General features: G+C 23.6%; 42 protein-coding genes and 2 long non-coding RNA genes across 81 annotated transcripts; 22 read left to right on the top strand and 22 right to left on the bottom strand.

Annotated features, from left to right (window-relative positions):
* Positions 1 to 233: 233 nt before the first annotated feature.
* Positions 234 to 4,200, bottom strand: LOC108002099 (major facilitator superfamily domain-containing protein 1). The gene is made up of 7 exons (XM_017063555.3): positions 3,761 to 4,200; positions 2,281 to 2,557; positions 1,785 to 2,201; positions 1,395 to 1,706; positions 1,207 to 1,319; positions 881 to 1,119; positions 234 to 788 (listed from the first exon to the last, which is right to left on the bottom strand). The coding sequence occupies exons 1-7, from the start codon at positions 3,897 to 3,899 to the stop codon at positions 744 to 746; spliced, it is 1,542 nt and encodes a 513-aa protein (XP_016919044.1). The 5' UTR covers positions 3,900 to 4,200; the 3' UTR covers positions 234 to 743.
* A 161-nt stretch (positions 4,201 to 4,361) lies between these two features.
* Positions 4,362 to 6,062, bottom strand: LOC108002103 (chromatin complexes subunit BAP18). 3 transcript variants are annotated; one of them, XM_017063563.3, is made up of 4 exons: positions 5,925 to 6,062; positions 5,498 to 5,589; positions 4,854 to 4,952; positions 4,362 to 4,759 (listed from the first exon to the last, which is right to left on the bottom strand). In XM_017063563.3, exons 1-4 carry the CDS (start codon positions 5,940 to 5,942, stop codon positions 4,498 to 4,500), a joined length of 471 nt encoding a protein of 156 aa, XP_016919052.1. In that variant the 5' UTR covers positions 5,943 to 6,062; the 3' UTR covers positions 4,362 to 4,497. The 3 variants fall into 3 exon arrangements, with proteins under 3 accessions (XP_016919052.1, XP_016919051.1, XP_061943025.1); XM_017063562.3 differs by lacking the exon at positions 5,925 to 6,062 and adding an exon at positions 5,766 to 5,901; XM_062087041.1 differs by lacking the exon at positions 4,854 to 4,952.
* LOC133667796 (uncharacterized) lies at positions 5,897 to 14,588 on the top strand. The gene is made up of 3 exons (XR_009833402.1): positions 5,897 to 6,037; positions 6,923 to 7,859; positions 10,580 to 14,588. It is a non-coding gene; the product is annotated as an uncharacterized LOC133667796 (long non-coding RNA).
* Positions 6,359 to 40,175, bottom strand: LOC108002102 (probable RNA methyltransferase CG11342). Of its 2 annotated transcripts, none has more exons than XM_062087021.1 (4): positions 40,056 to 40,175; positions 9,142 to 9,399; positions 7,636 to 7,849; positions 6,359 to 7,361 (listed from the first exon to the last, which is right to left on the bottom strand). In XM_062087021.1, exons 2-4 carry the CDS (start codon positions 9,240 to 9,242, stop codon positions 6,813 to 6,815), a joined length of 864 nt encoding a protein of 287 aa, XP_061943005.1. In that variant the 5' UTR covers positions 9,243 to 9,399; positions 40,056 to 40,175; the 3' UTR covers positions 6,359 to 6,812. The 2 variants fall into 2 exon arrangements, with proteins under 2 accessions (XP_061943005.1, XP_061943006.1); XM_062087022.1 differs by lacking the exon at positions 40,056 to 40,175 and adding an exon at positions 22,264 to 23,713.
* LOC108002101 (tribbles homolog 2) lies at positions 33,665 to 62,528 on the top strand. 3 transcript variants are annotated; one of them, XM_062087017.1, is made up of 5 exons: positions 40,276 to 40,775; positions 42,610 to 42,817; positions 43,014 to 43,726; positions 52,483 to 52,784; positions 59,119 to 62,528. In XM_062087017.1, exons 3-5 carry the CDS (start codon positions 43,436 to 43,438, stop codon positions 59,567 to 59,569), a joined length of 1,044 nt encoding a protein of 347 aa, XP_061943001.1. In that variant the 5' UTR covers positions 40,276 to 40,775; positions 42,610 to 42,817; positions 43,014 to 43,435; the 3' UTR covers positions 59,570 to 62,528. The 3 variants fall into 3 exon arrangements, with proteins under 3 accessions (XP_016919046.2, XP_016919045.2, XP_061943001.1); XM_017063557.3 differs by lacking the exons at positions 40,276 to 40,775; positions 42,610 to 42,817 and adding an exon at positions 33,665 to 33,888; XM_017063556.2 differs by lacking the exon at positions 42,610 to 42,817 and having other exon boundaries at positions 40,241 to 40,775.
* LOC108002136 (cysteine-rich hydrophobic domain-containing protein 2) lies at positions 55,165 to 75,887 on the bottom strand. 2 transcript variants are annotated; one of them, XM_062087026.1, is made up of 4 exons: positions 75,076 to 75,887; positions 74,403 to 74,613; positions 74,157 to 74,273; positions 55,165 to 55,379 (listed from the first exon to the last, which is right to left on the bottom strand). In XM_062087026.1, the coding sequence occupies exons 1-4, from the start codon at positions 75,192 to 75,194 to the stop codon at positions 55,212 to 55,214; spliced, it is 615 nt and encodes a 204-aa protein (XP_061943010.1). In that variant the 5' UTR covers positions 75,195 to 75,887; the 3' UTR covers positions 55,165 to 55,211. The 2 variants fall into 2 exon arrangements, with proteins under 2 accessions (XP_061943010.1, XP_016919118.1); XM_017063629.3 differs by lacking the exon at positions 55,165 to 55,379 and adding an exon at positions 72,988 to 73,858 and having other exon boundaries at positions 75,076 to 75,523.
* LOC108001986 (uncharacterized) lies at positions 63,456 to 68,443 on the top strand. 6 transcript variants are annotated; one of them, XM_062087009.1, is made up of 6 exons: positions 63,456 to 63,811; positions 64,285 to 64,366; positions 64,597 to 64,720; positions 64,825 to 65,592; positions 65,660 to 65,923; positions 66,204 to 68,443. In XM_062087009.1, exons 1-6 carry the CDS (start codon positions 63,790 to 63,792, stop codon positions 66,333 to 66,335), a joined length of 1,392 nt encoding a protein of 463 aa, XP_061942993.1. In that variant the 5' UTR covers positions 63,456 to 63,789; the 3' UTR covers positions 66,336 to 68,443. The 6 variants fall into 6 exon arrangements, with proteins under 6 accessions (XP_061942993.1, XP_061942994.1, XP_061942998.1 ...); XM_062087010.1 differs by having other exon boundaries at positions 64,825 to 65,574; XM_062087014.1 differs by lacking the exon at positions 63,456 to 63,811 and adding an exon at positions 63,886 to 63,941.
* On the bottom strand, positions 67,944 to 70,281 carry LOC108002031 (uncharacterized). The gene is made up of 8 exons (XM_062087015.1): positions 70,191 to 70,281; positions 69,952 to 70,103; positions 69,624 to 69,814; positions 69,227 to 69,399; positions 68,937 to 69,153; positions 68,691 to 68,873; positions 68,437 to 68,620; positions 67,944 to 68,352 (listed from the first exon to the last, which is right to left on the bottom strand). The coding sequence occupies exons 2-8, from the start codon at positions 70,047 to 70,049 to the stop codon at positions 68,079 to 68,081; spliced, it is 1,320 nt and encodes a 439-aa protein (XP_061942999.1). The 5' UTR covers positions 70,050 to 70,103; positions 70,191 to 70,281; the 3' UTR covers positions 67,944 to 68,078.
* A 155-nt stretch (positions 75,888 to 76,042) lies between the features above and the next one.
* Positions 76,043 to 79,176, bottom strand: LOC108002135 (condensin complex subunit 2). Of its 3 annotated transcripts, XM_062087002.1 has the most exons (3): positions 78,942 to 79,170; positions 78,657 to 78,747; positions 76,043 to 78,406 (listed from the first exon to the last, which is right to left on the bottom strand). In XM_062087002.1, exon 3 carries the CDS (start codon positions 78,358 to 78,360, stop codon positions 76,315 to 76,317), a length of 2,046 nt encoding a protein of 681 aa, XP_061942986.1. In that variant the 5' UTR covers positions 78,361 to 78,406; positions 78,657 to 78,747; positions 78,942 to 79,170; the 3' UTR covers positions 76,043 to 76,314. The 3 variants fall into 3 exon arrangements, with proteins under 3 accessions (XP_061942986.1, XP_061942987.1, XP_061942988.1); XM_062087003.1 differs by lacking the exon at positions 78,657 to 78,747 and having other exon boundaries at positions 79,012 to 79,176; XM_062087004.1 differs by lacking the exon at positions 78,657 to 78,747 and having other exon boundaries at positions 78,942 to 79,171.
* An 87-nt stretch (positions 79,177 to 79,263) lies between these two features.
* LOC108002134 (ubiquitin carboxyl-terminal hydrolase 46) lies at positions 79,264 to 81,898 on the top strand. Of its 3 annotated transcripts, none has more exons than XM_017063626.3 (8): positions 79,264 to 79,671; positions 80,036 to 80,116; positions 80,230 to 80,446; positions 80,560 to 80,640; positions 80,782 to 81,074; positions 81,147 to 81,284; positions 81,398 to 81,541; positions 81,616 to 81,898. In XM_017063626.3, the coding sequence occupies exons 1-8, from the start codon at positions 79,669 to 79,671 to the stop codon at positions 81,721 to 81,723; spliced, it is 1,065 nt and encodes a 354-aa protein (XP_016919115.1). In that variant the 5' UTR covers positions 79,264 to 79,668; the 3' UTR covers positions 81,724 to 81,898. The 3 variants fall into 3 exon arrangements, with proteins under 3 accessions (XP_016919115.1, XP_028524707.1, XP_028524708.1); XM_028668906.2 differs by having other exon boundaries at positions 79,287 to 79,671; positions 80,785 to 81,074; XM_028668907.2 differs by lacking the exon at positions 80,560 to 80,640 and having other exon boundaries at positions 79,287 to 79,671.
* A 184-nt stretch (positions 81,899 to 82,082) lies between these two features.
* On the bottom strand, positions 82,083 to 82,684 carry LOC108002133 (large ribosomal subunit protein eL21). Its single transcript, XM_017063625.3, has one exon. The coding sequence runs from the start codon at positions 82,682 to 82,684 to the stop codon at positions 82,205 to 82,207; it is 480 nt and encodes a 159-aa protein (XP_016919114.1). The 3' UTR covers positions 82,083 to 82,204.
* A 644-nt stretch (positions 82,685 to 83,328) lies between these two features.
* LOC108002012 (proteasome subunit alpha type-1) lies at positions 83,329 to 85,557 on the top strand. Of its 2 annotated transcripts, XM_062087024.1 has the most exons (6): positions 83,343 to 83,507; positions 83,765 to 84,015; positions 84,143 to 84,302; positions 84,377 to 84,586; positions 84,686 to 84,899; positions 85,388 to 85,557. In XM_062087024.1, exons 1-5 carry the CDS (start codon positions 83,505 to 83,507, stop codon positions 84,890 to 84,892), a joined length of 831 nt encoding a protein of 276 aa, XP_061943008.1. In that variant the 5' UTR covers positions 83,343 to 83,504; the 3' UTR covers positions 84,893 to 84,899; positions 85,388 to 85,557. The 2 variants fall into 2 exon arrangements, with proteins under 2 accessions (XP_061943007.1, XP_061943008.1); XM_062087023.1 differs by lacking the exon at positions 85,388 to 85,557 and having other exon boundaries at positions 83,329 to 83,507; positions 84,686 to 85,215.
* Positions 84,889 to 87,516, bottom strand: LOC108002003 (lipoyl synthase, mitochondrial). 2 transcript variants are annotated; one of them, XM_017063350.3, is made up of 6 exons: positions 86,862 to 87,516; positions 86,455 to 86,757; positions 86,037 to 86,193; positions 85,898 to 85,955; positions 85,646 to 85,801; positions 84,889 to 85,554 (listed from the first exon to the last, which is right to left on the bottom strand). In XM_017063350.3, exons 1-6 carry the CDS (start codon positions 86,925 to 86,927, stop codon positions 85,194 to 85,196), a joined length of 1,101 nt encoding a protein of 366 aa, XP_016918839.1. In that variant the 5' UTR covers positions 86,928 to 87,516; the 3' UTR covers positions 84,889 to 85,193. The 2 variants fall into 2 exon arrangements, with proteins under 2 accessions (XP_016918839.1, XP_016918838.1); XM_017063349.3 differs by having other exon boundaries at positions 86,455 to 86,760.
* Positions 87,517 to 87,532: 16 nt separating this feature from the next.
* On the top strand, positions 87,533 to 92,274 carry LOC108002146 (sterol regulatory element-binding protein 1). The gene is made up of 8 exons (XM_017063639.3): positions 87,533 to 87,778; positions 88,180 to 88,770; positions 88,849 to 89,080; positions 89,198 to 89,586; positions 89,704 to 90,636; positions 90,757 to 91,064; positions 91,616 to 91,771; positions 91,841 to 92,274. The coding sequence occupies exons 1-8, from the start codon at positions 87,679 to 87,681 to the stop codon at positions 92,192 to 92,194; spliced, it is 3,063 nt and encodes a 1,020-aa protein (XP_016919128.1). The 5' UTR covers positions 87,533 to 87,678; the 3' UTR covers positions 92,195 to 92,274.
* A 921-nt stretch (positions 92,275 to 93,195) lies between these two features.
* LOC133667794 (nuclear receptor 2C2-associated protein) lies at positions 93,196 to 94,232 on the bottom strand. The gene is made up of 3 exons (XM_062087043.1): positions 94,093 to 94,232; positions 93,629 to 93,719; positions 93,196 to 93,549 (listed from the first exon to the last, which is right to left on the bottom strand). The coding sequence occupies exons 1-3, from the start codon at positions 94,128 to 94,130 to the stop codon at positions 93,271 to 93,273; spliced, it is 408 nt and encodes a 135-aa protein (XP_061943027.1). The 5' UTR covers positions 94,131 to 94,232; the 3' UTR covers positions 93,196 to 93,270.
* Positions 94,172 to 97,862, top strand: LOC108002034 (DNA primase large subunit-like). 3 transcript variants are annotated; one of them, XM_062087007.1, is made up of 7 exons: positions 94,172 to 94,302; positions 94,775 to 94,930; positions 95,004 to 95,335; positions 95,467 to 95,694; positions 95,792 to 95,929; positions 96,086 to 96,464; positions 96,914 to 97,177. In XM_062087007.1, exons 2-7 carry the CDS (start codon positions 94,777 to 94,779, stop codon positions 97,102 to 97,104), a joined length of 1,422 nt encoding a protein of 473 aa, XP_061942991.1. In that variant the 5' UTR covers positions 94,172 to 94,302; positions 94,775 to 94,776; the 3' UTR covers positions 97,105 to 97,177. The 3 variants fall into 3 exon arrangements, with proteins under 3 accessions (XP_061942991.1, XP_061942990.1, XP_061942992.1); XM_062087006.1 differs by having other exon boundaries at positions 94,173 to 94,311; XM_062087008.1 differs by lacking the exon at positions 94,172 to 94,302 and adding an exon at positions 97,251 to 97,862 and having other exon boundaries at positions 94,777 to 94,930; positions 96,914 to 97,072.
* Positions 97,327 to 98,809, bottom strand: LOC108002015 (ER membrane protein complex subunit 8/9 homolog). Its single transcript, XM_017063373.3, has 5 exons — positions 98,600 to 98,809; positions 98,181 to 98,257; positions 98,035 to 98,104; positions 97,867 to 97,961; positions 97,327 to 97,777 (listed from the first exon to the last, which is right to left on the bottom strand). Exons 1-5 carry the CDS (start codon positions 98,807 to 98,809, stop codon positions 97,606 to 97,608), a joined length of 624 nt encoding a protein of 207 aa, XP_016918862.1. The 3' UTR covers positions 97,327 to 97,605.
* A 207-nt stretch (positions 98,810 to 99,016) lies between these two features.
* Positions 99,017 to 100,655, top strand: LOC108002016 (uncharacterized). Of its 2 annotated transcripts, XR_009833401.1 has the most exons (6): positions 99,017 to 99,153; positions 99,228 to 99,360; positions 99,478 to 99,601; positions 99,695 to 99,812; positions 99,964 to 100,034; positions 100,340 to 100,655. XR_009833401.1 is itself a non-coding variant. In XM_017063374.3 (5 exons), exons 1-5 carry the CDS (start codon positions 99,021 to 99,023, stop codon positions 99,981 to 99,983), a joined length of 528 nt encoding a protein of 175 aa, XP_016918863.1. In that variant the 5' UTR covers positions 99,017 to 99,020; the 3' UTR covers positions 99,984 to 100,304. The 2 variants fall into 2 exon arrangements, 1 of the variants encoding a protein (XP_016918863.1); XM_017063374.3 differs by lacking the exon at positions 100,340 to 100,655 and having other exon boundaries at positions 99,964 to 100,304.
* LOC108001982 (GRIP and coiled-coil domain-containing protein) lies at positions 99,645 to 105,853 on the bottom strand. Its single transcript, XM_062087001.1, has 14 exons — positions 105,713 to 105,853; positions 105,208 to 105,357; positions 104,855 to 105,038; positions 103,939 to 104,567; positions 103,203 to 103,685; positions 102,915 to 103,123; positions 102,648 to 102,810; positions 101,991 to 102,282; positions 101,452 to 101,684; positions 101,200 to 101,340; positions 100,919 to 101,083; positions 100,560 to 100,717; positions 100,299 to 100,434; positions 99,645 to 100,226 (listed from the first exon to the last, which is right to left on the bottom strand). Exons 3-14 carry the CDS (start codon positions 105,036 to 105,038, stop codon positions 100,143 to 100,145), a joined length of 2,877 nt encoding a protein of 958 aa, XP_061942985.1. The 5' UTR covers positions 105,208 to 105,357; positions 105,713 to 105,853; the 3' UTR covers positions 99,645 to 100,142.
* Positions 105,854 to 105,941: 88 nt separating this feature from the next.
* Positions 105,942 to 108,690, top strand: LOC108002024 (ubiquitin-like-conjugating enzyme ATG3). Its single transcript, XM_062087018.1, has 6 exons — positions 105,942 to 106,083; positions 106,856 to 107,044; positions 107,347 to 107,625; positions 107,760 to 107,909; positions 108,101 to 108,228; positions 108,348 to 108,690. Exons 1-6 carry the CDS (start codon positions 106,012 to 106,014, stop codon positions 108,508 to 108,510), a joined length of 981 nt encoding a protein of 326 aa, XP_061943002.1. The 5' UTR covers positions 105,942 to 106,011; the 3' UTR covers positions 108,511 to 108,690.
* Positions 108,691 to 108,709: 19 nt separating this feature from the next.
* LOC108002010 (anaphase-promoting complex subunit 7) lies at positions 108,710 to 112,526 on the top strand. The gene is made up of 7 exons (XM_017063362.3): positions 108,710 to 109,594; positions 109,718 to 109,846; positions 110,392 to 110,715; positions 110,786 to 111,195; positions 111,324 to 111,738; positions 111,850 to 112,124; positions 112,264 to 112,526. Exons 2-7 carry the CDS (start codon positions 109,778 to 109,780, stop codon positions 112,484 to 112,486), a joined length of 1,716 nt encoding a protein of 571 aa, XP_016918851.1. The 5' UTR covers positions 108,710 to 109,594; positions 109,718 to 109,777; the 3' UTR covers positions 112,487 to 112,526.
* A 1,686-nt stretch (positions 112,527 to 114,212) lies between these two features.
* On the bottom strand, positions 114,213 to 117,544 carry LOC108002005 (PPP2R1A-PPP2R2A-interacting phosphatase regulator 1). Its single transcript, XM_017063352.3, has 5 exons — positions 116,401 to 117,544; positions 116,221 to 116,284; positions 115,606 to 116,006; positions 115,393 to 115,533; positions 114,213 to 115,306 (listed from the first exon to the last, which is right to left on the bottom strand). The coding sequence occupies exons 1-5, from the start codon at positions 116,514 to 116,516 to the stop codon at positions 115,009 to 115,011; spliced, it is 1,020 nt and encodes a 339-aa protein (XP_016918841.1). The 5' UTR covers positions 116,517 to 117,544; the 3' UTR covers positions 114,213 to 115,008.
* A 1,009-nt stretch (positions 117,545 to 118,553) lies between these two features.
* Positions 118,554 to 119,842, bottom strand: LOC108002018 (thioredoxin reductase-like selenoprotein T homolog CG3887). Its single transcript, XM_017063376.2, has 4 exons — positions 119,512 to 119,842; positions 119,249 to 119,378; positions 118,991 to 119,174; positions 118,554 to 118,907 (listed from the first exon to the last, which is right to left on the bottom strand). The coding sequence occupies exons 1-4, from the start codon at positions 119,643 to 119,645 to the stop codon at positions 118,795 to 118,797; spliced, it is 561 nt and encodes a 186-aa protein (XP_016918865.1). The 5' UTR covers positions 119,646 to 119,842; the 3' UTR covers positions 118,554 to 118,794.
* A 996-nt stretch (positions 119,843 to 120,838) lies between these two features.
* Positions 120,839 to 123,746, bottom strand: LOC108002001 (ankyrin repeat domain-containing protein 13C). The gene is made up of 9 exons (XM_017063346.3): positions 122,983 to 123,746; positions 122,842 to 122,883; positions 122,674 to 122,778; positions 122,467 to 122,598; positions 122,170 to 122,381; positions 121,945 to 122,076; positions 121,684 to 121,845; positions 121,229 to 121,629; positions 120,839 to 121,099 (listed from the first exon to the last, which is right to left on the bottom strand). Exons 1-9 carry the CDS (start codon positions 123,104 to 123,106, stop codon positions 121,084 to 121,086), a joined length of 1,326 nt encoding a protein of 441 aa, XP_016918835.1. The 5' UTR covers positions 123,107 to 123,746; the 3' UTR covers positions 120,839 to 121,083.
* Positions 123,747 to 124,270: 524 nt separating this feature from the next.
* LOC108001981 (BTB/POZ domain-containing protein 9) lies at positions 124,271 to 127,537 on the bottom strand. The gene is made up of 10 exons (XM_062087005.1): positions 126,711 to 127,537; positions 126,478 to 126,630; positions 126,203 to 126,392; positions 125,848 to 126,103; positions 125,655 to 125,787; positions 125,433 to 125,570; positions 125,233 to 125,363; positions 124,986 to 125,114; positions 124,714 to 124,903; positions 124,271 to 124,637 (listed from the first exon to the last, which is right to left on the bottom strand). The coding sequence occupies exons 1-10, from the start codon at positions 127,038 to 127,040 to the stop codon at positions 124,434 to 124,436; spliced, it is 1,854 nt and encodes a 617-aa protein (XP_061942989.1). The 5' UTR covers positions 127,041 to 127,537; the 3' UTR covers positions 124,271 to 124,433.
* A 55-nt stretch (positions 127,538 to 127,592) lies between these two features.
* LOC108002139 (cyclin-dependent kinase 10) lies at positions 127,593 to 130,366 on the top strand. The gene is made up of 6 exons (XM_017063632.3): positions 127,593 to 128,128; positions 128,675 to 128,829; positions 128,908 to 129,508; positions 129,587 to 129,883; positions 129,981 to 130,114; positions 130,182 to 130,366. The coding sequence occupies exons 1-6, from the start codon at positions 128,119 to 128,121 to the stop codon at positions 130,215 to 130,217; spliced, it is 1,233 nt and encodes a 410-aa protein (XP_016919121.1). The 5' UTR covers positions 127,593 to 128,118; the 3' UTR covers positions 130,218 to 130,366.
* Positions 130,367 to 130,597: 231 nt separating this feature from the next.
* LOC108002140 (uncharacterized) lies at positions 130,598 to 135,980 on the bottom strand. The gene is made up of 4 exons (XM_062086130.1): positions 135,709 to 135,980; positions 134,486 to 134,634; positions 132,388 to 132,601; positions 130,598 to 130,869 (listed from the first exon to the last, which is right to left on the bottom strand). Exons 1-4 carry the CDS (start codon positions 135,869 to 135,871, stop codon positions 130,676 to 130,678), a joined length of 720 nt encoding a protein of 239 aa, XP_061942114.1. The 5' UTR covers positions 135,872 to 135,980; the 3' UTR covers positions 130,598 to 130,675.
* Positions 135,981 to 137,108: 1,128 nt separating this feature from the next.
* Positions 137,109 to 142,908, top strand: LOC108002186 (GON-4-like protein). Of its 3 annotated transcripts, XM_062086997.1 has the most exons (13): positions 137,109 to 137,721; positions 138,158 to 138,339; positions 138,442 to 138,641; positions 138,716 to 139,033; positions 139,098 to 139,290; positions 139,395 to 139,520; positions 139,625 to 140,257; positions 140,328 to 140,484; positions 140,572 to 141,127; positions 141,209 to 141,437; positions 141,581 to 142,309; positions 142,402 to 142,626; positions 142,704 to 142,908. In XM_062086997.1, the coding sequence occupies exons 1-12, from the start codon at positions 137,574 to 137,576 to the stop codon at positions 142,450 to 142,452; spliced, it is 3,522 nt and encodes a 1,173-aa protein (XP_061942981.1). In that variant the 5' UTR covers positions 137,109 to 137,573; the 3' UTR covers positions 142,453 to 142,626; positions 142,704 to 142,908. The 3 variants fall into 3 exon arrangements, with proteins under 3 accessions (XP_061942981.1, XP_061942982.1, XP_061942983.1); XM_062086998.1 differs by lacking the exon at positions 137,109 to 137,721 and having other exon boundaries at positions 138,200 to 138,339; positions 138,410 to 138,641; XM_062086999.1 differs by lacking the exon at positions 137,109 to 137,721 and having other exon boundaries at positions 138,213 to 138,352.
* Positions 142,909 to 144,163: 1,255 nt separating this feature from the next.
* LOC108002022 (phosphorylated adapter RNA export protein) lies at positions 144,164 to 146,665 on the bottom strand. Its single transcript, XM_062087016.1, has 4 exons — positions 146,338 to 146,665; positions 145,473 to 146,085; positions 145,074 to 145,349; positions 144,164 to 144,979 (listed from the first exon to the last, which is right to left on the bottom strand). The coding sequence occupies exons 1-4, from the start codon at positions 146,449 to 146,451 to the stop codon at positions 144,714 to 144,716; spliced, it is 1,269 nt and encodes a 422-aa protein (XP_061943000.1). The 5' UTR covers positions 146,452 to 146,665; the 3' UTR covers positions 144,164 to 144,713.
* Positions 146,666 to 146,789: 124 nt separating this feature from the next.
* Positions 146,790 to 148,704, top strand: LOC108002033 (probable oligoribonuclease). Its single transcript, XM_062087025.1, has 5 exons — positions 146,790 to 146,973; positions 147,132 to 147,196; positions 147,264 to 147,425; positions 147,505 to 147,725; positions 147,814 to 148,704. The coding sequence occupies exons 1-5, from the start codon at positions 146,913 to 146,915 to the stop codon at positions 147,956 to 147,958; spliced, it is 654 nt and encodes a 217-aa protein (XP_061943009.1). The 5' UTR covers positions 146,790 to 146,912; the 3' UTR covers positions 147,959 to 148,704.
* A 46-nt stretch (positions 148,705 to 148,750) lies between these two features.
* On the top strand, positions 148,751 to 150,015 carry LOC108000252 (uncharacterized). Of its 2 annotated transcripts, none has more exons than XM_062087040.1 (4): positions 148,751 to 148,828; positions 149,196 to 149,456; positions 149,554 to 149,655; positions 149,753 to 150,015. In XM_062087040.1, the coding sequence occupies exons 2-4, from the start codon at positions 149,205 to 149,207 to the stop codon at positions 149,882 to 149,884; spliced, it is 486 nt and encodes a 161-aa protein (XP_061943024.1). In that variant the 5' UTR covers positions 148,751 to 148,828; positions 149,196 to 149,204; the 3' UTR covers positions 149,885 to 150,015. The 2 variants fall into 2 exon arrangements, with proteins under 2 accessions (XP_061943024.1, XP_061943023.1); XM_062087039.1 differs by having other exon boundaries at positions 148,807 to 148,948.
* Positions 150,016 to 150,157: 142 nt separating this feature from the next.
* LOC108001980 (exosome complex component RRP42) lies at positions 150,158 to 156,469 on the bottom strand. 3 transcript variants are annotated; one of them, XM_062087019.1, is made up of 9 exons: positions 156,235 to 156,469; positions 155,798 to 155,945; positions 152,605 to 152,730; positions 151,812 to 151,991; positions 151,509 to 151,705; positions 151,108 to 151,273; positions 150,826 to 151,020; positions 150,553 to 150,708; positions 150,158 to 150,392 (listed from the first exon to the last, which is right to left on the bottom strand). In XM_062087019.1, the coding sequence occupies exons 4-9, from the start codon at positions 151,866 to 151,868 to the stop codon at positions 150,291 to 150,293; spliced, it is 873 nt and encodes a 290-aa protein (XP_061943003.1). In that variant the 5' UTR covers positions 151,869 to 151,991; positions 152,605 to 152,730; positions 155,798 to 155,945; positions 156,235 to 156,469; the 3' UTR covers positions 150,158 to 150,290. The 3 variants fall into 3 exon arrangements, with proteins under 3 accessions (XP_061943003.1, XP_061943004.1, XP_016918811.2); XM_062087020.1 differs by having other exon boundaries at positions 150,553 to 150,686; positions 150,858 to 151,020; positions 152,234 to 152,730; XM_017063322.3 differs by having other exon boundaries at positions 152,234 to 152,730.
* Positions 153,618 to 160,685, top strand: LOC114578079 (uncharacterized). 2 transcript variants are annotated; one of them, XM_062087037.1, is made up of 3 exons: positions 153,618 to 154,677; positions 159,324 to 159,520; positions 159,906 to 160,685. In XM_062087037.1, exons 1-3 carry the CDS (start codon positions 154,675 to 154,677, stop codon positions 160,159 to 160,161), a joined length of 456 nt encoding a protein of 151 aa, XP_061943021.1. In that variant the 5' UTR covers positions 153,618 to 154,674; the 3' UTR covers positions 160,162 to 160,685. The 2 variants fall into 2 exon arrangements, with proteins under 2 accessions (XP_061943021.1, XP_028524673.1); XM_028668872.2 differs by lacking the exon at positions 153,618 to 154,677 and having other exon boundaries at positions 158,631 to 159,520.
* Positions 157,020 to 158,486, bottom strand: LOC133667793 (probable NADH dehydrogenase [ubiquinone] 1 alpha subcomplex subunit 12). The gene is made up of 3 exons (XM_062087042.1): positions 158,287 to 158,486; positions 157,933 to 158,015; positions 157,020 to 157,328 (listed from the first exon to the last, which is right to left on the bottom strand). The coding sequence occupies exons 1-3, from the start codon at positions 158,379 to 158,381 to the stop codon at positions 157,087 to 157,089; spliced, it is 420 nt and encodes a 139-aa protein (XP_061943026.1). The 5' UTR covers positions 158,382 to 158,486; the 3' UTR covers positions 157,020 to 157,086.
* On the bottom strand, positions 160,410 to 161,810 carry LOC133667795 (uncharacterized). The gene is made up of 4 exons (XM_062087044.1): positions 161,468 to 161,810; positions 161,104 to 161,162; positions 160,687 to 160,854; positions 160,410 to 160,579 (listed from the first exon to the last, which is right to left on the bottom strand). The coding sequence occupies exons 1-4, from the start codon at positions 161,489 to 161,491 to the stop codon at positions 160,486 to 160,488; spliced, it is 345 nt and encodes a 114-aa protein (XP_061943028.1). The 5' UTR covers positions 161,492 to 161,810; the 3' UTR covers positions 160,410 to 160,485.
* A 938-nt stretch (positions 161,811 to 162,748) lies between these two features.
* On the top strand, positions 162,749 to 167,387 carry LOC108002025 (GTP-binding protein Rheb homolog). 9 transcript variants are annotated; one of them, XM_062087036.1, is made up of 7 exons: positions 162,749 to 163,182; positions 163,271 to 163,388; positions 164,049 to 164,167; positions 164,456 to 164,527; positions 166,653 to 166,860; positions 166,944 to 167,073; positions 167,157 to 167,387. In XM_062087036.1, exons 3-7 carry the CDS (start codon positions 164,119 to 164,121, stop codon positions 167,244 to 167,246), a joined length of 549 nt encoding a protein of 182 aa, XP_061943020.1. In that variant the 5' UTR covers positions 162,749 to 163,182; positions 163,271 to 163,388; positions 164,049 to 164,118; the 3' UTR covers positions 167,247 to 167,387. The 9 variants fall into 9 exon arrangements, with proteins under 9 accessions (XP_061943020.1, XP_061943018.1, XP_061943014.1 ...); XM_062087030.1 differs by having other exon boundaries at positions 162,918 to 163,186; positions 163,268 to 163,388; XM_062087029.1 differs by having other exon boundaries at positions 162,920 to 163,186.
* Positions 167,388 to 168,531: 1,144 nt separating this feature from the next.
* Positions 168,532 to 169,493, top strand: LOC133667797 (uncharacterized). The gene is made up of 3 exons (XM_062087048.1): positions 168,532 to 168,766; positions 169,060 to 169,229; positions 169,327 to 169,493. The coding sequence occupies exons 1-3, from the start codon at positions 168,721 to 168,723 to the stop codon at positions 169,393 to 169,395; spliced, it is 285 nt and encodes a 94-aa protein (XP_061943032.1). The 5' UTR covers positions 168,532 to 168,720; the 3' UTR covers positions 169,396 to 169,493.
* A 55-nt stretch (positions 169,494 to 169,548) lies between these two features.
* LOC108002178 (exocyst complex component 1) lies at positions 169,549 to 173,978 on the bottom strand. Of its 2 annotated transcripts, none has more exons than XM_017063703.3 (11): positions 173,140 to 173,978; positions 172,756 to 172,910; positions 172,452 to 172,679; positions 171,998 to 172,234; positions 171,654 to 171,894; positions 171,333 to 171,550; positions 171,060 to 171,250; positions 170,616 to 170,983; positions 170,398 to 170,543; positions 170,114 to 170,308; positions 169,549 to 170,028 (listed from the first exon to the last, which is right to left on the bottom strand). In XM_017063703.3, exons 1-11 carry the CDS (start codon positions 173,585 to 173,587, stop codon positions 169,876 to 169,878), a joined length of 2,580 nt encoding a protein of 859 aa, XP_016919192.1. In that variant the 5' UTR covers positions 173,588 to 173,978; the 3' UTR covers positions 169,549 to 169,875. The 2 variants fall into 2 exon arrangements, with proteins under 2 accessions (XP_016919192.1, XP_016919193.1); XM_017063704.3 differs by having other exon boundaries at positions 171,998 to 172,204; positions 173,140 to 173,967.
* Positions 173,979 to 175,952: 1,974 nt separating this feature from the next.
* LOC108002117 (uncharacterized) lies at positions 175,953 to 185,260 on the top strand. 3 transcript variants are annotated; one of them, XM_062087045.1, is made up of 12 exons: positions 175,953 to 176,093; positions 177,335 to 177,448; positions 177,889 to 178,033; positions 178,259 to 178,378; positions 178,658 to 178,857; positions 179,165 to 179,374; positions 180,732 to 180,897; positions 181,092 to 181,161; positions 181,467 to 181,626; positions 181,774 to 181,911; positions 182,046 to 182,159; positions 182,308 to 185,260. In XM_062087045.1, exons 2-12 carry the CDS (start codon positions 177,375 to 177,377, stop codon positions 182,528 to 182,530), a joined length of 1,620 nt encoding a protein of 539 aa, XP_061943029.1. In that variant the 5' UTR covers positions 175,953 to 176,093; positions 177,335 to 177,374; the 3' UTR covers positions 182,531 to 185,260. The 3 variants fall into 3 exon arrangements, with proteins under 3 accessions (XP_061943029.1, XP_061943031.1, XP_061943030.1); XM_062087047.1 differs by lacking the exon at positions 179,165 to 179,374; XM_062087046.1 differs by lacking the exon at positions 178,259 to 178,378.
* A 156-nt stretch (positions 185,261 to 185,416) lies between these two features.
* On the bottom strand, positions 185,417 to 186,679 carry LOC108002116 (multifunctional methyltransferase subunit TRM112-like protein). The gene is made up of 3 exons (XM_017063595.3): positions 186,538 to 186,679; positions 186,183 to 186,284; positions 185,417 to 185,881 (listed from the first exon to the last, which is right to left on the bottom strand). The coding sequence occupies exons 1-3, from the start codon at positions 186,613 to 186,615 to the stop codon at positions 185,687 to 185,689; spliced, it is 375 nt and encodes a 124-aa protein (XP_016919084.1). The 5' UTR covers positions 186,616 to 186,679; the 3' UTR covers positions 185,417 to 185,686.
* A 1,041-nt stretch (positions 186,680 to 187,720) lies between these two features.
* On the top strand, positions 187,721 to 196,786 carry LOC108002115 (ER degradation-enhancing alpha-mannosidase-like protein 3). The gene is made up of 17 exons (XM_017063594.3): positions 187,721 to 187,855; positions 187,971 to 188,016; positions 188,247 to 188,347; positions 188,616 to 188,655; positions 188,758 to 188,870; positions 188,978 to 189,131; positions 189,208 to 189,336; positions 189,427 to 189,598; positions 189,721 to 189,878; positions 189,940 to 190,044; positions 190,139 to 190,483; positions 190,613 to 190,777; positions 191,562 to 191,660; positions 191,758 to 192,075; positions 192,153 to 192,366; positions 192,461 to 192,573; positions 193,105 to 196,786. Exons 1-17 carry the CDS (start codon positions 187,734 to 187,736, stop codon positions 194,863 to 194,865), a joined length of 4,155 nt encoding a protein of 1,384 aa, XP_016919083.1. The 5' UTR covers positions 187,721 to 187,733; the 3' UTR covers positions 194,866 to 196,786.
* Positions 196,787 to 197,486: 700 nt separating this feature from the next.
* LOC108001979 (mitochondrial fission regulator 2-like) lies at positions 197,487 to 200,912 on the top strand. The gene is made up of 5 exons (XM_062087049.1): positions 197,487 to 197,702; positions 197,905 to 198,092; positions 198,222 to 198,358; positions 198,432 to 198,678; positions 198,892 to 200,912. Exons 1-5 carry the CDS (start codon positions 197,694 to 197,696, stop codon positions 199,049 to 199,051), a joined length of 741 nt encoding a protein of 246 aa, XP_061943033.1. The 5' UTR covers positions 197,487 to 197,693; the 3' UTR covers positions 199,052 to 200,912.
* Positions 200,913 to 201,782: 870 nt separating this feature from the next.
* LOC133667798 (pro-corazonin) lies at positions 201,783 to 203,972 on the top strand. The gene is made up of 3 exons (XM_062087050.1): positions 201,783 to 201,922; positions 203,480 to 203,698; positions 203,782 to 203,972. Exons 2-3 carry the CDS (start codon positions 203,480 to 203,482, stop codon positions 203,884 to 203,886), a joined length of 324 nt encoding a protein of 107 aa, XP_061943034.1. The 5' UTR covers positions 201,783 to 201,922; the 3' UTR covers positions 203,887 to 203,972.
* A 780-nt stretch (positions 203,973 to 204,752) lies between these two features.
* Positions 204,753 to 206,692, top strand: LOC133665645 (uncharacterized). Its single transcript, XR_009828774.1, has 2 exons — positions 204,753 to 204,953; positions 205,220 to 206,692. It is a non-coding gene; the product is annotated as an uncharacterized LOC133665645 (long non-coding RNA).
* The last annotated feature ends 4,375 nt before the right edge of the window (positions 206,693 to 211,067 follow it).

Genomic DNA, 211,067 nt, shown 5'->3' on the forward strand with positions numbered 1-211,067 from the left:
TCCAATAATTTACGGTTCTCGAGCAAAATTTAATAATTATTTATTTTTAATCGTATAAGATCATTTTGTATGTATAAAATGTATAAAATTATCTGTGCCAAAGGAATATTAAAAATTTTTTTTATATATTTTAGCATAAATTTTACGATTATAAATTTTTATTTATTATTCTATTTTTATAATAACAAAATGATCAATTATTATAAATAAAGTGTACAATATAATATATTGAATTAATATCAATAGATATAAAAAAAAAACAATACAATAAATCATGATTCTTGTTTTGATTTGGCTATACATGGTTAAATGTGCATTAAAATACATTTACATGCTACAACTTGTTATAGATTTTAAACAACGATTAATTTAAAATCTTTTTTTTTAAAACAAGAGGTAGAAAATAATTCTTCATTTTTTTGTTATATTAATGTTATAAATACATTGTTACGTTACGTGAGATCGTATTATTATTAAAATTTATAATTATAATTAATACCAAAAACAAATAATGTATGTATCTTTATCATTTTTCAACCATGTTTCGACATGTTTCGACATTAGTTCGTTAATAAAATATCTATTAATCGATTTGTTAAAAATGAATCTTAGTTGATTTCAAACGTATCAATTAAGAAATTATCACAGATTAATGCTGTGTAAGAGGAAGACACAGTGAGCAAATTCTTTTACTCAGATATTAAACAAATATAGCTATTTCATATTTATCTAAGTAAAATTCGTCATCGTAATGGCCGATGAATTGGAGCCTTTACATTAGGTGGTACCTAAAAATATAAAAAATATTATAAGCATTATATCTTTCGGTAAATAATCATTTTTAGAAGAAAAAATATTAGGCAGAGCAAAAAGATATTACCATTCCTCCGATGCGAGAAAGATATCGATTTCTAATGCTAATATCAGATTGTGGTTGTAAAAGATCATCAGTGGATAAATCCGAAGTAGATTCTGGAGCCAGTAACTTAGCTCTTTCGAAACTTTCCGGCGAACGTCGTATTTCTTCATATTTTTCCCTTTGACTTGGTGTCATATTTAGATAACCGCCACTAGTTGCTATATCTGTCATCCAGATTGCAACAGCAGTTATCAATGAAACTATTAAAAATGTCATAATATATAATTATAAATTTTTTGTAAACATTTACATAATCAAAATCATAATATTAAAAAAAAAAGACATACTCCATAGCCAACCCAAGAAAAACATTTCAAGCATAAAGTATCCTCCCCGATCAACAATTATACCGGCTAAAATTGAAACTATAGCCAAACCCAAATTTTGTACAGCCTGTGCACTGTAAGTAAAAATAATATTACAAGAATTAAAGTATCTCAAAATTATTATAAGAAATGTATTAAATTTTACTTACATTCCATAAGCAGTACCAAGCTGATATTCTGGAGTGACAAGTGCAATCAATGGCCATAAACTACTAGCGAGCATAGAATATGCTATTCCCATAAGAATCATGCATACATAAGGATTCATATATGTAAATGCAAGTAATCCATGAGCTATTATAGTTACAAGAATACTGGTAAACACCCAGGAAACGTTCTTTCCGGTTCTATCAACAAGATAGCCGAAAATGGGAGATGCAACAGCTGATATGGAATATACGAGTGAGTTAACTGTATTTGCATTTGATGGTTCAAACGAATATTTTCGTTCGAAAAATACTCTAGGATAAACAATTGCATAATTATGCGTATAATTACGTAGAATATAATTACAAAGATTTCTTTTTATTCATACTTACTTTCCTAAGGCAACAAACGGGAATATTGCCACATAATAAGCAATGCAAATGAGTGCGATCAACCAAAATATTAATTTGAAATCTTTAATATCTGTTAAACTAACGACTTCGTGCTCTTGTCCCTCTCCCCTTCTCAATAATCTCTCTACACGTTTATCCATAATACCCAATATACATGCACAGATCATAGATACTACACAAGTGAGAGCAGCAAGAAAGAGAACTATGCCGATACATTGTGGTCCTTTATAATATTGTGACACGTAATTATAAATTGGTTCCATTACTAAAAAGTTCACAGTTGAACCAACTCTAGCAAAACTTAGCTGCAATCCAAATACTAAATTGAGTTCCTTTCCTTTAAACCATAAAACAGCATAACTATTTTGAGCAACAGCTAATGATTCTGCACCAATACTGTAAAAAGGATAAAAATTATTTCTAATATCATAAAATTATATTTGCTATAAATCTCTTATAATAAAAAGAAACATACCCAAACACAAAACGCCCAACCATCATCAACCAAAAAACATTGATTATAGCTCCAGTTGCAAATATAATCTGACCAATCAGTGTAAGTCCCATATATATAATTGTTCCTAGACGTATGCCAAATATGCTATCCAATAAAAATCCGCCGATAAAACATAAAATAACATTCGGCCACGAATATATGGAATAAAGCAAAACAAATTTGCTGGTTGGCATTTGCAAGTCAGTTTTAAAATCATCCTGTAAAGCGCCAGGATTATCGAAGCAAAAGTATGCACCTGCAAATAAAAGTATTTCATATCTCAATTAATTGATTTGACCGGATGAAAGTGCAGTCGCGTGATAAACAAATCATCTTAAAGGGGTCTATGACCTGATCGTTTAAAAGAATATTCGAAATATGTGGTAATAATCTTTATGATTTAAATCCATGCATATACAGTTTGTATCATTTTGTAAAATAATCCTAATGTTTTATATATATCGAAAATAATATAATTTCGAAAAAAAAATAGTTTTATAATGATACACTTTATTCCGAATTGAATGCAAAACAATCTGAATAATACGGCTGCATAGATAATATAATATACATATATACGTGTGTATGTAAATGTATGTATTATCTCTTAGTTGGACTCCGAATCTTGAAGTCCAAATGGAATTCAAAACGGAAGAAAAGTAAAGCATGATTAAGAGATAATTCGTAAGATTTTTATAACTATATAACTATTGAAATTATCATTTGTATTATATATATTAAACTATATAAATACTTAGAAATAGATATATAAAATACAACTTTATAATATTTTTTAAGAAATATATTTCAATCGAATAGTTAATTAAATAAAAACAAAATTTTAATTTATAAATTTTTTTTACATTATAGAAATTAAATATTACGACTTATTTTATGATTATTTTGACTATTATTAAAATAATAATATTTAATTAGTAATTTATTTTAAAATGAAGTTAACATTGTTATACGTATAAATAAAAAAGTCGTGACAGTTTTTTTTTTTGTATTTTGTTCTTCAATATCAAATTGAATTTTGAATTAATTCAGTCAATATACTATATCTTTTCATTCATAAATTCTTTGAATTAATAATGAATTAAAAGAAATAAAACTATATTTTTTATAATTCTATAAATTCATTAGAATTTCGTCACATATGCAATCCTAAATATCGAAGTATACAATTCGATGTTTACATTTACAAAAATCAAACTTACATATTAGAAAATTTAATCAATAAAATTATTATATTTCGTAATCGAAATTATTTTATAAAAAATTTAACAAAAAAAAAATTAAAAATCCAATTATAAATATTAAATATTCCAAGTAACTCGGCCTTAAAATATTTAATATGAGGTTGTAATAAAACCGAAACAAGAACGATCAGATATAAACAATGGCTACTCGATCGTAAAGGATAATTGTAAAGATAACATAGCATTGACAATCATACCAAAGCCTAAGAGACACATCAATGCAAGGCCAATAAACTTATGCAGTCTCCTTTTAGGACTACAGCAAGCTTGAAGCGCAATCTCATCATCATATCTCTCAAGAGTAGTCTCTGGACTTTCTAATATGCCTCCTTCCATTGTTACGTTTAATCGTGATATTTTAATGTTTACAAGCTACAGGTGGTGTCCCAAATCGTTCACTTAAATTCACCGTATAAATCATTACACTTTGATCGAATACATACAGCCAATCCCTCTATAAAATGAGAGACAACTGCAATTTAAGTAATAAAATGAAAGATGCAGTCGGAGATCAGCCAGTGAATGCTACGGATTAACTAACTTGAACAAGTTAGATACGCTGCCAGTCGTGTCATTGCTAATCTGTCAATCATATGCGTCATGTGAAAAAAACTAACGTAAGCCGCGAAACAATCAAATACCAAAAGATCAACAAAAAAATCTCTATTTGCTAGTGCATATCACTTCATTTGGAATAGCTGCCAACTTATATCTCTATTATAATTTTCAAACTTGTGGCGCCCTCAGAACACTAGACTCAGTCGATAAAAAGGAAACACTATAAAGAAAAAAACACGATCAATTTTTAAAAATTTACTTGAGAAACATAACTTATCGAATGTACATATTACTTAATACTAAATATATTATGTGAAAGTTATCTTAAATTTAAGGATTGAAATAGAAATAGACACGTTTGAGATCACTCTCGATATTAAGAGGCAACTTCTTCCGTCGCACCCTCGAACTCAAGTTTTACTTCTTCTGGCAGTCCTTCAACATCTACTTCGGATTCTGGTGCATTTAACATGTTTAACGTTACTTCTGCTGACTTTCCCATTAATCCTTGATTTCCTTGTTGTTTCGATACTTGAACTGTTGATTGTTGCGATGATTGTTGGGAAAGCATTTGTTGTCTAATTGGAACACCAGCCTCTTCAAATGCTTTCTTCTTCAGTGTTGTCCGAATCTGAGAGCTAAAAAGTCAAAACGTTCGGTTAATTTTGAGCTGAAACTGACGTAGAGAAATTGAGGAACGACCGTGGGCTCGATGTAGCCTTATTCACTTACACCGTTCGTCCCTTGATGTGTTCACTTATTTTGTTCAAGTCTTCACTGAAGGTCTTTACCGAGTGACGGAGCATCTCAATTTCCTCGTCAGTCCATTTACTACAGATCAAGCGACACAAGAAATTATGTAAAAATACAGCCAGCTATTTCTTTTGCAATAAAGAAATTATGATGCAAAACTGTTTCTAATTATTTAATTTTTAATCATAATAATAATAATAAAAAAATAATTAAAATTTCATATATTTTTTTTATTACATGCATAATAATTTTTGAATAAATTGTAGATAACAAAAAACGTGAATAATATTTATCTTATTTTTATTATTAACAATATTTCTTAATAATAATATTCATCTTATTTTTATAAAAAGAGAAATCATAACATTTTTGTGTTCTTTGTAATAGCAAAAAATGATAATATTATAGTAAAAAATTTTTTCAAATTTAAACAATTCGCACGTAAAAATTGAACAAAGCTGTAGAGTGTGAAAGTCTCTTATTGGTTAATAGGCTACACCACGTGACATTCTCCCGCGTTTCTCTAACGCGGATAGTGTCATGTAAACTGAAGCGAAAGCAATAGATGCATTACCGCTATTTATGGAAAAAAGCTATTGCATATACATTTTTTATTCAATTACCCTGCTGGTGAGTCAGTCGTAGGATGTAATTGCATGGTTAATTCTCCCAATTTGTTAAATGCTGCTCCGGCTGCGGTGAAAATTTCACCAACCTAAAACAATTAATATTTGAAATGCTTGAATGATTTGTCGTACAATTAATATTTATATTCTCTTCTTCTCACAGATCTTCATTAAACAATTATAAAAAGAGAATTTATATCAATTTATTAAACAATTTTGTCGAAGAATAAAGAAAAAAAAATATTAAAGGAAATCATAACCTAACCTTATGCCCGCTTACAGACTCCATTGCTAGAGTACTCGAGGGTTAAAGCACGTGACTCACGTAGAAAAAGGAAGACGAGCGGTGGGGGAGAACGACCGTTAAGTGTTATATGGCGGGAAACTGCCTAAAATCGGCGACAACAGATGCCTTTTAGCTTACCTTGCTCGCAGAGTTCATGTCAGTTTGTTGTTATGCTCGTACTTCGCCATCAGCAGAACAAACATTTGTACGGTATTGCCATCTCGCGTCGTTCTCAGAATCTTTCCCTTCAAGTAATTGTAACCTCACTAATCTTTATTATTTACTCTTTTTCCATTTTCTCTCATTATTACGTCACTTGTATAGGATTAATAATGGATATTTTTATCTTTGGTTAGTTAGAAAGTTCATATCAATTTTTTATATAATATATGAAAAAAATTTATAAAAGACTAAATTAATATTTGAAACATCTATATATGAATCACGTACAGAAATATTTCAATGTTTTCCAATTATTTCTGACGTTCTAAAAGAAGAAGTTAACGTAAGAATAAGATAAATTTATACATATTTATATATTATAGATAAAGAATAAAAAATTTGACATACAATTTGATATTTCAAAACGATTATTATTATTTTTCTTACATTTGAATATTCAATTTCAGAAAATTAAAATTATTTTAAAAAAGACAAAATTATCTAAAATATAATAGTTTAATAATGTAAAATTATGTATTATTAAATAATTGTATTAAATCAACGTATCAAAATGAAACTTGAAGTTAATCAATTTTAAACTTCAACATATTATAACCTTACGGAAAATTAAATATATAAAAAAATAAACAAAAATTTCCAAAAATTTGGTAACCTTTCTTTGATATTTTTCATTAATGCAAGTCATCTATTTTTTTTCTATGCAAATTATCTATCAGAAATTATTCCATCAATTGTATTAATATTCTTAACCATTCGTATAAATATATATATATATATTATATCCTCGTCACTCGTTGGAAGGCGATTAGGGTACGGAAATGCATCAATCTCAAGAGCAATAGCTCACGTCCTCGCATAAATTAATAGTCTCCGTTTCCACTCATTGTTCTTCGTAACCATGACTCTTCGAAAATTACAAAATTCCCTCAATATACGTTCAATATGTTCAACAGGATCTCCAGTGTATTTCAACGTTTTCAACAATGGGAAATCCTCAGCCTTCGATCGTCTAAGCCTTCTGGACGCGTTTCTGTAACATTTCCAGACTTGTGGCTCGATCACTATCATGTCGGCGATGGAACAAGCCTTTCTTAGAAATTTCACCAGCCCTTCGTCCCCGTGGTTCAAGTGGATCCACATCGTAACCGAGAAACAGAACACGACGTCGAATCGTGACTTTTCGAATCGGTCAAGATGCTCGTTCAGGACTCGGTTACAATCCTCGGTCAAAAAATCGAAGCACTCGAAAATAATACGATCCGGGCGTGGATTGCGTTCCCGTGCCCGCTCTATTAAGATCGGATCGAGGTCCACGCCGAGCAAACTGATCTCCTTCGACTGATCGGCCGATAAAGCTTTCTCGAGGAAGTCGTGCAACACGAATGTTAAATCCTGAAATCGTTAAATACGATATTTACGAGATATCCTTTGGTCAAAAAGATAAATTTTTTTTTTCTAAATAAGTGGGATCGAAGAAGAATTTTTTTAAATATTTATAATTTTTTTAAATTGAAAAATATTTCTCATAAGTGGAAAAGAATTTCCGGAAGGAAGAATGATCGTCGAGAAGGGATAAGATCGGCTAAATTTAGACGGTTGTCGTTTGTAATTTTCGGATCACGGTCACGACTCATCCTATTTTGTCTGACAGCTGTTTCAGCCTTACCCCCGCGTTACAGCCGACGTCTAGGCCTACGTATTTCCGGTCCGGATGAGCAGACCGCCACACGCCATGCGGAAGTTGTCGCACGCGCTCTTCCGCAGGATGGAATTGGTAATAATTCATGAAGTTCCCGTGTCTACTAGCACCCGGATCCGTCTTATCTTCCTGCCTTTCCTTGCGCGATGATCGTGCCTCTTCCCTCGACATTTTAGAAAATCTGAAATTCGGTGAGTCACATTTTACGATTAAACCTCATAATATATTTTGAAGATAGTTTAAAAAAAAGGATAGAATATATCTTTAGAATATATAGAGATGTATCTCTTGATTAAAGATTATATGCAATTTTAAAAGTATCGACAATGCCTGTCGTACGCGCAAAATATCTCGAACTATTTCACGAATATTTCTAAATATAATAACACGAATTTTCGATAGAAGCAAGTAGAAACACGGTTAAGATATATTGAGCCTCGGTTTTTATACAATGTAACAATAGATCATCGATTTCTCATTGGAACTTCATCACCCTTGCAATTACGTTATATCAGAAAGATGCTCGGCCTACTCGCGATTTCGTAACGCCGTCCAGACGGCTGGTTCGCGAAAGTTCGCGAGCAATCGGTTAAAAATAATGCACAACTAGCCGCGAAGCGGTTTCGTTGATAAAGACCGATAACGAAAAGAGGAATAGGGGTCAGAGACGTTGCAAGAGCGGAAGGATCGGGCAGATAATTCCCCCGGTGTCCGCGACCCAAATAAATACAGCCTTCGATGGACGTGTTTCGACGCGCTTGGCCACGAGGAAGGCCTGAGAAATCGATGATGCATTGTCTTGCCACTCGTGGAGAAACTCACTTTCTTGCCGCCGTTACTTGGAAATATTTCCTACACTACGGATTCATGCCTTATACGTCGTGTGCGAACATCGTGTAATTTTATTACCGCGAAATAACAAATTTGGAATTTGTCATTTTCACGAGTCCAAAGTAGCGTTAACTGATCACATGGTGTGTTACTTATTATACTTATTATACGCTTCTTATTTACTTCTCGTGATTGCTACGTTCTCTCGCAAACATCACGCCTATTCCAAACATATTATTCCTCCGATTCCAATCCGAGTACGAAAATCACTTCGACAATATCCGAATCCGAAAGTAAAAGTCCAGAGCTTAAAGAGCTTAACGAAGGATTTGAATACGTGTATATGCGAAAAGAAGAATTCTCGAACAGTTTCCGGAAATTTCGGACGAGGCAAGGTTGACCATAAAACGTACAAAGATCAGGTAACCGGAGGATCGAATGGACGAGCAGCACGAGCCCTGCTCCTTCGTCCCATTATTTCTTTTTCTCTCCCTCTCCCCCCTTTCTCTTTCTTTCTCTGCCTCGCCATAAGGTAATCGACAAGGATCGATGAATAGGAAACGGAGAAAGGGAAAGAGAGAGAGAAGAAAAGGAATGGAATAACTTACGAAGGAGGCAGGTGTTAGGTGTGTGTATACCTACGCGCACCGGTCGAAGAAGTGCAAGAACACAAGGTCCATTCTCCACGGGCCAACTCGCAGCAATTTCCTCTTTCTTCGACGGTGGCAGATGTGCAGAGGCATGCAGGCACGAGATAACCAGGATTATACGCGAAGGATACCTTAGAGCAAGCTGGAGTATCGAGTCTCGTGCACGCCTTGTTTTTTTTTCCACGCTTTGCCCACGACAGGACCGCACTAACCGACCCGAGTGGAACGAGAAAGTATTTCACGTGGACATCTAGAATTTCGAGGGACTAATGAATGGCAAAATGCCTCCTTTCAAAACGTGATTCGGATCTCTCATCGGGAGGAGGTTGAGTGGGAAATATCGGTGTATGGGATATCCTATTGCTTAGCTTTTACCAAGGGATGATTCATGGATTTCGTGTCTCTATTCCCTCCCTTCTAGGGCGGGATTTCGAGTGATTCATGGTAGTTGAGAATGAATCCTTTAATCACCTATCAAATTTTTGATTTCGCAATATCGAGGCATTCTTGGTAAACCGAACGCACGCCGATTAAACAGATTTCTCTCGGCGAGTTTCGAAATTCTTTTGTTTTCTCAGGTGAATTTGCGTATCTACATATATACACGTAAATCGTGGAAACCGGTACAGATAAAATCAAATATGCAAAGATGATAAAGGTATTAAAAGTGTCAAAGCGAAGATATCGACGATTAAAAAAAAAAAAGAAGATTATTATAAACGAAATCGACCTAGAAAGATATGTACGCGATACAAACGAGATGTAGTATTTTCATTCGTGCTACTTTCGATTAAAAAAAATAAATAAATAACATAAAACAAATAATAAAACATTTGAAAATTCTAGCCAAACTTTTAAATTTTATGCAAAATGTTAATTTCAGTTTATTTTTCCTTTTTAGATCCTCTATCGGATATTAATTTTAATTAAAAACGATCACAATCTGAATTCATTAAGTTATTTCGCGTATATATCTCTTTTTTATTAATCAAGTTTTAACGTTTAAGAGGTGTGAACTGTTTTTCTTATCGAAATGCATCGTTACATAACGATAAATTCGTCTTAAGCTGTCAGATGTTGCAACTTGATGTAATTAAAAATTGCAACACTGCATTAAAAATAATGATATTAATCTACTCACTTTTCGGAATTGCTTATACGTGAAAAATTTACTTTTTCTTATTGATATTAATCGAGAAACAAACACGAGTAAAGAACTTCGTTTCTTGTGGGATATAAGAAGAAAACAAAAAAAAAAGAGAGAATCAATAACAATCCATGGAAATATTATTATCTCCTCGCGCACGTGGCGCAAGGGATATAAAGAGGGATAAAAATATACGTGGTTTCTAAAAATTCGCAGTCTTCGATCACCATTCAGTTCCATCGCTCTTCCCGTTTATTCTTAGCCGGCGTGTTTCCATTTACAGGGACACGTGGCTCCAGATGATCGAAGGATACCTTACAAGGGACAAGGTGCCGTAACTCATATCGCCACTCGCATTCTTTTCTCGATTCATCGCTTAACGTGCACCTCTAACGAGTTGGAAAATTATTTCGAGCATCCTATGCCCAAGTTATTTGACTTAAAAACCTCCTTTCTCGATATTAATATAATCAAATATCTTTAGGTCGAACGAATCGAACTTTATCTTCGATCGTTGCATAATATTCTTGTATTAATTAAGTAAAAAAAAATATTATAATCAAAGTTACAATCGACGCTCGTATATATACGTGTGTATATATATATATATAATCATCGCTTCGTTAGATTTCGAATAGCTATTTTCTATAATTACACGCATCCGATCGAAGTCTAGTTACTCGAATTAACGACTTCGAGTCGAACGGCACGAGATCGTATTACCTGAAATTAAGTAATTCAATTACTGAAAAAAGGGCGGAAGGTGTTTTCGCGCAATTTCAACTAGATTCTAATCAATTGGCCTTTAAATTATTCGATAGCCGCGCCGTTAAGCATCGCGCAAAAACCTGTTATCCTTACGAAAGCTGCAAAGTACGTAATTTATACCGGTAAATTACTTCTCCCCGGCTCTAAGTAACCCGTACTTCGGTACACGCGTACGTTAACACACAACGATCCAAGGGGATTTGGCAACACACCGTACCGGGCTTCGAAGCGATTTGGCAATTCGAACAGAAGTCAAACGTGCTCGTGACATGCTCCAACTCATGCTCGATATTTGCCAATACCCAATTCGCTTCGTACTTCTCACGAGCACGGCTCTAACGGAAATTAAAACTCGAGAAATTGATCTTGAAACGAAGTGATCGAAAGTGAAGTGAAAATAATTAAGGTCAAAATGAGTAAAAGGCTTGAAAAGATTGGCGGGACATCTTGAACCGGCGATGTAAACGCGTGGCTTTTACGATTGCAGAAAATTAGATAAATAAAAGGAAATAAGGAAAAAAAGCCTTAAGTTGAAAATGTTAAGCGAGGTCGTAAAATTACTCGTTAAAACGATGGTTCTCAACCATCATTTACGAATCGCGGAACATTCTTTTGAGGAAATCGAGTCTTTTCAGTTTTATGGATCGCAAACGAATCCCCAAGGAACGTGTGAAAGAAAAATGTACACCGCGACGGGGGATCGAGGAGGCCTTTTCTTTCCTCGAACAACGTGAAAGTAGGCGCGAATTCTCGTTTGCATTGCTGATTCAGCAATGATTTTTTTTTTTTTCGTCGATCCTCGGTGTGGGCCTCGACGATGGCAAAGATCGTTTCGTAGGCGATATTAGACATGCAAGGAGAAACGATCGCTCGAAGCGACTATTCTTCCGGATCGCGATTTTATCGGCAAATTGTTCGGATTGCGTGTACACTGCCATATTTGCCCGTACCTCGTTACGCAGCATCATCTCATACAATGGAACGATTTATGGCGGCGATGGGGAGATATTTTGAAATTTCATCGCTGTCGAAAGTTGGCGCGAGATTTATGCCACTTGAAACCGTAAATATAATACCACTTCCTTGCTTCGATTTCATTTTCGAGAAATAAATAATTGTGAACGGCTGTAAGCGCCATACGCTTCTTACGCATCGTGATATCGTACAAATCGTTATATCGTTAATCACGCGCATATTAGTTGGAAACATTCGTCGAAACGAAATTTTTCTCGAGAACTTCTTGGAACTTTAATCTTTGGTAAACTGGTGATTGATAAATTTCTTCGGGATGGCTCATTTCCGGAATGTAAAGTAACAAAGAAATTTTCAACCGCGAAGGACAACGAACTCGCGCGTATATATACTTACAGCTTATAGTTCCATTCGAAGCGCTGTTAGTCATCGTTTGTTACCTAGTCATCTTTAATATTGAAAACGCCTCAAGACATTCCAGCGTTGCGACACCCTTTTGGCTCGGGCCTCTTCTGTAATCGCGTCATTGCACCCAATGACAAAATTATCGTAAACAAATGTGTCGGTATAAATGGAACCTCGGTAATAAAATTAATGATAGAATTAATAACCTCTCTGTAATTTCTAGACAAAGTTTCGCATATTCCCCCAGAGATTAATACCGATACAAATCCTTATTTTATTTCCAACATGTATTACCACGCCAGTTCAAAACGACTCGACGATTATGATATTTTAAAAACATCCTAGATCAGAATTAGTCTCTACGAGCAATTAATACTTTTGATATTAAAATACTTTCGAACGGCACTGTATATCAGGCCAACACTTTTGAACGGTACTGTATATCAGAAATAGTGCGAATTAGAATTCCGCGTGGCACAATGCCCGCGCCCCGGTGAAAGAATATAAATGTTTTTCCCTGGCGCCAAGAGAGTGGGAAGGAGGGGCAGCTGTGTACCGTTCGTTTCTCCCTTTCATCCCTTTCCACTCTTCCTCGCCCCCGAAAAATATCCCGGTCGAGTCTCAGCTACTCTCCCCCGGAAGTCGAATGTAAAGCGATCCGTCCGGCTTATTGAACGCTTGCCCGCGTCCGGGAAATCCGCTTTTCCCGGATTTTCGTATCGGACAAAACGATGGCCGCGATCGACAGCGTTGAAAAGGGAGCGGCGTTTTCAAGCCGCTCGAAAATTGAAGAGGAAACGGGCGGGAGAATGCATGCGTGTGCACCACCTCGCTTCTTACCTTCGAACGGAAGGGGAAGAACGAAAGGGGCGCGTGTTCGAACCCACTTGCCGAGGATTCTCCCCAAACGCGGCTTCGTTCGTGTTTCCCTCCTTTCTTTTCAAAGCTTTGCTGAATTTGTCCCACGGATTAAGCACGATCGTTCATCCAGGTATCGATCTTTTGTGTCGTTTACACTTAAATAAAGGGTGAAATGCGCAATGAAACGAAAGTAGCACGTTTGTGTCGTGTTTTCCTAGTTATTTTTCTTTCTTTCTTTTTCAGATTCTTATAGTAATTTTTCTGATCAATAAAATAAATAATATCATCGTACAATTTACTTGGAAATCGTCTTTAAATTATATTTTTAAACGAGGAAATGTTTCTATCAAAACCGCCTGAGCATTAACGTTGTCAATAATAGAGAGACATAGGAAACGTTATTCGTTGGAAATGTGGTACGATGTGTATATATATATATATATATGGTGCTACTGCGAGAACGGAAACTCGTAAGCGACTCCGTCATATCCGGAATAAGAGACGAAGAATTTTAATTTAGCCGAGCAATGGAATCGTTGAAAGGGATCTGTTCAACCGCTTCCCTCATTTTTACGTTCATTGTCAATCGCTAATGTAATAATACAATCCCGCGGTATGTGTGCGTCTTTTCTCGACACGGCCAATTATGAATGGTTATAGGAAACATGAGAATGTTCTCGTACGATTACGACCTCACCGCTTATCATTTCCTGCACTCACTCGAACTGCATCGTAATCTGACGCAATTTCGCGCGAAATCGATAACGCTGGTATTTTCAAGTTTATTGTTCGCCACATGCGAATCGAGCTTTCATATTCTTTTGTCTCGTATACTCGGGTAAAGATGTAATATCCCAATTAAAATTACTTACGTAAAATTGAATTATAAAATGGATAATTCAATTTAAATTTAATTTAATTTAATTTAGACAGAATCAGAGAAAAGTAAAAATATTTATTTAACGTGTAGAATAAACGTGTTGTAATGTAAATGTAGGTTATCGTATACCTTGCGTACCGATATGTAACGTCGATAATCGATTATTTGGGTTTACAATCTTTCGAACCACTGTCGAGTTTTGCGTTCAATTGTTTAGTCTTCCAATGTGAATTATGAATTCTGAACTTCTTTCTCGATATTATTATTATAATTAATACGTTCATTGTCGTGCAATAATATTCACGATATACGGCATACTCAGATATTTCGTGCGTCAAAAATTGTGTCTAAATGTACGAAACATTTGTTTTAAAAATAAAATTCAATAGTAGTCGGCGAGTAAAAAGAAATAACGAATTTTTAAATTTTTTTCCATATTTCAATATTTATTAAGTTTCTTCTCGGTGGTTCTTGTAACGTCGTCAGTATTAATTTTAATGATCTCAGTTTTATAATTGATGGTATTTAAAAATTGACGATATTTAAATTTTAAATTTCTCGAATGCTAACGCTAACAGCAATAATTTTAAGAATGTATTAAAATGTCGACACTGAGATTCACAAAAAAGTCAGAATCATCGACAAAAAAACTATAGATTTCGCGCAATGCGCTTATCTATATGAACAAAGAATTAATAAACTCTTTCGAGAACCTGTTTTCACGCGTGTCCCTCTAGTGATAAATTTAGATCTGTACGTAGATGTATTATTAATGAATAATTTCTAGAATAATTTCTGGGATAACTTTATAAATTTATAATTCGTTTGATTGAATTTTTTCCAAAAAGAATATTTCCACGTCTCTTTTGACAATATTCGTAGCATTTTATTTTGCTTCTAACAATTTCCATTCCAGACACGTCCGTGTTATGAAAGATTTATTGCCCGTTTTGTGTATACGCGTTACGAATTGCGGTAATGAGGATGCACTTTAATGCCGCGGTTTCTAGAACGTTTCCGTTTCCGTGTCAGCGATTCTAATAGAGCTTAGGAGAGCGTTTCTCGTTTAAGAAACATAGTTGCATTCGTCGAGACGTCGTTAGAGATACCTACGTAACGTTATTACACTTTCTTTCGATTATCGCGTATTGTGCGAAAAGGAGACACGTTATAGTAAAAATTGAAAGTATTTTATTTATTCATTATCCTGAAATAAATTTCTTTCGATATATTTTATGATATATATTTCTTGAATTAGTAGTAATATAAAGAAAGATAATTTTACAATTGAATTAATAAATTCATTCGAATTTATTACACGTATATTTTCGTTCATACTTTTACAATAGTTTGCGTAATTTCATTCGGGAATCGTGTCCATTGTTTAAAAAATAATTGTAGGAAAATCCCAATAAAAACGTTATTTCGACGAATATGTATATTAAATCGCTGTTTTTAACGCTTTTAATAAACTCGTTAAAATACTTTAACTTACTATTAAATTACACGTTAATTTTTGAAAATTTATCGTATGATAAAAACGAACAAGTTTGTATAATTTCGTATCAATCAAAGTGCATTACGTGTGACAGGGACAAATGATGGTACGAATGAAAAAATTTTTTCAATTATGTAATTAACACACTTATAAGCAAAACGTAATTATTTATATGGTGGAAAAACGCATGGTTTTAAATACCTATGTATACTTATCCTCCAGTTTTCCATGTATCATAAATTTATCACATATTTTAAAGCTTATTTGTAAAAGAAATATTATAGAAGTGTTGCTGCACGATCATTATTATTACATAGTGTTTATGCAAATTACCTCGTATGCAATACTCGAAGAATAATTTATTAACTACTTTATTTCTCTATTTTACTTTTGATTTTTGCAATACTATTTTTAGAAATGATTAAATGATGAAAATTAAAGATTCGCATTCATAATATTTAATAATTAATAATTTAATAATTTAATTCATAATATTTAAATAAACTCGAAAAACAATGTGAAACTCATGAAAGTATAAATTTAGCGTTTGAACGAGTTTGTGTAAATTTTAAAACAGTCAAAGGTTGATTTCTAAAATTAAAAATTTACGGTTTTTCGTTGAGAAAATGAATCATTGTTATTTTATTAATGTATTGTAACGAATCAAACGATATTGCAATTTCAAATAAAACCAACCTCTTCTACAATTCGTTGTTTTGCACAGATAAAAAAAAGATTAAGAAGACAGGCAAATTGATTTTGCAAAAGTTAAACGCAAAAATCCTGTAAATGTGTAAATCGAGTAAATATAACTTCCTTACTTAGAAAAAAATAAACAAGAACACGAAACATATAATCGTATAAATCTCTTCGCTATGTGGAATCTCGAAAGAAAGAAAAATTCGATTTTCTATGTTCCCAAAAATATTTTAAAAAATCTTCGAGCTTGCCACAAAGTAGCACAACCCGAAAAACGTGTTTCTCGAGCTATAGAAAGATTTTTTAGAATTTCATTAACTAAATTTAATTAAGTTGAAATATTGCTACATCGGAACATTTCAAGGCGAAATTATCATCGAACTCCTTTCACGTTACTCTTTATCCTCGATCATGTATAATTTGAAACGGGTCAAGAGGAAAATCGTGCGAGAAATTGGATCGATCACGCGATCCAAAGGGGGAAATAATTTTTGCAAAACGACATGACAGTGATCGAGCAAAAATTTCAATGATCACGATTTATTACGCGTCACGGTTAATTATTCGTTGCACGATAGACAGAGATGAAAGAAAGATAGAAAAAAGATAAGACTTCGAGAAAAATCATGACGAAAGATGATGTCAGAGTGTCAATAACTTTGGCGCGCACGCGTTGTGTCGGCACACAATTGCAATTTGCGGATGTACGAGGCGGTAACGAAACATACGTTGCATCCGGTTCGTATCTAATTCGCCGTTAAAAATCCCACGGTCCACAGGAAGAACGAGTAAAACTGGATCGCGGATGAAGACACATTAAGTTCTTCTCTCGAGGGAAAAGAATACTTATAATTGCTGGGAAGAACGTGGCGGAGTTGCAGAATAAACTCACAATGAAATTGGTTAAAACTGGGATTTGTATAGAATAAAAAATAAAAAATCGAAGCGAAAAAAATATTTGAAAATTTCTAATTTTTGACATGATAGACATGATAGAGTTAAATGCAGAAACGATATGATAGAGTATAATGGCAAGAGAGACGTATCGACTAGTATTCGATGGTTGGACAGAAAAGATTCTCTCGAACGGCCTTCAGCCGTGAGTCGATAAATTCTCGTACGTACGATTTCAAGGGATTTAAGCGTGTAACTGGGTCATTCCGGCAAGGATACGTCGCGAATGCAATTTATCGAATGCTCCAAGCCACGAGGAAAACCTCGTGCGATGTCAAGTTCGACCGTATTGATCTCTTTGCAATCATTAGATCGAATATCATCGAAATAATCGAACTTTGATTTTTCTTTTTTTTTTTCTGATATCTAATTATTTAAAAAAAGAATTCATATTCGAAATATTTCCACCAATTCTATAATTTTTACTTTATTCCAAAGATAAGTATTCGTTATTATCTTACCAAAATTCCCATTTCGCAACGCGTTGTTCGATCGTTTAAAAATCAACAAGCTACCCGTTCACGGTATCAGATTGATCGGTGCGCGAATATTCGTTCGTTTAAGCTCGACCTTTCAAAACAACGAATGATATCATTCCTTTGCTCGTTAGCGAATTAGTAATAAGCTTCACAACGAAACAGTTTCTCGTGACTCGCGCCTACCACGATCGACCGAAATAATGCTCAACCGATAAGTCGACTTTCTACCCATTTATTTCATTTTACTTGCATCGTTCCAAACGATGACACGACTGCTGCTCTTCCCCTGACTCGTATCTTTACTTTATATAAACCGAACAATTTTATATCGAGCAAAAGAGCAGAGGAGAGGAAAAAGGAATAAAATAAAAATTGCATGGATACGTTAGAAAGAATTTAACTTTTGATGAGATTTCAGTAACGATAACGACCCTGGCCACTCGCTCGCGACGTGGCAACAGTTCGTTAATTCGCATTAGAGAAGAAAGATCGGGCCGACCTCGAAATCGATATTGCAAAGAGCGGCGATGACGCGGTCCTGCCCGACCGAATCCAAAGTGTCTGGGGCCTCTCGAGACGACGAAGGTCATCCCCTTTGGAAAAAAAAGGCTGGATGATGCTTTTATCGCGCGGAATGGTGGTTCTGCCGATCCTTGGCTGTCTCCGGTTACGAAAGAGAGCAAGTTGGTTGGTGAACGAGGGAGGCCGGGGATTGGCTCGATTTGCTCACGTGCCACGCCGCGAGGCGACCGATTGAGAAACGGCCCTGATAACGAGATCCATAAAATCCATCGTTTCTCTCGCATAATATCGTTCCTTCTCCTCTATTATGTTATTTGGAAATATTCTATTCAACCGCGACCTGATCCACTTTTACGCGCATTTTCCAAATGATTTCGCGAAAGGAATCACTCCTTCGGAGAAATGGATCGTTGATCTTTTCGTTCGATATATCGAAAGCCATTTATAACATATCGATTTAATTTAAAGAAATTTTCTACCTAGATGGGGTTTAATTTTTTTTTTTTTTGTACACTCGAGCTAGTGTATCCTGTTTAAAAATAAATAAATAAATTTATTATTATTATATTTAAATATTTTAAAATATTTAACAAGTATAAAAGAAGCGTAAAAGAAGTACAGAGAAGTGGAAATTTTATTAATCGCATATAATCTAACGAATGAAATATATAGATTAATAGATCTTTTATATCTTATATATGAATAACGATCGATTAAAATTTTTAATTTGATCGTTTGATCAATGCTTGCGATTAAATAAAGTGAATCGCCAAAGAAACATTTGATTTAATCGATCGATTGAATTAATCGGTAATTATAAATACGTATTGATTGTCAAGTTTGTAACATAAGATAAAATACATTTAAGCATAATATTTATTTTTAATTAAATATTTAACGATAAAACGATACTTTTTTTTTTTTCAACTGAATTTCAAGATAGATGCTTTCTGAAGCGTGAACGACACTTTGTGTTAAGGGAAAAAACTGAAGAGCGTAAATATCTCTCTTGATATTCTTAAGTGTTACTGTTTCGCGATATTAAGAAAAAAATTTTATCGCAATATAAATTCATTGTATTGAAAATATTATAAATATTAACGAGGATGCAACTGAAAATAAATTATCGTCTAATTCCAATAATAATAAATATCTAACATATCTTAAAAATTTCACAATCAGTTACCTCATTATCATCTCATTCGTTTTCCTTATTCCACAATTCTTTTTACCGATTTAAAAAAATTATTGTAAAAATTATAATATTTCGATTACGACGAAAGTCACGCGATAATAAAGGGAATGAAAAAAAAAAAGAAACAAACAAAGTATCGAGATAACGTTAGATAATACCATAGAATAATTCTCGTGAGCGCAATGCACGTTAGCATAAATGCCGTTTCGCAATAGTCAATGAAACATATTGTGATAAGAGTTATTCATATTTTTGTTCTATTCGTCCCGGTTGCATCAGCGTGTCGCAACAACGAGTTCATGCGAAACTCGCGTCAAACTCGCATCTCGTCTCGTCTCGTCTCGTCTCGTTCCTCAATGAACACGGCCAACATTTTTTCGTGTCTCGAAATTAATAACGTTCAAGGTAAACCTGGCCCAGGGACCAATACCAAAATTACATTTTCTACCGCGTAATAACATGTCATTTAACGTTATTTCACTCTTTACCAAACAAATTGTAAAAATCTGTCTCCTACGTTATAATTTCATTTCCAAGTAAAAAAAAAATCAACTGATGTCGCGCGAACATCCCGTTGATCCATTAGTAAAAAAAAAAAACGAAATTTACTCGCGTGCATCAATTTTAACATTTCTCAAGATCCCTAAATAGAATTTACGCGGGTTGAAGCAGCTTATATTCGAGGACAATCGGAGGATATCGAGCGGCATCTTCAATGACGCACGATTTACCAATCCTCCGATTCTCTTTCTCTTCGACGTAGGCCTCTCTCTTTCTGGCCTTCGCTTCTGCCAGGTAAAACCTGCCAGACCGGCCGAGTTCACCGCTGGGAATGAATGAGTGTACGATACGATACTACCCGAGAGATGATTGCAGCAAGCCGCTTCCGGTATACCGAAGAAACGCATACGTGGCGAACTCCTTTGCTCGGATCCGCTTTACGGTCAACACGTTTGAAAATTGGTATTGAAATTGGAGAGTATCTGAAAGCGAAGAGAAATAGAAGGAAAAGATATCGAAAGTCGTTGGAATAGTATTTCGGCATTGTCTATGATTATCGTTTGAAGTCATAGGCTGATCTAACTTCTTCGGTTAATCGTTTGTTTGCTCGAACGTTGAGCGCTAATTGTTTGCTCCGCTACCAAAATTGGGAAATGTACAGAAAGCCAGAAGAGAAGTTGATCCATAGTGGATGGATGATTCATAGTTTGTTCCAAACGAATGCCAGTTGATCTATGATTCACTACGTTTTTGTACAATTTCGAGAAATGATTGGACGCAATAACCGCTAGTGACTAGAACGACTTAGTGAACTTCTTTTTTTCCTTTTGAATCGTAATTGGTTGACCGTTGACGCTTTTTCGCACACGTGCGCGCTCGTTAAAAGATGTTACGAAGCCAATACACTCGGGGCAATTACGCGCGAGTTATCTCGCTTGGTTGCGCGTGCAGTTGCGTTAGATGTATATAGGGTACTGTTGAAAAAATGAATCTTCGTGGAGAAATTTTAGATTTTGAAGATTTTTTTAAAAATTAATAGCTGTTCAACCGCTTCGATAACTTGGACGATTCAAAAGTATCGTACCGGATTCACTATGCGATTTGTTAAATGGCCACGTTACGCGGTGATTTTTATCTAGAAAGCATCAAAATATTCTATTTAATTACTTTTCGAGTTGATTCTACAAAAATTGATTCGATAGAAGTCGAAGTAATAATAATTATCGCTTTAATTTTGAGTCTTAAAATTATCTTTATCGTTTCATGATCACCCTGTATATTCGGCTAGTGTTGCAGCCACACAGGAAGGTGTCGACGCAAAATCGAGCGCGGACCAAAACAACGACATAACATAGCAGAGAAATAGGGAGCACGTGATACTATAATAGACGTTTCAGTGGCTCGGCAACATTTTATAGGACTTTTGGCCCGGTGTATTTTCGGCCGAGTCGAAGTCGCGATTCTTTCCACGCTCGTGAAATTTCTCGTGTGCTAATCGTTGAACGCAATCGTGGCTGACCTTCAAGCTTCGCGACGATCGGGTTACCGGTTGGTCAGGAATTTTCTGATCACGCGACGCTAGAGCCGCAGAAGGTATTGGCGTTATTAAGCCAATGTTAATGCTCACCGATATTATCAATAATTATAATTTAAGAACGAGAGAATTATGATAAAATAGAAAAAAAAATTATCGACTCGTTTATCACTTGTTAATAATCGATCGTATTTGTAACTATGCATTCTTCGAGATTTCATGTGCTTTTCCTTTCTGTGAAAAGAATAAGTAAATATTATTTTTCGTTGCGTCGTGCACACCGTTTTTCGAGCATTAATGATTCTAATTGCTAAGCTAAGCTAAAGAAACATGCATACATATTCCAATTGTTAAGCGTTAATGAATTAATAATCGATAATTATAGTAGTATCGTTGAAAATTAGCCGGCTGGTAACAATTTAATAGGAAGTTTATTTGCTCCGCGTGTCCCATTTTAGCCATCATCCCATTTTGTATCTCGTTGAAAATTTATAATATCGAATTCTTCTTCGAGTTCAGTGTACCGATAATAAATATACCACCCTTCGAATATAGATTCCTATACATAGATCCTATTTATATTTACGTGTACTCGATATGGATAAAAATAAAAGCAGCGACGATGATGGGCTGGTAGCTTATTCCGCGAATAAGGATTCTCATTCGTGAATCGAACGTAACGAGATATATAATACTCACTTAATCGAATCAACAACTTAACTCCGTAGCGGATAAAATCCAGCTGGCTCTTATTTCCCCTAGCCCTAGATATCGTTGCCCAACAATTGCGCAAAGGAAAGCACGTAGGTGATCAGATTTTGCCCCTCCGTTACATCATTTGTCGTGTACGCACGTAGGTGTGAAAAGTGTTGCTTATTTCGCGCGTGTGATTATATATTTAAACGTTGCATCGACTGGTGTTCCTGAACCGAGAACAGACACGGATCGTTGTGGTGGGGGTATTGAGCTGCGAAACACACGGCAATGCGAACCTCGATCCGAGGTCGGCATTCTCTCATGACTACTGTCGTTTCGCTCGCTGAGAAAGAGAGAGAGAGAGAGAAGTGTCCTCGAAAATCAACGAATCGAACATTCATTGTCAGTACTGGCGAGCCAGACTACCGGCAATATCGGCCTGCTGACTTTGAAACGTGCCATTGGGATGGTTATGCTTGTTGACAACGGTGCCACTCGCCATCTTGGAATTATCACCGAACGTATAATGTTTGTTTTCTGAAAAAGAGGAACTTTTTAATTCGTTACTTATAATCGCGTCGGAAAATAAATTAATTATGATAAGTATATATATATTTTTTTATTAGATACCGCGATGTGATTAATTATTCGAGATTTCGAGAGTGGTCAGTTCTTATTAACAACGGTTAACCGTTATCGAATGTGGATTTTCTTTATCTCGCAAAGCAAGGTCACGATCTGAAACCGTGACGTTTTTGTGAATGAAGTTAAACTTGAGATTACCATTGGAAAAAATACACGTTTCCCTACTTTTCCCCTTTATTTTAATCGAGCTTAAACATAAATCAAAGTCCATGGAATAACGAAAATTTTCCCCGAGTCAACGACAATAGCCAATTCATTCATTGGCTGGAATAAAAACTGAAATCGAGGAATAAACGATGACTCGGCCGAGAGTCGACTATTCACCACGTGTATCCGGATACGTAATAGATATAACCTCATCGATGATTAGAGATCGATCGATCAATCAAACAGTCGTTCCTTCTCGGCCAACCACGTGATCAATTGATCGATCTTTCTCCCTCGTCCAATTTCCACATTCTCCTCGAATACGAACGACGTTCCTTTTTTTCTCGAAACGTCGAAATGATGCAACAACCGATACCCATTACCGATAAAACTATACCAAGCGTGGCCACGATAAAATGTTTATTGTCCACGACTATGAATCAGTGAAACGCATACCGTTCCAATAGTTTAACGCTTGTTTCGAGTGCAATGGTCGACGTTCGATCCAGCGAGCATACGTCACGAGACGCGTGCATACCGATCGTTACAGTGTCACTGAAACAATTGGAATTTACGTAAGAAACGTTCCAACGTGAAATCATAACCCTTACGAATGACGAAAGGATGAACGTTTTGTCAACAGATCCGCGAATCTTTTTCTTTCCGAGAATAGTTGGAAAAGGGGGATTTTCTTCCTTTCGTACTTGGAAATTATCGCTTATCTTGGCATCTTTTTTTAAGGAAAGAGATTACTATTATGACGTATATATGTATACTATATGAAAAAAAAATCGATTCGAAATAAGTCGTAATAACATTCTCGTAACAAACTTCTCGAACTTCGTATGTACGTAAGTACGTACGCTGATATGAAATTAATACCAGGTTTCACCTTCGCTAATCGCACGTGTTCGATACGTTCACGTTGTACGAACAACCGGCCGTGATCTTATTCAGCTTATCTTCGACGAGTATGTACATTACGACGAGCAAAATGGCTACGACATTCCTCTTAATACGTATCTAATTCATTTACGATTAGAGCGAGCAATTAAAAGCAGCGGGAAAAATATATATCGATATCTTTTCCCGTATCTTCGATACTCCAACACGTCCTAGCTTTTCGCCTGATCCGAGTGATGACGAAACTCGTGAAACTATCGTTCCGTAGTAAAAAATACTCATTAAAAAAAAAAAACAATCTTCTACGTGCGAGGCATTTCTCTTCCTTTTTTTTTTTATACGAAACAAACAACTTAAGAATTTTACTCAAAATATAATCGTCCTTCTGTACATCCTTCTTCGACAAATCTCCTGGCATCTCGCATGTACCCGCGATGAATAACAAAAAGACGCATCGCAATACAAACAGGGAAGGTTTCTCGTAAAACGAATTTTCGAAAGGATACGAGGATATCCTGGCCGGGATTATGGCCTCTATTTTCCGTTGAAGAGGCGGGCAGCTGTGCGGAGGAAACCGGACGAGGAAGAGGATGCTGACGAACGAACGAGAAACGGCGGGGGATTCCGACTTGTTTCGCTTCGATTTAACCGCAACCCCATTGAAACGTGTGGCAACGCGCAAGGGGAGACTATAGCGTGTATGGTATATAGGCTGGCGCACGTGGCACATTATTTTCAGTCTCGCTCACAAATTTGAACAACCCATCTGTTGGGAAGTATGTAAAATATCCGAAGAAACTCTGTTTGTATCGTCATTCTCGTTCCGAGAAATCCTTGGCACGATATTTTTACGCTCCACGCTTTTTATTTGTATTACAAAGTCTTTGTATAAAGTAGATCCTTCCTTTTATCAACACTTTGGTCAAATTGATTTTTACACGGTAAATATCATTATTAATAACGTTTACTAAAGCTTGATCGTTGATCACGCGATCAGAAGAATATATTTTTACAGTTTGATTATTTCTTTCTATTGTATCGATTAATTTCTAGATTGTAAACTGCCCTATCGAGCGGCTATCGACTTTCCTCGAAAAAAGTGCACGGGAGAAAGCAAAGATCGTGCAAAAGTTGTAGAAACGGCGAGCAGTTCCGGGATCGATAAATGGAAGCCAGAGAATATCCATCGCGGGAGGGGGATATCTCGTACTTCTATCTCCGGTACCGCCTTTCCGTCGTTCGTGAACGCCACTTACGCGTGGGAGGATCCGTGTATCCTTGCCAAAGTTCCTTCGACCCTATTCTCCTCCGTCTCGAGGCCTTTGCCTCGAGGTTATCTTTCTTCACCGATCGAAGGTTGCTCCGAGTGGCCGTATCCATGTCCAATTTAAAAATTTTCTACAAAATCATGCGAGCTTTGCATTTGTTCTTTTTTTACCTTGATTTTTAAATTGATGAAATTCCAAAGAACGTGGAAGAAAGAATCAAGAAAAAGATAAAAGAGCGAATTCCTACATAATTACACGATCTTTCTAAAATCGTATAACCTTTCAAACAAGAATTTCAAAAAATTATTTTCGAAAGAATTCTTATATGTTTTATTGGGGGGGAAAAAATCGAAGCGTCTCTCGTTCAAAGAGGCGCGCTGTTTCTACGCTGTTTCTTTCTCTTTTTTTTTCCCCTGCTCGTTTCTCCCTTCGACTATTTATCCTTTCTCGAATGTGCCCTAGGCACGAGCGAAAATGCCGGCGAACCGGTTCCACGGATTTTTCGTCGACTCCTCGTCCCGGACTTTAGACCGGTATTCCTCCACGTTGCAGGATGCGTAGGCCGTGCATTTCGCGGTGCATTTCGCGGATCACCATTCCGGATATGCACGAATTCGTACCACTTATTCGCGTCACGAATGCAAGACGCTCGTATCCGCTTGTCCGCCGCTGTCTACGCCCCGCGAATAGATGATTCGAATGGACACATTTCGGGAAAAAGGTTTGAAATATTAAACGCGTGCATGTGAAAAAGTTCACCGCGAGAAAAATATTTCGATCAAGCCTTGTATCTTATATAATCGTAATATCTCGTAATTAAATTATTACATGTTTTTCATTTTTGCATTGATAACAATCGAGTTCTTGGAAATAATGATAGAAACGGAATTAATACGTTAGAAAGAGTATAGATATATTCTATACTATGCTATCGATAAATATAGGTATAAGGATGTAATTACAAATAGGAATAATGATTGGAAAACGTGTCAGAAAATTAAGAATGGAGGAACATAGATGTATAAAGGAATATATAATGATACGTGTATGGAAATGGAAGAATGAAAAAATATAGAGGTTATATTTATTAGCATACTGGTACCAGTACTACATTAATCCAAAGATTTCTATATTTTTTCGATTCTAAGCGTTTTTGAAAAAACTTTTAAATTCTTTTTTTAATTGCTTTTATAAATTAGTCACGATCTCTTTTATCTGGACGAATATAATCGATAATTAAACATCCAAAACTTGTGGTTTCGCGTTAATAATTCGAGGTTATACGAGGTTTCGCAACGAATCCTCTCGATCGAAATCTTTCGTAAGACGAAATATACGTCGCAATTCTTATCTAAGCCGATGAAATAAGAAGCATTCGAAACAACAAATCGTTCTTGGAACCGAAAGGCCCTTATCGGTTGCGTACTTGAAGGCTGTGCGCTTGCATTCTCATCAACCTTTTCCGAGCAATGGCGGATGATCTCACTTGCAAATAATTATAACACTCGATGTCGCATGAAGAATCAATGAGACGATTGTTCGCTCGTTATTGGTCACGTTCATCCTCCCTCTTCGCGTGTCTTCTGACGTTAATTAAACTGAACGAAGAGCCTATTCGTCCATTTTTATTCATTTCTTCAAACGACCTCATAGTTTTCCACGTTGAAACGTTTAATGTATATACTTTTGATTCGATTATACGCGTTAAGAGTCGAGCAAAGTCGAGAAAGAAGCGTTATTTCATACGAATACCTTGGCAGAAACGTTTGTCCCTTCGAATATTGAAATTAATATTTATCTGTGCAGTTTTATATGCTCGAAGAGAGACGTGTTTTACGTACATCGCATACTCGTAATAACCATCAGCCCGAATTGCACGAGGAATCGCATCTTTCTGTCGAAAATATGAAATTAACATTCGGTTACCTTGGATATCCTGTACGCGTGCATCCCCGAATGCAAATTGATTATTTTCAGACTCGACAGAGAGGTGAATTTCAAGAAAAAAAGAAAAGAAAATTGATTCATCATGTGTTACCAATAGATGCAGTATTTGCAATCATTTCAAGATTTATCATTGATATACATTAATTACAGGATTGTTATTAAATGTTAAACGATTAAAAATTCAATTTATTATAATATCTAATGGTGTAAATTTAACTTTTTTTCCTCAACATTTTTTAGGATTAATATCTATACCACGATTTTATTATTCAGAGAGATAATAAAATTCAAAATTTCTCCTTCTTTTTATATTCATTTTTTCTTTTTCTTTTTCTTTTTTTCTCCCCCTCTATTTTAATTTCAATTTCAATACAGAAGGCACGAGCACGTTTCTGGACGGGCACAGGTACATTTTGCGCAATGCAGACTCTACAGCGACACTTTTTGATCGATCCCGAATGGAGCACACGGATGCTCGTTACCGTATCTCGGTATGCGCGCGCGTGTAAATGTCCGGCATGCTTTTCACATTCGAGTCAATAATAGCTTGTAGGGTTGATGAAGCTTAACTGCGGTATTCTTAGTCTGTTTAATCTTTCTTTTAGATATACACGACTCGCGCAAATTTTTAAAACCTTTTTGAAATCTAACCCGAGTTCTATGTACTTTTCGTTCGTGCTTCGATCTACTACTACTATCGATCGTAATATCGGGATTCTTTTCTGCTGCGTTTTATTATTATTATTATTATTATTATTATTCGCACGATTACTATAGTATTACTATAGCGATAAAGTTCGAAGCGGGGGAAAGCTCGCAAGTAAGACAGATTTGACATTATGTCAACACGAAAGGAAATACTTATCTTATGCAACATGTGCATATAGCATGTATTAGGCAACTAATCGTTTCTTAATTCCCTTAACAAGATAGAACGGAATTACATCACGAGTGGAAAAAAAAAAGAAAGAAAGAAAGAAAGAAATAATAATAATAATAATAATAATAGTGATTTTACATCACCTTTTACATCACGATATTTCTTCAGATGGGGGAATAAAGAAAGGGATAAGAAAAGTGAGAACGATATTAAGAAATATTTTCCTTTGCGAAAACCGTGATCTCGATAATAAAATAACGCAAAGCACTCCAATTTTAATTTCACTATCACTCGTTATGATTGAATTTATCAGAATGCTCACAGCCAGTTTAAAACGCAAGCTCTAATTTCTAACTCGAACCGATTTCACTAGCCACCGTTATTTATCGGTTCGCTCTTAATCACGTTTAAAGGCGCACGCGACTTCCGAGGAGAAAGGGCGTTCGTTTTCGAGAGATTAAATCGATCTGAATGCATGGAACATCGTTCGTTTCGAACCGTTTTCTTCGAAGATCTTCTCCGTCCAAATTCGAAACCGTCCCCCTCGCAGCCCCTCGAAACGGTTCGGGAAAAGATTCGGGAAAATGGGATCTTCGGCGCGAAGATGAAAAGGGGCGAGCAAAAGTAGATGAGATACGATTGTGGCGGGGAGGGCATTTACGAGCCGCAGCTGCACGCTTTGTGGAGAGAATCAAAGGAAGAGGGCGGGCTTGGAAATCTCGTGGACGACCTCGGCGAGGAGGTGGATTGCGACATTCGACATTCGTCGAAGCCCAACGTCCATTCACCGTAACATCCGTGCACTTTTTAAAAGCTGCAACACACTCGGCGATGTATACTTAAAGCCCGTGTCACGACCCCGTTCCGACTTCATCCCTCCATCGATCCTCGAATTATACACGGCCCGGACGCGTACAAATAAGTTTTCTCCTTGTTCGCCCCAATGTTTCGACGTTTCCGGGGTTTAAACTACGAGTGGAGGCGGAAAACAGGATCGACACATGGTGGGGAAATCATCGTGATACGTTTCTTTCTTCCTTTGGATTCGAGATGAAACGATGTTTAAAGAAGAATTAGTTTAGGATGCAACGTTTAAAGAATAAAGTTCATTGCGACGTAAAAACTGATGATAAACACGATCAACTTGATTGAGCAATTAAAAACCGCTCGATTACGTTCCTAAAATAATTTTTATTTTAGATTAGAAGCTTCCAAGATTCATTGACCTCTTATTTAAGCGAGTCGGATAAAGAAACGTTTAAAATAATTCATCGTGATGTTGTTGGAATAATTTGAGATAGTTAATTGAAAATTTGATCGAATCATAGACAAATCGCGACACCTCTGCCTTCGATTTCGACGATTTATCGAAAGCGACGACGAGCCGACAAATAACATTCGTTTACTTTTTCGTTTATTTAAAAGCGTTCACGTTACGGAGAGCATAAATTTATCGGCTTATCGACCATTTTTTTTTTCTTTTTAATACATCTACTACGTATCACCGTGAGGCAACATCCACGAGAGATTAAACGATCGCATTTTTAGAAGGAGTCGTGTAACTATCTCTATTACTGTTAACCGATAAGGAATCGCGATACTTGCCGGTTTTGCAACTTGTGTTCAATCGTTGACGAGGTCACGAGCGATGTTTCATCGAGTGAAGTTTGTTTTGAGAAAAAATCGTTAATCTCTCTCTCTCTCCGACCGTTCCACAATTACGCGGAGAAGAATATTCTACAAGGAAAACCGAGATTAAAACCGAGATTTATCGTTATTTCGAAAATCGTTGGTAAGATTTTTTTTAACATCCTCGCTTGTTGTTCGCTCGCATCGATTCGTCCGGCAAATATTGATTGCACGATTTTTTTATTCGAAATAAAATATACACTTGAAAATGAACAGAACAAGTTCAACTAATTTCGAGATTCAAGGGAACACGATCCATCGAAAAACGTTTCGTATCGAAACGTGATTTCCAATCTTGGAAAGTAGCCTCATTTACCTCGACTCTTTATCCTTACCTATCTGTTCTCGCCGTAAGAAAACACGTGGTCATTAAGGAACGAAAACATCCGAAGCGCAAAATAAACATTCCGGAGGAATGCGAGGTTTGATCGAGAAGCGGTTCCGGAACGCAGCGATAAGGAGCGCGGTATCACCGGAAACAGAATCCCCGTGGCACGAGCAGGGGCTTCGTTTACGTTCCTGTTCCTGGCGTGCTCTAAGGGGAGCAGATAACAACAGTTGGTCGATGTTCGTAGGGCCCAGCCCTGTCGCTCGCGCTTCAACTCGCCATTACCCGTCATTATTGTAATCCCTTTGAAGGAAAGGTAAACCGGGAGCGGAAGTGGATGGTATCCTCGACCGGCAATCCTTAGCCGGCTTAATCGAACGGACGTGACCATTTCCAAGTGACTCGTAAAGACGTGTCCCGAGGCCGTAAAACGATGTCGAGAGCTGGCTGGAGGTCGTGTATTTTTATCGCTACGTTTCGAGTATCGATAAACCGCTCTCGAATCTCGCCCTTTTTCGAATTCCATCACTTCCATCGTTAATTAAGACTATTGTCTATTTTCATTCGCAAATCAAACGGAACAAAGAAAATTATACGGACGGAATTTACGGATGATGTCGATTCGAGAAACGAATCTCAACGTGTGATTTCGGACATTATATACGTATGTATAAAATGAGAAAGAAATTTATGCAAGAAGAAGGATGTTTGGGAAAAAATTTCACGGGAGGAATTGTATCGAATCGAAAGCTAAAAGAAATATGTACGCGACAAGTGTGACACTTGAATGGTAAATCTGTATTTCGTGTGATACGGGTTTACACGATACCGAATCAGATTATATTACGACACAACGGTTTATGAAACACGGTTGGATACGTATTATTCTCGAAGAAAAGGTGTCCACGTGTCGATTTGAATATGCCTCTTCTACCTAGACATCCGCGATTGCGTCATCTTGTATCACGTGTTTAATAGTAACTCACATTTCGCTTCGACGATGATCGTCATACGTCAGAATATAAATTGATTATTAACGCCGATTGGGAAATTGCGATCGCGTTGACGAAACGGATATCGGGAATCGTTAGTTTGAAGAAAATCACCCGATTACCAAACGAAATAACATCGTCGATGATTAAATATTTCCAAACACGTAACGATATCTTTTAACGACCATTTTTTTTTCATACTGATATAATTTCTAATAACGTTGGAGCTCTCGGTGATCCCGATTAATGGCCGTGACGCTCTATTTTGGAAACGCCCCGATTCCCCAAAATGGGACGAACCAATTTCTTTAATCGGAGCATCTGTTTCGTCATTCGAGCGATATCGCTAAATATACATCATTCGTTTATCCAACGCATTTCGCTAATAAACGAAGGATACGTTTATGAACGAGATATAAAACGTTTTTTCTTTCTTTCCAAAAAGAGGAAAAGGAATCGTTTCTTTAAAAATTAGATTTAATCCAGATTCGGTTGGAGCAAGTTATGAAAAATGTATTCATGCGCGAACGTGACACCAGTTTGTACGAAAGTGTACGAATAACATTGCCGTAACCAGTAGATATGCGACTTTTCGTAAGTGGAAAGATTTAATATGGCATGTGCAACTTGATCGCGATCGATTGCCATCATCGTGTTCCCGATGGTAAATCATTGGCCAATCTGGATCGAATATGCCGTTCCGCTTTTTCCAAACGGTGTTGTGCGACTTTATGCAACTTTCCAGCGGCACGTGGTTCGATATCCAGCGGGTGAAGCGAGAGGATACATTATGCATCGTATCGTATCTTGTCGCGGAAAATAGCATCATTTCGCTTTGCTCATCGTTTCGAGAAACGCTCAGCCTAATTTCCACCGGTTAGAGTCGCGTCATCTTCGCGCAATTTTCCAATGAACGAATTTCTATCGCTGATTTCCTCACCGCTTCCGGTTACGCTCCCCTTTAAAAGATAAATCGCTCGCTCGGTTTTCTTTTTTTGTAAAATACGATTTTTTCTAAAAAAAAAAACGAGATAAAAGATTCGTGAAAAATTTTCCAACGAAGTAAACGAGCGAGCAAGCTTTTTAAATTATGAAGTTTATAAATTAACGCGATTATCCACGGAGCAAGATAGATGAATTAGAAAATAAGAGACCGATTATTACGACCGATACAATTTGTAATTATAAATCAACGATGTTTTCGTATATAATTCGTAACGTAACGCCGATTGCAATAACTTTTGTAATATCGGGAAAGAAAAATAAATATCATTGTTCATGTTCGTGCAATGCCCATTTATACGAAGAATGTGCCCACTCGAAGTTGCGAAAAAGTAGAATGATACGATTCAGTGGAAAAGGATATCTAAAAACCAGTTTTTGTAATCGAGTGCAATCCGAATTGATTAAACGAGACGTTGCACCATGATAGTTGTTCCCTCTTACGAAAACCGAGGCTTGGTGACTTAGGTATAGTGTGGGAGCGATGCGCTATATTATTCTGATGCAATTCGCACGAATCGATATTTAAAAAAAAGAAAAAAAAAAAAGAAGAGAAAAAAGAGAACCGTGTATCGCGTATCGTGAAACGTAAAAACCGTAAAAAGAGCGAGATTCGAGGTAAAAAATTAAGAAATATGTTATTTGTAGAATTTAGAAATTTAGCAACTATGTAAGATAGAAATTTAGAAATTTAGGTGAATCGAAAAATTACTAGAAACTGTAGAAATTGTATATCGATATAAGAACGTAGAAAGAAAAATATAGAAATAAAATTATAGATTTCGTTTAAAAATATTTTAAAACTTAAGATTTTAAGACTTGTCACGCGTGCAGTGAAACGCGACAATTTGAAAAATTCGAAATTGAAAAATTCGATCAAGTATATCGTTGTGGCGCAATCTGATGATAATTGATCATTCGAAAAAATTATTCGCTGCTTATATAATCAAATAACAAATAAATGGAATAAAAATAAAATTTAACGATCTTGTTTGTCAAATTTAAGAACTTTTGTAGGAGATAATGAAATACATACACAAAGGATCGGTGTTATGCAATTGAAATGAATCGATATTCGAGAAAACCTATAAAAATTTATACGTTTGTTATACCATTCACATAATATAATAATGAAAATGAATAATCTGAGATAAAAGTTGAAAAAAATATCACGTACAATCGAACAACATACAATAAGAGGAATAATTATGATGCAAAGTGATGCAATTGCGATATTGCAAATAACATAAATCGAAATTAATCATCGATGATAAAAATAACGGATAAAAATTCCGACAATAAAATTTAGACAAATTATTTATATATTAACTTTGTTAATAATACGTTAAATACGATCAAATATGTATGTATATATATACATATATATAAACTATTATATATTACAAAAAATTTCACAATTTATTCGTATATACTCATTTAACATATCCCTGAATAATGTACAAACACCAGTATGACGAAGAACCTTTTCGATGACTTTGTAAACTTTACAATACACATGTATTGGTGTCCATATCTACTGCTTTTCCGAATAGGGCAGTCATAATAGATCAGTGTTCTTTCGTTCGACAGCGTATCAACAACAAACGATTGTGTTGTGATCCGAATCGTGTCGTACGTATGATCGTTACGTATCTCGAGCGTAAATTTTAGTATGAATTTCTTTCTTCTAATGTGATTTTCATCGTGTTGTTAATTTCGTTTTGCGAATTTTATTATGAATTTCGTTGCGAATACATGGAGATCGCACGAGGATAAGGAAGATTAAACAGCCACTGAGCGCATGCTGTATCGCACGTAGCCGTCGAGGTGCGTAGTTCAACAAGTTCTACGATATTGTGTCGTAAAATCGCACCTTCTTGTCGTGTTGTTCGCCTCGTTACACAATTTCGTGCAGCTCTTGCAAATCGCTCCTTTGTTCGCGATAATTCCGTTCTCGGGATTTATGACGGCCACGATAAGCTCCCGTGAACGACAAAAGTCACGAGCGTATTCTTCGTCCGTTTCACGAGCTTTTTAACATAACACCTTGAAAATTTGGTCAGTAATATTTCTAAATTATATTTCACGATCGTATACGTATAACCTATACGTCGATCGATTCGTTTTCGATTCATAAATACGATACGAGTTAGTTTAAAAGCGAAGAAAAATTTACAATATGCATGTTCCAACTTTAAAATTCGTATAATCAAATATAATCTTTTTAAATTCTTATTTTACAATCCTTCGGAAGATTTTTAAGAACAATAATACGCATTTTCTTATAAATCCAAATCTGGTTCTAAGCATATTTAATTTGTTAGCATTTTAATGTAAATAATATAGGTATAAAAATATTGGTAGGTCATTAAAGATCAATATTTTTTTGGGATATTTTCGACTTAACTTGTATTTGTCAATCTTTGATAAGTTAATAAAAAAAAAATAGGCAAAATAAATTTCTCTTTATTCTTGTTTTTCGCTTATTTTTTTCTTTTACTTTTTCTTTTGAATTTAATCTGTTACATTATTGAAAGATGATAAAATTAAATAAACGTCTGTCATGGAATTTATCTATATATTTATTTTAATTATGGAACACGATGGAATACACGATGAAAGATCACTCTTACTTTGCGTCAGATTTTTTTCATCGAAATTTCACGTTCGGCAAATTTTTCGTTAATTAAACATATCGCGATAATTCTTTCTTATTTCTCTTTAAAACATTTCGTTGGTAAACATTGAATCTGAATTCAACGTTCAAAACCATTATAAATCGTACGATAATGATTTTTATCGAATAAAACGGATGTAAAGTAATTATAATTTGCGTTTGAAATTAATAAATATAATAATAATAATAATCTCGAAATACAAATCGAAAATTTTCTATCATTTCGTGTGTCGACTTTACATTCTCGAAAATTTTCATTTCTTTTTTTTTTTCTTTTTTTCAACTTTAACGAAAACAGATGCAAAATATTCGTTAGTCACGTACTATTTATGAAAGTTCAGAACAACAAAAGCTCACGAGACGGTAATCGCCGGAAGTAACAATTTTTAACAACGATTGCCTACGTCATTACTTTTTCCTCCGCATCGGTCCGTCTCGTGAGGCATCCGCAAAAATAGTTTCGGCCGTGAACATAATCGTACGTCCGGCTCGTTTACCATGAGAATGCTTGTGCTTGTAGATCGAACGGACGTTTATGCGATCCATTGCAAAGGGACATGCGAAAAGACGCGAAATTCTCGAATTTCTGAAATTATAACGAGCGATTCAAGAGAAAGAAACTCGTCATTAGACATTAACATTGAATATATTCGTTATTTTCGATAAGATTAATTAAATGATAGAAGAAAAAAATAAGTGAAATTTAATTCTCTCGCTAAACTTTTTAAAATTAAAAACGAAGATACGTTCATTCGTACATGACATCATTCTCGAAATGCAATTTCTCATATAATATCTTTAGCAAGATTCAACGCGAGTTCAATTTTACATCGAACGCGGATAAATATTTATCATTCTATTTCAATTCGTGGATTTCAAAAATCTTTTAAAAATCTTCGATTATCAATTTGCCTTATCTTATAATAAATCCACGCTAGTCAAATCTCGCACAGAAGGCACTCTTACGCAATTATTACTGAAATCTTACAAATCATTACTAATAATTATCGTGCTCAAGATATCATAAATGCAACAAACTGTGTCTAGACACAGATACATCCTATGCGATACCGAAAATCTCATCTTGCGCAAACCGTTTTAGAAAATTTGACTAATTTTTGAATCATTGAGTAAATACGTGACCATGTTTTGTTATCTTCGAAGAATAAGTCAGCAAGGCATAATTTTCAATGAATAAGTAAGCTGGATACAATAATAGAATCGCGGTGAAAATTTTTTGACAAAACGCGTGTACACGATAATAAGAAAAATATAAAATTGTTTCGGTATGACGCGCATCACGTATTCCCAGCTAACATTTTTTTTTCCATCTGTCAACAATTATCAGTTTCAAAATGACCTCGCATCTATCTCAAATATACTTTTGCGACCGGATTAATATTATTAATCTTTGAAAGAAAGATGGAGAAATTTTTCATTTCGAGAACGTTTATTCGATTCTCATCTATTCATCGATAATGCTAAATAATTGAAATCTAATTCTAAATACAGTTAGAAAAATTCGAGAATGAGAAGTATAAAATCTTCACGAAGTATATTTATCGAATATGTTTTTTTTATAAAGCTGATATATTATATCGAGAATAAAAAGATGGAAGAAAGAAGAAAAGGAACAAAGAAAAGATACATCGTCAAGAAGCGAAGGTCGGACGCCGAATATACTATATGTTATGTACGTTCGATTCGAATATAGCGTTTTCACAATCATGGTTGGTCAATGGTTTTCCACTAATATCCGTTTTATTTTAAAAATCTGACTAGATACAAAATTAAACTTTAATGTCCGTTTTATCATCACTTCCGTTCGCGATTCATCATTGGGGATAATATCATTGTTCTCGGAATAAGACTTTCAACTTTCACTGCCATTAACGAAATCATCCGCTCTGCCAATCTGGCCAACAAAACAATATGTATCGCGAAATATTTTCGGAAAAGTGACGATAACAGATAACAGATAAGAGAACTAATGATAAGAGAACAAAAACGCAAAAACGTGTTTACTACGTATGTTCGAAATAAATAGCCGGAAATCAAGAATAACATTAGAAGAGAACGATAACGATCGAAATCTCGTGTCGAGGGAAAATAAATCGTGAAAGAGATCAAAATCATCTCAAGATCAAAAGTTATGATGCTCGAAAATAATAGGAACGAAAAAGGAACAATGTTTCAATCCAAAATTTGGTGATAAATATTTTTTGATGGCCTTGAAAACATTTCAAACGGTGTAAGTGGAATTTCATAATGACAATATTCGACGAAATTAAAAAGAAAATACCGATGCCGTCATTTGAAATTCAGAAAAAGGAATTAACCATGATTAACACTTTAACTGGTAAATCCAAATTTACATTAAGAGTCGCGTGTCGCGTGACATATGTTTTAAAAAAACAAGTGAAACAGAAATCTGTCGAAAGATATGTCGAACAAATTAAACAGAAGATGATGAACTGATCAAACATAACCAAGAGAGAAAAATTTAAGAAAAATCGAAGAATCGATTTTGTTTCAAAATTTAAATTTAAATTTAAATTTTTTATTATTTCTATCACGTTTCTATTTCATACGAAGTTTTATAAAAGTTTTTTAAAAACTTTAACACATCGAAAACAGTATACGTGGTATGAGACACGTTAACAGCGAAACAATACAGATTTCTTTCTTTGTTTCTAATGATAAGTTTTAATACTTTATAACGCCATGTGACTTGGAAGTTACGTACACATTTGTAACTTTGTTTTATTTGTTTATCACTTATCGTACTATTATATTTTATTAATACAAGAATTATATTACGTACCAATCTATCTATAATTATAATTATAATTATTATAGTTTTTATTATATATTATATATTATTATAGTTCATGATAAAATTAAAAAATTGTGATGATAATTACGATTGTTTCCTTTCATTTACAAAATTCCAATTATCGAGGATTCAATGCCAATTTTTAATCGGGATATAGTTTAATTATAATATAAAACGGCCTTTTAATTCATAAACACACAAATATATAGATCAATGCTCATCTAATCTAAATCATCGTGTGGAAAAATTCACGAAGTCTGACGAAGGACGAACGAAAGATGATTATCACTCTCTTACAATGTTTTTATCGAAATGAATTGCATTCGATCGGAAGATACCTACGTAAACGAAAAGATATAAAATATCGATAAGAGAAAATGTACGTAACGACACTATTTTATAGTGCAAATATATTCCCTCAATTTTTCTTTTCTTATTCGTAAAATATTCATTTTCATGAAAGTTATTTTTTAAAATATCTTTATTCGTGAAGAGTTGATTTGTAAGAAAAATTCTTCAGATAAATATTATCGTGCCGTTCTTTTTACTTGTTTCATCTTTGAAAAAAATATATGTATACCATTTTTCCATTCAATTTCAATTGATTAAAAAAAGATATTTTCTCACGATTGAAAAAAATTTAGACGTAACATAACAGTTAAATCGTCTTTAATAAAAAAATTATCGGATAATTAACATATTCATTAAGATCCGTCCTTTCCGGAACATATCGAATCACTATTTTCGACATGTGTCAGCTTGAATCATCGAGCTACGAAATCAAGCAATTGGCACCCACATATACGTATAAGCAGAATGTGTTAAAAAAAAGTACTAGGTTGGCCAATATCCGGTCTGAAACTGAGCTCGTTTGGAAATTCGAAGGCCTACTCTTGCTCGTGATCTATACAATCCACATAATAATAAATAAATATTTCCCTGAATATTATAACACAGCATGATATTTCTTCTAAGCGAAAGGATTAGAATGTTTTAATATCTCGATTAATCGATTGATATACGTAAATGCATAAGTATTATGTAGTTTGTATATTTTGAATATTTATATATATATTATAAAAAATTTTTAATATTAATAAACATGTAATTTATATTTTTTTTTAATTTTTATTTCAATCTAATTTTTCGATAAATAAAATTGAATTTGATTTAAAAAAAAATAATATTTCGAAAAAAAAATTTTTTATTTATATAAAATAAAGAAAATATCTGTATAATTGCTATATTTAGCTATAAAAATTTTTGAAGCTATAAAAATATTTTTAAAAAATTTTTAATGTTGCTTGAGAAAAACGCGATGATCAGATAGAAAAAAATAAATGAATTAATAAATAAAATTATCTAAAGTAATTTAAATAATTATACTTATTCGAAAATAATGAGATTTTTTACTTTATAGTAAAAAAAATATAAACTTAAATAAATAACATGATTGCTCAATCAGATTACCTTCACATTTAAAATCTTTTATTCACGTCTATAAAAGAGAAAAACCGCAAAACTGAATGTATTTCAAGAAATGATCCAAGAATAACGCCATCCTTCTATTTCTTTGTGACAAAAAATGTGTAATGATGATATGATTTCTCACGGTCATAGCAGACTATATGTGGGTGAGGTTACGTGCCCTTAGTTGCCACCGATTGTTTAAGCGTGCCTCCCGCGGTTGCTAAGAAACGTTAAGGTAGGTCAAGGGCACATCATTTATTCGAAATAACGCCTTGAAAGAATCTATCAATTTTGCTTTTTAATTAAAAAAAAAATTTAATATCGAATTTATAATAATCACTTATATTCATTTGTTCAATAATTATTATACAATAAGTATATTTCTTATTTCTATAGTATAATTCAGTTATAGTTCATTTCAAAAAAATGGAAAATTCCAAACAAATTTCGATCACTATGCAATTCATAATATAGCGTATAAGTTAATATAGAAGTAATTAGTGTTACGAATAATCTGTTGTAAATGTACAAAAAATTTATATGTATAACCGCGTGTCGAGGTTTCGGATGCCCACGTACGCACTGATGTGGCCAGTAGCGCATCTTTAACTCTCAAGGCCCTTTTTTTGATACATATTCTTCAAGAACTTGTCAATATTGTGTAACTTTATCATTCTACAATCTGTAATTTTTCTAAACATTGCATCATTAATATAGATTAAATGTAAATCAGGAACGTATTGCGGGACAAGTAAAAGTTAGATATTGAAATGCTGAATCATTTAATAAATCATATGATTGATATGATGGAAAAACTATATTCTTATTCTTATTTAAAATTACAGTGAATATATTTTTTTGGAAGAGAAAATGAAAATAAATATTAAGACTTTTCATATATATAATAAAAAAAAATAATTCTTTTTGTCATGTATAGAATATGTATATGTATATATATAATTTTTTTTAATATTATTATTTAATAATTAAGAATAAAAAAAAATATCTTACCACAGGAAATTTGAAACAAAAGGATCTTTTCTTTATGTAATTTGTCTTTTAAATTTTAATCACGTTTTTAAGCACGAAAAACACACGAGGATACCATATAACGCGACGTTCTTGAGCCGGTACTGAAAATCCGTGAAACACGCATGCGCGTTTATTTCCCACTCCCCACAACGTATTTACCGATTCTGTTGGGTTAAACCAAGGCGGCGACCGTAGCTTCAGTCGTTTGCTGCACAATGGCACGATTGGTTTGTGCTTGTTCGTTCTGCTGCCGCCGTCGTTTCTGAGCGGAGGGCCGGCCCAAAACGTTGGACCGTCCGTTGCGCGGGATACAAATCTTACCGCATCTTCCCTCGTTCGTAACCGCTCAGCTCTTCAAGTTTCTTTGTTTCTTTCGAATTATCCAGTCCTCATAGTGAGTGACGAAAGAGAAACAATAACAACGACGGCTGGACGGAAGACGAATTGCGAGAACCGTGAACAGAAAAACCACTACCGAACATCATCTAGGTAGAACTAACAGGAAGAAGACCAGGTTTTATCCGAAGCGCGCGCTATTCGAAAAACCAATACGCCCAATCGAAACTGGGGCTTCTCTTTTCGAACAGACGGCGGTTTATCAACAACGTCTTTGGGAGAAACTCAAATTACATCTGACTGTTTCTTCATCCCAGCCTCCCGTTCAGGAACGTACGGCGACAACAGGAAGAACATACAAAGGTAACATGTGTTCATCTGCTGTTTTAGACTCAAATAAAATTATTTAGACAGAAAAAAGGAAAAACATCATGAAGTGAGTGCGCGGATGCATATATTTTGCGTATCAGTTTCGCGTGAGAACAGTGCAAAGTGCAGTGATTATTACCGACGCGTACTGGATCGATGTCAGTTTCTTCTTCGTTCTATCGTATATTTACTTCGATGCGCTTGCCCTGATATTAGTGTACACTCCTTGCTAGCTTTTCTATCGGATCTTTTATTTGTTGAAATTAATAATCAATATCTATTGATATTCATTTATCTTGAATATTGTGAAAATTTCACAATTTTTCGTTTAATATTTTGATATTCGAATAAATTTTCTTAATTTCACCAAAAAAAATGATGAAAAGTTACAATTTGTTGTTATTTACTTTTTTTTTCTATTATATCGGAAATCATAAACGCCGGTGTAATCCATCCACGTAAAGTCATAGACTGCGTGAGCGGACGTATTAGGCAATTTATTTCGCGGTATTGCGTCACGTTCTCGCGCGCTATTAATGCAACCGGTGCCCGCAATATCGCCGTGACAACTGTGGAACTCCGCCATTTTGACCTTACCGAAGGATATCTGCTATCTGCTTGATAGTGTATGTGCGAACATGTACATGCGTTTCGACACGCGCTACCGTGTGGACGCAATCCTTTACTAATACCGAACTTGTTATTTCGTCAGATTTTCGTTCATTCAATAAACTTGGACATGGGAGACATTTACAAGTTCCAAGCACAGGGCTCCATCATCTTTCGTTACATTGCTGATCTTTCAATTCTAAATGTTGGAATAATCGAAAATACAAAATTATTAGTTTTTTTTTTCAAAAATATATATTTTAATCAATTATATTTTTTGAGAGTATTTGAATAATAAAATTTAAAAAAATTTAACTTTTATTATAGAAAATTTTCAAAAAAAAATAATATTTATTAAATAGAATTATAAATGTAATTATAGCTAATAATTTGATTCGGTTAAGTTAGGTTAGGTTTGTATGAGAAATTTTTTATTAAACTCGATACATTTTTGGATATTGTACATGAAGTATTACATCAAAAAATATAAAAATCAATAAAAAATTGTGTTTTAAAATGAAATTTAACTGTAATAAAAAAAATCATTGAACAGAAAAAATGAATAAAAATCGCGGTTGATTATTTTCTAAAGAGAAAACCAGGGGGCGAGACGTGTACTCTCGTATTCGCATCCCTGATCTTTGGAACGGTAAGAGTTTTGCGCAAGTGCGATATCGTAATGACGCGATTTCGCGAATATCGATAGTCGGAATTCACAATGATAAAATCGAATGATCGAATAAGTTCTGAAAATCGAATTTCTAATTACCGGTATAGATTTTTTTTAAGATTGGCTACTTGATTTATTAGTATTATCTGAAAATGTTTTTAAATTAAAATTAAAATGAAATTGATAATATCATAAGAAACAAATATAAATACATAATTTTTGTAATTCGTTTTTAATTTTAAACTATATAATTTATATATCAAGTTTCAGTAATCATAAATGAAAATCGGATATAAGTTTTCTTTTTGAAATTATAATTGTGAAAACGTATTTTATAATTATTTTGTAATTTTTTCCAATAAAATTGTATATATATTTTCGACATACTGTGATATATAAAAATTGATATGATATTGAAATAATAATTATCGAAATGTATATAATATGAATGTATATAAGTGATATGCAAATTTATTATTTATTCTGCATAACAAAGTGTAAATTCAGAAAAAAAGGGGAATTCATAAAAATTCGTTATATTATTAACAGCATTAATAATGCCCTCAAGATTTTCTTGCGTCATGTTTTATAATTTTTCTGTGACTCGACTTCTTTGGCTGGATAGAACATTACAGCGCAATGACCGCCTTACAGCGATATCCCTGACCTTACAGTGGTCCCCTTCTCTATAGAAATTGCGCACAAGGCAGGGCGAATGTCGAAACGTCTTTTGAAATTGTCCGTGAATCACATAGAGGTAATGAACGAAATCCTTGTCGTTCAAGCCCTATTATGAATACGTATAATTTGACTTAGTTAACAATGTATAATTTTATATTCTTAAATTTATGCAAATATAAAGATTTATTGATGAATTGTTATCTGTTTTATATTTCATTTCGGATTTTAAATATTATATCGCGTATAAACAATTTCATTTTTATCTGTTACAGAGCTTTTTCGTTAAAAGTGACCAATTGTCACCCACGAAGATCTCCGTCCAAGGACCCAGCTGTAGCACGAAGCAACGCTGCATGGGCCCAAGCACAAGTGATATTCTTACCTAATAATTAATTTGTAGCTATACACGCGTTTATACCGATAGAGCTTAAAAGCATTAAAATCGGTCCGTTATAATCGATAATTGTCGCAGCTACCCGGTTCGGTAATCTTGTGACGTGAAGTGTGTTCAAAAGGCTTTTCTGCTTTAACGGTCCACTGACAATAATTACGAATAATTACAAAATTCGATTGAACTTCAATAAAAAAATACGTGCTTCGTTTTGTTAAAATAAACCATTTTTGAAGAAAGAAGATAATAGGGAGGCAATAGTGTCGTGAGTGTAAAACAGTGCGTGTGTGAAAACAGCACAATATGAGAGTGACAGCCGCTGTCAGACAGCATTCTATTCATCTACAAGTGGCTCGAACCAACAATGGAAAGTTCCTGGTCTGCCCGAACAATAATCAGGACATCAGTCAACAGCCGACGAATGACGAGACGAACTCGGTGCCAGCAGTTGTCTTCCCTAGTTATGAACCATTGCCTACCGATCATCATGGACCTACCATACTTGGCGATCGGTATCTACTTCTTGGACCAGCCGAGGGGAGCGCTCTATACCGATGCGTCGATGTACATTCTGGTCAACAACTCGTCGCAAAGGTGAGTATTAAATTTTTTTTATTTCATCATTATATAAACATTTGATAAATATAAAAAAAAAAGTTTTTCTAGTATTGTATACATGTTATGTGATACGTATATAATAAATAAAACGTAAGTTTTAAGTTCAGCTTTCTTATATAATTCATTATTATGATAGTATTATAAATGAGATAGAAATAATAGCAGCAAATCAATTTTCTAACCTTATTGGAACGTGTCTTTTTTACGAAAGTTTATAAATTGTTGTAATAGATATTTTTTTTTAATTTTATTGAATACATTGATAATATAATTAAATAATTCATTTAAATTTTAAATATTTTATTTAGAATATATATTAGAGAAAAAGTTAAATAATAAAAGATTTAATTTATATGAAACTTAATTACAAAACATTCAATATAATATATAATCTTAATTATTTAAAAATAATAAAACATTAAAATGTTTTTTAAATTTTTATATAACATATATATTATAAAATATTATAAAATATAATTTAATATAGATTTTATTAATCAATCAGTAAGTAGTTTTACTTTGTCATAAAAATGTTTGTATTGAATCTCATTAAAATACTATTAAGAATCATAAGTTTCATGCATTAAGAATTTTTATTTAGCATATAAATTTTATTGTTATTACATCTCATTTTTTATATAACTTACAATAATGAAAACATAATCATAATTTAAGAAATATATAATAAATTATTTATTCTATAATTTACTCAAACATTAAGTTATGTAATAAGAGCAAATATGAATGTAAAATGAAATTAATATATATTAAGTTTCAATTGTTTTAGAACATAGTAACTAAGACAAAAGATTTAACTGATCTATATCAAATCTAAATTTATCTAATTTTTATTATTTAATTTTATTATAGTTTAAGACTGTATTAAAATTGATCATAAGTTCTTTTTAAGTAACGTTAGTTTTACGATCTTAAAATATGTATAACTAAAATGTTATAATTATAATGTAACTTATAATGTTATAATTATTTATAAATTATTCAAAAAACTTTTCAAGAGTTTACAAATAATTTCTAATCAATGTGGATACGGCATAAGATGATATTTCTTTTACAATCTCGATGACGAAGAAAAATAGTTATGAATAGATTTCGAAATATGTTTTATCCTTGATAGAGCAAACGCATCCTGCCTCTAGGATATATGTCACGTAACACTCGAAGGCAGGTGTGCAGAAACACGTTCAATAAAAGTTATATAGTATATCGATGAAAGTCACCTTTCTAAACTATCGCCTAAAGGTTTATTTCTTTAGAATTCGTTGAACTGAATGGTTTATGCGTTATCGATTGATGCCACTGATTCGTTACCTCGGATGATAAAAATTCTTCCGCTATTATTCATACCTGCCATGCATTTATACATATATATATATATATATATATATTGTTTGATTCTTATTTACAACGATAGATATGCCATCATATTTAATTTTAATTATGTTAATTGTAACACAATGTTTGTATATTTATTGAAGAATATTTGTTTACAAGATTACTTTATTTTGAAAATATTAAACAAAATATTTTTCATAATTTAAATCAGAACGGAATAGATTAATTGAATTTGAGAATAAACGCAAAAATTCAATTCAATCCGTATTCATAGCAAACATTTTATCTGAAACATCCAAAAAATAATTATGATTATAAAAAAGGATTAACTCAGAAAAAACGAATTAGAAATGATGAATATTAAGAAAATAGAAATAATATGATGATCGAAAAACGATATGTTGAATGAGAGATTATATTTTTTAGAGCGTGTCTGTACTGTTACACCAGTTGGAAGAAAAAGCGGATCCTCTAGTATCCGGTGTTTCTTCTCGCAAAACAAGTAACCGTTATTTCTATTGTCATCGGTTCTATAAGAAACTCATCGGTAGAAACGTATGCATATAAATATGTGTGTATATCACTCTCTGAGAAAAGTTGTTCAGAATGTTCTTGCAACCTTCACCGCATTTCTCGCAATTAAATCCCATAGTTGTTGCATTTGTAATGAACGTTGCTGTTTTAAGAACGCAACGTTTAGATATGTTGCAACATTTTCCTTCGAACTATGGTTATTGTCATTTCAAGGATTTTGAATTCCATAGGGATGATTCGAAAGATTAAAATCTATATATTTACAAATAAAATTATTTATTAATTTTCTAATTTTAAACTTCAAAAATTTCTTTATTTGTAATCCCTTGAATCTATTATGTATATTATCAAGATGATTATTTCTTCCGTATGTAAATCTTTTCTAGAAAAAGTAAAATTATTTATGGAAAAAAACAATTGCCAATAAACAATTGCAAATAATAAAATAATAAATTATTATTTATGATTTCGTATAGTAATAATCTGTATTTAGTTAGTATTTAGTATTTAGTTATAATCCTTTTTTATAATCCTTAAGTAAGCATTTTAAAAAATTGTTAATCTTTCTATAATCATACAATAGATATTTATGAAATTCTGTAATCATATTAATATTCAGGAATTATGAAGTATCGAAACGATAAAGAGAAGATCATGTATATTTCATATATTAAAAGGAAAAGAAATCGAAATATAGAAGATTTCCGTAAAAGAATTTTTATCGTTTCTCCATCTTGTACTGTGCTTATATCATGCAAATATAAATCAAATATGCGACTGTGATTCTCACTCTCGCATTTCCAAATTTAAAGTTTTAAAAATTGTTATAAAAATTTGTGTTAAAAAAATTGTTATAAAAATAGAAAAAGTAAAAATAAAAATTAAATTAATATATTAAAGATTTTTAATGAAGATTTGTAACTAAATTTAATGAGTTTGTATCAGAATTACGTTTTAAGTTAGATTTCATTATATAAATTCTTTAATTTATTTTTAATTTAAATGAAATATATTACAAAAGTAGCATTTTTTTTAAACATTGAAATATATATTTTGCATTTATATATATTTATAAATGCAAAATTCTATTGAAAGTTATTGTTTTAACATATTGCACTGTCATATCGTGCAGTCATATCGTCATCATTATACAATTATTCTTCTAAAGTTGTTAACATTTTATAGTTTGAAATAATTTATTTGAATTTTTTGTTTGCATTTTATAGTTTGCGATTCATTTTCCGAATAACATTGTATTTGCAAGAAAAAATATATACTTCGGAAATTTTAATCGAATCACCAGTTACTTATCATATTAGAAAGTTAAGTTGCATTTATTCATATATCAGAAAACTTACTGAAATCTTAATTTATTTTCGATTTCATTTGACTTTTTTTCCATATTTTGTAGTTTAAATATATTAATTATTAAATATTACTAATAAATAACATATTATCATTTAATAGTAGCTATAATTAAAACAAATATATATTTATTATATATATAGATACAATTACCAAATTGTACTAATTACTAATTATAATATCAAGTATTAAATATCAAAATATAAATTATAAATAATTATTAAATATCGAATATAAAAAATGGTATTAATAATAGATAAAACTAAAATATTATTTATTATATTTTTTTTTATATTATATTTCATCTTCATCAAATTCATATAATTATTAATATTAATTCTTAAATGTTACTAGATAATAAATATTAATAAATGTTAGTACGTTAATATAGGACGTTCGCGCGATTATTTCATTGTTAAATTTATTATTCGTGCTTATAGCGTGCAATAATGGACTGATATCTGTGACCTCAATTCATTGTCCAGTTAATTACAAGAAAAGGTATACGTAATACATATGCTTCATTAGCAGTCATAGTTACCGAATTCACGTGACTAGAGAATCATATAATTTTCTATTTGCATCTCTTGAATTATTTTGAATTATGTATTAATTAAATCATAATCAGCTTCATTCTTTTTTAATTTTTATTTTTCTTTAACTTTAATTGCAAATAATTATGATAAAATATTACGTATATATTATATACATAATACGTATATAATATATATATTATTATGTAATCACATTTTATAAGCTTATATTGAAAAAAAAATCTAAAATTAATCATTTTAATGAAAAATATAATTAATATATATTTGTGAATTGTAATATAAACTTAATTTAATATTTAATTTTTTAACATTAGTATACAAAAATTTAACATTAATTAATGTTATATAAAAGTTTTAATAAATTTTTTATAATAATTATTAATTCATACCAATTTATATAAATATATATTAATGATAATTATCCAAAGTTTAAATAATAAAATATAAAAGATTATCGTTGAATAATTATATACGTGTGATAAGAGTACATTTGCAAATGGCGTAAATTAAAAATCCCCTCTTCGAATTATAGTTAAAATAACAGGCAGTGCAATGGTATATAGTATACATTGCACAGTGCAGCTGCACTATTCTCAATATTACTTTTATTGTACAATGAGACAACGAAACGTAACGGATTTGCTAATGTTTTGATCGAATAATTAAAGATTTCATTTGAAAATTTACTTTGCTAGATCATCGATATAATGAGATGTATCTTTTAGTATTTTTTATCAAAAAAATATTTTACTTATAAATATTTGATATATTGATAATTATTTTCAGTATTCATTGCACTATTCTTATTCAGTTCTCGAAATTTTAATTTTATTTAATTAAATTTTATATATAATTTTTTGATATATATATATATATAGGCCATAAATAATTACAATACTAATTGATATCGCGACAACATTGATTGATAACATTATAAATTAAGTAAAAATATCACTTTTTTCAATATTTTAATCTTAATATATAAAAGAAAAAGAAAAATATATATACATATTATTTCATTAAAAATTACAAATATTTTTTTTCGTCATTTTTCACGAAAAAACCGTGAAAACTTCTCTCTTTCATCCGCCAACTGCGGACTAAACCCATAAATAATTCGTAATTTACAAACCCTCATCTCCTTTACTATTATTATTAACTATCTTGTTTCCTTTTTCGAAAATAATAAATATAAAAATAATAAAAATAATCGAAGACATATTGCTGTTGAACATGAAAACTATTTTTTGATTCGATAGATAAAAAAATATCAGTTAATTTTCAGCATGCATTAAAAAATATGATGCTAGAAGGTATCCCGTAAATACAAATAGTATTTTTATTAACTTTTACAATCGTTACATTATACAATATGTTGATTACATCACCTCGCAAACAAATACAAAGCTACTTTGCCTCACCTCACCGTTAACTTGGTATCGTTCTATCCGTTATTCATAATCGCTCCTAAAGCCGAGGCCATTTAATTTAATTGACGATTACATCGGACCTTGCGTGATGCACTTACGCAATTGCCATCTTTTGACAAGTTCATTCGACACATGGATGGCTTATGAGTTCATGTAAAAAAATTTATATCACATTATTGTGTATTATATTTCAGATTCTATTAATTGATTTTGAAATTATCATCATATATAATAAATTCGAATAAATATGATATATGCAATATTTATATTACTTAAATTTAATTAATGTATAAAACTTTTATTATTTTATTACTTTTATTACTTTTATTATAAAAAAAATGTTTCAAATGTTTCAAAAACAAAAGTTGCATTGCATATAAAAAATATAAAACAATTGATATATTTGTTATTATTAATCTTTAGCAAATATATATGAATAAATAGCATATATGAATATCAATATTTTTTTCTAATAATAGAATCACATAATTTTTAACCAATTTTTAATTAATACAATTAAAATATAATCAAATAAAATAAAGTTAAAATATCTCGAAATAGAAAATATATAATTTATTATAAGGTATTTGATTTTATAACGTGATTTTTAAATTTATTATTATTATTATTATGCTATAATTAAGATAATAGAATAATAGAATAACTTGAATAATTATATTATACAATTTTTAATTAATTTTATATTTTAATATGATATAATGAATATTTATGAAAAATAGTAATACTTTTGTTACAGAAAAACTCATCTTTTTTTCGATGATCAACTGATGTTTAATTACAAAGACTAATAATATGGAAAATTTCGTATCTTAAAAAATGTGTTAAAATAGCAATTTTTAGAAGAACAAAAATATTTTTTTAAACAATTTGATTCATAGATAAGTTTCAATATAATTCATAGATAAAATTAAATCTTTCAATTACAATTTGCTGATTCATCTTTCATGATCTTGTTATAATCCGAACGAAATGAATTTTTAAAATGTTTATCACGATTAAAATTTTTATATGTTATTATGGATATCCCTAACTTATTCAAAACATATATGTATACACGATTAAGGGTAAATCAGTAAAATACAGCGCAATCGAAGATAATTGTACAAAGAATTTTGTAAAAAAATGATGGCAATGGTGAGAAAAATTCATTGGAAATTATGTGGCAATCGTTTCGTTGGAAATATATTTGGGAACAGAACGTGATCCCTTGGTTTATTTTTCGAAGGTTTGTGTAATTTAACGATTAAAAGGTGTGAAGTGTAAAGTAATTTTGCTCTTGCTCGAGAGCTCTTTCAGATCATTGGCCTGTATATAATGAAAACCATAAATTTCTCGATGCCAGTGTCTAACAGAAGACGCGTGGCGCAATCGGAAGGCAAATTTGAAAGACCTTGTGAAAAAGTCTGTTGCGTTAGACTCGTGACGAAAGAGGGTTAAAGCAATTAAAGTCTAGATATTTCTGTGGAAAGAAGAACGCAAATATTAAATCACAATCGATTCTAGTGATATGACAATTTTAAGCGTTTAACATGTAAGATATTAATTCTGAAAACATGATTTTGATCATAGATCTTCGAACATCGTAAAAGTAATGATCGATCGGTATACCGGATGATTTCGTAAAGAACGTAGTGATGCCCTTATTAAACTAATGGGACCTGAGTTTCGAAACCGTGTCAGGTTTCGACACGCGAGATAAATGGCCGAACGAACGAAGTTTCAAAAGTAGCCAAGATTTCGTGTGCGCCCTTATCGATCCATTTTGTAAAGGCATATTTGAATTGTTTAATTCTTCGTCTATTCGAAACACGTGTATATTTCATATATACAATTATGTAAAATCAATTCCTATTTAACCGTAATATTCTTGAATCTATTTGGACACAAATAAAATTTTATTTTTGAATATCTTAATAGATCAACGTATTCTATTGATTAATTTAAATTCATTCGGTATAATAAAATAAAAAAAATGTTATTGCATTATCGATAAAAGAGAAGCAAAATTTAAAGAGTAAAACTATTAAAAAAGATATTATTATTGCGCAAATTTTAATTTCAATTTTTGTTATTTTAATACGTTTAATTTCCGATTCTTGTGATGGAAAAAAAAAAGATTATCACATCTCATTAAGTTCGATTTTTTGCAGGGCGGTTATTAATCAAATATAACTTTTTAAAAAATTAATTGCCTTCTTGTCAACAGAGATAAGTTCTGATACGACTTTTTTTTTAACATATGTAACATATATTCAATGATTAACCGACAAGTTCGATCGCAATTAATCTAATTAGTCATTGGATAGAAAAACCCATCGTTTCTCCGGTATCCCGTGTAGCCGGATGCAATTCCGCGAGACCTTAAACGTTGACCATGATCGACTTACAGTACGTGAAAGATTCTCGTTTGAAAATATAATCAATTTTTGAAAAAAATCTCTTTTTATTTTTTAATTTTTATATATATATATTGTGTGTGACTAAAATAAATGATAATAAAATTATACAGAGATAAATTAAAAGTCTGAAAAAAATTCTGAATATTCTAAAAAAAAATTTTTATGACAATTTATGAATAAATATATCTGTTAAAAATATTGAAAATTATTCGTGGAATCGTTATGTTCTTTTAATTATCAATTATTTTCATAGATTATTACGATAAAAATAATTAAAAGGAAAACATATTTTAGCAATAGTTAAGTGTTATTATTATAAATGGAATTTATAGCGAGATGAATTAACTCAAAAGACGGGTCGACGAATATTATTTCATTAAATAGAAAAAGAAAAAAAAATAGCAATTTTAAAGGAAACGCAATAATATACTAGTAAAGTGGTTAATTCAAGGGATCCGGATATTTGTATTGTCTTCTCGCGGATATCCGTATTAACCAGTCAATGCTAACGTATAATTATCTAGTACAATGGAAGATATTGTGCTTGTTATTGAGAACATACCGTAATAGTACGACTCATTTCTTAAAGGGATTCGCGTGGAGAAATTCCCTTCTTTGCGATATTTTATATGTATCGATTCATTATACAAAAGTTAGTTATTGAAGAAAATTTACATATTTACAATCGGTTCATTATACGTTATACATTATACATACATATTATACATTGGACATTAGTTTGATAATAAAAAACGAATTGAAAATTGAATTTTTTTCATTTAAATTTTATTCTTTTTTATTATTATTAATATTATTATTATTATTATTATTATTCCTATTTCTTTCGTTCTAAATAAAAATTCTATTGCAATTTTTTTCTTTAACAAAAAAAATCTTCAACTATTCACCTCAATTGACCCTTCATTGATATTGAAGTTATTCATCAATTCCTAACATTTAATAATATATATGTATATCACGAGTAATCATATACTCTAATAAGAAAAATATATCTATTCACATGAATTTGAAACGATGTTGAAGGTATGAGTGACAACAATTTTCCTGAATTTCAGGCGCTGACCGTAGGCGATAAAGGTTGCGAAGCACTACTACAAGCTCACCTTCGATTAGAAGGTACTGGAGCGGCGAGCGGTGTCGCAGGTGTGGTAGAAGCACCTGGAGGTCGACGCTATCTCCTGTTAGAGGGTCACCACGGTGACCTGCACGCCTACGTAAGGGCGCGCAGGAGACTGCGGGAACCAGAGGCGAGGCGGCTTTTCCGGCAAGCGGCCAAAGCCGTGGCTACATGTCACGAGTATGGGGTCGTACTTAGAGACCTGAAACTCAGGAAATTTGTTTTCGCTGATGAAGCAAGGTAAGAAAAATGAAATCACGCAGTGATGATAATTGGAATATTGAATTGAATATTGAAATTGTTTCGATCATTTACTTTTATTATATATTTTGTTTAAGAATGAATTTAATATTTTATGATTCTACATTTAAACGATTATAAATACATCACATGAGATCACAATAGATTAAATGAGCTAATTAATAATATTGATTTAAATGATATATATAATTCATTGAAAAAATATCTCTTAAAATGACAAAGTAGCTATCAATTTGACATGACTGGTACGCCTACATATCATTTGTGGCATTCTTGGAACAAATAAAAGAATAGCACGTTGCTCAGCCATGGAAAACCAGTTCGTATTCGTTTCATTTCCATATTCGCCTGTAATTCTTTTGCATCATCGATTTATACAGGAATATATCTTAGAAAAGAAGTACTTCCACGCCTACATAAATTAATTTCCCCTTCACTTGCTGATACACGCCGGCACAATATGCAACCCTTGGATGTTTAATAAATTCTGTTCTATTTTCTTGTTTTCATTCCAATCTGATTATTTATTGCAAATTCGATAAGTTGTTGTCACTATTGCATTTCTAGCAATGATTTCAACTATACTTTTATACTTAGCGTCATTGCATTAGATTCAAATACTTGATGTAATTTCTGTAAAAATATTATTATGGTGCACAGATTAAGAAATTATCTCTACTATCATTGAAAAATAGATATAATTTTATTTTTAATTTTTTTCTTATTATATCTAAAAATAATAATAATAAAAATATGATTTTCTACTTTTTATAAAATATTAATCTTAAAATTCAATATCTTATGAAATAATTCTATCAATTAATTTCTGATTGTTTTAAAAAAAATTTGTGAATTTAATTATATAAATGTAAAATTTCATTTCAATTTCACCAACTTAATTATTGCTACATATTAAGTATTATTAAATTAAAAGCTATCAATAGCTTCATTCAATTGCAGTCTAAATAGCAATGCATAAAGCTATTAATCGAACTAGTCGATCAGTTGCTATAAAAACGCAATGTAAATCATTTTGACTTTATTCAAAATTGTATTCTGTTATATATATAATTTATATGATACGATAATGCTATCATTGTTTCGTGTTACACCGAGAGACAGCTTCGATTAATGAAGCCCGACTATAATCTTCTTCATTTCACATATTGTAATCCTGCGAAAGGGTGGCATTTCGATAATGTGCTTTACAGTATATATGGACGGAATGAATTCGTGGAACGAACGGATCGCGCCACGCCAGACCACGCCGTGGTGCCACACCACACCAAGTTATTCGCTAGGCGTGTTCTCGCGGCTAAACGTGACTGTTCGCGCGATACCACGCACCTACACGCGAGTTCCTCGTGGCAGTGAATGCAGCGGCGACTCGAGGGCTATCGCGCAATCAACAGAGCAAACGAGTAAAATTTTTTTCTGGATATTATATTACAAATTATATATATATATATAGAATTCAATTAATCTTTAATTAATTCTCAATAATTAGAATATTTGTAAAAAATTATAATTACTTTTTATTTTATTTAATTTAAAATCTAAAAGTTAATCGTTATTTAACATTATCAAAAATTAAATCATTAATTGCGAATATCTTAAAACATTCAAACTCATTTACGATCGTATATTATAAATATGTATCGTACAGTTTCGCACAATATAAATATAAAAATTATTAAGTATAAATATGAATAGAAATAATTGTAAATATTAATTAACAAATTGGAGAAAAAATAGGATTGTTGTAACATACGAATTGTTTCGAATTTCAAAAATTTTAGAAAAAAAGTCGAAAAAATTTGGATGAGATCGAATGAAGTCTCGATATTCTCGTATTGATGAAATCTCAAAATGTCTCTGTCTGATATTTAAAAAAAAAAATTGTAGATATAAATTCAAATTTTTATTTCGTGTATATTAATTTTACATAAAAAATAAAATGCCTTCATATAATTTCAATTAATGAAATGAATGAATATATGAGATCTGTATGTATCTATATCTTTATCAATTTTCTTGTTCTCTGATCATGGAAATATTTTGTATTTTGTATTTTGATTATTGAGTTTTAAGATTTTGTTATAAAATATTGTAATTCATATTATTTAAATATATTCTGTATAATATATAGTGTGTGAAATGATAAAAGCTGAGAAAAGGAGAAAGCCACTGCGTCGCGTGTTGTACGCGTCGGTTGTGTTGGTCAATCGCGCGTTGCGCTCGCATTCCTGCCGCTCGGTGAGCTGCTCCCGCGCGTAGAATAAGGAGAGAAGCGAGAAGAAAAGATCAGCAAGTTACACGTTATAAGGGAGGGAGTAAGGATAGGTGATGGAGTAGGGATAGAGAGGAAGGCACAGAGAATGTTGCAAGCCAGAAAAGCATATTGGTTCATCGGCTGGGGAGATTTTGAAATGCTGGTATAATTAGGAAACGCGTGGTTCGTTCCACCTCCCAGAAAATACATCCAGACGTATATATAAATGTCTCTCTGCACATGATTTCATTAGAGTCATATATTCTGCGCCGCGTAGATCCGTTGACCCCGCAAAATATTTTCTGAAATTAGATATGCATCGCAAATATTTTATTGATACGAATATTTGAAATATAATAAATAAAGAATAAATGTTGAAATATCAAGTTTTAATAAATAAATGATATGAATAATAAATATTTATGAAATTCTTTGTATATTATTATAAATGCTTAAATGAATGTTAATATTTTTTATGATTCTGATTAGATATCACATCTAACACATATTACAATCAAATCACATTAGAAATATATATATATATATATATATACATATATAATTTATTTATTCAAATGAATTTATTCAAATTAAAAATTTTTTTTATCTTTTTTTATATTAATGTTCGAAGACATGAGATAATTTTTTTCATTAACGATATAGCTACAGATATTAAAAATATTTGTCATTAGATATCGTATATCTTCTAAAGATATTGCATAATAAACATTTGTATTAGAAAAGTTTCCGGTAAAAGAATGGATCTATAAAGGAGTGTCGTTAAAAATGCATTTTCAGAGAGATATGCATCGGTTTCGTGTCAGTCGTTTTGTTATAAATATAATTACGATAGTTGCGGTATGCAATATCAATATGTAACTATCCTTATATTTTATTGCAATCGTGCTTATGCAAATATCCTTGTATTTCCTTTGGCCTCAAATTTATCTCATAGTATCACAATTTTTTTGCTTTATTCAATTCATAAAATATTTAAAATTTAATTAAAAATTAATTGTAATTATATTGATTTCAATTTAAATAAGTTTAATTATAAAATGTTTTCAAAGAAGAGAATAAATATCTAGATATAAATATATTATTTTTAAAATAAAATATATTTATTTCTTAAAATTTTGAAAATCTATTATTAGATGATAAATGATTATATTTTTTCTTTATATTCTTTCTTTCACAAAATTGATAATGAGCACAGGTGTTCTTTTTTAAACGCTTCATCGCTATGTTATTATATACTTCATATATAATACGGTATCAATAGCACGAACAATACATGACAATATCTTTATAAACAAAGATTGTTATTCACAAAATGATATATGGATGCTTAGCATATAATCTTGTATCTAATTCTAATATATATATAATATATATAATTCTGATATGCATTATATGAAATTCATCGACATCAAAGATTCTTGACGCTCAATCTTTCTCTCTTTCTTTCCTTCGTGTCATCATTATTGTCCTTTGAACACGTGGACCAATCGATCAAACGATAACAGCTAGCCAGAAATTCATTTCCATCTAAGTCCTTGACGCTTTTGTCGTTTCTCCTTCCGTTTCTTTAGCCGATGATCGATTGATCGAATCAGCGATTTCCCGGATGTGCCTTTTTATGGAGTTCAAGTGTCTCGACGAACTAGTCGATAATACAAAAGGGATGCATACATCGGTCAACGTCACACAGAATAATTTCTTTCGAGCGGAAGTTCCTCAAGTTTGTTCGTGTGTTTTTTATGTCATTGAACGCCGTGATGAAATTCAATTTTAATTGATATTGAATGACTTCTTCATAATATATTTACATTGTAAATCTTATCACTATTCGTATTATATTAAAGATTAATATATTGTTAATTCAAAGATTGTTAAATTCATATAATCATTTTTTCTTCATTGTTTTTTTATATAATATTGTTTAAAAAAATATCGTATATCCATTTTGTAAACATTTTTATCAAATTTTTTTCTATCTATAGAAAATCTAATTTATATTATTTCTATTTAAATATTTTATATACGTACGTGTTCAACTTTAAATAATTAATTTGTTTTAATTTTTAAAATAAATCTTCTCACGAACACAAATTCACAAATAAAATTTCTGCTGTCTTTTTTTCTCGATGTTTAATTTACAAGTTTTTTACTTCTTTTGATATAATTTGCATAAATAGCAATATATTGTGTAGTTTCTCAATTTCTTAAATAAAATTCGTAAGAGAGACTCTTCGGAGAAAATCATCATTAAAATTTATCTTTCGTATGACACGGGGTTCTTGAACCCAACAGCCTCTCGTAGGAGTCGTCGTCGTCGATATCATTTGTTTACGAGTGAAAGTTTGCAAAGAAAGTTGCCGTACCATAATAGGTCTATCCTCTCCAAAGCAGAGCGTACGATGATCGAAGCGGGCGAAACCGGATTCTTTCTAGGAAACGATACTCGAGGCCGTTGACACTCGCTCGGATTTTCAAGATCGTATAAACTCTCTCTCCGTCTTTTCCTTTCTTTACTTCTTTCTCTTCAAAACGAGATAAGATTCGAGATGAGATGAATCGACAAAAGTATGATTACGATAAAGAATAACATTCTACGAATAATGAATTAACATTTATTTCAAAAATAAATTTCATTGAATTTCATTTAAAAATTAATTTAAAAAATATAATAAATAATATAATAAATAAATTGATAATGACAAAGAGAATTATAATATATGAGAATTATATAAATCTCTAAATTAAAAATAATAAAAAATCTTAAATCTAATGCTCATTGATTTTATATGATAAAATTTAGTATATTACATAATAGATTTCTATATTACATTTTGTATTATGTTACAATAGTTACAATTGTAATTATAATCGTGAATAATAATTCAATTATAAATAAAATGCAAAATTTCTTTATAATTTGATAAGATTTTAATGATATTCCTAGAATAATTTAAAATAATTTTATTAGCATGTTTATTTATAACGACTATCTTGATGAACCGTGATTATATATATATATATTATATATGATATAAGAATCAGTTTCCAGTTTAAAATTTAACATTGCTCAAAGAATATTATGACAAATCTGTATTAAATATGTTTTAAAAAAATTACTGTTGGCAAAAAATAAATATCGTTGGAATAAGATAATTTTATTTCGATTTTTCTCTATTTCCCAATTTAGTATCACAATTATATTTAAATTTTATTAACCAAAACATCATTTATAAGTACGATAAATGGCATACAAATTATGTTTAGCTATTTTAAAATGAAAAAAGAGTTAAATATTTCAATCAATTTAATTATTTTAACTAAAAGTGAATCATATTTCAATATATTCATTTTTCTTCTCTTTTTCCAACTATTAAACACTATTAAACAGAAACATTCGGTAAGAAGTTTTATTCAAAAAGTATATTAAGTTGATAAAAGTTGATATATCAATAAAATATCGTAAAGATAGTGAGAAGAAAGCATCATAACTTGAGATATTAAGTAGAGTTTGGATATTACATGTTTTAAAATCTCTACTTTACAAGTCATCTGATCAATTGACAGTTTGTGAATCCATATTCTTATTTCTTTCAACGCTGCTTTCGATCTGCTTTTTTATGTTATGAATTATATCACAATGGCTCAATCTCGATGTCATTTGCTGAATTTAAAATATTTTCATATATAAAAATTTATACATCGTTCTTTTTTTATTTCATCATTTTGTTAATCATCAATATTGTTCTATACAAATTATATACATAATGAAATTGAATAGAAAGCAAGATATTATTTTGTAAATTATTTTTGTTTCAAATAATAAAAATATCATAAAATAAATCATTTTAAATATAAAAAAATTATTTAATATATAATAATATAAAATTCTTTAATATATATTATTAGTTTTTAAAAAATTTCCGATATACGTTCACAATTAATATTATTAATATATCAAAACATTTATTTATTTAAATTTACAATAAATTTATGTTAACATTTCGATTCTTTTCATTTCAGAACACGACTTCGTTTAGAAAGTCTGGAAGATGCAGTAATCGTTGAAGGTGACAATGACAAACTGACTGATCGACGGGGTTGCCCAGCCTATGTGGCACCGGAAGTATTACGTTCAGGACGAGCCTATTCTGGCAAAGCAGCTGACATCTGGTCACTTGGTGTATTACTCTATACAATGTTGGTTGGCCGTTATCCATTTAATGATGCTGAGCATGCATCTCTGTTCGCGAAAATCTCACGTGGCCAATTCGCAGTACCAGAAGGTCTGAGTCCACGTGCTCGATGTCTGATCCGTTCATTGCTGAGAAAAGAACCGTCCGAGAGGCCATACGCGGAGGACGTACCGAGGCATCCATGGCTCGCAAAACCATTACGAGTCTGTACTACATCTAGCAGATCCTCATGTCAGGATCAAATTGTACCAGAACTACCTAATAATTCTCAAGACTGACTCTTCCGGGAGAAAAAGATATATTCCGCTCGCGCTGGATCCAGCTTTCTTTGTTAATTAATCCTATTTGGATGAAAATTCTGTGAAGAGAAAAAATTTCGCGTTCCGAGTTAACATGGCTTTTGTTTCTTATTTTTAATCTTTTTTTTTTTTTGTGTTTTGTTTTATATGATAATGTAAAATAGTTATAGACGCTCGGTTATATTGTGTAAAAAATTGGAGAAAAAATGAGTAAAAATAAAATTCTTCATTCTCTTTATCTATATGAATATTATGAAAATATTATGAAATATTATATATTATGAAAATAGGAAGAAGTACAAAGATCAAAATATAATAATTTAGAATAATTACTCTTTCTTTTTGTTTTATTCAAGATTTCATATAAAAAGGAATCATAAAAAGGAATTATTCACATGATATAGGTTTTTTTAACCAAAACAAAAAAGATAATATTGAATTAAAAAAATTTAAGAAATTTCTTTTACAAGAATTAAATGATATGACAAATGAATAAAAATATTAAAGCTAAAACTGCATTGATCTATTATGTTCTTTTTAATCATTTTTCAAATAGGCATAATAATGCCTGAAAATGAACCATAGTTAATTTAAGAATGGGGCAATATATGAATAGTAACCCGTCCTAAGAACAAAATCTATTCTAATTCTTAATCTAATTATATGATAATTGTAACGTCACACTGCCCCTCAATTTTATTCTTAATTTTATTTTTAACTTTATTCTTAACAGTATCCACAAAAATCAACTTCTTGGTCTTGTCAGAATTTAAACGACTATGTTTTAGACGTAATAAAATTTGAACTTATCTTAATAACTGACAATAACTAAATTGTATATCATGTATAATAATTCCTCAATTGTTTTATAATGTACAATTTTAATACATAAATTTATGTATTTAATGTTGATATAACCAAGCATTTATAGCTGATGTGCGATAGATACTTAATTCTTGCTGGAAGAAATATATAGTGCAATTTTAAAACTGTCCAAAATTTTAAATAAATATAATTCAATTAGATAAGAACCGTTTAAGGAAAGAATATTCCTTCCTTATATAATCCTCTACTACCTATAATATAATTAGGAATTGATTTATTGGTAATAAAATACAAGATATATTCTATTCATATTGATATTTATATTAATACTGTACATCATAGTTTAGTATACTATATCAATATCTATGAGAAAAAATATAGGAATATATTCAATAAAGGATAAATAAATGATAAAAAAAAATTGAATTAGTTTTCTGAGATTAACTCTGATTTAAAATTAAAGCATTAAAAAGTTTTGAAATATAAAATTAATAATAAAAATTGTACAATTCAACTTTAGTAAACATTTAAAAATCAATCATTTAAGAGTTAAAAAGAATATTTCTATACAAAAGTTCAATTTATAAATAATTGACAATTTTTTTAACAAAAAAATCAAGCTATTTTAAATTAAAAATATTTTATAAATATTTTAAAAATAAAATAAATAAAATGAAATTATCTTTTTAAAAAAATGTATCTAAATATATAAAAATGGTAAAATATTTGCAGAAACAAAAAAAATTTAATTAACTTATAATAATCACATTATGTTTCTTCCATCGAGAATATATAATGTTTTATGGTAAATATATGAATTCAATATACGTAATTTTTTAATTAATTACAAATAGCAATATTGTTTTTGCAGGCTGTAAATAAAAGCCATGTTCATCGAAAAGATACCAAATAAAGGATTAAATAGCGGTTACGTCGAATAGTTTATTCTATTTTTTTTTTTTTTTTTTTTTTTAATTTGCGTTTTTTTTTGTCTACGTGACGAAGAATGGCCTAGAATAAGAATCAATAATGTATATTGTGATTTTAATGAAAGAATATTGGAGGAAGTCTCTTTTCTTAATAATGAGAAATTGTGCAACTTAGATTATTCGCAAAGATTTACGAGTAATTATTTATTGTCTCAATTAAATTTGTTCTTTCTGAAATTGGAGATATATTATTAAAAATGTTTTAATATATATCATTATCAGAAAATATCATTGATGTAAATTTTTTAGTTATTTATTTATTTCTATTTTCGTATATGCTCGTACATCTTTATTCTTATATTGTCAACATTATCATTTATTTAAATCATTAAAATATTAAAATTTAACTTTTTATGTGCGTAAAAAAATTAATATGTATGTATATTCCTTTTGAAACAAAAATATGCATACATTTATCGGCGATATTAAGAAAATATAGCAAATATTAGTAATATAAAATTTACTTGTATAATTTTAGGAATAAGTATTCATCATTTTTTTTTTAAATTGTTGCAGATTTCATTTTATTTGGATTTCCATTTAAATTGGAATTAATTTTTGTTTTTTTAAATATTGTAACAAAATTTATTTATGAACCACCAAACAAAAAATTTTTGTATGTATTTTATTTTAATTTCAAAAATTTGATAATTTTTTTATTTTGATTTTTCTTTTTTATATTATTTTTCTTTTTTTCTCAAAATAGAATAATATTGTAAATCTATATTATAAAAATTAAATGACAAAATCTTTAAGTTTTATTAATAATTTGATTCAAAAAATATATTATTCGTTCTGTTATTTGATATCTCTAAATTATTTTGTAATTCCTGCAAAAGTCAAATGCAAAATTACCAAATGTATGTGTTGAATATGTGTAAGAAATTTTTTTCCTTCATATTTTAATGCAATTCTCTTCGTATACTGGATATCGTGTGTTCAGTGCATAAGTCGTCGTATCATTTGAGTTAGGGTACAATGATATGGTGAGAACGTTTCATTGATGCTGAAACATGTACATAAATTCAGTCCACTTCATTAAGTTCTTCATTAAATCCTAATAAATATTCAATAAAAATAAAAATTATGTACATAGGTAAATAAAATGGCGTTTATGATAAATATTTGCTTAAGTGAGTATAATTCTTTAAAAAAATCTTTTCATAAAATAATAAGATATACATGTGTTATTTTAAAGTAATTGATAAAATTAAAGTTAAAAGAAAACATTACGAAATTAATAAATTTCTGGAGAATATGATTGAGATTATTAATAATAATTTATAATAAATTATAATAATATTTTTATTTGTTTCTACATAATATCTTTTTTATTAATATCTAATAATATGATATAATGATAATATAATTAGTAATGTAAATTCTTGCAAGTATTTTACTTATACAATTTTTTCAATATAAATAAAATATAAACAATAATAGATTTTTTCATGTCAAATTTAAAAACTACAAATTTTTAATTGTATCATTATTTCAATAAATAAACGATATAAACTTGGTCAATTTCGAATATCGTACGATAAAATAGAAAATTTATTTATTGTTTTATATTTATATAAATTTTATATTTTTATATAATTTTTTACAAATTTCATTGATAGCAAACATTATATAATATTACATGAAATATATGTATATATATATATATATATATATATATATTACAATAAATTAAAATATAAAATTTATGTAAATATTAATATAAAAAATGAAAAAGATATTTTATATTTTATATACAATCAAATTTATATGAAGTAAATAACAATTTAAATTATTGGTAATTAATATATATATTATTTCATAGAGATTAATAGTCCAATTACAGTTAAGAATTTCAATTACCATTATGATAGAATTAAAATATCTAGGAAATCTTAAAGCTAGGGAAATTAATAATGATATATCTTCATAATTTTGAAAATTTTAAATAAATATGTGATTCGTTATAGATAATTTAATAATTATATTAATTTTAAAAGCTTTCCCGTATATATATATATATATATGTATGTATGTGTTTTATACATATATAAAATATAACAATAAGTAATAGTAACTAACAAACAATTTCATTATGAAATATATAAAATTTTCAGAACAGGCATGTTATTTATAATTTTAAAAATTAAACATTACTAATGCAGTTTTTCCTTTTTCTTAACAAGTGAAATCATTAAAACATAATGACATGAAACAGTTAAAAAACAATTGATATTTTTTCGATTTGCATTCAATAAGATTTCGATTGATATATAAATTATTAACTAATCGAACTACGAAAATTAATTGTTATTCAATCAATTTATTTTAAGCATATTATCGTGTTGTAATTTAAGATGTAGTTGCAATCGTATTGAATGAAAAATGGCCGCAAATGTAAAAACAGGTGAGTAGTATGTATAAATCTGTCAATAGTGTTATTTTTATTTAAAAAATTAATCAATCTGTTTAATTCAAAGAAATATCTATATAATTAAATAAAAATATTATAATTTTTTATTTACATATTTGATATCGTAATTAAACATTATTACGTCATATTTTTTATTCATATATGAAATTTAATATATATATTGTGATTTATTAAATTTTTAATTATTATTACACCATCTTTAAATTCGTATTGCGTCAAAAGATATTTGACACTTTAATGGGCGTATCATTGAGACGTAGAAACTGTATTATTGTGAATACAGATATTATTTTTATAAATTTCATTTTATATTTCTAGTAATTTTATTTGCATGTATAAATGTATAAAAGAGAATATAATGAATGTTTGCTCATATGTTATATATTGTAACGCATCTTATCGAAAATCCTTTTAAAATATCATTTCATTTTATGATTTGCTTTCAGAAATGCGAATTCCTACACGTTCTGCTCCTCCTCCTCCACCTATCAGTTCAACAGCACAAAGAAACATTAATTGGAATAACACGTAAGTTTAATATTATGATTTAATAGATTTTTTATATTTCTTTATAATTTTTTAATAAATATTTTTTTTATACATATATTTTTATGTAATACTAAATATCTAAATACTAAATATCTAATTTTTATGTAATATCTAAATATGCACATATTCTATTTGTCATGTTATGTAAAAATTTAAATTTATTATTTATTTTATCTAAAAAATTTAATTAATTTTTTTGATCTATATAGAAATGTTTTTGGATCTTCGACAATACGACAACCTATTCAAAAGAAAAAGCCACCTCCTCGGCCACCACCACCAAAGTTCAATCAAAATTATTCACAAACACAAAGGGAAAAGTTTAAAAAATCAGTATGTTGATATCTATTAAATACTTTATAATTAATAAATAATCAATATTATTAATTAAATTTAATTATTAAATATTTAATATTATTTATTTATATAATTAACAGACAAAACCAACAGAACTTCTAACTAATTTTTTTGGAAGAAAAAAAAATGACAACTCAAGTATAACACAATTAAATAATCAAGAACAAAATATAATATTACAATCAGAAAAGATAAATGGATCAGTTTGTCTAATAGATTTTAGTCCACCTGGATCTCCAACATTTACCATTCGATCAAGTAGTGATGGTATTAGCATTGATAGTTTTGGCAGTGATGGAAATTCAAATCTATCTGCATTTACAAGTAGTGGAAACACATCTCAAACTGAAAGTGCTTTTGAAGATGATTTTGATCTTTTTGGAATATCTACTAAAAAAGCATTGCAAAGTGATCCATGGAAAATTAATTCAGTAATAGATCCATTTGAACCATTAGAAGTAACTAATCATAATACATTACAGTCTATAAAACATGTAGGAGATGCATGTTTTTTTGCTTTCAACACAAATAATCATACCAATAATCAAATGATTTACAATCAGACATCTTTTAAAAATACTCAATCAATGCCAACTATAATTCGTGCAAAACCACCAAAACCACCAGCACCAAAAATTGTACAAATAAAAAGAGAACAAAAAATAAATAATATTGAAATTAATTCAAAATGTTTAAATAAAATAATGTCTTTGACTAAGCCAATGACATTGGATTTAACTAATTCATGGCAAAATGATTTAAAAGATAGTCCTTCGCCACCAATGCCCACAATTCCACCACCTGCACCACCATTAGAATATTTAACAGAAGTGAATAATGATTCTTCAGTAAGTTATTCAACTTATATTATAATTTTATCAAAATAATTTACATTTTTCTATTTTTTATTTTTAGATTAATAATGAAGAACCTTATGGAATTGCATTATATGATTTTCCATTAACACATGTGGGTGATTTATCTTTCAAAGAAGGTGATATAATATATTTAATAAAAAAAATTAATGAAGATTGGATGGAGGGTAGAATAGGAAATCAACAAGGAATATTTCCTATTAATTTTATTGATATAAAAATACCAGTGCCTGATATTCCAGATAATATTGTTACTGCTATTTATCCTTTTAAAGGAGAAACAACTGAAGATTTATCATTCGATGTAAGTTTATCTTGATATAGACAAGAATGTTCTAACATATTAAATTATAAAGAAATTTTATATTAAGTAATTATTACATATTTACATAAATATGATCTATTTGAAAAATTTGTAAATATGTAAAAAATAATCAAGATTATTTATATTTTCCTATATGATATATTTCTTATATAATACACTATATCAATGGAAAAAATCATTTGTTTATCAAGTTTCTTTCTTTTTCTTTTAAAAATTATTTAAATTTCATATATTTTATATATATATATATATGTAACAGGAAGGAGAAAAAATTACAGTACTATCAAGGATATCGCAAGATTGGTTATATGGAGAAAGTGGAGATCAAAGAAAAGGTCAATTTCCAATAAACTACGTAAATAGAATCCCACGTAATGTTTCACTATATTAATTTACATGTTGTACTATATTATAAGTAGTATGTCAATAATTTTTCTATTACAATTCTTATTTTTTATACATAAAAAAATATTTTTATGGTGTATTAATAAGATAAAAAATGAAAAATTTACGATTTGTATTGAAGTATTTAAATCATGTTTCAATGGTCATAAATGATTAAATATATATTTCAAGAATTTTATATTTATAAAAAGACTGAATTATGTGCAAATATGCATTGCCTTAAAAATTTCAATAAGATATTTTTATCACTTTTTTTCAAATTTATTTTCTGAAATTAACAATTTTGAAACTTTTACAATTTAAAAATAGAGCAATATAATTTTTCAACAAAACAATTAATTTTTTCTTATTTTTACATCACAAATATCTACTAATATGTTCTAAAATTAAAAAATATTATTTTCTAAAAAAAAAAGTAGAAATAGAAAATAAAATTTTTACTAAAATATTTTATTTATTGAAATATATGCAAATGAAAAAAAAATATATACACAAAAAAATTTTCTAATAATTTCATATTTTTTCAATTTTTAAAATTTTTTAATATCAAAATAATGATTTCTTCCTTTATAATTTATAATTTATTTATATTCTTTATGTAATAGAGAATTGTACTTATTTTATAATCAGTGATTTTATTGACTCAAAAAATTATATAATATGCAATATATAAGTACATCTAAAAAGAATGATTATATTTTTTTATATTCATTAAAAATATTTTAAATATATTAAAATTAATGCAAAATTATAAAAATATATGAATTATAATTAAACATATATTTTAATATTATTGTTATTTTTTTGTTTAACTAACATATTGTTACATATTATTTTAGAATAATTAAAAAGAGATAAAAAAAAGTCTTATAATTAATAAATATTATGTGAATATTATATTTTATATTTAGTGTCATTTAATTTTAATACATATTAATTCTAATTTGTAATATTTAAAATGTATTCTGATTGGAATCACTGGTATAAAAATAATGGTATAATTAATGTACAGTATATAGATATATAATTTCGAAAATATGAATTTAAATATTTGTTATATTTAAATGTTGCATATGTAAATACTTATATTCTTATTGCAATGAAATATATTTAAAAATATTTGTGTAAAAGAATATATATATATATATATATATATATATATATGTATATAAAAGTAAATACTTTTCAATGTAAACATGTAATAAATTATTATTACAAATTACAATTATTATTTTAAAATTTATAGAAATATGGAAAAAAATTTCAATTCCAATATTAATAATCAATAATTTTATTAATTCCATATTCATTGATCTATATAGGATCAGATATTTGATAAAAAAACAAAATTAAAATAATTATAATTTTATAGAATAATTTGATTTTTAAACTTATTTATATATTTCTAAAGTTGTTACATATACCATGTGATATCAAGTTGTATTAATGATCATTTTTATTATGCATATAAAATAAATTATTTAATATTATATGTAATATTAATTTTTTGTAAATTGTAAAAAGCATGTAATAAAGGAGTGATATAAAATTTATTATAAAATAAATAAAAATGTATAAATATCAAAACTATATGTTGACATAAAAACTATTTTGCGGTATTTATTAATGTTAATTTTTATAAATTTTATTCATAAATATAATTTTTTATAAATATTTACGATAATAGCGCTATCATTTTAAAAAAAAAATAGTAGAGATAGAATATTCATTAAGTGCGGTAATTTTTATCAATAAATTTTATAACATTCAAAAACTTCACAGATTTTAAATGTGTAGGAGATTTTAAACATGATATATATTTATTAATATATTTAGAAAAGATGGAAAAAATTATAATTTTAAAGTGCCTTACTGTCTGTATAATAACATTTCTAAATTTTTTACCTGTGAGATAATATAAAAAAAAATTAATTGCAAAATTCCAATGATATATGTGAAAGCATAAACCACGACACCATTTCAATAACATTTTTTCTTTTAACCTGAAAAATAAGTAATAATTGTAACATACATAAAAGCTATCAATTTATTATATATATATATATTATATATTATTAAATTTATACCAATGTATATATTCTGTCTTTTTTTTTATTTCAGTATCAGGGAATTTAATTAATACAACATCCCAATAAAGTTCTAAAGTTTCAACTATACCAAGGGGTAATAATAACACTAAATAAACAGTTGATACTACAAATAATGTTTTAGAAGTATGATGCATTCTATTTATTTTATATCTGAAATTTTCTAAGAAATAATGTCATTAAATGTATTCATATTTTTTCAATTATAAAAGATATTTGAATAATTTACTTACGAGTTAATTGACAATGGATTTTTTCAGTTTTTTTCATGTGTCTAATCAATAAAATATTTCCAATAAATATAAAAAGTAATGGTAACCAAGTAGATAATGCAATATAAAAATACATAGCATTACCCCATGGTTTTATTTTTTTTTGACATGGTATAAATTCAAAAACACTATCTGTTTCATAGCCTGAAAATATGATAAAATATTAAAATTTAAATTTTTATAAATTTAATATAATATAAAATTTACCTCCTGAATATAACTTTGTTAATGATATTATAAAACTAATACATATTAAAATAATAATAATTATTATTTCAGAACAATTATTATAATGACCATATATTTCAAAAGGAAATGTAATAGCAAATACTCGTGTCCATGTGAGAACTACAACCAACCAAGTTGAAGTAAATTGAAAAAATTCCATAATAACAGAATTTAAGCTGCATAAGAATCTACTGTTCTAAAAATATTATTAATTTAAGTTTCTAGTTAGATATAGAACAAAATTAACTATTTATTTTATTTATACTTACCATAAAAAGATTATTAACAAATATAAAATGTGACTTTGCAATACCCACAGCATAATTAAGTATTAGTGCTCCATTATCAGATAATGCAAGTGCTTTTAAATAAAGTGATAAGTTTGATTCACAAAGTATAGGTGTATTTAACATTACAAAAGAAATAATGTTTAATAATACACCTATAAATAATTAATATAAATAATATTTTATGATATTATAATATAATAATAGTATATAATAATATATAATATATAATATATAATAATATATAATATAATAGTATATAATAATAGTATAAAATAATTAATTTATTATATTATAATAAGCTATATAACAGCTTTATATGACATAAAAAAAACATATTCTCATATGATGTAGAAAACTAATTTTTTTTTTCACTTACCAAGTATTATAATAAATGGTGTTATATAGCTAAGTAAAAAACGCACAAATTTAACAAATGGTTGTAATGATAACCAATAAAAACGAACTTCACAAGGCCATATAATTTCTAAATTGGGTTGTGAAAAATTGTAAATAAAATCCAAACTTGTTAATGGTAGTGGACACGATAAATTTCCTTTAATATAAGAACTACACAATAGATGTAAATATATAAATGAAAATAATAATATATATAATATATTAATAATAATATATAATAATTTTTATTATATTTTTTTTCTTAATTAAATTTATTTATAATTTTTATCAAATCTTTCATGTCTCACCTGATTTCATTTACTGGAATTTCAATACATTGAATTGATTGTAATAATATATTTAATATTAATATAAATTGCAGATTTATTTTATTAAATGAAATCATTTGTATATATATATATTTGCATGAAAGATATAAAAAATTATTGTGCAATAATATCTAAAAAATATATTATGTATATCTATAAAAAATATATATTATACAATTATTATAAAAAAAATATGCTTTTATTTAAAATTTATATACCTTTCTCTGTCAAATATTTTTCAATATCATGACTAATAATATCTTCTCATTAAAAATTTTAAAGACATCTGTTGTTAATTATCATAACATAGAATTATTCTTAGCAAATATCATTTCAATGCAAATAAAAGCTTAGATGTGTATGTGACTAGAAGCAGATCTGTATTTTACATATATACACTTATATATTATAATGAAAATTTATATAATATATATATTATACATACATATATTTTATATTTTTATATAAAATTAAAACTTTAAAGAAAATTTTTCTTTAAATATAATATTAACTATAATAAAAAAAATAAATATTATTATAAATATAAAAATAATATTCTAGGAAAAATTAAATACTATAAAATAATATATTTAACATTATAGAATAATAACAAAATTATAATTAAATATTTTAATAACAATTAAATATATAATATATAATAGTATATATTTTAAAAAGATTGTATATTTTCCTGTTAAATATAAGTTTTTTTTTTAAATTTAAAATATAATTTATCTTTTAAATTATTAAATTACAGATAATATTAATCAAATATAAAATTAACATTAAATGAATTGTGAAATATAAAAATTTATATTTTAATACATATAAATATATATAAGTATACATATAAGTATATGCATTAGATCACTAGAAATCACTATTAATTCATGGAAATATAATTTACAATGTATTTTCAATATATAATATGTATAATTTATACAATTTAAAAGGCACACAATAAAAATATGATAGCTTGATATTTATTTTCATAAAAATGAAATTTTATTGCAATAGCAATAAATTATGTTTCATATTTTATATATTAAATTTTATATATATTTTATATTTATTTTAAAAATTATTTCATTAGGTTAGTTAAATAAAATTTTATTTCTTTTACTATAATTTTCTAAAAATTTCTTTATTACATTTTCACAAAAAACAATTAATGTAATACTATAGTAAATACAACAAAAATGATATTACATTTCATTATTCATTTTGCCTATCAAAAATATATCCTTTTTGTTTCATAAATTTTGTATCTGCCCAAGAATATTATATAAATTGGCTAAAAACGTCTGATATTCTTTTCTTTATATCAATCTTTCTATTATATTAATATTTAAATAGATTTGTCTACTTCCGAAGAAATATTTTTTTTATAAGAATGTTTTTTTTTAAGTATTAGTAAATTTGTCAGATTTAATGCAAAACAATTACAACTTCTCTCTTCAAAATAAGTTGATAACTTTTTTATTTTAAAACTCTAGGTTTCTTAAAATTATTAATTATCTGTGATGTCTTACTTTTTAAATATAAGTTTCTTAATAATCACATTCATAAAAATATGCAATTTATTTATAAAAAAATTTATCTATAAAAAAAATACAATTCAAGAAATTAACTATGCATTTTACTAATATTCCAATAATATGTAAATCAAACAAAAATGCAATTTTTAATTTCTGTTGATGTATTAAATGCAATTACATCAACTTATGAAGAAATAAATTCATGTCTCTTGATTATCCCTAGAACCTTGGAATTTATTCTATATAATAATCTTTTATTTTATATAATCATTTAATTTAAGTTTTATTCAATAATATTATTTTCATAATCAATTAAATGTTTAATGACATGTCAAATATTTTATATATCATATAATTAAAAAATAAAATTAATTTCATTTTTAAAGAAGACCAAAATAATAAGAGGAAAAAAAGCAAAAACAAAAGTTATTATCCAAAGTTCTAGTGTTAATAAATAATTTACATTTCCAAATTTTTGTTTATCAAAATACAATTTTTAAAACATTTATATTTATATACTTAACAATGTTAAAAAGTACTCGTATTACCTAAATTAATTTCAAGAAAAAGAATGAACAACCATTGATAATTACAAATATATAAATTATTAATAGACAGCATAAACGCACATTGACTCTTACAATTAATAATTTTATATAATATTATTATAATTATAATATATTTTTTATAACACAAAAAAGATCAAATATTTTTACATTTATGGTTCCATTGCACAGTACATCTCAAATAAAGTATTAACAATTCATATAATTTAGAATGAAATATTACAAATTAAATTTGTATATTAATAATTATTTTAATTATTTTATTTAATATTTATTTTTATTAAAAATATTTTTTTCTATGTTCTCAAAATGATATTTATATAAATTATTGTATAGATATTAAAAAAAATTATTAATAATTTCGCAAATTAAGTACATGCCTTAGAACGACAGAAAAATATTTATTATGAGTTTATATAAATTCAGATATATCAGTTATATTTGTAAAATATATATTTGAAATGAAAACTAGTCTTATGTTCTCAATCACAGCCACTAAATAAAAAAGAAATATATTTCTTATGTTTTTCAAAATTTTAATATGTATTTATAATGTATTTTTCTATATATTATTATAGTTATTTCCATGTATTAAAATAAATTTTTACTTAGAAAGAAAAAATTTATTTATAAAGAAATGTCTGTGCAGAACCATTTAATGTGATATAAAAACAGAATAAAAAAATTTTTCTAAAATTTTAAAAAAACATTGTAGTAAATTTATTATTTAATGATGATCTTTTACTTAATATTTATATATTATATAACAATTGTACTTTTCTTTTTTTTTTTTAAACTTTCTTTAAATTCTTTTTTTAATTTCTTTTTTTAAGTTCTTTTTAAAAATGCTATGACTAATCAAAAAATTATTTCTTTCTTTTTTTTTATAATAAGAAAATAGTTTACCCATAGTTCAAAACAATTTATATTTCAACTGAAAATAATATCATTATCTTTTGATAGCAACTATATTTTTGCTATCTTAAATTTATGTCAAAAAGTAAAATATATATGTATTATATTTTCTAATATCACCTTGGTAAGAAATCAACCTATAAAGAAAATAAGTGCTCATATTGCATATATAAATAAACTGATATTTGTAGATTTTGCACTTTGTAATTATATGAGAACTTCTGATAGTTATTATTCGTTCTCAAATCACAAATATTTTAAAATCCATTCGTTGTACTGTATCAGATTAATTTCTTACCTGAAAGCTTAATACCTAATTGAAAGTTTAGAAATTATTAGGTTTTAAGAAATTATTAATAAAAGGACAAAAATATGTTTTAATGACTAGTAAACTAGTAAACTAAATATTAAGCAGTACTTTTTAAATATTCATAATAATCCCGTTTTTTGGTTTTTTCTGTGCAAACTCATAAATATTTGTTGATATTTTTTTATAAATAATTCAAAATTAAAAGCAAAGCTATCTCTTTTATAAAAAATGAATATATAAGTTGTTGTCATTTTATACTTGGTAAAATAAATTTTATAAGATTATGATAACTGTTATATGATAAATGTTCCGCATTTATATCTCATTATTGTACTGTGCAATCCTACATATAATATTTACAAAAATAAGCATCCCACAAATGTCATTTAGTGACATTTTACATTTTCTTATTTTAAAATTAAGCCAGAAACTATTGGCTTTTCATATCTTAGAGTTTGCACTAATTTTTTATGTGCATAAGTCATATGAGAATCCAGATCTTTTCTTTAATCAGGTTTATATATGGGTATTTTTGGAATAAATTCAATTAAAAGAACCTGAAATATAAAAGATGAAAACAAATAAGTGTATACATATATCTAAACAAAAATCAATGCTTAAGAATAGATAATGTAATTAAAAATATAAGCTGGTTCACATTAATAAGGCTTCTCTTAACTATTTACATAATTAAAAAAATGAAAAAAATAAATTTAAAAATATTATAAATTTATAAAAAAAAAAATTTATAAATATTATATAAATATAGAATAATTTTGATATATGTACAAAATAGTATTAAGTTTTAAAATAAAATAAATAAAAATATAAAAAATTCAATTTATGTTTACTTACATATTCCATCATGGATGAACTATCACATCTCTGTTTTGCCAATCTCCAATGTAACCCAAGTTTATGATATAGTCTACTATTTTCCCATTCTAATAATTTGTTTAATGAATGTTGTGTCTATAAAAAATAAAATAAGAATTGTTTATGTTATCAGACATTTAATTTTATATTATTTAAATTTATATATAAAAGATAATTATATATAAGATAATAAATATATATCTTCATAAAGATATTAATATTTACTCTTTTACTCAAACAAATAACTGGCCAAAGAGAACAACCTAAAGTACAGCAACAGCAAACGCAACCACAAAATAACCATTTAACATTAACTGGTAATGTTTTTTTTAATACACTGTTTATTCTCATAACAGTTGCTTTAAATTCTTCTGGAGCAACACGTGACACTAAACCATTTGGAAATTCTGATTCAAAACGATTACTAAGTCCAAATCTGAAATAATAATTACAATTTTAATATGTTAAGTAAAAATACATTTTCTAATTTATAAATATATATTGATTTTCTTATACAAATTGCAAATATTTAAAAAATAATTTTTAAATTATTTCATTTATGATCTTTTTTAGAAGTAAATTAAAAAAAATAATAAAAAATATAATAATCAAATAAAAAATATATCAATTTATATATTTCAAAAAATTATATTTATATTATGTACTAATATTTTATAAATATTTTTTTAATGTGAAAGAAAAATAATTAAAAATGAAAAAAATAACAGTATAAAAACAGTATATTTATAATCCGATTATGTTCTCTATTTTTTTAAAAGAAAAATAATTAAAAATAAACAAAAAATAACAATATAAAAATAGCATTTGTAGTCCGATTCTTTGTTCATGAAATACAATACTGAATTTACATATATATAAAAAAGAATAACTTGCTTACACGGTCATATTGCCAGCTCCACGAATAATTATAGGATCTGGCACCATTGTCACGTAATGTTCTTCTAAATTTTGTTCATTTTCTTCTTCTTCTTCATATATTGCATCGAAATCTGCCATTGTGTAATATTCAACGGTTCCCGCTCAACGAATGATACAACTATATGTTGTCGCAAATAAACGACTTTTATTCTAATGAAATGCAGTTTCTTTTCATTTATATTTAAGAATTACAACGTACATTGATTTTAAGTGTTATGCACAAAACATTTTCGTAGCCATGAATAATAGGCCAAATAGCAAACTTTCAATTGAAAGTTATTTGCAATAACACCATTCACAACACAACACACGACGCGCACTGCAGATGCTCATAGCTCACAGCTCATCAATTTTTCATTCAATGCGATTTCAGGTTCACCAACTTTATAATTTATAAAAGTTTGAATTTTAGAAACCAGATATATTTAATGTCATTTTATATGACCAAAATTCGGAATACAGCTGTGTATATTGTTTTATAAAATTATTATTTTATTTTTTTTTACAGAAATAAGATCATAAAAATAATAAATTATTATTAAAATATTATCTAATTTATATATTTAATTTACACATTCGATTAATATTTACAAATTCTAATTTATAATATTAAAATGAAAATAATTTCAATTTATTTTTCTAAATTTATATTTTCAATTATAATTATAATAATTATAAAAGTTAAATCATAAAGAAATATTAAATTTATTAAAAAATTACATTTTTTTTTAGTACTAATCTTAAAATAAAAATATTAAATTTTGTTTCAACATTGTTTAACCTTCATTTCCTAGATTTTTTCTGCTACTTTGATTTATTGATATCCGAATTTTGACTCAAAATTATTATTATATTATTATATTAAATCCTATTTAATTTTAACTAATTTATTGCTCATTTAATTTAAATTAAAATATTCAAAAATATATATTCAAATAAAAATTGGATGTTTATTTAATTTCCAAATATACAAATATTAGTTTTTTATTATTTTTATGTACAAAAAATATTATTTTTAATTCGAATTCAATTTTGATAATAAGAGTTCTATATATCACATTATTATATGTGTCTATAATTTTATATTAAAGTATAATATATTTTATTTTATATTTATTATATTTTATATTTTATTAATAAAATGTCAAATATTTTCTTTATTATATATTATAATTATTCATAATTTGATAAATTATATTTAATCTTGTTCTATGATAAGATCTGACATGTCAGAAGAAGAATTTATTTTTAATGTTTTTTCGTTTGCTAAATGTAATAGAGATACAAAAGAAATTGGAAAACTTAGAGCTTCGATATTAGTTTTAGTTAATATATTTGGTAATCTCTTATAAATTTCACTGAAGAATTTACTATCATTCATTTTATTATTAGTATCTCGTTGCATTGCTTTTTTAGTTATTGTTTCTTGAATATTCTTATCTGTATTACATTTTAAACATTCCCAAATAGAATATTTTAATTGTTTCATATCAATTCTTTTTGGATGTGTACAATATGCAATAGATAATTTGTTTGTAAGTTTTGGTGCAGCAACTAGATTGTTTCCAGTAAAAGGCATCTGTGTCTCTGATATATATTCATCTTGAGATTGCATATCGTTATTAATCGCGTTATTTTCATTTTCTTGATATTCTTGATAATTATTAGAATAATTTAACGTATCATTTTCATTTATATGATTATAATTTTCCATGTCATTAATTAAAGAAGTAGTATTAATATCATTTATATTTTCTGAATTTTTAAATATTGTTGTATGAAGATATAATTTATTAGCTTGTTTGATATTATAATGTTTGTCAGGAGGTAAGGTTAATATTTCTTCATTCCATTCGATTTTAGCAGTTCTAGCATGTAGTTTAATTGATTGACTTGGTAAAAATTTAGCACATACTTTTCCAATTGTTTCATCATCATAACATAATTCTATTTCTTTATTTTTTTTTTTTACTTTAGATTGATAATGTTGAGTCTCTGCATTATTACTAAATAGACTTTTTTTAAAATTTATTACTTTCCAATGAGATGGGCCAGCCCAATGTATATTTAAATTCGTTTGAATAAATGAATATTCTGAATCTTTTAATGACATTGTCTTGGTTAAAACTTCACGAAAATCTACAATATTTTCTACCTGGTTAGATATCATAACACATCTATCTATATGTTCCTCTTCTGTAACTTCAATATCAAAATAATTCATACCAGTAGATATACATTCATCTTCATTGGATAAACTTGCATTAAGATCAAACTGAAATCTATTCTCATTACTTTGTTCTGATTGAATTTTTTCTAATTCATCATCTGCATTCCAACTATGAAAATCAAAATAAAATAAAGGAGGACAAATTTCCATATGTGAAAAATTTGCTATTTTTGGAATATTATATACTATATTTTTATCCTGAATATCTTTATTATTTACTGTATCTATTAAAATATCATTATATGGATGTGGATAAAACTTTGAATTTGCATGATTTGGTAACATTACTTGATATAACATATCTGTCGTTTGTAAATCTGCTTCTATTGTTATTAATGAAGGTTTCTCAGTTTCAATATTTATTTTTAAAGTATCTACAGTAGCAAATATTTTTTGTTTATTTTTTTTTTTTTTTTTTTTCTCTTGTTTTTGTCTATCAAAATTATTTTCTTCTACTTCCTGAGAATTCATTTTCTCCATATTATTTTGATTTTCATTATATTTGTTTTGTTTATCTACTCCAGCAATCATTTTAAGTATATCCATATGTACACCATCAACACGAAATCCATAAATTTTAGTGCTTACATCTAAAGATGTAGTAGCTACTTGCAAATTAGACATATTTGCATCCTTTTTCTTAATCATATATGTCATAAAATCAATCATTTCTAAACTGAATGCATTTTTTGGATTAATTTTATTTTCTGTACCAAGCTTTATACATTGAGATATACGTTCTGCCATTTGAGAGGGTGGCATATTTACTAGAAAACTAAGTCCTAAGGAACGTCTTTTATCATTTGAATTTATAGAAGTTATTGTTGTTGTTGAAGTGTCAGTAATTTCTTTGCGACGGGCCAAACGTTCTGCTTCATCATCATTTTCTGATAAAGCAAAATTATTTAATTTTTGTGGAAGTATAGACTTTCGCCTCAATGGAGATGAAGAAGCTGGAGAAGAATGTATAGTAGAATCTATTAATCTATTTGACATACTCTTACGAGTTGCCATTTTATTGTTTAAAATTTTATATCAAACCAAGATTTCTTGTATGTTCCTAAAATATATAAATAATAATTTAAAATTAAAATTCATAAGTAAATTACATCAAATATTACATTTATATTCAAAAAAATTGATAAAAAATTAATTAATTACATAATTAATAATAATTAATATTATTATAATGAATATTATACATAATTTAATTGAATTATTAATTTTTAAAATTATTAAGAAAACATATAAGTATAAATATTTAAATAATTTATAAACTTATATAAAATAAATATTTATTTATACATTACCTCTAATATATAGAAATATGTTGTTAATAAATTCGTATCTTTTAATTGTTAATGATTAAGAAAAGAACATTAAATGGATATTAAATGTATGCTATAAAACAATATCTTAATCATTAAGGAGTATTAATATTGTATATTAGTGATACAATTCAAACATATTTAAACAATTCAAACATATTAAACAAATATATTTTTTGAAAATTACAAACAAAATAACTTAATTTCCACTATACAAATTAATAATGATATTTCATTCAATTTAATAACAATTTAATGTTCAATTACATTTCACAAACTTCGTTTGTAATACATTCAAAATACAATATTAAATCACTGTTTTCCACATTGATATTACCATTGATATTAAAATAAGATTAAATTTTAAAAATCTGAAATTTGAAATAACATAAATATTTAATGTACATCACTTATTATATATATATATAAATAATAATAAAATTTTGAAAAATATGTCTACGTTATAAAACATATTTGTCATTTCTTATACATATTTTTAATGAAATTGGCGCGAAAGAATAATCGCAAATAGCGATCACAAAATTATCAAATTTAAACGTATTTATTTCAAGTCATGAAGTATTTATTTGTAGATTGTCGAATTTCTATCTAATTTCTATATAGAGATATCTTTCATTACAAAAATCATTTTTAAAGATCAACATTAATTTTCTTTATAATATTTTTGAGTATACAGCATAATTTCTAGTTATTTCGTGAAAATTAATAATTTAATCGAGATAAGTGTTATTTATAATATATGTTAATAAGAACGTTAAATAATATAATAATAATAACACGTGAACATTTTCTAACAGATATATTATATATACTATCATTATTAAACAATTGTTTTCGTTCTTAAAATAAAAACTATGATGTAATTATAGGAGTTAAACCATTAAATCCATAAGTTAAAATACCATGGAGGTTTTGTTATTAAAATCCATGCTGTTTGCTTGTCAGTGGTCAGTAATAGTTATTAAATCATAAAATGGTAAGATTAAATGAGTTTTTTAATCGAAACATTTTGAATATTTTAGTATTATTTTGCTATTTTAATATAAAATATAATCATATATTTTAAATAAATATGATATATTTATTTTAAATCATTGCTTATTGCATTTTTAGAAATAAATATTATAGTATGATAGCAATTTGTAATTATAAAAGTAGTTCTAAAATCATATTAAAATATAAAAAAATTTTTTCAGTCTTTATTTACACAATTTATATGGTAATTTTATATTCATATTATAATGTATTATGTATTATTAAATAATTTAATAAATTAATTATAAAATATTTTCATTATAATATCAATATCCCTAATATTAATATTTTAATATTATTATTAGGGTGCAAATATATCACAATTAGAGAGAGATATTGGCTCTGATCAATTTCCTCCCAATGAACACTATTTTGGATTAGTTAATGTAAGTATTAACTGCAAAGACATATAAATATAACAAAAATAATATTGATAAATTAGATTATTTCTTTATTTTTATTATTATAAATATTAATATTAACAATTATATCATTATAGTTTGGAAATACCTGTTATAGCAATTCTGTATTACAAGCTTTGTATTTTTGTCGACCATTTAGAGAAAAAGTTTTAGAATACAAAGCTAGAAATAAGAGAACCAAGGAAACATTATTAACATGCTTAGCCGATTTGTTTTATAGTATTGCAACTCAAAAAAAGAAAGTTGGATCTATAGCTCCAAAAAAGTTTATTGCCAGATTGAGGAAAGAAAAAGGTTAATATAGATATATGTTACTAATTTAAAATTTAATTTTATTATTAGAATGAAATTATTTATCAGAATATGTAAGTAAAATATGTAATGTATATGTATATCATTTTTTACAGAGGAATTTGATAACTACATGCAACAAGATGCACATGAATTTTTAAACTTTTTAATAAATCATATAAATGAAATTATTTTAGGTATGCAAATTTTATTGAATACCTAAAAATACATATATATATATACACGCGCGCGCGCACACACACACACCACACGCGCGCGCGCGCGCGCAAATAAAATATACAATAAAATATTCTTATAAAAGTAATTTTATATTTTAGCAGAGAGAAGTCAAAGTAAACCAGCAGGAGGAAAATGTGGTGCAGGTGATGCTGGTTCACCACCAGAACCTACATGGGTTCATGAAATATTTCAAGGAATTCTGACATCAGAAACACGTTGCCTTAATTGTGAGACTGTATCTAGCAAAGATGAAGATTTCTTTGATTTACAAGTTGATGTAGATCAAAATACTTCAATCACACACTGCCTCAGATGTTTTTCAAATACTGAGACACTTTGTAGTGATAACAAATTCAAATGTGATCATTGTAGTAGTTATCAAGAAGCCCAGGTATTTTTATGAAAAAAATTTACAGTTATTAAAATTTAAAAAAGAATTTGATATTATATTTCTTTATTCTAGAAACGAATGAGAGTTAAAAAATTACCAATGATACTAGCATTGCATCTAAAGAGATTTAAATATGTGGAACAATATAATCGTCACATCAAGGTTTCCCATAGAGTAGTTTTTCCTTTAGAACTTCGACTATTCAATACTGTAAATATTTTGCATTTATATATTTTATATATTGATTTTTGTTTTAAGTTTTAATATTTAATATTAAGATAATTAATTTATAGTTAATATAATAATTTTTATATAATTTATAGAGTGACGATGCAGTGAATCCAGATAGATTATATGATTTGGTAGCAGTTGTAATACATTGTGGAAGTGGACCTAATCGAGGACATTATATTTCCATAGTTAAAAGCCATGGATTTTGGTTGCTTTTTGATGATGATATGGTTGATGTAAGTCATAATTTACATTATAATATTTATTTTATTATTTATGTATCTTTGTATAAATTAAATTTTTATTTTAGAAAATTGATGCATCTACAATAGAAGACTTTTATGGACTCACGTCCGATATTCAAAAAAGTTCTGAAACTGGCTATATCTTATTTTATCAATCAATAGATTGTAATTAGAATTTAATATAAATATATAGTAATTAAAGTAAATAAATTCTATATGGTAATTTCGTATCTTATTGAGATATAGTGTATAAAAATTAAAAATATTATATTAAATTATTTATAAAAATAAAATATATAGAATTATGTATATCTGATTTGTAAAATATAGAAAAAATTATTAGTTTCATGAAGTATTTATTCATGTAATACCTTAAAGAAAATTATTTTTTATTTATATTATAAATTAATTGAATTATGTAAAAATTATTTTAAATTCAATGAAAATAATTTATTATCTTTTATTCTAATTAGAAATATTAGCAAATTTTATATAAATAAAATATATAAAATATATAAATAAAAAATATATATTTTATATATAATATAGAATATTTTTATTATATTTTCAAAATTATATTCAAAACATATAGAAAATGTGCGGTATGCTTTTAAAAAATAACATTAATTTTTTCAGAACATTTTTATTTAAATTTTAAGCAATAAATTCATAAGGTATAGGTGCAAGTGAAATAGGATTTTCACGTCCTGATACAATGTGTGCAGGCATTGGTTCAGCAGGCTGTCTTTTCAATTGTACTTTAATGTTTTTTTCCTTTGCTTCTTTTCTGAGTCTTTCATTTTCTTTTACTCGTTTCAAAAAATCTTCTCTACATTTAGAATGAGTTAAATGCTCAATACGAACATTTATTCTTTTAGCAATAATTCGTCCACGTACTCTTTTATTAACAATGACACCAAGAGCATGGGGAGTTACATTAAATACACGTCCAGTTTTTCCATGATAAACTTTATAAGGCATTCCTTTTTGCACTGCTCCATTACCTTTAATATCAACTATATCGCCTACTTTATATACTTTCATATATGTAGATAATGGAATTGTTCCATGTTTACGGAATTTTCGGGAAAATAAATCCCTTGTTCCTCGACGATATCCCTTTGAATTTGTCATACTAATAATTCTTGTCTGTAATAAATATAATTCAATTAAACTTAATTATAAATCTTGTAAAGATATTTTTGATTAAAATTGATTATATCAGTTAATAAGATAAAAATATTTTTATGTATAAAGTTATATAATTATACGATTAGTATTAAATTTTAACAAATTTAATGATTAAATAAAACATTTTCATTAAAATTTGAAATATATTTTATTAACATATGCGCGAATATTGTCACGTGCGTTCTCTTATAAAAATAATTCAGGATAAAATTTTTTTCTTAAGAAAAAAAATTTGAATATAATAAATATAATTTTCATAAATTTTGATAGTATAAAAAAATGAAATGCCAAATTAAACATAATTAAAAATTTTTAATAATATTATCAAACTTACAAGGGACAAGCGTAACCTCTCAAGCGTCTATGAAAAAGAGAATTTAAGATCGGTAAATAAGTTATATTAAAATCGATAATAATCGATATTTAAGTATCGATTTTTAACTATATAAACTTTTTTATTATAATTATTAAATATTTTATATAATATTTAAATATATTAATAAACATTTTATAAATTTTTCTTAATTTATTTTAAAAAATAAACTTTAATACTACTAAAATTTTTTAGATAAAATAAACTACAGTTTATAAAGGAAGTTTCCTCTCTAACGTTTATTCAATCATAATACCGCTGCATGACAGTTGTTTTCTGAAAATTCATATAAAATTGATAAATATTTTGCAATTTTATATTATATGTTAATTAAATTAATAATTTAAATAATAAATAATATTTTATATTATTATTATATAATATTCAAAAATGGTTTGTATTTTATATAATTTTTTATAATTAAACATAATAATAAAATATATCGCTTTATTATTATAATATTTACAAAGAATTTATAAAATATAATTATTTTATAAATTATAAATAAATTTATAAAATAATAATAATATACATTATAAAATATATGATATGTATTGATTTTTTTTTTACTTTAAAAATGTATTATATTATTATAACTAATGGAATTTATTTAACTAAAAGAAATTTATTATATTTTATATATTTTTCAGTTTCGTAATCAATATGACAGTGATGTCACAGTTTGGAGTCCACAAGGACGTTTACATCAAGTAGAATATGCAATGGAAGCTGTAAAATTAGGATCAGCTACTGTAGGACTTAAAAATAAAACTCATGCAGTCCTTATTGCACTCAAAAGAGCTTCTTCAGAATTATCTGCTCATCAAAAAAAAATTTTCCCTATAGATAAACATATGGGAATTTCTATTTCAGGTTTAACAGCTGATGCTAGAATGTTAAGGTATATTATTATATTGTATATTGATAATGATAAAATATTGATTTTTTTATATTAATCTTGTTAAAAATACAATTATTGTAAAATCTTTAATAAATTATCATTAAAAACTTTATTTATATATTTATAGTCGATATATGAGAACTGAATGTTTAAATTATAAGTATTCTCATGATGATCTATTACCTGTGAGTCGTTTACTTGCATCTTTGGGAAATAAATTACAAACATGTACTCAAAGATATGATAGAAGACCATATGGTGTAGGTTTACTTATTGCTGGATATGATGTAAGTTATCAAATATCAAATATTATTTATTGAAAAATAAACTAATATTAAAATATTATAAATTTTTTTTAAAGGATCAAGGACCACATATTTATCAAACATGTCCTTCATCAAATTATTTTGATTGTAAAGCAATGGCTATTGGTGCACGTTCTCAAAGTGCTCGTACATATTTAGAAAAACATCTTAATGAACTTCTATCATGCGATCTGGATGAATTAATAAAACATGGTCTTTGTGCATTAAGAGATACATTGCCAAATGAGGTTGATTTATCAGTGAAGGTAATAAATGTAATAAATGTAATTTTCTATACCACAATATATTAAATAAAATTAATATATAAAAAAATAAATATAATAAGAATAATTATTATATTACAGAATGTATCTATTGCAATAGTAGGAAAAGGTACAGATTTCAAAATATTTAATGAAGATGAAATTTCTGTTTATTTATCTCAAATTGAAGATGATAAACGTAATAAACCTACTGAACCAGATGTAGAAGATTCTAAACCTCCACAACCTCCATCTTCTGATGAAAATCCACAAGATCCACAGGTTACAGTTGCAATGGATACAGATTAAAAATAATGTAATATATTTTATAATATATTTTCTGTATACATTTAAAATGAACATTTGTATTTTATGTTTGTATTTTTCCTATCATTATATTCAATATAATAATAGAATATCATAGATTATGAAAATTTTGTTAATTTTCAATATAATACATTTTACAATATAATTACAAATATTTCTATTAACTTAATGCACAAATTTACAATAATTTATATTATAATATATATGAATTTTATATTATATAATATAAAATTCATATAAATAATTATAAATATTCCAATAATTATAATTAAAAGAAATATATTTATTGATTTTCAACCTGTTTATTTCTACGTCTTTTTAATATATTTGTTAAAAAAAATTCTCCAGCTTTATATGATGAACGTACTAATGGACCACTTGCAGTATATAAAAATCCTAATTCATTTCCTATATTTTCCCATTTTTTAAATTTTTCAGGTGTAACATATTCAATAACTTTTAAATGTTTTTTTGTAGGTTGCATGTATTGTCCAAGTGTCAAAGCATCTACACCAATTTCTCTTAAATTTTTCATTGTTTGTTCAATTTCTTCATCAGTTTCACCTAATCCTAACATTATTGATGATTTTGTAATTAATTCTGGATTACATTTTTTTGCTATTTTTAAAACCTTCAGTGATTGCCTAAACAATATATAAAAAAGTTTATATATAAATTTTAATTAAAAAAATAAAATATAATATATAAAAAAATAAAATATAGAATATAATTCACCTATATTCAGCCCGTCTATCTCTAACAAATGGAGTTAAACGTTCAACAGTTTCAATATTATGAGCAAACACATCAAGATTAGAATTAACAATTATTTCAATACAATCTTTATCTCCTCTAAAATCTGGTACCAAACATTCCACTAAAATATTAGTTCTGCAAAAATATATAAGATATATACAAGAAATCTTTATTCTATATGTAATTGTAAAATAATAAATTATAATAATATAAAAATGAAATTTTATATACCTTTTTTTAATTTCTTTCACTGTTTCTGCAATATGATTGGCTCCACCATCATTTAAATCTATTACAATATATAATTTTAATATAAAAGATATAAAAATTTTAATATATTCATAAATTAAAAATGAACAAAAGATCTAACCATCTCTGTCTACTGATGTTAATACAACATAATCCAAACCCCAATCTGTTATTGCAATTGCTGTATTTATTGGTTCTTCTGGATTTAAAGGTAATGGTGTACGTGATGTTTTTACAGAACAGAAACGACAGCCACGGGTACATGTATCGCCCATTAACTATATTAAATTATTTTTCATATATTATATTTTTATAATATAATTAATTAATTTTTTAGATTGTTATCAAAAAATTATAATTTAAATAAAAATATAATGAAATATTATTTAAGTATATAATAAAATGTTTTATATAATGAATACATTCACATAATTTGTTAATTCTCAATTTTAATATTAAATATTACTAGAAAGCATATTTTTAATTATTTTGGAATAAAAATATAGACTAATGAAATATTTTGAATTAATAATACAAACCATAATAGTAGCAGTTGCTGTTCCATGTATACCACCTCCCCAACATTCCCCAATATTAGGACATCGTGCTTCTTCACATACAGTGCTTAATTGTAATTGTCTTAATTGTGATTTTATTCTATTATAACTTTTACCTATAGGTATTTCTGTTTTAAGCCAAGGTGGTAATCTTAAACGAGATTTGTCTCCCTTTTCTAATTTTAATTTTCCATCATATTGTTTATAAGTATCAGCAATAAAATGTTCTAAGTCAGGTCCATCTTTCAATTTTTGAGAAAAATTTTTTTTTTTGATGTAATGCAACTGCTTTAATATAAGTAAAATTAATATATAATAAAGATATATAAAATTAATACATAATAAAGTACATTAAGTAGTTTTATTTTTAGGTATAATTTAATATGTACCGTTGAATGAAAATTACAAATAGTACATATTTTTGTGCGACTTAATTTATGAAAAGCTTGAAACATGATTGTTTATAAAAGAACATTCAAATAACCTCTTAAGAATAAAAAAAACAGTCCAGCATAAAATATTATCAAATACGATAATAAATATATATAATAAATATAAAATATTACAAATAACAAGCTTGAATTTATAATTTTCTTATATATATAGTTTTGAGATATAAAATATATTAAATATTTCAGAAATTATTTATTTATGACGTACTTATACATAATTAAAAATTTATGATATACGATTTTAGCACAGAAACAATATAACTAAATATTCTATCAAATTATATAAATAAAAAATCTTAATAAACAATTTCATATTTATATTTTGTTTAAGTTTAATTTACATACGACATTCCTTATAAAATTTATAATTTTTGTTTGTGAATATTTGCAAATTTTATTAAGATTATTTTTCTTATTTTATTTAAAATTAATGATATAATAATAAATAATAATTTATAGAACTATTATTATATAGAAATGTTTCATATTACATTTTATAATAAAATTTAATAAAATTATTAATATTTTTTCATAAAAATCCATCCATATGCACTCGACCATATATAAATTTTGTTAGTTTAGCAACACATATTGACGTAATATCATCCGATCTTTAGAGCTTCTACGATTGGATGCGGTAAAGGTCGGGTGAGCGTTCGTAATTTGTTAGTTATTACGTTTTACATATCAGTGGTTCGTTTTAATTTTTGCATTTATTTAATGAAAATAAATATTTGACAAACAATACATTATAATGGCAGATCCTGGAGGATGGTCTACACCACAAGAAAATGATTTTTCTAATTTTCAATCAAATGATAGCTTCAATTTAAATGAAGTAACTGGTATCGATGGTATGTAACATGCAATATTTGTCAAATTAAATTATATTATTTTGTTTTTAGTAAACATAATGAAATAATAATTTCTTATTTTTTATTATATATTTTTTTTTATTTTTCATCTTAAATTTTGTATAATTTTCTTTTACTTTTTAAATGTATATATATATATATATATATATACATATATATATATATATGAATTTATTTATTAAAACAGCATAATAGAATAATTTTCATTATCTAATTCAATATTTTTTTAAAATTAAATTAAAAAATTTTTAATATATCATATCTATATTATTACATTAAAAATTTAAAATATATAATAAAATATAACCAGTATTGCTATATATAATTTTGTTTTTATACATATTAATTCCGTTTTTATTTTTGTTTTTTTTATGTTATAGAACTTCTAACAAACTGTGAAAGTGAATTATTAAAAAATGAAAATTTATTTAGTGATGATGCATTATTATCACAATTGGAAGAACCTTTGGGCATGGATACAGAAGGATTGGATTTTTTAAACTTTAATAATAATAAAGAATTAAAGGATTTCAAAGAATTTCATAATTTTGAAAGTCCAAATATTATAAAACCTGTATCAAATGGAAATGTAATATTAACTCCAACAGTAACAGAAAATACACAACAAATTTCTTGTGTTTCTCAACAATCTCAACAACAAAAGCAACAACAACCACAATTGCAAGATATAATACCTGTACAGAATAGAGCACAGAGAATATCTGTCACACCAGCACCCACAGTATTTAGTTCACAATATGCTATTCCACAAAATATGAATTTTAGTGTCCAATCACCTGTTGTAACAATCGCACCAATGACACAACAAAGACAATTACTTTTACCAGCCAAGCTTATAAAATCAGAATCAGTTGTTTATTCTAGAGGGTCGCAAGCTGTTAGTTCAGCTTCTGTACCACATCAAATACATACATTAGTAAATACTGCTAATGGAACAGTTTTAACTGCTGGTAAAAATTATAACAATTTATTAATATACTCTCAGATTTTTTATTTTTATTCATATTCATATTTTAATTTTTATTTAGGTATTCCAGTCGTATTAGATACTGATAAAGTACAAATTAATCGTTTGAGCACAAATACACATATAGGTGTACCAAGAGTAAAAGAAGTAAAACGTAGTGCACATAATGCTATAGAACGACGTTATAGAACATCAATTAATGATAAAATTATTGAATTGAAAAATATTATTGTTGGAGTAGATGCTAAATTAAATAAATCAGCAATTTTAAGAAAAACTATTGATTATATTAGGTATATTAAATATATTATATATTTAATTTTTTTTACATATATATTATATATTAAAAAAATATTTATTAAATAATTTTAGATTTAATAATTAGATTTAAAAATTTAATAAAATTTTAGATTTCTTCAAAATTCTAATGCAAGATTAAAACAAGAAAATATGTCATTAAAATTAGCTCAAAGACAAAATTTACGTGATTTATTAGTTTGTGGTGAACTTACACCACCTAGATCAGATTCAAGTGAACCATCTTTATCTCCAGCACCAGCACCATTATCTCCTCCATCTCCATCTTCTATAAAAGATGATCCAGATGTTTTACAAAATGTTGATGCAACTGTTCTTACCAATCAAAGCATGAGAGATCATACCAGACTTACACTCTGTGGATTTATGCTTCTCTTTTTAGCATTCAATCCTTTAGGTTTTGTAATAAATAACATTGGAAGATTTAATTCTGATTATATAAATACAAAATTAGATGGTCGTACTATTCTTAATTATCAAGGTATAAATAATATAATAATAATAATAATTTATTATTATAATAATAATTATATATTATATTATTATAATGTTATAATTATTACATATAATGAATAATAATAACATTAATCTTTTTTAGATCAATCAGATATTGAAAATCCAGTATGGAGTAATTTATTATTATGGCTGACAAATATTATACTTTTGATTTGCGGACTTTGTAGATTATTATTATATGGTGATCCAATATTACCTTCTGATAGTAAAATATTTCTTGAACTTCATAGATGGAGACGCCAAGCAGAATTTAATATATCAAAAAGTGAATATAGTCAAGCATATCGAGATTTACATCAATGTTTGCAATACTTAGGTCGTCCATATCCATCATCTCGTACAGAAACTTGCCTTGCAACTATGTGGCAAATCATAAGGCAACTTCTTCATAAATTATGGATTGGGAAATGGATTTTACATATTCATAAATGGTTTTCAGAAAAAACCATACGACAACAAGCAGAAATATCAGCTATGGAAATAGCTATTATTTATCAGCATATGCTATGCTTACATTTATCAGAAGGATCAAAAAATGGAACTTTGTATCTTGCCCTTTCTGCAGTAAATTATGCAGAAACAATTGGTGAAACTATTCCAAAATCATTATTGGCAGAAATATATACTAATGTTGCGTTATGTTTCAAACAATCACTTTTTCCATTTATTCATAAATATTATTTAGGCAAAGCGCGTACATTATTGTCATCATGTACAATTCCATCAAAATTAAAATGGATAATGAGCGATGAAGGTGCAAAATTTTTAGCATTTCAAAAATGGCAATATGGAGAACAACCAGATAATGAATTCACGTCTCAAACTAGTAAAGCTGATCCTCTATCATATGCTTCACGTGCATATAGAGATTATTTAATTGGACAATGTTTACGTATTTTAACTGGCACTGTTGGAGATACTCATTTATCTTCAATATTAGAATATGGACAAACTATTATGGCTTCTGCTGGAGTATATACTGGATTTTTGTGTACTGACAAAGTTACAATTACACGTAAGAATTAGTAAAATTAAATATAATAAAATTTTTCTTAATTTTTTCATACTGAATATATACAATTAAATTTATTTCTTTATTTTGATGAATGAACAATTTCGTCAATTAATATTTTAGATTGTGAAGATGAAATTGGATTATGGTGGGGAGCAGTTATGTATGTAGCAGCGTGTTGGAGATTAAAGGAAGATGATTCTCGAGCATGGAGTATTGTTGAAAGCAAATTTCCTTATGAAAAAAATTATCAACTTTGCAATAATAATAATAGTGTTAGTCCACTACCATATATTGTTTTCAATACTTTGCAAGCTGCAAAAGCTACTATTAAATCAACTTCCATGCATTTTATTGATCAAGCAGGAATATTACTTGAACAATGCTTGGTTTATTACAATTGCAAACAACAGTCTTCACAAAATGTTTTGGTAAGATATTTAGATATTATATCCATTAGATATAATATCAATATTCAACTAAAATACAACTAAATATAATAATTAAAAAATTAAAAATTATGAATTAACACAATTTATAAAAAATAAAAGTATTTAATTTTAAATTTATAATTTTATTCTTTAAGTTAATTTTTAAAATTATATATTTTTTAAATAAATTTCATTTTTATATAAAATAAAAAATATTTTTAATAAACAAGTAATAAATATAGATAGTAATAAATATAAATATAATATAGATCAACAATTGATATGAAGTACACTATATAAAATTATCTAGTATCATTATTAACATATTTAGTAATGATAGTTTATATGTAAAATTTTTTTGATTGCTTACCTGTTACAACTGTGCATTGTAGTTGCATTGCATGAAATATAACTATGCAATACTTCTACAGTGCAACTCTTGTGGCAGATTTCAACACCATATAATAATAAATATATGATAGTAAATAAAAGTTATATATATTTATATTTTTTTTAATTAATGATTTTTTTATTGGTTTTGATTTTTTTAGCTTACTCAATTGTGGATTTGTGACTGGTTACTTGAAATGAGAACTACACTTTGGCAAGAATTAGATAGTGATTTAGAAAAATTAACCACAAATATATCTCTTAGAGGTTTTCAACGTGATTTAGCTTGTCTAAGACAATTATGTCAACATATTCCAGTAAGTTTTTTTTTTTTTTTAATTATTAAAAATATTCATCATTTTTAATCATTATTGTTTATTTTTTAGTCTACCTTGGCAAGAGTATTTCTTTATGAAGCCACAGTACGTATAATGGCAGGAGCAACACCAGTAAAAACTCAAATATTATTAGATCGCAGTTTACATCATAGAAATTCACGTTCTTCAATTATTTGTGGTAAAGATCGTTCACAAGATCAATATACTGGAGAGAAAGAACACGCAGTAGCTTTATGTTTAGCATGTCGACATTTACCTTCATTATTACTAGCCACTCCTGGAGAACGTGCAGGTATGCTTGCAGAAGCTGCAAAAACTTTGGAAAGAGTAGGTGATAGAAAAAGACTTCAAGAATGTTATAAATTAATGAGACAACTCGGATCGGCTATTTCTGCTAACTGATATATTAAATAAAAATCTTTATTCTGTCTTTTATTTGAATTTGTTTTGTTTCATATAAGTAATAAAAATTTAAAAAGAAATTACAGATCTAACATGACTTCATTTTCTTACTATTTCATTATTAAAACAAAGGACAAACAAGTTAACAAAAAGTTTTCTAAAAAAAAATGCAGATATGATTAGTTAATTTTAATGAATTTTAATATGTATTAAAAATAGGCATATTAACTGAAAGTATTATTTATAAATATCAATAAATAAAAATATATTGTGTATTGTTGAATAAAAAAAAAAGTGCTCTTATTCCTATTCATCCCATAAGATTTTTCGTTATTTGCAGTTATAGTACATATATAATACATATTGTACAGCATAATATCAGATAAAGAGAAATTTTAAGAATTTCAATTGGATATTAATTTAATTTTTTTTGTTAATATATTTTATATTTTCTTAATAATTGTGATTGGAAATAATATTTTAATATCATTTATCATAATTTATATGATTATTTTATATTTTATTTAATTCATTTAATATTACTACACGTTTATATATCTAATATAATGATATTGAAATCTATAAATTATATTTTTTATATTTCAAAATAAAAATCTGATTTTTTTATTATTTTAAGATTGAATACATATTTTTTTCTATAAATAGTTAAAAATTTTTCTTTTATGATGTATTAATCTTTTATAATTAATAACATTTTGAAAATTTGAAAATAAAAACATTATAATGGCAGCACTAAATTTAATTAATATTAATAGTTAATATTTTAAATCTATTATAACTTAAAAATTATACAATTTAACTTTTTTAATATTTATTAATTAAACATATAAATATAAAATATAAATTATATATATAACTTTAAAAAAATTAATAAAATAAATTGAATTTTTTTTATTTTTTATTTTTTTTTGTTTCTTCTATTTATATTATTATTATTATTTTTTTATAAATTATTATATATTTCCTATAAATTATATATATTAACATTTAATTATATTTTATTTAAAATATAATAAAATTTACATATTATAAATATTATTATAAAAATATAAATGTTATGAATATAAAGATAGTTTATATATGATTATTCTACCAAAAAAATCTGTACTTTCATTAAATACAAATTTAAATGTTTTTGCTTTGATTGAATTTTTCAAATTAAACATTTGTATTGTATTTTTATCTTCTGGATAAAATGATTCATAAAATTTAGTTTCTTTGTCACCAACTTCTAAATGACAATCTTTGCCAACAAATCCACCTTGAAATTCAATTTCAAATGAACTTACTTCACATTCATGTTTAAAATGAATAATTATCCATTGTGGAGTTCCCTGTAATTTATATAATATATATAATAATAAATATTTCTTTTAATAAATTATGTCAAAATTAAAAAAAAGATTTCTTTACCGAATTGGAATTCCAACATGTTTCAGGACAATTATCAAACATATAATTTTTCCCATAAGATTGATTATTTTTATTTAAAACCGAACTAACTCTAAACACATAATAAATATATATAAACTAAATTTTTTATAAATTTTATTACATAAAATATAAAATAAATATATATATATAAATATAATAAAATAAAGTATAATAAAAATATAAGTATCAATTAATATTTTGAATAATATTAATTTTTAACTATTCTTATATAATTTCAAAATATTTCAAATACTATAAATATATCATAATTTTATTTTCAATAATATTAAATAATGTTTCAATTTTTGTTGTTAATTATATCTTATAAGTATCGAAGCTTAATTTTTACTAAAATTTCATAAAAAAATTTATATATTTCCATAATTCTAATGTAAATATATATATATTTATGCTTAATTTAAATAATATTTTAAATAACTTACCGGCATTCAAATTTATATTGTTGTAACAAAGAAGTCATAATAAGACAAAAAATGTTTGATATATAATTTAACCTTGTACATTAAAATTATACTAATCACATTGTTATGTACCGTTATGTTATCGTCGCGCAATAAAAATTATTTTATTAAATTTTCAATGATATTTCTTTGTAATAAATATTATACAATAAAATTATAAATAGATCAAAAGTTAATTAAGTAATTATTAATAATATATAATAATTTAATTGTACAAAACAAATATCTTAAAAACTATCTTTAGTTATTTATATTTTAAAAACAGTAGCAATATTTTTAATATTTATAAAGACATTTTTTAAATATTTGTGCTGAAAATTAATTAATTCTTTTATATTGTAATAATTGCATCTAAAATCATTTATTTCAATAATATTTTGATAATGAATTTTCATATTGAATTTTTACAATTTTAAAGATGAACTGAGATATCATAAATAAATTGATGAAATAAATGATATATATATATATAATATGAATAAAACATGAGTACTTTTATGAATACAAAATCTTTTTTTCAGATTATTAATTTCACATTAATGGAATAAATGATATTTTATATAAAAAATTAAATAATATAAATTTGGTTCTTATATTATTTCATGATATATAATTATTATTTTATCATTACAATTTTTCATAGATATGGCATGCATACCAATTACATTTCAACCTAGTATGAAAATTAAACAAATTCCTAATTACATATACTTGCATGATTTGCAAATGTATATTTTACCTCCATCTGGATATATTAAATTAGAAGAATTATATCAATGGTGTATTGATAGATTAAAGGGTAATTATTGTAATTCTTTTTAATAAATAATTAATATTTATATTTAGAAATAAAATCAAATTTTATTTTGTAGTTTTAGAATTAGTAAACAAAGTATCAAAACAATATTATAAAGCGAGGCAATGTCGTATTGCTTTAATTAAAGAATTGGAAAAAAATGATTTAATTAAGTTTGCAAAACTTATAAATATGTCTAACTATGAAATTTCACAAAGTAAAAAACAGCTTCTAAGAAAAAATGATTCTATATCACACTTTATTTTGAGATCAGCATTTTCTTTAGAACATAAGAAAAAGCAATGGTTCTTTAAACAAGAAGTAAAATTATTTAAATGGAGACTTTCTTTTTTAAATAAAAAGGACATAAAACTCTTTAATTATATTAATGGAATTCAATTTCCTTCTGTTAGTATAAAATATAATAATTACGTGTAAATAATTATATAATATTATATAATTAATTATATAATATTTTATTATTTTTACTATAATTAATAAAATATTTTTTATTTACAATTGCTAATATATTTATTTAGGTTTCTGAACAAGAAAAACAAAAAATTAAAAAAGACTTAGAAATGTTTTGTTTTGACAATGAAAATATTAATATTATAAATTTTTATAAAGTATATTTTACTAATGTAATAAATCTAGTTGCAAAACGACAAGTATTTTTGAAAAATGGAATTGCTTATGTACCTGAAACAAAAGTTTATTGGATAATTTTTTCTGAATTTAAAAAAAAATTAAATGAAGGTTTTGCTGTAAGTATATAATAAAAATTTATATTTAAATTTATATTTTAAATATATTTAAAAAATATATATTATTTTTTAAAATATTATATATATTTTTTTTTAGTACTCAAGAACAATAGTATCAAATATTTATGGTGATGAAAGAATAACAAAAATATTTAATATACTTCAAAATTATATTAATAAACCATATCTTGAACATAATAGATATAAATATATATCTATTGATGAGTTAGATGAGGTATGTTTTAATTATAATATTTTTAAAATACTTACAATTATTATTCTATTTTAAAATATTAATAACTTAAGTATTAAAATAAAATTAATAAAAAATAAGAAAATGATTTTATTAATCATTTTATCATATATCAATTTTATTTTAATTTTTTTTAAGCTATCACAAAAATCATTTCCATTGTGCATGAGATTGCTTCATGAAGCATTACAAAAAAATCATCATCTCACAAATGGTGGTAGAGTTCAATATGGCTTGTTTCTCAAAGGAATAGGTCTTAAATTACATGATGCAATACAATTTTGGAAAGATGAATTTACAAAAAAAATGGATGAAAGAACTTTTGAAAAACAATATAAATATGGCATACGATTTCTATATGGACAGGAAGGAAAACGTGCAGATTATGAACCATTTCATTGTTTTAAGATATTTAATTCTAATATTGGTTTACGAGATAATCATGGTTGTCCATTTAAATGTATGACATTTGATCTACTGAAACAGACACTTTCAAATTATGGATTAATTCATTTAGGTAAATAACATATTACATTTTATTAAAAAATAAAACTTATAGAATATATGAAAAAATAATTAAAAAATTTAAAATTAAATATTTAATAATAATATATTTATTAAATATAAATTATTATAAATATAATAATATATTCAATTCTTTCATATTGAATTAATACATCATATGGACTTATCAAATCAATTATTATTAAATGTAATTAATTCTAATATTATTATTTATATAAATTTGTATGCAATACTTTTATTTATTAATTAATTTCTTTATTAATAATTTATAACTATAATTATCTAATAAATAGAATTTTAATATATGCATAATCGGAAAAATGAAATCAATTTTTTGTTATAGAATTTTGTCTATTATAGAAAATAATTTATTAGTATATTTATTTTATTTATTTTTAATTATTATATTATTTTTAAAAAATTATTAATTATTTATTTCAGATATAGAATCAATAATTCAATATATAAAAAAAAAATCTTATCTTGAAGCATGCAAAACTTATTATGAAATTACACACAATTGTATTATAAATAATACCTTTAAGCATCCAAATGTATATTTTAATTCTAGTTATAAACATTTTGAAAATATATTTTCAGGTAAATTTTTTTATAAAATCATATTATTGTAATATTTTGTAATATATTACATAATTATAATAGTTAGTAATGATTAAAAAAAAAAATAAACAATAAAGAAATTAATTATTTTTTTCTTTATAATACAATTATACATATAAATATTCAATATTCATTATTGTTTAATTAATTTTTTTAGATATGGAAGATTAAAAAATATAATTTTAACAAGTTTCAAAATTAAATATTTTCATAAAATATAACAATGAAAAATATTTACTTTTAAATTGTTTTTATTTATTACTTTAATAAATACTTATAAAAAATTAACGAATTATTATATAATTTTGAATCTGAAAGTGCAGTTGAATAGTATCATTTTGTAATAACATTGATAGTTATATTGAATATAATTCTTCATTTCAATTTACTATTCTAAATCATTTTATATTAATAAATTAAAATGCATATTTTTATTTATTAATTTATTTACATTAAATATTCCTAAATGCATTTGAAAATATTCATAAATTATTTTTATAAAATTAATATTCTTATTTATATTTTTCCATAACTTCTTCTATGATTTTATTAAGTTTTTGATTTTGCCAATTAAGAGAAATGTCATCAAGATGATTATCAAAATCTATAAGATTTCTATATTCTTCTGCTTTAAGTAAGGAATATAATACATCTGTATGTGTCACTCCTCTGTCATATAATATACTGTAAAAATCAATGCAATATGAACAATAAGCATATTAAAAAATGAGAAATAAACATTTAAAAAAATTGTGATATATTAAATTAATTACTCTGTTATATCTTTAAGTTTCCATTTGCCATCTATAAATTGTGACACTCTCAAAGGATTTGAATTCATAGCAAGTGTAATTTCTTTATTATCCACCTAAGTAATGTGAAAAGAAAATAATACAAAAATTTTGATTTGATATTTTAATTTAATTTGTTAAAACACTTACCACAACAAGTAAAGTATTACCATAATTTTCTGCTATTTTATCCGCTATTTTATGAGCAGGTTTATCTGTACTACATTTTTAAATTTTTATAATTAAGATCAATAACAAAAAAAATTGTCAAAAATTCTAAATAAAAAATAAAATACCTTAAATCATTTATGTTTTCATTTGCTAGATAATAACCTGCTAGTACTAAACCTTTACTAATAGCATATTGATCAACCTGAAAATATTTTTAAATATATTTATATTACAAAATTCAAATAATTATATATAATTTTATAATTAAAATTTTTAAGAATTCAATAATTTCTTACAATTACGTGAGAAAATGATGTTATATATTATTATAAATAAAAATGTTTTTTAAATTCATATATTTTTATAGGTTAAAAATTACAAATAAAAAAAGAAAGTTTTAAGTACTATCTATAATAAAATGATAATTAATATATAAAATATAATTTATAAATTATATTTATACGACTTATTACCATAAAAAAAGACTAATAAAATTTTACAAAATTTATTAAGTTTCTAAATTTATTATATATCAAATATTTACCATGGTTAAAGCAATTTCTGCCATAGGTGAAACATGAAGACAAATATGAAAAAGTGGAATTACATCTTCAATATGTAATTCAATGAATTTACCATCATTTTTATTACTTTGTTTGGCTAATAATAAACCATTTATTGCACAGTGTGGATACTTAGCTGCGTGTAAAATAATCTTACAATATGCACGACTAGAAAATGAAATATCTGCCATTTTTTTTTTTACAATAAATCTACTACAATCTACTTCAAGTATATACTATTGTATATAAGTTACCTACTTTAAGAGTTTAGATACCAGATCTGATCATTGATTACATTTAACATATGATGATTCATTTATCAAGTTGGTAATAAGCAAAGAAATATTTTTTAAAGTTACGTATTGTATACTTTTGTTTATTTATCTTTTAAAATAATTTAAAATGGATAATATTGAAAAAGTTATCAATCTTTTACACAAAAGAAGAACTATTCGTGAAGAACAATTCGCAATTGAAGAAAAGAAACAAATTACTGAATACAGTAATTTGATAAATACATTACAAACTATAAAAGGTTTTTATTTTTGAATCAAAAAAAATTATTATTAATTTTATAAAATTAAAGTTCAATCATATATATTGTTATAGATGAACGGAACAATTATAAAGAAAGTATTGTTAAAAATCTTCAAAGTTTAACAATGCATAAACATTCAATATATAAATTAATTTATAATGCAGAGAATATATCAGGATTACCAGTTTCTCATAATTATCATCGGTATTATAATACTTTAAAAATACTTTTAATAATAATAATAAAAATAATAATAATAAAAATAATTAATAATAATATTAAAAAGTATTTTTTAAGTTATTTATTAAAATATTATTTTAGGCAAGCAATAATGTTTTTATCTGAAGGAATTGATTTTATAAATAAATTACAAGATATATTTAAAAATTTTGACAATATTGATAAAAAAAATAATATTAATTCTATGAATATGCTTCATGATATTGTAAGTTCATATTATTAAAAATATTATTAAAACAAAATAAAAATTGCTATTATTTAAATTTATTTTATTTCATATATATATATTTTTTTTCAGATATTTTGTACAAAAAGCATAGGAAATGAACTTTGTAAAGTAAAATCCTTAATTTCAGATATAAAAACATTACAAAAAAATACAGAAATATTGCAAGAATATTGTTTAGTTAATGATGGTAAGTTTATTTAACATGTAAAATATTATTTAATAATTATTTTGTTACAAATATTTAAATTATTATTAAGTTATATTATTAAGATACATTATATGAAAAAGAATTTTAAATTTAAGAATAATTTAACTGCAATAACATTATTTATTTATAGATGAAAATATTAAAATCTAAACATTATCCTATTTTGAATAAGAAAATATTTTATTATTATTTATTGATAAGGTAATCTTTTTATTTAATTTTATTTTTAAATATTAATGATTTAAGAAATATTTTCAGCAAACATTAAAATCTTTTGTGAATTATTTTCAAAATATCTTTTAAATGTATTTAGAAATTTATATATTTATCAATAGTATTAAATTCATCATTGAGATTTAATTTTAACATAATTAAATTTGGATCTACAATATTCTGCAACAAAAAAATTTTTTAAATAAATAATATACATGTAAAAGTATTTTTGTAAATAAATTATTTTCTTACCATTAATTCTGTAGTGATTTCAGATTTTGATTGTATTTCAGAAAATGGTATATCATTTTGAAAATTATGTGAAACATTTAGATCTCTTTCTGGTTTTTCAATTTCATAAACTAAAGAACCTTCTTTAATTCTATCCCTTTAAAATAGATATGTATAATAATAATAAAAAATTTAAAAGAAGAAATTAAAGTATTGTATATTTTTGAAAAAACTATTGTTAATATATATACAAATAAGTAATGATTATATTATAATATTTACTTCGTAACATTGTATTTTTCAGTTGCAATTTTTTTTTCTTTTTCCATTAGTGCTTGAATTTGTAATTGTAACTGATTAAATTTTTGTTTATTTTGATTTTCTAAGTGTTTTGCATTTTTTAAAGCTTTCATTCCTTCTTCTTTTTTAATTAAAGCAGACTATAAAATATTTAAATAATAATTGATTTATGAATTGCAAGAATTATTAATATAATATATTTATATAATATATATTATATTATTATATTATTATTTTATATATATATATATATTGTATATATTATATTATTAATATATATTATATATATATATATTATTAATGTATATTATATTATATAATAATATATTTTAAAATATTACTTGTGTAAGATATTCAAGTTCTTTGGCACGTAAAATAAGTAAATTCTCCTTATCTTGTAGAATTTGTTTATGAATATTGAGTTCATTAATTTTTTCTTGCCATTTTAATTTATCTCGATTAGCAGATATAGTTGCTTCTTGTGCAATTTTAACAGCAGTCTCCAACTATATAATGATTAAAATATAAATTTTTATAATAATTTTTATAAAAATTTTTTAAATAATTATGTATCATTTCTTTTTACAATATTTGTATATAAAGTATATATAATTATTTATACCTCTATTTTATCAATTTCATTATTGTTTTGTAATTTATTTGAAATTTGTAATTCTGCTTTTTCAATTGTTATTATTTCTTTTTCTTCTGCAAGTAATTTTAATTGTCTTTCTTGTTCTTTCATCCAAGATACCTTCAATGCCTAATCAAATATAAAAATAAATATTTATTATTCAGTATTTCCATATATATATAATTTCAAATTATATAACAACAATTTTAATTCTAATTCAAAAATATAATTTAATTATACCTCCATATAATCACGTTCCCATTTCATTTTTTCTTCAAATAATTCTCTTTCTTTTAAAAGACTTGTTGTTTTTTTCTCAAGTGTTTCTTCTGCCTGATTGCATAATGAACTTTGTTTTTGAAGTTCAGTTATAAGACTTGTAAGACGAATATCAAGTTTCTCTGTTGTTTCTATAAATTTATTACGATGTTCTTCAAAGATATTATTTTGATGCTTTAATTCAAGTCTCTGTGCTATAAATATTATTCAATAAAAATAATTTTTTAATTTATAATTTATAGCATGTATAAAATATAAATAGATGTTTATAAAATAATTTAAAAATTATTTATTTTTTTTTTGCATAATTATATTTTTTATCCATTATTAATCCATATAATAATATTATATAATAATAATTTTATATATATATATATATATACATAAATGTAAATTCATATAATATATTTAATATATGAATAATAATTATTATATTTAAGAAAGATATAAAAAATGAAATACATTAAATATATTTGTAGAATATATTATTATTTAAATACCTTTTATGTCATCTTCTTGTAGTTTCAAAGTGTTTTCATGAGATTTCATTATTTCTTTATGTTGAATTTCCAATTTTTTTTTATTTTCTATTGTATCCTCAATAATAATATTAACCCTTTGTAATATATTTTCTATATCAGTTGTTCGAGTTGTCATAATTTGTATCATTTGATCTTCTATTTGCTTAGCTTTAGATATGTTTTCTATTACATTATTATATTGTTTTTGTAAAAGTTTTATGTTTTCAGAATGTAATTTGCAAAGATCTTCTATATTTTGAGCATGTTCATTCTAATTGAAATATATTGCAATTATAAAATTTTTTTTTAAAAGATTTATATTAAATATTTATGTTAAAAATATAAATGCATTTATAATTATTAATTATAGATTAAATTTTATAAAAAATATGAAATAGCAAAACATTTTAAAACATTACTAAAAAACATTAACAAAATCACAAAATAAAAAATTTATTATTTAAAATAATAAAACTATTCAAAAAATTAAAACAAAATTATTATGATGTATATTTTTTATATATGTACATTTACAAATAAAAATAAATGTATTATAACAATAATTTTTATGTATATTATTACAAAATAATATATCTACATAATGTAAAATATTATATACATAATGCAAAATATAACCTTTAAATTATGAATTTTTTCTTTGTATTCGTTTTCTATTTGTAATTTTTCATCTTTTAATTTTTCGAATTTCGTTATATAATCTGTTTCTAAGTGTTCTATTTCTCTTTTAATTCTTCCTTCTGATTTTGTTATTATTTCTCTTAAAAATGAAATTTGTCTTCTAAAAATTAAATTATTTTATTTTTTTAAGAATGATTTTAATGATTTTTAAGATGATTTTAATGATTTAATAAAAATATTATAATAATATGTAAAAAAACATACTCATAAAATTCTGCTTGAAATAATAATTCGCTATCATATTTTTCATTTATATAGGATAATTTATTTTCCAATTTTGATTTTTCTTCTTCTAATTTTTTTATTCTATCTTTCATTTCTTTAATTTCATTTATAAATTTCTTTTCTTCTTCATCTAAATCCAATTTATAAATTGCAGTATTTGGTATTGATACAGATTGCGTCATTAAAACCTTAAAAAATAAACAAAATTTTATTTATTTTTTTTATTACATATTTCTATATAAACATATTATATTTGAAAAATTTTACATTAATATATTGATTAATTCGTTCTTGTTGAATTTTTATTTGTTTCTCCAATAAAGTTTGTCTTTCATATTGTAATTTTAAAAGTGCATTAAATTGTTTCTCTTGATTATATAATGCAGAATGCTGTGCATTTGTTATTTTATTTAATTGTTCATTTTGTAGAGAAAATATTGTTGCTGTTCTTAATTCATGTTCTTGTTGTTGCATATTTACAAATGCATTTTCTTGATGTAATTGTGTGCCAAACAAGAGTGGAAAAATAGATGTATCTTCTAAATTATTTGTACCAGATTTTTTTGAATCTACTGTACTATTTGTATTTTGAATTTCAATATTTTGTTTAGAATTAACAGTTTTATCAATTTTAGTTATTTTTTCATTTGTTGCTAATTTTTTTGGACCACCCAACCATTCTGGTAAATCTTTCTCTGTTTTCATATTTTGTATAACAGAATTTTTAGTTGAAACATTCTCATTTGTCATCTTAAAAATTAAAAGAATATATTTAACATTGGAAATATTCAGTTTATTCTTATTAATGTTACAATTATAAACATAATAAATATTATTATAAATAAATTAATGATTTTATTTCATTATCTTAATTTTTATTTTTAATATTTACTTATTATTTAAATTATATTTTATATTAACTTTTATATAATTATAAAATATTTAAGTTTTATTTTTTTGATATTGTAATTAATTATTTATATAATAAATAAAATATAATTACCAATTCAAGATTTTGATTTGATAATAAATCAACAGATAACAAACCTAGAGGATCATTTATAATTTTTGTATTTCTTCTACCTCTACGAGATTCTTTTGCAAAGAATTTAGTTGATAAATCAATAGCATCTAATTTTGATTCTTGTATGTTTGTAGATTGTTCTAACTCTGTTTTTTTATTACTTTTAGGAATAATAGAATCCACAACATTTGGTGAATGAGATTGATTTTCAAATGAATGCTCTCTTAAAGATAATCTCTTTGCTTTATCTATTATATCACATTTATCATTTAAATTCATTAAAATATCTTCATTTTTAGATATAGTTTTCAATTTCTGTATATCTTTTTCTTTAAATGATTCATTTTGTGATATAATAAAATTACTTTTGGAAGGTGAATAACCATTTAATTTCTGTGAAAATAATTGATTAGTTTCTTCTTGCCCTAAATGCAATTCTAATCCATTATTTGATTTAATACTCGTTTTAGATGTAATTGGATTTTTGATCTTGAAAATATCTTCCATTAAACTGCTTTTGCTACTAGATGCAAATAAACTTTTACTTTCTTTTGCAGAAGTTTCTTCATCAGATAATAATCCAGTTAATAAATCATCTTCATTAGAATCTATATATTAAAAAAATTTTCAAATAATTATTTATAAAAATTATAATTTAAATAATTGTTTAAAATATAATTATTTAATTTATTATTATAATTATTTAATTATTTAATATAAATAAAAATTTAATTAATAAACATTGTATCTATATAGAAATATATTTTTTGTAAAATTATAAAAAAATAAATACAAAAAATTTTAAATCCAAAAATATTTTTAAATTTTTTTAATAAATCATTATTAAAAATAAATCACCAGTTTATGTTGTTTGTATTTTAAGTGTGTAAAGCACCTTTAAATATAACTTTTTTTTTTATTTCTCCATCCGATTGTATATTAGAATCTTTAAGAGGATTTGTAGATTTTAATTTTTTAAATGAATCATTAAATAATTCCATATCTAAACTCTCCATATCTTCTAATGTTTTTGTAATATCATTTAAATTTGTATTTAAAGTTTTATTGTGATCAACCATCTGTATATGAAATTAAAAAAAAAACTATATAAATAATTATTATAATATATATTTTATATATATATTATATTTATTATAATATATAATTATAATATAGAAAATAATATTCAATAGATTTTTCTATATATTTTAATTATTTGTTTTTTTTATAAAATAAAAATATTAATACCTTTAAAAAAATATTTAAATTATTTTTTTTTATTGTAGATTACTTAGTTGTAAAATAATCGTCTCTTGTTTGCAGTTTAATATTATTTATTGCGTAGGTCATTAGCCTTATTTGTTTCTTAAAAGGAATGTTTGATTTATATTCAGGTTTCTATGGAGATAATAATATTTTAATAATATTTATAAAATAATTTTAAAAAAATATTCTTTCATATTGTTTTCTTCATAGATATATTAATTAATTTTTTAAAAGATAATGTAATTTCTAAATTTTATAACAAAATTTATTATTAAAAATGTTTTTAGAATTAACGAATTAAAATTATTAAAATTTAATTTGAGTTAGTAAAAAATTATACAAATTATAAGAATTTTAAGTTTTATCAAAAATATATATATTTATAATATTATATTATAATAAAATATATATATTTATAATATTATATTATACAATAATATATATTAATAAATTTATATAAATAAATTTAAAATATTTGTTTTTTTACGTGATTATAGAATTATTTATATGTTGACTAGAAATTTAGTAAGATTTTAGCAAATTATTGTCAATTTTTATACGCATGCTCATTAAATATTTCAAAAAATGGAAATAGTAAAATATGGTAGGGAAATTTAATGGAAAGGGGAGTTTTTTTGGTATCACATATATGACTGCTCTATGTTCGCCCAAATCGATAATACGTTGGAAACTGTTGATATCATATGAATGTTTGCTGTAAACAATTATTTTCTCTGATCTTTTTCACTTTTAATAAATTTAAATTTTCTGTTCTGCAAAAAAGCGATGCAGAGTGTTATTAATTCTGTAAAAGGTACTGCGCTTGGTGTTGCCGAATACTTAACCCCTGTATTAAAGGTATGCTTGACCATACAAATCTATGATATTTTTAAAATAAATATTTGAAAAAATAATAAGCAAATAAAGTATATTACAAATTATATATAATTTTATAATGAATATGTCGTCATCTTATGCTAATTTATCATTTGTTTATATTATGTTATATGTTTGATGTTATGATATTGTAATAAATTTATGTATGTTATATGATTTTTATAATCAAATTTGAAAATAATAATTTCAATTATCCAATATATTTTTTTTATAATTATACAATTGTCATATATAAAAAAATATATAAAAATATAAAATTAATGATTATTTGTGATATTGTTATCATAATTATACAATTATATTTCATAATTTACAAGTTCTCTATGTAATAAAAAAATTGATAAATTAAAATAAAATTGATTTTTAAAAAATGTCCTACCTTGTTGTATATAGGCCTTTATTCTGCAGTATTCTCAGGATAATTTCGTATATAAATTTTAATAAATATTTCCATATTTTTTCTTTGTTCATTTATTATTTGGAAAAAAATTTTTTAAAAATTAATGTATAATTCAATTTTTTTCCAAATTTTTTTTTAATAATTTTTTATTTAAATATAAATCTTTTTATTTTTTTTTGTTATATATATTATTGCATTATTTTTTAAAATTAAAATTGTTGTTCAATATTATTTATAAAATAAATTTAATCTTTATATTATGTATATTTTTAATTAAAATTTTTTAAAGATAATAAAATTTTTTTTCATATCAAATTGTTTGTAATATTAAAGGAAAGTAAATTTCGGGAAACTGGAGTATTAACACCAGAAGAATTTGTGGCAGCAGGTGATCATTTAGTACATCATTGTCCAACATGGCAATGGGCTACTGGTGATGAAGATAGAGTGAAATCATATCTTCCCAAAAAAAAACAATTTTTGTTAACACGTAATGTTCCTTGTACTCGCAGATGCAAACAGGTATTATTATTTCTAATCAATTATTAATTAAAATTTATAATTAAAATTTTTTATTTTAAAAATATAAACAAAATAAATTTTATAAAACTTTCTTATAATTTTAATTTTAAATATTATTTAATATGTAATATTTAAAAAATAATATAACAATTATAAATATTTACTTATGTACTACATTTAAAAATGTTAATATTTGACTATTTTAAGATATATATATATAAATATTCAAATAATTTATTATAAGATTAATAATTATAATGTTATATAATAATATCAATTTCTAATGTCAGATTGAATTTTAGATTGAATACAGCAAAGAACAAGAATGCATTATAGAAGCAGATGATCCAGAAGGTGGTTGGGTTGACACACATCATTATGATACAAGTCTTAGTGGAATTGAAGAAAGAGTAACTGAAATGACATTAGACGAAACACAACTTACTCAGTCAATTGGTACAGAGGAAAATAATGGAGAGGAAAATGATGATGATGATAATAATGATGATGATGATGATGATGAAGATGCTGCAGATATGGAAGCTTTTGAAGTCAGTGGAATGTTAGATGAAGAAGATAAGGTATATTAATTTCCAATAAATATATTATAATTATTCAATATCAATATAATTGCATTATAGTTGTTTTGATTTTGATGTAAAATTTTAAAAATATTTTAATTTTATATATAAACTTAAAATTTTAAATTAAATAGTATGCAGCAAAAATTACAAAAAAACCAATCAAAGATAAATGGGAATCATTTTCTGAAGGAGAAATTATTCACACACGCACATATGATTTATATATTACATATGATAAATATTATCAGACACCTCGATTATGGCTTTCAGGATATGATGAGGTTTGTATTCTATTTTTTTTTTCTATTATTCTCATATTTATTATTCTCAATTAAATTATTTATTTAAATTATTTTAAATTCTCTATTATTCTCAATTTTTTCTATTATTTTTATTAAGAATAAGTTTATTAAAAATATTATTCATAAAATATCAAAGAAAATTTTAACTTATAATATAATTTTTTTATAAGAATCGTAAGCCTTTGACAGTAGAAGAGATGTATGAGGATGTTAGTCAGGATCATGCTAAAAAGACTGTTACAATGGAGATACATCCTCATATACCTGGACCATTAATGGCTTCAGTTCATCCATGCAGGTAATTTTAACTGAAATTAATCAAAGCAAATTCATATTTTTGTATAATTAAATAATATTTTAATATTAAATAATAAATTAATATAAAATTCTTAAAATTTTTATGAAATAAAATTGCAGACATGCTGAAGTAATGAAGAAAATTATTGAAACTGTAATGGAAGGTGGTCGTGAACTTGGAGTACATATGTATCTTATAATATTTCTTAAATTTGTGCAATCTGTAATTCCTACAATTGAATATGATTATACACAAAATTTTATGCTAAATGCTTCTGGTTAAGAATTTTATCAACTTTCATTGTATTTTAAGGATGAACGTGATTTTAATTTATAAGCTCATAATAAGTAATAGTATTAAAAAGATTGTGTGAAGTATATAATAAGTATAATAATAAGTATGTTCAGTTCAGAAAATTGTCTATACATGTATAAAATATTTAAATATAAAATCAAATTTGGCTGATTTTATGTACATTTCAAATCTTTATTTTTCATTTTATTATAAAAAATAATTAAAATTTCATTTTTGATATTAAAAGTTAAAAATTATTTTAAATTATTAATATTAAATTATATAAATAGTATATATATATAATATAATAGTTTTAAATTATATTTCAAAATGAAATTATAATTATTTTATAAAATAATATAATATATAAAATATTATATATATTAAGAAAGAATAAAAAGAATTAAATAATTTAATGAATTAATTCGAAATAAATTTAAATTTTATTAAAATCATTTTTTATTTTTTGAATTTATGACAATATCTATAATATTCAATTGCTTTGATACGTTGTTAAATCTATTATTAAGGAATTATTATTTAATAATAATTAATATAAATGAATGTAATAACAATAAAAAATTTTAATGTAATAAATTTAGGAAGATTTCTAAAAATAAAGTTCTTCATTCTCATTTTTTTTTCATTTTTTCATATTAATTTTTCATAATTATTTGCATAATTAATATTTGTAATACAATAAAATTATTCAAATAAAATCATTATTGTAATAAAAGGTACTTAACAAATTAAAATTATTTGTAGTATTAATTTGTTAGAATTAGAAAATTATAAAATGAAATTTTAGTAAAAATGACTATATTTAAAAATACCTATATTTTTTTTATAAAAAATCTATGATCAAAATAATCTATTCCATTTATGTTTCACGATTCTATCATTAAATTTTTCTTTTGCTATATAATAATGTTAATTAAATTAATATATAATTGTATAATAAATAATTTAAAATTTTTACATCAGAATTCGTTGTTTTTGTTCGATTTTAAAATGGCGGTACTTGTACATTTTATATTTAAATGTCATTTAATACAATACAAATTGGATATTTGTAAGTAAAAATTTTTTTTAAGATCTTTTTTACATATTTTATAATTTATTGATTTTATGTTTAGACTGATGTTACATTTAATGTTATTGATTATATTATTTTTTACAATTTCATTTTTTCTAGGTTAAGAAGAATTTTTGGTAAAACTTCTATCTTGTAATTTAAAAGAATATTTTAAAGAAAATGTCGACCTTGTATGATCAGATAAAACTACTTTATGAACAATCTTTATATTCAAATGTTATTTCACTTGTAAGTGAATAAATTAAATGATTTAAAGTATTTTTTTTCTTGAAATAGAATAAAGATTTTTTAAATACAGTAGATCTCCATTTATCAGAACAAAATTTTTATCAATGCCTAATTAATGAATTTTAGTCAAGTTTTTTTATTTGAATTAGTGGTGATTATTATTTTAATTAGAAAAATGTTTGTTATAAAAGTAATATGTAATTTAGATTATATTAATATATTATATAATTTGAAAAATAACCTAAATATATAATTAAATACTTATTTGATTAAATACCTGAATTTAAAATTTCTGATTATTTAAAAAAAAATTAAATATTGTAAAAAAAATTGTTAAATTATTTTTATGTGAATTTTTAAAAATTGCTGTTTTTCGTAAAAATTATATAGATGGAGTTTTATTGTAGTACTTGCAGAAATAATTATTAATAATTATTAATAATTTTATGAAATAATTAATGAATATTTTATAATTTATATTAGTACTTGATTCATATAATTGAAAAAAATAATAAAATTTAATAAATGATTATCTTATATTTTAGGCAAATTTAATATTATCATTAAGTGAACATAATTCAGATTTATTGCCAATATATGGCAAATTCCATATTTATGTTTATTATGCAGATGCTCACTTTTATTTAGGAAAATATAAAAAAGCAGAAGCACTCTATAAAAAAGCTTTGCAATTTCGTAAATGTTTATTAAAATCTAAAGGTGCTACAAAACCTTTAGAAGGTCAAAAAGATTTACCAACTGATGTTGATATAAAATTTCAAATTCATTTATGTTTAATAAAATTAAAAAATTCTCAAGAAGCACTTCAAGTATTACAAAGTATTCCTGGTAAACAAAGAACTCCAAAGGTAATTTATGAAAATGTACTTTAATCTTAATTAATAAAATATTGTTTGTTAATGAAATTTAATTTTTAAGGTAAATATGGCTCTTGCAAAAATGTTCCAAGAACAAGGAATGGAACGTTCTGCAATTACTACTTATAAAGAAGTTTTAAGAGAATGTCCATTAGCTTTAGAAGCTGCAGAAGGTCTTTTATCCCTTGGAGTAAAAGGAATTGAAGTAAATTCACTAATAGTAGGTTGTGCATCCAATCTATCAAATTTAGATTGGTTGAATACATGGATTAAAGCTCATGCACATATACATAATAGAGAATATACACATGCAGTGTCAACATTAAGATCTCTGGATAATGTTAATCTTCTAAGAGATAATTTTAATTTATTAACAATAATGGGAGAGTGCTATTATTATGCTGGAGATGATAAAAATGCTTTATTATGCTTACGAAGAGCCAGAATTATAGAACCAGATGTTATGAAAGGGTAAAATGTTTAAAAATATATAATGCATTATAGCATTGTAACTTATAATTTTAGAAAATTAAGATATTAGTTCTAAAGATATTTTTTCTAATTATTACATTTCTCAAGTCTTTTTTTTTTTTTAATAGAGTTGATGTTTATGCTGCAGTATTGTACAAAACACACAGTATTAAAGAACTTGAAAGACTGATTCCAATAATAACAGCAAGCAATGAGTGTACTGGAGAAATATATGTTGCCATGGCATATTCTCTTTATGCTTCTAGAAAACTTGGTAGAGCAAACACATTGACAGCACAAGCTTTAAATTTAAATCCAAATGATATAGAAGCAACAATTCTTAGAGGAAACATTCTTATAGAACAGAAAAAATATCAAGGTGCATTGTTCTTCTTTAGGCATGCTGTTCAATTAAAACCATACCGTTATGAACCACATAAGGGTTTGGTAGATTGTCTTGTAGGAATGCATAGATTGCGAGAAGCTCTCAATATTGCCAGTGGATCTTGTAAACAACTTGGACATACTGCAAGAGTTCTTACGGTAATTATATAAATTAAATTTTTATATTGTTATAAATTGATTATAAACTGTATAATTAAATATATAATTTTGAAAGACAATTAATTATAAATTGAAAATAATTTTGTGTAGCTTTATGCATCTGTACTCATGAAAGATCCAGTGTCTGTTGGAAAAGCAAAAAATCTTTTGGAAAAAGCATTGCTTCAAGATGAAATTTATTTACCTGCTGTATATTTATTAGCTGAAATATATGAACAAGAAATGAATTTGGAAGCTGCAATTGCATTACTTGAAAGACAAGTAGAAATACAAACAGCATGTAAATTGCATCAGATGCTTGGAGATCTATGGGCAAGAGTTCATAATGAAGAAAAAGCTTTGGATCATTATGCAATTGCTTTAAAGTAAGATTTTTTGTAACATTTTTGTATATTTATATATATACATAATTACTTAAATTTATCAGATATAATGTATAATATAAAATTTAATACATATTTTTGTTTTGAAAATTATATAAATCAATATAATATTTCAAATTAGTCTAGATCCAAGCAATAGGAGAGCATTGGAAGGCATGCACAGATTAGATAATTCTTCGAATAAACTAGATTCAACTTATTATATGACTGTGGGTGAAGAACAAACAGATACAACTTATGATGTTGGTGATGGTTTGCCAGATACTGACAACGATGAAGCACCTGATGAAAGTGAAACTGAAGCTGTGTGGTCAGATATGGATCTTGAAGCAAATAGTCAATAACAAAAAAAAATTGTTATTATATTAAATAAGTTCAATATAATTAAGAACTGTAATTAGTTTTTCTTATATATATTAAGAAGTTTTGTTGCTTTTATTTATCTGTAAATGTCCGAATTTTTGAAATCTGATATCTTTTCAATAATTAGAAATACGAAAAAATATTATTTTCATTATAAGAATTTTATATTTAAAAAATATCCAAAATTTTGTCTTCATTGACTATTATTAGTGTTTTTATAACTAATATTTATATGAATATCTATCATTCGTATGAAAATAATTTTATATTAAAAATATTATAGTTTAATTCGTTTATTATAATTGTTTTATCATTATTTTTTATTTGTGTATACAATAATATATTTTATATTTCATAAAAATTTATTTTTGACAAATAATATTTTAAGGGGATATAAGGCAAAAATCAAATAAATTTTTTCAGAAAATTCTAAAAAGTATTAAAAATAACGCACAAATAATTATATTGAAATTTTTTTAATTATAATTGTATTGAAATATATTTAACACATTTATGTATTGAAATATATTAATTATAAGTTATTAATGCAAATAATATATAAGATTGTTTATGATTTGTTCCATTTTAATATTAATGGAATTAGTAAATAAATTATAAAATGTATACACAGATTTAAATATAGATAGATATTAATATCTGAATGAAACTTGTAATGAAAATATATATGTATTTGAATTCTTAAGATTTAAAAAATTGATTACTTCAATGATAATGAACTGTTATTTTGAAAATTATAAAAAATTTATTATACTTTAATCATATTAAAGACAATGTTAAATAAAAAATATAAATTCAAATATGAGATATTCAAAAAGTGATAAAAAGAACTGAAATTAAGCTAAAATTGAAATGATTGCTTAATTTGCAAAATAAATTAAAAATAAAAAATTTAATATAAATTTGTAAATAAAAACAATAAACTAATAAAATTAATAATATTGAATATAATATTAAAAAAATTATTATATCAAATTATATAATTACATGAAATTATAATAATTACAGAAATTTTTTTAAATATTTAGTTTCATTTGTCATGTATAATATAAATATTTCAATTTCATAATCCAAAAACTACAAATATAAATTATAAAAAGGAATCTTTTTTTACTATTTCATCATATATTATATATCATTTTTATAAATCAAATGCATAATCACTAGTATAGTAATATATAGTAATAGTAATATCAATTAATAGAATTAAAAAGAATATTTATAAATATGATAAACAATATATGAAAATATTCATTTGATATTAATTTATATATTATATAAATATTACATACAAATAAAATAATTTGTAATTTATATTATCAAGTCATAGTAAGTTTTTGAAAAAATATATATATATTTTTTTACAAATTCTTATATCCCCTTAAATTTTAAAATAAATTTTTGCTTACTAAATGTTAATTGCATATTTTTTTAATTCTCTATTTTAATACTTTCTTAAAAAAAATAATAAATAATAAATAAAAAATATTATATTTGTTTTAAAGTACTGCAAACTTATAATATTTAAATTTTTCTATTTATTATAAATTTATTATTTTTTAAGAAATATAAATTATTATAATAATTATAATAATTTTAATAAAATATTAGCTATATTTATTTATTATTTTTATATTTTTAAATTTGAGTTAATTACATTGTATATATTTCAAAATAAGTACAAAAGTATTTTATTTGATTTTTCATATTTATTTCGCCCAAAAGTACTTTTTCATCTTGTACATTACTCATTCTCAGAAATATTGTATACATAGAATAAAAGTACATGCTATGGGTAGTTTATTTACACACTATACAGGATTGGAGATTCATAGAATCAATAATACTATTAATGCACGAATTATTGATGTACACTATACTTATGCTTATTTATCTACTTATTTTGAAAAAAAGAATCGCATAAAGGATACATTAACAAAGTTGTTCATTGACAAGAAAGTCAAAAAATTGTAATGATGTATGCTTAAGTGTCATAAAAATGATAACCGATATTTTATATATATATATATGTATCCTTTTTAAGCAAAAAAAAGCTTTTGGATTCGATGTATTTAGAAAACGCAGAATTCAGTCTTAAAGGTAGGAAGCACGCATATTTTCCTAAATAATTCGCTTTGGTCTTAGAACTGCGTTTATATTACACATATGTCTGTATCTGTATATGTATTTTATCATTTCAACCTAATTTGACGATATAAATATTAAAAATACTTTAACAAAAATGAAAGCATCATTTATGCAACTAATTCATATTTTAACAATTTATACAATGAAAAAATTAATAAATAGAAATGACCCGAATGCAAATAGATATTAAATGTGAAAAAACGACTTATCAATAAATTTAATATGTAAATTTAGTCGCTCTAATGATTACTTTTTACTATTATTGTATTACAAGAATAAGTTTATCGTCATAATGATGCATGTTCCTCTTTTAGAGTAATCTATCTTGGATACTCTTTTATTCATTATTTTCTTGTGAAATCAGTTTATCTTGTATATTTTTAAAAGTTTTGGCTTGTATATTTGATCCCTCTGATGAAGTAGTAGTGCAAGAAGAGATAATGGAAGAAGATGAGGAAGACGAAGATGATGAGGAAGATGGATCATCATTAACAATTGAAGAAACACCTGAACCAGGTGACGGACTATGCACAGGTCGGAAAGAAAAACCAAGAGAATCAAGACTGGAACAAGATTCTGGAGTTCCAGCTGAACTAATAGTTCCTGGATGTAGACTAGATATTGCCACATCCAATCTATATTAAAAATAAAATAAAATATCATAAATACTAATTTATATTATCAATTTAAAAAAATTTTCTATTTTAAATAACAAATTTACCTAGATGCAGCAGAAGTTAACAAACCAGAAATTCGTTTTGCAGGAGGTTGTAATTGATCCATTCCAGAATCATCCAATTCAAATTTTCTCTTAACTGATGCCAAACAACTTGGTCGAATTGCAATAGGACTTAGACTTCGTCTAAATATAAAACTTATTAATTAACAAAATCATATTAATAAACTAGATTTTGTTATAAAGAAATAAGTATACCTTGTAGCAAAAGCTTTTCTAGTAGGACTAGGTGATAAATTATTCTTCCATGTAGCTGCATGAACACCAGGAGAATAGCATTGTCTTTGACCAAAACCAGTTCTTGTTGGTGATGGTGAAGAATACATAGTTGGACCACTTACAGATAAATTGATGCTCAATGGATCAAGAATTCGTTTAGTAATTGGTCGTGATTCTATTTTAAATTGCAATGAAGCTGATTCTGAATCTTTAAAAGACAATCCTTCAGCTTCTATAGTAAGATCTTCCCATGATTGAGAGATCTGCATGGCACTATGTATTTCTTTTTCATGTGCTGCTTCACGGCCAGCAACATCAATACATTCTTCTTGTCTCAATTGACTTACACGTGGTGTTAATCTAGGAACAGTTCCAGAATTCTAAAATAAAAATTATTTCATAATTAAAAAAATGCAATCAATGATATAGAATATGTAGAATATCATAAAATTAGACATCAGAAATGATTATCTTATTATCAATAAAGTTAATTTCTATATAATTATTATTTATATTCAATTTTAAACAATTATTCTCTTATAATTTTAAAATAATATATAATAGACATTGAGATTATAAAGAATTTGTTCTTACACTAGTGCTGAAGCGTCGTATACGAGGTGAATTGGAAAATATGTTAAAATTTGAAGGAACATTCCTGAAAAAATAATTAAATTATTTTTTTTTTTAAATTGTATAATATAATTTTGATTAATTAACTATAATTAAATTTAATATTTAAATTATATTGATTTCAAATTTAATAAAAGATACCTTGGTGCAGAAGCGGAAGGTGATGTTACAGACATTGTTGCAGTGATCTTATTGATCATAGGTGCACTATTAGATCGTTTTAAACTGACTACTGTGTAGTCAACATCCATGATCATCCAGACTGACTATTTTTTGATACATTTGTCTGGAGATACTTTTTAAGGACTCAAAATACATTGAAAATGTACAGCATTGATTCACTAAATAAATCAACAATAAATTTTTGGCACAAAGTAAATTTATAGTATATCTTTTTCTACTGTTCGATAATTCAATAGTAGTAAATTTTGATTTCTAACACAAGAACTAAAAAGATGCCGCATTTGAGCTCTCATTTAAACTCTGCCGCTCCGATTTTTGTTTCACGTTTTGATGCACTGTTAGCGCGAAATATTTATAATTGACCTTTTATTTCGTAAAATAAAATAATAAAATAAAAAAATTTGTTAAAATATAGCTTTCATTAAATTGAAAGTATGCATAGTAAGAGAACAAAATTGTAAAGTACAGAAATGAATTCGGATATTCCTGATTTTCAATTTCTACTTAAATCACTCTACAGAAACCGGATTATAGATTATAATTTGATTTAATTTCATAACCCCTAATTCTTCAACGATATCACTAACTACAATTAAATTATAATTTCTTCGCTTGACGGTCAAACACCTATCGTTTCTTATCATGAAACATGCGTATGTCAGACTTAGCTATGATCCTTTTGCTTCCTTAGAAAAAATCTTTCGTGATTAAGAAACACACTGAATTTGTTGGTAGCCTTGGACCTTCATAAAATCTATAAGTCTGAGATTTGTATGATTGAATTGTAAAATTAATTATTATATAAATTATTATTAATATAAAGAAAGAAAATTATATTATTTTTAATAATCCTAAAATTATTCTTTTTTTTTTCAAGAGGCGCAACATTTAAGTATTTTAAATAATATTTATACATTAAATTATTTTAAATTTTATTATAAATAAAAATAGAATAATTTGAATATAATAATATATTTATAAATATTTTTAAAATTTAGTAATAATTATATATAAAATCGAATTTTAAATTTTCTTAACATTTTCTTAATTAGGAATTTATATATGAAACAAAAGGGTTGTTTAACGGACGCATTTTCAATACAGAAAGAGAATAAGAGAAAGAGAGAGAGATATTAAAAATTTATATTTAAATATAATATAATATATATTTATTTTAATATTAAACATAATATGATATAATAAATATTTAAATATCATATTAATTCAATACTTTTAAAATATATTACATATAATATTACATATACATATTTATAGTAAATGGGTGCTAATCATTATTATTTCAAATTATGTAAAATATTTATCAATTTATAAAAATATAAAACATAATATTTTTTATAAATATAAACTAAAGAATTAAAAATAGTTTCTTTTACGATTGTTATTTTTTAATGATAAGTATATACATATCAATATATATTTCTTCTTTCACAACAGTTATGTACATATATATATATAGTTATATATTAATTGTACAATTATAAAATCGTATTATTTATTTTTTTAATCAATTAAATTTTATTTAATAAAAATATATTTCAAAATATATTTTGAATTAAAAATATATTTCAAAAAATATATCGAAGAAAATAATAAAAAAATTTATATTTTTAATATTATGAGAGAATGAAATAATAAAAATTAATATTTAATATATATGTATTATATATATATATAAAATATAAAAGTTTCCATTAACAAAATAATAATATATTTTTATGTATTTCAAATTTATATTATTAACATATGACAAAAATATAAATATGACTTTTTTTCAAGGACAGAAGTTTTACGAAATATAAATAAAAAATTTATATTATTTATAAAAATAGTACATTGATGTTTTACTATATGTTAAATTTTATTAAAATCAATATTGAATAATAATAATAATAATCATTATCAAAAATAAAATATATTTAATAAAAATAATAACAATAATTATGAATCTTTTATATTTTCAAATAAAAGTATTTATTTTAATTAAAATGTATCATATGGATTCTAAAAACTTATTTCTGTATTTATAAACTTCAATTGATATTAATTATCTTTTCTCCAATTTCTAAATCAAGATGGAAAATGAAAAATAGTTTTGAGCAATATTAAAAGGTTTTATTTCTGCTTTCTTTATGCAAACTCTGTTTTGAATATATTATCTCAACTAAACTGAGAACATAGCAAGATTCATAATAAAATACATATATAAGACATAGAAATGATAATAATCGTTTTTAACAATTACAGAGTTGCAATAATGAAAGCTCCATAACCACAGTGATTTAACATTTGGTACAAATAAATGCCATTTGATCTCTTATTAAAATTATTAATCTATCCTATATCTACATCTGCATACTGCATACTCAAATGAGTATCTATTATTTGAAATAACTCAAATGGTTGTGGTATTCTTCCAGTTTCCAATTTGGACCACACAGGAACATCTAAAATATAATAACATAAATATACTTTTAAAAATTTTAAATAAATATATTTATTGTAATTGTAAAACAAAAATATTGTTTACCATTAAAATGTATTTCAAAAGCTCCTGATGATATGAAATGTCCTTCTATGGCATTAAAAATAAAAAATATCATTATACAAGAATAGAATCGATTATCTAGACACCATTGCCATAATGATGCTGGTGGCTGTCCTAAATCAAGTCCACTTACTATTAAAACTATCAGTGAAATTTTTACAAAACTCTAAATACAAAAAAAGAAAACATGTTATATTAATGATTATAATGTTATAGATTCTAAAAAGAAATTATAATTACTAATAATTTAGCAATGAGCATCTTAGTATGAGAAGGAATATAATTTTCTCCATTAATTTGTAATTCTGGATACTTTTGTTTAAGAATATTGACATATTCTTCAAAAACTTTTCTATATCCACAAGAGTAACTGAAAAATAAAAAGATAAAAATTATGTCATTAAATGAAATTATAAGTATACAAATAATATATATATATATTAAAAAATTAAATAAATAAAGATTGAATAATAAAATTTTGTAATTAAATTTGTAAAATTTACCAATAGAAGAATTTTAAAGTCGGCCCTGTTTTTGTACCAAGTTTGGTTAATGAAACTTGATTGTCGTCAGCTTTATTGCCTATCGCACACAGAATAATGCAAAAACACAAAATTAATTTCATACGACGCAGCATTTTTTTAAGTCATTGAAATTTTATCAGTTTAAATTTTAATCAAAACTGTTATATTTTTATCCTCTAAAAGACGCCGACTAATAATCTTTCACACCTGCCTATAGTCTAGACTGATTAGTCACTATTTGCTGCTAAGCAAATAAGCAGTGCAGTTCCGAATCAAATCAAGTCAAACTGAATCTAATAAAACATAAATAACCATACAATTTTATTAGATTCATCGAAATAAATCAAAATAGTATTATACAATAAATTTAATTTATATATTATTATATATATTTTATTTTTTTCTAAATCTTATAATAAAATCAGAAATATTTATTTATTGTCTATTAAAATTTTTTTATACATATTTTAAATATATTTTAAGATATCAATACTCTAGATTTCAAGAAATGAAAATAAAATAATTTTTAATAATTTAAATGTTTTATAAATTATAGATTATAGATTATAAATTATAAATTAATTTATTTAATAATTTACAATGAATATTCGTACAATTTTTGCAATTTATTCAATATTTTATAAGAAATAAAGTAAATTAATATCTAGTGATAAAAATATTATTTTTCTTTAAGATTTAAATCTAAATATCTATTAATTAGTGACGTATTATGATTTAGATTTAAAATAAATATTTTTAATGAATATGATTCAAAATAAAAATATAATATTACAATATTATATTATATATATATATAAAATAAATATTACAATTTTATAATTTTTATTTATAAAATTTTAAATTAATACACACATATATGTATTACATATTATAATTTTAAATTAGCTAACAATATGTATAAAATGATGCATTTAAAGCAATCCCATTAATTCGCTTTGTTATAAGAATTTTAAAAACAATATATGATGAAGTAAAATTAGAGACATTACTTGATCATTATTAAAAAAAAATTTATTTGTACACGTTTTTGTATTTGTTCCTAATTAAAAATATTTCTAAAAAAAAATTTTTTTTATAAATAAATATGATCATTTCTATTTCACAAATATTTTCTTAAATTGCTATGAAAAAGAAGAAAAATTTAAAACTGAAGCGAAGGAAAAATAAGATGCATAATAATTATATTTTATGTATTCTGTAATGTAGAACATATGTCATAATGTGCATAAATTTATTAAGATGTTTTTTTCTTTAAGAGATTTAGCATACAAATAGTATTTGTAAATAGAGTATATGATTTCTTAAATTTATTATGTAGTTTTATCAACAAGAATACATGTATTCAAAAGAACAATCTTTTTTTAAAGAGTACTTTTTGGGAGGCCTTCTTGGCAGCAATATGTTTAAAAAAATTTAAAAATCAAATAATTCTATTTAAATAGTTTTTTCCAAAAAAATTTTCTTTTTATTGTGATAATTAACTTGAATTATTATTTTTCTTCAGCACATGGAAGATATGTCATAAATCTGTCATAAGTCTGGAAATCTAAAAAAAATTAGAATTTACTAATAAATATTTAAAAAAAACATAATTGTTCATAATTGAACAATCTATTTAATCATATAAATTGTAAGAGAAAACTTTAACGATTTTTAAAAAAAATTTTTAAATTACCTTGTAGGATCTTCAAGATAATCTGGTGGTATTTGAAATAATTTGGGATCTATATCGTTTCTAAAGGCAAATTCTTGAAAAGTAATTTTCGCTGTTACCGTAGGTAAAATAGGAATATCAATTTTGACAGGAAAACCAGGTGGTAATTTCATTAGAACAAATTCTCGTAATTTGCTAAAATGTTTGAAAGGTGCTATTACTTCCAAAACATTGAGTAACATATCAACAGTTAGTGGAAAATCTGGACTCATGGCAACTGTTGCTTTAAACGATTTACTGCTTTCTTTATAAACAAGATTTCTTCCAAGAAGTGGACATTGACCGGGTGGAGCCATAATATATTCTTCCCAAGTAATATTTGAGTCTGGTGGTGGATTTAAAGAAGCTCTTCTAACTTGAGACTAAAAATTAATAAATTAACTAATAAAATAAAAAGATACTATTATTTTTTTTACCTTTCCATTGGCAAATCCTTGTGAACTTCCTTTGATTAGTGACTCCATAATAGCCTTATTTTTTTGTAGATCTTCTTCGCTTAAATGTTCTCTTCGTTTTCTACTTTCCAAAACCAATCCATTGATTTGGTAAAAGTCCGCGTGGAAAGGCCCTACCATCTCCTTTATTAAATATTTGAGATATATCTCAAAAAAATTTTAAGAAAAGAGCAGGAGAAGGAGGAGAAGAATCATAGGCAAAACCAACAAAGCTGGCCTTACCCTTTTATCTTCACGAAATATCCAGCCTGTTTGAGCTCTTGAAAGTGTAATACCTTTTGTTGACATTTGTGCTGCCATAATATCAGTTGACATAAGAATATCAACTTCATCTTCTATTTCTAATTCCGTTTCCTAAAAAAGTTAATTAATTAACAAATTTATTGTCATAATTGATGATAAGAGATATTTAATTATAAATACTGATTAATAAGAAAGTAATTTAACCTCACATCCTACTCTTTGATAACGTTTAGTTTTATTATCAAGTATTGCCAATGATTTGCTTGGCTTTTGGTCACCATTAAAAATAAATGAGATGTCACCTCTTTCCCATCTCATATCATTAAAATCTACTAAAGTAGTATCCATTCTAATGGATGCTCCACTTTTGTGTATCTTACAAACATCAGAAGGAAGAACACGAGAAACTAATGGTACTATAAAATTGAACATATTTGTAAGTTGATACAATTATGATTACAATTATAATTAAAATCAAAATTCAAATATAATATTATGTACCCCAACTTTGAAAATCCCATTTTAATTCCATATAGAAGTCTCCCATTTCATGTAATGTTGCAACTAAATTTGGTCTTCTTTCTTCCATCTGTTCTCTAGCTTGTTGTTTTAATTTTCTTAATAGCGATGATACTATAAATTATATAATTAATAAGGTTAATAAATATATATAATTTCTTTATAATAATAAAGATTATTTATACTAACTGGTTTGTCTATCTCCATAACTGATTGCCTCTGCAAGTGGACTCCACCCAGCTAAATTTTTTACTTTTACTGGTGCACTATGTGCAAGTAATAATTGGATTGATTCTGAAATTTTATTTAAAATTTTATATATATATATATATATATTTAAAATTTTTAAATTTTTACCTTTTCTTCCTAACATGACAGCTAAATGTAAAGGAGTATTTCCTATTAAAAAAAATGAAATTATTTTATAAATTATAATTAATTATAAATAATTATTGGCATATTTTGTACAAAATTAATAAATCTATAATAATTAATAACCTTGTCTATCTTTTTCAGCGATATTACAAGTTCTAATTAAAGAACTTAAAGTTTTAACATCGCCTTGAAATATACATTTGTGTAAAGGATATTTTTCACTTTCTGAATTTTCAGCCATGGCCATTTATCCTTGTTAAGAAAATAATTGCCAAAATAGCAATAATTCTTTTCTTTATCTAATCGAATCCCTCTTAATATAATAATTTTCTTGTATTCCATTTCCAAAATATAGCATACTATATTGAACAATCATATCAAAACTTCCATTATATGGAAGTTATTCATGAACAAAAGTTCAGTATTTAAAATTGTATGTTTAATATTTAATAAAATCAATGAATGATTTTTATATTTCATTAAATATTTTTGTAATTTACATTCAAACATCGATATTTTTATATTTTTCAAAAGATAAAGATGAAGAGATTCATATATTTATAAAAAACTTCTAAATTATGTTTAATATTATCGTTGTTTTTACCGATGTTGTTACTTTTTACCGCTGTTTTTAATTGTCTATATTATTTGTATTTGTACTAGGTGGTCGTACTTGTAATCAAAGTAGGTTAGTCACCTCATTATTTTTAGTATCTTTTTTATAATACACTATTAAAAAGTATATGTTCTCAAAATTAATTCATTAAATTTTATTTTATTTTAATATTACTTATATTAAGATATATAAATATATATTGTATTAATACCACTACATTAAAACATTTACTTGTGAACTAGTGTCATCTATATATTCTAATATATATGTGTATATGATTTGTAAATAAGATTATAGTTTATGAAAATATTATAGTTATTACATATAAATCAAAGCTAAAAACTTTAACATTACAAGAGTAACTATATTTTTTACATTAAATTTATTACATTTTATGTATTACCATATAAATTATACTATCAAGCAATATAACAAAAATTGCTAGGGACATTTTTAATACTAATTGAACATATATATTCAATTATATATAAAATATTATATATAATAAATAAAATATAATTTAAATATTGAAATTACAAGTCATATAAATTTTATCTTTTTTTTATCCATCAATTTTTTATTTTAAATTATATCATTTTATAAAAATGTATATATATATATATTATTATATTATTATAAATTAATAATTGTTAAAATATTACTACATTATTTCAAGTCTATTTTTAATCAATAAGTTTCTACTAGTAATTATCAAACGTTTTAAATAAATTTATATATAGTTAATATCACATAGTTTATTATTTTCTTTTTATATGAAAATGAATTAAAATGCACTTCATTAAATTAAAAATTTATTTTACAATTATTTATACAATCATTACTACTACTATACAAACATTTTAATACAGAAAGTTTACAGAAATGAACAAACAAAAATTTAATTTTATAGTCTTTAAAGTATCAACAAAATTTTACACAATGGTTTATTCTCAATTAATTAATTGTCCCAAAAAACATCTGTTGAATTTGTTTCTTCATGATCAATATTCACTGCTTCTGTAGCCGTTTCTGGAGGTTGTGATACATATGACCAAAGCACAGAATCATGATTTTTTGATTGCTTTCCTTTGTTTACGACAGATTTATTTACAATTTTATCATTTATTTGAGCAGGACATTCAAAATGAACACAGTGAAAAACCTGTTTAATTATGAACAAATTTTGATTTATTTTATTATTATATGTATTAAACATATAATAAATATAATGTTTTTACCTCATTTGCAGTATTGTGTGTCCCAACAATACGTATAAAAACAACAGGACGAGCAGGTTCAAAATGTATTGTTTGCCATGAACGACAAGCTTCTCTAGTTTTATCAGCAACTAGAACCCAACTCCAAGAATTACCAGATACCTCTATGTAATAAGAATATGAACGATCATCGCAATCCCACAGTAATAATCTATATTTATATATATATATATAAATACCAGAAATTTTATATTTTTTGAGTTATTATATATAAAAAAAAAAATAATATATACCGCATAGAATCTATAATATATGGTTGTCCAAGTTGTACCAAAATAGAACCAGATCCAACTTGATGACATGTATATCCACTATCCCAATCATAATTGGATGTATCACCATTTAATAGTGCATTTCGAGATCTAAAATTTATAAATTAATTTTATAATTTTATTAATTTTTATATATTATTTTATATTTGTATATTTATAATAAATTAATAATAATAATAAATTTATATATTTATACAAACATACATACCTACAAACACCTTCTGTAACAGTTGCACTTTGATCCATGGTAGCAACATTTCGTGTTGGAATAACAAAACCATTATGAAGTTTTTCTGTATGATTTGTATAATATGCTTCAAAACTTACAAGGTGAAAAACCTTTAAAAATAAAAGTTATAAAATATAAATATAAAAAAAAAATTAAATACATTTTAATAACGACTTTACTTTGTTTACAGTATTATTTGTTCCAACAATACGAATATAAAGAACTATTCTTGGTTCAAAGTATAAATATTGCCAACTGCGGCAAAAATATTCTGTATAATCAATAACTCGAACCCAATTTTTTTGATCCATAGAGACCTATAGAAAAAAATAATTATGATATAAAAAATTAAATATAAAAATTATATTTTAATTTATATTTAATTTTTTCTTTTAACTCACTTCTACATAGTAAGAATATGAACGCATATCTTTATCCCAAAGCAACATTTTAATATGGTTGATGATGCACTGAGTTCCTAATTTAACTAAAATACCATGTTCTCGTGATTCAGTAATAGTATGTCTAGTATATCTAGTAAAAAAATAACATTATTTAAGTGAATAATTGAATAAAAATAAATTAATAATTTACCCGCGTTCCATATCATAATTATTTGTATCTCCATCTAAAAGATAACTTCGCATTTCACCCTGTAGAACTTGAGCACCATGCATAGGATGGGCAACATTCACATCGATAAGTAACCGACCACGATAATTAAGATCTGAATCACGTGTTTGTGTTCTTGCAGCTATTGCATCTAAGATTGCTTCTGGAGAAATTAATCCAGTTGGCCGAACAACATTTAAAAGATCCGTGATTGAAACTAAGTTTAATCGTACCTTATCTACAAAATTTGTCTAATCAATTGAATAGTATTATTATAAATGATATTTTTAAAATATATTTTTAATAAAATTTTTGTTTTTAATATTTTTATATTCACCTAAAACATTTTTGCCATCAGTATCAGGATTTGCATTTACCCATGCCCTTACAGCTAAAAAGATATCAATTTCTGGCGCATAAAAAGAATCTCTTGATACTAATTCATTCAAAGCATCAGCACTTAATTGTAAAAAACTCTCATGCTGAATTACTTCACATGCATGTTCATCCATGTATTCATGACAAACCTAGATTTGATACAGAAAGGCATAAATTTTATCTAATATCATCATCAATAAGTTTTTTGTTTTTTATTAAACATTATATTAATACCTTAGTAAGAAATTCTAATCGATAAAGAAGTGCTGCACCAAATATGAGACAAACATTTTTTATATTCAATATTTCTTTAAGATAATCTGATATAGACGTTTCTAATTCTGAAAATCCATAAAGATGTGCTAATCCAAGAATATCCAATACAATCTAAAAACAATAATAATTGAGTGAATAATAATTAAAAAAAATTATAAAATTAATAAAAATTAATAATTATGAATTAATACCTCTTCACGTCGGTCTGTAAGAGACATTCGTCCTGTATATATGTATTCAAGTAAACCTTTAAATCCAGTTAGATTAGCATCTTTTAATTCAATTTCATGTTGTGTGGATTCTTTTAAACCACCAAATAGAAGAGCTCTGAAATATTGGCTACGTGCTGCTAAAATAATTTTGTGACTATTGAATCTTTGTCCACCAACAATTAAAGTCACATCTGAATAATCATCTGAAAGATAAAGAGCACCAATATCTTCAGAAAGTGTCTTAATATGATCTATATCACCAGAAATTGGATGTTCAATTGATATGTTCAATTCATGATGAGAACTCATTTTTTAGATTTTAATATTTTACATATAAAATTGCAATTTCTTTTCACGAAAATTGTCTTTTTATCTAAAAATTTGTTCTATCTGATAAATACTCCATCAATATCAAGCACCATTGATAACATAATATTTCAATACATTTGATTTTTCTGTTGTCATATATTCATTCATATTAATTAAAAAACAAAAATATATCAATTTTACAAAAAACCGTTGGTAATAAAAATAAGGTTAACTTTTAATGATCAATTTCTAATTTTTCGTTTACATGCTTGAAATATACTATAATTTCGTATTCAAATTACGAATTTAATAATTTTCAGTATGAGCAAATTTACATAAAGTTAAAAAAAATCTTAAGGAAATCACTATGACGGAAAAACAAAACCACATTTCCTTTAGAAATACATTATTTTATGTTATGAATGTTGTATTATTTTTCACTATACATCGATCATAATATAAATATCATAAACTTTCAAATACTAAAGTTAGACAAATATATATAAAACATATATACATATATAAAATTAGAAAATATATTATTATTAAAATATATAGTATAATATGTATGTAAGTAATACAAAATAAAACATCGATATTATAAATCAATATTTTATTAATAATTTATAAATATATTCTATAATTATTCTATTATATATAAAATATTTTTTTAAAGAAATAAGATATGCAAGTTTATTATAAAATTAAAAATACAAAACAATTATTAATGTTCTAATTAATAATAAAAATTAAATTTAATCTTCATTATTTTTATTCATGTATATATATATATATATATATATTTATAACAATATAAATATTAATTTTTCATTCATTTTGTTTTTAAAAATAACGTAAGGTAGCGCATTTTTCAATGATATTTATTATCATCGTTATGGAATCTACATATTATATTTCCAATGGTGCAAACGAATTATAGAAAATTATTGAAAACTGTTGTACTCGACCAAGTAATTATTGGTAGTCGATAGTATTTTCATCTACGTTTTCTAAGACACGAATGTAAAAAAGAAAAATAAATATAATTTCGAAAATATTTTTTTAAAAAAATTACACGATGACAAAAGGTATACTTTTCTTTTATTATAATTATGATATAAATATTATTATGTTAGGTTAAGTAATTACATTTTAAATATTTCATCATTTATTATATATTATTTTTATATTTTATAAAATAATTCTATTTTTTTTAGCGATTTTTAAAAATTTATTTTATAGATAATCTTAAATTTAAATTTATTGCTAATATTTTTAGTTTTTTTTCGAAATATTATATATTTAGATTTAAAATTTATGAAAAAGATTTTTAAAAATTACAAAATAATGAAATATACATAATTTAAATGTTTATTAATGAACTTGTGTATTTTGTAAAAACATTTTTTTAATTAAAAATTTTATGTAATTGATGTAATTAATTTTTGAAATCTTTAAATATTTTTAATTTTTAATTTATTTCTTAAATGATAATGATATTAAATAGAATACAATTAATAAAAATAATTTCAAAAATATTAATGATTTTTATAAAAACTAATTTAAATAATTATATCAAATAATAATCAAAATGATTAATAAATAATTAATATTAAATTTTAATAATCTTTCAGACGAAACATTAGAGAAAAAATCAGTAGAAAATAATGATACTGATAAAAAGACTGCATCTGAATCAGGCCCTGATCCATCAGCACCAATAACTAGGAGAGGAGTATTAACATCATTTTTGACTGGCAAACCAATGGAAATACCAGAACAAGATATTGTAAAAATTGAATTTATAATTTTTTATATGATTCTAATTATTTTTATTATAATTTGATAAGTATTATTTTTTTTATAGTTAGGTAAATGCAGATTTGTATCTGAATTTGAAAAATTAAATCGTATAGGAGAAGGTACTTATGGAATTGTTTATAGAGCAAGAGACACTAAAAATGACAAAGTTGTAGCATTGAAAAAAGTTCGAATGGAACATGAGAAAGATGGTCTTCCAGTCAGTGGTTTAAGAGAAATATCTGTTCTTTTATCTTGTCGTCATGAAAATATTGTACATTTAAGAGAAGTAGTAGTAGGAAGAAGTTTAGAAAGCATATTTCTTGCCATGGAATATTGTGAACAAGATTTAGCAAGTTTGTTAGATAATATGCAAGCTCCATTTTCAGAAAGTCAAGTCAAATGTATTGTTTTACAAGTACTAAAAGGTTTACGTTATTTGCATCATAATTTTATTGTACACAGAGATTTGAAAGTTTCAAATCTCCTAATGACAGATAAAGGATGTGTAAAAATTGCTGATTTTGGATTAGCTAGGTGGTTTGGTTTACCTTTAAAACCAATGACACCTAGAGTAGTAACATTATGGTATAGAGCACCAGAATTGTTATTACAAGCAAAAACTCAAACAACTTCTGTTGATATGTGGGCTGCAGGTTGCATTCTAGGTATAAACATTTTTTTATTTTTATATACATATAAAAATTATAATACAATAATTTAATTTCCATTTTATGTTTTATTAGGAGAATTACTTGGACATCGACCTTTATTACCTGGAAGATCAGAAATTGCACAGTTAGAACTAATTGTTGATTTATTAGGAACACCAAGTGAAGCAATTTGGCCAGAATTTAATACACTTCCAGCATTACAAAACTTTACATTAAAACAACAACCATATAATAATTTAAAACAAAGGTTTCCATGGTTAAGTGCTGCTGGTTTGAGATTATTAAATTTTTTATTCATGTATGATCCAAAAAAAAGAGCAACTGCAGAAGAATGTTTACAAAGTAGTTATTTTAAGGAAGCTCCTTTGCGTAAGCACAATACATATATGTATATATAATAAATATATATATATATATATATATATATAATATTTTTAATATTATTATATTTTAATTTGCTTTATAGCATGTGATCCTAAATTGATGCCTACTTTTCCACAACATAGAAATATGAAAAAAGCTGCTCCACCAAAGGAAACTAGAGAACCAGAAACAACAGTTACAGATCAAACTAATAATTTACCTGCAATTTCAGATCTTGTAAGTTCTTTATATTTTTGATGATATTATTTAAATGATATCAAACTGAAATTAATGTGTTTTTCAGCTTGGTTCACTTGTCAAGAAAAGGCGAGTTGAATGAATTAAAAATTTTTTTATTTATGATTTAAATGCAATCCAAAATTCAATGTCTTTTACTTATAAATATTTCATTGCGATGTATACCGTTCATTCACAATGTATGAATTCATTCACAAATAGATTAATAAATAAATGAATTTTATAAACGAATATTTAAAACATATAGTTAAAAAAACATGTATTTGTAAAAAGATATATATATATATTTATTTTATAAACATGTAGATATATTTAGTATATATTTAATATATACAATATAGATATATTTAGTATATACAATATAACGAAACTATTTAATCAAACATATAAATGCAATAAGATAAAATTTTTAACGAATTATAATTATCAATTTAAAATAACAAAATTATTATTAAGTATCTATATACGTAAATTAGATTGCTTTATTATATTTTCATTATATAAATTTCTTCATAAATTTATTCTTTAGATGTTATAAGTTTAATTATTTTTTGCAAATTGCAATACATGTTCATAACGCTTTTTATATTCACCAGTAGAATCATATTTTGCGGAAAGTCGTTCCCAATCTTTTGGTCTCTTAGTTTTTAAATAATTTACTACTTTATTTGCTGTATGTTTCTGTTTTTCATTGCACTTATTGCAACCTGTAGATAGAGCATCAGGTAATATTTCTAAAACAATACACAATACACAACTTAATTAATTTTTAAAAAATTATATTGTAAAAATCTATAATTATTTATTAAGAGATTTTTACTATAAAATAATATAACTGCAATTTTAAATAATTAAATTATATATGATTAAATATAATATATATAATACATATAATATTATATATAAATTTATTATTAGATATATTTCAATTTTTTTCAAAATTTTCTTATAAATATTTAAACAATTTTATTTTTAGTTTTTAATTTAATTTTTATTTGATTAAATTAAATAATATAATATAAAATAATATAAAATAAATTATGTTTTTTAAAATTAATATAATTGCTATAATGCAATATTTTTAAAAAATTGATTAGAATATTTAAATTATTTTCCTTTGTGTTTCGTTTTTCTTAATATGATATATTTCTTTAAATCTATGTATACATATATATATAATACATTAGACGTTACTTAAGAGAGTTCGAGGTAATACAAACGAGAAAGTTTAAAGCAACTTATGTAATACAAACAGGGAGAGTGAAACTCTGTCGTAATCATTGCAGCAAATGTACGTAGAAATTTATGAAAGAAATCAGCGTAATTTTTAACGTACTTAAAAATTACATCGCTAATTTAATAAGAAAATTTATTATATATAAATACAATTTTAATATTTTATTTCTTTTTCTATTTTATTTTATAATATTTAATAATATTATATTTTAAAATAATGAGTTATGAAAAAAAATATCTTTAAAAACAAAAATATCTCCAAAATATTTTAAATCAATTTTTATAAGATAAATATTTTTTTCTTTCGTATAATTTACTTATTTTATCTATTTTTTAAATATTTAAAACATTAAAATATTAAAAATAATTATAAATAAAAAAAAAATATTTGAATTTACTTATTTTATCTATTTTTTAAATATTTAAAAGATTAAAATATTAAAAATAATTATAAATGAAAAAAAAATATTTGAAATTGATATATTTCTTCATTTGTTTTTTCGATATATTTACAATGATACATAATATATATATAAATTAATATCATGTACTTTTTGATAAGATTCGTAAAAGATATATATATATATTTGAAAAATACTATTAAAATAAATTTATATCTTTTATTTTACTTATTTTATTTTATATATTATATATGAACAGTACAAATAATTTATTTTATTTCAATAAAATCATGTTTTAATGTAAATAATAATATTTTTATATTATTTTTTTTATTTTTATTTTTATTTTTTAAATGAAAAATGGAATATTATTATATTTATTGAATATTATTATATTATAATTTATATGTGTAATTTTCGTATTTTAAACATTAAATTTAAACAAAATTCAAATTGAAATATCTTAATAAAGTTATATTGCATGAAATAATTAAAATCAAAGTATAATATTATTATTACAAAAATGAAAAATAAAAATTATTGAAAAGATGAGAAATGAAAAATTTTGTTCAAATATTTAGTTAACAATTTTATAAAAATTATATTGATACTCACTTTTTAATTCTCTACCTTCGTTAGTACATGGTCCTTCGTCCAACATACATTTAATATAATTAGTGAGGATACGACCATTCTGCAGAATTCTGTCAATGTCCATATCATCATATTTGGTCGTATAATCTTCCGCTATTACACAAGTAATTGTGACCAAGACAAATAGTAAAAGATAAATCTTCATATTGTAATTGAAACTCGTTCCTTTATTATAATTTTAAGAAATAAACGTTTATAACGTACCAAAAAAGTTGAAATTTATAAAAATTACCGTAGTGTAGTATAAAATGAAATCTTATTTCAAAGCTACCCTCTGCAATGGAAAGTAAAACGTTCTTTGTAACTCTTGAAACAAGCTCACGAATTATATAGTCGAATACAGAGGACATTGGAGGGAGTGGATAAACGCGTTAGTTGAATATTTTACATGCATTTTTATGAAACATATATACAATTGAACAGCAGTCATTAAATATGAATATCACTATATTAAAATATAATAAAAAATGAAATATTAAAAATAATTTAAAATAAATGAAGAGATTTTATTAATATTTTTTGTTATTTTAATTATCATAAATTTCATTATTTATTTTATTAAATATTTTTATATAAGTGATTATAGATCTTTCTTAATTGATTGATTCTCATTGAAAAATTTTAATTGATAAAAAAAATTTTTTTTTTTTGAAAAATTAAATATATTATTTGAGAAGTACAAATTAAAATAAATTTATAAATATTTCAAATTTGTAAATATAAATTATAACTTAATAAATTAAATTTATAATTTATTTTATCTATTATCTAAATTTATTATCTAAATTTATTAATTTTATTAATTTTTTTTGTAAAAAAATATTTTTTACTTTAATAATTATCGATAATTTGTCTCAAATTGTCTAAAATGCTTCTTATATAAAGGATGAAGTGAAATATAAAATATATGTAATATGATAGAAATATTTGACAGCATGTTATACAACATGCTATCAAGAATAATAAAAAGATTATTCTTTACCGTGTATGAAAGATAACTGTTATACATTTATGTTACATATCTTATCAAGGATTATTATCAATAATAATATTATAATATTATTATCATATTATAATATTTAATAATTTTGTAACTATATATTTCGAATGTATATTAATATATATCCGAAAAGAAATAAAAAGTAAATAAATTTTAATACAATAATTTTTAAAAATATCAAATATTTATACAGTTATTATCAAATAACAAATACTATATATTAATAATAAAATTATTTAATTCTAAAAAAGAAATTAATTTTATATTTTATATTTTAAAAATTTGAAGAAATAAATTTTTTGAGAAATAAAAGTAATTTATTCGTTTAAATAGAAAATTTTTATTATTAAACTTTAAAATTAATTTAAAATATGTTAATTTAAAATATTTATTATTTATATTTTATTATTTATTATATATAATTTTATTATATATATTTTTTATATTTTTATTTTATAAAATCTTCTATTGTTTGATCCATAGTTTATAAATATTCTGTTTATATTGTATTTATATTTGTTTCAGTATTAAAATCATCACGAATTAAAATGCAAACTGTATTATGATTTTAACTTGCTTTATCGTTTGAATCTATATGTATCTATAAACTTTCTATTTTATTCTTTAACTTTATTATTTACGCAATTATATGTTTAATATGCATTATATTTATTAAATTGAATAGATAATTATATTTCACTACCATCATTTAGTATACATAAAGAATATTTGTACAATATAACAATAATTGAACAATATTAAAATATAAAGTTAAAAATATTAAAAATTAAAAATATTACACAATATTAATAGTCATAATAATTTTATTTTATATTTTATCCATATGTGATATTCGATAATTCTTACAAACAAAGTTACAAGTAATATTATAAATATTAACGATATTTAAAATTTTTAATATTAAAATTATTAATATTATGAAAAATTTATTTAACGTCATTTCAAAATTTAAGAACATCTTATGATATTATCAATGAGTTGTCGTCAATTGTTATTATCTTGAGTTTTTTAATTTTCATACTAATATCTTTGATATTAATAATATTTCATTATTTTATAACGTCGTAGAATCAACTGCCACTCATAGGGATAATTTTGTTGCATAAAAGGTATTAATGTATTTGCAATTCCAACTTGTCGTGACGTGCATCGATTGCAATGATTGTTCAATACTTCTGGCAACAATTCTGCAAGAATCATAACAGTATTTATAATATGAACGAATTATTAAATCTGTTTACAACCTAAATTTGCATGTTAAGAAAAAAAATTGTTGATTTTGCTTAATATATACATTGTTTGGCAAATATTGTCGATAAATCATAATAAAATTTATTTATTAATAATGCGTAATTGCTATTGGAGAAACAATAAAACAAAATGTTTGAAAGTTAATTTCAGTAAAATCGGAAAAATTTTATTTTTATTTCATTTGTTTTATTTGTTTAATAGATTTTTAATATAAAATTATTTATTATTAGGAAAATATTCAATATATATTATTTCATTCCTTATTAATCGATTAATAATTTATATTATTACAATTATTTAATTAATTAATAAATTGTGTAAGAAATATAGATTATTTTATTAACAAATTAACATTTATTTATTTTTTAATAATATTATTTTGTTATTTTTAAATTTATTATTCAAAACTAGTGATCGTATTTATATAAAGATAAAATATAGGAAAAACATTTTATTTTTTTTTACTCTAATATTGAGAATTTATTATAAACATAATATTTAACAAATATTATATTAGATTTATTTGATTTGATGAATGTATACAATATTGAAACAAATAAAATAAAGACGGAGTAATCATTTTTATATTTATTTAATTATATTATAATTATAATTATAATTATAATTAACTTGAATAAATAAATATATATTATTTATTTAATTTGTATATAATACTTATTTATTTAATATATATATAATAAATAATTATTAATTGAATAAAATATATCAAATGATATATTATTATATATATAATATATAATAATTTTTAACTTGAATTTATTTAAAAATTTAAAAAATTAAAAATATTAAATAAAATTTGTCATGATATAAGCAGAATGATTTAAATCAGTTGTTTTCATTAAATTTTATAAATATCATTTTTTTATGACAAATACGTATTTTGAATATATTTTACATTTAAGTTAAAAAGAAACGAAAGAAAAAAAAACCTACATATAGATAAAAAAAGAACTAAAAATTTAAAAAATAATTTATATTTTAAATCTTACCTTTAATTTTCTTTCCAATTACATCACAATGTCCCCGATCCAAAATACAATGAAGTTGTTTTTGTACATATGGTCTATCCATTAAAAATTTTGAAATATCATTTTGCGCTTTAACGTTTATTAGTGCGAGAATAGTGAAAAAAAGAAGAATTTTTATTTTCATTTTTGATTTAAATATTGAAGAAGAAAGAAACAATTTGATTCTACGTTCTAACTCTTTTGTATACTAAACGGCAATGTAAGTAATACTGATTATTTTAAATGTCAAAAGTTGTCCTTATATGGTTTGAAGGTAATAATAAAATAAACAATGATTCTGTAAATTTCAAATTTTAAATCGTTTATGGAAAATAACTTTCAAGATATTAGATAGCAATTATATAGCAATTAAATGTCGATTATGTAGTAATTATGTAGCAATTATATAAATTTATATATATAATTATTTTTATTTGATAATTTGTATAACGGAAAATTTTTCATGAAAAAACTAATTTTCACTTTTCTAAAAATAACATTATAAATAACAATATAATTTATGTTAAAGATATAAATCTTTATATCAAGATCAAAAATTAATATTACTTACGTTATAAATATATTAATTTAATTTTAATTAATAGAGATACGTTTACATAGTATAAATAAATCTCAAACTTTTATGAATATTTAAAGCATTAAAAATTTTATAATTTAAATATATAAATTTAAAAATAAATTATTATATACATTTATAAAAATTATTAGTTTGAATTTTATATAAAAATTATATTATTATATATTATACATATATGTATATATATATATATATATATATATATTATAAAAATTATTATATATTTTATATTATATATTTTACACATATTTTATTTTTATTCGGATTGAAATTATTGTAATAAAATTAAAATATGGTAATATCCAAATCAATTTCAAAATGTTGAATTAAACTATTTTCTATATTTAGTTTTTATATTTTAGGTAAACATAAATATAAATAATAAATTGTAAATATAAATAGTTAAATATAAATAATCCATATTTATCCGATTTTTATGATTCAATTTGAATTGATAATCTTGTATTTTCGACCTATTAATAATACTATTAATAAATATTAAATAATACTTACATTAATAGAAATAGAAAAATCAAAAGTTGATTTTCAATCGTTAGGTTGTAATTTAAAATAAAATTTTATTTTCTTGAGGTAATTTCATGAATATTAATTTATTCATGAAATTACTTATTTATTATATAAATATAAAAGAATTATATCGATGAACATATTTTACACAATAATATTCAATTCTGAAATCAATTTCGATTCAGCCAATAGTTGAACTCGTAATATCTTCATGTGATTTAATTTATTTCCGATAATTAGACTCATCGAACAATGTATAGCTAATAAACAGTATGATATAATAGGAATTATTTTTACTTTTTTATTTACAAAAAAATCATCTCTTATGAAATTTATGTACATTTTTGTTTATGTACATTTTTGTTACTATTTTTTTTGTATCTTTTAAATTAAATATTTCAAACTAAAAAAATTTTAAATGATCATGTAATTTTGAAAATAAAAAAAGATTCGATTAATATATAAAATATAGTATTGAGAATCGATTAGTATTAATTAATATATAAGCTGAAGCTATGGCTTAAAATACAATAAATATGGCTGCTATCATTGAATACTCAATCGCAGTATAAAAATAATAATGTATAATATAATACAGTATTTTAATAATAATAATTTATTATGCAATAATTTTAATATTTATACAATCTAAGCATTGATCAATATTTAACATATAATTTGTGAAAAGTGATTTTGCTAAGAATATGATATAACTATTAATATGTGTGATTGGGATTGTGAAGTAGATGAAGATTGGGTGAATTTTTTAAAGGAATTCACTCAACCACTAACTCAAGATCCTATAGTGGAAGATGATCCGGAAGCAGATCCAGAATATAATGTTTCAGATGATGAAGAAACAGAATTTTGTATGTTTGATGAATAGAAATAATATATATATTTATGTACATATATATGTTGTTTAAGAAAGTAAAAGATTTTAACATTCATGATCCTACAGATATATATCAACTGTTTGTTAATTTTTTTTTTTATATATTTTTAATTAAAACACTTTTTATATATATTTTTGTTATATAAATATATTAGATATAATTATATGTATTTTTAATTTAACATTTTTCTCTTATGTCTTCTCATTAAGCAATTATAGAAGTTATAGAAATCTCATATTATAATTAATCAATTGATTATAATATCTATTTGAAAATATTTTATAAATCCTTTTGTTTTTTGTCTTATACTTCAGTTAAAATCTTTACTTTTAGCAAACTTATAAATATAGATATATATAATTTTTGATTTTATGTATAAATTATTAGAATAATTTAAAAATATTTACAGTGGATAAAGAAGAGTTACGAGCTGATAAAGCTGTAAAAGTTTCACGCAAGGAATTAAATGATTTAATTGCAGAATTATTTGAGTTTACAGATACATATTCTAAAGAACAAGAAAGTTCAAAAAAGAAAAAATCTTTAGAAAATACAAATTTCCCACAAATACAAATTGGAAATGATGTTGTGGTAAGATAAAAATGTAATTTCTATATTATAAATAAATATAATTTTAATTAGCAAAATAATTTTTAATTAGCATTCTATTACATTTTTAATTATGGAATTTAGAATGAATCTGAAACAGATATATTACCTACTTACAAAGAAACTGACCATTCCAATTTAATAAATCCAAATCAAAAAGAATTATTAGCAGTTCAATTTCGTCAACATGTTCAATTAATGGTGCAACATTTTGCTATGACATATATGCATCCAGATTTACATTCTCAATCACAAACGTGTAAACAAAATTTAAATAGTATAAAGTGAGTTTATAAAACAATAATTCATAAATTATGAATGTATTAAATAAATATTAAATTTATATTATTTGTATTAGATATTTAAGTAATGGACCTAATTCTGCATTTAATGTGGTAAATTTACCAGATGCTTTAAAACTAATATTTGATTGGGAAAAAAAATTTTTGGATAATGAATTTTCTGAAGATTTTAAAAAGACTCTTATAGATGAAGATCCAATAAAGAAAATATATCTTGTGCAAAAACATAAAAGTGCATCTATTTTTCATCCAGAATTAAAAAAACTATTTATGGAAAGTAAAGCTTTAATGTATCCACAACTTTTACCTGAAATACCATTTAGACCTGAATCAATTAAATTTGTACGACTTCCATATTTAAAATCTGAAGAAAAGTAAGTTTATAGTATGTGTATTACAAAAAATGTGATATATTTTTTTGAATATTTATTTTTTCAGTTTAATTGCATTAGGTTTGGAACAGTTTCTTCCTTTTGTTGCATCTAAACCAAGAAAATTTAAAAGTAAGAAACTTCAATTAATTGATGCAGTACAATTAATTATTCAGTATTTAATACCATGTAGAGAACCTCATGGATTGATATATCATATTCGAAAACGTCGATGCGCAAAACATGCAAATCCAATAAAAGTAAATAATATATCTATAAATATAAATATATCCATAAATAATATGTAATAAATGAAAAAAATATATTCATTATAATAAATTTGATTAAATAAATATTTCTACAGCATTACTTCGAAAAAGGTTCTGCTCCAAGAACAATACATTACATTACATTGGAATGTGATCTCAAAGCTCCTAAAGATCAATCAATAAATCTATTACCTTCAGTATGGCAGACATATCTTAATAATGTAAGTATTTAATATATTTGTTTTTAATATTATAATATATTATAATACAAATAATATTATACATATAATATATACATATAATAACATTCCATTTATTTATATAGACACACACAGAACAAAAAGTTGATATATTAAAACGAAAACATATACTTAATTCACATAATGATGTGATAAAAAAAGATTGTTTTACAAATGGAAATAGAAATCATATTTCTAATACTGTTCTCTTATATAATTCATCTATTAACATGTTACCAAAAATACTACCTGCAAATCAGAAGATAATAAATAAAAATATATCAAAAGATAATTTTTGTTTAAATGAAAATACTAATTCTAAAATTTTAAAAAATATTTCAAATAATGGAACTAATATTGAATTACATAATATACATACATTAAATAAAGAGCGTAACAATTCTTTAAAAATCATGACATCACAAGAAAAAAAAGAGAAAAAAATAGATGGAAATGAATTTAAAAAAATTCAAAATGATACAAATCTTATATCAACGCACTCGAAGTTTCGTAAAAAATCTTCTGAAATAGTACAAGAATTACCACAATTACGAAAAACTACACCTAGATTAGCAAAAACAAGAAGTGCTCAAAACATGAAATTAATGGCTCAAGTTTTAGGACCAAAAGCTTTATCATCTAATAATAATACTTTAAAGTCTAGAGAAAAAAATGAAATAGATACAAATTTAGAAAAAATATCAACTTTACCTAAGATAGTGAGTAAAATTATAACTTTCCAATAAAATAAAATAAATAACATTTGTAATTTATTAAATTTTATTATAGGATAATGAAGATGAAATAGCAGAATTAATGTTAGCTAGCACAACAATTAAAAAAGATTCTATTAGTAGAAAGAAAGCGAAAGAAGCTAGAGAATTAGAAAATATTAAAAGGCTTTTAGAATCTGAAAATCCATTAAATGAAGAAGAAAGAGGTTCAAGTACATGTCTTTTTCTCTTTTTCTCACTATGTAATAATTTAACAATATACATTCAAATTAATTTTAAATAACTTATATTTTATATAGAATTTGCAGCATCATATCTTCAAAAATTACATTTAACATTAGAATCTAATAATCCAACAACATTACGATCTATTATAAAATTATATTTAGATTATTATGAAAGATTAGATAATATTAATCAGATGGAGAATGAATTATCATTTTCTAATCGATCAAGATGTTCTCAAAATGAACAAATTATGGAAAAAACTGCAAAAGATAAAGATACAATAACTATCAATTTATATCGAGATATATGTGAGAAATTACGAGAATATCCTGAACTTTGTACAGATTTTTTATTGTTTTTAAAACCACATCAAGCTGCAATGATAGATAAGTCGGTGGAATATATAATGCTTCAAAAGATGAACGAATTTGTTAATGTAGCTCAAATATATTTTGCTAAACAACCTTCTCGAATAGCAAAAATGATGCAAGCTATTACACAGCTTTCATCTGATACACAGATAACATTAGAACATATTCATGCGACTATGGGTCCTATACTTAAGGGACATCCTTTAGTTATGGATTTATTTTTACAAATATTACCTACTGCTAAACCACCAGATAGGTAACACAATTATTATTAATTGCATATATATAAATTTAATAAATTTATAAATATTTAATTATACATTTAATTATTTTGTAGTTTATTTGCATCACATATGTTTGAAAATTTAACATGCCCAGTAGGACCACATGATAAAAGTAAAATTTATACTGAAGATGCACCTGAATTATATGAAAATATAGAATTACCAGTGTTATCACTTCAAGAAGATCCTTATGGTGGAGAAAATTGCAAGTGCAATTGTCACAATGGTGATGAAACCACTTGTAAGAATATTTCTGAACATTGTATTTCTTGTGGTACAAGGGTATGTCATATTTTTTCTTATTTTAATTTTTTAGTAAAAATTATTTATACATTTATATATATTATTTTTTATATACATTATTTGAAATTGTTTAATAAATTTTCATCATAAAAATTTTAAATATATATTTAAAAAATGAACAGTTTTTAAATGGAAAAATTTATCTTCAAACATCTGAAGGCTTAAGACCTGCAAAAATTATTTTTCCTGGAGCTGATGAAGAAAAATTAGAAAATATTGCTCGTGTATCTTTAAAAATTACTGATAAATTTACTTCATCTATTTCATCTAAACAACGAAGAAAGTCTTCGAAAAATGAATTTCATAATGACAATCCTAATGAACAATCTTGTTTATCAAAAAGTTTACCTATTAAAGAAAATGAAGATGGAGAAAAGTTAATTGTAAAATCTAAAAAAACTATAAAATCGCCATCAAAATCAACAGATCAGAAAAAAAATTTAAAAAGATCTGGAAACGAAATAAATCACATGAATAGAAATACAAAAAAAATACGCATATCCCAATGTAAAAATAAAAGAAAAAACAAAATTGACAAACAAGAAGTAAAATTAGAATATGTAGATTCAAATGTTAATCATATAAAATCAAATAAATATTTGTCTATTGATTATAAAAATTCTGATAAAAAAACATTAGTGAAAGATATAGAAATTGAAATGTCAAGTGATAATATAAGAAAAATTGATTCAACTTGTGAAATAAAAAATATTAATTTAAATACAAGTGTAAATATTAAATCATGGACACGACAAGAAGATATGATTCTGTTACAAGCTATTAAAAAAGAATATTCTGAAAATTCACTTGCCATGGTTAGTAAAATATTAGGGAATCGTACAATTGAACAAGTAAGTATAATTATATGCTATATAATTTATAATTTTTTAAATATCTTTAATAAATATAAATAAGATATCTTTAAATATATATTTTTCTATAGGTTAAAGAAAGATGCGAAACTCTTCTTTCTTTATTAGAAAAAATGATGTAATTGTATTAGAAAAATAAATATATATATATATATATATATATATATATATATACATATTGTTTATTGTTGATAAGTTGATAAGCTGGCAATTAGAACAGTACAGAGAACAAAGAATACTCTTCTCTTTTGCTACGATGATCTTAAGTTATCAGCTCTGCATATAAGTATTTAAATGTATATATTTATTGTAGTTATTATTGATAAATTGAATAAATCAAAAATAATATGATCTAATTGATTAATTCCGATAGATCTAAAATTCATTCATAAAAATATATATATCGACCGGAAGTCTTCAAATAAAATCACAATATGTGATGAGCAATAGAGAAATATTAATTGGAAAATATTCTCATTCTTGGAAATATTCTCATCTCGCTAATCAACTTGTTATTCTTGCGATATATATTCTCTATATATCTGATATATATTAAATCTTATGTCAATTTTTACAGAGTAAGTATATGTATATAAATTTTTAAATATTTATAAAATATTTAAATATTTTAATTACAATGAAAATATTAAAATATTTTTTTTACAATATAAACTATTTATTTCTATTTTTGTAATAGATTTATTTTTATTTTTATTAATTATATTTTTTATTATAAGATATCTTATAAACATTAGCAAAATATAAAATATTTATATTACTTGTAATTTTAATTTTAATTTTAAATTTTATTTAAATTTAAACATTTTCTTTCATTTTTATTTTCATTTTCATCTTTATTTTAATTTTTACAGAAAAAAGAAAAATAATTGGCTGTATATGAGATAAATTACTATCATTACATACAAAAATATATTTCATAGGTTTGTATTTGAATTTAATATTATGAAATATTAAAGTTATATAATAATATAATATTAATACGATAAAGAATAATATTTATAAATTGATTATTTTTTACTAGTATAATATATAGAACAATTTCTATTGCATTTCACAAATTATATATCTATATTTATACAGCATATATATATATACAAAATTCATTTACAAAAAGGTTTACATTATAAATTTATATATATATATATATATATATACACACACATACACGCGCGCGCGCGCACACACACACACACAAATATATATATATGTATATAAAAAAAATAAATATAAAATGTATATTAAATAATATTAATAATCTTTATTTTATTTAAAAAATAATTTTGAAAAATAAATTCTTTTATTGATTTCTCAAAATTTATTTAAATGTATAAATTTTTGTTCCCTTTATATTATATGATTTAATAACAGATATATAAAATAAATATGTGAAATTCTACTGCATAATTATTAATGCATAAAATTGTCAAAAAATAAAAAAAATTATTAATATATTTAAGATCATATAATTATTTTTTTCACTATAAATTTAATATAGATTTAAAATTTTTAAAATCTAAATAAATTTTAAATAAAATTTTAAATTTTAAATTTTAAAAATAAAAATTTGAAACAATTCAGTCTTATTTTACTGGATTTTTCTAATATAAATGAAAAATTGCTTAAATGAATTTAATTTATCTTAATGATAAAATAATGAAATAATTATTTTAAATATGCAATTATTATATAAAAGAATTTTAACAAAACTACAAAATGCTTTTTTTATTTAACTAAATTTTTTCAAATTTATATATTATATAATACTTATAACTGAAAAAATAAATTGTTATGCACATAATACATGAAATAAAATTTTATATATGAGACAATTTGTTTAATATATTATACAAAGTACAAATAGTCTAATATTTATTTTCATAAGTCTAATATTTATATACATAAACAATTTTCAACGATGAAAATTTCATAAAAATAACATAACACAATATATAATATGTAAGTATATATTATGTTATAATTTCTACAAAATTTCATACTTGTTACGTCTCTTACATTTTTTTACATCTATCTTAATAATAAATAGAAACCTGTTAAATGAAACATAAAAAAAAGAGTATACAAATATTTTTTGTTTTTCAAAATTTGAGAAAATAATAAAGTATATTACCATAATATGTACACTTGATAAATTATTTTATCACAATATGGAACGTCGTTGCAATAGATTTGGATTGATCAATATTTGATCATCCATGATTTTTATCTGTATATATTATAGGCAAACGTACAAATTATGTAAAATATATTCACATAATGTATGTGTATAGATATTTTGTAAAGAACTTCATTTTGTACAAATTATCTGCGCAATACATATTCCAAAATATTCCAAAGTAATATTTTAAAGTACTTCCATACTGTCTATGTCTATTCCAATATCAAGGAAATCATCTCCATAGTTTTGAACATGCCTTTGTACAAGTGGATGCTCTGAATGATCTGGATCATCTGTTACAGGACTTGGTGGCGGATTAGTCATTGTTCGATCAGAATCCATTGGCATTCTATCCATGCCTTCTCCACGCCTCAATCTTGCTTCTTCTGCAATTTCTCTTGTAGAAAGTTCTGCTTTTGTTAATAAAGCAGGAAGATCTTTTTCTGAACCATCTATAAGCATTAAATATATTTTTATTTTATATTTATATTTTAAAAAATTATTTAATTATTTTTCTTTCTACTATGATATAATAAAATAACTTACTTTCTAGACATTTTATTAATTCTTGTGCTTTTTGTCTTCTTGCAGCAGCATCAGCTTTTCTTTGTTCAGCATGTTCTTTTTTATCATAATAAAATATTTCCCTTATTTTTTCTCGTGGGATGTGTTCATCATTTTTTACTAACCATAAATATACACCTCCTGCAGTTCTTCTTCTAGATCCATTCATTATTAACATACCTCCTCCTTCTTCAATTTTTTTAGTTTTTTGAAAAAAATCAATAGCTTTTTCTTTACCAATTATATCTACAATTCTTCCTATAAAATACAGATTTAAAACAAAATATATATATACATATATACATATATATGTATATATATATATATATTAATATATATATATATATATATATTAATTTAAAATAGCAAAAAATTTCTTACTTATAAGGAGATCTTTTTTCTCACTAAGTTTTGATGTTATATCAGTAGCAACATCTGCATCAGTTGATTCAATTGTTGTACTTAAATCCGCAATTTTACGTGCAATTCCTTTTTGATTATCTATATCCATTGAATTACGTTTCTTTCCTAATCTCAATTTAATATTACTTCTATCTGAATTAGTTCTTTTATTTGTCAGTCTCTTTTCTCCATCTTTTTCATCTTCTGAACTATTATTATTGCGATGCTCCATATTCCATGTACCATTATAAGAATAATGATGTGGAATGTTATAACTTTCAACATTACGTTCTTGATTCCGCTTTTTTGTTACACCACATAATATTAGATCTTCTGTTAAAGATTCTTCTTGTAATTGAGTACACCATATTTTATATTTATCATTTTTGTCCGACCAATTTTTTGTCATACTTCTAGAACGTCTTAATTTTAATTTAGGTCTTTTACTTTTAATATGTTCAGAATCTGAATCAGAATCACTTTCAGAATCTGCAGAATCGTCAGATTCATCACTATAACCCATTTTTACATTTTCTTCTTTATTTGAAACTGCATGAGGTCTTTTTAAAACATTATACGTTTCAATATCGCTCTAAATAAAAATATATTATAATTAATGTATATAGTTTAAAAAAGTTATAAAAAATTAATTTGATTTTACAAAAAAAAAAATTTTGTAATATTATAATTAAAATAACATATAAAAGAATACTTTATTCAAATAATATATTCAATTAAAGTAATTCTAATTTAACTACAAAATTTCACATTGGAATACGATAATCTTTATGATTAAAATAGGTTAGATTCATATTAAATATAAAATTATACAATATTTCTTTACCTCATTATCTATAACTTCACCATCTTCAAGTTCTAAAGGTTCTGCTTCCATATTTCTCTTTTCAAAAATTACGATTTTTTTCAATAAATAATTATTGAATGAAACTACAATCATACACTACCTTCGTAGAAGATCTTTTTTTCTATGCAATCTTAACGATACTTTTTTTCACAATTCCATCATTGCCGCCACCATCGCTATATATTCTCTACATTTTGTTTAGTGATTTCTATAAGTCAATTTGATTTTCAGTTATTAATATAAATTTTTATATATAATAAAAAGATAAATTTTAATTTTAATTTAAAAATTTGCATTTATTATTAATACTACTATTATACTATTATTAATAACATAAACTTATAATAATATATATAAATTTATAGTATTATATTATCATCTTTTTTTTATAGTGAATTTTATTATCGTTAAATTTTTGAACTGATATAGTTTACATTATAGATGAAGTTCTCGCATCCTATCTTTTAAGTTTTGCACTTAAATTGCAATTTCATATATTTTCTATAATTATTAAATTGTTTCCAAAAAAAAAATTAAATTTATTACAAACAAAAATGATTTCTTTTTTAAAGTGGTCAAAAAATTATTTTCAACTAATTAATCCACATTATTTAAGTAATGGTTTTTATTAAAAATTCTTTATATTTCTTTTTGATATATTATATCATAATATAAAAATAAAATAAACATAATTTATTAAATATTATTTATCACTTAAATTAAATTAAATTTCTCTGCATATATATTAAATCCTGAAAAATTTATTTAAACAGCTAAGTCACCTACATTTTCTACAAATGTGGAGAAAAATAATTATATTGTTTGGTTAGATATGGAAGTATGTTCATATTATTAAATATATTTTGCATAATAGAATACATTCTAGTTTATTATATATATTTCAGATGAGTGGGCTCGATATAAATACATCTCAAATTTTAGAAATAGCTTGTGTAATTACTGATAAAAATTTAAAAACTATAAGCAAAGATTTAAATATTATCATACATCAATCAGATGAAATATTAAACAATATGGATGATTGGTGTTTAGCAACTCATCAAAAAGTAATTTTGTATGACATAAATAAATAACAAATATATATTTTCAATGTAATAATATATAAATCTATATTTATATTTTTAGACAGGATTAATTTATGAATCACGTTTAAGTAAAATTACTATACAGGATGCTGAGCAAATTCTACTAAAATATTTAAAAACATATGTAAAAGAAAGAACATGTCCATTAGCAGGAAGTTCAGTCTATGTAGATCGTATGTTTCTACATAAATATATGCCATTGGTTAATAATTATTTACATTATAGAATTATTGATACTTCTACTATTAAAGAATTAATTAAGTATGTATATTTTTTATATATTTTTCATCATATTTGTTGATGTATTATATTTTATATATTCAATGGATTATAATTATATTAATTTCAGGAGGTGGAATATAAATATAACTATTTTAAAAAAAGATCATAATCATAGAGCATTATCTGATATAAAAGAAAGTATAAAGGAATTACAATATTATAAAAATAATATATTTAATTCTTATATATTACAAGATAATATGAAATTATAAATATAATTTTATAAAAACAATAATTTCATATCAAGATAATAAATAATATTTGTTAATTATTATATTTAATATTTAAAATAATTTTTTTTATAAAATCTTTTTACTTAAATTGAAATATATACAAATTTTAGAATTAATATATATATATATATATATATATATATATATATATATAAAATGAATATTAAAAAACATAAAATAAGGAAAAAAAAATTTTTTTTAAATTAAACTTGTTCAGTTTAAAGATTAAAAAAGCAGTTAAAAAAGTTGTAGTTAAAAAAATTAATTTATTAGAACCAATTTATATTTACTTTTATAAAAAAATATTTTTTTTATATATATTTTCTAATTGAATTATTTAGCTTAATCAAAATGAAATAATATTATGAATATATATCTATATATATAAAATTAATTTAAATATTTATTATTTAAGAAATTAATTAGAAATTAATTAGAATTAATAAGAAAATTAATAAGAAATTAAAATTATAAAATATTTAGACAGAAATTAAATTTTAATATAAACATAAGCATAGTCTACAAAATTCTAAAAAATAAAATATCAAAACACTTACAAATAAAATTTAAATCTTAATAAAATTTCATATTCAATAAAATTTAAATTAAAGTGCTAAAAATATTGTATTATTTGTACTATTGTAATATTGTATTATTGTACAAACATTTTTATTAATTGTAATAATTATTTTTAAATAAAAAAAAATTTGAAGTAAAAAATTTAATATTGATAGTGTCATTATTACTAGTATTATATAATATTTCATTTCTTTCTGAAAATCTTTTCTGGTGAATTTATATTCGTGACTAATAGATACGTAATGCGCATGGTTGTTAAATAAATTACAGGTTATAATCGAATATATATTCTGTGATGCAATATTTGTACTTAGCTTTGATAAAACATAAATTGTTTTAACATTTATATAATTTCATTTAATTATTTTGTGTATTTTATATCATTACATTGCAAGTATCAAATTTATAAATAATTATATATATTTAATGTATATATATATTATATATAAAAATTATAAAATTTTAATATTATTTATTATTTTTTATTATTTTATTATTAATTATTTTATTATTTTTTAATAAAAATATATGTTTTATATTTTATAAAAATAAGTTGATATCAATTAATATCATTTAATATCAATAATTATAATTATTAATAATTATTTAATATGAATTACATTATTATAATTTTTAGTTAATCACAATGGCACCTTCTTCTAAATCTGGTGATGTAAAAATAATGTCAATTGGTGGTCGTGTAACTAATGAAAGAGAACGTTTAATTGGGATGTTAGAAGAAGAACGTGAATGGAGAGCACGATTTCTTAAAAGTCAGAATCTTGCACCAGAGGAACCACTAATGACAAAGGAATATTATAAGCAATTGTACAATCCATTTCGAAGGTTTTATAAATTACCTTTTAACAAATTTGAAGCATTGTTAAGTCCTCTTATAGTAAGTAGATAAAATCATTTTCTTATTATATCATGTAATATTAATAAAAAAAATATTACTTGATTTTATTTTTATTGAATTTTTTATTTAATTATAGGGTAAAACACCTGCAGCTGTTGTACGTAACACAACATCCAAACTTATAATGACTATTGTTGGAATTTATTGTGGATGGTATTATTTCAAATATAATACATATGTATGTCAAAAATTTTTTAATATATATATTAATAAGAAATTTATTAATATAAATTTATTAAGGTTTTGAACATAATATTAAAATATTTTTTTTATAGAATTGGATGAAACAATCTGGTTGGAGACAAATAACTACACGTGATGCAGCAATTCCAGGAACAAAAAATTTTAAAGGTTTAGAAAAACCAAAAGCATTTGCTACAAATAATTTTGAAAATTCTCCCATATAAAAATTATTGTAATTATTGTTAAGTAGTATTTTGAATACATTATTTACTTTATATTTTAAGTAATATTTAGAATATATATTTATTTTATATACTTTATTTACAATAAAGTAGTAATTCAATAATATTATAAATATATTTATAATTTTAGTTAAAACAAAATTATGAAAAATCAAATTATATTTTTTTATATATTTTTTATATTTGTTTTTTTTTCTTAAAACATTTTTTTATTATAAAATTATTTCTTTATATATTAAATTAATAAATTTAAAATAAGCATAAAGAAAAAACATTTATTTTACATATAATATGTAAAAACAACATAAATGACAAGAATTGAAAATTAAATTTACATTTAAAATTAAGTTATATGAAATTAAATATTATATCTATTATACATATATATTTATCTAAGAAATCCTATTACTTGTCTTTGCCCAAGTTGACTTTCTTCTTTCAGTGCTTTCATAAGGCTTTCATTTAAATTTAATCCTATATTCTCACCCATCTGAAAACAATTTTGTTATTGATATATATATACACACATACACACATTATTATTATTATTATTATTATTATTATTATTATTATTATTATTATTATTATTATTATTATTACTATATAATTTTAATTAAATAATTTTAATTAACATAGGACAATATTATTACTTGTAACATTTTCTTGAAAGTGCCAGGTTGAATACTTCCATAACCTAATTTAATTACTGACGAGATTTTACCATTTGGTAATACTGATATGATTATGCTACTTGCACTACATACTTCTTCTTCTAAAGTTGGATCTATAATATAATTATCACCAATCTATAATAAAATTTAAATAATTTAAAATGGAGATAATTTTTAAACAAAATAGAATATTTTTTCAAATTATTCATAATATGAAAATATAATATAAAATAATATAGGTAAAAAACATACTTTACATAGTGTTACAATAATTGGATAATTACTCGTATCTAATTGAATGCAATCATAAGGATCATCTGATAATTCAATATCTGGTTCTCCGCCATCAAGAGTTGCAGCTGTAATTTTTGGTATTTCCGTACTATTTAATGCAGCTTTGACTGCAATTCCTACTGCATCAAAAAGATTACCACCACACTGAAGAATCTAAATATATAATTTATTTTTAAAATTATTATTTTTAAATTATTTAAATGTTAAAAAATGTTAATATTTAAGCTTAATTTTATTTACCAAGACATCAACATATATTTTCCAACATTTTTTATGAGGTAAAATACATAATGTTCTCAAATCAAAAGCATTGCGTGTTTGATAAGCAGCTGTTAAAATATTACTTATTTCAGTTGCTAAATCGTCACCACCTTTTCCTTCAAATGCTGGAGTAGCAGTAGCAGAACTAAAATATCATAGTATTAATAGTATAATTAATAATCAATGTAAAATAATTGTAAAATAAATATAATTATTTAATTAATATATTAAATTATAAAATTTAATTTAAAAAAATGTATGATTATTCAAAATTAAATAATTAAATTTAAAATTTTAATTAAAAAAAATAATTAGTTAAAAACTAATAAGAAATGTTAAATATATCCAAGATATTCAATTATAAGAAAAATATTATTTACCAATCAACAAAAAATTCCAATTTTCCTTCATTTGGTTTATCAGCATGAGGTATATCAAGTTCTACTTTGATGCCAACAAGTATATCCGTATTTCCTATACGTAATCTTGCTGATCCATGAGTTTGTGGCATTAATTTAGTTTCAATCTCCATTGATCGATATTCACATTGTCGCCTACCATCATTTCTAAAGTCTGCCTTTATAATTAAAAAATTAAAAAATTATATAATTATAAATAATTATAAAATAATTTTTGCTATAAGAATAAATTATACAAATTTATTTTTATATCTATTAACTTACATCTATTCCATGAAGAATGAAAGTTTTTTCACCAGAACTTAAAATAACTTCTGCCATTATAAAATATTTAATTTCTAAATATTTAAACTAATTTTAATCTTATATTTACACTTAAGAAACAAGTATAAATAATTTTAACAATGTTATTACATGTAATATATGCAATTGAGGTTATCTAACCTACAAGTAATACATTAATACATATTACATTTTATTCCAGCAACATTAATGTCATAAATATATTATTCTTAATTATAACTATTTGAAATATTTAATAACATTTAATTATTAATTAAAGTTAATTTATTTATAGAATATAAATCTTAGAATAAATTCTTTTTATATGCTAGTATTTATAAATATGAATTATTATATATCGATTATATTACGAATAAAAAATATTATTTTCATTCATTACGTACGTAAATAAATTATGTGTGTATGTATGTAAACATATCAAATTTTCTAAATTTTTACACTATATTTTATAAGATATAACTTTTTAAGATTAATATGTCTTTTACATATAAACATAAATATTTTTAAAAATATTTATATTTTATTTGTTAAAATTTTCAATTTAAAAAAATTTTATATATTTTTATAAAATAACTATTTAATTTTTATGCAATATATTTTTTATTGCATCTTTTGCTTTTTGCACACCAAGACGAAATCGTCCGTATTCTGGACGAATTCTCATGCCACGGTAATAATATACAAGACTCATTTCAAAATCACCAAGATAATATAAAGCTTCTGCTTTACAATATATTGCATTAGCCATATTTACATTTTTCATTTTATATTGTAATGCATTTTCTGCATCTTGCAATGCTTTTTGTGGTTCTCCTAATAAAAGATGACATTTACTTCGTGCTATTAATGCATTGTTATCATTTGGCTCAAGATCCAATGCCTAGTGAAAACAATAATATATATTAACTATAATTATATTATATATAATTATAATTATACTATATATGTTATATTTAAAATATTAATTTTAATTTTAATTTTATATAGAAGTAATTTTATAAATAATTTGTTTTAATATTTTATGTATAGTTACAGTAAATGTAATAAATTAATATACATATAAGCATATATGTATATTAATCAATATATATGTATATGTATATATATATATATATATATAATTATTAATTTAATAAATAAATATATTCATTAATAATAAAATTTAAAATTTATATAAAAAATTATGCGTACAAATATAAATAAAAATGGCTAATATAAATATATTTGTTTACTAAAAAAATTAGGATTTTATATTTTGCTAAAATTTTACGTAATAAAACAAATTAAAAAAAACGACAAAAATATCAATTGAAATTTCTCAAATACAATTACTTTTTGATTAAATTGTCTTAATTAGCTTCCTATCCTAAAATAGAATTTTTATTTGATAATGATTTTTTTTTATTTTATTAAAGTATTTTATTAAATTAAATAAACTATTTTAATAAAAAAAATTATTATAATATAATAAATAACTGAATATTTAAAAATAAATTTTAAATACAATTACATATTGATAAACAATTGTATCGAAATTGTATCGAAAAAATAAAAATAATATATTCTATTAAAAAGAGAAGAGAATCCACAAGAACCTTATTAATACAATTCATTGCTATTTTAACATCACCAATTCGCATCTCACGTAATCCTAATGTTAATATAGCTGTCGGCTCAGTATCTTCTGGCAATTGTAAATTGCGATCTTGTTTTTGCTTTATTTTCAATGATTGTTTAATATCTTTAGTTCCCATATTTACTGCGGCGGCACGATCTTTATCAGTATATATTTCTTCTTGACGCCGAGCACCATTACTCTGTCGATATCATTTCTTTTTTTTTTGAATATTCATTTCTGATTCGATTGATAATTTATTAAACTTATTTCCCTTTTGTTGTTTCTTATCCTTTTTTTTCTTTTTCCTGTCATTATTAATATAGTTCTGTTTATCATCAGTAGACTCAGTATTGGGATAAAGTTCTAAAGAAGATGAGATTTTACTAAAATTTGAATCCGATTCCTCCTCAGACTGTTTTGAATTTGAAATGTTTTCCGCGAGCGCTCGCACGTAACTTTGTAATAAATCATGATGCTGCATAATTGGATTTAAGAAACCCATAATTTTCGAATCGATAGCGTTGTGCGTGTTCGTAAATTCTGATGCAATTATATCACTCATCATTTGATTTTATATTTTTTTTCTTGAATTTTTCTTTTATTTTTTATTTTTCTTTTTTTATATATATGATATATAACGAAATTAAATTTTTTTAAAATCTTTTTTTAACTTTTTAATAAATTTATAAAATAAAATATAAAAAAAAAATTAATGCTGAATGAAAAAATAAAAAGAAAAATTTATATTTTTAATATACTTTTGTATATATTTTTTTAATTTATTTATTTTCTTTTTTCAAAAAATATTTTATTATTATTTTATTATTAAAAAGTATTTAACTATTATTTATATATATATATATTATATATGAATTATTATTTAGAAAATATTTAAAAATATCACTGGAATTGTTTGAACTTTTTTTATAAATTGTAATTAAATGAATATACTTGATATATTTACGATAAAAAAATAAGAAACTAGTTTCGTGTATTGCGTGTGGAATAGACGTGTGGTTATCGACACCTTTGCGAAGACGTTTTGTTTCCTTAGAAACAATCAACAATACGGGCAAATTCAACATACGAAAATTTCTAATCGTATATATATAAAAGAATTTCAGGCAATTTTAGTACTTGTCAGAAATCATTTAGTTTAGCTGTCGACATTCGAAAATTTCTTCGATAGAAATTGATTCTTAATTTATGGTATGAAGTCTTAAAGATATTTAAAAAAATTTTATTTATTTTTCGCTTTCTCATAGAATACATGTAAAAAAAAATTCATTTATTTTAATTACATTAAAACATATTTTATTATTTATTTATACAAAAAATTATATTATATTATATTATAAAAGATATATATAATAGATAGATAAAATAGATATCAAAAAATTAAACAAAAAATAAAAAATCAAATTCATAACATATTTAATGTTTTAGTTTATTATGTTTAAATATCTCATAAAATAAATTATTAAATATTTTTTAATGATTGTTCCGTAATGTTTTATTAATAAAAAAAACAAAAGTTACTTATTTTGATGAATTTATAGTAAAATCTAAAAAATAAACTATTATGAATGTGTTTTGCTGGTATTTGCAATATGATTACTGTTATTTAATATTATTTTTTATTTTAATGTTATTTAATATTATAAGAATAAGAATTTAAGAAAATCAATAATAAATCAATAACATTCATTATAAATAAATAATAAACTAATATTCATTGTTAATAGTATATTCTATATAAAATAATAATATATCTTTAGTATATTGAAAAAATAATTGATAATTTTAAAAATTGATAATTAATATACATAATTTTCAGTTTATTACATTATAATGATAATATTATATTATAATATAATATATTTAAAGTAAATATTTGTCTTAAATATTTTAAATTTATTTTAAATATAATATATAAATTTTATAATTTGTTAAAAATTTATATAATTCTTAAATATATAAAATATATAAATATATATAAAATAATCAATTTTATATGAAAATTCATAGTATAATTTTTCATATTTTTAAATAATTATAAATCATAATATTTTAAATAATTATATTTTTGTTTTATATAATTTCATATTTTAGGTATTATATTTCTATTTTTATTATTTATTTATTTATATTTATTATATTTTATATATTTTTCTTATTATAATTTAATTAATTATTTGTAATTATTTATTTTTAAATATATTTTTTTAATTTTTTTTATTTATATTTATTGAAAATCAAGAGAAAAGTATTTGTATATTTTTTTATGATTGTAAATAAAAGTAAAAATGCTTTAAGAATTAAAACTTACTTTATTATAAAGATATATAGCCTTATTATAATTGCCATTTTTTATATGGATCATTGCTTCATCTACAAATAATTTTTTTTCTATTGAAATGAAATGCTTTACTTGCGATTTTACTTTGCCATGATTTACCATGATATTGATTTAAAACCTATAATATATTTGTTAAACATTTATATATGTAATTAATGTATAATTAAAAATTCAACATTTTTGTAATTAAATCTAATATACATTATTGAATAAAGCACTTAAATAAAAAAAATAATTATTGAATGTTCAAAATATCAAAATATATTTTAATACAAAAGTACATCTATAGAAGAAAAAATGTTTTAAGAAATTATCTTTTATAGATATTTGATATGTCATTCATTCTTAAATTATCCTTAAATAAAAAATAACTTTCTTAAACAAGTGATTCTTATAATTCTACTTACATAAAATAAATTTTCATATTTTTTATTTTTTTGATATAAATTCTTATCAGATGATATAAACTTTAATTTACATCCCAAACTTTTCTGTCTATACTTTTTATGTCTCCCTACTCTTGCTAATCAAGATTAATCAATAGGAGAGTAATAATAGAAAATAAAGATGACTATTTTTTTACGACGTTTTATCAACAAATAAAACGCGAATATTGTCTTCGTTATCTTTGTATTATATTTTATATTATAAATTGTAATAATTTTAATGAAATTATACTTCTTATAGTATAATATATAATATTTTTAATTTTTATAAAACTAAATAATTAATATTAATTCTTTAAATTTTTAATTTTATGAAAGAAAGATAAAAATATAATTGTTAAACATTAAAATAAATAATAAATTTTAGATAAATATTGCTTATTTTACTTCATAAATTTAAAAATTTTTAGATTAAAATAAATTTTTAATTTATTATTAAAAAACTATGCATATAATTGTAATGATAATTTTAATAGAATTAAAATTTATAAAATAAAAAATTTTGAATAAAATATTTTTTATTTTTAAAATTATTTGACAAGAACTTAAATTTTAATGAAAAAATAAATAATTTGAAATTCAATATAAAAAATATATATAAAAAAGTGTATAACAAGATTTTATTAATAGACAAAATTTTAATAACGATTAATTAGTTAGTAATAAAAATATATTAAATATATAAATATATTAATATAAATATATTAAATATATTAAATAGTTATAAATATTAAGGTATACTATAATTTTTTATACAAGTAATTTATTTACATTTAATTATATATTATCTTTGTTACTATAAATTATACTATATTATTGTGATGGTTTCCATGGTATAATTTTTGGTTTTGTAGTAGTATAAGGCATATAAGCTTTGTTGGTACCACTTAAATTTGGTTTATGATCTGCCATCCATTTATAATTTGGCCGACTTAAATCTTTAGAAGGAATTAAATCTGTTTTATAATGTAACCATCCAAACCATTCTGCTGGGACTTGAGATCCGTCATAATCCAAATAAACTGCTTCAGAATATATCACCCATCGATTTCTACCTGTTATATGACAACTTTGATTATAAGTAATTTTTCAAATTTATATTTTTTTAACTAAATTTAATATTAATATAAAATTAATATTTTATTTAATATTCTTTTTTTTTAACTAAATCTTGTTATTGTAAAAAAAATATGTTTATTATAATGATAATTATTTAATTGAAATAAGAAAATATAATGATAATTTAATATATATAATAATATATATGGATATATATAATTATATATATAATTATATATATAAAATATTTTAGTATATTTTTAATATTTAAAAAAAATAAATTTGAAAATTCACATAGTACAAATAGATAAAAAATATTATTTTCAACAAACTTAAATACAATGATTTTTATATAATATAAAGAAATAAACAATAATAATTAAATAATAAATATATAATAAAATAATTTCATAAATAAACGAACAATGCAAAAACAAATTTTAATAAGTTATAATTTTAATAAATTTTAATGCAATATTTTAATAAGTCATTGATATATTCATCAGACTATAGTATATATGATCTATATATAAATGAAACTAAATCATAATATAATATATCATAATTATATAATAAATCACCATTTACTCATCAACTTACCATAAAATAATGAATTATTTTCATAATATTTGTTTCCATATTTGTCTTTACCTACTAATGTACCTGCTTTTAAAGTATCCGTTCTGAAAATATTTGGAATATAACATTATAATAATATAATATTATAATAATATAATAATATATAATATATAATTATTCACATTAAACTATTTTTATATATTTATATAATAAATAATTTGCAATACCCTATCAAAATCAATAATTTTATATTTATAAATATCTATATATCTTACAAAATTAGATTTGCCAGTGTAGAGTTTTCTAAGGCAACAATTATAAATAGAATTGATAAATACGATAAATACTATTTAAATAAATATATATTATAATAACCTGAACAAAGTATAAATAGAATTTAAAATACCACCATTTGCTCTTATTATATTCCATAGATTATAAATTTTATCCACTCCTAAATATTTCGCCATATTTGTTTCTAAAGATATACATTCACCATATATATATATATTCGTACGAACATGTGACTTTAACTATATAAATTTTATAGATGTCTTACTTTAATAAGAACTTTGCATATACTTTTTTATATAATATAAATGTTTTTTTTATTTTATAAATATATAATCAATCTTATGAAAATACAATATAAAATTATCAAAATATAAATTAAAATAGTTTGTTGTATTATTGTCTGATTTTACATTTCAAAAATATATATATTTAAATAAGTATATTTAAATAAAAGAAAATTATAAATAGATATTTCTTGTAAAATTTTAAAGCATTATATATATTTATATATATCATATATATTTCATGATATTAGGAAACAGCTTAAAGAAATATATAAATAGTTAAATTTAATTATAAATCTATTTTTAAGATACTAATTTAAATAATTTTTACATGTATCAAACATTAATAAATAACATTTTATTTTTACATTTGTTACAATATATATATTTTAATTTATTTAATATTTAAAAAATATTAAATAAAATAAATTTTATTTTATTATTTATTACAATATTTATTTTATTCTATCTATATCTAAAATTAATTTATTTTAATTTATAAATATTTATAATTATAAATAATTTATAAATATCATTATTTCAAATTCTTAAATAAATCTTTTTAAATTTCTTAGATTGTAATTTTGAATGCGTTTGTTTTTTATATATTTACTATATTCATTTACAAAATTTAAGTTTCATTATATCAATATCAATTTAATAATCATATTATTTAATAACTTAAAAAATTAATATATTTTTTGTAAATATTAATTTTAATTAATTTTCGCTTCAAATGACAAAAATAAACATAAAAATAAACATTTCACAATGCAAACATTAACAATAAAAAAAAAGCAAAATAAATATAATAAGAAAAAAAATAATCATAAGGAAAAGAAGATATATAAAGATAAAGTGAATAAAATTAAAAGAGAAAATAAAGAAGAGGAGAATAAAAAAGATGATGAAAAAAAAGAAGCACAAAAAAAATTTAAAAAACCAGCTGAAGATGTGACAGTATTTACTTCTGCCATCGATCCTTATGATGCTCCTTTACAATGGTGGGAAACCGAACATATAAGATATGCGTAAGTTATAATTTTTATTGCTCATATTAATTTTTTATTATATTATATATTTCAATTTCTTGTATTTACATTAAAAATTTATATATAAATCAAGACATGTTTTTTGATAATTTTAATAATTATGTAAATAAAAGTTTAATAAAAAATAAAATATTAAAAACAAAAAAAATTAAATAATATTATTAAATTATTTGTGTAATATTAAGTACAATTATAGATTTTAAATTCTTGTAAATGCGTATATATAAATATATGTAAAAATTAATTTACGTCGTCTCATAATAATAAAATTTATAATATAATGTTTATAATTTATAATTATATAAATTTATAATAATAAAATATTACTATTTTTTTTTAAATCTTATCAATACATTTATTATAGAATAAATTATCCACCAGTTAAATTTCGATTAGAGAAAGTGATGGGAAGTCATATTGTACGATTAACTGATCGCAAATATATGATACTTCTTATGGCTAAACTTTATGAAGATCACGTAGAACAACAAAATATTCGTATCGAGAAGAGAAAGTTACCATTGCCATCGATGATGTCTCGATTATTAGAAATTTCTTATAAAACACTTTTTGAAAAGATGCAAGAATCTGGATATGATAAATTAAAACTTTATGAATAAAAAACAATTATAGTTAATATTTGTGTAATGTGATAAAATTAAATATAATATGTTATATAATAAATATTAGAAATATTAATTATGCTGATATATTTTTGTTTTTATTATATATATTATATAAAATTTTCTTATTATTTATATTTTTTATTTATATTATTTATAAAATTGTTATTTTCTTATTACATAAAATTTTATTTATATCATATTATTACATAATGGGAAATAAAATAATTAAATATTGTAAATATTGTAAATATTTAATTATTTTATTTATATCTACACATATCAATCAAAAATTTTATGATTCCAGAATACAGATTGTTTTCACGAATCATATAAACTAGAAGAAATTTTAATTTTAGATTCAGGAACATATTTATATTCATGATTAGACCATCCAAGTGTTGCCAAATGATTACTAAAAATTAAAGATGTTTTACATTAAAAAATTATTAATAATGTTCATTTGTTTATATATAAATATGATATATATATATTAAAAATAAATTTAAAATTTAAATTTACTTATGTATTTCTTTTAATTCGTATTTTTTAGGTGCTTTTAATCGTGGTTCAAATATTGAATATTCTATTGGATAATAATACATATGATAATGATCTATATGAAGATTTTCCTTTACTTCTTTCCTTTCCTTTAATAATTGCAAAAAATCTCTTAATACATTCCTAGGACTATAAAATATAAATTGTCAATGTATAATATATTTTCTTTGCTAAATATCTGTAATATAAATAATTAAGCTAATTCAAAATAATCTAAAATATTAAATTTAATATAATTTGATATAAATCTAAAAGAAATATAAATAAAATATATTCGATAAATAATAATTAATTTGATATAATATTAAATATACCAATAAATTTCATTTGGAAAATAACTTTTCAAGATTTGCAAGATTAAAATTTAACTTCACTTACAATCCGAAGAGGAATCCTTGAGATATAGTAACCAGCAATCCCATTAAAATTAAAATAAGCTAAAAATAATTTAAAAAATTATATAATTTATAAAATTTATTAAAATTTAAATATTTTTATGTTTGTTAAATTTTGAATTAAAAATATATTTTATACGTTAATAAAATTACTACTATAATTTTAAAAACAAAAGTTTTACTTTTTGAAGAACAACTTTTAAATTATGCACGAAATATCTATAAAAAGAAATATGGATTTTTTAATCAATCACAATATGGATTTTTTAAAATATCAATGATTATTCAAATATCAATATATTATTAAAATGTAAAATAATCATATGATTAAAATATTTATGATTTACTTGTGACAATAATTTTATTTTCATGATAAAATATCAATTTGTAGATTCTAATAGTTGTCTTCGATGTGGATCATAGAATAAACTAATAATTCCAATAAAGCAGGTTGTCCTTATATCTATCCGCTTTCCTACTCTCTTTTTCTTCGAATACTTTTCGTTTCTTTTGTTCATAGATATTTTTACTAGATTTCTTGTTATTAAAGGAAAGTATAAATATGTAGAACTATCTAATTATTTAACGATTTCTACTTTCAAAATAGAATGTATTTTTTGCTTAAAAAAAAAATTAATATTTTACTTGATTGTTTATTTAAAATTGTTAGCAACAATAATTTATGAAGCTATAATGAAATAATAATCTTTTATTAATTTTAAATGAAATAATTTTATATTTTATATTTGTTATTTAATTTATATTATTGTATTAAATTAAAGATATTTAAAAAAATGCATCTTTAATTATTATTATATTATTAATTATTACATTATATATCTATTGTAGTATATAAATTTTATAATTATGTTATTGCATATTTAATTATTCGGAATTTCTAATCTATAAAATATTTTATATAAATAATATTATGTTAAATTATATACTTTTTTTTAATTTTTTTTATTTCCTTGATTATTTTAAATTATATACTTTATGATTGTTTTCTGTTAATTTATAAATATATTTATTAACAAAAAAATATGTTCACATAGAAAAATAAACTGATTATGAAATCAACTTCTATCTAACTGTATAATTTATAACATGTAATATAATATATACAAATATATAAAATAAAAATATATTCGTTTTAAAAAAGAATAAAAAAGAAATATATAGTAATAATAAATACATCTTTTTATATAATAAATAAAATAATTTATATATAAAGAAAAAGAAGAAAAGAAAATTATAATATTTTTAAGTTTACTTCTAAATTGCTATATTTTATAATTGTGATTCTTCAATATCTGATTATTTTATCTGATTATTTTATCATTTTTCTAGATTTTTAAATCTAGAGAAAGTTTTTATTGATATTGGTTTGTTATTATATATAACCTGAACCTTTTACTTTGATTTTTCATAATATATATATAAATAAATTTTATATATAAATATATTTCATCTTAAAATATTACATTACATGATTTGAAATACACTGATTAATTTAATAATATATAAAATAAATATAATTAATTAATAATTTTTATATTGAATAAAATATATTTTAATACCGAATAAAATAAAAATTATACCAAATAAAAAATTCTAATTATTGTAGATATTAAAGAATTTTATTTTAATAAATTTGTAATTTACAACTTTAATTTATTTCACAATATTCATTGATAAATAATATTTTACAAAAAAATATATTATAAAAACTACATAACAAAATAATTACAAAAGAAGTGAAGTACAAAAAAGTTTAAATTTATTAATTTCTATATTATTCGAATAGATGGCGTGTTTGTTTGAAATATCCGCTAGTAAAGTCATAAAGTCATATCTATTATTATATATTTTTTAATAAATATAATTTGATAAATGAGAGAATGTTATAATATTTTTCTTAAATATTTAAAAGATTAGCGATTATGTTTTAAAATATGTAATAGTAATTAATGTTAAACAAAGTGTGAAGTTCTTTGTACGTAATATTCAAAGTGCGTAGTTCATCATTTGCTTCTAACTTCCTTTTACAAAAATTACATTTGTATGTAAGATACCAATTTAAAACTATCATAGTATATATAAAAATAATAATATAAATATACACATACATATATTTTTTTTTCCAGTAGTATTTAAAACGTTATATAAATATCAACTTTTTTATTTGGTTAATTATTTGATGTATATATAATAGAAGTCGATATGTTGATTAATATGAAACGCATCTAATGTATTTCTTCTCTTTTGGTGAGTAGTGCATATGTATTTACATAATAAATAATAATTTGTATAATAAAATAGTAATTCGATAAAAAATATATTTATGATGAGTGTAATTCTTTTATTACAAAATAAAAGTATGTAAGTTTGCAATGTAAATAATTACAAAGTATATAATTAATAAATCTATTATCCATTATAATATTTCCATAATGAGAGAATATATACTCATATGTAGATTATAGGCATTTTTATGCACATTTCTTTTACTATTTAATAATTTTTTGAAAAATATTTATTAAAAAAGTAATCAACTATTTTCATATGTCAAATATGATTTCTAAATATATATATATATGTATGTGTGTGTAATGTCTATGATTTCTTTGTTTTATTTATCATTGAGATTAAAATTATAATTATTTTTATGAAATAAAATTTTTTTTATAATAAATAAAATATTTATAATATATATTATTTTAATATTAATTTAAGATAATGAATTAAGAATATTATGTATGATATTTAGAAAATAGGTTTGTTAGAAGAATTTTTTTATCACAATGCTAATCTGACAATAATCTGACAGTTTTTAAAATAATTTATAAAAATAGATTCTTTATTTATTAACAAAAAAATATTGAAATTATATTATTTTGATATTTTTTATTCTTATTTTATGTATAGATTTTAATTGGAGCATGTACCAGACTTTATGGATTACAGTCATAGCGTTTGTATTTATAAATGCTGAAAAATGCCACCAAAACAAAGAAAAATAGCTATTATGGGTTATAGATCCGTAGGTAATATAATTTGTTATTGTAATTAAATTATTTTAATAATTTAATAAATTATGTAAATAAAGCTAATTTATTTGATAAATAATTATATTAATAATTAAATTTGTATATATCTTTAAAAATTAAATAAAAAATGAAATTTTATTACATTATAAAAGTAAAAATTATACAAATTTTAATTTTAAGAAATATAATTCATATATATCATCATGTTGTATATATAAAATTATATATATAATATGATATCCAAAAATATGTTTTGAATAATAATTTTTTTATTAATCTTAATAGGCAAGTCATCACTGAGTATACAATTCGTCGAGGGACAGTTCGTGGATTCATATGATCCTACTATAGAAAATAGTAAGAAGTACCTGTATCGTCTTACACGCTACTTCAAAGATTTCTAATGACACTGTTAGTAGTATTTTCTGCACATTTTGTTAGTAATTCATGCTGTAAACAAGCAATAGATTCATGAAAACTTATTATTGAATGAGTAAATATTTTATTGAATGTACTAAATTTAATGAGTAAAAAAAATTTTTTGAAATAAAAATAAAAATTTTTAATATATTCATATTAAAATTGATTATCAACTTTTTAAATTAATGTTTTTTTTTAATTTTAATTATTTATAATATAAAGAATCTATAAAAAGTTGATAATTTGTGATGAATATGTTAAATCTATTTTATTTTTATTTAATAGAAATTTTATTCAAAGATAAGAAAATTATGCAAGACAAAGTTAAAGTTTGCTTTATATTTCAAAGATATATTTTTTTAATACTTCAGTTTCAAAATTGAATATAAATTTTTAAAAGATTCTTTCTCTCTCCCTCTCTCCCTCCCTTCTATTCCTTCTCTCTAACAATTAATTTATTTTTTAAATATATATTAATTTTAATTATTAATTTCTTGCAAAAAATTTTCTTATATAATTTTTTTTATTTTTATAATTTTTATTCTAATAAAATTTTTTTAAATTTGGTTATACATAATATATATATATAAATGTTTACACATTAATAATAATAGAAAATAATTATAAAAATATAATTATTATAAAAATATAATTATAAAAATATGATAGAATTTTTTCTTTTTTTTTTTAATACATAAATTTTATTCTTTTAAATTCAGTCTATATATATATAAATTATAATACATTTTGTTTATTAAAGTTTAAAATTTAATTGTATTTATAAATAACATTTTTTAATTATATATGTATTTATGTGCTATTTACAATATTTTTCTCTATAATATGTGAACATATCAATTTATATATTTTAGTATTATTATTTACAATAATTAAGGTAATAATTTAATATTATACATAACATTCATGACTTAATATTCATGTTGTATTTTAAAATTTTGATTTTAATAAGATTATTTTACATGTAAAGTAACTAAAATTAGTTTTTTTAATTAATATTATTATTATTTTAAATTAATAATTAAAATTAAAAATTAAAAAAATTATTTTATAAAGTGTTTACTTATATATTTCATTTTTATTTTATAAATTATTAATGAAATTTCTGCTTATTTAATTATTGAAAATTTTTATATTCAAAGAAACTAGTTATTATTAAGTTAATTCCAATTTTTTGCAATAATTAAATTTTTTTTGTGTATAATATATATAAAATCTTGTTTGTTCTCTAAGATATTAATATTAATATTCATTGTAAATGTTGATTAATATTACATATTTTTTGCATTATTGTGATTTCAAATGCAAAATAAGTAAGTTAAATAAAATATATGCATATTATATAAATTTAATATTCATTTAAAAAATAAATATAATTTGAAAAATAAATATAATGAAAAATATATATAAATATGTTACTTATACAACTTAAATAACGTATATTTTATTTATTTAATAACTTAATTGATATATTATTTAATAATTTCGTCATTACAAATAAATAAATAAAAAAGTTTAATTGTATAATATAATATAGAATTATGTAATGTTATATAAAAATTTGGAGACCTTCATGAATTTGTTTGGTTTTCATGAAATACTACTCAGTTTTATTTTATTGTACTTTATATACAAGTAATGTTCAAGTACAGAAAATATTTTATTAATTGAATTAGTTTACATTATGTGCGGTTTGTATATAATTTAGGAAGTACTATTAACACTACAAAATTAATGTTGTTACAGCATGATACATTATTAGCAATATGCATGAATTCTTGAGTTATTAGTTTTTTTATTCTATATAAGATTTAAAAATTATACAAGATTTATTTATAATTGTGTATATGTAATATAGTAGCACCTTACATCTTATCATTAAATTTTTCTTCAAATTAAATTAATAAAAAAAAATATAAACTTTTTATTAATTAAAGATTAATTCAATTTATTAAAAATTTGATATAAAGATTTAAAAGATGTGGGTTCTACTGTTTTATTTTAATTTATTTTCTTATACAAATAATTTAAATATATATTCCAGCATTTACAAAAAGTACTCGAGTAAATAGTCAAGATTATGAAGTTAAATTGGTAGACACAGCAGGTCAAGATGAATATAGTATATTTCCAACACAGTATTCTATGGACATTCATGGTTATGTCCTAGTATATAGCATAACCAGTGCTAAGAGTTTTGAAGTTGTACAAATTATTTATGACAAGTTATTGGATATAACAGGAAAAGTCCAGTATGTCATTATTATTTGTATTATTAATTTATAAAAAAATTAGTAATAATAAATATTTTAAAAATATTCTTTAAAAATTTCAGTGTTCCAATTGTATTAGTAGGGAATAAAACAGATTTATATGTTGACCGAATGATAACAACAGAACAAGGTAAGCGATTGGCAGACTCTTGGCATGCAGCTTTCTTAGAAACAAGTGCAAAACAAAACGAGGTAAGTTATTTTATTTATTTCTTTTTTTTTCTTTTCTGAATTATTTAGAAAAATTCTAATTTAATTTTTTAATATTGGTTCAGTCTGTTGCAGATATTTTTCATACACTATTAATTGAAATTGAAAAAGCAGATGGAAATGTACAAGAAAAATCAAATTGCATTATTTCCTGAACTATATTGCTAAAACCATACATTATAATATAATGTAAATGTATAAAACCAAATAACAAAATTGGCATTGTATTAATATACGTCCAAAAACAAATTAAGTGTAAAAAATATCAAAAATATAAAATAGAACATGTAAAACAATTGTCTCTTTTTGTTATATAAATCAAAAATATTATAAATATTATCGTCTATTTGACGATAAAATATCCGATTATAAATATTCTTATTATTTATTTTTGTAATCACTATTTAACAAAAAGAAAATTGAATTGTTTATGTTTATTGTGTTTAAATATAAAATTTAATATTTTAGATACAATTTTTATGAAAATAAAATATTCATTAACTTAAATTTATGTAATTGATGTTTATATTTATATTCGTTAAAATATGTTGAAAAAATTTTCATTATAAACAATTTTTAATATGTATTGTAAATGTTATTATAAATAATATATATAAAGCAAAAATTAATTGATATAATATAATATAATAATATTTGATAAAAAATAAAAATATATGGGAATCGTAAATATTTTTTTTTTTGTTAGTTTTTTATTACTATTATATAATAACGTATCAAAATATCTCTTGAAGATAAATTTTATATAGAAATATAGATAAAGAGAATAAATATACGGAAATGAGTAAAAAAATGCTATATATTTAAAACATCTAAAATATTATAAATGGAATTATAAAATAAAGATAACATAATAAAAATATAAAGATATAAAAGCAAGAGAGGAATAATGATAAAATAAGAATTGATTATCAACAGCATCATTTTTTGAGTTATTAAAAATATCTCTTTAAAATTTCAAAAATGATACTGAAATGACATTGATTCTTAATTCTTATTTTACTTTATCTTGTTTTTAAAGTTCTTGATTCATAATATAGAATATCATTAAATATACTTTTATTATTTTTTTTAATTATAATATTAATATATATTATATATATATTATATATAATTAATATATATTAATTTTTAATGTAAAAAATAGAGATATTAAAGTCTTATTATAATGTATGACAATATAATAGTTATAATATAGTAATATAATATAGTATAATATAATAATTTATGTAAATATAATCATATAACAAAATATTTTTTTTATTTCTTATTTATTGAAATTTATTTTCAATTTCAATCATTATCAATATTGCAATCTGAATCAAATCGTTGAGAATTATCTAATATAATTTAAAATATAAAATTGAAAAGGAATCTTAATGTCCTATCGAAGTATGGGATAAAAAATGCATTAAATGTTACATCTATTTTGTTCTTCGTTTATGATTCTATGAAACAGAATTATCAAGTGATTTTTCTATCTAGCTATTGTATGTTAATAACAATCGCATGCGCGATAAGTATTGAACGTTTTATTTCATCAACCTTCTCTTTAATACTATCCAAAAATCTACGTATTAAGCATCAAAAGTTAAATAATAAAAAATAAAAATGTTACGACATCTTTTCCAATCAATTACTCGAAACGCAAGAAATAGTAAGTCAATAATATTATTATATAACATAATATTTATATTTTAAATAATTTATCATTAAAGAAACTTACATAATATTAATTTCTTCTATTTGATATTTTTAAAAATATATAATAAACAATTATAAAGTCTAATTTATATATACATATTTTTATTATTTGATTCAATTTATTAATACTTTTAATTAAAATTATAATTTTACAAAAAACATTTTTACTTATAAAAATTACTTATACTAATATATACTTATACTTTTTATTTGTAAAAGTTTTAAAATAATTTTTTAATATTAAAGGTGTGCGATCTTATCATGGTAATAAAGTTCCTGATAATGTTAAACCACCATCTATGGATGAAGTGCTTGTACCATGTGGTTCATGGAAGGAAGCAAATGCTAAAGCTCGAACTAAATATAATATACAATTTGTAGCTGGTGTTGTTATACTTGTTGCAACTATAGCATATGTATATATTAATATAAGTTTTTTAAATTTGATTAAATTATATTTATTTATATATTTTAATTTTAAAATGTATAAAATATTCATATTTTAATTTTTAGGGTAGAATAACTGGTGTACTTTGGCTTAACTTTCTTCCACCAACTCCAAAAAATAAAGATTCTGAATAAAATGAATTCAAATATAGTATTATAGCATATATAGCAAATATAATTATTGTATAATTATCTTATTGTAAAAATAATAAAATATTTCTATTTATAATATATTTAATTTTTATTATATATATTATATATATACACACAAAAAGAAAAAGGGAAATGTTTTTTGACGATTTAAAATATATATTTTATTTTGTTTAAATTTTTGTATTTAAAATTGTATAACTTAAAATTATTTTAATGTATTTTGAAAAATATTGAAAAATTATTAAAAAATAAAAAACAAAATATTTGAATTAAATTTCATGAATAAATAAGTTCATTATGTCCTTATTTATCAAAAAGATTCAAATTTAACAAAAGTTTAAATGATATAAAAATTAAATATTTACATTTTTATTTATAAAAAAAATTATTATTCCGTTAATATGTTATTTAAATCTAATAGATATAATTGTTTATTTCACAATTTTTAAATTATCAAATTTTTTAGTGAGATCTAGCTATTTCTGAAAAAAATTCTAAAATATCTTGTATGGTAAATTCAAGAGTTACCATACTATCTGGATAGCATCTTTGAATTAATTCTTCTATGTAAATATATTGTGCAATGAATTCACCTTGCATTTCACGCCAAACGACCTAAATAAATAAATATATAATAAATAATTAAGTACAGAAAAAGAAAAATATTAACATATATAACATATATATATTTTAAAATTACTTGTAATAAATTTTCTTCTTCACACAAATGTTTTTCAACTTTTCTATATAAATTTTCTAAACCTTTTTTAACTTCTCGGGCGGGATATTCTTTTACAACACGTCTAAGTTCTTGCTTACTAAAGGCCATTTGATAACTAACTTCAGATTCTTTAACTCCAGCACCAACTTTTGCTTGCACGCCTTCAAAAAATAACTGCAAATACATGTTATATATTATAATGATAAAAAGAAATTATAAATGTAAAAATGTAAAATAAATTTAAAAAAATCTAAATTAGAGACATTAAGTTTTTCCAAAGGTCTTCCAAAATATTGTGTAACATATGCCCGTAAAGCATCCTGATATTTTTGTTTAGCTTCCTTTCGTTCATGATCAAGAACAGATATTTTTAATTGTGATAAAAGATCATATAAATGATGAAAATTTTCTAAAAATAACATAATACAATATTTAATTACTGAATAATTAAAAACTAAAATTAATATATATTTAACCTCACCCATTTTAATAACTTCCTGTGGAGTTTTATGATGTTCCCTGCTATGGATAACAATAGCATCAAACATTGTATTTACTAATTTAGTATACCATTTCTCAAGATCAACTTTTCTATCTGAATTTTTAAAAATTTTTTCTGCTGTTCGTGCAAATGATTCAAAATTTTCTACGTATGGTAATATACCACATTTATTTCTACGATTAACTTTAGTATCACAAAGAATTGATTGTAATTGTGTTTGCATGAATTTATCAAAAGCTCTTTTAACTTGAATTAGAGCAGAAGCAAATGTCATAGATAAAAATGAACCAATATCTTGTGCTGACATAACATGTTGTGATAAACGTACTAAGACATACATACACCAACTAAAAATTTTTTCATTAGTTGTTTTCTTTAAATAAATTTAAAAAAAATTAAAAATCAAAATTTGTAAAAACTTACAAACTATCTATTTTATCCAAAAAGGCAATAAAATTATTTAATTCACTTTCTAATGATGGAAATATAGCTGCCATTGTTGCACGTACTTCTTCATTTACTTGTCTTTCTAATTTTTTACTTGCTGTAGAAGTCACTGATCCTGGACTTGCAGCCCCATTGCTAACATTATCTGTTTCTTCCATTTCACTACTCTAGAATATTTAGATAAAACATAAGTAGATGTAATTAATTTTTAAATATTTTAATAAGTTTCTACTAAAATAATTTACACACTTTTGATGGAGAAAGAACAGAATCTAATTGTAAAAAAGAAATGCAAAAAGCTTGTTCTGCAAGACAAACTGGTTGCATTTGAGAAAGCATACAATCAAGAACTGAATCTAAAAGATTTCCTTCTCCTACAGGTGCCCATATTTCACCACTTAATAAACAAATAGGTGCAGGATTCAATAAATCTTCTACTTTTTGACCACTAGATTTTGATGTATTTGCTTAAAAAAGTATTTTTTTGTTAAAAATTAGTATTTATAATATTATAATATAAAAATTTAAAATATAATAATAATAGAAAAGAGAAAAATATATAATATATACCTTGAAAACGTTTATAAATAAGCTTATTTCTTGCTTCCTCAAAAAATCTTTTCAAATCCCTTTTATATAGTTTACTCATTGTATCTGTATAAACTTTAGTTAATTGTACAAAAGCTTTATTATCTAATGCTCTTAATAATTGCATTAATTCTGTATATGGTTCAAGTTCATAATGAACTGCTTGATGTGTTGGAAGAATTAAATCAGTCATTGATGTTGACATATCTCCAATATCATTACCCTATAAAAATATTATAATTTAATCCTATTGATACTTTAATCTATTATTCATATATAATAATTGAATCTATCTTATTCATATAAATATATATATATATATATACCAAATGTATAAAGAGATTATTTAGATGTCTAGCTACAATCACAGAAAATTTTATTCTAAGTTTATCAAGTCGTCTCTTTTGTTCTGTTACTGCACTTAATTTATCAAGTCCTGGTGGTAGAGGAGCTGTTATTGCTTTTAAAAGAACAGCACCTGCTTGGCTAAGTACATCTTTTTCTCCTGGAAGCTCAGCTTCACTCAAAATATGCTGATGAGTTGATGAAATATCTAATTGTGACTTATAAAATTATTTTATAAAAGAATTAGAATTAAAATTATTATAAAATTAAAATTTTTTACATATAATATAAAAATTAAAAAATATATTTACTATATATATTATTTTAATATGTATATGTTAAATTTTTTAATGTTAAAATTAATATAACTATTATATATTAGTTAATTTTTTAGAATAAAATAATTAAATTATAAATTTTATGAAAATTACTTACAATTACTGTGTTTAATTGATCTAATAAAAGTCGTGCATTACTATTAGCTGTATGAATAGCTTGATTTTTTTGACCTACACGTGCCATAACTTCTCTAATCCTACCAAGAGCCTCATCATAAGCAGCCAGACGAGCTTCAACAACAGAAGCTTCAGTTATTGCTACTTCTATACTATTCATTAATTGAGTTACACGAGCTTCTGATGCCAAAACTGATTGCACATTTTCCTATATTCATTAATAGAAAAGATTTTGAATAAAATATGTAATGGATTATTGAGAATTATTAAAACTAAAATTTTACCCCATCAAGAATTGAAAGATCTTTGGAAAGAGTTTCCATAAAAAGTTCAGCATTAGAAACTGCATATTCACAATCTTCCATCATTTGTTCTAAATCAGCAGCTTCTTTTTCAGTAATAGGTTGATAATCAGATGAAATTGGGGATGTTAATAGTTCTAAAAATATTGCAATATTAAATTAATTAAAATTATTATTATTATATATATATAATCATAAAAAAATGCAAATTTTTTGTAACACAAATAAATTGATTAAAAAATATGTATATATATAATATTATATTATAATATATTATAATATATATAATATATAATATATATTATAATGTATATATATATATATAATAATATTTATAATATTAAAAAAGAAAAATATTATTTTTACCTGGTGTGAAAGTGATACTATCACTTTCTTTTAATGAACTAGGATCTATGAGCCATTCTTTGGGAATATTTCTAAATTGTGGTCTTTGAGCTAAATTACATGAATAAGTATATAAATTACTTATAAATGTTCTTCGTTCTTGTGCTGTTGTCACTGACCATTTATATACTTTATCAATATGTAACTCTATATCCATAGAATCATTTTTTACACCATCCACAATTTGAATATCGCTTAAAAGCCAAGATTGTTTTTTCTTAAATACATTTTTGTCATTTTTTTTTACTTGATATAAAAGTAAAGATGCTGGTGAATCTGTAGTTGTAGTTAAACATAAAAAACTCATCTTCTTTTTTTTATATGCCTTGCTTACATAACATATACTTAATAATTTTTCATCGCTAGGTGTAAATACTTCTCTTTGTAATGTATGTCTTATTGCAGCCATAATTATGATTAGTTTTATGTTTTGTATAAAATATAAAAGATGTTATTTTAAAATAATAACAATATATGTAAATTTATTAACTTTAAAGTAAGTAAAAAACCTTAATAATAAATTATGAATAATTTTGTAAAATTATATAATTTTAATATTTTTTAAATACTTTCATAATATGATAGTTAACAGGTTAGTATACTAGTATACTACTAGTATACTAATTTTAGATACATATTTCTTAATTTTATAATTTATTATAAATTTATAGAAGAATATAATTTCATTTCAAATCATAATATTAATCACAGTTTATTCAACTTGTTAAAATTCTGTAAAATAAAATCTGACAAATTCTTGTTTTACTGATATAAGTATTATATAGATATATATATATATAACTTACATAAATATACTTATATAAATCCGTATATAAAAAAATTTTAATATATGATCTTTATTTTATTGTTAATTAATAAAAAATATATTATAATTTTATATATTAGCATAAGCATAAAATAATTAAAGAAAAAATAAAAACAAATTTATAAATATATTATGTTTATTAAATTTGAATTTGAGTATATATTGATTATATGAATATAATATTAATATTAATATAATATTATTATATATTGATTATATCATTGAACTTAAGTTTTTAATAAAACAATTTTTACAAAAATTACAAATAATTTTAAAACTTTATAATTAATTATTTAATATATAAATATATAATAATATATAAATCAAAATTAAATCAAAATCAAAAATTAAAATAAAATCAAAATTAAAAGGTTTAAATTTTGTATAAAAATCTCTTTAAACATTAAATTAATCTATAAAATACAAATCCGGTTTTAATTAAAAATTAATAAATTATAAAAATAAATAATTACTAAAAAATTATAAAAATTATAAATAAAAAAAATTATTTAAATTATATAAATTAATTATAAATATTATATAAATTAATTATAAATATTAATCTAATAAAAAATAATCATTATATAATTAATGTCAATCATAATAGAAATTTATTAGTGATTTTATAATGTATTTATAATGTATCTACGTAAATGCTTTATTTAAGATCACACATTGTATATAATAATTCAGAGTCTGGTAGGATATTCATACATGAAATAAGTGCAGTTGCGTTATGACAGTCGTAAGTGTAGAACGGTGAGAAATTTATGTTATAAATTATTTGTGAATATATTTTTAAATAATAATAATAAAATCTTTATTTCATATATAAATAAGTGATAAATTTAAGACGAAATTTATATATTTGATAAATATTATTTTTTATAAAAATTATAAAATATAATCATAATTTATAATTAAATGAATTTAATTTTTATGTAAAATATAATGATATATCTATCAAAATGATTTTATTCAATTTTTTAAGAATAAAAAAGATATATACACACTAGGATATACACTATAAATAATATATCATTTTTTACATATATTTTTAAACATTAATATAAATTTTATTTATTATTAATATAAAGTAAATATTAATTTAAAGTTATTATGAAATAAAATTCTTATTTTTAATCATTTTAAATATGATCATAGTATTTGTGTATTAAATTTTTATAAAAGCAATTGAAAATGATTAGATAGAGTTATAGATAAAGTGAAACTGTTCTGTTTATTATCACTTTCGTCTGCTTTGTTTTAAATATGTATATGTATAGGCGAACGAATATACATATTTTATAATAATAGAATGTTTTGTAATAGAAATTTAAAAAATATATATTTCAATATAAAATTTATATATAAAACATGATAAAATGCAAAATTAATTATCATTAAAAGAATTATTGTAACTTGTATAGTATAATGTTTTTGTTCTTAAAAAAATTTTTTTAAATTTAAAATAAAATATTTAATTGAATGAATATAAATATGTAATATAAGTAATTTTTAATAATTTTTTATTTTTTATTAAACATTGTATTATATATATTATTTTTTATTAATTTAAGTTTTATTTTTTATTGTATCATATATACTATATGTCTGTATTTATATTATAAATTATTATTAAATTTATATTAATTAATTACTATTTAATAATATTATATGTACATATAAATAAACTATATATATATTTTAAAAATATTATTCTCAAAACCATTTTACTAATATCATTTTAAAAACATTATATATATTTATATATTATTATATTATATATATATATATATATTATGCTTATGCTAATATATATATATATATAAAATAGATAAATATATATGATTATATATAATGTATAATATAATATATAATATATATCTTATATACATATATGTGCATTATTTTTTTTTATTAAATTTATAAATAATATTACATAGGTAAACAATGGATGAAAATATTTGGAAACAAACAAAATCAATGGAAATTCCAGAAGAAGCTCTTAGACAAACATTAGAGAATGAAAAGTCTGTAACAGAAAAATTATATGCATTAGTAAAACGATCTCCATTTGCTGTAGCTGGTATGTTTTTAATTATTATTTCCTTATAGTTTATTTATAATTTCGTTTTATTTATATTTATTTATTTATAATTAATAAATTAAAAATATAAAGAGAAACATATATTAAAAATAATAAAAATCAATATTTTTTAATAATAATTATTTTATTTTTCATTATAATATAATTAAAATATAAATAATCTGATTAAATTTTTCAAATTTAATATTATTTTATGAAAATAAATAAGATTTTTCTTATAGGTTTAACAGGTTTATCTATTATATGTGGAATAGGTGTATATAATTGGAAAACAAAAACAGTAAATCCTTCTATATATTTAGTACAATTAAGAGTTGCAGCTCAGGCTACAGCACTTAGTATTATTGGTCTAGGAATGATATATAATATGTATAATGATTTTATACTGAAGAAAAAGAAATGATATTCAATATATGACATTAAAAATAGATATTTATTTTAGACAATATTAGAAATTTAATTATTTTTAAAGAACAAATTGCAATATTTATTATTTAATAAAATATCCAAAAAATATATATATGTAATAAATATCAAACTTAAATAATTGTGTAATTTTTATTATATTCAATGTAAAAAAATGTTATATAATTATATGAAATAATAATTTAATATTTTTTAAAATATTTCTATTATTAAAGAAATTTTTTATTGTATAACTTATTGTTCTTTAAATAAAATGTAAATGATGTAAGAATTAATAAAATCTAATAAAATAAATCAATATGAAAAATTAAAATTTAATTTAAATTATATATTTAAATTTTATATATATTAATAATCATATTAATAATTAATTATATTAATAATTATATTAATAATTATATATATATTTAAATTTTACAAAATAATTCTATTTGTTTAAATTAATATTTTATACATAAAATGAATGTTAATAATAATTATATATATATTTGAAGAGTGAAAATTATTTAAATCTTATTAAATTAAAAATTAGTTATATTATTAAAATATTATTAAATATTATCTAAATATATAATGTAGAATAAATTTTAATTATTCAGTGTCAAATAATATATTAATACATATAAATATATTTAGAATTAATAATATTTCAAATTTTTGTTTAATGATTGGTAAAGTATGTTATAATATTATGTAATATAATATTATATATAATAATCAATTTTGATTAATTTATTTGTATTCTCATATAATTAAAATCAACTCTAACTATAATAATAAATACGCAATAATAGGTGCGGAAGAATTTACTTCAAGTTATCAAAATACGTAAAGATGGCTGAAGAAAGTGACAGAAGTCAATTGCCACCTGGTTGGGAATGCAGATATGATATTCGAAGTGGTCGTCCGTATGTACATTTGTTATAAAAATTTATGTTATTTTATTATTTGATGTTAGAAGAAACAAATGTTAATGAAATTATTTATTTATTATAAATAGCTAATATTACGCAATTATCATGTTCTGTTTCGTCATTTAACTATTTGTTAAATATAAATTAATAAAAAGAATATAACTTATAATATTATATAATTATATAATTATTATATAATTGTTATGTAATTATATAATATATAATATATATAAATAGTATTATGTAATTATATATTGTGTAATTATTATATATATAATTACATAATTACTCTTCATTAATATTTTTACTTTATTGCGATATAATAATATATTAATAATTATGATCAAATTATTACATGATAAATAGTATAATAACATGACATAATAATTATTTAATTATTAGTTAATATATAAATACATATAAAATATTTACAGATATTTTATAAATCATTTTAATCGTACAACAACATGGGAAGATCCAAGAGTAAGATATTGGCAGTATTCTCAGTATATACAATCACAAAATTCAATGGCACTGAGTTCTGCTACAACTATTACTTCTCAAGATATACCTATGCAGGTTAGTAGATAATTTCTATTATATATAAAATATATTAGATTTATTAAATCATCATATAATGATTTAATATATAATGAACATATATGTTTTTATATGTGAAAAAATATGAGTTTTTAAAATTATACTCATGTATGTATTAAAATTTTAATTGCACTGCCAATATATGTATTCTTATCATATGCACATGCGGCATTTGGATAAAATATAATATGTATAACTAAATAGACTGGAGGAAACGGAGGTGGACATTTAGGTTATGCAGGAGCTCATAGAGCTCCTCAAATCTATCCTACACCGTCTCCTTATCATAATCCACAACTTGCATTTTTACCCCCTAGTTTGCAGGTAGGTAACTTGATAATTTATATGCATTATTACATATTATTTGATATTTTGATATTTAACTTAAAATCAAATTAAATTTTGATCAATTAATTATTCTTATATTATAAATTATCAATATAAAAATAAATAATTAATGATAAATAATATTATTTCATATGAAACTTTTATGTTAAATATTTTTATATTAATTTTATTATCTATTATTAAATATGTTATTTTATATATTTTAATATTAAATATAAAATATTTAACAATACTTAATATAAATAATTTATGTAGGATCTAAAAACTCCATTATCTCTAAAATCAGTTAGTGCAATGACAAATAGGCTTGGAGATATGACATTAGGATCTTCAACACCAATAAAAAATATGGAAACATGTTTAACACAAAATTCAGATTCTGAATTGCAAGTTGCTAAAATCAATGCAATGTTTCCAACAGTTTCTGATACTCATATTCGACTTCTTTTAAAAAAGTAAGTAAATATATATATATATATATATATATTTGTATATGTATAAATTATAATATACATTTAAATCCTTATATTATCATATATCATTATTAACAAATTATTAAAAAATTTTGGTTAACTTCTTTTACTTTCATTAATATAAATTTTTATATCCTTAAATTTGAATTATATTAATATACATATTTTTGGTATATTTAGTTATATTTCTGATATGTATTTCTGATATGTATATATATTAGTTTTTTTTATTGAGTTTCATTAGCACTATAACAATTAGAGTGCTAAGGTGGTAGCTGATATCTTTCAGATACCATAACAGAGCAGCTTTGGTTGTCAGCGCTTTACAAGTGGAAAAGAATCCTCTTTGTGCGCCAGGACCATGCACACCTGTGGGAGTGCATTCTAACTATGCAATACCAAGATGGCGATTACCACCACATGCTATACATGCAGCTTTAACATTGAGTCCACCTCGTGGGGCTCGGCCAGCTCCTAACTCCCCAAAAATGAAACTTAGGTTTTTCCTATATTAATAATTTAAATTTCACCAGATATGGATGCTAGATGTTGATATTGTATCTTGTGATAGTTGCAAAGAAATATATCAGATAGCAAAATAAAACATTATACATATTACTTTATTTTGAATATCTGATGTATTTTCCGTACATAAGTATATACAGTGCTGTGTAGTGATAGCATGTGTTAATACACATTGCAGACTATTTATACAAATATTTCTCACTTATAATCAAATTCAATTTTTATCCTGTATAATTTATTAATAAGTCAAAATTAGAATTACAAATTATAAATTTATCTGCAATGTGTTAAAATTTGTTAAGTATAATTTTATAAGTGATAATATTGCAATTAATAAATGTGAGAATGCAAAATGTTTGACTAAGTAATGATAGTAATATGTTACAAAAATTTATATCTTATGTAGATAAATCGGTATTTTGAGTAGTTTTTTAAAGAATGATATTAAAAAACCAATAATTTTTTAGTAATTTTTTTTAAATTATTGAATAATTTATATGTTTCGTTTTTTCTTATTATAATTTATATTTAATTTTTTTATATATAATGTTATTTTGAATTCATTTTTCATTTCAGTTTCTCCCTGGTTTATAATACACCATATGTTGGATAGTATAAAATTCACACAGATCATAGATAGGTTGGTTTCATATCATCAACGCATTTTTTATTTAATTTTTAATAATTATAATAAAAATTCATATTTTCTTTTTATGTTATTTGTTTGTTATAATAAAAATTTCATAATAATAAATGAGTTTTTTAAAAATATTCAGTAATATATATATATATATATATATATATGTATGTATGTATATATATAAATTAAGAAAAATAATAATAATATAAGTTTCAATTATTTTTATATTTTTATATTATTTAAACAAAATGAAAAAAAATATTAATATAATACTATAAAACTCATTTATTGAACAAAATGCGATTTAAAGCATGATAATATATGCACGTTATATTATAATTTGAAATATTATATTTGAGGTTGTAGTTGAAATATATAATTTTATTTTTTTAGAATTGATTTCACTCATACTAATTTTAAAAAAATCAAAATAATATTTTTATGCAAATTATGAAATTATCAATTATATGTGTATACAATTTTTATAATTTATGTAATTTTTAGTTACTAATCACTAAATGAATATTATTTTAATTTGTACATTTTTTTTTAATAATCATTTTTATTATTATTTTTTAATTTATAAGTAAATTCACAATATTCATTCTTTATTGTAGACTGTTTATATTTATATCATGTGTATTACAAAATAGTTTTAATAAATATTACATACTAAAATACTATATTGCAGGTACCTGAAAAATGTATTTCCAAAAGTAGAAGAAACTATGTTGCTTGATATTTTAGAACAAAGTGATAACAATGTTCAAAAAGCTTCTGAAAAATTAATTGATTTGGGTTATGAAAAACGAAATCCCATAGCTCCTAAATCATTACGAAAAAAGGAAGAGGAACAAGTAATGTATTAAATCTTTTTATGTATTTAATTAATATTGTACATAATATAAAAAATTAATATTTTTTTATAATTGTATATTATATATTTTATAATTTATAATTATATATTTATATTTTTTTTACATTTATAATATTAATATATTTTATTTTATAAATATTTTATAATATTATAGATATTCACATATTTTTTCAGATAAAAAAAGAACAACAAATTGCACCTACTCCACCACCACGTATGAAAAGTTTAGAAGAAAAAAATAAAAGTAAATATATTTAATATTTTAATAATGTTAATAATATCAATATTTTAATTCTTTTTAGTTCCATGTGAAAATCTTATTTTATTGTTAATGTATTTTTTATATTATAATTTAGTTTTATAAAAATATCAATGTTGATGAGTTATTGGGTATAAAATATGAGAATATAATTAAATTATGAATTAAATTTTAAAAGTAATTTAACTTAAAAATATAAATTTAGGATAAAACATCAAATATGATTCGGATCACAAAGAATTAAACTATTAATATCAATATTTTAATTTTTCTAAATTATGATTTATTAGTGAAAATGCGATTAGTGGAAAAATATAAATCAGTGCCAGAAAGAGTAATAATGCTCGCTATGGATAGTGTTGATTATGATGAAGAAAGAGCAATACATATATTAGACATCATGGTTACAGAAGAAGCTACAAGACCTTTATGTACATCAAGTAGTCAAAGGTAATATATATCTAAGTAAAGAAATTCATATTTTTTTATACATATAATGAAAATTTTAAAAAAACTTTTTTTCTAATTAAACAATATTTCAATTATTTTATATTTCATATAAATCTTTTATCTAAATAAAAATATATAACATTACAGTAGTAAAAGTGATGAAAGAAAAGATAGTCCACCAATAACTGAAGCCGTAAAATTAACTATATCACCAATTAAAAAAATAGTTAAAGATGCAGATTCGGAAAAATCTAAACGATCTAAAAATAAAATAGAAATACCAAAGTAAGGCGAAATTCTATTATATTTTGCCATATTTATGATTTTCTTTTTTAAAATAATTATATTTAATATAATATTTAATATTATATTTAATATAATATTCATTATAAAAATATAATATTCAATAATATTTTTAGAGTTTCTCGAGGAACCAGTACAACAGAAGATAATGAATACAAATCTCCATATTTGACAAAATCAGTTGGACCAAATCCTGATTTACCAAAAGGAGCTAATAATGATTTACTTTTGTAAGTTAAATATTTTTTTTCTAATATTAATAATTAATAAATTATAATAAATTTATATTTTTTATATAATATGATTATAATTATGATATGATTATAATTATTATATGATTTAAATAAATAATAAATAAAATCATTTTAAATTTTTTAGACCTGATTACGCACCCTGGTCAGGACCAGATCCGAATTTATTAGGTAAAGAAATATACAATAAAACAATAGCTAATGGACATGATGCAAGTTTGGTTTTTGGAAATCGTTATGTTGCCAAAGGACCTAATCCAGAATTGAGAAAAGGCCCATTGAGGGAATTAACTCAAGGATCTATTTATTCTCAAAGAAATATTTCGAACACAGAAAGTCGTGGTAAATGAAATATGTGTAACTGCTTTTTTGTCAATTTTTATATTTGTTAATTAATATTTGTTAATTTAGTATATTTCAGTTTTGTATAAATTAATTTTTTTATTTAATAATTTTATATAAATTATATAGATTTATAGTTATAAATAAGTAAGTATATAATTGAAAATTAATTATTTATAAATTATTTAATCAAAATATTTAATTTTTAATTTTTTAAAAAAATTTCCAGTAATATTAATTTAAATAAACAATTACTGTTAATATTATAATTAAATTCAAATTCATTTATTAAATGTTTATTGTATATATTTTTTTATAAAATTACATAAATATTTATTTTGTTAATTTTGTTTTAGTTTGTTACATTTTAATAATTGTTTTATATTCATTATGAGATATTAATTAATTTTATTATATACCAAGAATGAATATTATCTACAAGATAAAAAAAAAGATAAAAGAATATTTAAATGAGTGTTCAAAAATTTATTTAGATATACATGTTTTTAATAATTTAAAAAAGTATATAATTATCATTCTAGTATTATATATTATCAATTTGGAAAAAATCATGATGCTTCCATTTTTGACATATCTTGTGCATTTTAACATGTATATAAACAAAAATTTTTAAATATGACCAAATTTCGAAATATTCAAAAGATAATTTAAAAAAACTTTTAATATTAAATTATTTAATTATATGTAAACATAAAATTGTAAGTCAACTTTTTTGAAAATATAAACAAAGTTTCTAATAATTTCAATATAACAAATATAACATATATTCAAATATAACATGAAACTTATTTAATATTTGTAATAGTAGTAACTAATTATAGTAAATAAAATATTTTATAATATTATTTTAATATAATATTATAAATTTTTATTATAAATATTATAAATATTTATTATAATATTAATTTTAGTTTAAAATTTATTATAATATATTACATTGATTGATTTCAGTAAATTTAAATAAGAATTTTATTTTTAAAAAATTAAAATTATTGAAATCTTAAAGAATGAAATATAAATTAAAAAAATTTTTTCTAATATAATTCATATATCATTAATTATTCATATATTCATATATTCTTTTTTCTTTGCAATAATTTAAAAAATTAAAAAATAAACTTAAAAAATTAATTTTTAACTCCTAAATTCTTAATTTATAAAAATAGAAAAAAAATTTTATTATTTATTAATGAAATTTATATTATATTTCATTTATATATTATTATATTTTTGTTAAAATAATATATAAAAAGTAAAAGAATATTAAATTCCTTTTAATAAACAAATATAAAAAATAATTTAGAAATCTTTAATCTATGTTATATTATCATATTAAAATTCTTAAGATTATAAAATTTTTATCATTCTAATAGTTAAATTCTATTTGTAAAAAATCATAAATTGCCAAAGGACCTAGTTTTTAGTATCACAACTAATATATTCAGTATTATAACATATTTGAGATAATTTAAAATATAATAAAATTTAATTGTGTGACAAATATTTGAAAAATTATTAGTTTTATATGCTATATGTTCTAAATCATATTACAATATACAATAGATATAAAATATAAATTGCATATCCAAAATGCAATTTCAAAATAATTATTACATATGATAGGCTATAACCAAAATAGGATTTTTAATGATAAACGAAGAAACTTTATATATGCTATAGTTAAATAAATGTACAAAAGTATTTTCATAGCTTAATTTAAAATAATCCTGCCTTTGAGAAAATTTAATATGTGAATAAAAATTAATAAGAGATGGGCTGTGGTGAAACATTAGGGCTATTTTTATAGCTTTTTGACTTGGAGAAATTAGGAGGGATAAAATAATCTATTTTAACTATATTTTGAGTATTGATACATATATTGAAAAATAAGACAAATTAATTCTTCGATTAGATAATTATTGTAATTTAATATTTCAATATGAAAGACATTCTCTCAAATGCAATTAGGTAGATATTGTATTCTGTGTATTCAAACTTATGTATTGTGAATTAATTATGTATTGTGAAGTAATTATTAGTCAATAATATAAAATGCCAAATTTATTTCTTTGAATTCTTCCATCCAATAAATTCATATTATAAAATATTAATATGAAATAGAAAATGAAAAGTAAAATATCTTTCATTATTTTAAATTACATAGAAATGAATTAAATAGAAGGTTGTATGCAATAAATGTTAGTAAAATTTATCCCTAAAATAATAAATGTATTTTATCATATGAGATTTGTTAATCTAGTATGGATTTTGTTGTATTAATGCATAAGATATTTGCTATATATGCAAAAAAATGATGTTATATATTAATGAAGTTGCTCTATTTCACAATTAAGATTTCAAGTTCCATGCAATTTTTCTCGTGTTGTATATGTTATTTTATTTGCAGAAACAAAACTATTTTTAATAGACTTTATGCAATGTAAACTCATGAAAAAACTATATATTCAGGTATTTTCAGAATTATTTTTTGTGTTTAATATAGTTCGCTATAATTATATTAAAATCATATTTAGCTTTAAGAATTTTGTCCTAGATAATTTAAACTAAACAATTAATACATTTTAAAATGAATTAAAATAATTCATAATTAAAAAAATATAAATATTACATACATACAAATATTATATATGAAATATTGCAATAATATAATACATTGTATTTACACATATCTGTACAATAAAGATATCTATAACCAATTTTGTGTAATAATTTATTTATAATTCTTTTATGTGTATATAATAATATAATAATGCTATTTATATAATTGTGTGCTATTTTATTCTATAAAATATTAAGTGATATAATGTAATTACTAATAAATCTGTATATATATATTAAAAAATCCAATATAATTTTAATTTAATATATATTTATTTATTTTTTTATAGTTGTTTTTAAATTATTGTTTTTATGTTACATTATTTTGTACTAATTACAATAACAAAGATATAAAATTAAACTATGTATATTTTAAAAAAGAAAGAAACATTTTATATACAACATATAAATATTTATCATTGGTAAAAAAAAAATATAAAGATAGTGTCTAATTTATGTAATAATTTATGTAATATTATGTAATATTATTGTAACATTTATTAATATTATTGTAATATTAATTATTAAACTTCATCTTCATTTAAAAGCATATTTGGTATACCATCATTGATTGGAAATTTTCTACCAGATTCCGGGCATAATAGATCTCCATTAATGATTTCAACTTCAAGTAATACATGATGAACTTTTTTTAAAAATTCCTCATTTGTTTCAAAATCTTGAATCAGAGTTTGTGGTAATTCTCCAACATGTCCTATCTGTATTGATATATAATATTATTGTTTATATTTAAAAAAAGATAAATATACTTTGATAATAGTCTCATATTTTTATATTGAAAAAGAAAAAAAAATGAATTATTTTAAATTTAAGTCATGATCCTTTCATATAATACTAAGTAATTACAGAAAAATTATTTCATATTTAAAACAAATTTTCATATATTTAACATTTAATAAAAACTTTAAAATATTTCATAATTTTTAAATTATTTTATATGTTAAAAATTTTAACAATAATCTTTCATTATATATATTATAAGTAAATACAAAAACTTACACTTTCTGCAGCTTTCCAAAGTGTAGCCCAATCAAGTTTTGGAATTATTCTTGCAATAAATTCTGAATTGAAATCTACTTCTGAGACTTTAATATCTTTTGCCTACAATTTTATATAAAAATGTAATACTTTCTTTATTAAAGAACTTTTAAATTGAATTGAATATTATATAAAACAAAATGTATTATAAATAGTATGTTACATGCGATTTTTAACATAAACATGTTAAAATATTTTATTTAATTTTAATTTAAATTAACCTCAAAATTATATATATAATATATATTATATATATATTATATATTATATATATACATATAATATATATTTATATATATATATATGTAAAACTTACAACAATTCCAAGGGGATATCCAACAGTTACACCTTTTAAGCATTTTGAAGTTAACATATTATGCGTTAAAAGCTTCATTTTTTTTGTTGTACTATTTAATTATTTTGTTAATTGAAATAATTCGAAAAAATTATGATTAAAGTTTTATATTATAAGTTCATTACACGATATCCTTAATGCCGGCTTTTCCTCACTTATGCACGTTCCAATTTCAAGACGCAATTCAATGTGACTAATATTTTATTATGAAAATGATATTTTCATAATTATTTTAATATTTTAATTGTGTTATATCTAAAATAAAAAAATAGGATAAAATAAAAATTCAATTAAATTTTTAAATAAAAAAAATTGATTATAAAAATTTAAATTTGATATTTATTGTGATAAATTATCTGACAGGATCACGTGATTTCTTCTATTTAATTGCATTTTTCTTTGAGAGGTTAGTTTCTTAGGAAAAATATTATTATATTATTTGGGAATAATCTATTATATTTTATTAGGTTCTCTCAAACATAAAATAATTATATCGAATTAATTTTATTTTATTCGAAAAAATTTTATTCGATACAAAAGTATGATAAATTACAAAACATATGGAGTAACCGATACGTATATATCATAGTCCGAAGTGGAAAATAGTTTAAACAGCAAACTGACACTAGCCACATCATCTGGCCTTGATAAAAATACGCAATCAGCTGTTATTCTTGCCTGTTTATCTCTTTTTGTATTATATTTAAATATATTTCTACTATTATCTGCCAGTCATATTTTGACACATCACCAACTTACTCGAAAAATAATTAAAAACTTGTATAACCTAGAACAAGTATATTTTGATTTTTCAATTTCTAATTCTTCTACAAGCATTTAAAAATATATCTAATAAATATTAATAATTAAATATTATAGATTTTCTTTTTATTCATAATAATATGTATTTTTAATAAATTTATGATGCTTATGTGATAATTATCAAAAAATGCTACAAAAGATACAGGAAGATAAATATCAATAGGAAACGTATTAAATTAGTGCATATAACATTTGCACTTTAATATATTATTTTGTTATTATGCAATAATGATATTTTGACAAAATAAATTACAAAGTATATAAAAAAAACATGTGTGCTATTACAAATACAAGATCTTGACATCAAAAGGAATATATTTTCAAATATAAAGAAAATGGCTTGTGATTTATTTATTTGGGGATTACTAATGTTTGGATGCAGCATACAAGCATTGTTAGTTGCATCTGAAGATGATCCATTGGAATATATGAGCAAAGAAGAACGGAAAGCATTAAAGTTTGTATCATTTCTTAATTTTATATTAAATGTTATAATTTTATATTAAATATTAAAGTAATAATTAAAGTAATATTTTTATATGTATTTTTTGCATATATTTTTATACTTGCAGGGAAGAAGCTAGAGATATGTTTTGTCATGCATACAATGCTTATATGGTAAAGTTTGTACAAAAAATTTTATTTTTCAAATAATATAAATTAATATAATATAATAAATATAAACTAAATTTTTTTAAAAAATTTAATGAAACCTATATAAATATAAAGTAATAAAATTTATTATACTATGAATCATATATATAATTTTTTAATTGTTATAAGATATTAAATTATTATTCATTAAAATTAATTTAATTCAAATAAATAATAAATAAATTTATATTTAGGATAATGCATATCCTGCTGATGAATTAATGCCATTAAGTTGTAAAGGAAGATACAGAGGATCAGAACCAAATAGAGGTGACATAGATTCTACATTGGGAAAGTAAGGAAAAAAATTTATTATATATTTATTATATATTTGAAATAAAATTTAATAAATCAATTATTTTTTAAATTTTATTTAAAAAATAGCTTATTATACTTTTAAATTAATAAATTCTTTAACAATATATATTTAAATGATTATTATTTATTATTATTATTATTAATATTTATTATTTAAAAAATTGTAATAAAGAAATACACACATATATATATATATATATATATATATATATATATATATATTTATATTATATATATATTTTCAGTTTTTCTCTTACATTGGTTGATACCTTAGATACACTTGTGGTAAGGATATTGAAATTATATTAATAAGTTTCTTATGTATATATTATATAATATATATAACAAAATATAATTTATATTCATTTTTATGCGTTTAATGTTTAGGTATTAGGAGATTTGGAAGAATTTGAACATGCAGTTAAACTTGTTGTCAGAGATGTTAGCTTTGATACTGATGTTATTGTTTCTCTATTTGAAACTAATATTAGAATGCTTGGGTAATATGCTTCATGATTGTTTAATATATTATTATAGTTTATATAGTTTATATAATTATTTAATTTTTTAATAATTAATATTATTTAAAATAATTTATTTTTGATAGGGGTCTTTTAAGTGGTCATATATTAGCAGAATATTTACAACAAAGAGCTGATATAATGCCATGGTATAGAGGTGAACTTTTAAATTTAGCCAAAGATTTGGGATATAGATTTTTACCTGCATTTAATACAACTACAGGAATACCCTATGGCAGAGTAATATTTTAATTTGATAATGAAATATTCTTCTTATATATTCTTTAAAATATATTCATGAATGTAATTTTTTTAGATAAATTTAAAATATGGTATGAAAGATGTACCTTTAGAAGTATCACGAGAAACATGTACTGCCTGTGCAGGTAGTATGATTTTAGAAATGGCAGCATTATCAAGATTAACAGGAGAACAAATTTTTGAAGTATAATATTTTGTGATAATATTTCATAAAAATGAATTTTAATCTTAATATAATATAAAAATAATATAATAATAATTATATATTAAATAGGAAAAAGCACAGAAAGCAATGGATGTTTTATGGAGAATGCGTCATCGTGGTACTGATTTAATGGGGTCTGTGTTAAATGTACATTCCGGTGATTGGGTAAGAAGAGATTCTGGTGTAGGAGCAGGTATAGACTCCTACTATGAATATTGTCTTAAAGCATATATTTTATTAGGTAATTATAATTTTTTATTTAATATTAAAATTTTATAATTTTATAATTTTATTATAAAATTTTTAATAATAATAAGATATTATTAAATTAAAATAATAAAAATTTTTAATTATAATACATAGGTGATGAAAAATATCTTGGTCGTTTTAATAAACATTATCAAGCTGTAATGAAATATGTAAGTCAAGGACCAATGTTATTGGATGTACATATGCATAGACCAAATACAAATTCAAAAAATTTTATGGATGCTTTATTAGCCTTTTGGCCTGGTTTGCAGGTGAATATTAATTTATTTGATTTTTTTATATTTATTTGATTCTTTTATTTTTATTTTTTAGGTATTAAAAGGCGATATTAAACCAGCTGTAGAAACACATGAAATGTTATATCAAGTTATGCAGAGACATAATTTTATACCAGAAGCATTTACTACTGATTTTCAGGTTTTTAATATTTGTAATATTTTATATTTTTTAAGATGAATAAATAAATCTTAATTGAATATTAATATATGCATGTTTTTATTTATATAATTAGGTACATTGGGGACATCATCCATTAAGACCAGAATTTCTAGAATCAACATATTTCTTATATCGTGCTACTGGTGATCATTATTATTTAGGAGTTGGGCGTAAGGTACTCAAAAGTCTACAAACTTATGCCAGAGTACCATGTGGTTATGCAGCTGTATCAGATGTTAGAACTAATAAGCATGATGATACAATGGATAGCTTCGTATTATCAGAAACTTTTAAATACTTATTTCTATTATTTGCGGAGCCAGGCGAACTACTTTTAGATTTGGATGAATTTATTTTTACAACTGAGGGACATCTATTACCATTAACACTTGCTTCTATAAGAACTAATATTTCTTCGGTAAGTATAATAAATAAGTTTAATTAAATCTGTATCAAAATATATAAATTATCAATTTTTATATTAAAAAATTATATAAGATTAATATGATTCAGATATTTTTTAATATTTATAATTTATAAAATAAAGCAAGATTTTGAACGAGATATTGTACATGTGGACGAAATGGATCGTACTTGTCCCAACAGTCTACATTTATTTCCTGCATCAGTAAGACAACCTTTAAGAAACATGGTAGAAGATGTATATCCCAGACGTGCAATAAAAAGAAGATTGAATGCTGCACAATTTCAGGTGAAGGAATATTATTGTATAGATGTTTATACAAAAGAACTCAAAAATGGATTTTAATATATTTAGTGAGTGTGAAAGTATGGAATTGAATAATATACTAGCATTTTAGAAGATCGAGAATTTCGAGAACTCGATATTATTTCAGAATTAGTTAAATCAACCATGATTAGTTTTGAATTTCCTATCTTTAAGATATTTTTTATATTTAAGTTAACAATAAAAAAACAATAAAATAATAAAATAATAAAATAGTAAAATAGTAAAAATATAAAGCAAAAATAATACATAAAATTATAAATAGATTTAATTTTTTTTTTAAATTCATATATAAAAGTTTATTAAAATTTTTTTTAATATTGTTTAATATTGCTTATCGAATTTTGTTCTATTTATCGTTACAATATTACTAGTAATAAAAAAAAATTATTTGAAAAAGTATCATTTTAATGTTACTTGATAATGAAATAAAGAAAAATTATTTTATGAAAAAACTTTGAAATTATAAAAAAAAAATCATTAAAAATGATATATTAATATATTAATATGATATAAAAAATGTTATTGAATAATATTGAATTAATAATAATATTGAATGTGCTTTAAAAAGTTAATTCCAAAAAATTGAATACATTTTTGAGTAATGAATACTTCTGGAAAAGAATTCGATTCCAAAAAAAAAAAAGATTTTCATTTCAACCAAACATTTTCGAATTTTAATCTTTAATAATTTTAAATTTCTATTATATATAATTTAAATATTAAAAGTTATTATTTTTTACAACAGGCAAATAATTTGGAACATTTAAAATTATTGAGTGACATGGGAATAACAACTTTAACTTTGGCAGATGGACGTGTGCAATTATTGCATACATTCTCTAATGTAAAATAAAATTTTTTTATATTTATTAACATATTTAAATATTTTGTTTATTATAATTTTAAAAATTATAAATTATATAATTTTTAATTTATTATAGGCAAAAACACCACAAGATTCAGAAGAAGGATTATTATTTATGCAAGAAATGGTTGAAATAAGTAAAATGCAATCTCAACAATCTGATACTAAACCACAAGCTGTTACATTTGTAAAACCAAACACAAATCCACCTCAAATAATTACATTATTAGCTGGACCAGCGCAATTTGGATTAGAATTACAAGGATTGAACAAAGTAACCGGAAAAGTTGTTTTTACATTTCCATCAACTGCATGTACTGATCTCCATAATGCAGATAAACTAACAGGCAAAATAGCAATAATGGGTCGAGGTAGTTGTATGTTTATTGAAAAGGTAAATATATTCTATTTATATTATATTATAAAAAGTATATTGTAAAAAAATTTTTTTTAATTATTTAAATATAATAGGCAAGACGCATTCAACAAGCGGGTGCTGTTGCTGGAATAGTATTAGATAATATAGATGGTTCTAGCGCCGCAACTTCACCTATATTTGCAATGTCAGGAGATGGAAAAGAAGTAGATGATGTAGCTATTCCAGTTGTATTTTTGTTCAGTATGGAGGCTTCTGAATTATTAAAAGCAATTACCATGGCAAATGGTGATCTTACAGTTACTCTTGGTAAGATATTAATAAGATTTTATATATATTTTTATATATTTTATTATTTCAAATATATTTCAAATATTTCACCTATTTTGTTATTTTTTTTTAGGAAATTTTTTTTCAAAAGAAGATGCTCAATTGAAAGCACCTACTGATTTATCAATGTTTGAACGATTAAAGGGATCATTAAAATCTTTTCTTACGCGACAAATGACACCACAGGTCTGTATTCCTTGGTGTTTTGCAGTAATTTTTATTGAATACATTCTTCTTTGGATTTTAATTCATATGAAGCGATACTAAGTTATTTTGTTATAATTTATTATTGATAAAATCTTTTATTCTTATTACAAATATGTTACATGATATAAGATGGCAATGTCAAATATTATTTCAAAATCGATTATAAAAACATAGATATTCCTTACTATTTATAATATTTATATTGAAACGATATAAAGATATATTTTTTATTCATACTGAATATTATGTACTATAAATTGTTATTTGAGTTTTTATATTTTCTAAGAAATTAAATTATTAATTTTGTTATATACATATATTATATATATTATATTTTTATTATATTTTTATTTTTCCTTTTTTATTTTACGTATTAATTTAGTGTATATTTGTAACAAGTATATTTCAGGTCATTAGATAAATAATTTTCTAAAATCAAATTTTTATAATTTTTTTTTATACAAATTATAAAATAAAACTAAACATCGAGAGATATTTTTTTTATAACAGACATCTCCAAGCAGTGGGACAAATTTGGACATGGTTCCTGTGATTAGGCATGAAGAAGATGAAAAGGACATAATCTTTTTTTACAATCTACGCGCTGAAATTATCAAAGATCCACTTGGCGGGGAAGTAAGAATTACGTCGTCTTACATATCTGTTCCACTCACGAAAGAATCAGAGGACAACACATTAATAGAAAAACAATGGCGACAGATGAAAGAATTTTTTGTTAATCATATATACTTGGATGTTAAGCAAAAGACAAGCTTACAAATCAGAAGTTTTATATTAGAAAGTTATTACAATTGGATAGTAAAGTCACGAAATGGGGATAATAAAATACTAAAAATATCTTTACGAGATAAAGTTGCGTGGTTTTTAGAAGAATTAGCTGTAGTCGTACCAAATCCGTCCATTATGAAAATGGACCAATTAATGGATATTAATAAGCAAAAATTATTAAAACAATATTTATTAACAAAAATGGATATTATGGTTTTAAATATGAAAACAGTCACAACAATGCTAAAAACAATACGGTCTGAAAATCCAAATACTGAACAATTGTTCAAAATTTTCGAATTTAATATCGCGCAAGCTAGTAATTATAAGTTTTTAAAACAATTATTACCAGGTATTTTTGACATGGAAGATGAAATTATAAGTGAACATCTTGCTCTATTAGATCGTGTTCATAAGAAATATCGTGAAATATTAACTGATGGAGCAGAAGAAAATTTAGAAAAATCAATAATAGATAAAAATTTCTATTATGATATGATAATTGATAATTGGCAGAATGATTTGAAAAATTTTGAAAAATTGGATGTATTAAAGAAAATTAAAGGTCAAGATTCTACAATTATAGATTTTATGATAGATAATGAAAGTAGTAAAACAGAAATAAAATCTAAAGACATTTCTAAAATGTCTAAAAACAATGATGATCTTAAAGTGGGAAAATTTGAAGATTTTGAATATTTTATATTAACAGAAATAGAAAAAGCTATGAAAAATTCGGAACAAAATAATATTCGAAAATATAAAGAACATATTGAAATTTCAAGAGATGTAACAGATAACATAAGTAAAGAAGCTGGTAATTCAAATAAAGTAGTTTTAAATGTTTCTTCTCAAAATCAAAGTAAAACTGATACATTAAAAAATAGAATAAAATATCAAATTGAATTTATAAAAAATAAAATTAAAGATCTTACAAAAAATATAGATTCTTTAGCAGATTTTACCAAAATTACAAATTCTCTAGAAAATGTACAATCAAATAATATTGAATTTCAAGAAACAATTACTAATAATAACAGTGCTGATGAACAAATACATAAAGAATCCTTATTATCTGACAATGATTTTCAAGAAAAAAATGCACAAATAAATACAAACAGTAGAACAATAGACAAAGATAAAAATAATTTATACCAAAAAATTGGAAAAGAAATAGTTAATTTACAATATAATCAGGAAAATAATCCAAATTCTGTTGATAATTCTATTCATTTAAATAAAAATAATTATAAAATTATATCCTCTAAACTGCCTAAAGAATATAAAAATCATATATCGACTTCTAAAGAAGAAGATAAAGACTTTATTAATGTTCCAAAAAAATTAGAAACTATTAATACAAATTATAATTCTATAGATAAAAATAAACTACAACATAATGAAAAACATATAAATGAATTTACAAATAAGAAAGTTAATGTACAGAAACACAAAAGCAAACATATCGATGATGAATTATAATGAAAGTTTTTAAGTTTTAAAATATTAATATTGAATATTAAATAAAAAGTTAAGTGCAAATTTCTAAATACAACAAGTTTTGGCAATTCTAATTACACTGCATCTAATATTTTTGCATTAAATTTAAACATATGCAGTGAACTTTAATTTTATACACATAAAATTTAATTTAGAAAAATATTAATTATCAAATAAAAGAAAGTGATACAAATGACTAGAACAATACTTTAAGTCTATAGAACTGGTGCTTATAAAAGAATTTAATTTTACTTTTTATTCAAATAAATTAATAAAATTATAAAAAAGCCATATAATACATAACAGTTTGCACAAAACATTTATCCTAATGAGGTTGTGACAGAATATTCAGTTAAAATTCTAATGAATGTAAATTTTATATGTACAATTTAAACATATATTTCTTGTGCACATTACAGTATAATGTGACAGCATATTTCTTTAGATAAAGAATTTTTAATTACTATTATACATATTTAGAATTTTATTTCTTTATGTTTCTGTGCTTCAAATATGTGCCATGATCGACAATATAAATTAATATTTCAAATAATGAATATTATGCTCTTCATTTACAGTATAATTTTAACTTTTATTTTAAAAAAATATAAATGATAATTATTATGATTAAATAGTTTCAAACTATAAATATAATTGTATAAAACTGATGTTCTTTAAATACAATAGTAGTATATTAACTTTATTAAAATATGTGTTATATTTTATTAAAGAAACAAATGTATAAATTATTGATACAATTTTAAAAAAATTTTTTCTTTATAATAATTTTATTATTATAATTGTAATAATTTTGATAATTTTAAAGATACAAAGATAAAATATATTTTTAATTGAATATTAAGTAATATAATTGCAATTTCTGTTTATGTAAATCTGTTTATTAATCTATGCCTTATATATGTATATAAAAAATTGTACAAACGACAATGTACATTTATGTGATATATAGGAAAGATAATAACAATGAAAGCGGCAATATATCAAATAGGATTTATGTAAAAATTCATAATATTTTGGTTTCCTGAAAATTATACTATATATTTTTTTTTGCTTGTAACATATTTACAAATTATATTTTGTAAAATAATTTCAAATTTATCATATAAGAATATAGGTTTATTATGTGCCATATAAAATGCACAAGAAATACATATGTTTTAAATCAAATCAATTTAGGATATATGGGATAAAATATATATCATATACATATATCTTAAATTTATTAGATCAACTTTATAGAATGTGACTTTGATTATGAATGTAAATATTATATAAATAAGTGTATATTAAGTATGTGTTCTGCAATTACCATATAAAAGTTTGTATAATGAATGCCAAAATGGACATTACAAAATTTATTGTAATTAAAGTAATTATTATTTTGCATAGAATTAATATGTATATATATAGTATATATATATACATACATTAATTTATATATGTGTACACACACACACACACACACACACACACACACACACACACACACACACACACACACACACACACACACACACACACACACACACACACACACACACACACACACACACACACACACACACACACACACACACACACACACACACACACACACACACACACACACACACACACACACACACACACACACACACACACACACACACACATACACACACATACATAATTTGTTGTTTATTATATGAAAATGAAAAAGAAAAACGAATGTATGTATATGATACAAATCTGTTAAAAGTTTTTGGTACATAAATAGAACGTTACATTTAAAAATGTGAATAAACTGTTGAAATGAAGAAATTTTTTGAACGATTAAGTATTGAAAATGCATATTCATGTAAATATTTTTTAAATTAAACTATTAATTTCTTTCGTATGAATATTTAAGTTCGTAACATTTTCTTTTAATTCTTCCCATAAAAATTTTAAAATCTCAAATAAAATATGAAATTTTTCTTAGTATTAATAAATTATAATTTTAATTAAAAGGAAAAAAGATATAATTATTATAGATTTTATAAAAAAATTATCTTTTTCAAAATATATAAATATATATATTATTTATTACAACTATAATATATGAATAATTTTATTTATTTATTATTAATTTATTTTATAAATAACTTTATTTAATTAACAAATGCAAATAATTATTTATTTGATATTGTTGCTAAATTATAGAATAATTTTTTTATCTATATCAATTTTTTATCTGTCATACATGAATAAATACTAACATTGAAAAATAATAGAAATAAATAATACACAGTACCAACAAATATTTGATGAATAATATAATATTTTTTAAAAATTAATTTATATTAATATATTAATAATATATATATAATATATTATATAATATTAATTATATATATAATATACAATATATATATATAATTATATATATATATATATATATAATATATATAATACAATATATATATATAATTAATATTATATAATATATTATATATATGTAATAATAATAATAATACAAAGCAAATTTTATAATTGCAATAAAAAGTGAAAAGAAACATAAATAAATAAAAATTTTAATAATTCTTGTTATTAAAGCTGTAATTGTTTTATTTAAAGCCGCTTTTCATTGGAGTTTGCGCTTTCGTGTTACGACAACCTGTCGTCAGATGTTGGCTTTGCGTCAATGGGAAGAAGCTATTTTAATTTTGAATTTTGGATGACCTTAATGTACTCTATTAAGTGTACGATATATGCATTTCGTTTTAACAAGTGAATAAGAAAATAAAGAATTTATAAAAAAACGAAAAATAATGTCAAAGGTAAGAAATTGTTTTTATGTGTATGCAAAGCAAGTAATATATGATTACCATGTGTTATTAACCATTCAAATCATAATATCTAAGAAATTTATGTGAAATATATATTCTTATTTTAAATTAAAAAAGAATTTTATTTATATTTTTTTATTTGTTAATAATTTTATTAATTTTTAAATATATATAAATTTGATATTTGTTGTAGATGAATGAACCACTAAAATATTATGGAAAAAGAAGAAGCATTGTTCGTAGAATTGGTTCAATGTTACCTTTGAAACCACCACCAAAAATATATGTTAGTGTTACACCCTTGCATTCAATGACAAGTTCTATGATTAATGAAGAAACTAGTGGTGATTATATTGATACAAATGGATATGGATCTGCAAGGTTTATATATACATATATATACATATTATATATACATATATATATATATATATACATATATATTAAAATTTTTTCGCATTAATTCAATACATTTACTAATTTATGTTTAATAATGTGTTTTATTGATAGATTGTCTAATGTTAGACCAGATTTATTGGAGCCTATTAGTTTTGGATCTGAAATTCGTTTACTTGCTTTAGAACAAGAGCTTCAAGAACTTAGGGAACAAGTTTCAGCAATAGTTAAAAGTAATAAACAATCTAGATGTATGTATATTTGAAATATTTATTTGTTTTATTGTTTATGTTTCATATTTATTTTAACTTAAGTTTTATTTAGATACATCTGTTGCTTCTTTAACAAATGGGATGGATAGTGAAAACATAATACAGTCACAACAACAACAACCTCCTCCACCACCACCACCACCACCACCATTACCACCACCGACTCCTCATATTGCAAGAAGAGCAAGTTTACAAGATCACAAAGTCGAAGATCGCAAAAGAGGTCCATTTGCTTCTCAAATTTCTATGACAGATGTATTAAAAGATATTGATAGCATTAAATTAAAACCAATTGCTAGGTAAATTATTTTTTATTTTATTAATATAGTTATATTGATATATAATCAGAAAAAAAATGACTTAACACTTAAAAATAAATCAAAAATATAAAAACTTTTTCTTTTTTTTGAAGCTTAGTTCATTATTAGAATCATTTTTGTGGTTGAATCATCAGTCATGCTAGTTATGATCATCTCCTTAGTTTACAATTGCATTTATATATATTTTTTTAGATCACCTGGAGGACGACCTCTTCGTATAAAACGAGACAACAGTCCATGTAATGATTTGCAAGAAATACTTAGAAGACGTTACATTGCAATGAATTCAACTGATAGTAGAAACTCTTCAGCTAATTTGACATTGAATGATTCTTTCTCAAGTGATGTATGAAAGTAGATTGAATGTTTATCAATGTGTGGAATGAAGGTATCATGGAACATTATGAATGATATTAATGATAAGATAATAAGTTTAATTAATCAGTTTGGTTGCAATATTTATGCATTATAGGTTATATAAATAACAAAATGAATCTGTCGAATATTTCTGAACTTATAATTATTAGTATTTTGTATCAGAAATTAATTTTTAAAAATTAATATCTTTTTTTTAAAAATTATTATGTATACATACGTATATACTTATATACGTATACATATGTAACCAAAGATAATATATTCTATATTGACATTGATAAAAATATTGGATTGTAAACTGATAAAAAAAAAATTGATATTTTTAAATTTTCATAAAATATAACTATTTTTTCTTTCAATAAACATATAATACATGTAGCATATTATTGAAATTGTGAAAAAAAATTATGAAAATGTATGTATGTTATATTTTATACATTAAAAATTTATATTTTTTTACAAATTTAAATAATTATATAAAACCAAACATCAGTAAATTGTGTTTGAACTTAGCATAAAATCTAGAATTTGTTGTTTTATGATTTTGTTTTAGAATTTGTTCTTTTTATGAAGAGCAATAACCATTTGCCATTCTAAACCTTTAAATTTATATAATTGCGAATATTATTTTAGAATTTTTTTATTTTATAAAATATAAAATATAAGATATAGTTGTATCAAAAATAGTTATATCAAAAATTTATTTAATTTGCTTTAATAATAATTTTATAATTTTTTGAAAAAAATAAAAAATAATGCATATTTAAATTATTCTATAATATTAATATTTTATAATAATAATAAGCAAAATAATTATTGCTTAAATAATAATAATTTTAATAGAGAAAATTATTTAGTAATGAAAAATTATTCAATGTATATTCTGTAAATAGAAATATTTAAATATTTTTTCACAATTTTTTTAAAATTATTTATTATAGATTTAATTTCATAATTTCATATAAGTTGTGGAAATATATATAATAAATATATAATAAAAAATATAATAGTTATTTTAATTTTGTAAAAGAATTAATAATAAATTATAAAATTTTCTGCTATATATATACAGTTTACAATTCAATATTTTTTAGATTTATTTTTTAAGAAAGAACCTCATTTTTGCTTTATTATAATAAAAAAGAAATGGATTTTAATTTAAGATATAATTAAGTTTAGTTTAAGATATAGTTTAATGTGCAACAGTTATGTTATTTAATATTAAGTTCATTTAAATTTTAACTAATTTCTTAGATAAGATTATTGTGATATTAAAAAATCATTTAATAATTTCATATTTTATATTGTGCCATAGAAAGCTATACAAATATTCTTAATATATAAAATCATTAGTACAGGCTAGTTAATATAATAATTAATAATAGTGATTACTTTATTAAAATATGCTTTCATAATTGTAAAAGAACGAATATTCAATAGTATGTGCACGCATAATGAAGACGCATAATGAAGATTATGAACATTGTTCTTTAATATTAAGATCTTGATGCATATTTTATGATAAATTTTAAGTTTATTCAACTTTCAGTTGCTTTTATAAAGAATTTAACAACTATAATTATGTAAAAATTATAATAATTTTTGATTGATTCAAGTTATCATTCAAAATTTTTATAAATATTCTTTATAAAAATAACATAAAATTCATATTTTTGAATATTTTCTCATATGAATGCATGTAAGGAATCTCAATTGGAAAGGATATTGTAGCAGAGACTGAATGTACTTTAGAAATATTGTATGGAAGATCTGTTTTATACATGAAGCTTTTACCAATGATTAAAAAATAAATGTTATTGTTAAACAATAAACAATATACTTTTTTCTATATTTTATTTATTAAAAACATGAAATATTAAAAATATTATAATAATTATCTTCACAAAATATTATGATATTCTTTTAATTGTTTTATTGCATTATTATTTGCATAAAAAAACAATATATATTATATATTATATATTATTACCACAAAAATAATTAAAAAATAATTGAAAAATAATTGAAAAATAACAATAAATATTAATATAATGTTTTGTATTTTTTGTATTAATTTTTATATATTTTTATATGATATTAAATTTATTATTAAAATTAATTTTGCATTATTTAAAAAACAATCTAAATAAATATTAATATAATATTTTAATGAGATAAAAAAATATTAATTGTAATTTAATGTAATTAATTATAAAGAAATATATTTAACAATATTTTTGAAATAGAATTACTAATAAATTTTGGATTAAATATATTAAATGTATATATTTAAAAATATTTTAAACTTTATTTTTTTTCAAAAACGTAACAATTTCTTAAAAATAAAATAAAAACTAAAATAAGGAGGATAAAAAAATCGTAAAGAAGGAAGATAAAAAAATTTTAATTAATTCTTTTACGATGTAATTAAATTTTGTTAATGCATTAATTGTTCAATAATTATAAATATATAGAGATATCTTTCTATCTTGTATAGATCATCATTTTGAACATTTAATAATCCCCTAGAAACTTCTAGTAATTCAATGAAAATTTATTACACAATTTCTCATGGTCTACTGAACTTATTACAATTTTTGTAATTATTGATGCTTTTGTTGATTTTTGTTAATTACTAGTTATTATTAATAAATTGAAAGTTTTGATATTGTATAAGAGTATAAAGGACTGAGAGAGGGGAACTTTTAATGAGTTTTACGAATAAAGGGTATGAGAAGATTTCCTTATATAAAGCTGTTTCAAAGGATCATAGCTGACAGTATCTTGAATTCGCAACATTGAACTTTTTATAGTGTTCTAAGTATTGTTGCATAAAGCTATTAAGGTAATGTATTTACGTTTATGTATTTATGTTTATGTATATTTTTTTTAGGATAATATTTATATATGTTTATGTACATATATATAAAATTGCGTTTTTTTTGCGATTTCGTTCTTTTTTTAAATTGTAAGTCTAAACTATTGTTTAATAACTGTAAGTTCCAATTTTTTTTCATTTTATTAGTTTTATTAATAATAATGTTAAAATTGCAATTTTCATCATTTTTCAAGATAGAACAGTGCAAAATAATGGAGAAGCATTTTGCAACTTTTCAACAATAAGTTTAAAACCGTCTCGTTTCTATGCGACAAAGATGCTGGTCACGTTTCTTATCCATAAGACACTTAGTAGCACTTACTTTTATCTTAATGACCAGGGACGCGTGTAGAGTTAATGGTTCTTTTAAAATTAGCACGTGGAAATGTACGAAGGTACTCTAAAATTTTTCGAAAAAATCTCACGTGACACCGTGTGTCAGTGAACGCGGAGATAAATATATAGTTTTTGTTTGTTTTTTTTTTTATTCATTGAGCCATGATTTTAGAACATTCATGAAAATGAGAGGGATAGCCATTAAGACATCATCCAAACTAAACGTGTTAAAGCGGTTTCAATTGAGCTGCGTGAATTTTAAAATAAATATATTTTAACATTTGTGACATCATTTTGATTTGCAAGCCATCTTTTTTGGATAAGAAAGCAAATAAGCAATTTATTCTTTTTGCAAAGAAATATCATTATAATATCGTTATCGAACAGAGAGCAGTACACATAGTAAATTAAGAAATAATTAAAAATTATAATTTTCTTGGATTTCTTACAGTTGAATATTTTGTGATGATTTTTTTTCCGTGAAATTTTTTTTTTATTATTATTATTAAAAAAAATCATGTTTTTAACTAGAAACTTTTTTCAGTTACAAGTTAGATTGCACTCGTTACATTGTTAAAATAAATTACATTGTTAAATAAAAGTAAAACAGGTGACCGAGAAATCGAACAGTCTGGCTTATGAGATCTTAAATTGTTGGAATGGATCATTGATCCAGCAAGTCAACCGTGACACTTGAACAATCCATTGTTTTAGCATTCGTTGCGCATCGCGAGTTAAAACTGCTTTTTTCGTTTGTTCGATCACAGAAAAAGATATGAATTCAAATCAACTGATGAAAAATAAGCCTGATCGGAATTTGCAATAAAGTTTTTTTTTTGATTATGGCGTAACAGTATTTGATAAGTACGTACGATATCAATTTTCATGACAAGAAGAATTAAGTTCATAATGATTTCTACATAAGTTTGGAAAAGTATCAATTTTTTATTTGGAATCAACAAACAACTTTTGGCTATATTTTTTAAAATGTTTAAGATTCTTTATAGAGATATTATTTAAATTCTTTTAAATTTTATTGAAAAGTTATAATCGATGAAATATCATATCAAGAACAGAAATGCAATGATTTTTTTTTTCAATATTAAGGAAAGAAGAATTAATTTTTATATATTTTTCCTTTTTTAAACACATCATTTTAAAATAAACATATTTTTTTCAATATTCCAGATGGTTAACTCTCAAATCCTAATTTTGTTCATCTTATCATTGACCATAACAATAGTTATGTGTCAAATGTTTACGTACAGTCATGGCTGGACAAATGGAAAAAGATCCACATCGTTGGAGGAACTTGTGAATAGAAATGTAATTCAATCGGACAATGTTTTTGCCAACTGCGAGTTACAGAAATTGAGATTATTGCTTCAAGGAAATATCAATAATCAAGTAAAAAAAAAAAAAAAAAAAAAAAATGGAAAGAAAATATTTTCTTCTTTCGCATTGTAATTGAAAACTTTTTATTTTTACAGCTGTTTCAAATGCCTTGTGAGCTGCTTAATTTTCCAAAAAGAAGCTTCTCCGAAAATATGATCAACGATCATAGACAACCTGCTCCTACCAATAACAATTATTAATAATATCAACATTGTAATTTTTGGACGCAAAAGCTTAATCGATTACGCGTTATTTATCATCAAATAAAGAGCATCTTCAATGAAAATTTTATCATCTCGTTTATTTATCGTTTATTATTTTAACTCGTAAGATTAAAACATTTAAGATTAAAATATTACAGTCAAATTCGAACCTATATACGTACAAAAAAATATATATATATAAAAAAAAATAAATATAACATGTATATATATATATATATATATATATATATATATATATATATATATATCGGTAATATAAATTTCAATAAAGATATAAAAATTTTATTAAATGCCAAAGTTCTTTAAGCTACACGAAAAAAGAGAAAGAAGAAAATAAGGAAGAAAGAGAAAAAAAAAGAAAAGAAAAAAAAAAAGATAACGCATTTTACATTCGAGTGAAATTTAAATTTAATTCGATCCATCTTGGAGATTGGAGAAAAACGATAGTAGCATCGAGTGTCACTGAACTTTGCTGTGACGCTTTTTCTTTCGCCTCTTCTTCATTTCCAATACAACTTGTCTTCGCTTGATTTCCCACACTCGTTTCTATTTTCGTCGGCTCAATTACAGGCCACGTTCCTATCGTCGATCGTGATCAATTATTCAATCCCGTGTATAGTTCACCTCCACCAGTATATATAATACAGGTTCGATTTAAAGCGTAATCGTTCATCAATCATGGTTAACGGGCAAATTGTTTTTATCGAAATCGCCAGCATATCTGGATTTGTATTAATTATCGAGTTCTCCTCGCGGATATCCGCGGCCCATCCAGTTTTCATCGGGTCCATCCGAACGGTTAATTAAGTTTTCGCTGTCCTAATTGGACAGACGGTCAATAGGATAGATCGCGGCGGGTTGGTACTGCACGCCGTAGGGGATTTTGTCTGTCAACGGAAGATGGAGTGAAACCCTGGCGAATAGAGACACCTGCTGAGTCCATGGATTATCCCTTAGGACAACTTATCTTCAACTGCAATTCGTCGCCTGAAATTCGAAGACTTTCTATTTCGGTTGTATGCTTGATAACCAATCGTCATCGGGTAGGTGAGGATGATTTTTATGTTTGCGACGATGGAAAAGATTAAGGGGTACAAAATATTTTCTACGATTTTTGAAAGGGAAAAGTTGAGTTAAAAGCCAAGTTTATATATATGTAATCCCTCGAATTCTTTTCCGTCGAACGAAGAAAATATTTCTCGTATTTTTCGTCGATAAATATATTTGAGATGATATTAGTTTTTCATTTTGTTGTATACCTTTAATATTGTATTATATGGTAACACGATTCGTTTTTGCCCGATTATAGGACAGATCGTTGATCGAGAATTGGCTGCTAATTTTCGAGGATGAGAACGGGAGGCCATCGATGCAATTGATAAAATGCGATGCTAATTATAAATGCGAGAATAATGGCGGTTCACGTGCGAGCGTGTTTCACGTTACAGAGAAGAGAAGCACTCACGGTTATTAGTTGATAGTGTCAGGACGCGTATAACTATCATGCACGGGCAATGCACTTAAAACTTGGCTGTTAATCAGAAACCAATTACGGGAGGCGGGACGAAATGAGTTTAATCGCATTAAATATTAAAGCGTCGTCACCGTGCCATGGGACTGACACCAACAACCATAGGTGACCCTCTTCCTCCATCCAGTCATGGAGCAACCACACACTGCCACGTGCCCGTACGAAAACGCTTCTCTGCCTTAATACCCCAGGGAATAACCGAACAACCCTACGCCAATGTCCTTTATAGGGTGGTGCTTGCCGTGCCTGCAATACGCATGCACGACCACTGCATTTGCTGATAGTGCTCTTTTATACGCCTGCGTATGCGTGTATCGTCGCACTTTTTCTTTCTTCCTTTTTAAATACATTTCTTTCCTTTTCTTCTTTTTTCTGTTAACATATGAAATTCTTATTTCGATCGAAATTTTTGTGAAATATATTTGTTTCCCCTTAAAAATATTGATGTACAGATGTACGAATCTTTGATGCGCAACTTACTCTCAAAATTTAGCTGAAAGCAGTGATTTTCAATCGTAAGAGGACCAATTACATTTTCTGGTAAAACGTAAAGGAGTCCTCTGAGCATAGCACTTGTGTCCAGATTTTCGGTCTCGTGCCGCGTGCATATTTCAGATCGGTTTGTTTCGCGGATGGCAACTAGAAAATCCGAGGTAATATTTCACCGAGATATCGCGTCGCATTACGAGTTTTAAATTCACGTTTAGCTCGCGATACGAAAACGAGTATCAGCTATACAGAAGGAGGTTGCAACATAACACCGGTATAAATACATAAAATCGGGCAATCATCCTAAATGGGAAGCCTCCTAGCGCGAGGAACGTCGTCTTTTTCGACCTGTCGTCTGTCGGCTGTCGTTTGTCGCGCAACAAGGGAGCCCTCGTGTGGTACCAAGCACGAAAAAGTACGAAACAAACCGTTTGACGAGCATAATTCCGTCCTCGATTGTTCGTTGCCTTTATTACTTTCACGTTGGATGGATTGTTTCTCTTGATCCTTGAAGTACTTGATCGTATTATCGGTTTTATTTTGATTCGATTCTTTTCGGACGATGTTTCGATCATATTGTGGAAGATATTTGTATTATTATTGCTGAATGAAAAATAATTTCTTTCAATATATACATACATTGGAGATTTTTATTTTATAAGACCTAATTATAAATGTATACGTATTACACGAGCACTTATTATGAAATATATCATTATATGTTTTTTATACGTTGAAATATATTTTATATATATTTTTATATTTTATGTTTTATCTTTTCTTTTTTTTCTACAAAATTTTCTACGAAATTTTCTTTTTTTACTTTTCCTAATATTGTTTTCTTCGTTTTAAAAAATTTATGTCATTGTTTCCTTTATAATGCTTTTGAAATAATTATTTCTAAATATCGTAAAGTTGCAGCGTGTCTTCTATGAACTGTCAATAAAGTAGATTTAATACATTTTGCTTATACGATATATGAAGAATTGAAAAAATTCGAGGATCAACGCCATCTCGCGTTTGGATCCACGAAGCTCCGACTTGTTACTAGCATAGCAGAATGTGCAAGGAGGTATTCGTGACGTCACATATTAGAGAAGGAAAACAATTATAGAAGAAGGATAGAAAAACGTGCCACTATTTTTGATTATGCAGTTCCTAATACTTTCGAATATTTCTAATACTATATTGAAAATTAATTAATTACGAATTTTTTACTAAAAATTTTTGTATTTTTATGCTTGCATCTCGAAACTAAAACTTCAAACAAGTTTCTCGTGTAAATTTTACTGTAAAATTCGTTCTAATTAATTATTTATTAATACGATTATTACAAAGAAGTCGCAATCGCAAACTCTCGCTTCGTAATCGATTAATAAACAATTTATTTATTGGTTTAAACAATAGAAAAATTATGAATATAAATTATAGGTGAAAATAAAGGAGGAAACAACGTTTCAGATGTACATATTTACGTTTAGGAATAAATCCCACGTTAATGAGGAATTAATGAAAAACTTATTGCGCATCAATGGCGTCGGTTCGATACAACTTAATTAATCATTAATATATAATTAATTAAAAGGAATTTGACATTAAAATTCACACGAGAAACTTGTCTAAAGTTCTAACTTTAAGATACGAGCTTAGAGGTATGGGAATTTTTAATAGAGAATTAATAATTGTTTAATTTTCAATTGCTTCAATGCTTTCGAAATGGTGGGAGGTATTAGGAGCTACATAACCAAAAATAGTGGCACGTCTTTTTTATCCTTCTCGCGCAATATTGCCCTCTTTATCTCTTGTGACATTACGAATACCTCCTTGCACATTCTGCTATGCTAGTAACAAGTCGAAGCTTCGCGAATCCAAACGCGAGATGGCGTTGATTTCCGAATTTTTTTCAATTGACAAAATGGAAATATTTTGACCATACTTCGTATATACATTCTACACATATTTTTATTCTTTTATACGTCGTATATATATTTTTATACATATTTTTTTCATATTGCGGTTTAAAAATAAATATCAAACAGATAAATATATTAAATTTTCTAATAATTTGATTCGGGATAATGATAAGAAAAAAAAAAAAATATTTAATTTCTGTAATGAATATACGAATTATATCGCAATACAGAAAGATATATATTAGTATAAAATTTTTGTTTATCTCGAAAAAAAATCGAAAAAAAATTTCGAATGCCATTTCCCTTTCAATATTATACTTTCCTGTTATTATAAAAGAAAAAAAAATTCTCAAAAATATCGATTATTATATCAGAAAAATATAAGTGGTGAAAAAGTGGCAGGCAGAAAATTTTAAGAGTTTCTCATCGAAATTTTGTCATTTAAAAAAACTTATGCTTGTACGAAATTCCTATTAACTTAATTCATAATTTCATCGATCGATCATTTTTACAGATATCAGATCGTCAATTTTCCATATACAACTCAACATAATCACTTATGATTACAGTAATTTTCTTGCGTTACATTCGACTCGAATCTTTTTACGATCTCTCCTCGAGGATTTTCTCTTCTTCTCAAAATCGATCGAACGTCCTGTTATCAACGAGATAGAGAAAGGGCAAAATTTGAAAACGAAACAGGAAACATCGTTGTCCAGAGAGAGAGAGAGAGAGAGAGAGAGAGAGAGAGCGGAACCGAAAAAAAGAACACGGAGCGTATTCTCGATTTTCGAACGCACCTTCTATTCGCTCGGTCTACGATGTCGACCGCAAACGATCAGAAATAAAAATATAAATATAGGCAGAGAAATGGCCACGAAGAACAGGTCGTATTTACAGGCAGGAAACAGGCGCCGTTTAGGCACAGTGTTTTAGGAAACGCATGGAACATTTAATGACTACGAAAATTGATCGAAACCGGTGGTATCCAACTACCAGCCTGTCCAATGGTTAACCTTCTTTTAACGAGAACGAAATGACCGTTCCTTCGTTGAAATATGAGAAATTGTATTCATCATACGGTATGAATCGGATCGAAGTAAATATAAATAAATAAATATACGAATAAATATAAGAAAAATTTGAAGGATGATTCCGAAGATTGTGCGCGTCACGGACAAATTCGACACAATTTCCAGCCGATTTGAATTTATTTTTCATGGTGAAAAATCATGAATTTTCATCATGAGATACCGCCATCAACTTTATTCGGGATCGAGCATTTCCCTCGACGATCAAGAAGGGAAAGCGATGTTTTCCGATTCGGTTTCCGGGAAACTCGACTAAAAGGGCAATCGCGATAAATTTATGCCGGTTTCGTAAATATCCAGGGTACACCGTGCTCCTCATGATTTTATAAACATGTTGCGTTCCGTCCAGGTTTCGCCAGGTATATGTGCGTGCCCGTTTATGATCTATGCATGCTTTCCAACCGTGAAAAAAAATGGAGAGAGGGGGAGAAAAAAAAAAAAGAAAAAAGGGAAAAAGGCGAGATTGGATGATGGGCGATCAAAATTTCAAAGCCACCAGAGAATTTCACCTCGAATGAACGCGGGTGACAGATTTTTGGCAGATCATTGCATGGATCCTGTGTTCATCGCTCGATTCGATCGGGTTCGTGTTCGAAGGAAAGGAGAGATTTGAAGAAGAATTGAATTAAAAAAATCCATCATTCGTGATTGTTAATCCCTTGGCAAAAATTACAAGTATAGAATATTGCGCGAGTGCACGCGTATTATACATTATACTTTGCTTGTGTTTTACAGACGAAATTGGAGGGTCGTCTCGAATTAAAAACTAATCCAATATTAGCTTCGGTCTGGCGAGGCGATACGATGCTCAACAATTATTCCCCCCTCCACTCTGTTTCCACGCACGATGGAAAACCATCCTCCCCACTCCAACCTCCGCCTATGTGCACGCATACACATGCACGGTTGGCCGCGAAGAAGGGCACAGTTGCGAATATTATTCACGCGATCGAGCGAGTATTTATTACTACGTTGGGACAAGTTACGCTTAGTGCCTTGCGTTATTTCTGCGTATTCGCAGTTCTCTCTGTTAAATTGTTGTTTATTTGTTTTTGTTTCTCCTCTTCGCGTATCACGATATCCAAGTTCAAGTTTATACCGAATTAACCGAAACTGCCGCGGAAACTTTTTGAAAGAGACTGCGAAGGCTGGTGGAGACTCGTCTGGTAATTGGACACCGGCAACCACGTTGGAAACTAGAAAAACCGCAGGAGTACGATGGTCGACGGTGATTACAGGGCGCTTGACGGACGATCATCAGAGTTTCGGAGGACTGAATGAACGTCGACCGGCCGGAAACGGGTTCACTTTCAATTTCCTCTGTCAGGAGTAAATAAGACGACTGGCGCGCGATATCGTGATTTCTTTGAAAGAACGAAGAAATAATGATTAATCGATCGAAAATAGAAACGCTTCTTATAAGATGAAAAAATATCGTTTCTAATGCTTACATATGAGATTTTTTTTTAAAATGGAGAAATATAATTATTCAATCGATCGAAAATAGAAACGTTTCTTATAAAATAAAGTATTGCTTTTAATACTTACGTGATTTTTTTTTAAAATGAAGAAATATACTTAATCGAATCGATCGAAAATAGAAACGTTTCTTATAAAATAAAGTATTGCTTTTAATACTTACGTGATTTTTTTTTAAAATGAAGAAATATACTTAATCGAATCGATCGAAAATAGAAACGTTTCTTATAAAATAAAGTATTTCTTTTAATACTTACGTGATTTTTTTTTTAAAATAAAGGAATATAATAATGAATCGATCGAAAATAGTTTCTTAATAAAATAAAAAGTATCCATTTCCAATACTTACATACACGATTTAAAATGAAGAAATACACTAATCAAATGAAAATAGAAATGTTTCTTATAAAATAAAAAATATCGTTTTTAATACTAATTTTTTTCAAAATGAGGAAATATAATTAAAAATAAATAAATCGATCGAAAATAGTTTCTTAATAAAATAAAAAGTATCCATTTCCAATACTTACACGATTTATTTAAAATGAAGAAATACAACTAATCAATTAAAAATAGAAATGTTTCTTATAAAATAAAAAATATCGTTTTTAATACTAATTTTTTTCAAAATGAGGAAATATAATTAATAAATCG

This window comes from Apis cerana, linkage group LG1 (assembly GCF_029169275.1).
Source record: "Apis cerana isolate GH-2021 linkage group LG1, AcerK_1.0, whole genome shotgun sequence".
Taxonomy (NCBI): domain Eukaryota; kingdom Metazoa; phylum Arthropoda; class Insecta; order Hymenoptera; family Apidae; genus Apis; species Apis cerana.

Bases quoted from the DNA above. Each gene is read 5' to 3' on its own strand.
- LOC108002099 (XM_017063555.3), bottom strand. From the start codon at position 3,899: ATGGAAGGAGGCATATTAGAAAGTCCAGAGACTACTCTTGAGAGATAT. The intron at 1,120-1,206 runs GTATGTCTTTTT...CATTTTTAATAG, and splicing joins TTTCTTGGGTTGGCTATGGA to TTTCATTGATAACTGCTGTT. The intron at 789-880 runs GTAATATCTTTT...TTATATTTTTAG, and splicing joins TTTCTCGCATCGGAGGAATG to GTACCACCTAATGTAAAGGC.
- LOC108002103 (XM_017063562.3), bottom strand. From the start codon at position 5,789: ATGGAGTCTGTAAGCGGGCATAAG. The intron at 4,953-5,497 runs GTAATTGAATAA...CTTGATCTGTAG, and splicing joins ACGACTGACTCACCAGCAGG to TAAATGGACTGACGAGGAAA. The intron at 4,760-4,853 runs GTAAGTGAATAA...TTGACTTTTTAG, and splicing joins CACATCAAGGGACGAACGGT to CTCTCAGATTCGGACAACAC.
- LOC108002102 (XM_062087021.1), bottom strand. From the start codon at position 9,242: ATGCCTCTGCACATCTGCCACCGTCGAAGAAAGAGGAAATTGCTGCGA. The intron at 7,850-9,141 runs GTAGGTATACAC...ACCGAATTTCAG, and splicing joins CACTTCTTCGACCGGTGCGC to ATTTTCTAAAATGTCGAGGG. The intron at 7,362-7,635 runs GTAAGGCTGAAA...TAACGATTTCAG, and splicing joins ACGTCGGCTGTAACGCGGGG to GATTTAACATTCGTGTTGCA.
- LOC108002101 (XM_017063557.3), top strand. From the start codon at position 43,436: ATGAGAGTGACAGCCGCTGTCAGACAGCATTCTATTCATCTACAAGTG. The intron at 43,727-52,482 runs GTGAGTATTAAA...CCTGAATTTCAG, and splicing joins GTCAACAACTCGTCGCAAAG to GCGCTGACCGTAGGCGATAA. The intron at 52,785-59,118 runs GTAAGAAAAATG...TTTTCATTTCAG, and splicing joins GTTTTCGCTGATGAAGCAAG to AACACGACTTCGTTTAGAAA.
- LOC108001986 (XM_062087009.1), top strand. From the start codon at position 63,790: ATGGCCGCAAATGTAAAAACAG. The intron at 64,367-64,596 runs GTAAGTTTAATA...TGATCTATATAG, and splicing joins AACATTAATTGGAATAACAC to AAATGTTTTTGGATCTTCGA. The intron at 65,593-65,659 runs GTAAGTTATTCA...TTTTATTTTTAG, and splicing joins AAGTGAATAATGATTCTTCA to ATTAATAATGAAGAACCTTA.
- LOC108002031 (XM_062087015.1), bottom strand. From the start codon at position 70,049: ATGATTTCATTTAATAAAATAAATCTGCAATTTATATTAATATTAAAT. The intron at 68,621-68,690 runs GTAAGTAAATTA...ATTATTTCTTAG, and splicing joins AATCCATTGTCAATTAACTC to AAAATTTCAGATATAAAATA. The intron at 68,353-68,436 runs GTATAAATTTAA...CTTATTTTTCAG, and splicing joins AAGACAGAATATATACATTG to GTTAAAAGAAAAAATGTTAT.
- LOC108002136 (XM_062087026.1), bottom strand. From the start codon at position 75,194: ATGGCAGATTTCGATGCAATATATGAAGAAGAAGAAGAAAATGAACAA. The intron at 74,274-74,402 runs GTAAATATTAAT...TATTTTTTATAG, and splicing joins TTATTTGTTTGAGTAAAAGA to ACACAACATTCATTAAACAA. The intron at 55,380-74,156 runs GTAAGTAAACAT...ATCTAATTTCAG, and splicing joins GTTCATCCATGATGGAATAT to AAAATATTTTGCGGGGTCAA.
- LOC108002135 (XM_062087003.1), bottom strand. From the start codon at position 78,360: ATGGCAACTCGTAAGAGTATGTCAAATAGATTAATAGATTCTACTATA.
- LOC108002134 (XM_017063626.3), top strand. The intron at 80,447-80,559 runs GTTAATATAGAT...CATTTTTTACAG, and splicing joins CAGATTGAGGAAAGAAAAAG to AGGAATTTGATAACTACATG. The intron at 81,075-81,146 runs GTATTTTTATGA...TCTTTATTCTAG, and splicing joins GTAGTTATCAAGAAGCCCAG to AAACGAATGAGAGTTAAAAA.
- LOC108002133 (XM_017063625.3), bottom strand. From the start codon at position 82,684: ATGACAAATTCAAAGGGATATCGTCGAGGAACAAGGGATTTATTTTCC.
- LOC108002012 (XM_062087023.1), top strand. The intron at 84,016-84,142 runs GTATATTATTAT...ATATATTTATAG, and splicing joins GCTGATGCTAGAATGTTAAG to TCGATATATGAGAACTGAAT. The intron at 84,303-84,376 runs GTAAGTTATCAA...TTTTTTTTAAAG, and splicing joins TACTTATTGCTGGATATGAT to GATCAAGGACCACATATTTA.
- LOC108002003 (XM_017063349.3), bottom strand. From the start codon at position 86,927: ATGTTTCAAGCTTTTCATAAATTAAGTCGCACAAAAATATGTACTATT. The intron at 86,194-86,454 runs GTTTGTATTATT...AATTTAATATAG, and splicing joins CAGCAACTGCTACTATTATG to TTAATGGGCGATACATGTAC. The intron at 85,802-85,897 runs GTATATAAAATT...ATATTTTTGCAG, and splicing joins GTGAAAGAAATTAAAAAAAG to AACTAATATTTTAGTGGAAT.
- LOC108002146 (XM_017063639.3), top strand. From the start codon at position 87,679: ATGGCAGATCCTGGAGGATGGTCTACACCACAAGAAAATGATTTTTCT. The intron at 87,779-88,179 runs GTATGTAACATG...TTTATGTTATAG, and splicing joins TGAAGTAACTGGTATCGATG to AACTTCTAACAAACTGTGAA. The intron at 88,771-88,848 runs GTAAAAATTATA...ATTTTTATTTAG, and splicing joins TGGAACAGTTTTAACTGCTG to GTATTCCAGTCGTATTAGAT.
- LOC133667794 (XM_062087043.1), bottom strand. From the start codon at position 94,130: ATGACTTCTTTGTTACAACAATATAAATTTGAATGCCG. The intron at 93,720-94,092 runs GTAAGTTATTTA...TTATGTGTTTAG, and splicing joins CAATATAAATTTGAATGCCG to AGTTAGTTCGGTTTTAAATA. The intron at 93,550-93,628 runs GTAAAGAAATCT...TATAAATTACAG, and splicing joins CATGTTGGAATTCCAATTCG to GGAACTCCACAATGGATAAT.
- LOC108002034 (XM_062087007.1), top strand. From the start codon at position 94,777: ATGGCATGCATACCAATTACATTTCAACCTAGTATGAAAATTAAACAA. The intron at 94,931-95,003 runs GTAATTATTGTA...TTTATTTTGTAG, and splicing joins GTGTATTGATAGATTAAAGG to TTTTAGAATTAGTAAACAAA. The intron at 95,695-95,791 runs GTAAGTATATAA...ATTTTTTTTTAG, and splicing joins AATTAAATGAAGGTTTTGCT to TACTCAAGAACAATAGTATC.
- LOC108002015 (XM_017063373.3), bottom strand. From the start codon at position 98,809: ATGGCAGATATTTCATTTTCTAGTCGTGCATATTGTAAGATTATTTTA. The intron at 98,105-98,180 runs GTATTTTATTTT...TTAAAAATGTAG, and splicing joins GAAAACATAAATGATTTAAG to TACAGATAAACCTGCTCATA. The intron at 97,778-97,866 runs GTAATTAATTTA...TGATTTTTACAG, and splicing joins AAACTTAAAGATATAACAGA to TATATTATATGACAGAGGAG.
- LOC108002016 (XM_017063374.3), top strand. From the start codon at position 99,021: ATGGATAATATTGAAAAAGTTATCAATCTTTTACACAAAAGAAGAACT. The intron at 99,154-99,227 runs GTTTTTATTTTT...ATATTGTTATAG, and splicing joins TACATTACAAACTATAAAAG to ATGAACGGAACAATTATAAA. The intron at 99,361-99,477 runs GTATTATAATAC...ATATTATTTTAG, and splicing joins GTTTCTCATAATTATCATCG to GCAAGCAATAATGTTTTTAT.
- LOC108001982 (XM_062087001.1), bottom strand. From the start codon at position 105,038: ATGGTTGATCACAATAAAACTTTAAATACAAATTTAAATGATATTACA. The intron at 103,686-103,938 runs GTAATTATATTT...TTAATTTTTAAG, and splicing joins CAAATCAAAATCTTGAATTG to ATGACAAATGAGAATGTTTC. The intron at 101,341-101,451 runs GTATAATTAAAT...ATATTTGATTAG, and splicing joins GGGAACGTGATTATATGGAG to GCATTGAAGGTATCTTGGAT.
- LOC108002024 (XM_062087018.1), top strand. From the start codon at position 106,012: ATGCAGAGTGTTATTAATTCTGTAAAAGGTACTGCGCTTGGTGTTGCC. The intron at 106,084-106,855 runs GTATGCTTGACC...GTAATATTAAAG, and splicing joins ACTTAACCCCTGTATTAAAG to GAAAGTAAATTTCGGGAAAC. The intron at 108,229-108,347 runs GTAATTTTAACT...ATAAAATTGCAG, and splicing joins GCTTCAGTTCATCCATGCAG to ACATGCTGAAGTAATGAAGA.
- LOC108002010 (XM_017063362.3), top strand. From the start codon at position 109,778: ATGTCGACCTTGTATGATCAGATAAAACTACTTTATGAACAATCTTTA. The intron at 110,716-110,785 runs GTAATTTATGAA...TTAATTTTTAAG, and splicing joins GTAAACAAAGAACTCCAAAG to GTAAATATGGCTCTTGCAAA. The intron at 111,739-111,849 runs GTAATTATATAA...AATTTTGTGTAG, and splicing joins ATACTGCAAGAGTTCTTACG to CTTTATGCATCTGTACTCAT.
- LOC108002005 (XM_017063352.3), bottom strand. From the start codon at position 116,516: ATGATCATGGATGTTGACTACACAGTAGTCAGTTTAAAACGATCTAAT. The intron at 116,285-116,400 runs GTATCTTTTATT...TTATTTTTTCAG, and splicing joins CCTTCCGCTTCTGCACCAAG to GAATGTTCCTTCAAATTTTA. The intron at 116,007-116,220 runs GTAAGAACAAAT...TTTTTATTTTAG, and splicing joins TACGACGCTTCAGCACTAGT to AATTCTGGAACTGTTCCTAG.
- LOC108002018 (XM_017063376.2), bottom strand. From the start codon at position 119,645: ATGCTGCGTCGTATGAAATTAATTTTGTGTTTTTGCATTATTCTGTGT. The intron at 119,379-119,511 runs GTAAATTTTACA...TTTATTTTTCAG, and splicing joins ACTTTAAAATTCTTCTATTG to TTACTCTTGTGGATATAGAA. The intron at 119,175-119,248 runs GTAATTATAATT...TTTTGTATTTAG, and splicing joins TGCTCATTGCTAAATTATTA to AGTTTTGTAAAAATTTCACT.
- LOC108002001 (XM_017063346.3), bottom strand. From the start codon at position 123,106: ATGGCCATGGCTGAAAATTCAGAAAGTGAAAAATATCCTTTACACAAA. The intron at 122,779-122,841 runs GTAAAAATTTAA...ATAAAATTTCAG, and splicing joins TGTCATGTTAGGAAGAAAAG to AATCAATCCAATTATTACTT. The intron at 122,382-122,466 runs GTACATAATATT...TCAATTTTATAG, and splicing joins ATGGGATTTTCAAAGTTGGG to TACCATTAGTTTCTCGTGTT.
- LOC108001981 (XM_062087005.1), bottom strand. From the start codon at position 127,040: ATGAGTTCTCATCATGAATTGAACATATCAATTGAACATCCAATTTCT. The intron at 125,571-125,654 runs GTGAGTTAAAAG...TTTTTTCTATAG, and splicing joins CATATTCTTACTATGTAGAA to GTCTCTATGGATCAAAAAAA. The intron at 125,115-125,232 runs GTATGTATGTTT...TATAAATTTTAG, and splicing joins GTTACAGAAGGTGTTTGTAG to ATCTCGAAATGCACTATTAA.
- LOC108002139 (XM_017063632.3), top strand. The intron at 128,830-128,907 runs GTAAAAATTGAA...TTTTTTTTATAG, and splicing joins AAATACCAGAACAAGATATT to TTAGGTAAATGCAGATTTGT. The intron at 130,115-130,181 runs GTAAGTTCTTTA...TGTGTTTTTCAG, and splicing joins TACCTGCAATTTCAGATCTT to CTTGGTTCACTTGTCAAGAA.
- LOC108002140 (XM_062086130.1), bottom strand. From the start codon at position 135,871: ATGAAAATAAAAATTCTTCTTTTTTTCACTATTCTCGCACTAATAAAC. The intron at 134,635-135,708 runs GTAAGATTTAAA...TGATTCTTGCAG, and splicing joins AATTGGAAAGAAAATTAAAG to AATTGTTGCCAGAAGTATTG. The intron at 130,870-132,387 runs GTGAGTATCAAT...GTATTGTTTTAG, and splicing joins CGAAGGTAGAGAATTAAAAA to AAATATTACCTGATGCTCTA.
- LOC108002186 (XM_062086997.1), top strand. From the start codon at position 137,574: ATGTGTGATTGGGATTGTGAAGTAGATGAAGATTGGGTGAATTTTTTA. The intron at 138,340-138,441 runs GTAAGATAAAAA...TATGGAATTTAG, and splicing joins AAATTGGAAATGATGTTGTG to AATGAATCTGAAACAGATAT. The intron at 140,485-140,571 runs GTACATGTCTTT...TATTTTATATAG, and splicing joins TGAAGAAGAAAGAGGTTCAA to AATTTGCAGCATCATATCTT.
- LOC108002022 (XM_062087016.1), bottom strand. From the start codon at position 146,451: ATGATTGTAGTTTCATTCAATAATTATTTATTGAAAAAAATCGTAATT. The intron at 145,350-145,472 runs GTAAGAAATTTT...TGTATTTTATAG, and splicing joins GAAAAAAGATCTCCTTATAA to GAAGAATTGTAGATATAATT. The intron at 144,980-145,073 runs GTAAGTTATTTT...TAATGCTTATAG, and splicing joins ATTAATAAAATGTCTAGAAA to ATGGTTCAGAAAAAGATCTT.
- LOC108002033 (XM_062087025.1), top strand. From the start codon at position 146,913: ATGATTTCTTTTTTAAAGTGGTCAAAAAATTATTTTCAACTAATTAAT. The intron at 147,426-147,504 runs GTAATTTTGTAT...TTATATTTTTAG, and splicing joins GTTTAGCAACTCATCAAAAA to ACAGGATTAATTTATGAATC. The intron at 147,726-147,813 runs GTATGTATATTT...TATTAATTTCAG, and splicing joins ACTATTAAAGAATTAATTAA to GAGGTGGAATATAAATATAA.
- LOC108000252 (XM_062087040.1), top strand. From the start codon at position 149,205: ATGGCACCTTCTTCTAAATCTGGTGATGTAAAAATAATGTCAATTGGT. The intron at 149,457-149,553 runs GTAAGTAGATAA...ATTTAATTATAG, and splicing joins CATTGTTAAGTCCTCTTATA to GGTAAAACACCTGCAGCTGT. The intron at 149,656-149,752 runs GTATGTCAAAAA...TTTTTTTTATAG, and splicing joins ATTTCAAATATAATACATAT to AATTGGATGAAACAATCTGG.
- LOC108001980 (XM_062087019.1), bottom strand. From the start codon at position 151,868: ATGGCAGAAGTTATTTTAAGTTCTGGTGAAAAAACTTTCATTCTTCAT. The intron at 151,021-151,107 runs GTAAATAAAATT...TTATATATTTAG, and splicing joins AAATATATGTTGATGTCTTG to ATTCTTCAGTGTGGTGGTAA. The intron at 150,709-150,825 runs GTATGTTTTTTA...ATTTTATTATAG, and splicing joins TTATTGTAACACTATGTAAA to ATTGGTGATAATTATATTAT.
- LOC133667793 (XM_062087042.1), bottom strand. From the start codon at position 158,381: ATGGCGAAATATTTAGGAGTGGATAAAATTTATAATCTATGGAATATA. The intron at 158,016-158,286 runs GTTATTATAATA...AAATATTTTCAG, and splicing joins TCTATTTATACTTTGTTCAG to AACGGATACTTTAAAAGCAG. The intron at 157,329-157,932 runs GTAAGTTGATGA...GTCATATAACAG, and splicing joins AAATAATTCATTATTTTATG to GTAGAAATCGATGGGTGATA.
- LOC114578079 (XM_028668872.2), top strand. From the start codon at position 159,261: ATGCAAACATTAACAATAAAAAAAAAGCAAAATAAATATAATAAGAAA. The intron at 159,521-159,905 runs GTAAGTTATAAT...CATTTATTATAG, and splicing joins ACCGAACATATAAGATATGC to AATAAATTATCCACCAGTTA.
- LOC133667795 (XM_062087044.1), bottom strand. From the start codon at position 161,491: ATGAAAATAAAATTATTGTCACAA. The intron at 160,855-161,103 runs GTAAGTGAAGTT...TATATTTTATAG, and splicing joins CAAGGATTCCTCTTCGGATT to TCCTAGGAATGTATTAAGAG. The intron at 160,580-160,686 runs GTAAATTTAAAT...TTTAATTTTTAG, and splicing joins GAATTAAAAGAAATACATAA to TAATCATTTGGCAACACTTG.
- LOC108002025 (XM_062087036.1), top strand. From the start codon at position 164,119: ATGCCACCAAAACAAAGAAAAATAGCTATTATGGGTTATAGATCCGTA. The intron at 164,528-166,652 runs GTAAGAAGTACC...TATATATTCCAG, and splicing joins TGATCCTACTATAGAAAATA to CATTTACAAAAAGTACTCGA. The intron at 167,074-167,156 runs GTAAGTTATTTT...ATATTGGTTCAG, and splicing joins CAAGTGCAAAACAAAACGAG to TCTGTTGCAGATATTTTTCA.
- LOC133667797 (XM_062087048.1), top strand. From the start codon at position 168,721: ATGTTACGACATCTTTTCCAATCAATTACTCGAAACGCAAGAAATA. The intron at 168,767-169,059 runs GTAAGTCAATAA...TTAATATTAAAG, and splicing joins TACTCGAAACGCAAGAAATA to GTGTGCGATCTTATCATGGT. The intron at 169,230-169,326 runs GTATATATTAAT...TTTAATTTTTAG, and splicing joins TTGTTGCAACTATAGCATAT to GGTAGAATAACTGGTGTACT.
- LOC108002178 (XM_017063703.3), bottom strand. From the start codon at position 173,587: ATGGCTGCAATAAGACATACATTACAAAGAGAAGTATTTACACCTAGC. The intron at 172,911-173,139 runs GTAAAAATAATA...CAATATTTTTAG, and splicing joins TAGTATCACTTTCACACCAG to AACTATTAACATCCCCAATT. The intron at 171,895-171,997 runs GTATATATATAT...ATATTTTTATAG, and splicing joins ATAATCTCTTTATACATTTG to GGTAATGATATTGGAGATAT.
- LOC108002117 (XM_062087045.1), top strand. From the start codon at position 177,375: ATGGCTGAAGAAAGTGACAGAAGTCAATTGCCACCTGGTTGGGAATGC. The intron at 181,627-181,773 runs GTAATATATATC...ATAACATTACAG, and splicing joins TGTACATCAAGTAGTCAAAG to TAGTAAAAGTGATGAAAGAA. The intron at 182,160-182,307 runs GTAAGTTAAATA...TAAATTTTTTAG, and splicing joins GCTAATAATGATTTACTTTT to ACCTGATTACGCACCCTGGT.
- LOC108002116 (XM_017063595.3), bottom strand. From the start codon at position 186,615: ATGAAGCTTTTAACGCATAATATGTTAACTTCAAAATGCTTAAAAGGT. The intron at 186,285-186,537 runs GTAAGTTTTACA...ATAAAATTGTAG, and splicing joins GATATCCCCTTGGAATTGTT to GCAAAAGATATTAAAGTCTC. The intron at 185,882-186,182 runs GTAAGTTTTTGT...ATATCAATACAG, and splicing joins TTTGGAAAGCTGCAGAAAGT to ATAGGACATGTTGGAGAATT.
- LOC108002115 (XM_017063594.3), top strand. From the start codon at position 187,734: ATGGCTTGTGATTTATTTATTTGGGGATTACTAATGTTTGGATGCAGC. The intron at 188,656-188,757 runs GTAAGGATATTG...TTTAATGTTTAG, and splicing joins ATACCTTAGATACACTTGTG to GTATTAGGAGATTTGGAAGA. The intron at 188,871-188,977 runs GTAATATGCTTC...TATTTTTGATAG, and splicing joins ACTAATATTAGAATGCTTGG to GGGTCTTTTAAGTGGTCATA.
- LOC108001979 (XM_062087049.1), top strand. The intron at 198,093-198,221 runs GTTTATATATAC...TTTTATTGATAG, and splicing joins AATGGATATGGATCTGCAAG to ATTGTCTAATGTTAGACCAG. The intron at 198,679-198,891 runs GTAAATTATTTT...ATATTTTTTTAG, and splicing joins AAATTAAAACCAATTGCTAG to ATCACCTGGAGGACGACCTC.
- LOC133667798 (XM_062087050.1), top strand. From the start codon at position 203,480: ATGGTTAACTCTCAAATCCTAATTTTGTTCATCTTATCATTGACCATA. The intron at 203,699-203,781 runs GTAAAAAAAAAA...TTATTTTTACAG, and splicing joins AAGGAAATATCAATAATCAA to CTGTTTCAAATGCCTTGTGA.